Source organism: Mastigoproctus giganteus, chromosome 13 (genome assembly GCF_048544385.1).
Source record: "Mastigoproctus giganteus isolate SK-2022 chromosome 13, ASM4854438v1, whole genome shotgun sequence".
Taxonomy (NCBI): domain Eukaryota; kingdom Metazoa; phylum Arthropoda; class Arachnida; order Uropygi; family Thelyphonidae; genus Mastigoproctus; species Mastigoproctus giganteus.
The window spans coordinates 24,978,566-25,266,923 of record NC_143587.1 but is presented as its reverse complement, the minus strand read 5'-3'; positions in this window follow the sequence as shown (position 1 = coordinate 25,266,923).

Genomic DNA, 288,358 nt, shown 5'->3' with positions numbered 1-288,358 from the left:
TCACTTGCACTCTCTCCCTTTGGAATTGATAGTTTAACCTTCCAATGCTAGAATTGCATCCAACAGAAGCCACTTTTTTAGATGTTCCCGTTATTTTTTAATATTTGTAAATTAAATCAAATCCTTATACATTTGTCCACCAGATATTCTCTAACTGGTTATACAATATTTTCTACTTCATTTCAATAAATTAGAAATTATGAAACATTAAATTTTTGTTTGGCATTTATCAGATACTAGGTAAGCAAAAGCATCTATCTTTCCTCAAGACAATTCCCATTCCTATGTGGTGTTAGTTAGTTAGTTATTTTGGTTTTTAGGAGCATTAGCAACTAAGGCCATATTGCTCCGGGATATGCGGTGGTCATTCCCTGACCTTTCCGCACCCTCCATATTTGGTGGTGACGGGCTCGAACCCCGGTCTAATCAAGAAGCGTGTGCTACGCACTGCTGCTCCTTCCCACCTGGCTACGGAGGCGCCTCCTATGTGGTGTCTATGAAACATCAGTGATAGGTGTCTAATTTGTCATAGAGCTTTGGTTTCACCAGCTAAACATGAACAACTGACAAAAATACAGATATTTATAAACTGTGTCTGACAGACATTTTATGAAGGTTTGTATTTCAATCAGGAGAATGAGTGACTTGAAAATTCTATAAAATATGATAAAAACTTTTATTATTATTATTGGTTTCTCGTACTTATTTTTGTTTGATATTTTTTAATTGAGTTTAGCAGATCATATCAACAGATCTCCATTTTAAATTCAGTAAAAAAGTCAAAAATTAATTTTTTTATAATTAAAGCAAAAAGGGGTATTTCACAGATGCCATGCTTGTGGGGCATCTGCAAGATACCCCTTTTTGTTTAATCAGTGCATGAGTGACAGAAGGTTAAGATACATACAAAGCCCTCTGTTGCTGATGTGGCATCCGACAGACACACACTTCTTCAAATTTTTCTATTATTTTTTAAAATTTGTAAATGAAATCAAATCCTCCTGTGTGCCTTTTCTCACCAGTATTCTCTAGATGATTATGCAGCATTTCTTGTTTTCATTTCAATATACTATGATTTATAAGAATTAATTTTTTTGTTTGGCATTTAATAGATTCATGATAAGCAAAAGCATATAAACTCTTGTATCAATTCTGATTCTTACATGGCATGTGTGAGACACCAAGTGCTGTGTGATCTTGCTGTAGAGCTTTGTTATTTTTGGCGGGGGGAGGTGTAGGATGAGTAACCATGTGATAAAAATATTTTTTATTATTATTATTATTGCTTTCTCTTGATTATTTGTGTTCATTATTTTGTAAATGAGTTTAGCAAATCATAATTAATAGAATACTGTTTTCAATTCGGTAAAAAAGCTAAAAATTAATTTTTTATAATAAAAATAAAAGGTGTCTCAGAGATACTATATAAGTAAATTTGTTCCATTTAAGTCTGGTAATAAAGAGTTAAATTCTTATCAATTTACTATTTTAAAGAGCCTTTTTTCCTCCTTCCTTCAGGGTGCCTCAGTAGCCATGTGGGAAGGAGCAGCAGTGCGTAGCACACGCTTCTTGATTAGACCGGGGTTCGAGCCCATCACCACCAAATACAGAGGATGCGGAAAGGTCAGGGAATGACCACCGCATATCCCGGAGCAATATGGTCTTAGTTGCTAATGCTCCTAAAAACCAAAAACGACGACAAACCTCCTTCCTTCTGCCTGATCACATGATTCCATAAGAGATCCAGAATTATCACAATTTTACTCTTTTTAATGTTTTTTTCTTAACATAAAGATAGAGCTGAGTTGGGACATAATTTGGCTGTTAACTGATATACTTGCGACTTAAGTATTCACTTTAGAAATAAACTTCATTTTTATATCTCTCTATACATTAAAAAAGTTTTCCTCCTAGTGATATTTATTCTAGCCAATGTGAGAAGAGGACAGGGCCTCTTCTCCCATTGTCTCAAATAAATAATTACATTGTTGTCTTCCATTGAAAGACAACTCCCTCCATAATGTTCACCAATCTCGTACATGTGTTTCACTCCATAATACATGACCATGCACGGCATCATTTGATGTTCCATTGTAATGTCATCTGATGAAGGGACCTGATATAGTTTGTATATTTGTAAATAATTTAGTATTTTGTAAATATTTGTATAGTTTGTAAATATTTTAGTCCTGCTCTTTCGGATACAACAATATTCCTCATGCATTATGGAACCCGAAGAAAAGGCCTTTTCCTAAGTGACCTGTGTGAATGCAGGTAAATAATTACATAGTGATATTTATTCCACCTTAAGAATGCAGTGGGTTGGGGTAGCCAATGGTAGAAGAGGGACACAGGTCATGTGGTACAAGTGGGCGGGGCAATTACATAACTACAAATGCACAGGTAAATAATTACATGGGTCATTTCCTGATTAGATATCGATCATAGTGGCATAGTGTTTGGGTAAGATGCCACCTGTGGTTTCCCACATCTGCGCCATCATATTCTTGTGATGAATACAGACCCTCTGTAAAAGCCAGAAAAGGGTTGTGTGTTGCATGTTTAGTTTAGTGTTGGGTTCTGTTGTTTGTCCCTGCTTCTTGACCACAGTGCTCCCTGTTGGGACTCCATGTTGCCCTCCATCACCACCACTGGGAGGTGAGGCAGGCTGTCCACAGTACTCTGGCTGCACTCCATCAGGGGCCTGAGCTTCCTGATGGCAAACAAAAGAAAAAAAAAAGCATGAATGAGGGAGGCAGCTGAAGGATGGGAGTAAAAAGGGGGAAGAAGAACGTCAGCACATTTTGACAGTTGTGTCTTTTACGTAGAAAAGATTTGACTTACTCCGTTATACTTCTACATCTTATGTAGAAAAGCGTTTTGATGGTTTTAGGTGGAAGAAATATGCCATCACATAATTTTAATATTTTTAAACCATTTTAGTATTAGACACAATATTTTCCACATTAAGACATAGTTTAATATCATTTTATGTGTTGAACCTGGAGAGTTGGATAGAAGCTTCCCTATAACAAGAAATCAAGGTAATCTCTGTTTAATTATGTAGAAAAGTGTGCACGGGGATTGGCAAGCAAAGTGAGCAGGGGGCAAAGTCCCCTAATATCTTATTAATTTTCTTCCTTTTTTAAATCTCTTTTCACAATACATAGTGAAATCTATTTATATATCATCTTTATTTTTGATTAAAGGAGCAGCAATCCATTTTCATGATAGCACACTGGATAATTATTTATTTATTGTAACCAAGACTTTATAGGTTTCATTTTTGTTCCATTGAGAAATTTTAGTATCAGTAGTGACAAATTATGCAAGGAAGCAAGCTAATACAGTATCAGCCAAACAGAAACTATCCATATTGCATTTATCACTGTTTAAATTGCCACTTCTCAGTACATCTGCCTAATTTTTCTAGGTCTTGTTACAGTAGCATACCTTGATTCCTATCATTAACCACCTTACCAGCCTTTTGTATTATCTACAAACTTAGACATTAAGCTTGAAATGCCTTCATCAATATTGCAAAAAAATATTGGAAACAATGGGCCAAGCACTGAACTTTGAGGGACTCCACTAATAACATTAGTCCATGCAGAGCAGTGGCCATTAATAACCACTCTGTGTCTTCTGTCACTTAACCATCCCTTCATTAATAGCAATAACTTGCTTCTACTGCTATAGTGCTCCAATTTGTATAGCAATCTTTCATGGGAAAGAATATTGAAAGCTTTCTTTGTTTGGTTTAGTGATAGTAAATTAATTTTGTCATACCTTGACACTCATTGAGAATCTCCTTTATATTTTGACACAAATTCTCAATAGGATTAAATCAGATGAATTCCAAGATCATGGAAGAAAATTCCAAGTTCTTGTAAAATTTACTTTATCTATGAAAGAGTAAACACCTTTTATAAGGAGCCAAACTATGCTAGAAGGCCATTTCATAGCACAAATTCATTTTATTTTATTATATTCTTTACATTAATTTCATTTGTATTTTATCTTTTACAAAGGTGGATATCTGGCTGTTACACTTTAGCGGCACCTTATTCTGCTGCTCGGTGGGAAACAATTGGATCAAAATAACAAAATTTAGAAAGTCTTAATTTAGAGCTATTTACCTAAAGCATAATTCCTGAGCATTCATCCACTATTTATTTTACAAGGTGCAATCCAGATGTGACCTCTGTGTTTTTTTTTTTTTTTTTACTTCTTGATTTTTGGTATCCTAGAAGAACACACTCTTGCCATCAATTGAAGTATCTGTTGTGTTCTGTGCAAGTGGGAATATCTTGTTTGTGTATGCGCATGTGCTCCTTTTTCATAGTGAAATTCTGAATGCATGTTTTGGGGACTGTTCTCATACATGAATTTTTGAGTGGAACAACAGTAAACAGGTCTGTTAAGTTTAGTTGACATTAAGTTTCTGTTCACAAAAGGCTGTGACATTCACTGTGAGTTTATTGCAGTTTTTGGTGATTCTGCATTTCCTGATGGAATGGATTTGAAGTTGGTTTGTGACCTATGATAGACATGCCATTTGAAAATGAACTACAGTATGATTGAATTCACTCATCACAAACACATGGAATTGTTCCTCATGTGGAAACTGCTCATGGAACACAGGTGATTGGCATTTCGGAATATCTGGACCTTTCCTGCAGAACACTTTCCACATTAACCATGATGATTTGGACATGCCAAACTGTATACATGCTTGCATTCATGGAGGATTGTATGGAAGTTGCATACTGAGAAAAAAGCAGGTTCTACTAAAAACTTTTTGCCCTGCTCACCTGTTATGCAGTAGATCCAAAATATCTTCTGAGCAGGATAGTCACTATGGATGTGTCTTCTATCCAATCAATAGACCAAAAAATGTAATCCAAACAATGAAAGAAAACATTATGAACCTCCGCCATCAAGAAAAGTTTAGGTAACTGCAGCAGCTGATAAGGTTCTACATCAGTTTTTTGGAACAAGGAAGGACTTATCCTGTAACATGCTGTTCTTAAGGGTGCCAAATTAACTAGACAGTATTACTGACATTAGCATTAGCAATAGTAGTGGCATATGATGGAAGAAAGCAAGCTTACACAGCATCAGCCAAAAAAAAAAAAAAATTCATTCCCATTTCATCTAACTATTTGCTCCAAACATTTGTCTAGTTCTTCCTTGAATTTATTTAAGCTATCACTTTTCACAACGACAAATGGAAGTTTGTTCAAGAATTAACCATTTGCTGGCTAAAGGCAAATTTCTACACATTTATTCTGTATCAGTCTTTCCTCAATTTGAATCAGTGTGAGCCCCTTTCCCAGGGGCTCACATCTGGTGAGTATGGGCTTGGCACACCCAGAGTCCTCCTGAGCCAGATATCATTCTTCTCTTTCTTGGTGATTCCCTTCTATTTCTGATTTCTCTCTCTCTCTCAGATTAAACTCAGAAAGTTTTTTGTCTGGTACAGCATAAGCCTCAGACTTTCTTGTACCATGTGGCTAATAATAATAATATTAATTTATCTCCCCCTCAAATGCATAATCTGAGCAAGAGGAAGAATCCCATCAGCGTTGAGCTTGCTCAAGCCATTCAAAGCCTTATACACCCCAATCAGATCACCTCCCAGGTGCCTAGTCTCCAGATGCTACAATTTGCAGACCTTAAGCCTTTCTTGGTAAGAGCACTCTTTTGTTCCCCTCACCAATCTCGTTGCACTTCTCTCATTCCAGCAGCTGCATATCCTTCCAAAAACAAGGCCTGAGGACCTGTATGCAGTACTCAAGGCATAGCCTGACCATTGCCTCATACAAAGGAATAATCACCTCATTATCCCTGCTAGCACAATTCTTGTATATCATTAACAAGACCCAATGAATTGGCAGAGCCTGTCTGCACTGTTTTGAAAACTTCATATCGGACTGCACAATTAACCCCAGGTCTTTTTCAATTGCCACTACCCTGAGTGTAGGACACACAGTTGATATGTTACTCTGGGGTTACTGCTACCCATATGCAGTACTTTGCATATGTCAGTGTAAAAAATTTCAGTTGCCATTTCCCAGCCCATCTGCCCAACTTTTCTAGATACTGATGATGCAGTGTACTATCAATACTGTCATTAACAACCCTGCCAACCTGTGCATCATATGCAAACTTGGACATTAACCCTGATATACCTTCATGAATATCATTGATAAATATACAAAACAACAGTGGGCCCAACACTGAACCCTGGGAGACTCCACTAATAACATTAGTCTATGAAGAGCAGTGTTCGTTGATTACCACTCTGTCTTTTCCCACTCAACCATCCTTTTATCTATTGTAGCAACTTGCCCGTAATGCCATACTGCTCCAATTTGTAAAGTAGTCTTACATATGCAACAGTATCGAAAGCTTTCCTGAAATCTAAATATATGATATCAAAATTATTTTTTGCATTCAATTCCTTTGTGACCACATCTTAGTACCCATTCAAATTGGTCAGACAAGATTTCCCCTTAACAAATCCATACTGTGTTTGAACTATAATTGCAGCCTTGTCTAGATGATCCTGCATTACTTCTTTAATGAGTGACTCCATTATTTTCCCTGGAAAAGAAGTTAAACTAACAGGTCTGTAATTTCTCCTGTTACCCTTTGACACCCCCCTTTGTGAATTGGAGATACATTCACACATGTCTGCATAGATCAAAGGATGCGCTCATAATTATGACTAAAGGATTGATTACTTCCTTTACTACCTCTCTTAATATATCCCATCCACTCCAGGTGCCTTCTTATGTTTAACTTCAACGATTTCTCTTCCACTTTTCTATCAGTTATTACAAAATCATTTAGCTCCTTGTTAGAGTTTAATAAACTTCTGGCATACACTTCCCTAAAGAATTCTTCATGTAAGAATGTAGAAGTCTTTGCATCCTTTGTGAAGGATTTCTCATAATCTGCTTTCACTTGCCTAAATGCCTTTGTGCTTGATTATGGACTAGCTTATATCTACCATTGGGTCTGTTTCACCTGATAATTTATATGCATCCCATGTATTTTTCTTCTCTGCCAGAAGTCTCATTAGTTCATCTCACATCCATTTAGGCATATACTTTGAACAGTATTTCTTAGTTGGTATGGAAAGCGTAGTAGTTTCCAAGATTAATTCCTTGAATGCTTTCCATTTAGAATTTTCTGTTGGTCCCACCATATAGAATTTAAAAACTGACTGAAAAATAAGTGTTTTCTGTTTTTCTTTGCATTCTTTGCCAAAGATTTCTCATAATCTGCCTTTGCTTGCCTAATCTCCTTTGTGACTTGATTACAGACTGATAATTTATATGCATCCCATTCATTTACTTCTCTGCCATGAGTCTCATTAGTTCATCTCACATCCATTTAGGCTTAAACTTTGAACAGTATTTCTTAGTTGGTATGAAAAGCCTAGTAGCTTCCAAGATTAATTCCTTGAATGTTTATAGGGGCTAACATATGTGAGCCCCTCTAAATGGAAAGCATTCAAGTCTCTTTCTTGGTGATTCTCTTCTACTTCTGACTCTCTCTCTCTCTCTCTCTCTCTCTCTCTCTCACTCACTCACGCACACACACACTCGGGGTAACTCGGTTTTTTAGCTGGAGTAGCATAAGCGCCAGCCTTCCTTGCACTATATGGCTAGTAATAATAATAATTTGCTGTTGGTAACATCATCAGTTGGGCCCACTGTATAGAATTTAAAAACTGTTTATGACCACCATAGTCACTTTTACAAAAACAAAAAACCTTCCCTTTACCCCTGATGGTAGTTATATCTTTAAGTAAATCCCACATCAGTACACTGTGATCACTGTCACCTAGTGGTTTTTTTATCTGCAGATTCTTAATGCATGAATAATCACTGCTGATAATAAGGACTAGAGTATTATTCTCTCTTGAACATGCTGCTGTAGAAAACAGCCATCCAATAAATCCACAAAAGCCTTGCTAGTGTGCGAGTGACCAACTCATAAGTTCCAGTCAATATCTGGAAACTTAAAATCCTCCATTATAAGACATTCTGATTTACTGGCACACTCTACCTCTTTGTATAGTTGTTCATTGTACTCATCAGAGTTATTAGGGTTATAACACACTCCTACCCTCATTTTTGCTTTCTCAATGCTTATGTTACACCAAACTGACTCAACATTGCACTGTCCACCCATGTCAACTGGATGCATAATCCCGCCTCCCTTCCTATCCTGTCTGTCCTTTCTGTACAAATTATACTCTCGAAATTCAAATTCTGCATTCCTTATATCTGTGTGACCACATATCTGATATCCCAACAATATCTGTCTTTGATGTCTTGATTTTGATCAGCACTTCAAATTCATTGAATTTATTTACTACTGTATACTCCTAGCATTGGTATAAGTGCAAGTATACATGCAACTGTTCTTACTCTTAGTTACCCTAACACAGCCCATTTATTTACTTGTTCCATGATGACTCCCAGTAGTTCTTGAAATTCCCAACCCTGTGCTTTCCAGACTGCTGCTCATTCCAATAAAAACAGTGCAAGAATCACTTTCACCTCTGCCTGTGGTTATTGTTCATTTGTTAGTCTCTGTATACACCCCTCACCCAAGATAGCAGCTTTCCCATGTAACACTGCCTCGATAGCATCAAAAAATATTCTAACACCCTTTCTAGTTAAGTGTATCCCATCCCTATAGAAGCAGTGTCTGCTGTTTTGATGTTTATCAGAAACATATTTTCCCTACCAGACTTGTCCCTATCTGATGCTATGGAATTTCACTTTGCTCTGAGACAATGCATTGCCTCACAAAGTCAACCTTGTGGCAAATTTTTTTATATGGAAGGGATTGAAACAACTTTCATTAAACCCCCCCCACCCACCTCTCTGATATATAGCTCTTTAAAAACTGAAAAATGAGCCTGTATGAAACTAATGTATCAATCCAGAAATGTATTGGAAACAGCAGTATACCAGCAGGCACAACACATTACCAAGGACTTTGCACAGGGTTATGGGAACTGGGTATGGAGGTGGCAACTGTGTGTAGACAAACAGTGAGGCTGTGCAGAAAAGTAGGATGCATTAGCAAAGCCTTACACTATGTAACAACCCTAATATAAACACAGATTATTTCTGGACTGCACTTTGTATATAACTGAAATCATGGGATTGACCAGTCATCCTTGTAATGTGCACATTAGCTGGAAAGCACTGGCCGCATTATTGTGATCATGTGCATACTGAAATCTATAATGTACCTAAGCAGTTACCATGTATTATAACTAGTGTTTTCACTATATACAGTCTCATGATACTGTCAAATGAGAATGCAAACACAAAACAGAATGGATGGGAGATTTTTCCATGTGCTATGATACATCCAGGATTTTTGGATTTACATTAGTATGACAAATATGTATAAACATGTTACACCCTAGCCCATTGTAAGTATTTCTTCTTCATAGCAACTATCAGTAATATGTCTTTTTAGGTTTCTTAAAAATCTGCCCTATATCTGGGATGTATTAGCATTGAGCTTCATTGTGGAATATTTCCAAGTAACCTTATTAAGAATTGATGAAGAATATTAACTACGGTCAATAGCAGAGGGAAGGGCTTTTGCTTTTGTAAAAATGACTTCAAACTTTAAATTGTATGCAGTGAGATCAATGAATGATGTTACCAACAGCAAATTCTAAATGGGAAGCATTCAGAGATGTAATCATAAAAGCTTCTAGGTTTTTTATACGATCCAATAGATACTGAACAAGTAAAGTAAAAGTAAAGTGCAGCCATTATCAACCCACTGCAGGATGGAAGCCTCCTCAACAATTCATGCTGAGGGAAATGGACCATAATCTGCCACGCTGGTCCAGTGCGGGTTGGCAGATCGACCGTATTCAGCAGTCAGGGGCTTGAACCCCGGTCTACTCAAAGAGCGTGTGCTGCTGCACTCGCGCTCCTGCCCACTCGGCTACGGACGCGGGGGGTACTGAACAAGACTTAGACCTAAATGGATATCAGGTTAGGCATCTCCATAGCCAGGAACAGCAGTGCGTAGCACATGCTTCTTGATTAGACTGGGGTGCAGAAAGGTCAGGGAATGACCACCACATATCCCCGGAGCAATATGGCCTTAGTTGCTAATACTCCTAAAAACCAAATAACAACAACGAGGATATCAGGTTAACTGATGAGATGCATAGCAGAGAAGAAAAATGCATGGGCTACATGTAAATTATCAGGTGACAAAAACTTATAGCAAATATAAACTATTCTGCAATAAACTGAGAAAGAAGGGTAACCAAGCTAAGGCAAACTATGAGAAGTCTCTGGCAAAGAATGCAAGGAAAAGCAGTCAAGACTTCTTTAATTAAGTAAACACTAGAAAGAAAGAGATGAAATACATTGGTCCATTAGATATAAACAGTTTAACTGTTGATGACCTGCTTAGGTTACTGACAAACTGAATAAGTATTTTTAATCTACATTCTGACATAAGGAATTTTTAAGGATTGGGTTGCCAGAAGTTTATCAGATTCTATCAGGAGTCTATATTATTTGTGGTAACTGAGAGGAAAGTGAAAGATAAATGTAAAAAGCAGCAAAAGGAGAAAGCAAACTTTAGTCATAATTATGAGAGCATCCTTCGATTTAGAGGTGATTCTGGAGATGTGTGAATATATCTCCAATTCACAAAGGGTGATGTAAGTAATTACAGAGACCTGTTAGCTTGACTTGTTTTGAGAAATTAATGGAGTCACTTGTTAAAGGAGTAATGCAGGCCTATCTAGACAGGATTACATTTATATTGCAATCAAAACATAGATTTATTAAGGGGCGATCCTTTCTGACCAATCTGACTGGCTACTATAATGCAGTAACAAAGCATTAGCATTAGTAGAGGCATACAATGCAAGAAAGCAAGCTTATGCAGCATCAGCCAAAAAAAAAAAAAAAAACTCCCATTTCACCCCTCCATTCGTTCCAAATGCCTGTCCAGCTCAGGCTTAAATTTATTTAGGCTTTCAACTTCCATAACAAAAGATGGAAGCCTGTTCCACCAATCAACTACCTGCTGGCTAAAGTCAAATTTCCACACATCTATTCTACAACTGTCTTTCCTCAATTTGAATCTGTTCCCCCCCAAGTTCTTAACCTGAGCAAGAGCCCATCAGCATTCAGCTTGCTCAACCTATTCAAAGCCATCATCATCCATTTTCAATCCACTGCAGGATGAAGGCCTCTCCAGCAACTTTCCAGTTCCTTCTGTTTTGTGCAATGGCATCCATTTGCTACCTACATACTCATGAATTTCATCTGTCCATCGCCATCATTGTCTTCCAGGTTTTCTTCTAGCTCCTCTTGGGTACCATTCAGTTATTTTCTTAGTCCATCTGTTATCTTGTCTTTGCACTATGTGTCCTGCCCAAGACCATTTTAGTTCTTTAGTTTTGATAAGAATGTCCTTTACTTGAGTTTGCTGCCTAATCCAAGTGTTTCTCTTCTTATCTAACAATCTGATTCCCAATATAATTTGTTGCATTCTTCGCTGTGTAGTTCTCAGCTTCTCTTCCATTCTTTTGGTGTGTGCCCAATTCAAAGCCATATACACCTCAATCAGATCACCTCGCAGGTGCCTACTCTCCAGGCGCTGCAATTTGCAGAACTTAAGCCTTTCTTGGTAAGAGCATCCCTTTGTTCCCCTCACCAATCTTGTTGCCGTTCTTTGTACTCATTCTAGCAATTCTACCTCCTTCCTAAAATGAGGACTCCAGACCTGTACACAGTACTCTAGTTGTGGTCTGACCATTGCCTTGTATAACAGGATAATCATCTCCCTGTCCCTGCTAGCAAAATTCCTATATATTATTGACAAGATTCCATGACCTGCCCTAGCAGCCCCTCTGCACTGCTCAGCAAACTTCATATTTGACTACACAATTACCCCCAGGTTTTTGGGGTAATTGGGGGTAAAGGAACTGGATGCAGAAAATAATTTTGACATCATATACTTAGATTTCAGAAAAGCTTTTGATACTGTTGCATGTAAAAAGACTGCTATATAAATTGGTACATTGTGGCAGGGCCGGATTTACGTATAAGTAAAATAAGCAGTATCTTAGGGGGCCCCCACCCATCGGGGACCCCAGAAAATAATAAAGAGATAATAATAAGTGTATTTTTTAGATTTTTTAAAATTAAACTTTTTTGGGGGGTGGGGAGGCCCAAACATTTTGTGCTTAGGGGGCCCTGCAATACCTAAATCAGGCCCTGCATTTTGGCATAGGGGCAAGTTATTGTTATGGATAAAGGGATGGCTGAGTGGAAGAGGGCAGAGAGTGGTTATCAATGGACACTGCTCTTTTTGGACTAATGTTAGAAGTGGAGTCCTCCACAGTTCAGTGCTGGGTCCACTATTGTTTTCTATATTCTTTAATGATATTGATGAAGGCATATCAGGTTTAATGTCCAAGTTTGTAAATGATAAACTTTGGCAGCATGGTTAATGACAGTAATCAGGATAAGCTATGGCAAGAAGATTTAGAAAATTGGAAAAATGGGCTGAGAAGTGGCAACTGAAGTTTAATCTTGAAAAATGCAAGGTTCTGCATATTAGTAGCTTAAATTCCAAATTAACATACCAACTGTATGGCACCACACTCAGAGTAATGGAAAGTGAAAAAGATCATGAGGTTTTGTCAGTGATATAGAGGAATTTTGCCGGCAGACACAAAGAGGTGTGGCTTAACCATTCCTGTTGTATAAGGGAATGATTAGGCCTCATTCTGAATATTACATATGGATCCAGAAGCCTCACAATAGGAAAATTCTGGATCTGTTGGAATCAATGCAGTGAAGAGCAATGAGATTGAGGAGTAGGAAAGAGCCAGGAAAGGCTTCATTTCTGCAAATGGCAGTATTTATTTTCTGCAAATGGCAGTATGACTAGGAACATTCAAGATCTGATTGGGATTAGCATTAGTAGAGGCATATGATGCAAAATCAGCCAAAAAAAAAACAAAAAAAAACCACTCCCATTTCACCCCTCCATTCATTCGAAATACCTGTCCAGCTGAGCCTTAAATTTATTTAGGCTATCAACTTCCACAACAAGGGATGAAGTCTGTTCCACCAACAAACCACCTGCTGCTAAAGGCAAATTTCCGCACATCTGTCTTTCCTCAATTTGAATTTATGCCCTCTCAGGTGATTTTTCTGATCAAGAGGAAGAATCCCATCAGCATTGAGCATGCTCAAACCATTCAAGGCTTTATACACCTCTATCAGATTACCTCACCGGCACCTAGATTCCAGACCCTGTAATTTGCAAAAATTAAGTCTTTCTTCGTAAGAGCAACCCTTTGTTCCATTCACTAATCTTGTTGCCCTTCTCTGTACTCATTCTAGCAGCTCTACATCCTTCTTGAAATGAGGCCTCCAGACCTGTATACAGTACTCAAGGTGTGGCCTGACCATTGTCTTATACAAGGGAATAATCACCTCCTTATCCTTGCTAGAAAAATTCCTGTATATATCATTGACAAGACACCATGAGCTACTCTTGCAGCCTGTCTGCACTGCTCAGAAAACTTCAATTCTGCCTGCACAATTACCCCCAGGGCCTTTTCTTTCTCTACCACTGTTAGTGTAGTCCCACAGAGTTGATACGTTGCTCTGGGGTTACTGTTTCCCATATGTAGTACTTTACATTTGTCAATGTTAAACTTCATTTCCCACCTCTCAGTCCATCTGCTCAACCTTTCCAGATCCTGTTGCAGCAGCATAGCGTCAGTAGTGTCCTTAACAACCCTACCAACCTTTGTATCGTCTGCAAACTTGGACATTAAGTTTGATATACCATTATCAATATCATTTATAAATACAGAAAACAACAATGGACCCAACACTGAACACTGAGGGACTCCACTAATAACATTAATCCACAATGAGCAGTGTCCATTGATTACCATTCTCTGTCTTCTCCCCCTCAACCATCCCTTTATCCATAGCAGCAATTTGCCTCCAATGCCACACTGCTCCAATTTGTGCAGCAGTCTTCCATGTGCAACAGTATCAAAAGCCTTTCTAAGATCCAAATATATGATATCAAAGTTATTCCCTGTATCCAGTTCCTTTGTGACCACATCATATATCCAATCAAATTGGTCAGGCAAGACTTTCCCTTAACAAAACCATGCTGTGTCTCAGCTATAACTGAATTCTTGTCTAGATGATTCTGCAGTGCTTCTTTAACCAGTGCCTCCGTTAATTTTCCTGGAACAGAAGTTAAACTCACAGGTCTATAAGTACTTTTGTCAGCCTTTGATCCTCCTTTGTGAATTGGGGTCACATTTTGCACATCTCCAGTCTATAGGTACCTCCCCTGATTCCAAAGAAGCTCTAATAATTATGGCTAAGGGTTTGCTTACTTCCTTTGCTGCCTCCTTTATTATAACTGGATAAATCCCATCCACCCCAGGTGCCTTTCTTGTATTTATCCTCAACAATTTCTCCTCCACTTTCCTCTCAGTTATTACAAAATCATCTAGCTCACTGCCAGAGTTTACTTCACCGCTGGCATTTCCCTTCCTGCATAACTCCCCATGTGTGAATGTAGATGCAAAATACTCATTTAGTTTGTTAGCCATCTGAACAGGATCATCAACAGTTGAACCATCAATATCCACTGGGCCAATCTGATTCGTCCCTTTCCTTCTAGAGTTTACATAGGTAAAGAACTCTTTCCTGTTTTTCTTTGCATCCTTTGCCAAGGATTTCTCATAATCTGCCTTTGCCTGCATAATCTCCTTTGTGACTTGGTTACAGACTAGCTTATATCTATCATAGGCTTCCATGTCACCCATTAATTTATATGTATCCCATGCATTTTTTTTCTCTGCCATATGTCTCATTTGTTCATCTGACATCCATTTAGGCCTAAATCTTGAACAATATTTCTTAGTTGGTATGTAAAGCCTAGTAGCTTCCAAGATAAATTCTTTGAATGCTTCCCATTTTGAATTTGCTGTTGGTAACATCATCAGTTGGTCCCACTGTATAGAATTTAAATACTGTCTCAGACTATCATAGTTGCCTTTACGAAAGCAAAACCCTTCCCTTTTCTCCTGATGGTAGTTATCTCTTTGAGTAAATCCCACTTCAGCTGTGATCACTGCCACCTAGTGGTTCCTTTATCTGCAGAGATCTCCTAGCAAATGTCTGTTTGAGGCTTTAAGTCTTTTAAATGGACTGAGTAAGCTTAATGCTGATGGAATACTTCCTCTTGCTCAGATAATACATGACGGGGAGATATAAATTCAAATTGAGGAAAAGTGGTTGCAAGATAGATGGGTGAAAATTTGCCTTCAGCGAGCAGATAGTTGATTGTAGCAAAAAATTTACATCTCGTAACTTTACAGGTAGGTAGTTTGAATAAATTCACAGAGAAATTAGATAAACTACGAGGGGCCTGAACAGGTAATATGGGAAGTGTGTGTGTGTGTGTTTTGCTGATACTTATTGTTGTTATGGAGGCTTAATGGCACATAAGCTGCTAAGGCTATAATGTGCCTACAGATACTTATATAAGCTTGTTTTCTTGCATCATTTGGCCACAACTGGTGTTGTTCTAATTATGTATAAGTTCTGAACACATGTATTGAAATATACAATAAAATTTTTACAAATATTAAGAGGTCTGCCAGTAAATATGACTGGCTAGAAATATTTCACACACCAGTTTTATTGCCAGTCCATCCCTGTTTACTGGTAATCTTTTTTGAGTGTTTTTTTTTTTTTTTTTTTTAATTTCTTTGAAAAACCCTCACAGGAAAGTCAGCCATTATAGAATTCCTTCTAACCAAAATCAGTGCAACTCTGTTTGGCAGCAACTTTTAGTTTCTGCCGAAATAATTTCATTCATAGTCAGAAGAAAAAATGCTGTCTTTAGGAGAATAGTGAGCCTTGGACGCTTGCTGCACCATAAAACCTTCAACCTCCAGGATCTTTAAGCATTTTTGTCTTTGTTAATTATTGTAGACTAGATGGTCATTCCATAATTATCTTGTTAATATTAGCATTTTTAATGTCTGTCACACTATATATATATATATATATATATATATATAAAAAATGTATTAATAATAAGAGGTTGTAGACTATGTATAAATATTGTGCAAACGCATCAGAAATACATAGCTATATCTGAATAAATCAGAATATTAGTAAAACGGCATCGTTTTAAGTTATATCTCATATTGCCTTCACAACGAGTTGCACTACTTTGAATAAGTAATGCTTCACCTAAGGAGAAGACTAATGTTACTTATTCTCAGATGGATACCACCACCCAGACGGCACCGTTTCAGGGCTATTTGGCCCTTCTTCGTTGGGTGGGTAGGTACCCGAGTGATGCAATGATGGCAAAACAGTTATGAAGTATAACTCCATAATATGAGAGATGCCTGATGGTGTATCATGTATTTAGACTCAAGCGTTTAGGGCATAAGCCTCAAGCTATGAAGGAGTCTAGACTATGTATAAATATTGTGCAAACGCATCAGAATAAGTAACATTAGTCTTCTCCTTAGGTGAAGCGTTACTTATTCAAAGTAGTGCAATATCATGGCAACTCGTTGTGAAGGTATTCACAATATGAGATATAACTTAAAACAATGCCGTTTTACTAATATTCTGATTTATTCAGATATAGCTATGTATTTCTGATGCGTTTGCACAATATTTATACATAGTCTAGACTCCTTCATAGCTTGAGGCTTATGCCCTAAACGCTTGAGTCTAAAGAGGTTGTAGTGAATGTTTACAGAAAAATAAATAACTATATTTAGTGATATATTACGATGGTTTATGGACTAGGATCACTAGTCGAAATATCCAACGATCAGAATGGAATGTATGTAAAGTACAACATATGGGAAACAGCAACCCCAGAGGAACGTATCAGCTCTGTGGTAGTACGCTGACAGTGGTAGAGAATGAAAAGGACCTGGGGATAATTGTGCAGGCAGATATGAAGTTCTCTGAGCAGTGCAGACGGGCTGCAAGAGTAGCTCATGGTGTCTTATCAATGATATACAGGAATTTTTCTAGCAGGGATAGGGAGGTGATTATTCCCTTGTATAAGGAAATGGTCAGGTCGCACCTTGAGTACTGTATACAGGTCTGGAGGCCTCATTTCAAGAAGGATGTAGAGCTGCTGGAACGAGTACAGAGAAGGGCAACAAGGTTAGTGAACGGAACGAAGGGTTACTCTTACGAAGAAAGACTTAAGTTTTGCAAATTACAGTGTCTGGAGACTAGGCACCGGCGAGGTGATCTGATAGAGGTGTACAAAGCCTTGTACTGAAAGAGGCCTCTGAGGTCGGGAAAACTCATATCTAGAAAATAAACTCATACACCGACCATTGATTAAATTTACTGTGACTAAAATTTTACAAGTAATATAAAATCAAAAACAAATTATTTACAATAAACTAATGATTGCTAAAAACTGTAATAAAAGATCATTTACAATAAAATAAGCTAAAATATAAAATTAAAAGCACTAAAAACCTGGAGCTTTCGAGAGCGTCAGCTCTCTTCTTCAACAGTAATATAACTTCCTGCAACATCTCCTTAAATATTATCTCCTTTTATATTACTTGTAAAATTTTAGTCACAGTAAATTTTATTCAATGGTCGGTGTGGGGCATTCAATGGTCGGTGTGGAGCATTGTGAGTTTATTTTCTAGATACAAAGCTTTGAATGGTTTGAGCATGCTCAATGCTGATGGGATACTACCTCTTGCTCAGAATAATCACCTGAGAGGGCATAAATTCAAATTGAGGAAAGACAGATGTAGGATAGATGTGCGTAAATTTGCCTTTAGCTAGCGGGTAGTTGGTTAGTGGAACAGACTTCCATCCCTTGTTGTGGAAGTTGATAGCCTAAATAAATTTAAGGCTCAGTTGGATAGGTATTTCGAACAAACGGAGGTGTGAAGTGGAAGGGTTTTTTTTTTTTTTTTTGCTGATGCTGCATAAGCTTGCTTTCTTGCATCATATGCCTCTACTAATGCTAATGCTAAATCTGGTAGCCTCATTTTAGGAAGCACGTAGAACTGCTAGAACGTGTGCAGAGAAGACAACGAGATTGGTGAAGGGAACAGAAGGGTACTCTTACCAATAAAAACTTCAGTTCTGCAGTTTGCAACATATGGAGACTTGGCACCTGTGAGAAGATCTGATTGAGGTGTTTAATGCCTTGAATGGATTGAGTAAACTCAGTCCATTCAAGGATTGAGTTTACTCTGAGGATGAGGTTACAAAACTCTCACCCTCAAACAGTAGTGTAGTATGTTAAACAGTTTATTTCAGTAAACTCAGTGTTAATGGCATTCTTCCTCTTGCTGAGACTACATACATAAAGGGGCATAAATTTAAATTAAGGAAGGATGGCTGCAGAAGTTTGCCTTCTGCCAGCAGGTTGTTGATCGTTGGAACAAACTTGCATATGTTGTTGTGGTGGTGGAAGTGGACAGTTTGAATAAATTCCAGGAACAACTAGACAAATTCTTGGAGGAGGTGAATGGGCAAGGTTGGAATTTTTTTTTTTTTTTTTTGGCTGATGCATCAGCCAAAAAAAAAAAAAAAGAACCCTTCCACTTCACCCCTCCTTTTGTTCGAAATACCTGTCCAGCTGAGCCTTAAATTTATTTAGGCTATCAACTTCCACAACAAGGGATGGAAGGCTGTTCCACCAACCAACTACCCGCTGGCTAAAGGCAAATTTTCGCACATCTATCCTACACCTGTCTTTCCTCAATTTGAATTTATGCCCTCTCAGGTGATTATTCTGAGCAAGAGGCAGTATCCCATCAGCATTGAGCATGCTTAAACCATTCAAGGCTTTGTACACCTCTATCAGATCACCTCATCGGTGCCTAGTCTCCAGACACTGTAATTTGCAAAACTTAAGCCTTTCTTCGTACGAGCAACCCTTCGTTCCGTTCACTAACCTTGTTGCCCTTCACTGTACTCGTTCCAGCAGCTCTACATCCTTCTTGAAATGAGGCCTCCAGACCTGTATACAGTACTCAAGGTGCGGCCTGACCATTGCCTTATAATACAAGGGAATAATCACCTCCCTATCCCTGCTAGAAAAATTCCTGTATATCATTGATAAGACACTATGAGCTACTCTTGCAGCCCGTCTGCACTGCTCAGAGAACTTCATATCCACTTGCACAATTACCCCCAGGTCCTTTTCATTCTCTACCACTGTCAGTGTAGTACCACAGAGTTGATACATTGCTCTGGGGTTGCTGTTTCCCATATGTAGTACTTTACATTTGTCAATGTTAAACTTCATTTGCCACCTCTCAGCCCATCTGCTCAACCTTTCCAGATCCTGTTGCAGCAGCATAGCGTCAGTAGCATCCTTAACAACCCTGCCAACCTTTGTATCATCTGCAAACTTGGACATTAAGCTTGATATACCATCATCAATATTATTTATAAATACAGAAAACAACAATGGACCCAACACTGAACCCGAGGGACTCCACTAATAACATTAGTCCACGATGAGCAGTGTCCATTAATTACCACTCTCTGTCTTCTGCCACTCAACCCTCCCTTTATCCATAGCAACAATTTGCCACCAATTCCACACTGTTTCAATTTGTGCAGCAGTCTTCCATGTGCAACAGTATCAAAAGCCTTTCTAAGATCCAAATATATAATATCAAAATTATTCTCTGCATCCAATTCTTTTGTGACTACATCATAGTATCCAATCAAATTGGTCAGGCAAGACCTTCCCTTAACAAAACCATGCTGTGTCTGAGCTATAACTGAATTCTTGTGAAGATGATCCTGCAGTGCTTCTTTAACCAGTGCTTCCATTAATTTTCCTGGAACAGAAGTTAAACACACAGGTCTATAATTACTTGTGTCAACCTCTGATCCTCCTTTGTGAATTGGGGTTACATTTGGACATCTCCAGTCTGTGGGTAGCTCCCCTGAGTTCAAGGAAGCTCTCATAATTTTGGCTAACGGATTGCTTACTTCCTTTGCTGCCTCCTTTAATATAACTGGATAGATCCCATCCACCCCACGTGCCTTTCTTGTATTTATCTTCAACAATTTCTCCTCCACTTTACTCTCAATTATTACAAGATCATCTAGCTCACTGCCAGTGTTTACTTCACCTCTGGCATTCCTCTTCCTGAATAACTCCTTGTGTGTGAATGTAGATGCAAAATATTGATTTAGTTTGTTAGCTGCTTGAGCAGGATCATGAACAGTTGAACCATCGATATCAAGTGGACCAATCTGATTCATCCCCTTCCTTCTAGAGTTTACATAAGTAAAGAACTCCTTGCTGTTTTTCTTTGCATTCCTTGCCAAAGATTTCTTGTAATCTGCCTTCGCCTGCCTAACCTCCTTTGTAGCATGGTTACGGATAAACTTATATCTATCATAGGCTTCTGTGTCACATGTTAATTTATATGTATCCTATGCAATTTTCTTCTCTGCCATGTCTCATTAGTTCATCTGACATCGATTTAGGCCTGAACCTTGAACAATATTTCTTAGTTGGTATGTAAAGCCTAGTAGCTTCCAAGATAAGTTCTTTGAATGCTTCGCATTTTGAGTTTGCTGTTGGTAACATCATCAGTTGGTCCCACTGTATAGAATTTAAATACTGTCTCAGACCATCGTAATCGCCTTTATGTAATTCAGCGGTGCAGTATACATCCACTTTGAACAGGATGATGCAGTGTATTCTGAGGCTTGAGTTCATAATTTATTTTAGAGACCTATGTTTTGTTATAACCATTTAACAAGCATTTTGGTATCATTTCAATTTTACGGGCCCAGAGAGTGGACTGGATGTGAAATCCAGTCCACTCTCCTCTTGCACAGCTTGCCTCTGAAGATGAGGTTACAAAACTCTCACCCTCAAACTGTAGTGTAGTGTGTTAAAACCAGGTGGTCCTCTAATAAGCTGTAGCCTAGTGTGTTAAAAAAAAGGTGGTCCACTAATAAGCAAAATATAAATTCAGCCATGGATTCTCCACTGTGTTTAATTTAAATGACAAAAGTTCTGGTTTATTATCAAAATTTAAATTATTATAAGAAAAAATACACAACTTTTCAAATCAAATAAGAAAGCTGCCATTATTTGTAGAGGTTCCTAAGGGATGCCAGATTCTCTGAAATTGGCCTTGATTTATATGTCACATTCAAAGTAAAAGAATGTATAATATACTTCACATCAGCCACAGTTTCATTCAGAGAATGTGGTAAGGCATTTATATATATAAAATATTGTATTATTCCCTGAGTTATTCCTTCTTTTTTATTATTTATTATTAGTATTAGTAAACGTAGTGGCAAATGATGCAAGAAAGCAAATTTATACAGCATCAGCCAAAAAAAAAAAAAAAAAACCCTTTCCAACATCACCTGTGTCCATCCCATCAGATAGTTTTTTAGTTCTTCCTTAAATTTATTCAAGCTATCCAATTCCACAATGAATATTATTTTATTATTATTAGCCATGTGGCGCAAGGAAGCCTGAAGCTTAAGCTGCACCAGCCAAAAAAATTCCCAAGTTACCCTGAGAGAGAGAGAAAGAGAAGATTGATGATATCCAGCTCAGGACCCTGGGTGTGTTCAAGCCCATACTCACCAGATGTGAGTCCCTGGATTTATATGGAAATTTGTTCCAACAATCAACCACCTGCTGGCTGAAGGCAAACCCCCTTACATCTATTGTGCAACCATCCTTCCTCAGTTTGAATTTATGCTCCTCATGTGTGTAGTCTGAGCAAGAGGAAGGAGGAAAAATGTCATCAGTATTGAGCTTGCTCAATCCATTCAAAGCCTTAAAAACCTTGATCATATCACCTCACAGGTGCCTCATCTCAAGACTGCAATTTGCAGAAATGAAGATTCTTGGTAAGAGCATTCTTTTCTTCCTCTCCCCAACCTTCTTGCCCTTCTCTGCACCCAATATAACAAATTCACATCCTTCCTAAAATGAAGCCTCCCATACCTGTATGCAACATTAAAGATGCAGCCTAACCATTGCCCTGTACAATAGGATAATCGTCTCCTTATCCCTGCTAGCAAAATTCCATGAGCTCTTCCTGGCAGCCTGTCTACTGTGCTCAGCGAACTTCATGCCTGACTCATGTCAGTACCTTATATACTGCCCAGAATGAATGACTGGTAAATATTTTCAATCAAACTTTGTATAGTATTTATGTTTAAAGCAAGATTTTTTTTTTTTTTTCCTGATTTGACAACTTTCCTCTTGTATGTTTCTTGATTGTGAGGATTTTCATTTCCAAATCTCCCCCTCACTTATTGTAATGAAACTATTAGGTTAATAAAATTCACCAGGGTATAATCACCGAATTTAATTATCAGTGGCTGGTCAAATCATATCATAACATGCATTTGATTGGCATTAGCAAAATACTCAACTATGTTTCCTCGTGCTACAGAGTGCATGAGGAAACATAGTTGAGTTTTTTGCTAATGCCAATTTTACTCTCCTAACCAAATGTAACAATTCATTATAATCAGTTAGGTCAGAGAAAGATGGAAATGAAAAGCCAGTAAGTCACCCTTTTCTGCTGTCTGGTAGATGAACATGCCAGTTATGTGTCAACCATCACACCTCATGTGAAAGGATCCAGGACCTTTTCTCATCCCATTCTGTTCCATTTGTCTGTCGTTAAGAGTCACTGTGTTTTTTAATCCTACTTTGAACGTGTGTGTGTGTGTGTGTGTTGAATACAGAACAATTGTGTGCATGCAATTGTTCTGTATGGAATTTAATATTTTATCAGTTTTCTGGGATGTTGTTTTTAAAATCACAGATAGACAATGTAAACTCAACAGAACAATTCCCCTCCACCAAAAAAAATTCCCATAATACAATCATAAAACATTGATAAACAGTGCATGGAAATAAAGAGGTTTAATATAAAAGTGCAAAATTTATATTAATTTAGATAAAATTAACTTCACTACAAGCCTTTTGAATTCCCTTTAAATTTGTTCTCAAAGCCAACAACAAATGGTCCCTGAGTTTCACTCCAAAATAAGCACAATACATATTTTTACAAATTCTGTAATATCTTGTCTTTGCTTGAGGACTATATAACTTCCACAAATATAGCCAAATAAGTTCAGATTGTTCAAACACTTGTGTGAAGACATTTTACTCACTTTTTAGCACAATAATCTCAAAACTAAACTGAGCTCACACTGAGAAACACTGCTGCATGGAACTCTCAAGGTCAAGAAACAAATGACTGAAGGCAATGTTGCCAACATGTGAAGATTAGTTTACAAATTTCCAGCATTTACTGCTAACTTAAAACATTCAATAATACAATAATACAAACATGACATCAATGTAAGTGATTTATAAAAAAATGGTATGCGATAGAGAAAAACGAATAACGTTTCTGAAATTAGCAAACAGCTATTAGTTTACAAACATCAAAAACCATGCAGATTAAGCCAAATAAAGAATGAAGTGTGTGCATGTGGTGGCAGACAGTTCATCATGTGACTTCATGATAAGCTGTCTGCTATTACATGCACATACCTCATTCTTTTGATCAGATGGTCTCAACTTTCATCTACCATAAAGTGAAGGACAATGTTTACATCCAAAATTTTGTCCCCTCATATCACTACAGTAGGTAGAGTCCATGCAATTATTTTGACCAAGTGACTCTTTTACCTTGAGAAGGCAAAGCCTATGTTCGAAACCAAAATTTTTAAAAATCCCATCCACCACCCACCAGAATATTCTAGTGTTAGGTAGTGATCCAGTGATTATTTTGAATATTATTATTTTATTATTATTATTATTAGCCATATGGTGCAAGGAAGCCTAAAGCTTATGCTGCACCAGCCAAAAAAAATTTCTCAGTTACCCTGACAGAGAGAGAGAGAGAGAGAGAGAGAGAGAGAGTCAGCAGTAGAAGGAAATCACCAAGAAAGAGAAGAATGATGATATCCAGTTCAGGACCCTGGGTGTGCCAAGCCCATACTCACAAGATGTGTGTACACACACACACACATATATATATATATATATATATATATATATATATCAAAGGCTTTTGATCGTGTTTGGCATAAAGATCTTCTAAACAAGCTTCCATCTTATGGTTTACCAACTGTTTTTGTAATTGGTTATCTGCTTTTCTCTCTGATCACTCACTGAGGGTGATGGTAGATGGCTCTCTGTCTTCTAACTTCTCCACTAATGCCGGTGTCCCCCCAAGGTTCAGTTCTTTCTCCCACTCTTTTCCTCTTGTATATTAATGACCTTCTTCCATTGACTGGAAATCCTATCCATAGTGTTGCCGATGATAGCACATTGCATTCCACTTTCCATTTTGAGAAATCTTGCCCTGCTCAATCAGCTTCAACTTCTTGAAAATCTACTACCAATTCCTTAAATGCGGATCTTCAGGTAATTCCCCAGTGGAGCAAAGACAACTTAGTTGATTTCAATCCTTCTAAAACTCAGTCTTGTCTTATATCTCACAAAAAGGATTCTTCTGCTCCTGTGCTTATCTTTGGTGACACTCCGATTTCTAGGCAAGTTGATATATCTCTTTTGGGGATTACCCTGACTTCAAATCTCTCTTGGCACAAGCACATTACAAATATTGCTTCCTCTGCGTCTAAAAAACTTGGTTTTCTCTTTTGTTCTCGGTATTACTTTTCTTCCAAACAGCTGTTCACTCTGTACTAATCACAAAGCTGCCCTACCATAGAATATTGTTCCCACATCTGGGAGTGCCCCCCATAACCTCTCCAGGCTTCTAGATTCTATTCAGAAGAGGGCAGTTAGGTTAATCAATGACTCCTCTTTAACAGAGTCTCTCCGCTCACTGTCTCATAGACGTACTGTTTCTGCTGCATGCCTTTTCTACAGATACTTCCATGGGCACTATTCTTCTGAATTGGCTTCTATAATTCCTGCTCTCTCTCTCTTTCAAAACAGTCCGAACATATGCTGCCACCAGCCAACATCCATTTACTGTCCAACTTCAAACTCACGGAACCAACTTTTCATCTTCCTCGTTTATTCATTTAACTGCCGTTTTCTGGAACAACCTTCCTTCATACGTATTTCCTGAAATTTACAGTCTACAGAAGTTCAAGTCTAATGGCAACGAACGTCTTCTTTTATCTTCTCAACCTCCAACCGAAGCATGGTACTAAGTACTGTAGGTTCTAATACCTCTTGTGTTCGGGGTTTTCATAAAAAAAAAAAAAATATATATATATATATATATATATGGGTGTTTTTAAAGTGACCAAACTCATACAGTTGCATATGTTTTCGGTTATGCTTGCTAGAATAATATATAATTTGGTTGATGTGTAAATCATAAGCTTAATGACTGATGGTAGCACACATCATGCACATCCGATGTCACTCACACAGTAGCACCATTTACTCCCTGAGTAAGCAGTAAGCTACGGCATCGTAACAATAGAGACGCTTTACTGTGGAGTGATATTTCAAACTTAATTATTTGCAGAAGTTAAACAGAAATGTAAACTATTTTGTAGCACATCAGTTATCAGTAAGTCCACCGTACATGAGCCGATTAAAAATTTTTCTAAGGCTGACTGTGTAACTCACAGCCCACTTAACAGCAGGCCTAAAATGTTGTATGCCATGATTGCAGGCATCTCAGTATGACTACAGCCAAGGTCTGAACAAGTGACCTCAGAAAAAGATTAGTGAATGAAATTTCCATTTCCTACAGTTCCTGTCAAAAAATTGCTAAGGAGTTGAAGTTTCTTCCATACAGAATTCTCAATGGTCATGAACTAAACCAGACAAAGAAAAGCCCATTACATACTGTAAGTTGTTCCAGCAATGAGCACAGCATAAATGTAAATCTTAAATTGCACATTATTCACAGACAAAGTGTGGTTCAACCTACATGGATATAACAACAGTCAAAACATGAGAATTCAATCAACAGAAAACTTGCATGCAATAATAAGGCAGCACTACATTCTATGAAAGTCAATGTATAATGCCTTGTATCACATTGCTGGATCATTGGCCCTGTATTTTTTACAGAAACAGTCAACACCCAGTGATAACTGGAAATGTTTGAGAGGTTCATAGACTAACAGATGGCATGGAGTGTCAGGGCAGTTATTTCTAACAAGATGGTGCAATTGTATACACATCTGTTATGGCACTGCAGATAGTGAAATTTGTATTTGGAAATCATATGATCTCTAAGGAACTCTGGCTGCCAATATACCTTATTTAAGCTACCATACCTTGCCTCTCCTGATTTTTTTTTGTAGGGATATCATAAAAAGAAGGCATTTATGGGCAATTCCTACTTAATTGAAGAAATGAAGGATATCATCTTGATGTTAACTAATAACATTCCCCAGGACATGCTTCTCTGCATTGCCAAAAACATGGATCGTCAGGCTAAACATGTGTAGTACAGAATAGTGGGCACTTACAATATCTCTTTAAATGCATTATGGCATTATACAACAGGTCTACATATCAACTAATTATATGTTGATTATATATATATATACATTGCACATACCACCAATTATACAGAAGTACAATTGGTGACATATGCAATTGTATGAATTTGGTGACTTTAAAAGCACTCTGTATATAAAAAAACATATGTACACACATAAAACTAAGATAAATTCAAACATTCAGCCTGATCACCATTCTTTCCATTCCCTCCACACCCAGTGGTGGAACAGGTGGGGGGGATAGATGCCTCTCTTTCTTTCTCCCTCTGAAATACCATCCACATCATGCCACGTTTAAAATGAGGATAAAACAACTATCCATACAAGCAATAATAAAAAAAACAGTAAGTGGATATATATATATCCACTTACTATATATATATATATATATATATATATATATATATGGGCAAGAAATGGGTAATTTGAACCAATTTGTTGTACATCAGTGTGACCTCTATTGGTTGGATTATAACAGCAGATGTCTAAATTTGCATACCCAAGTATCTCCACATCACCATCAACTGAACCACATAGTGCCACAGAGTCATGATTGGAAAATGATACTGGTCTAACAAATAACATTTCCTTTTGTATTCTATCTAACACCAGATTGTCAAAAACAGCATGAGCAATAAACTTCACATGAATTTTCAGATAGTATGGGTCGATCGTGTCATGGCCAAGAAGGATATGAGTCTTGAGTCCTTTGATACAACAGAACAATGCCTGACATGCAGTGCTCAAATTAGGTTGGAATGCATTGGAACACCATTCCAGTTAATATTTGCTTTTAAAATTAACCTCAATGCATACCCACCTGTTAAATTTCCCAAAAAATATTGAAAATGGTCATTAATGGCTATAATTTTTGAACACACTCATAATTAACCTTGGCATCCAAATGCCAGAACCAATTAAAATTAGTATATTAACATTTGCATATGTTGAATAAAATTTTGACAAAAATATTTATTTAATATAAAATTTTTGTTGCCGAATATTAGTATTCCAGTTGCTGACATTTTCCAGTTTGGGCACCACTGACAATATATCTGATAGCCACCTTGCTATGTGAACATTGTTGTGGATCAGTTACCCATTAATGTTTCTGCTATTCTTTAACTGTGATGCCGTTATTCAAAAGTACCATCCACCAGGCAGATGTATGCAGATTTGTTGTGGAACATGCAAATATTCACAAGACTGAACCCCCCCCCCTTGCATTTTCAGAATGAAATTGAGCAGTCTGTACAGTATGTAAATCCACTGCTGCTCACTCTGACGCAGTTGTGGTACATCTATAAGCAAAATTGGCCATGTCTCTGAATCCATATCATAATTTCATACCATCCATATCATGCCATGTTTAAACTATTATCCTTACCTGGAATGGCCCAGAAAATTATTCATTGATGTGGTTATATTACATTGGCCTGCTGGGTATTACTTTCAAATAAAAATTGTTGGAAAAAACAATGAATACTATCTGTAATGATAATATTCACATTTCAGTATGAAGAGTACGTGAAACAAAATTCAAATATGTATCTGAATCCTGCTTCATACATGACAGTTTCCTTACTCAAGTTTACAAATATTTTATTTTATAAGTAAAAATCTTATAAAAGTTTCATATACTTTAAATTTTCATGGATTTTAAATTTTAATTATAATAGTAGCCTGGTTGAAAACTAAAATGCATGTTGCATCCTCTCTTTCTCTCAACAAAACAAGTGATCATTAATTTAAATTGAAAAAAAAGATTGTTGGTTATTAACAAGGGTGGCTCGTTGATAGGTACTGTGGAACTGCAGTACCTCCAGCTTTTTAAATCTAAATATACAGTCAACAGAGTTATATGAAATTTTGTGAAGAACAATGCAACGTAATGAATATTTTTATTAACAGGTCCCACATATAGTATACTCATCCTCTATTTCCAGTAATCATTTCAATAATAAACTAATAAAAACATGAAATCATTTTCAACATTGAAGTTTAACCGTAGGTGGAACTTTGCGCTACACAGTTCCACATTTTGGCCTCAGTGATTGAATTAATGCCTAGTTGGCAAGTTGCCAATACACATTTTTTAGAAGCAATAAAATGAGTCAAAGGAAATGCAGAGTGAGCAGTGCCAATTTGAACAGTGCACCAAACTTGAATGAAAATGTTATTAATCTATTTTCAACAAATAAAAACCAAAGAATGGATTTTATTTTTAAATAAAATTTCGAAATTATCCAAGTCTGTTAATGGTAAGTGTCCAGTTAATGTTTTGTAGTATTTTTAACTTGATTATTATTATTACCATCTATGTCTAAATGTCTTATAACCAAGGCAATTTAATGTAACTTTAAGAAGCAGCACTCCCATACATCAGTCATGAGCCACCACTGGTTATTACAGAATATATGAGATGTGGCAATAACATTCCCATACTGGTGCAATTAAAAGAACACAAAGTGAAGGAACTCAAAAATGATTTTATTTTTATTCAAAGTAATTAATACCGGACTTAATGCACTTATTACATTGTTCTAAGAGTCAGTGAAGGTGTCCAAAAAGATGATGTTAAGTTTGGCAGTTAAGTTTTTCTTTATGTCATGAACATCCTGAAATCTCTTTCCTTTGAGTGGCTTTCACCTGGGGAAGAGGGAGAAGTCTGCTGGTGCTAGATCAGGAGAGTAGGGTGGATGTTTAACTGTACAGTGCCATGTTTTGTCAGAAATGTCTTCACAACTGGTGCAAAATGGGTGGGAGCATTGTCGTGCAACAAGAACCTTTTTCTCAAAATTGTGGCCTCACCTGTGAAATGTGCTTCAATAGGCTTTGAAGTACCTGTATATAGAATGCAGCATTGACCCTCTCACTTTCAGGTACAAATTCCTTGTGAATCATACACTATTTGTCGAAAAACATGATCAGCATTGTCTTTAGCATTAGCGCATGATGCAAGAAAGCAAGCTTATATAGCATCAGCCAAAAAAAAAAAAAAAACACACACACACCCTTCTCATTTCACCCATTCACTTGCTCCAAATGTTTGTCCAGTTCTGCCTTGAATCTGTTTAACACCTTTATCAGATCACCTCGCAGGTGCCTAGTCTCCGACACTGTAATTTGCAAAACTTAAGCCTTTCTTCGTAAGAGCACCCCTTTGTTCCATTCACTAATCTTGTTGCCCTTCTCTGTACCCGTTCCAACAGCACTATATTCTTCTTAAAATGAGGCCTCCAGACCTGTATACAGTACTCAAGGTGTGGCCTGACCATTGCCTTATACAAGGGGATGATCACCTCCTTATCCCTGCTAGAAAAATTCCTATATATCATTAACAAGACACCATGAGCTACTCTTGCAGACCATCTGCACTGCTCAGATAACTACATATCTGCCTGCACAATTACCCCCAAGTCCTTTTCACTCTCTACTACTATCAGTGTAGTACCACACAGTCTTGATCCTGGACTTTTGTAAATGAAAATTTTAGGCCTTTGCTGATGATTTTGAAGTCCACTGCTCTGAGTATGCTCTGATGCTTTGTCTCTGGGTCGTAATGAAACACCCAACATTCATCTCCATGGACAATACAGTTAACAAAATTAGGATTGCCTTGCTGGTTGAAGTCTTCGCATGATGCTGCTCCTCATTGCTTCTGCTCATCCATGAGGCTGTGTGACACAAATTTTGCACAGGCCTTCCTTTTCCCTAAATCTTCATGTAAAATTTAACAAATCTTCTCCTTATTCATTTCCAACTCATCAGCCGTTATTCTGAGGTCCAAATGATGATCTCTTGCTACAAAAACTCTCTGTCCTTATTTCAGGCTGTTGACAGATGCCTGCTTCTTGGGTCATTGCAAACATCCTCACATTTCACTTTAAACCACTTATACCATTCAAACACATTGGTACTACTTAACGTTTCATCACCATAAACTGTTTTTAACATTTCATACATTTCAGTTGCAGATTTTACCAGTTTAAAGCAAAATTTGATATTTGTTCATTGCAAAATCATGACAAGTATATGATTATTTTTTTGACTAGTTGAAGACCTCTTAAATTTCACAACCTGTCCCAAGATAATGAGTAAGACAACGGATAAAAAATCTCAAAAGATGGTAGGATATATAAAAATAACTACTCTAGATGACAAAATGTAAATTCTAAAACAAAGAGAAAAAAAGTATGGCATGGTAACAATTGGCATTAGGACTTGCAGTACAAATCCTAATTTGGGTGAGCAATAGAAATTTGGAATTTAATCTCTCAGGTAAGGCTAAAAAAAAGTTATTACTGACATTTCAGTTTAACTTTACTTGTATGCATTTTAATAGCCAAAGAAATAACTTTTAATTAGCAGCAGGACATATAAGTTTTGTTTTGTAGTAATCTACAAAATGCACTTTTGTAGGTTATTACAAAATGCAGTTTTGTAGATTACTACAAAAAGTGCATTTTGTAGTAATTTAATATGCAAAATGCAATTACATTTAGTTATTGTGATATTATCTTCTTCTTTTAGCAAGGTTATATACAATGAATTCTACAATTGTCTCATTTACTAGAGTTTAACAGATTCACAAACTCATTTAAAAAGTAGTTTCATGTTTCCTGATTATTCTTGTACTGCACAGAACAGTTTTAGTTCTGTTTTCTTTTAACACCAATGAAAGTACATCTGACAGAACCAGAGGTAAAGATAAATTAGTGTATATTTTAATATTCACTAATTTATAGTACAAATGCTTTAAATTCCCAGATGCAAAAAATACAATGTCACACAATCTTTATAACATGAAATAGTCCTAGTGATATTGCATTCATTTTTCTGCCACCCTACAATGTAAAAGATCCCACTGATACTATTTATTATGCCACCTGGATGCAATCACTTGAGGCTTTCATCCTAACATGACCCTGTTGATATTATGTCTGACAGTACTTGTAATAATAAACATTATCCTATCAAAAATAATGGAAAACTTGTCCCTGTGACTTTTGATAGAATAGTGTATATATGCTTAGTTAGTGACCACAAGTTAAAGGTGCAGGTTTGCACTCAGATACACAGGCACAACTTCATGTTAATGCAAGTACATTTGAAAAGCTAGGCTACTAAGTAAAATGTTTTTGCAACTTAGGTGCTTCCATTTCTTTGTTAAATATTGTATGTACAAATTCAATCTTTCATAATTGTATTGCATTTTATGAATATTGTCAGAAATATTTTCTTTTATTTCTTTTTTTACACGTCTTAGCTTAACAATATATAATATTAAAATTAAGTGTTTCTGATATGTTAATGTTTTTAGAACTGATAACTAAACAGTTCTTAAAAATAATTTAAATTAACTTGTGTTAATTTAAATGTAATAAAACTTTGTCATCTGTCAAATGAACTTGATTATATTTATTGTTGTTAATAAATTTTTCCTCTGGAAAGTCCCTCCATGTAATATTAATGTAAGAAAAATGAAATGTAATCTGCATATGCAGTTCCAATAAAAATGTTTAAATTTTAGTTTTTAAACACTTTGTTTTGAATTGGCACGTTTATTTATTGCTATAGCTACATTACAAAAGATGGGAATTTTGTACACATTTAAAATATCTTTTTTAATCTTTTTAAAAAATATCTTTTTTGACAAATAAAGTATTAGTTTATGTTAAAGTGCTAACTTTAACGGGTCATTTAAAAATTCAATGTGGAAATATACATTATTGCCGTTAGCTCAGTTTTATACATCTTACCTTATCACAATTTTTATATATTCCCATTATTTTAAAATTGGAAAGACATAGATAAGATATAATTATTATGTTTTGAAACACTTTGCTTCTCTTTTGGTAATTGAAAGTTACAAACTTTCCTTTTAGATTAATTTTAACAATTTTTGAACAATATTTAAAAAATAATTAAAAACTGGATAATTTTGTTGTCATATACTTCCTTCTCTGTCTGTCTGCCATATATACAGTCATAGGCATCCATGAATTACTAAAGGCAAACATTTATTTTTTTGATTCTACTGCCATAGACCTTTTATTATTGATTATTACTCTGGCAATCATTAGGATTTCTAAATATTAAAAAAAAAAAAAAGAAAAAGACGTTAGCATAGCACACAAACTTGTAAAACTAAGAATTAACAATAATAATTTAATATATTTGATGAAAGCTATAATAGAGGACACTATTTAAACATTTTCACTCTTTCAGATTTTTTTTTATTACATCATTCATATTTCTCAAAAGATGGTAGAAGCAATCTAAGGTTTGTTGGTCATATTTCCTTTGTTATTTTTTGTTAGACTAACAGAGATAAAATAAAAACTAGGGTTCTTTGGAAATGATCATGTACCTTTGTTTTTGTTGTTTCATTGTGGAATAATCTATAGCAAGACATGTGACTAATTCATTTTCTTTTCTTTCTATTACAGAGGATGGAGCATCCCAAATTCGGTATGCATGTAGCATTTGTGGAAAGGAATTCAAAACAAAAGGCAATTTGAATCAGCATCGCTTCGTTCATGTGGATACAGAAAGGTATCCTTGTCCTCAGTGTGGGAAAGTATTCAAGGCACCACATTTAATGAAACAGCATCTCCGAAGGCACACACTTGCAAGCCAAGAACGTATGTTTTGCTGCAGCTTTTGTAATATATCATTCCGTATGAAAGCTTCCCTTCTGAACCACATGGAAAGATTTCATCCAGTGAAACTGTAACGTTATACATGGGGAAGCTTAATATATATTATGTACTATTTGTGTAATTAAAAAACTTTTCTACTGTAAAATAAAAGCTTCAGAAAGCTTTGTTGCTCTGTTTACAAAACATTCTCTTACTCATTCAAGCAGAACATAAATTTCTACAATATGTATAGAAGTGACTGGGACTGCCATCTCTCCATCAGTTAATTCCATATGAGGTGACTTAATTGTTTTTCATCATTAGACAACACACTCTGTAAGATAGGAATAGTATTTGAAGTGTCTACTAAGCTCCAACTTGTTCGGGTCTAACTTCATATAAAACTGTTAGGCTTGTCTAGACAGTTAATTATTTTAAAGATTAATTTTTCTTAAAGATAAATTAGGCAATACTGTAAATAACAAAATTGTTCAGATTTTTTTTTTTGTTTTTTTTGTTTTTGCTTACATAGAAGGGTCATGTGTCTGTTTGTATGTATGTATATTGATTTGGATGTGCATCACCTCATGAACACTTCTCAGTACTTTTAAAGCTTAACTTTGAATTATTTGGTTTTTGTTATATAGTGTGTTATCTGTAATGATGTTTGCTTGGACTACTCAGTGGCATCTTTAAGCACAATGAGGCAGCTCTTCCTTAGAGCCTTACACTTCAGAGGAAGGTGACTCCTTCTGTATGAAAATGAAATTGTACAAAAGTATTTAAAGACTAAATGCACAAGGCATAATTCCATATGCGTTTAAATTAACTATATAATATCAGTGTAGATACCATAGTTAACCCATAAAATTAAACTACATACATAGTGTAAAATTAAAATGATGCGTATGTAGTTTAATTTTATGGGTTAACTGTGGTGTATCTATTATATTATATTATTATATTAGTGTAAATATATAGAATATTTACACTCTTAAACATATGATGCTTTATTGCATCAATCTTTATTTTAACATTATCATATACATTATATAATATATATTATATTATATTGTACAAAAGTGTACCAACTAATTTTACATTAACAAACTCGTTTTATAAGAAAAAATTAAATAAATAAATAAAATCTGCATTGTAACACTGTACATGACTTATAGAAATAATACAAGTATTGTGATATAGTGCTTCAAAAACTAAGACCTTTCATCTGTTATCTTGTTTGGAATCTTGTGTAAGTTACAGTTGCTTCTGACTCTTACATTGCTAGCATCATCTATTCTTGATAATCAGGCTATATGGATGATATCTTTATTTTAAAAAAAACTTAAACTATAAACAGCTAAACAATTAGCCATGAGAAATTCAGAATATTACCTTAAGTTAAAAATTTAGTAAGCAGATTCTAAACAGATAGATGCTTTCAACTCTTATCTTTCGAGCATCTGTATGTACTTCTAGTGTTCATTTGAATTTAATGTTTATTAGAATCTGTCCAACTGATGAGCTTCGCAGTACAAATCAGGTAAGAAAATTGAGCATCCGCAGACTCAATTTTCACATGGTAATATATGCTATTAGCAGAATCAACAGAATTAGTAACAACTACAGGTTAGTCTTTGTTCCATCATATTGAAGTGACAAGGTCCCTGAAAATCAGCATTAATTCTTCCTGTTCAAATAAAACCATCCAAAAGCACACAAGTAGTGTTACATGCATGTAAACTATGTATTGACCAGAATGGAAAATATTAAAAAAATCAACAACAGCTCTGTTGAAAATAACAGGGGGAGGAGAGAGAAAGAGAGAAACAAAAGTAAGCAAAAAGAGTACCAAACCCCAGCTGCAAGTGAACACATTCTGTATTGTGTTATTCTCCGAAAAGACCTCGGTTGAGATTCATTATGAAATATAGTGCTTGAAGGTGGCTCTAATTGGAATATCGTTACTATTCCAATTAATGATATTGTTGTAGGTATTTCGAGTTTGATGACTAAGTTTTCTAATGCAAAGGTGGGCACTGTGGTCAGTGACAGTAATCAGGGTGTGCAACCTAACAGTATCTATGTAAGCTAAGCAGATGGGCTGTGAGAAAATGGCAATAAGATTTAACTGAAAAATGCAAGGCATTGCATTTGGGTTGTTATAATCCCAGAATAGCATACCAATTGGGTAGTACCAAACTCAATGTAATGCATTAGGGGCAATTTTACAATCTGACATTAAATTTTCTGGGCAGTACAAACAAGCTGCTAGAACAGCTCGTGGGAGTTCTCTAAGTATATACAGAATTTGGCCAGCAGGGACAAAAGGTGGCTATCCTAACTATAAGGTAATAGTTAGGCCATATCTGGAATACTGCATACAGGTTTAGAATCTCATTTTTGGAAGGACATAGATCTGTTGGAAAGGGTGCAGAGAAGAGCAACAAAATTACTTGGGTGCACCAATGTATATTCTTATCAGGAAAGATTGGTATCATATAAATCAGGCTCTAGAAACTGGACATCTATGTGCTTATCAAATTGAAGTGTATAAGGCTTTAAAAGGGTTAAGTAAACTAAATGCCAATGGCATCTTTACCCATTCTGAAATGAAGAAGCACACAAGGGTACATAAATTTAAATTAGATAGTATGAACCAGAGCTGTAATTCCAATATGTTCTACATTGATATCAATATTTGTAAAATAATAAGAGAAGTTTACCTCAGCATAGTACGTAGAACACTTCCATATGATACTCTCCAGAATTTGCAATTTTTTCGTTTTAATTTCTGGAGAGTATCATACGGAAGTGTTCTACATAATATATTGAAGTAAACTTCTCTTATTATTTTACAAATAAATTTAAATTGGAAAAAAAGGATGTTAGAATAAATTTCCACCTAATGTTGTGTTGGTAATTTGAATAAATTTTAAGATTTAAGGGAGGTTTGAAGAAATTATTGGAAGAATAGTGAAATTAAGGGTTTTTTTTTTTTTTTTTTGGCTGGTGCTTTTGCTTCCTTGTTGTTGCTAATTCTAATATTAATCGTTCTGGGAAGAGAGAGAGATAAGAAGTGTGCAAAGAGCATAAGAATTTAACCAGAAGGATGGGGAAAAGTTACCATCTGAAAATTTTGTTTGTTGTTTATTTGGTTTTTAGGAGCATTAGCAACTAAGGCCATATTGCTCCAGGGGGATATGCAGTGGTCATTCCCTGACCTTTCCACATCCTCCATATTTGGTGGGCACAGGCTCGAACCCCAGTCTAATCAAAAAGCGTGTGCTATGCACTGCTGCTCCTACACACCTGGCTATGGCGGCACCACATGGAAAGTCACAATTTCTGTGTTTTATTCTAATAAAAGATAAATGGAGAGATCTTCATGAACTGCCTGAGCCAATGTTCCAGACAGAGATGACAGAATCATATTTTGAAAGTGTATTTTAGAAGGTAAAATTTCTATAGAATTTGGTTACCTGAGGTCACAGACATTCTTTCAGTGATACACCTTAGTCTGCTACTTAGAAGTGAAGTAATTTTCTTTTGTGATTTAATGTTTTTAACTCCAGCTGCCAGCTTAAATTTTCGGTTTCCTATTACTAATGATCTTACTAAACTTTTTTTTTTTTTTTTTTATGAGAACCCCAAACACGAAAGGTATCAAAACCTATAGTACTTAGTACCGTGCATGGGTTGAAGGAGAAGTATGGGGAGATGGGGATGCCGGAAACTTTGCTCTAGAGACTAAACATGGGTTTCACCACTTCAAGCCTCCAATAAGCAAAGTGGTGGTATTTCACTTGTTCATTTACCTACTAGAAGCACTGATAAAGCTGATATTCAGGTCCAAATAATGAGAAAAGTGAGCCGAATTTTGGCAGAGGCCAGTAATTCTTCAACGTTCAATTCCTCTGCTTGTACCTGCACAATGCTAGGACTGTAGTCATAGGCAGATTCAGAGTAGGGGCACGTGTCCCCCCTGCATTTTTTGGAATATATATACCAATCTTTTAAATTCCCTTTAGCTGCAAAAAAAATTTTTCTTTCATCGTTAACATAGGATTTTATCTATTATTGCATTGTGGCTCATCTATTTCAACTGACTACATTTGGCAACACTGATGCTGATGTGATTGCCATTCAAGTTTGAGGTGTCACGCAGTTTGGTCGTGCATAATGTTTACTTCAAAGTACAGTAAACCCCCGCTATTCGCAGTATCTGTATTCGTGGTCACTGATTTAATATAAAATGGAACCTAAAAAAATGTGAATTTTAAAGTGCCGTGAACATTTTCCGCCATAAAAAAACATGGGAGTGGCTAAAATTATCTTTCCCGGTCAAAACAGTGCTCATTGGGGTGGGGGGGAGAGGGGTGACAAAATAGCGAACATGGATGTTTCTCGCTAATCCTTGTTCATTATGTGTTATGCGCTTGTCATGGAAGGTTTCGTCGTTTGCTTTTGATTTATATGCTTATAAATTGAATAAATTTATCAATTTATAAATTGATATGCTTACAAAAGTGATAAATCTACCATTTTGCAGTGTAAAACAGACTTTTTCGAGTGTGTTAACGGAAGAAAGTGACTTTATTGTCGACAAGTTCTTTCTAACCCGTACAAAAATATGGCTACGAATAACAAGGGAAATGTGAAAATATCAAAGAAGGTGATGACATTAGCGAATAAAATTGAGTTATAAGACAAAATTTCTAATGGTGAAAGTGTCTCCTCAGTGGCAAAACATTATAAAATCAATGAGTCAACGGTACGATCAATCAAGAAATCGGAAGAAAAAATTCGTCATAGTGTCCGTGAAAACGCGATAATTGCTTCAAAATTTTGCTCTGTAACTCGATGTTAAATTAGAAAAAAATGGAAAAGGCTTTAAATCTGTGGATAGAAGACCGAACTCAAAATAAAATTCCGTTAAGTTCACTCATCATTCGTGAAAAGGCAAAACTCCTTTATCAACACTTTAGCGAAACTGGTGATAGCACTGGCGATATAAGTTTTTTAGCTAGCAAAGGCGCTGGTTTGAAAGATTTGTTTGAAATTTCTAATAAATATTACATTTAATATTAAATTGTTTCTTATTTTCATTTCGATGCCTTATTCTTGCATTTCACTATGTACTGTCTACGTACATATAAGGGCGCCTCCGTAGCCAGGTGGGAAGGAGCAGCAGTGCGTAGCACATGCTTCTTGATTAGACCGGGGTTCGAGCCCGTCACCACCAAATACGGAGTATGCGGAAAGGTCGAGGAATGACCACCGCATATCCCGGAGCAATATGGCCTTAGTTGCTAATGCTCCTTAAAACCAAAAAAAAACAAAAAAAAAAAAAAAAAAAACGTACATATAATACATACATAGATAAAATTTTAGACTAGTTTTTCTTATATATTTCATACTTTGGAATGGAACCCCTTTATTACTATGGGAGCCATAACTCGGTATTCACGGCATTTCTCAGGAATGTAACCCCCGCGAATAGCAGGGGTTTACTGTAATTCAGACTTTAGCTGTATGCCTGTGTCCACCAGTCACGTCATGTTTGAATGTCATATTTGTTTTGTTCTGTGCATTATATTGTGCCTTGTTTGTGCACAAAATGGTGCCCTCCCCTCCTGTCATTTTTTTTCTGGATCCGCCACTGACTGTAGTACATCAATCTGAAAACACTGCACCTAATTTTGGAGGTAAGCAGCTAGGCATGAATCAACATAATCAGGAATCAAGGTGTGATGTCGTGACTCACTAAGCAGTACTGATATTCTTTTTCAAAGACTTCCTAATCTGGAATCTTCTGTTTTTGACCTTCTCTGACTTAAAAGCCTCTGTACTGCTATATTCTTCTAAAAATCATATCTTGCCTCTACTGCTCTCCTAACTGTACAAATCTTTCAGCACTTTTTACCTTCTTTCTTTGAAATTACACTTCCTCCAGTCTAAATTCCTTAAAAGTGAAGTAATTTTCTTTTGTGATTTAACGTTTTTAACTCCAGCTGCCAGCTTAAATTTTCGGTTTCCTATTACTAATGATCTTACTAAACTTGCTCATTTACCTACTAGAATACTAGTCCCAATCTCATAAATAACTCCCTTGATCTTTTTCTCATCAACAACCCTTCAAAGGTCGTGCTTCTCTGTACATTCTTGAGCATGTACAGAGAAGGGCAACAAGATTGGTGAGGGGAACAAAGGGATCCTCTTACCAAGAAAAGCTTAAGTTCTGCAAATTGCAGTGGCTGGAGACTAGGCACCTGTGAGGTGATCTGATTAAGGTGAATAAGGCCTTGAATAGGTTGAGCATGCTGAATTCTGATGGGATCCTTCTGCTTGCTCAGATTATGAAATTGAGGGGGCATAGATTCAAATTGAGGAAACACAGTTGTAGAATAAATTTGCAGAAATTTGTCTTTAGCCAGCAGGTAGTTGATTGCAGGAACAAGCTTCCACCAGTAGTGGAATTTGATAGCTTAAATAAATTCAAGGAGGAACTGGACAAACTTTTAGAGTGATGGATGTGTGAAACTGTTTTTTTGGTTTTTTTTTGGCTGCTACTACATAAGCTTGCATGCTTGCTTTCTTGTATCATGCCTCTACTACTACTACACAGCCAAGTTATCCTTTAGATACTTTAGGTAAAAAGTTGGTGATGGTCTTCTCCAATGAATCCTCGCTCCATTCTCAGCCTCATCTCAAACCATCCACTTCCACAACAGATGGAAGCCTGTTCCAACAATGAACTACCTGCTGACTGAAAGCAAACTTCTGCACAGCTATCTTGCAACCATCCTTGCTCAATTTGAATTTATGTCCCCTCGTGTATGCAGTCTCACTCAGCAAAACGAAGAATGTCTTTCAGATTCAGCTTACTTAATCCATTCAAGGCCTTAAACACCTCAATCAGTTCACCCCACAGGTGCCTAGTCTCCAGATGCTGCAATTTACAGACCTGAAGCCTTTCTAAGAGCACTCTTTTGTCCCTTTCACCAATGTGGTTGACCTTCTCTGCAGCCATTCCAGCAGATCTACATCCTTTCTAAAGTGAAGCCTTCAGACCTGTATGCAATACTCAAGATGCAGCCTAACCATGGCCTTGTACAAAGGTATAAATGATATGATAGTGAGATTTTTATTCCTCTTTTTCATTTGTTGGACTACTATTTTAAATCTTCTGATTTGATTTTTGCTGATCATGCCAGTGAAATTATTCTTGTTGGAATAATATCCTTAATTCCTCATTCCATCCCAACATTTCACCCATTATTGAAACTTTAGTTTCCAATAAATGTGCCAAAACTATTCAAGAAAAGAACATAGCTCATCACAATTGGGATGTATCCAAACCTTGGGCAGTAGTCTTTTATGTGTAACAGTATCAAAAGCTTTCCTGGAATCCAAGTATATGATAACAAAATAATTCTTGTATCCTGTTTCTTTGTGACCACATCATACTATCTAGTCAAATTGGTCCGACAAGACTTCTCCTTAACAAACTTATGCTGTGTCTGAACTATAACTGCAGTCTTGTCTAGATGATCCTACAATGCTTCTTTAACCAGTGCCATGATTATTTTCCTTGAAACAGAAGTTAAACTAACAGGTCTGTAATTACTTGTGTCACTCTTTAATCCCCCTTCTTGAATTGGGGATAAATTTGTACATTCCCAGTCCATGGCAACCTCCCCCTGAATCCAGAGATGCTCTCATAATAATGGCAGGGTTTTCTTACTTCCTTTGATATAACTGGATATATCCCATCACCCCAGGTGCCGTTCTTATGTCTAATTTCAACAATTTCTCGTGTCCATGCAATCATGCTAATGGATTTTGTAATAACTTTGCTCTCAGTTATTACAAAATCCATTAGTTCCCTGTTAGACTTTGACAGACTTATAGCATTCCCCTCCCCTGTGTGTGAACTTCTCATGTGTGAATGTAAATTCAAAATACTTGTTCAGTTTGTCAGCCACCTGAGCAGAAGCATCAACAGTTAAACCATCGATATCAAGTGGACCAATCTTATTCATCCCCTTCCTTCTAGAGTTTACATAAGTAAAGAACTCTTGTTGTTCCTCTTTGCATTTTTTGCCAAAGATTTCTCGTAATATGGTTTAATTTGCCTAACCTCCTTTGTGACTTGATTACAGACTAGCTTATATGTACCATAGGCATCTGTGTCTCCTGATAATTTATACATATCCCATACATTTTTCTTCTCTGCCATGAGTCTCATTAGTTCATCTGACCTCCATTTATGCCTAAACCTTGAAGACTATTTCTTAATGGGTATGAAAAGCCTAGTAGCTTCCAAAATTAATTCCTTGAACGCTTTCCATTTAGAATTTGCTGTTGGTAACATCATCAGCTGTCCTCACTGTATAGAATTTAAGTACTGCCCGAGACCACTGTAGTCACCTTTATGAAAGCAAAAACCCTTTCCTTTACCCTTGATGGTAGTTACATCTTTAAGTAAATTCCACATCAGTACACTGTAAGCACCTAGTGGTTCCTTTATCTGCAGATTCTTAATGCATGAATAATCATTGCTGATGATCAGATCAAGTGTATTACCCCCTTTGTTTGCCCCTTGAGTATGTTGCCATAGAAAACAGCCATCCAATAAATCCACAAAAGCCTTCTAGTGTGCGAATGGCCATTTCTCAAGTTCCAGTCAATATCTAGAAACTTAAAACCGTCGTTTATAAAACATTCTGATTTATTGGCCCACTCTATTTCTCTGTATAGTTGTTTGTTGTACTCATCAGAGTCATTAGGCCTATGACACACTACTACTCTAATTTTCCCTTCCCAGTACTTATGTCACACCAAACTGACTTAACATTGCAGAGCCTTAGATTTTATGTGTTTCTGAAACTGCATAATCCCCCCCCCTCCCTTCCTATCCTGTTTATCCTTTCTCTGATATCCCAACAATATCTGCCTTTGATGTCTTGACCAGCACTTTAAATTTTTAAAATTTATTTTTTATACTCCTAGAATTGGTTTATATGCCCCGTCCTTACTCTTTGTTACCCTAACACAGCCCATGTATTTACTTGTTCCGTGATGACTCCCAGCAGTTCTAGAAATTCCCAGCACCTTGCTTTCCAGGCTGCTGCTCATTCCAATAGAAGCAGTGCAAGAATGCATATATATTCACACCTCTGCCTGCATCTACTGTTAATCTATTAGTTAACATTTAGCTTACTCAATCTTTTAGTTAACATTTAGTTTACTCAATCTATTAGCATTAGCATTAGTAGAGGCATATGATACAAGAAAGCAAGCTTATATAGCATCAGCAAAAAAAAAACACCTTCCCATTTCACCCATCTATTAACTCCAAATGTTTGTCTAGTTCTCGATTGAATTTATATAAGCTGTCAACATCCACAATGACAGATGAAAGTTTGTTCCAGCAATCAACCACCCGCTGGCTAAAGGCAAATTTCCACATATCTATTTTACAACTGTCTTTTCTCAATTTGAATTTATGTCCCCTCAGGAGACCAATCTTGGCAAGAGGAATAATCCCATCAGCATTGAGCTTGCTCAAACCATTCAAAGCCTTATACACCTCAATAAAATTGCCTCGCAGGTGCCTAGTCTCCAGACATTGCAATTTGCAGAACTTAAGTCTTCCTTTATAAGAGCAACTCTTTGTTCCATTCACCAATCTCGTTGCCCTTCTCTGTACTCCTTCAAGACTCTACATCCTTCCTAAAATGAGGCCTTCAGACCTGTATACAGTATTCAAGGTGTGGCCTGACCATTGCCTTATACAAGGGAATAATCATCTCCTTATCCCTGCTAAAAAAAATTCCTGTTCATAATTGACAAGACACCATGGGCTACTCTTGCAGACCATCTGCACTGCTCAGAAAACTTCATATCTTACTGCACGATTACCTCCAGGTCTTTTTCATTCTCTACCACCTTGAGTGTACTACCACATAGTTGATACATTACTCTGGGGTTACTGCTACCCATATGTAGTACTTTACATTTGCCAATGTTAAACTGCAGTTGCCACGTCTCAGCCAATCTTCTCAACTTTTCTACAGTAGTGTACTATCATTAGTGTCATTAACAACCCTGCCAACCTTTGTATTGTCTGCAAACTTGGACATTAAGTCTGATATACCTTCATCAATATCATTGATAAATACAGAAAACAACAATGGGCCCAACACAGACCCCTGAGGAACACCAATAATAACATTAGTCCACAAAGAGCAGTGTCCATTGATTTCCACTCTCTGTCTTCTCTCACTCAACCGTCCCTTTAAAAGCCTTAAACATCTCAAACAGATTTCCATACAAGGGGCTAGCTTCTAGATGTTGCAATTTGCAGAATTGAAGTCATAAGGGTACCTTTAATGTCTTTGCCTAATCTCATTACTCTTTTCTGCACCTGTTCAAGAGATTTACATATTTCCTAAAATGAGGCTTCCAGACCTGTTATGCAATACTCAAGATGTGGAAATAAGGAAGAATAATTACTTCCTTATTTCTGCTGCTCAATGTGGACTAATGTTATTAGTGGAGTTCCTCAAGGTTCAGTGTTGGGTCCGTTGTTGTTTTCGGTGTTTATGAATGATATTGATGATGGGATATCAAGTTTAATGTCCAAGTTTGCAGATGATACAAAGGTTGGCAGGGTCGTTAAGGACACTACTGGCGCTATGCTGCTGCAACAGGATCTGGAAAGGTTGAACAGATGGGCTGAGAGGTGGCAAATGAAGTTTAACATTGACAAATGTAAAGTACTACATATGGGAAACAGTAACCCCAGAGCAACGTATCAACTCTGCGGTACTACACTGACAGTGGTGGAGAATGAAAAGGACCTGGGGGTAATTGTGCAGGCAGATATGAAGTTCTCTGAGCAGTGCAGACAAGCTGCAAGAGTAGCTCATGGTGTGTTGTCAATGATATACAGGAATTTTTCTAGCAGGGATAAGGAGGTGATTATTCCCTTGTATAAGGCAATGGTTAGGCCACATCTTGAGTACTGTATACAGGTCTGGAGGCCTCATTTCAAGAAGGATGTAGAACTGCTGGAACGGGTACAGAGAAGGGCAACAAGATTAGTGAATGGAACAAAGGGTTGCTCTTACGAAGAAAGGCTTAAGTTTTGCAAATTACAGAGTCTGGAGACTAGGCACCGGCGAGGTGATCTGATAGAGGTGTATAAGGCTTTGAATGGTTTGAGCATGCTCAATGCCAATGGGATTCTTCATCTTGCTCAGAATAATTACCTCAGAGGGCATAAATTCAAATTGAGGAAGGACGGATGTCGGATAGATGTGCGGAAATTTGCCTTTGGCCAGCGGGTGGTTGGTTGGTGGAACCGACTTCCATCACTTGTTGTAGAAGTTGATAGCCTAAACAAATTTAAAGCTCAACTGGACAGGTATTTGGAACAAACAGATGGGTGAAATGGGAGTGGGTTTTTTTTTTTTTTTTTTTTTTGGCTGATGCTGAATAAGCTTGCTTTCTTGCATCATATGCCTCTACTAATGCTAATGCTAATGCTAATGCTAAAATTCCTGTACATCATTCACAAGACACTGTGAGCTGTCCTAGCTGCCCGTTTGCACTGCTAAGAGAACTTCACATCTGACTACACACTTACCCCCAAATCTTTTTCATTCTCTGCTACCTTGAGTGTGGTTTGACACAATTATTCTGGGATACCCATATGCAGTACTTTGCATCTGATAAACTTCAATTGCTACTTCTCCTGCTCAATTTTTTTCAGATCTGTTGCAGTAGCATACCCTAATTACTGTCATTAACTATCCTAGTGACCTTTGCATCATTTGCAGATTTAGAAATTAAGCTTGATATGCCTTCATCAATATCATTAATAAATTTTGAAACAATAATGGGCTCAGCACTGAACCCTGGGGGACTCAATTAATAATATTAGTTCAAGAAGAGCAGCACCCACTGATAATCACTCTCTGTCTCCACTCAACCATCCTTTTATCCATAGTAATAACTTGCCCCTAATGCCACACTGCTCCAATTTGTAGAAATAAAGCAGTATGTCTTTCATGACTTACTAGCAACTTACTTTTCTTCTCACTCTTACATCAATAGATTTGGTAAATCACCTTGTACCATACCAAACAGATTCAGCCAATGTCTTCTACAGAAATTCAAGTCCGGTATGAAAAATTCCTCTACCTTCAACTCATACACAGTACTAAACTACAATAGGTTCAAACAACTTTCATGTTTGGAATTACCATAAAAAATAAATAAAGAAAACAATAGAACCTTGATGGGAATACTTACTTTCTAAATGATAGTTATCAACTTATTATGCATTCTGTTTAAAAATTAAAACATAATAGCTCTGAAAACCAGCATAACTAGTGAGGCTTTGCAACATTTAGACATGGCCATAGCACTTTTGCAGAAGCATGATCCTAACCTTGAGTGCAGCTCAATAATCATCCAAGGGATTTCCAAGCTTTCATCTAAATTGCCAACAGAAATATCACATTTAGACCCTGAAGGTTCTTAGACTAATTTAATTACTAATTAAATGTAAAAATTTGTTTTTGAGTTTTATTTGTTCAGTATACATGCCGTATGTACTGTACTGTTACTGTACCATGTTTTTGAACACAATTTTTTTACCCACAGCACTATACTGTACTGCAGTATTTTAATTTTGTGTGATTACAGTGCATTACACTGAACTGATTATTTCTGTTTTTTAATGTTTATTATTAATAATAACTATAAATGTGTATATTGTTTGATGTATTTAAGATGATTGTGATCTGCATTGATAAATACATTACATACAGTAATTTATGTATTTATCAATAAATAATCAGTTTTATCTGGAGTGTCCAGCCCACAGGCCATGGCCCATGTTTTCATATGATGTGGCCTGCAACCATTTTGGCAACTGTAAATGTTATGTCCCTACCCTGAGTTTAAAACTAGTTTGTCAAAAATATAATTTCATACTGACTTTTGAAAATAACAGTTTTTAGTAATATTTGATTTTTTTAATTGCTTTATTATGATGTTTTATCTATTTTCCTCAATATTGAATAATATTATTGGAACCATGTAAAAGTTCATGTAATATTAGTGTTTAGTGTTGGAGTTTTGTATTTAATCATTAAATGTAAAAAATTAAACTGTAAATATAAATGTCGATCAACAGAAATTAAATCTATTTTGAAAAATACATAATTAGTGGTAATGAACTTATTGCAGCCTTCTCATGAGAACTCATGCAGCCTGTAACATACTTCTCATGAGAACTCATGCAGCCTGTAACCTACTTCTCTGAGAACTGATGCAGCCTTTGACATTTTATCTGTTTTGACCCCTAGCCAAAAAGGTTGGATGCCCCTGAATTTAATGGTTTTTTGGGTTAGCTAAAAATAACTCAACTTGACTAGGGTATAGAATATCTGACTCTTGCACAAACCTAACCCTAATATATAGCATTGGTCTAATGGGAAAATGTTATCTAACACATAATTTTAGTAAACATTGTGTCATACAAAGTTATGCTCATCTGATATGTTATTTTAGTTTTGTAAGCCTACTACCAGCAACTGTAGAGAATTATTCAGTACACTAACATTAACTGAACTTGTCTATTATTTTCATTCAAACATCTGAATACTGTATTTTGGTAATTGTTCACTGTAGACACTTAATATGCAATATTTTTGTTAGCATTATTCCTTTTACTTTCACTGTACATGTAAAGTTATACTGAACAACAAATTTTGGGTCATATCTTGTTACGGCCATGAAAGTAAGTTTATTTTATAGATTTTGGGGCTGCTAAACATGAAAATAGTGCTTAAAATGGCATATTGGCTCTTGTTTTTGAATAAAGTAGTTTTTAATATTTATACGAGGTATTTTTTATTTATATGGTTTGTAAAAACGTACCTGTATCAAACATGAGACCTTTTCGCCTTTAACTTGTATTCAGCTTCGGGAGCATCCCTTTTCACCAGCCAGCAATAATCGGCTAACATGGCAGCACTCCATTTGCTTTTGTATCTTTGTTCCATCGCTGTGATGTCTTGATGGAAGCACTCACACGTTTGTTGCTGATGGCACCACAATTTGCCAAGAAGAAAATCCAGGTGTGAGTGCAAGAAATGCATCTTCAATGACACGTTGCACCCTAGTTTTTCGTAAGAAGTAATGAGATCTTCCACAATCTGCCTCTATATGCTAGCTTTAACATTTCCTATAAAACCAGTCGAAACATTTCAAAAGCCTTTCCATGCTGATTTCTCATATCATTAAGAGTGCATTCAAGCTGTTCTTCTTTGAAAAGTTGCCTTATTTGTGGACCAATGGGTCTTGGGAATTTCTCTTGTAAATATGTAAATACAGGACCGTTCACTTCCAAAGCCTTCACAAAATTTTTTATGAGGCACAGTTTGGTGTAGAGTGGTGGAAACAAAACTTTATTTGGATCTACCAGAGGTTCAAATGCTACATTCTTCATTCCAGGTGTTAATGATTTTCTTTGAGGCCAACTCCTCTTCTCGTAGTACATATCCTTGGCACAACTATTCCACTTATAGAGAAAGCAACAATACTTAGTGTAACCCTTTTGTAGTCCTAATAAAATGGAGATTACCTTTAACTCACCACATATCTGCCACTCATACTTCTGATAGTGCACATCTAAGAGGATGTTCTCCATGTTTGCATATGTTTTGTTTTTTGTAGATGGCATATGCAAGAGGTATTGAAGGCAGCCTATTTCCATTGTGTAATAACACAGCCTTAAGGCTAACATTATAAGCATCTATAAATAGTTGACATTCTTCGGGAATGTACCTCATGTTCATTGCTGCCATTAGACCATCAACATCCTTACAAACAGCGAGTTCATCTTCTGTTTGTTAGAATTTATCATAGTCTTTATTTTGAGTATGAAAATTGTCACTTTCACAGAATGATCTAGAAAATTCCACTGTTATAGCCTCAAGGTCTCATCAAGGATCTCGATCTGCCTTATTCTTCGGCAGTTCGAGATCCCTGATGAGGTCATTAAGCTCACTTTCTTTGATCTTATGTGGTTCAGAAGGAACCACATAAGGATTTGGACAAAATGATAGATGTAGACGGTTGCTGTACTTCATTATATATCAAGTTAATGTTCATCAGTGTCTTCATCTTCATCAGAGTGTACAGAAAAATAGTCAGGTGGTTCAGGAATAGGTAGTACTTCACCATGAGGCACAGGACAAATTGCAGATAGTATATTTGGGTACGTCACTGTCCACTTTTTCTTCATTGTCATCCCTTTTCTAGTAAGAAGCACCATATGGAAGTAACAATTTGTGACGTGATTTGTTGGCTCCCTCCATATCATGGGCACTGTGAAAGGCATAAAACATACCTTTCAATTCACTCACACTTTAAGTTTTGATGAACAGGTAAAGTAAAGTAGGTAGTGCAGCTACTACCTGTTCATCAAAAGTAAAGAAGTAGGCCTTTTTTATGGCTCAAATTAAGGGACGCTTTCGTGAAGCTAATGGGACTCCTCCACTTATGTAACAGAAGTCATCTGGACTATTCACACAATTACAAGGCATGTTAACCTTACATGACACAAATACTGCTCAAAAAGTAGGAATCTCACAGAGAAAAACTATTAACTGAGAACAAATCACCCAATATCTAGCTGTATTTGAGGATTACTGCAACAGAATTGAAGGTACATTTGAGGCAAAAACAACTTATCACATGATGCAGAGTGAGGGGACAGTTGCCAATCATGTGATAAGAGTGTGGTGGTACTGAAGCTGCAGTTTTACCATGTGTTTTGCCGAGAGCCGTAGTTATGAGACTCACTAATATGAGACCTTCTTCTTCCAATCGCATAGTTCCCCTGAGGAGCTGTAGTAGTAGTAGTGGCACTTGATGCAAGAAAGCAAGTGTAGGAGCTTATGCAGCATCAGCCAAAAAAAAAAAAAAAAAAATCACACCATACCCTCCAATTGCCTGTCCAGTTCCTCCTTAAATTTATTTAACCTATCAACTTCCACAACGACAGATGGAAGTTTGTTCCAGCAATTAACCACCCGCTGGCTAAAGGCAAATTTCCGCACATCTATTCTACGTCTATCCTTTCTTAATTTGAACTTATGTCCCCGTAGGTTCGTATTCTGAACAAGTGGGAGGATCCCATCAGAATTCAGCGTGCTCAACCCATTCAAGGCCTTATAGACCTCAATTAGATCACCGTGCAGGTGCCTAGTCTCCAGCCACTGCAATTTGCAGAACTTAAGCCTCTCTTGGTAAGAGGATCCCTTCATTCCCCTCACCAATCGTGTTGCTCTTCTCTGTACACGCTCAAGCAAATCTACATCCTTCCTAAAATGAGGCCTCCAGACCTGTACGCAGTACTCAAGGCGTGGCCTGACCATTGCCTTATACAGAGGGACAATCACCTCCTTTTCCCTGCTAGCAAAATTCCTATATATCATTGACAAAACCCCATGACCTGCCCTAGCAGCCTGTCTACATTGCTCAGAAAACTTCATATCTGACTGCACAATTACTCCCAGGTCTTTTTCATTTTCTACCACCTTAAGTGTAGAAATTCCATTAATCGTGGAAGCCACGATTAATCCCACACAGTTGGTACGTTTCTCTGGGGTTACTTCTACCCATATGCAGTACTTTGCATTTGTCAAGGTTAAACTTCAGTTGCCACTTCTTAGCCCATCTGCCCAAATTATCTAGATCCTGTTGCAGTAGCACACTGCCATTACTGTCATTAACAACCCTGCCAACCTTCGTGTCATCTGCAAACTTCGACATTAAGCCTGATATACCTTCATCAATATCATTGATAAATATACAAAACAACAGTGGACCCAACACCGAACCCTGTGGGACTCCACTAATAACATTAGTCCACGAAGAGCAGCACCCATTGATTACCACCCTCTGTCTTCTCCCACTTAACCATCCTTTTATCCATTGTAGCAACTTACCCTTAATACCATTCTGCTCCAGTTTGTACAGTAGTCTTCCATGCGCAACAGTGTCAAAAGCTTTCCTGAAATCCAAGTATATGATATCAAAATTATTTTTTGCATCCAGTTCCTTTGTGACCACATCATAATAACCAATCAAATTTGTCAGACAAGACTTTCCCTTAACAAACCCATGCTGTGTCTGAATTATTCCTGCAGTCTTGTCTAGATGATCCTGCAATGCATCTTTAACCAGTGACTCCATTATTTTACCCGGAACAGAAGTTAAACTAACTGGTCTGTAATTATTCGTGTCACCCTTCGAACCTCCTTTGTGAATTGGGGATACATTTGCACATCTCCAGTCCGTGGGAACCTCCCCTGAATCCAAGGATGCTCTCATAATTATGGCTAAGGGTTTGCTTAGTTGCTTTGCCGCCTCCTTTAATATAACTGGATAGATCCCATCCGCCCCAGGTGCCTTTCTTATGTTTAACTTCAACAATTTCTCCTCCACTTTGCTCTCAGTTATTACAAAATCATTAAGCACACTGCTACAATTTGATAACCTTCTTCCATTTTCAAACTGTAATGATTCCACACGTGTGAATGTAGATGCAAAATACTCATTCAGTTTGTTTGCTATCTGAGCAGGATCATCAACAGTCGAACCATCGATGTCAAGTGGACCAATCATATTCAGCCCCTTCCTTTTAGAGTTTTTATAAGTAAAGAAATCCTTGCTGTTTTTCTTAGCATCTTTTGCCAAAGATTTCTCGTAATCCGCCTTTGCCTGCCGAACCTCCTTTGTGACCTGATTACAGACTAGCTTATATCTGCTACAGGCTTCTGCGTCGCCTGATAATTTATATGCATCCCATGCATTTTTCTTCTCTGTCACGAGTCTCATTAGTTCATTTGATAACCATTTAGGCCTAAACCTTGAACAATATTTCTTCATCGGTATGAAAAGTCTAGTAGCTTCCACGATTAATTCCTTGAATGCTTCCCACTTAGAATTTACTGTTTGTAACATCGTCAGTCGATCCCACTGTACAGAATTTAAAAACTGTCTGAGACCACTGTACTCCCCTTTACGGAAGCAAAAACCCTTTCCTTTACCCCTGACGGTAGTTACCTCTTTGAGTAAATCCCACTTCAGCACACTGTGATCACTGCCACCTAGTGGTTCCTTTATCTGCAAATTCTTAATACACGAATGATCACTGCTGATAACCAGATCAAGAGTATTACTTTCTCTGGTTGCCTCTCGAACATGCTGCTGCAGAAAACAATCATCCAATAAATCCACAAAAGTCTGACTAGTGTGTGAGTGACCAACCCACAAGTTCCAGTCAATATCTGGGAAGTTAAAATCCCCCATTATAAGACATTCTGATTTACTGGCCCACTCTATTTCTCTGTACAATTGTTCATTGTACTCATTCGAGTCATTAGGCCTATAACACACTCCTACTCTTATCTTTGCTTTTGCAGTGCTTATGTCACACCAAACTGACTCAACAGTGCACTGTCCATCTATATCAACTGGATGCACTTCTTTTGATTTTATGTTTTTCTTAATTAACAGCATAACACCTCCTCCCTTTCTGTCCTGTCTATCCTTTCTGTACACATTGTACTCCCCAAATTCCAGTTCTGCATTCCTTATATCTTTGTGACACCAAGTCTCTGCTATCCCAACAATATCCGCCTTTGATGTCTTGACCAACACTTCAAATTCATCAAATTTATTTACTATACTTCTAGCATTGGTATACATGCAAGCATACATGCTCCTATGCCTATTCCTTGTTACCCTAACACATCCCATATACCCAACTATTCCAGGATGACTGCCATCCGTCCCTGAAACCCCCAACACCCCTTGCTCCAGGTCGCTTCTTATTCTAATAGAAGTTGTGCAAGAATCACCTTCACCTCTGCCTGCGGTTACTGTTAAACTATTAGTCTTTGTATCCCCCCAAGCTAGCAGTTTTCCGACCCACCTAACACTGCCTCGATAGCATCAGCAAATATTCTTGCACCCTTTCTATTTAAGTGTATCCCATCCCTGTAGAAGCAATCTCTCCTGTTAACAAGTACAGTCCAGGCTGAAAAAAATTCTACCCCTTGAGCCTTGCACAATCTTTCCAGGGCCGAATTGATCGACAAGGCTCTCATCAAATTGACATCAATTCGACAGAGCCTTATCGAATTGATCGACAAGGCTCTGTTGTGGCCACCAACAAAATCCTCCAACTGCATTGATCATATGCTATACAAGCGGCATCGCAAAATGTCACGCCCAAAAGTTCACTGTTCCCATCCTTCCACCTAGTTGCAGATCTTCCTTTAACATCAGTTTTCGGAGTTGGTTTTGTTATGGTCTCTGTGGCATCAGATAATGTGGTGGTATGCCATTGCCTACCACATGGCCGATTTTGAAAGGGGCCAGCTTTAATCATAGGGAGAGTCATCATGCATCCCACGAGATGCTCTTGAAGAGGAAAGGTGACTACAGCAGAGCCCACTAAGTGCAGAAGGCTGATTACAACTGGTTTTCACCTGGTTTCCAGAGGTCGTCTATGTATATAAATGGATATATATTATTCATCAGATTCACACCAGTAGTTATTATATCTACAGTCAATGAGTTTATCCCTCTATTATCCCTATTCTTCCTTCTTCGATATCCAATTAATGCCCAATATTTCTAATTAATTATGTCGAATATATTTGAAAATAATTTTCTCCCAAATCATAAAGAATGCAACGTTTCCTTACCATAAACATATTTTCATGCTGATTCGCACAGTCTTAACCCCCAATGAATACATTTCTTACATTTTAAAATATTCCTTCCTGTATTTCAAATTTACACTCCTTTCATATGGCATTAACTGCTACATAGTCTTCTGTATTCTTCGAACGTGCTAACCGTTAAACTGTTATTTTAATCTTAGAGCTTAAATATTTACCACACAGATATAAAATATGTGTCTAATGAATCCTCTGTACCTCATCTTCTGTATGGTAAGATGTATTTTCAATTTTTTATGCTTCAAATTTTAATGAGACCTCAACTGTAATTTGTAAACAAGGGCCAGTCGACAAATTTTAATGTGATTTTTGTGTTCAGCAGCATAAAATTAGTCAAAATTGGGTATTTTTGTTTTCATAACATTTTATGTGTTGACCAGTGTTATTTGTAATTTTTTGTTTTGATATTTCTTTTGGAAAAACACTTCTTTGTTTAGAGAAGTATTCTAAAGTGATTCTTGTGTATAGCGAGAAGTGTGCATGTATATGCCTTACGTGTGTGTGTGTGAATATATATACATATGTAGGTAATAATCATTACAAGGCTATAATTACTTAAAAATGTAATTTAAAATGTAAAATGTAATGTATCAGATTTTCATTTGATTATTTGAATTAATTATCTTATTATGATGCATGAAATTGCATTTAGCATTTGATAAATGAACATAGTTTAAACTATTTTAGTTTTTTAACCCTAACTGGCATTAGAAAACACTACCAGAAAGGAGAGAACTGAAATGAATGTTGAATGACAAAGTATGACTGAACTTTTTATACTTCATGAAATGTGAAGAACCTTATTCTCTTGTGTTTAATAATGATAAACTTGAACATATTATTTGCAGTGTAATTAAAGTAAATAGATCAATAATGATAATTTTTTCACTGCTGTTTTCACAGAAAGCAGTTTATTTTCCCCAAGTATTTTAATTGATATACGTAGGTTTATTTCTTGAAAAAGTCCATGTTTTTTTTTCACACATTATGATAATATTTGCATAATGCTGGGATGATGATGATGAATGCTGGGATATGTTTTACAATGTCTGAAAATTTCATTTAATTGAAAATTATATTTAGAGATTGTGAATATATATTATATCATATTTATTTATTATAATAATGAGTAAATAATAATAATAATTATTATTATTATTATTATATCAATTATTATGTTTATATCATATATTAACCTTATAAAATAAATAAATAGTGACAAATTTTTAAGTTAACCTTTAAATTTAAGTTTGTTGATTTCTGAATAATTTTTATAGACTACATTAGTGATGTCTAAATTTTAGGATGTATTCCTAATATATTTACATTATATAGACTTTATAAAAGCATGATACATTTCTATTTCATTATCAACCTATGTCTTATAATAAGTTTATAAATTAACTTGATTAATTTTAGTAATGTAAAGTTCAAAAAATCAGCTTCCTTTTTTTCCTTAACAAAGCCTTCTTATAATTCTGAATATAGTTAACTGAAAGAATATCCATTCAAATGTGATTATGCCATTTGTATAAAGCAATGGTTAGGCCATATCTGAAAGGTTTGGATTTACTGCTGGAGAAAACTTCAACTTATGTTGTAGAAGTAAGTAATTGAATAACTTTAAAGAAGGTTTAGACAAATTATTGGAAGGAATGGACAAACAAAGTTGTGTGTGTGTGTTTTTTTGCACATCATGTTGCCAATAGACCAGTACTAATACCAATACTAAAAAACTGAGTAAAATGAAATAAATAATGTAAATTATTAAATGAAGTTTTTAAAATATTATTACTCTTTTGCACCATACATTACATACCTATATTTTAAATATTTATTTACTAGAATTTCCAAATCATTATATTTATACAGTACTACGGTAAAATGCAATTTTTCTAATTTTGTATGTCATCTACACTAAATTTTTAAATAAAAAAAATTTTAAATTAGGCTTGAAGCTAATCAAATGGAAATTATAAATATAGTGATTTACAAGCTAAATAAAGTGTTCACTATTTTGCAGAGGAATTCATATTTATCACATTATACAAACTTGAATGAACACACACTGGCTTTGATCCAGTGGATCAAAGCCAGTGTGTGTTCATTGATCCAGTGGCTTTGATCCAGTGGATCAAAGCCAGTCCCAATAAAAAAAAACAAAAAAAAACACACACTATAAAGGGGAGGAATTAGAAAGTCTAGACAGAACTTCAATATCATATTTAAACCAATCAGAAAAAATAAAATTTCCACTCATGTGCCTTTTCCTCTTGGGGAACCTTTGTACCATGCACATACAAGAGCATCAAGCCTTACCAAGTGAAAAATTTTAATTTTTCAAGACTTTCCATCCATTACTGAGTCAGCCATGCTCAGATGACCAAGATCACAGTTAAGGCTTTTCTCCTGTCTATCCTATCTATTTGTCCAATCACAGTGTTCAATTTGGGACACTTTCTTCTACAAATGGAAAAGAGTTATAGCCAATTAGTGCAGCCAAGCCCATTTTCTGCTTCACCCACAATATTTGAAATACACAATCTCATGAATAATCAACATTTACAATGCCCATATAATTTATGAATTTTATTTAAATCTTATATTAATGTATCTCCTTGAAGAAGTATCACAATTTATCCTTAATTTCAACCCTATTAACCAATGAAAGTTGACAACACTGGAGGAGGCACAAATGTCAGAGGGCCATGCAACCCATGGGCTACAGTTTGACATGACTTGACTTTAATCTATTTTGACCTTAATAATAAAAACTTTAGGTAAAAAATGGTATGTTAAAAAGTGATTAGATTTAATTCATGAAATCCCTTTTTTTTTTTTTTTTGAAATATTTATAAAATTGCTGTGCCTAGACTATTTATATTTTTTTTAAATTCTCAGAATACAAGAAAAGTATATGAATCCAGTTATTTTTGGTGAACTTTGCCTACCATTTGATCTGTTAAAACAAGCAAGTGAAAGTAGTATCTATTTAAATAAGTAGCAAAAATAACAAAAATGAGAAAAACAATAATTTCTTAATACCGTAAATAGGAAATTCAATAATTTATTAAACATTGCTTGTAGGGATAGGGATGTCGTAATCCCAATGTATAATGCAATTGTAAGACCACACTTGGAATACTGTATTTGAGTATGGAGACCGCACCTAAAAAAAGACATCAAGCTTATTGAAGGGTCTCAAAGATGGGCAGTGTTCCTGGTGAGACTGGCAAAAGGGCATTTATGTGAGAAAAGACTTTGAATATGTGGGCTACACAGTTTAGTAACTAGACACCTTAAGGAGACCTAATTGAGGTATATAAAACTCTGAGAGGAGAAAGTAAAATGAATGAGGGTGAAATTTTCACTGTTATAAATGGTTCCTGAACCAGAGGGCCATAAATTCGAATTACAGAAGAAGTTTAAATGTTTGCAGAAAGTTTTCCTTTATAAAATATTAACAAAATGAGTTGTTATTACTGTAAAAGTTGCCTCCAGGGTGGTTGGTTGAAGCTGACAGCTTGGGGAAATTCAAAGGTCAGGTGGATGGAAGCCCATGTTAGCAGGAGATCGCTAAATAGGTATTTTATTTTACTTTATTTTATTTTATTATTTTTAATGTAGTGATATTTTATGTTATTATATTATTCTTTTTTTTTTTTTTTTGGTTGGTAGCACAGCAAAAGTCTTGAGCTTCTGTTTGAAAAGTTGCTCATATCCAAGTCAGTTCCTAAGAAAAGGTGACAAATCCTCTCTTCCAATTATCATCTCATTGCACTTACCTCTACTCTTTCCAAGGTAATGGAGAGATCAACCCTATCTTGAACCCTTTCATCTGATCAATGATCACCAATATGGATTCTGTCACTGTTGATCTACTACTGGTGATATGTTGGCTTATGTTGCTCATCTTTGAACAAATTCAATGGAAAAAATTGGTAAAACTGAACCAGTTGCCCTAGACACATTTATTAGGCTTTTGATTGTATTTGGTATAAAGGTCTTCTAAGTAAGCTGCCATCTTATGTATTGGCAACTGTTTTTTGTAATTGGGTATCCAGTTTTCTCTCTGATTGCTCACTGCAAATGATGGTAGACAGCTCTGTGTCTTCTAACTGCTCCATAAATGCTGGTGCTTCCTAAAGTTCAGTTCTTTCTCCTACTCTTCTCCTCTTGTATATTAACAACCTTCTTCCATTGACAGGAAATCCTATTCCCACTTTTGGTGATTAAAAGCACATTGCATTCCACCTTCCATTTTGAGAAACCTTGCCCTGCACAAACAGCTTCAACTTCTTGAATATCTGCCATAATTCCTTAAATGCCATTCTCCAGATAATTCTCCAATGAGATGATGAAAACTTAATTACTTCAATCCTTCTAAAACTAAGATCAGTCTTATTCCTTGCAAAAAACTCTCAGATTTCTAGACAAAGGTCATCGTTTGTGATGACCATCACAAATATTGCTTTCTTTTCAAAAAAATTGGGATTTATTTATTGCTTTTATTATTACTTTTCTTCTAAACAGCTACTGACTACAAATATAAAATCAGTACTACCTTGATATATTGTTTTTCCAATTTCAAGCTTCTAGATTATTCAAAATTGGGAAGTCAAGTAAATTAATGACCTGTCTTTTATGTCCACTCTCTCTCTGTCACACAAATATTCAGTTTCTACTGTATGCCTTTCTAAAGTCTGAAGATTAGCCCCAACCATTCAGTCTCCATTGACTGTCCAGTTCCAAACTCACAAAAATGTCTCTTCTTCATTTATCATTTCTGCTTCTTTTCTCTGTAAAAACCTCCTTTACATATATTTCTCAAAAATTACCATCTACAGAAATTCAAGTTTAAAGTAAACAAGTATCTGCTGCCTTCTCTGCCTTCACCCCATGCATGGTACTGAATACTATATGTGTTAATACATTTCACATTTGGGATTTTTGTTAAAACAAAAAAAAAAAAACATTAATCATAAATCATAAAAAGAAACTGAAATAAATCTCTAAAAGGAAAACATCCAAAGCAGCTGTTCAAAGTGACTTCCATTTTGTTCAATGCAGTGTTCAGCACAATGAATCCACAATTCCCTGACATGTGTTATCATTTCAGGACTATTCTTAATGATTTCTTAGTTCACCTTATATGTATACAATAAACAATGGATTTCATGTTACTCCGCACTAAGAGTGTAAGGTCAGGACCGTAATGGCCATCATGGTACAAGGCAGTCAACCAATCCTTTGGTTATTGTACCCATTTAAAAAGTGAGAAACATCATGAAAAAGTGGGCTGGGGTACCATTTTCAGGGAGTACATTTTCTACTAGTTCTCAGGAATTGTTCTGCAGAAAATATAGGTATGCTACTCCTGAAAACCTTGCTGGTAAAAAATAAGGACTAGCAAAATGAGTACATTGCAAAATGTTCCTGCCTTTATTCATATCTTGTGGCAACAATTCTTGTACGGGCATACTATAAAATGGATACACTGGCTGTTCATATAATGTCCTGCATATGCTTGCAGACGAAACATTTATATGACCTGGGTACCTTCTGGCACCTGTGGTAGGAGATACTCATACAGCTCAAATTATTTGCTTTTCAACATGTAGTTTGTCAAAATCTCTATCCACCAGCATTTATCCCTAATAGTTTCAGTGTACCTATTTCCTCTAAGTCAGTACTCAAGCATTTTCAGCTGATGGCACCCTAATATATGCATTATAATTTGCAGCACTCTTAGATAAGTGACACAGGCCACCAAATTTATGAATACAAATTTGATACAGTAGAAGTAGGTCTTTCAGCTAAGTTCTGCTAAAACTTAGTTATGATCAGTTCTACTGTATAACCGAGTCTCTCAACTTAGTTATACTGTAAAAATAATTCTATTGAATTTCTTTTAACAGTAGAATGCCTATTAACCTAACAACCAGTTATCTGAATTGAAGAAACTCGGGTGACTTTTTCAGAATAGAATTCAGTTAACCATTTCTCTCTACTGATTGTTAAAATAAGTTGATGCAATTTATTGTAGTGATGGGCACATTATTTATAAGCAAATAAGTGGATTATGAAATCAATAACAACAATCTACAATAATCAATTATATGCAAAATTACTTTATTGCAAAACTGACAATAGTGACTGGATGAAACTATATCAGCATTATCATTAGCATTGGTTGAGGCATATGATGCAAGAAAGCAAGCTTATACATCATCTCAGCCAAAAAAAAAAAAAAAAAAACCTTCTGAATTCACCCATCCATTTGCTCCAAATGTTTGTTTAGTAGAGCCTTAAATTTTTAAGCTATCAACTTCCACAACAAAAGATGGAAGTCTGTTCCACCAATCAACTACACGCTGGCTAATGGAAAATTTCCACACATCTATTCTACAACTGTCTTTCCTAAATCTGAATCTATGCCCCATCAAATTCTTAATCTGAGCAAGTGGAAGGATCCCATCAGCATTGAGCCTGCCCACCAAATCAAGGCCTTATACACCTCAATCAGATCACCTCAAAAGTGACTAGTCTCCAGATGCTGCAACCTGCAGAATTTAAGCCTTTCTTAGTAGGAGCACCCCTTTGTTCCTCTCACCAATCTTGTTACCCTTCTTTGTATTCAATCTATCAACTCTATATCCTTCCTAAAATGAGGCCCCCCAGACCTGTACGCAGTACTCAAGATGTGACCAAACCATTGCCTTATACATAGGGATACTCACCTCCTTGTCTCTGCTAGCAAAATTCCTACATACATTGACAAGCCTCTATGGCCTGCTCAGAGAACTTCATATCTGACTGCACAATTACCCCCAGGTCTTTTTATTTTCCACTTCCCTGAGTGTAGTACCACACAGTTGGTACGTTTCTCTTGCTACCCATATGCAGTACTTTGCATCTGTCAATGTTAAACTTCAGTTGCCACTTCTCAGCCCATTTGCCCAACTTTTCTAGATCATGTTGTAGTAGCATACTGTCTTTACTGTTGTTAACAACCCTGCCAACCTGTGTATCATCTGCAAACTTGGACATTAAACCTGATATACCTTCATCAATATCATTGATAAATACAAAAAACAACAATGGGCCCAACACCAAACCCTGGGGAACTCCACTAATAACATTTGTCCACGAAGAGCAGTGTCCATTGATTACCACCCTCTGTCGTCTCCCCCTCCACCATCTCCTTATCCATTGTAGCAACTTACCCTTAATGCCATACCTCTCCAATTTGTACAGCAGTCTTCCATGTGCAACAGTATCAAAAGCTTTCCTGAAATCCAAGTGTATGATATCAAAATTATTTTTTGCATCCAGTTCCTTTGTTGTTATTTGGTTTTTAGGAGAATTAGCAACTAAGGCCATATTGCTCCGGGGATATGTGGTGGTCGTTCCCTGATCTTTCCGCATCCTCTGTATTTGGTGGTCACAGGCTCGGACCCCGGTCTAATCAAGAAGCATGTGCTACACACTGCTGCTCCTACCCACCTGGCTACTGAGTTCCTTTGTGATGACATCATAGTATACAATCAAATTGTTCAGACAAGACCTCCCTTTAACAAACCCATGCTGTGTGTTAACTATTACTGCAGTCTTGTCTAGACGATCCTGCAATGCTTCTTTAACTAGTGATTCCATTATTTTCTCTGGAACACGTTAAACTAACAGGCCTATAGTTACTTGTGTCACCTTTTAAGCCCCCTTTCTAAATTAGTGATACATTTGCACACCTCCAGTCCATGGGGACCTCCCCTGAGTCCAAGGAAGCTCTCATAATTATGAATAAGAGTTTGCTTACTTCCCTTGCTGCCTCCTTCAATATTACTGGATATATTCCATCCACCCCAGGTGCCTTTTTTATGTTTAACTTCAACAATTTCTCCTCCACTTTGCTCTTTATTATTACAAAATCATTCACTCCCTGTTAGAGTTTAGTAAACTCCTGTGCACCCCTTCCTTACAGAATTCCTCATGTATGAATGTAGATGCAAAATACATATTCAGTTTGTTAGCTATCTGAGCAGGATCATCAGCAGTCAAACCATTGATTTCAAGTGGACCAATCTGATTCATCCCCTTCCTTTTAGAGTTTACATAAGTAAAGAACACTTTGTTGTTTTTCTTTGCATCCTTTGCCAAAGATTTCTCGTAATCAGCCTTCTGTTGCCTAACTTCCTTTGTGACTTGATTAGAGACTAGTTTATATATATAATAGGCTTCTGTGTTGCCTGATAATTTATATGCATCCCATGCATTTTTCTTCTCTGCCACGAGTCTCATTAGTTCATCTGACATCCATTTATGCCTAAACCTTGAAGAGTATTTCTTATTGGATATGAAAAGCCTAGTAGCGTCCAAGATTAATTCCTTGAATACTTTCCATTTTGAATTTGCTGTTGGTAACATCATCAGCTGTTCTCACTGTATAGAATTTAAGAACTATCTGAGACTACTGTAGTCACCTTTATGAAAGCAAAAACCCTTTCCTTTACCCTTGATGGTAGTTACATCTTTAAGTAAATCCCACATCAGTAGACTGTGATCACTGCCACCTAGTGGTTCCTTTATCTGAAAATTCTTAATGCATGAATAATCGCTGCTGATAATCAGATCAAGAGTATTACTCCCTCCGGTTGCCCTTCGAACATGTTGCTGTTAAAAACAATCATCCAATAAATCCACAAAAGTCTTGCTAGTGTGCAAGTAACCAACCACAAGTTCCAGTCCATATCTGGAAAGGTAAAATCTCTTATTACAAGATATTCTGATTTTCTGGCCCACTCTATTTTTCTGTACAGTTGTTTGTTGTACTCTTGTTTGTTTGTTTGTTTGTTATTTGCTTTTTTTAGGAGCATTAGCAACTAAGGCCATATTGCTCCGGGATATGCGGTGGTCATTCCCTGACCTTTCCACATCCTCCGTATTTGGTGGTGACGGCTCGAACCCCGGTCTAATCAAGAAGCATGTGCTACGCACTGCTGCTCCTTCCCACCTGGCTACGGAGGCGTCTTGTTGTACTCATCAGAGTCATTAGGCCAAAAACACACTCCTACTCTCATTTTCCCTTTCCCAGTACTTATGTCACACCAGACTGACTCAACATTGCACTGTCCACCTATGTCAACTGGATGCACTTTGTTAGATTTTATGTGTTTCTTAACTTAAAGTATAACCCCTCCTCCCTTCCTAACCTTTCTGTTCACATTGTACTTTCCAAATTCCTATTCTGTACTACTTATATCTGTGTGAAACCATGTCTCTGATATCCTAACAATATCTGCCTTTGTTGTCTTGACCAGCACTTCAAATTCATCCAATTTATTTACTATACTTCTAGCATTGGTGTGCATGCAAGTTTATATGCATGCTTAAAAGATGATATCTGCTCTACAACATCATCAACTTTTACCCATGGCAGACATACCCTGGTCCTGTTCCACCTACCCTTTTCGCATAATATATTCCCCTTCTCCCCGACAATAGAGTCGACGACAATAACTAGCTCCTGTGGGACCAGTGCATTCTGCCTTTGTTGATTGTCGCTGTGTTGCCTGATGCATAGGGGTGAGCTCTGCCTTTGAGTTGGGCAGCTGAGGAATTGATGGGCCCCTCATATTAATTTCTTCAAGGGCATCTACCCTACACCTGAAACTCTCATAAATGCCCATCAGAATGCTGAGTTAGTGCCTAATTTTGTTGACACTCTCTGCACCTAGCACACACAAAGACATTCTCCTTGGTTAGACCATGTCCTGTTCCAGAAAGGTCCACAAACATTTCACAATTAGCATATTTTTTTAGACTGTGATGCATTGGAAAATTTCCCCCTTCAGTTCTCACCCAAGGCACAACACTCCCCCTACTTTGTGCTCTCTATTTTATTGCACTAGTCTGGGTCATGAGTCCATTTAAGTACAATTAAATTAACAATGAAATTTAATAAGATTAATAAATTTTATTGATTAACTGATAATACTATACTAAGCTAACAGATTCCTAATACAGTGCTATATATTACGCTATTTAGTTTTATGTTATACTTTATGCTATCAATTTCGAGATATATGTTAAACTACTCCATATCGATCTAGTCTAAGCTACTCCATATCGATCTAGTCTAAGCTACTCCATATCGATCTAGTCTAAGCTACTCCGTATCCATCTAGTTGATCTAGTCCAAGTTGCACCGTATCGATATATATACACTCAAGAGCCAAAACATTATGACCACATACCTAATAGCCTGTTGGGCTGCCTTTCACCATGAAAACCACTTGCACCCAGCATGGCATTGACATTATGAGACTGTAGAAAGTGTAGTATCCTGGACCAACTGGACAAAAGATGTCCCAGAGTTTAGTAACTGAGCATGGACTGGCAAATACAGTAAACCCCTGCTATTTGCGGGGGTTACGTTCCTGAGAAATGTCACGAATACCGAAAACGCGAATACTGAGTTATGGCTCCCATAGTAATAAAGGAGTTCCGTTCCAAAGTATGAAATATATAAAAAAAACTAGTCTAAAATTTTGTCTATGTATGTATTATATGTACCTTCATAATATGACTATGTACATAGACAGTACATAGTGAAATGCAAGCATATGGCATCGAAATGAAAATAAGAAAATTTAATATTAAATGTAATATTTATTAGAAATTTCAAACAAATCTTTCAAACCAGCGCCTTTCCTTACTAGCAAAAAAAAACATCCCGCCAGTGCTATCACCAGTTTTGCTAAAGTGTTGATAAAGGAGTTTTGCCTTTTCGCGAATGATGAGTGAACTCAACGGAATTTTATTTTGAGTTCGGTCTTCTATCCACAGATTTAAAGCTTTTTCCATTTTTTCTAATTTAACATCACGAGTTACAGAGCAAATTTTTGAAGCAATTAGCACGTTTTCACGGACACTACGGCGGATTTTTTCTTCCGATTTCTTGATTGATCATACTGTTGACTCATTGATTTTATAATGTTTTGCCACTGAGGAGACACTTTCACCATTAGAAATTTTGTCTAATAACTCAATTTTATTCGCTAATGTCATCACCTTCTTTGATATTTTCACATTTCCCTTGTTATTCGTAGCCATATTTTTGTACGGGTTAGAAAGAACTTGTCCACAATAAAGTCACTTTCTTCCGTTAACACACTCAAAAAAGTCTGTTTTACACTGCAAAATGGTAGATTTATCATTTTTGTAAGCATATAAATTTATAAATTGATAAATTTATTCAATTTATAAACATATAAATTAAAAGCAAACAACGAAACCTTCCATGACAAACGCATAACACATACTGAACAAGGATTAGCGAGAAACATCCACGCTCGCGATTTTGTCACCCCTCTCCCCCCCACCCACTGAGCGCTGTTTTGACCGGGAAAGATAATTTTAGCCATGCCCATGTTTTTTTATGGCGGATAATATTCATGGCGCTTTAAAATTCATATTTTTTTAGGTTTCATTTTATATTAAATCGGCCACCGCGAATACGCGAAACCGCGAATACAGATACCGCAAATAGCGGGGGTTTACTGTACTGCGTTTCGCTGTGCATCCTGCAAATGTTTGATGGGATTGATTTAGGGGAAATTTCGCAGTCAGAGCAACACACAAAATGCTTGGACATGATCTTTGAACCATTCCTGCATAATGTGGGCCTTGCGAAACAGGCCATTGCCTTGTAAAGATTCCATTGCCCTCTGGATACATGGTCACCATGTAGAGCAACAAAACTTAGTCTGAAACAATGCTGAGGTAGGATCTAGTGGTGAGGGTTTGTTTGATGGAGATGAAGGGACAAAGTGATGTCTGTAAAAACATCCCCCAAACCATAATACCACTGCAGCTGGCCTGTTTTTGTCCAACCGAGCAGTCTGGTTGCAGCTGTTCACCTACTTACCATCAAATATGCATTCATCCATCACCATGATGCAGCTGGAACATTGATTCATCAAACCAGGTGACTCTGATTTGATAAACTCTGGGACGCCTTTCCAGTCATCTAATGTCCAGGAATTGTATTCTTGCGCCCACTGCAGGCAGGGGTGTTGTTGATGGTCAGTCAACATGGGCACATGAACAGGTCACCTACTCCATAAGCTTATTCGCAAGAGCACCTGCTGGATGGTAGGCTCAGAAATGTTTCTCTGTGCACTCTCGTTGTAGTCTGCCATTAATTGAGGGATTGTGAGCCATCTTATGTCCTAGACAGCAGGTGCCAACCACCATTCACCTCAAATGTCAACCAATGGTGGTCTCCCTGTCCTGGCATGTCCCTCTTTGGATTATTTCCACTACATGACCCTCGAACAGCTGACAATGCCTGTGGTTGCTGAAATGCTTGTCCCACCTTCCTAATGTCACGAATCATTCCCTATTAAAACTCCGTCAGATCTCCTTCCCTTTCCTCATCACACAGTCTTTGTACTGACAAAGTGACATCCGATCAAGGCGCCTCCATAGCCAGGTGGGCAGGAGCAGCAGTGCGTAGCACACACTTCTTGATTAGACCGGGGTTCGAGCCCGTGCCCACCAAATACGGAGGATGCAGAGAGGTCAGGGAATGACCACTGCATATCCCAGGAGCAATATGGCCTTAGTTGCTAATGCTCCTAAAAAAACCAAATAACTATCCCATCACTATATATATATGCTCACCAGTTGCGGATGTTACTCCTAGGCACTGTGGGATGTCTCATATATATATATATATATATATATATATGACTGAACGAAACTATTTGCCGAGTGGTAACAGCACTTTTTCTTCAGTTTTGGTAACGTTGGATTGAATCTTTTCACTTTTTTTTCTCAACTTTGTAATCATCTAATTTTCATATAGTTGATTATTTTGATTGACTCCTGATTATGTCCATCAATAATTTATTGAATCCATCAAAAAAAAAAAAAAATTCAGAAATTCGCATCACCCACCCCTACAAAATGTACATGGCACCCAGTTTGTGAACTGATCTGAGTTATACATCCACAGCAGCAAATATTTTACAATTTGGTACTCATCAAATTGGCTTTTGGCATATTTGCAAATAGCAGCTATCAAATTCTTACAAATTTTGCTATAAATTAAAATAATGTCAGTAAACTGGACAGAAGTAAAGAGATTTGTATAGTCGCCCATGACGTCAGTTTAGCAAATGCCATACTGTAAACAAGTAGGTAATCATTGTGAAACTTGAAATTCAAGTAAAAACACGTTGACACTGCTAGCATGTGTTCTTCCTCACTAGTTATGCACACATGAGTAATTGGTATGATTTGTACAGTAGGGCAATGCTATTCTTGTCAATGTTGGTACATATATTTTGTACTATGCAGAGTTCATTTTGAACAGCCAAATTTTTATGACAGAAATATGTTTTATAATATATGTTTAATAACTCAGTAGTAAAGACTTTTCAGACATATGTTTATAGAAACTTTTCTTTCCCTCATTTTTAGCCATAGAACATGCCCTTACATTTGTTCCATGCAATTTTGAAGCATCCTGTATGCTGTTGTGCTTGGATATAATGCCAACTCTCTGTAGATTTTTTTGTGTTCAACTAACAGTTATATTTGTCCTGGGTGTATTTTGGACTCGTTTTCATAGCCTGTTGAAGATTACTGTCTTTTGCCACGTGAAAGAAGGTGTAACCTACGAGGAGAGTCAACCTAATTAATATTAGTATAAGAATTAGCTCAAAAAACAGCACTTTCCTATCACCTGTCCAACCCCTCTAATAATGTTTATTAATTCTTACTTAAATTTATTCAAACTAAACACTTCCACAACAACAGATGGAAGTTTTTCCCAACAATCAACTGCCCACAGGTTGAAAGCAAATTTCCACACATCTATTCTGCAAACATTCTTTCTCAATTTAAATTTATGGTCCGTTGTGTGTTTGTTGGAGCAACAAGAAGAAGGATACCATCAGCATTTAGTTCAGTTAGTCTGTTCAAATGACATCAGGTGCCTAGTTTCCAGACACTAAGAACTGAAGCCTTTCTTGGTAAGAGAACTCTTATGTTCTATTCAGTAATCTCAGTGCTTTCTCTGCACCCATTCCAACATTTCCATACCTTGCCAAAAATGAGACTTCCAGATCTTTATTCCATATTCAAAGTGTGATCTAACCTTTACCTTATACAGCAGAATAATTATCACCTCCTTATCCCAGCTATCAAAATTCCTGTATATCATCAACAAAACCCCATGACCTTATGTCTGACTGTACAGTTCCATTTTGGTCTTTTCCATTTCCCACTCCAGGTCTTTTTCATTTTCCACTGCCCTCACTGTGGTACCACAAAGTTGGTATGTGATTCTGGGATGACTGCTACTCATATGCAGTACCTTGCTTTTGTCGTTGTTTAAACTTCAATTACCACTTCTCAGCTGATATGCCTAATTATTTTAGGTCTTGCTACAGTACTACATCCTGAATTCTGTCATTAACCACAATGACAACCTTTGTATCATGTGAAAACTCAGATATTAACTCCAATATGCCTTCATCAATATCATTAACAAATATTGAAAATAACAGTGAGCCCAGCACTGGACCTTGGGAAACTCTACTGATAATACTCATCCAAAAATATTAGTGTTCGTTGATAACCACTGTGCCTTTTCTCACTCTATCATTCCTTTATCTAAAGCAGTAACTTTCCCCTAATGCCACACTGCTTCAATTCGTAGAGACAGAAAGCTTTTATGTGGAACACTATCAAAATCATTTCTGAAATCTAAGTATATAACATCAAAATTATTTTTTGCATCTTTTATTACTGCATCATAACTTTTAACATCATAACTTTTATTACTGTATCATCAGGCATGCGAAGGCAGATTACGAGAAATCTTTGGCAAGGGATGCAAAGAGGAACAACAAGAGTTCTTTACTTATGTAAACTCTAGAAGGAAGGGGATGAATCAGATTGGTCCACTTGATATTGATGGTTCAACTGTTGATGATCCTGCTCAGGTAGCTAACAAACTAAATGAATATTTTGCATTGACATTCACACATGAGGAGTTATTCAGCGAGGGGAATGCAGAGGTGTATTCAACTCTGGCAGTAAGCTAGATAATCCTGTAATAACTGAGAGTAAAGTGGAAGAGAAATTATTGAAGATATACACAAGAAAGGCACCTGGTGTGGATGGGATCTATCCAGTTATATTAAAGGAGGCAGCAAAGGAAGTAAGCAAACCCTTAGCCATAATTATGAGAGCTACCTTGGACTCGTGGGAGGTACCCATAGACTGGAGATGTGCAAATGTGACCCCAATTCACAAAGGAGGATCAAAGACTGACACAAGTAATTATAAACCTGTGAGTTTAACGTCTGTTCCAGGAAAATTAATGGAGGCAAATTAATGGAGGAAAATTAATTAACTGGTTAAAGAAGCACTGCAGGATCATCTAGACAAGACTTCAGTTATAGCTCAGACACAGCATGGTTTTGTTAAGGGGAAGTCTTGCCTGACCAATTTGATTGGATACTATGATACAGTCACAAAAGAACTGGATGCAGGGAATAACTTTGATATTATATACTTGGATCTTAGAAAGGCTTTTGATACTGTTGCACATGGAAGACTGCTGCACAAATTGGAGCAGTGTGGCATTGGAGGCAAATTGCTGCTATGGATAAAGGGGTGGTTGAGGGGGAGAAGACAGAGAGTGGTAATCAATGGACACTGCTTATCGTGGACTAATGTTATTAGTGGAGTCCCTCAGGGTTCAGTGTTGGGTCCCTTATTGTTTTCTGTATTTATAAATGATATTGATGATGGTATATCAAGCTTAATGTCCAAGTTTGCAGACGATACAAAGGTTGGCAGGGTTGTTAAGGACACCACTGATGCTGTGCTGCTGCAACAGGATCTGGAAAGGTTGAGCAGATGGGTTGAGAGGGGGCAAATGAAGTTTAACATTGACAAATGTAAAGTACTACATATGGGAAACAGCAACCCCAGAGCAACGTATCAACTCTGTGGTACTACACTGACAGTGGTAAAGAATGAAAAGGACCTCGGGGTAATTGTGCAGGCAGATATGAAGTTCTCTGAGCAGTGCAGACGGGCTGCAAGAGTAGCTCATGGTGTCTTGCCAATGATATACAGCAATTTTTCTAGCAGGGATAAGGAGGTGATTATTCCCTTGTATAAGGCAATGGTCAGGCCACACCTTGAGTACTGTATACAGGTCTGGAGGCATCATTTCAAGAAGTATGTAGAGCTGCTGTAACGAGTACAGAGAAGGAGTACAAGATTAATGAATGGAACAAAGGGTTGCTCTTACAAATAAAGGCTTAAGTTTTGCAAATTACAGTGTCTGGAGACTAGGCACCAGCAAGGTGATCTGATAGAGGTGTATAAAGCCTTGAATGGTTTTAGCATGCTCAATGCTGATGGGATTCTCCCTCTTGCTCAGAATAATCACCTGAGAGAGCATAAATTCAAATTGAGGAAAGACAGATGTAGGATAGACGTGTGGAAATTTGCCTTTAGCCAGCGGATGGTTGGTTGGTTGGTGGAACAGACTTCAATCCCTTGTCGTGGAAGTTGATAGCCTAAATAAGTTAAGGCTCAGCTGGACAGGTATTTCGAATGAACAGAGGGGTGAAGCGGAAGTGGTTTTGTTTTTTTTTATTTATTATTTTTTTTATTTTATTTTTTTTTTTTTTGGCTGATGCTGCATAAGCTTGCTTTCTTGCATCAAATGCCTCTACTAATGCTAATAGCACATTGCATTCCACTTTCCAGTTTGAGCAACCTTGCTCTTCTCAATCAGCTTCAACTTCTCAAATACCTGCTATCAGTTCCTTAAATGTTGATCTCCAGGAAATTCTCCAGTGGATCAAAGACAACCTAGTTGACTTCAATCCTTCTAAAAATCAGTCCTCTCTTATATCTTGCAAAAAGGATTCTTCTGCTCCTATGCTTATCTTTGGTGACACTGTGATTTCTAGGCAAGATGATATATCTCTTTTGGTGATTACCCTGACTTCTAATCGCTCTTGGCACAAGCACATTACAAATATTGCTTCCTCTGCATCTAGAAAACTTGGTTTTCTCTTTTTGCTCTTGGCGTTACTTTTCGTCCAAAGCTGTTCACTCTGTACAAATCGCAAATCCGCACTACCATGAAATATTGTTCCCACGACTGGGGCGGTGCCCCCAAAACCTCTCTCACCCTTCTAGATTCCATTGAGAAGAGGGCAGTTAGGTTAATTAATGACTCATCTCTAACTGAGTCTCTCCACTCTGTCCCATAGACGTACTGTTTCTGCTGCATGCTGCCTTTTCTATAGATACTTCCATAGGCACTGTTCTTCTGAATTGGCTTCTATAAATTCTGCTCTCGCTCTTTCAAAACAGTCTGAACACGTGCCGCCACAAGCCAACATTCATTTACTGTCCAACTTCAAACTCACAGAACCAACTTTCCATCTTCCTCGTTTATTCATTCAACTGCCGTTTTCTGGAACAACCTTCCTTCATACGTATTTCCTGAAAACTACAGTCTACAGAAGTTGAAGTCTAATATCAAAAAATATCTTCTTTCATCTTCTCAACCTCCAACCCATGCATGGTACTAAGTACTATAGGTTCTAATATCGTTTGTGTTTTGGGTTTTCATAAATAAAAAATAAATAAATAACTACCTCAATCTGATGGTATTTATTATCAGTCAGATTATTTTTGCAGTGAAAATTTAACTTGCATCCGTTAAGATTAGCATTAGCATTAGTAGAGGCATTTGATGCAAGAAAGCAAGCTTATGCAGCATCAGCCAAAAAAAAAAAAAAAACCCACTTCCACTTCACCCCTCTGTTCGTTCAAAATACCTGTCCAGCTGAGCCTTAAACTTATTTAGGCTATCAACCTCCACCACAAAGGATGGAAGTCTGTTCCACCAACCAACCACCCACTGGCTAAAGGCAAATTTCCGCACGTCTATCCTACATCTGTCTTTCCTCAATTTGAATTTATGCCCTCTCAGGTGATTTTTCTGAGCTAGAGGAAGAATCCCATCAGCATTGAGCATGCTTAAACCATTCAAGGCTTTATACACCTCTATCAGATCACCTCGCTGGTGCCTAGTCTCCAGACACTGTAATTTGCAAAACTTAAGGCTTTCTTCTAAGGGCACCCCTTTGTTCCATTCTTTTTTTTTTTTTTTTTTGATTTGGTAGTTGTTGGCGCATCGGCTTCTGTGGCCATATTGCACCTCCCAAGGTTTTTGCAGTACTTTGATCCAAGCCCGAGGCGGGAATCGAACCCGCGACCTTGGGGTTGCCGGGCAGGTACTTTACCCACTCGGCTAGCCCGGTCGGCATTGTTCCATTCACTAATCTTGTTGCCCTTCTCTGTACTCGTTCCAGCAGCTCTACATCCTTCTTGAAATGAGGCCTCCAGACCTGTATACAGTACTCTAGGTGTGGCCTGACCATCGCCTTATACAATGGAATAATCACCTCCATATCCCTGCTGGAAAAATTGCTGTATATCATTGACAATACTCCATGAGCTACTCTTGCAGCCCGTCTGCACTGCTCAGAGAACTTCATATCTGCCTGCACAACCACCCCCAAGTCCCTTTCATTCTCTACCACTGTCAGTGTAGTACCACAGAGTTGATACGTTGCTCTGGGTTTGCTGTTTCCCATGTGTTGTACTTTACATTTGTCAATGTTAAACTTCATTTGCCACCTCTCAGCCCATCTGCTCAACCTTTCCAGATCCTGTTGCAGCAGCATAGTGTCAGTAGTGTCCTTGACAACCCTGCCAACCTTTGTATCGTCTGCAAACTTGGACATTAAGCCCAATATACCATCATCAATATCATTTATAAATACAGAAAACAATAATGGACCCAACACTGAGCCCTGAGGGACTCCACTAATAACATCAGTCCACGATGAGCAGTGTCCATTGATTACCACTCTCTGTCTTCTCCCCCTCAACCACCCCTTTATCCATAGCAGCAATTTGCCTCCAATGTCACACTGCTCCAATTTGTGTAGCAGTCTTCCATGTGCAGCAGTATCAAAAGCCTTTCTAAGATCCAAGTATATAATATCAAAGTTATTCCCTGCATCCAATTCTTTTGTGACTGCATCATAGTATCCAATCAAGTTGGTCAGGCAAGACTTCCCCTTAACAAAACCATGCTGTGTCTGAGCTATAACTGAAGTCTTGTCTAAATGATCCTGCAGTGCTTCTTTAACCAGTGCCTCCATTAATTTTCCTGGAACAGAAGTTAAGCTCACAGGTCTATAATTACTTGTGTCAGCCTTTGATCCTCCTTTGTGAATTGGGGTCACATTTGCACATTTCCAGTCCATGGGTACCTCCCCTGAGTCCAAGAAAGCTCTCATAATTATGGCTAAGGGTTTGCTTACTTCCTTTGCTGCCTCCTTTAATATAACTGGATAGATCCCATCCACCCCCCGGGTGCCTTTCTTGTGTTTATCTTCAACAGTTTCTCCTCCACTTTACTCCCAGTTATTTCAAGATTCTGTAGCTTACTGCTAGAGTTGAATACGCCTCTGGCATTCCCCTTGCTGAATAACTCCTCATGTGTGAATGTCGTTGCAAAATATTCATTTAGTTTGTTAGCTACCTGAGCAGGATCATCAACACTTGACCCATCAATATCAAGTGGACCAATCTGATTCATCCCCTTCCTTCTAGAGTTTACATAAGTAAAGAACTCTTTGCTGTTTTTCTTTGCATCCCTTGCCAAGGATTTCTCGTAATCTGCCTTCACCTGTCTAACCTCCTTTGTAACTTGGTTGCATATCAACTTGTATCTATCATAGGCTTCTGTGTCATGTGTTAATTTGTATGTATCCCATGCATTTTTCTTCTCTGCCATATGCTTCATTAGTTCATCTGACATCCATTTTGGCCTAAACCTTGAACAATATTTCTTAGTTGGTATGTAAAGCCTAGTAGCTTCCAAGATAAGTTCTTTGAATGCTTCCCATTTTGAATTTGCTGTTGGTAACATCATCAGTTGGTCCCACTGTATAGAATTTAAATACTGTCTCAGTCCATCGTAGTCGCCTTTACGGAAGCAATAACCCTTCCCTTTACCCCTAATGGTAGTTACCTCTTTGAGTAAATCCCACTTCAGCACACTGTGATCACTGCCACCTAGTGGTTCATTTATGTGCAGATTCTTAATGCATGAAGAATCACTGCTGATAATCAAATCAAGAGTATTACTCCCTCTAGTTGCCTCCCGAACATGCTGATGTAGAAAACAATCATCCAATAAATCCACAAAAGTCCTGCTAGTGTGTGAGTAACCAGCCCCCAAATTCCAGTCAATATCTGGGAAATTAAAATCTCCCATTATAAGACACTCTGATTTACTGGCCCACTCTATTTCCCTGTACCGTTCCTTATTATACTCATCAGAGTCATTAGGCCTATAGCACACTCCTACTCTCAATTTTGATCTCCCAATGTTTATGTCACACCAAACTGACTCCACACTGCACTGTCCAGCGATGTCGACTGGCTTCACTTCCTTGGTTTTTATGTGTTTCTTAACTAATAGCATAACCCCTCCTCCCTTCCTATCCTGTCTATCCTTTCTGTAGACGTTGTACTCCCCAAATTGCAGTCCTGCATCCCTTATATCTGTGTGACACCACGTCTCTGATATCCCAACAATATCTGCCTTCGATGTTTTGAGCAATACCTCAAATTCATCAAATTTATTTACTAAACTCCTAGCATTGGTGTACACGCAAGTATACCTGCACCTGTTTCTATTCTTAGCTACCCTAACACAACCCATGTGTTTACTTGTACCGCAATGGCTCCCAGCAGTCTCTGAAATACCATGCATCTTGTTTTTCAGGCTTCTGCTCATTCTAATAGAAGCAGTGCAAGAATCTCTTTCACCTCTGCCAGTGGCTACTGTCAATCTATTGGTCTTTGTCTCCCCCCAAGCTAGCAGTTTTCCGACCCACCTAACACTGCCTCGATAGCATCAGCAAATATTCTTGCACCCTTTCTATTTAAGTGTATCCCATCCCTGTAGAAGCAATCTCTCCTGTTAACAAGTACAGTCCAGGCTGAAAAAAATTCTACCCCTTGAGCCTTGCACAATCTTTCCAGGGCCGAATTGATCGACAAGGCTCTCATCATATACTCCCTCCTATCGTGTCTGGGCAGAATTGCAGACACTTTCAAATTCAACCCTAATTCTCGGCTTTTGTTCAACAGTGACCTGTACTTGTTAAGTAATTCTGCCGGTCTCCTACTCTTAATATTATTAGTGCCAACGTGTACAACTATATCACCTTTTGTGCCCTTAAAAGATGATATTCGCTCTACAACGTCATCAACCTTTGCCCCTGGCAGACATACCCTGGTCCTGTTCCACCTATCTTTTTTACAAAGCATGTTCCCCGTTTCCCTGACAATAGAGTCACCAACAACTACTAGTTCCTTCGGGACCAGCGCATTCTGCCTTAGGGGTTGTCTCTGTGTCACGCGATGCCCAAGTGCAAGCTCTGGCGTTGATATGGGCAGCTGAGAGCTTGATGGGCCCCTCAATTTAGTTTCTTCGAGGGCATCCACCCTGTCCTTCAAGCTCTCATATAGGCCCACAAGAACGCCGAGTTGTTGCCTAATATCGATACACTCCTTGCATCGCGCACACACAAAGAGATCCCCCTTGGCAGTATTATGTCCCGTACCCGATTGCTCTGCAAACATCAAGCAAACAGTGCATTTTATAAGGCTGTGAGTCAGAGGACAACTGCCCCCCTCAGTTCTGCTCTGAGCCACAGCACTTCCATTAGCTTGAGCCTTTTGCTTTGCTGCTCTGGTTTGAGTCATGATTCTATTAATTTATTAATTAATTATAATTAATTATGTTATGTTATTAATTATGTTAAATATAATTAAGATGGCGGACCTTGCCTTCATTTATCGCTTCTACTGTGTTTGATAATCATGTAGAAAAACCAAAATACTGTATGAAGCATTTTTATTCTCTTACTATTAGTTGTGGCAAATGATGCAAGAAAGCAAGCTTATATAGCATCAGTCAAAAAAAAATAAAAATAAATAAAAATTCTCATTTCCCCTATCCATCCCTTCCAATAGTTTGTTTAGTTCTTTCCTGAATTTATTCAACCCATCCACTTCAACAATGATGGATGGAAGCTTGTTCCAGAAAGCAGCCACCCATTGGCCAAAGGCAAACTTCTGCACTTCTCTATTCTGCAACCATCGCCTTCCTCAATTTGAATATGTGTCCCCTCCTGTGCTTAGTCTGAGCAAGAGGAAGAATCCCATCAACATTGAATTTACCAAGGTCATTCAAAGCCTTAAACACCTCAATCAGATCACCCCTCATGCTTCTAGTCTCCAGACACTGCACTTTGCAGAACTGAAGCTTTTCTTGCTAAGAGCACCCCCTTTGTTCTCCTCACTCTTTCTTTTATGATTGAAGTATCTTGTTTAAATACCAAACCTTAGTTTTATTTACAGTTTCTTCTGTTATGAAGAAACTAAAAAAACCCAAATTCATATACCATAGAGAAAAGGTACAGTTTAGAGGAAAACTCATATCTCATGGAAAAACTCATGGAACTCACATCTGTTGAGTGGGATGTGAGTTCCACCCAAGACCACCGAATCAAGATGGTATATCGTCCACCTACATTCTCTATTATCCAGGCGTGTCAGGACGGATCTCAAAAATCCTCAGAAATTACAACATCAAATGCATACAGTTATCCTGCAGAAACCTATGTTCACTTGTCTCCAGTGTGAAGACCCCTGTCACACCTCTCTTACGCAGCAATGTAAGAGCTGCTACATAGGAGAGACATCAAGACGTCTTCAAGATCGCCTTACGGAGCATGACAGAGCAATCTGGCTTGCCGAAACTGACCAGTCCACAGTCGTAGAACATTTTTGGGCCACCAACCACGATTTTAATCCCAAACATGGGAATAGTAGAATACTATAACTTCAAAATAGTAGACTCACGACACTTTCACCACCGCCTATGGCTAGAGTCACTTAATATATTAAACAATCCAATGGCCATGAAATGCTGCAAAGGCACACGTCTGCACCCCATCCTAGAGACAACCATTTTAACACTGGATGAACGCTGGAGTAAAACAGCGCACGTCCATGAAACAACAATAGGAAATGAATAACGTGCCTCACTCTCAGCTCATTGCACTTATCCATTGTATTTAAATCAAATTATCTGTTGAAAAAGAGACTGTTAGTCTTGAAAGCTTCTGCTATTGTATATTTTATTGTATTATATTAAACTGGATTATCATTATATATATTTTTCATAACCATGGACCCCAGTACACCAGGCCCATTCGTTACAAGTCTTTCCTTCTATAGATGCCTCACTCTCAGCTCATTGCACTTATCCATTGTATTTAAATCAAATTATCTGTTGAAAAAGAGACTGTTAGTCTTGAAAGCTTCTGCTATTGTATATTTTATTGTATTATATTAAACTGGATTATCATTATATATATTTTTCATAACCATGGACCCCAGTACACCAGGCCCATTCGTTACAAGTCTTTCCTTCTATAGATGCCCTTTTGCTGATCTCACAAGGCAAGTTACCCATCTTTGGACCCTTTCAAGATGCTCAATGTCTTTTTTTAGGTGCAATCTCCATACTTGAACACAGAATTCCAAATGCGGTCTAATAGCCTTGTATAATGGGATTATGTGGCAGCCTTAACTGAAATAAAGAAGAAAGGGAGAGGTGAAGAAATGACTGGAGAATATATTTTCCTTTGGTCTGGTGTCGACCGACATGTAAGAGCTAAGGCAGGGGTGGCTGTACTTTTTCACAAGAATCTCAGAAAGTTTATTGAAAAATGGAGTTTTTTGATGAACGAATCATGACCCTTGAAATTAAAATAAATGGAAGAGAAATTACTATTATTGGGGTATATGCTCCTAATAATGAGTCTCCTACAGATATTAAAAAAGATTTCTGGGAAAACCTGGGAGAAGTAATAGAAACAATTCCATGGTGCAGAGAGATAGTCATAATGGGGGATTTGAACTCCAGAGTGGGACAAGCTGTGGACATTAAGCTTCACACCAGCCAGAAGTTAAATAAATTCAATACTGTAATTAAAAACACTTTATTTACAATAAAATAAGTATAAAATAGATATATAAATATACTAAAAATAGAAATTAAAAGCAATAAAATTTGCTGTAGCTTTCGGAGGCAGCAGTCTCCTTCCTCAGCAGTATATGTTTACTGTGCGGCACATCCTTAAATAGCAGATCTACGACACACGTCACATGGTTCCACGGTTGGAATTTTCCATTTGCGCACTGGGACCAGAAATGGCTCGGGAGTGCACTAGCTGAAACCGTTCATCACGTCCAAGAACGACAGTTTCCAGGAGGGGGATGTAGACGTACACCCCTATCCCAATTAATAGTATTTCTAGCTGCCCCAATACATAAGCTCTAGGCACCTCCATAGCCAGGTGGGCAGGAGCAGCAGTGCGTAGCACACTCTTCTTGATTAGACCGGGGTTCGAGCCCGTGACCACCAAATACGGAGGATGCGGAAAGGTCAGGGAATGACCACCGCATATCCCCGGAGCAATATAGCCTTAGTTGCTAATGCTCCTAAAATCCAAATAACAACATAACACAAACACACACTTATGGGCCCAGAACCCTTGTGCATGATCTGCGATGACAGCATCCTCCAGCTGGGGGAGCATGTAAATGCAATAAAGTCCACAAATTATGGGAAGTCCGCTGTGGCAGAACATTTCTGGGAGAAACAACATCAAATTTCCCCGGAGGATGCTGTCATCACAGATCATGCACAAGGGTTCTGGGACCATAAGTGGCTTGAGAGCTTATGTATTGGGACAGTTAGCAATACTATTAATAGGGATAGGGGTACCCCTCCTGGAAACCGTTGTTCTTGGATGTGATGAATGGTTTCAGCTAGCGTGCTCCCAAGCCATTTCCGGTCCCGGTGCGCAAATGGAAAATTCCAACCATGGAACCATGTGACGTGTGCCATGGATCTGCTATTTAAGGATGTGCCGCACAGTAAACATATGCTGCTGAGGAAGGAGACTGCTGCCTCCAAAAGCTACAGCAAATTTTATCGCTTTTAATTTCTATTTTTAGTATATTTTATCAGTGTTATTTATATTTTTATTGTAAATATATATCTATTTTATACTTATTTTATTGTAAATAAAGTGTTTTTAGTTACAGTATTGAATTTATTTATCTTCTGGCTGGTGTGAAGCTTAATCATCAACATGAATTGTCCCAGCCTTGTAGGCCTATTTAGAGATAAGCTGTGGACAGTGAAGTGGTGGGAAGACATGGAGAAAATGTAAAGAATGATAATGGAGAGAGACTGATAGAACTTTGCTTCCAGTATAAGCTGAGGATTAGTAACACCTTCTTCCAACATAGAGACATTCATAAGTTCACATGTTTGCAAGAAACAAAAGGACTAAAATCAATAATTGATTATGTGATTACTAAACAGCAAAGCACAATTTTTGTCTTTGAGGTTTGGGTCCAGAGATGAGCATATTGTGGCTCTGATATCACTTTTTGGTGAAGACTATGTTGTCATTCCCATGGATGTGCCAAAAAAGGAAGGAGAAAAGGAAGAAACACCTTGAAAGGAGCAAACAACTTGACACCGAAAGATTCAATGTGGACTCACTAAAAGATGAGAGCACTAGGGGCTTGTATCAATGAAGATTAGACCAAGAATTAGATGAAACCTATGGGGAGAGTGCAAAAGATATATATGAATATCTAAAGGAAACAGTGAAGAAAATTGCTTGAGAGGCAATAGGAAAATCTCAAAAGATGAAACAAAATGATTGGCTGAACATGGAAATTAAGGAATTATTAAAGGAATGAAAGGAAGCATATCAAAGATGGCTAAGCTCAAAAAGTGAAGTTCATAGAAAAATATATAAAGAAAAAAATAAGGAAGTGAAAGCCAAAATCATCAAGACAAAGAACAAGTTCTGGGATAGAGAGGCTGAGGTGAACAGCAAACTAGGATGTACAAGATCTTCAGAGTCGTGAAGAGTATTGAAGAGTTTAAGGAAACCTCATAAGCAAAATGCTAGACTGGAAATGATAGATCTGGAGAAATGGGTCAATTATTATGAACAGATATTGAATTAAGGAAGAGAGAAATTTAGAGAAACTGAAACAGACAGTTGTCATGGAAAAAGGATTGAACATCCAAATTAAGGAAGTGAAAGTGGAAATAAAAATGGCAAAAAATGGAAAGCACCAGGCCCATGTGGAATTAACATGAAGCTGCTTAAATATGGAGGTCGAAAAGTTATAAATCTACTAACTCAATTGTTCAACAAATTATGCGATGGTAAAGAAATACCAGATGAGATGACAATCAGATACATTACATCAATTTTCAAGAATGGTGGCAGAAGAAGATGCTCCAAGTATAGAGGAATCTATGTTATGAGCTCTATTGCTAAACTGTTTGGAAAAGTGATAAAATCAAAACTGGAACAAGAGATTGATATTTAAGGAACTGTGTGGCTTTTTGACTGGATTCTCATGTATAGACCATTTATTCACTGTTAAGCAAATTCTGGAAAAATGTCAGGCTACAAACCAAGATGTATGCTATTCATAGACTTAGAGAAAGCATATGATAATGTGCCAAGACATCTTCTGTGGAAGACTATGAAAAAAAATGTCAATAAGCCAGTGATTAACTGAAATCATTAGAAGAATCTATAAGAACAATACATGCTGTATAAAAATTGGTTCAAAAATATCAAGAAAATTTAAGACTTCCAAAGGACTACTTCAAGGACGCTGTTTGTCACCTACTTTGTTTAAGCTTACCTGGAAGTTGTTCTAAGACCATGGTCATAGAAGTGCAGTTCAAAGTTTTGACCAAGGGTGTTCCCCTTGGTCAAAATAAGTACCTTTACAATCTACTGTTTGCAGATGACCAAGTTGTGGTAACACAGGATGATGATGATGTGAACTACATGAGCAGAAAGTTACTAGAGGAATAAAAAAAACATGGGGACTGACAATTAATTTTAATAAACAGAGTACATGAATTGAAGTGGGGAGATTCTGGATTTAGATGGGATACAGGTGAGAACTGTATTCCATCTAAAAAGAACTGTACAGCAATTTGAATACCTGGATTCAATTATCCAGGCTGATGTATCATCGGTGCAGGAAATTGAGAGAAGACTGGGTGAAGGTAGAAAGGTCATAGGAATGCTTAATTCTGTACTATGGAATAAAAAATATTATTAACAAAACTAAACATCAGATATATAATGCAATATTACAAAGTGTTTTATTATATGGATGTGAGATTTGGACCTTAACTGAAAGACAAAAAAATAAACTACTGGCCATTGAGATGGATTTTTGGTGAAGATTGGCAAGAAAGTCTAGGACTGAAAAAGTTAGAAATTACATGATAAGGAATATAATGAATGTCCAAAAAACCATCATTAATAAAATAGAGGAGAAAAGATTGGAGTGGTTTGGCCATGTGAAGAGAATGGAGGATGACAGATTGTCCAGAGAAGCCATGGAATGGATGCCATGGAGAAGGAAAAAGAGAGGAAGACCAAGAAGAACATGGATAGAAGGTGTGAGAGCAGCCATAAATAGAAGAGGACTGGTGGATGGAGATTGGGAAGATAGAAGAAAATGGAAAAAAGAATAAAGGAATGACTTTTTTATGTTAGGTTGAGGAGAACCATTGTAATAATGGAATAAATCCTAAGAAGAAGAAAGAAGATAATGGGATTATGAAGTCCTTATCTCTACTAGCAATTTGATAAATCATTGATAGAACACCATGGGCCTTCCTTGCAACTGTCTACAATGCTCATAATCATAATGAGATGATTTTAATCATACCATTATGATTATCATATGCATATGTATCATAATCATAATGGTATCATAATATTCTAGCAACTTTGGAAACTATATGTATTTCTTTTGTGTTTAATAGACAGTCTGATTTAATGGATTGGCCTTTCCCTATAAAAAAAAAAAGGGGTAAACTGCAGCCATTATCAACCCACTGCAGGATGGAAGCCTCCTCAACAATTCATGTTGAGGGAAATGGACCATAATCTGCCACGCTGGTCCAGTGCAGGTTGGCAGATCGACCGTATTTAGCAGTCAGGGGCTTGAACCCCGGTCTACTCAAGGAGCATGTGCTACTGCACTCCCGCTCCTGACCACTTGGCTATGGTCCATTAAATCAAGATTTTACAGTATAAATGTTTTTTCTTACGAAAGGAAATGGCAAAGTACCCACATATAATGAAGCCCTTATTTGGCATATGCCTAAATTTGGTACTGTTTATTGCTTTGAATTGAAATCTCCAATGTGCATGATTGCTCTGATGCTCTCCTTTGACAAATGAGAACTGAATTTGTCAATCCTCAGATGGTTTCAATTCTCAGATGGGTGCCAATTGTCAGATGTTAATTCTGAGCTGGATTTGCCCATTTTCCTAAAAAAGCTGGAAAACACGGATAGTGCCAGATAATGGACTGCTGGATTTCAGGGATTCAACTGTACATCAGAACCATCACCTTTTTATCCCTGCTGAAAAAGCTCCAGTATATCATTTAAAGTACCCATGAGCTTTTCTAGCAGCCTGTCTTCACTGCTCTGAGAAATTCTCGTCAGAATGTACAATTATCCCTAGATCTCCTCAGACAGTAAGTTATTCTTGGATCATTGCCACCCAAAAGCAATACTTCATTTATCAATCCAAACCTGTTACAATTTCAACCCATCTGCCTTAGTTTAAATATGTTTTGATGTAGCATATTCTGATCAGTGTCATTAACCATCCTCTCCATCTTTGTATCATCAGCAAACTTAGACATTCAAACTTACCCACATCTGTATCATTATTTTTATCCATAGTATAACTTAATCCTAATACCAGGCTGCTCCAATTAATGCAACATGGTATTAAGAGCTTTACCAAAATCTAAGTGTATAACATCAAAATTATTCTTTGCCCCAGTTCCTTTGTGACATCTAATAGTCGCTAATAATTAGATCCATTCCTATTGTGATCAGCTTGATCAAGTAAAGAAGTGGGGTATCTCAAAATAAAAAGTGATGATCTTGCATTTCTTCTGCACTCCCCTCCCCCAACCTTCTGGCACCCCTACCTATAATAATTCAACATACAGTATTTTGGAGACTGTTCCACCAGTTTATGCTGATAGAAATATTTCGCCATTCTTTCAGCAGAACGGTTTTAATGTGGACAGGTCTGTGGACAATTTCCCAACATTTTTCCATTTGTTCCACAGCGCTGGACTCGGATAGTAATAGTAGTAATACTATTCACCATATAATGCAAGGGTTCCAGTCAAACTTTCCCCATCTCTTCCATCATCCAGTATGACTGATGACTTTTGAGGTTATCATGGACATCATGGCGAGATCCAAACTTCCTTACATTTCAAGGGTACAGCTCTAAAAACGGTGTTCGCAGGCCGGCCGCTAGTTAGTACACCGGAAGGAACCTATTGGTAACTCTCTAGGAAGCTAGAGAGTTTGGTGACTCTATTGTCAGGGAAACGGGGAACATGCTATATAAAAATGATAGGTGGAACAGGACCAGGGTATGTCTGCCAGAGGCAAAGGTTGATGACACTGTAGAGCAGATATCATCTTTTAAAGGCACAAAGGGTGATATTGTTGTACACATTGGCACTAATGATATTAAGAGTAGGAGACCGGCAGAATTACTTAACAAGTACAGGTCACTGTTGAAAAAAAAGCTGTGAATTAGGGTTGAATTTGAAAGTGTCTGCAATTCTGCCCAGACACGATAGAAGAAGTGGGGTATCGATCAATTTGGCCCTGGAAAGATTGTGCAAGGCTCGAGGGCTAGAATTTTTTTCAGCCTGGTCTGTACTTGTTAACAGGAGAGACTGCTTCTACAGGGATGGGATACACTTAAATAGAAAGGGTGCAAGAATATTTGCTGATGCTATCGAGGCAGTGTTAGGTGGGTTGGAAAACTGCTAGCTTGGGGGGGATACAAGGACTAATAGATTAACAGTAGCTGCTGACAGAGGTGAAAGTGATTCTTGCACTGCTTCTATTGGAATGAGCAGCAGCCTAGAAAAAAAAGATGCAGGGTATTTCAGAGACTGTTGGGAGTCACTGCGGTACAAGTAAACACATGGGTTGTGTTAGGGTACCTAAAATTAGAAACAGGTGCATGTATACTTGCATGTACACCAATGCTAGGAGTTTGGTGTACATGCAAGTATAAATGCACCTGTTTCTATTCTAATAAATAAATTTGATGAATTTGAGGTATTGTTCAGAACATCAAAGGCAGATATTGTTGGGATATCAGAGACGTGGTGTCACAAAAAATTTACACACGGAATGTACAGCACAATTTCCTTCCTAATATTTAACGGGGGGGGGGGGGGGGGGGCAACTAAAACACCGAGAAATGGATATCTATCGTTCGACAAAATGTCGAGTGGAGTTTGCGCTTACTGAAACTAAGAAGATGTCTGTGGGATACGCCAAGCTCTAGGCAGCTCACTAAACGACCTATTTACCACTTCGGTCAGTACATAGTGTGAAATAACAAAAAATAGATAAATAATAAATAAAATATTTCCTTAGGAGAGTACAGTTTACAGTGTTCAAAAATACTCTTATCAAAACTTTTAATACTATAAAACTCATGTTGATGTAGGATATACAGGGGGGGGCAAAATAATGGAAAACACGACATTAGCATTAGCATTGCCATTAGTAGAGGTATATGATGCAAGAAAGCAAGCATATGCAGCATCAGCCAAAAAAAAAACACTTCCATTTCACCCCTCCGTTCGTTCGAAATACCTGTTCAGCTGAGCCTTAAATTTATTTAGGCTATCAACTTCCACAACAAGGGATGGAAGTCTGTTCCACCAACCAACTACCCACTAGCTGAAGGCAAATTTCCACACATCTATCCTACATCTGTGTTTCCACAATCTGAATTAATGCCGTCTCAGGTGATTATTCTGAGCAAGAGGAAGAATCCCATCAGCATTGAGCATGCTCAAACCATTCAAGGCTTTATACATCTCTAACAGATCACCTCGCTGGTGCCTATTCTCCAGACACTGTAATTTGCAAAACTTAAGCCTTTCTTCGTAAGAGCAACCCTTTGGTCCATTCACTAATTTTGTTTCCCTTCTCAGTACTCGTAATATTCGATATAAGGAATGTAGAACTGGAATTTGGGGAGTACAATGTGTACAGGGAAGATAGACAATATAGGAAGGGAGGAGTGGTTATACTATTAGTTAAGAAACACAAAATCCAAGGAAGTGAAGCCAGTCGACATGGCTGGACAGTGCAGTGTCGAGTCAGTTTGGTGTGATATAAGCATTGGGAGATCAAAATTGAGAGTAAGAGTGTGTTATAGGCCTAATGACTCTGATGAGTATAATAAGGAACTGTATAGGGAAATAGAGTGGGCCAGTAAATCAGAGAGTCTTACAATGGGGGATTTTAATTTCCCAGATATTGACTGGAATTTGTGGGTTGGTCACTCACACACTAACAAGGCTTTTGGGAATTTATTGGGTGACTGTTATCTACATCAGCATGTTCGGGAGGCAACTAGAGGGAGTAATACTCTTGATCTGATTATCAGTAGTGATTCTTCATGCATTAAGAATCTGCAGATAAAGGAACCACTAGATGGCAGTGATCGCAGTGTGCTGAAGTGAGATTTACTCAAAGAGGTACTAAATGGAGCAGAATGGTATTAAGGATAAGTTGCTACAATGGATAAAAGGATGGTTGAATGGGAGAAGACAGAGGGTGGGAATCAATGGGTGCTGCTCTTCATGGACTAATGTTATTTGTGGAGTCCCACAGGGTTCGGTGTTGGGTCCACTGTTGTTTTGTATATTTATCAATGATATTGATGAAGGTATATCAGGCTTAGTGTCGAAGTTTGCAGATGATACAAACGTTGGCAGGGTTGTTAATGACAGTAATGGCAGTGTGGTACTGCAACAGGATCTAGTAAATTTGGGCAGATGGGCTAAAAAATCACAACTGAAGTTTAACCTTCACAAATGCAAAGTACTGCATATGGGTAGAAGTAACCCCAGAGAAACGTACTAACTGTGTGGTACTACACTTAAGGTGGTAGAAAATGAAAAAGACCTGGGAGTAATTGTGCAGTCAGATTTGAAGTTTTCTGAGCAATGCAGACAGGCTGCCAGGGCAGGTCATGGGGTTTTGTCAATGATATATAGGAATTTTGCTAGCAGGGAAAAGGAGGTGATTGTCCCTCTGTATAAGACAATGGTTAGGCCACGCCATGAGAACTGCGTACAGGTCTGGAGGCCTCATTTTAGGAAGGATGTAGATTTGCTTGAGCGTGTACAGAGAAGAGCAACACGATTGGTGAGGGAAATGAAGGGGTCCTCTTACCAAGAGAGGCTTAAGTTCTGCAAATTGCAGTGGCTGGAGACTAGGCACCTGCACGGTGATCTGATTGAGGTGTATAAGGCCTTGAATGGGTTGAGCACGCTGAATTCTGATGGGATCCTTCAACTTCTTCAGATTACGAACCTAAGGGGGCATAAATTCAAATTAAGAAAAGACAGTTGTGGAACAGATGTGCGGAAATTTTTAATTAGCCAGCAGGTGGTTAATTGCTGGAACAAACTTCCATCTGTCATTGTGTTGATAGTTGATAGGTTAAATAAATTTAAGGAGGAACTGGACAGGCATTTGGAAGGAATGGTGTGATTTTTTTTTTTTTTTTGGCTGATGCTGCATAAGCTCATACACTTGCTTTCTTGCATCACATGCCACTACTTCTACTACTAATATTTCTTAGTTGGTATGTAAAGCCTGGTAGCTTCCAAGATAAATTCTTTGAATGCTTCCCATTTTGAATTTGCTGTTGGTAACATCACCAGTTGGTTCCACCGTATATAATTTTTATACTGTCTCAGACCACCATAGTCACCTTTACGAAAACAAAAACCCTTCCCTTTAATATCCAATCAAATTTGTCAGACAAGACTCTCCCTTAACAAACCCATAATATATCTGAATTATTGCTGCAGTCTTGTCTAGATGATCCTGAAGTGCATCTTTAATGAATTTGTTTGTTTGTTTGTTTTAGAGATTTATGGTGCATTAGCATCTAAGGCTATGTCTTTAAAGTGTGACTCCATTATTTTACCTGAAACAGAAGGTAAACTTACTGGCCTGTAATTACTCGTGTCACCCTTCGATCCGCCTTTGTTAATTGTTGATACATTTGCACATCTCCAGTCTGTGGGGACCTCCCCTGAGTCCAAGGATGCTCTCATAATTATGGCTATGGTTTTGCTTAGTTGCTTTGCCGCATCTTTTAATATAACTGGATAGATCCTATTCACCCCAGTTGCCTTTCTTATGTTTAACTTCAACAATTTCTCCTACACTTTGCTCTCAGTTATTACAAAATCATTAATCACCATGCTACAGTTTAATAACCTTCTGCCATTTTCAAACCTTAATAACGCTTCATGTGTGAATATACATGTAAAATACTCATTCAGTTTGTTTGCTATCTCAGCAGGATCATCAACAGTCAAACCATCGATATCATGTGGACCAATCAGATTCATCCCCTTCCTTTTAGAGTTTATATAAGTAAAGAAATCCCTGCTGAATTTCTTAGCATCTTTTGCCAAAGAATTCTCATAATCTGCCTTCGCCTGCCAACCTCTTTTGTGACCTGATTACAGACTAGCTTATATCTGCCATAGGCTTCTGAGTCGCTTGATAATTTATATGCATCCCATGCATTTTTCTTCTCTGTCACGAGTCTCATTAGTTCATTTGATAACCATTTAGGCCTAAACCTTGAACAATATTTCAATAACAAGGTATGAAACTTTTAGTAGCTTCCACGATTAATTCCTTGAATGCTTCCCACTTAGAATTTACTGTTGGTAACATCATCAGTTGATCCCACTGTACAGAATTTAAAAACTGTCTGAGACCACAGTACTCACCTTTACGGAAGCAAAAATCCTTTCCTTTGCCCATGGTGGTAATTATATCTTTAAGTAAATCCTACATCAGTACACTGTGTTCACTTCCACCTAGTGGTTCCTTTATCTGCAAATTCTTAATACACGAATGATCACTGCTGATAATCAGATCAAGAGTATTACCCTCTCTGGTTGCCTTTCGACATGCTGCTGCAGAAAACAATCATCCAATAAATCCACAAAAGTCTGACTAGTGTGTGAGTGACCAACCCACAAGTTCCACTCAATATCTGGGAAGTTAAAATCCCCCATTATAAGACATTCTGCTTTACTAGCCCACTCTATTTCTCTGTACAATTGTTCATTGTACTCATTCGAGTCATTAGGCCTATAACACACTCATACTCTTATTTTTGCTTTCGCAGTGCTTATGTTACACCAAACTGACTCAACAGCAAGAGTTCTTTACTTATGTAAACTCTAGAAGGAAAGGGATGAATCAGATTGGTCCAATGGATATTGATGGTTCAACTGTTGATGATCCTGCTCAGGTGGCTAACAAACTAAATGAGTATTTTGCATCTACATTCACCCATGAGGAGTTATTCAGGGAGGGGAATGCCAGAGGTGAGTTAAACTCTGTTAGTAGGCTGGATAATTTTGTAATAACTGAGAGGAAAGTGGAGGTAGAAATTGTTGAAGATAAACATAAAAAAGGCACCTGGGGAGGACAGGTTCTATCTAGTTATATTAAAGGAGGCAGCAAAGGAAGTAAGCAAACCCTTAGCCATAATTATGAGAGCTTCTTTGGACTCGGGAGGTACCCATGGACTGGAGATGTGCAAATGTGACCCCAATTCACAAAGGAGGATCAAAGCGCAACATAAGTAACTATAGACCCTGTTAGTTTAACTTCTGTTCCAGGAAAATTAATGGAGGCACTGGTTAAAGAAGCTCTGCAGGATCATCTAGACAAGACTTCAGTAATAGCTCGGACACAGCATGGTTTTGTTAAGGAAAAGTCTTGCCTGACCAATTCGATTGGATACTATGATGTGGTCACAAAGGAACCGGATGCAGGGAATTACTTTGATATCATATATTTGGATCTTAGAAAGGCTTTTGATACTGTTGCACATGAAAAACTGCTGAACAAATTGGAGCAGTGTGGCATTGGAGGCAAATTGCTGCTATGGATAAAGGGATGGTTGAGTGGGAGAATACAGAGAGTGGTAATCAATGGACACTGCTCATTGTGGACTAATGTTATTAGTGGAGTCCCTCAGGGTTCAGTATTGGGTCCATTGTTGTTTTCTGTATTTATAAATGATATCTCTGATGGTATATCAAGCTTAATGTCCAAGTTTGCAGACAATACAAAGGTTGACAGGGTTGTTAAGGACACCACTGATGCTATGCTGCTGCAACACGGTATAGAAAAGTTGAGCAGATGGGCTGAGAGGTGGCAAATGAAGTTTAACATTGACAAATGTAAAGTACTACATATGGGAAGCAGCAACCGCAGAGTGACATATGAACTCTGTGGTACTACGCTGACAGTGGTAGAGAATGAAAAGGACCTGGGGGTAATTGTGCAGGCAGATATGAAGTTTTCTGAGCAGAGCAGATGGTCTGCAAGAGTAGCTCATAGTGTCTTGTCAATGATATACAGGAATTTTTCTAGCAGGGATAAGGAGGTGATTATTCCCTTTATATAAGGCAATGATCAGGACACACCTTGAGTACTGTACACAGATCTGTAGGCCTCATTTGAAGAAGGATGTAGGGCTGTTGGAATGAGTACAGAGAAGGGCAACAAGATGGAACAAAGGGTTGCTCTTATGAAGAAAGGCTTAAGTTTTGCAAATTACAGTGTCTGGAGACTAGGCACATGTGAGGCGATCTGATTGAGGTGTATAAAGCCTTGAATGGTTTTAGCATGCTCAATGCTGACGGAATTCTTCCTTTTGCTCAGAATAATTATTTGAGAGGGCTTAAATTCAAATTGAGGAAAAACAGATGTAGGATAGATGTGCAGAAGTTTGCCGTTAGCTAGAGGGTGGTTGGTTGGTGGAACAGACTTCCATCCTTTGTTGTGGAAGTTGATAGCCTAAATAAATTTAAGGCTGAGCTGGACAGGTACTTGGAACGAACGGAGGAGTGAAATGGGAGCATGTTTTTTTTTTTTTTGGTTGATGCTGCATAAGCTTGCTTTCTTGCATCACATGCCTCTACTAATGCTAATGCTAAGCTTCCAGATCAACTAGTGTATAATCTTGCTACCTTTACTCTGCTATATAGTCACTGGAGGGAGTCCAAGTAGTGTGTGTGTGTGTGTGTACGTGCATGCGGGGGGGGGGGGGGAATGGTCGAGGCCACACGATGCCTCACTGTTGAACAAAAGCCGAGAATTAGGGTTGAATTTAAAAGTGTCTGCAATTCTGCGCAGACACGATAGGAGGGAGTATATGATGAGAGCCTTGTCGATCAATTCGGCCCTGGAAAGATTGTGCAAGGCTCAAGGGGTAGAATTTTTTTCAGCCTGGACTGTACTTGTTAACAGGAGAGATTGCTTCTACAGGGATGGGATACACTTAAATAGAAAGGGTGCAAGAATATTTGCTGATGCTATCGAGGCAGTGTTAGGTGGGTCGGAAAACTGCTAGCTTGGGGGGAGACAAAGACCAATAGATTGACAGTAGCCACTGGCAGAGGTGAAAGAGATTCTTGCACTGCTTCTATTAGAATGAGCAGAAGCCTGAAAAACAAAATGCATGGTATTTCAGAGACTGCTGGGAGCCATTGTGGTACAAGTAAACACATGGGTTGTGTTAGGGTAGCTAAGAATAGAAACAGGTGCAGGTATACTTGCGTGTACACCAATGCTAGGAGTTTAGTAAATAAATTTGATGAATTTGAGGTATTGCTCAAAACATCGAAGGCAGATATTGTTGGGATATCAGAGACGTGGTGTCACACAGATATAAGGGATGCAGAACTGCAATTTGGGGAGTACAACGTCTACAGAAAGGATAGACAGGATAGGAAGGGAGGAGGGGTTATGTTATTAGTTAAGAAACACATAAAAACCAAGGAAGTGAAGCCAGTCGACATCGCTGGACAGTGCAGTGTGGAGTCAGTTTGGTGTGACATAAACATTGGGAGATCAAAATTGAGAGTAGGAGTGTGCTATAGGCGTAATGGCTCTGATGAGTATAATAAGGAACTGTACAGGGAAATAGAGTGGGCCAGTAAATCAGAGTGTCTTATAATGGGAGATTTTAATTTCCCAGATATTGACTGGAATTTGGGGGCTGGTTACTCACACACTAGCAGGGCTTTTGTGGATTTATTGGATGATTGTTTTCTACATCAGCATGTTCGGGAGGCAACTAGAGGGAGTAATACTCTTGATTTGATTATCAGCAGTGATTCTTCATGCATTAAGAATCTGCAGATAAATGAACCACTAGGTGGCAGTGATCACAGTGTGCTGAAGTGGGATTTACTCAAAGAGGTAACTACCATTAGGGGTAAAGGGAAGGGTTATTGCTTCCGTAAAGGCGACTACGATGGACTGAGACAGTATTTAAATTCTATACAGTGGGACCAACTGATGATGTTACCAACAGCAAATTCAAAATGGGAAGCATTCAAAGAACTTATCTTGGAAGCTACTAGGCTTTACATACCAACTAAGAAATATTGTTCAAGGTTTAGGCCAAAATGGATGTCAGATGAACTAATGAGGCATATGGCAGAGAAGAAAAATGCATGGGATGCATACAAATTAACACATGACACAGAAGCCTATGATAGATACAAGTTGATATGCAACCAAGTTACAAAGGAGGTTAGGCAGGCGAAGGCAGATTACGAGAAATCCTTGGCAAGGGATGCAAAGAAAAACATCAAAGAGTTCTTTACTTATGTAAACTCTAGAAGGAAGGGGATGAATCAGATTGGTCCACTTGATATTGATGGGTCAAGTGTTGATGATCCTGCTCAGGTAGCTAACAAACTAAATGAATATTTTGCATCGACATTCACACATGAGGAGTTATTCAGCGAGGGGAATTTTATTTTGTTTACTGGCAACACACAGGAACACAGCACTACTGATCACAACTTGGTGATTGTCTCTTCTCCATTGGAGCCGTTGCCTCCTGGCTATTCCCAACCTTGTGTCGTTTGGCATTACAAGAATGCAAGATGGGATGACCTGCAAGATTTCTTTCTTTCTTTTCCTTGGTCAGATTACTGTTTCAAAAATTCTGATGTCAATGTTTACTCAGATCGTGTCAGTAAAATTATTCTTGTAGCAATGGAATCATTTATTCCACACTCCACTTTAAAATCTCATCCTTTTTATAAACCTTGGTTTTACAATAAATGTGCTAAGGCTGTTCAAGAGAAAAATGTTGCATATGGTAATTGGCTTGTTTCCAATTCTTCAGTTTCATTTTCTGCCTACACCAAAGCTCGCAACAATTGTAAATCAGTTGTTAATCAGTCCAAACTAGATTTTGAACAGGCCAAGAGTAGAAAACATGCTTCTTGTCCTAATGGTAACCGAACATTCTGGTATCTTGCCAGAGCTACTGGCCGCAACTTATGCCCATCTCTGCTCCCACCTCTGTCCAAACCAGATGGTTCTATTGTCACTTCAGCCAAGGATAAAGCTGACCTACTAGCATACCATTTTTCTTTCAACTCATGTATTAACGATCTTGGTAAAACACCTCTCACCATTCCCAACATGCACTATTCAATGCCTCTTGTGGTCTTCCATCAAAAGGATGTCAGAAAGATTTTGACGAATCTTGATGCTAAGAAAGCTCCAGGTCCTGATGTTATTTCTCCACTTGTTCTCAAAATCTGTGCTCCTGAACTTACTCCTTTTGTTTGCCGCCTTTTTCACTTTCTGATTTCAAAAGTGTTTTTCCTTCTGCCTGGAAATTTGCTCATATCCAGCCAGTGCCTAAAAAGGGGTGACAGTCCCTCCCATCCAATTATTGTCCCATTGCAATTACTTCTACTCTTTCTAAAGTAATGGAGAAATCAATTAACCGCCAACTCTTAAACTGCCTAAAATCTTTTCATCTGATCAACAATCACCGGTATGGATTCCATCAGTTTTGATCAACTGGTGATATTCTGGCTTATGTTTTGCCTTCTCAAACAAATATATACTTTCTTCTTCCAAACAGCTGTTACCCATTTATGGACAAATTTACTGGAAATGTTCGGTGAAACACAAACAATTGCTCTAGCCATCTCAAAGGCTTTCAATCGTGTTTAGCACAAAGATCTTCTAAACAAGCTTCTCTCTTATGGTTTTCCAACTGTTGTTTGTAATTGGTTATCCAGTTTGCTCTCTGACCGCTCACTCAGGGTGATGCTAGATGGCTCCCTGTCTTCTAACTTCTCCACTAATGCTGGTGTCCCTCAAGTTTCAGTTCTTCCCCCCACTCTTTTCCTCTTGTATATTAATGACCTTCTTCCATTCAACAGAAATCCTATCCATAGTTTTGCTGATGATAGTACATTGTATTCCACTTTCCAGTTTGAGAAACCTCACTCTTCTCAGTCAGCTTAAACTTCTCGAATATCTGCTATCAATTCCTTAAATGTTGATCTCCAGGTAATTCTCCAGTGGGGCAAAGACAACCTAGTTGACTTCAATCCTTCTAAAAATCACTCTTGTCTTATATCTCACAAAAAGGATTCTTCTGCTCCTATGCTTATCTTTGGTGACACTCTGATTATATCTTTTGGGGATTACCCTGACTTCTAATCTCTCTTGGCACAAGCACATTACAAATATTGCTTCTTCTGCATCTAAAAACTTGGTTTTCTCTTTTGCTCTTGGCATTACTTTTCTTCCAAAGCTGTTCACTCTGTACAAATCGCAAATCTGCATTACCATGAAATATTGTTCCCACAACTGGGGCAGTGCCCCCAAAACCTCTCTCAGGCTTCTAAATTCCATTCAGAAGAGGTCAGTTAGGTTATTTAATGACTCATCTCTAACTGAGTCTCTACACTCGCTGTATCATAGACATACTGTTTTTGCTGCATGCATTTTCTACAGATACGTCCATGAGCACTGTTCTTCTGAATTCGCTTCTATAATTCCCACTCTCTCTTTAAAACAGTCCAAACACATGCCCCCACCAGCCAACATCCATTTACTGTCCAACTTCAAACTCACAAAACCAACTTTTCATCTTCCTTGTTTATTCATTCAACTGCCGTTTTCTGGAACAACCTTCCTTCTTATGTATTTCCTGAAAATTACAGTCTCTAGAAGTTCAAGTCTAATGTCAACAGATATCTTCTTTTGTCTTCTCAACCTCCAACCCAAGCACAGTACTAAGTGCTATAGGTTCTAATACCTCTCGTGTTTTGGGTTTTCATAAAAAAAAAAAAAAAAAGCCAAAAGCTTTTGCTGCACTGCCAAAAAAAAAAAAAAAAACAACAAAGTAAATAAGAAGAAAATACAAATTATATGCTTCCCTCCATCACATAGGTATGTATCCAGTTGACCTTTGAATTTATTCAAACTGCCAGCCTCGATTACCCACAAGGGTAACTTGTTCCAGCTATCAACTTGCTGGCTAAAAGAAAACTTCCTACAATCTAATCTAAACCTCAAACCCTGTAATTTGAATTTATGACCCCCTAGTTTTAGAATTCTTTCGAACAGTGAGAATTCCACTTTCATTCATTTTACTAATCCCTCTCAGAGCCTTATAAACCTCAGTTAGGTCACTACTAAGGTGCCTAGTTGCCAAGCTCTGTAGCTCACATAATCAGAGTCTTTCCTCATACGGTTGTCCTTAAGCTGATCTCACCATTTGAGATGCCTGTCTTGTGATCCTTTCAAGAAGCTTGATGTCTTTTTTCAGACCATGGGATTATGATTCAGCCTTATACAGTGGGATTATGATATTCCTATCTCTACAGGAAGGCGTTCGATAAATCATCGATAAGACACCTGGATGATTTTCCTGGATGCCTGTTTACACTGTTTAGAAAATTTCATAACTGCCCATATTGTTACTCTCTGATCCCTTTCCTCCTCCACTGTTTTTAATTCAACCCTACCAAGTGTATATTGTTTGTTTGTTTGTTATTTGGTTTTTAGGAGTTGTTTGGTTTTTTAAGGAGCATTAGCAACTAAGGCCATATTGCTCCGGGATATGTGGTGGTCATTCCCTGACCTTTCCGCATCCTCCGTATTTGGTGGTGATGGGCTCGAACCCCGGTTTAATCAAGAAGCGTCTGCTACGCACTGCTGCTCCTTCCCACCTGGCTACGGAGGCGCCCGGTTTTTAGGAGAATTAGCAACTAAGGTCATATTGGTCCAGGGATATATGTTGTTCATTCCCTGACCTTTCCGCATCCTCCGTATTCAGTGGTCACGGGCTTGAACTCCGGTCTAATCAAGAAGCATGTGCTACGCACTGCTGCTCCTATCCACCTCGCTACGGCGGCACCACCAAGTGTATAATTTACATCCAAAGTGTAAGACTTTGCATTTAGCAGCTTAATCATAGCTGCCACTTCTCTGACCATCTTTGAAGTCTGTTCAAGTAATACTGAAGGATTGCAGAGATCATTAACAACTCTGTCAATCTTTACATCATCTGCAAATTTTGACATCATGCTTTCTATCCCTAAAAGTGATGATCTTGCATTTATTCTACTCCACCCCCTCACCCAGATCTGAGGTATGAACAGGCAGTCCATCAAGGGCACATTACTTTCCTCAAAAACCATCAATATAATGTTTGTCATGCAACATCTTTTTTGAAAGATATGAAATGCCATGCCATAAAACTGCAGAAAAACAGTGTTATCAAGAGTGCCACACCTCCTCTGCAATGCAGCATCTACAAAAACCATTGGCCAAACCACAGGAACCATAAAGGCCATTCACAAATTATGTAGTGCAGTTTTTAAAATATTTGGATGCCCCCATATTGTTTGTTATTTGGTTTTTAGGAGCATTAGCAACCAAGGTCATATTGGTCCAGGGATATGTGGTGGTCATTCCCTGACCTTTCCACATCCTCCATATTCAGTGGTCGCAGGCTTGAACTCATAACAACAGTTTTGTTTCCCACCTCCCCATAATTGCATAATGGAATACTCCTATTTGGCATGTTATTTTTAATGAAGAAAATATATTACATCTATGCAATTAACTCCTTTCCCCATAATGGAGTTAACTGCATGATCAAATAAAAAAACATTTTATTTGCCCACATGATGTTACCCACAATATAAAACAAAATGTTCTTTGAGGATTTTACCTCCTTCAGATCTCCCCCTGCTTTTAAAGGAGAGGGGGTGCCTCTGAGGGTGCACCTATGGCTCACAGAAAGTTGTGCCTGTGTATTCCTAGGCTTCTTGAAACTATGGGAAGATAATGGAAAACTACTGAATAATTGTTCAGAGACTACTAGAACTAATAAAATTTTCAGTTAAGTTATATTTATTAAGGATTTGCAGTAAAGAAAAGGGCTTTCATTTTATTAATAAGGGAATAATGATGTTAATATTAGTATTAGTAATGGCCGCATGGTGAAAGAAAGCCTATGGCTTATGCTGCACCAGCCAAAAAAAAAAACCCGAATAAAACAATGATAAAAAAAAATAATAATAATCATAATTAATAAAAGAAAAGGAAATTAAACCTATCATCCTATGTGTTTCCCTCACTTGACAGTACTATACAGATGACCTTAGAATTTCCCCAAACTTAGTCTCTACCACCCATATAGGCAACTTATTCCAGTAATTTATAACTCGCTGGCTAAAATAAAACTTGCTGCAGTCCAATCTAAACATTTTCCCCCGCAACTTGAATTTATGTCCCCTAGTTCTAGCATCATTTATAATCTTGAAAATTTCATCCTCGTTCATTTTACTGATGCCTCTCAGAGCCTTAAACACCTCAATCAAATCTCCTCTAAGGTGTCTAGTTTCCAAATTCTGCAACCCACATATTCAAAGTCTTTCTTCATAAGGACGCCCTTTTGCTGATCTCACCAGGCGAGTTACCCGTCTTTGCACCCATTCAAGAAGCTCGATGTCTTTCTTTAGGTGTGGTCTCCATACTTGAACACAGTATTCCAAGTGTGGTCTAACAAAAGCCTTATATAATGAGATTATCACGTCCCTATCTCTACTTGCAGAAGTTCGATAGATCATCGATAGGACACCATGGACCTTCCCTACAACCTGTTTACAACGCTCAGAGAAATTCATGTCTGACCATATCGTAACGCCCAAGTCCTGGGTTTAGTTGATCTCCACCAAGTGAATAAGTTATTTTGGGATTACTGTTTCCCAGGTGTAATACCTTACACTTTGTTGGATTAAAGCATAGCGTGCCATTTTTCTGACCATTCCTGAAGTCTATCTAGGTCTCTCTGAAGAAGCTTAGCTTGACAGTGATCATTAACCACTCTACCAATTTTAACATCATCTGCAAATTTAGACAGCACACCCTCTATCCCTTCATCAATGTCGTTTATCAAAAATAAAAACAATGGTGGACCTAATACTGATCCTTGGGGAACCCCACTTCTTACATCAACCCAATCTGAGGAATAGCCATTTATCACAACCCTCTGCCTCCTGCCCTGAAGCCATCCTGCTATCCATCTAAGCATTTTCCCAGTGATTCCAACCTGTTCCAGCTTATAAAGTCGGCACCTCCGTAGCCAGGTGGGAAGGAGCAACAGTGCGTAACACACGCTTCTTGATTAGACCAGGGTTCGAGCCCGTCACCACCAAATACGGAGGATGCGGAAAGGTCAGGGAATGACCACCGCATATCCCGAAGCAATATGGCCTTAGTTGCTAATGCTCCTAAAAACCAAATAACAACAATAACAGCTTATAAAGTAACCACTCATGTGGGACTGAGTCAAAAGCTTTGCTGAAATCTAAATAAACAGTGTTGAAATTATTCCCTAAATCCAGCTCGTGAGTGGCCCTTTCAAAATAGTGAACCAGATTTGTTAAACATGATTTTCCCTTTACAAAACCATGCTGAGTATCCTTGAGAATTTCAGTTTGATCTAAATGATCCTGAATTCCACCCTTGATCATTGCCTCCATGATTTTTCCTACCACTGAAGTCAGACTGACAGGTCGATAATTTCCCACTTCACTCTTAGAGCCACCCTTATGTATGGGAGATACATTGGCACTTTTCCAATCCAGCGGAATCTCCCCAGAGCCTAGTGATGCTCGCATAATTAGCCTCAATGGTTCAATGCACTCACTTGCCGCCTCCCTTAAGATTATAGGGTATATTCCATCAACTCCAGGAGCCTTATTGGCCTGTAGGCTCGAAAGTTTTTTCATTAAATAATCTTGCGAAATTTCAATATCATTAATTACATATTTTTCAACTTCGCTCCCACAATTTCCCATTTCCACAAAAGGTTTTTCATTTGTAAATATTGATGCAAAATAACTGTAGGCGCATTACAGCCATAGCAGCTTATGCACCATTAAACTCCCATAACAACAACAACAAGCAAAATAACTGTTGAGTTCATCTGCAACGGCAGCTGGTATATTTAATACTGTCCACTTTCCCTTACGTAATGATCCGATTTGGTTTGTCCTGCTCTTCTTGGCATTTATATATGTGAAGAATTCCTTATCCCCTCTCTTTGCTCTGTTTGCTAGTGATTTCTCATAAACTGCCTTTGCCTGTCGAACCTTTTCTGTGGTTCTATTACAGATCATCTTGTAGCTGTTATAGGCTTCAGTACTTTTTATTGCTCTGTAACCTTTCCATGCCACCTTTTTCTGCTCAAGTAATGTGGCAACTTCACTATTCATCCAACTTGGAACCCTCCTCATGGAGTATTTTTTTAATGGTAAATACACATTTAAGGCATCTGTGATTAATGTTTTAAAAGCATACCACAGTTCAATTGTATTCATTCTCTGTGCGATATCTACCCAGTTAATAGAGGCCATGTAATACCTTAGGGCATCGTAATTTCCTTTTCTGAAATTAAAACCCATTCCTTTGCCTTTTACTACTGCTACCTCTCTCATCATCATCCACCATAGAACTCCGTGATCACTTCCTGCTACTGGTTCCAGCCCTGTTATATCATCTGATTCATGGGTGATGATGAGGTCTAGGATATTCTTTTCTCTAGTACTTTCCCTGATATGTTGATACAAATAACAGTCATCTAGTTGATTTAAAAATTTTGTTCTCCATGTCGAGTTTCCTTCCCATTTACTCCAATCAATTAGAGGCAAATTGAAATGACTCATAATAAGACATTGATGCTTACTTGCCCATTCCATTTGCATGTAGAGGCTTTCATCATAATCTTCCCAATCACCTGGTCTGTAGATTACTCCTACTCTCATTATACCTTTGTTTACAACTATCTCACACCATACAGATTCTATACTAGCATGTGAAATGTCTGAATCCGGGAAAGCTATCATCGCACTCAGGCTGCTTCTGATAAGAAGCATTACCCCACCACCACCCCTTCTATCTACCCTATTCTTCCTAAATACATTATACAAGCCATACTGAAACTCATCATCCCCTATTTCTGGGTGGCACTACGTTTCCGTAAGCCTTATTATGTCCGTGCTACTTGTTTTAACCAGCAGTTCGAATTTGCTAATTTTATTGACGACACTTCTAACATTACTATATAAACAATTAAGACTTACTTTTCTTGTATATTTAACAACCCTAACACAACCCTTGAAGTTGTTTAGGCTCGCTTCCCTGGCATTAGCTACCCACTGACATGAAACATTTCTGCCCCCAGAACATCTAGATAATATGTCCAGTTGGGGTAACAGATAAGAACTCTTGAGTTATGTGCAAAAGTTACTTTGACCAATATTATCAGATAAATGCATGTCAGTATTACCCACATCCCCCCCTAACTAGCAGTTTCCTTGAACCTTTAAGGTATCCTCAATAATACCGGCAAAAACTTTTGCACCACCTTTGTTTAAGTGTATCCCGTCTCTACAAAACAAATTCCTTCTACCTACAAGTGTGGGCCATGCTGATAGAAATTTCCCCCCTAAAGCCTTGCAAAGTCCTTCAAGTCTTGAGTTAATCCACAAGGCTTTTAACATATAATCCCTCCTATCGTGTCTGGGCAGAATTGCAGACACATAGACATTGTGGCCTAGCTCGCAGCATTTCCTCAGCACGGTCCTGTATTTTTCCAACAAATTGTCAGATCGTGTACATTTAATGTCATTAGTCCCCACATGAATAATAATATTCTCTTTACCCCCTTAAAATCTGACAATCTGTTGGTAACATCATTAATAGTTGCTCCCGGCAGACATACCCTGGTTCTACTCCACCTATCCTTATTACAAAAAATATTCCCCGTTTCCATGACAATGGAGTCTCCTAATAAAACAGTCCTTTTGAACCAGAGTAGTTTGCACTTGGTTTTTCTGTTTTGAGGCCCGAATCATATGTACATCACTTGGTAGATTGCTGGAGTCTTCAGTCTCTGACAAGCTCCTAGATGCATTATTCTCGAGGGCAAGTACCCGTTTTTTTAGTGACTCAAATTGTTCCATCAGTGCACCAAATTGTAATTTAAGATTGGTACACTCCTTACATCGATCACAAAGAAAAGAATCCCCAGGTGAGCTATGATTAGTCACCAGGTCGACCTTGGAAAACATTCCACAAGTTCCGCAACGGATTAAATCATGAGTCAGCCGTAAATTGCCATCGGCTATTTCCGTGTGAGTCACGATACCCTGTGACGTGTTTAAGGCAGATCTCGTAATTACCATTATAAAATTAGCTAATTATCAATGAAAATTAACTTTAAAAAATGATATCTATAATATTATAAAAATCAAACTGTTACAGGAAAACCTATAACAAAATAATCCAACAATATCTAAATAAATCAAATATTTAAAAGTAATAATCAACAGTAATCCAATCCACTTAACTGAGGAGCCCTGACAAAGCATGTCCACTCACCTCGAATGCCAAAACGATTCTGTTACCATTGGTCATTACATGAATTCAGTTGAGTAAGATCTTAAAGGATATGCAAAATGGGAAATGTTCAAAAAAAGAATTCTGGACAGTGTGCTCCATTTCATATCTTCAAAAGGATGTGGCTAAGTTTGAAACTGAAATGAATGACAGAAAGTTTTAATCAACTTTAGCATTAGCATAAAGGCATATGATGCAAGATAGCAAGCTTATGCAGCATCACCCAAAAAAAAAACCTCTCGTTTCACCCCTCCAGCTCAGCTTTAAATTTATTTAGGCTATCAACTTCCATCTTTTGTTGTGGAAGTTGATAGCCTAAATAAATTTAAGGCTGGACAGGCATTTGGAATGAATCGAGGAGTGAAATGGGAGGGTTTAGTGTTTTTTTTGGCTGATGCTGCATAAGCTTGCTTTCTTGCATCATATCCCTCTACTAATGCTAATGCTAAAGTTGATTGAAAACTGGTTTATATTTAAGTTACTCAAGGGGTGAAATAGCCTAAGGCATATTGTGGAAAGCATTTGTCAGAGAGGTACAAGAAACACAATAAAGAATTCTTTGCAAAGTAACAAGAAAGAAATTGAAATTAACAATACTGGCCTGCTCTAGAAGAGGAATAGAATCAATACTGATGATCACTAAGATGGTCAGTGAGTTTAACATGTTATTCAATATATTCACACAAGAATATATTTTAAAGTAAGGAGGCTGGTTTTTTTTTGTTTTTTTTTTTTTGAAATTTTGCATTAAAAACATTGAATGAATTTCTGATAATGAAAAGCACTGCAGAAGAAACTGCAAGATTGAAGAGTTAAAAAAGCACAAGTAGCTGATAGTATCTGTCTAGTTATACTGAATGAAGTGACCACTATACTCTTATTTATAATAATGGAGACAGCTGTAAACTCAAGCAGTGTTTTGAAAGATTGAAAATGCCAAAATATATCTTCTGTACACAAAGGGGGTCTAAGAGTGATCTGGACAACTACAGTCCTGTTAATTGCCTTTGAAAGGAAGAATTATGATATATGATTAAGGATGCAGTGCAGCATCACCTCAATAATAATGACATTATAAGAGCTTCAGCATAATTTCATTAATGGAGGTCCTTGTTTAAATTAAACCAAAAAAGAATAGTTACAGATTAGATGCATTGAAATTTATCTTCTGCTAAAAGGTAAATTGATTGTTGGAATAAACTTCCACCCATTGTTGTGAAGAAGATAGTCTGTATAAATTTAAAAAAGTATTTGACAAGTTGAGCCCATCAGAATGCTGTGTTAGGGCATATGTTGTTTCTGATTTTCATTAATGATAGTTGAGGTGGTATTACAGTTTTCACATCAAAATTTGATGGCTGTTGTTACTGTAGCACAGAAAAATTATACAACTGGTTTAAAAATGACAATTAAGCTTTATGCTGGTAAGTTCAAGGTTCTACATCTGTTTTACAGAAATTCCAAGTTGAATTTCCAGTTAGGCATCTGTTTCATCTTTAACATTGTTGAAGATAAAAATCAATCCATGGGATTGTAATATTGTTCAACATGAAATGGTGTCAGCAATGAAGGAAGGCTCCTGGGTGACACATGGGGTTCTGCCAGTGATATACAGTAATTTTTCCATTATAAACAAGGGTAACTGTTCCCTTGTACAAATCAAAAGCCAGACATCTTGAAAAATACAGATCTGAAAACCTCATTTCAAGAAGGATGAATTTGTGATGAAAGATGAACCTGTTCAAAAGAATGAAAAAAAAGGATAATAAGATTAGTTATGGATTTAAGAGAGAGAGAGATTCTGATAGGAAGACACTCCAGTTCTACAAATTATAAAGTTTACAAACTAGGCATCTGCATGGAGATGGTTTAAATTGTTTAAAGAGTTGAGAAAACTTAATGATGGGTCTTTCTAGAATAACATAAACAAAAGGAGGGACATAGATTCAAATTAAGAAAAGATAATTTAACAAAAAAAAGTTAATGTTTCTAACTGTTTCTAAGTATTTTGTGTGCCGAATCCCAAAGTGTCATCAGCTTTTGTACAGTATCAATATTGTTTTTGCAATTTAAGGTTTTATGTTTTTGCAACATTTATATGTATTACATAAGTGCATACTAATACTGTGATATATAACAGACTGTAGCATTCATATATATATATATATATATATATATATATATATATATATATATACAGTATATGTTTTTTTTTTTTTTTTTGCAGTTTTTTATGAATACCAAACAAAGGTATGAGTTAACTCCAGACTTATTCTGGTACATTTGTGGATGTTTATATAGGTCCAAAGCAGGTAATGCACAACATAATTAGTGGCACCAAGGTTTGCAAACTATATGAAGCCTATTTTGGACTGCCTCTCGGTGATCAAGACAAGCTATGGGCAGTTCATATCTGCTGTAGAAGTTGCAGGTCAAAATTAGAGGGATGGGTTTGTTGTCATAAATGTATGACTTTTGCTATATCTCAAATATGGAGAGAGCCCACAAATCATCATACGACTGCTACTTTTGTATGATGAATACAACAATGTTTAAAATGTCTGCATTTTAAGTGAAGTGAAGTGCCACAAGTGAAGACCTGCAAATTCCCAATCCACTTTCCAGAGTTGAGTCTTCAAAATTGGATGATGAATCTGGTGAACAGAATAATTGAGATAACACCTCAGACACATGATCATGTAAAGTGCCACATTTCCCTAATCATTAAGAATTGAATGACATAGTGAGGGACTTGGATCTAAAAAAATCAGAAGTCTAAAAAAAATCCAGTGGCCTCATTTAAAAGAATGGAATCCATTGGATCCCAGGTGCAAGACTTCCACATACAGAAAAAGACATCACTTATACACTTTTTTATACTGTTGTAGAATACCTGTGCTATTTTTTGATTTGATTGGTCTTCATGAAGAAATTTGTATTAATCACAATCTGGAAGAGCGGAGTATTTTCATGGGCAGTTTAAGTAAAAGTTTAAAAGATGTGTTGCTTCACAATGGGAATATACACTCATCAATTTTTGTTGTCCCCTCTGCTCATACTAAAGAAGACTAAGAAAATGTGAAGCATGTGTTAGAGAAGATCAAGTATGACCAGTATAAATGGAATGTCTTTAATGACTTCAAGATTCTGGGGTTCCTTCTTGGTTTGCAAGGTGGTTTCACTGTATTTCCTTGCTTTCTCTGCCTCCAAGACAGCAGGGCAGTAGATCAACACTACAAGAGAAGAGAATGGTATGCCAGAATTGAGTTGCAGCCTGGTGCACACAATGTAGTAAACAATCTTTTGATTCCAAGAAACAAAGCCTTGCTTCTTCCCACTCCATATCAAGCTGGGGCTGGCCAAACAGTGGTTCCCAAACTACTGAGATCTACAGACCCTTTCAAAAATCAAAAAAAAAGAATCCCTTCAGTATATATATATATATATATATGGTCGACCACCATTTCATGGACCCCTCCCCCTGGAACTGGTCTAGGGATCCCAGTTTTGGAAACGCTGTTTTAAAGCATTGGATCATCAAGGTAACACCTTCAAGCATGTACAATCATTATTTCCAGAATTATCTGATGCAGAATTGAAAGGTGGATAAGCACACCATTGAAAAGGACATAAGCACTGAAAATGAAAATGAGAGTAGAAGTGTGCTATAGGCCTAATGACTGTGATGAGTATACCAAATAACTATATAGTGACATAGAGTGAGGCCAGAAAATCAGAATGTCTTATAATGGGAGATTTTAACCTTCCAGATGTTCACTGGAATTTATGGGTTAGTTATTATTATTATTATTATTATTATTAGCCATATGGTGCAAGGAAGCCTAAGGCTTTTGCTGCACTGGCCAAAAAATAAAAAAATAAATAAATTTCTGAGTTACCCTGTGAGAGAGAGAGAGAGAACAAAAGTCAGAAGTAGAAGGAAATCACAAAGGAAGAGAAGAATTATGATATCCAGCTCAGGACCCTGGGTGTGCCAAGCCCATACTCACCAGATGTGAGCCCCAGTTGCTGACACACACCAGCAAAACTTTTGTGGATTTATTGGATGACTCTTTTCTACAGCAGCATATTAGAGAAGCAAAAAGAGGAAGTAGTACTCTTGATCTAGTTATCAGCAGTGATTCTTCATGCATTAAGAATCTGCAGGTAAAAGACCCACTGGGTGGTAGTGATCACAGTGTACCAATGTAGAATTAAAGACAGAACTACCATCAAGAGTAAAGGGAAAGGCTTTTGCTTTTGTAAGTGTGTAACAGAGGTCTTGGTCAGTTTTTGAGTTGTGTGCAGTGGGACCAATTGATCAATTCTAAATGGGAAGTAATCAAAGAAGCTACTAGGCTTTTCATACTAACAAAGAAATACTAGCATTAGCATTAGCATTAGTAGAGGCATTTGATGCAAGAAAGCAAGCTTATGCAGCATCAGCCAAAAAAAAAAAAAAAAACCCACTTCCACTTCACCCCTCTGTTTGTTCAAAATACCTGTCCAGCTGAGCCTCAAACTTATTTAGGCTATCAACCTCCACTACAAGGGATGGAAGTCTGTTCCACCAACCAACCACCCGCTGGCTACAGGCAAATTTCCGCACATCTATCCTACATCTGTCTTTCCTCAATTTGAATTTATGCCCTCTCAGGTGATTATTCTGAGCTAGAGGAAGAATCCCATCAGCATTGAGCATGCTCAAACCATTCAAGGCTTTATACACCTCTATCAGATCACCTCGCTGGTGCCTAGTCTCCAGACACTGTAATTTGCAAAACATAAGCCTTTCTTCGTAAGAGCACCCCCTTTGTTCCATTCACTAATCTTGTTGCCCTTCTCTGTACTCGTTCCAGCAGCTCTACATCCTTCTTGAAATGAGGCCTCCAGACCTGTATACAGTACTCAAGGTGTGGCCTGACCATTTCCTTATACAAGGGAATAATCACCTCCTTATCCCTGCAGGAAAAATTCCTGTATATCATTGACAATACTCCATGAGCTACTCTTGCAGCCCGTCTGCACTGCTCAGAGAACTTCATATCTGCCTGCACAACCACCCCCAAGTCCCTTTCATTCTCTACCACTGTCAGTGTAGTACCACAGAGTTGATACGTTGCTCTGGGGTTGCTGTTTCCCATGTGTAGTACTTTACATTTGTCAATGTTAAACTTCATTTGCCACCTCTCAGCCCATCTGCTCAACCTTTCCAGATCCTGTTGCAGCAGCATAGTGTCAGTAGTGTCCTTGACAACCCTGCCAACCTTTGTATCGTCTGCAAACTTGGACATTAAGCTTGATATACCATCATCCATATCATTTATAAATACAGAAAACAATAATGGACCCAACACTGAGCCCTGAGGGACTCCACTAATGACATTAGTCCACGATGAGCAGTGTCCATTGATTACCACTCTCTGTCTTCTCCCCCTCAACCACCCCTTTATCCATAGCAGCAATTTGCCTCCAATGTCACACTGCTCCAATTTGTGTAGCAGTCTTCCATGTGCAACAGTATCAAAAGCCTTTCTAAGATCCAAGTATATAATATCAAAGCTGTTCCCTGCATCCAGTTCTTTTGTGACTGCATCATAGTATCCAATCAAATTGGTCAGGCAAGACTTCCCCTTGACAAAACCATGCTGTGTCCGAGCTATAACTGAAGTCTTGTCTAAATGATCCTGCAGTGCTTCTTTAACCAGTGCCTCCATTAATTTTCCTGGAACAGAAGTTAAGCTCACAGGTCTATAATTACTTGTGTCAGCCTTTGATCCTCCTTTGTGAATTGGGGTAACATTTGCACATTTCCAGTCTATGGGTACCTCCCCTGAGTCAAATGAAGCTCTCATAATTATGGCTAAGGGTTTGCTTACTTCCTTTGCTGCCTCCTTTAATATAACTGGATAGATTCCATCCACCCCGGATGCCTTTCTTGTGTTTATCTTCAACAATTTCTCCTCCACTTTACTCCCAGTTATTTCAAGATTCTGTAGCTTACTGCTAGAGTTGAATACACCTCTGGCATTCCCCTCGCTGAATAACTCCTCATGTGTGAATGTTGATGCAAAATATTCATTTAGTTTGTTAGCTACCTGAGCAGGATCATCAACAGTTGACCCATCAATATCAAGTGGACCAATTTGATTCATCCCCTTCCTTCTAGAGTTTACATAAGCAAAGAAGTCTTTGCTGTTTTTCTTTGCATCCCTTGCCAAGGATTTCTCGTAATCTGCCTTCGCCTGCCTAACCTCCTTTGTAACTTGGTTGCATATCAACTTGTATCTATCATAGGCTTCTGTGTCATGTGTTAATTTGTAAGTATCCCATGCATTTTTCTTCTCTGCCACATATGGCAGAGAAGACTAATGAGGCATACCTCATTAGTTCATCTGACATCCATTTTGGCCTAAACCTTGAACAATATTTCTTAGTTGGTATGTAAAGCCTAGTAGCTTCCAAGATAAGTTCTTTGAATGCTTCCCATTTTGAATTTGCTGTTGGTAACATCATCAGTTGGTCCCACTGTATAGAATTTAAATAAGGCAAAGGTGGTGCAAGTGCACCACCTTGCACCATGCTGCCGGTGCCCATGATTGAGACATGTAGCAGAGAAGAAAGTGATTCTAAAGTCAGGTGGTTTCCAACAAACTGGATTAAAAGACCCATGACACTCATATGCATCATGAAGCAGTTAACATATTAATTTGTGATTTTTCCAACTTGTTTACATGCAGCAATATTTTATACTCTGTTCTGTATAAAAGTTAAACATCGTTAATAAACCTGATATGATAGTATTGCACATTTCCTTTTCCTTTATCTATGGGCCAATTATTGATGCTATACAAAAACGAAGATCAAATCAGAATCAGCATATCCATATTCATAGAGAAACACCAAAAAATGTGGGTGAACAGAAACTTTTTGAAATTTTTTTACAAAGTATTATCAAGCAATTATAAGAAAATTTTTCTAAAGGCAAACTCTCAAGTCAAAGAGTTATCAGGTATTGAAACAAGTTGTCACCTAATTTCTTAGAATCAGAGGGCTTATTTTAATTAAGTGATAACTACCAATTGATCCACTAGTACACAGCAATTATTATCTTTGTTAATTAGCTTTACTATTAGTTGAGGCATATGATGCAAGAAAGCAAGTGTACAGAGCATGAGCCTAAAAAAACAATAATAATAAAATATAAATGAAATATAAAAAAAAAAAAACCTTCCCATTTCACCCATCCAGTCACTCCAAATGTTTGTCTAGTTCAGCCTTAAATTTATTTAAGCTATCAACTTCCACAACAACAGATGGAAGTTTGTTCCAGCAATCAACTACCTACTGGCTAATGACAAACTTCCACACATCTGTTCTACAACTGTCTTTCTTTTTTGAATCTATGCCCCCGGAGGTTCTTAATCTAAGCAAGCGGAAGTATCCCATCAGCATTGAGGGCCTTGTACACCTCAATCAGATCACCTTGCAGGTGCCTAGTCTCTAGATGCTGCAACTTACAGAATTTAAGCCTCTCCTGGTAAGAGAAACCCCCCCCTTTATTCCTCTCACCAATCTTGATGCCCTTCTCTGTACTTGTCCTAGCAATGCTACATCTTTCCTAAAATGACACTTCAAGACCTGTGCGCAGTACTCAAGGTGTGGCCTGACCATTGCCTTATACAAAGGGATAATCACCTCATCTCTGCTAGCAAAATTCCTATATATCTCGGACAAACCTCCATGACTTATTCTGGCAGCCTCTCTGCACTGCTCAGAAAATTTCATATCTGACTGCACAATTACTCCCAGGTCTTTTTCATTTTCTACCACCCTAATTATAACCCCAGAGAAATGTACCACACAGTTGGTACATTTCTCTGGGGTTACTTCTACCTATATGCAGTAATTTGCATTTGTCAATGTTAAACTTCAGTTACCACTTCTCAGCCCATCTGCCCAAATGTTCTAGATCTTGTTGCAGCAGCATTCTGTCTTTACTGTCATTAACAATCCTGCCAACCTTTGTGTCATCTGCAAACTTGGACATTAAGCCTGATATACCTTCATCGATATCATTAATAAATACACAAAACAACAGTGGGCCCAGCACTGAACCCTGGGGGACTTCAATAATAACATTAGTCCATGTAGAACAGTGTCCATTTATTACCACTCTCTGTCATCTCCCACTCAACCATCCCTTTATCCATTGCAGCAACTTGCCCTTAATGCCATACCACTCCAATTTGTACAGCAGTCTTCCAGGTGCAACAGTATCAAAAGCTTTCCTGAAATCCAAGTGTATGATATCAAAATTATTTTTTGCATCCAGTTCCTTTGTAACCACATCGTAATATCCAATCAAATTGGTCAGACAAACCTTCCCCTTAACAAACCCATGCTGTGTCTGAACTATTACTGCAGTCTTGTCTAGGTGATCCTGCCTCACTTCTTTAACCAGTGATTCCATTATTTTCCCCGTAACAGAAGTTAAACTAACAGATCTGAAGTTACTCGTGTCACCCTTTGAACCCCCCCCCTTGTGAATTGGGGATACCAATTCCAGTCCATGGGGACCTCCCCTGAATCTAAGGATGCTCTCATATTTATGGCTAAGGGTTTGCTTATTTCCCTCACTGCCTCCTTCAATATAACTGGATAGATTCCATCTGCTCCGGGTGCCTTTTTTATGTTTAACTTCAACAATTTCTCCTCCACTTTGCTCTCCGTTATTAAAAAATCATTTAGCTCCTTTTAGAGTTCAGTAAACTTCTGTCCTCCCCTTCCTTACAGAATTCCTCATGTGTGAATGTAGATGCAAAATACTCATTCAGTTTATCAGTTATCTGAGCAGGGTCATCAATAATTGAACCATTGATATCAAGTGGACCAATCTGATTCATCCCCTTCCTTCTAGAGTTTACATAAGTAAAGAAGTCCTTGTTGTTTTTCTTTGTATCTTTTACCAAGGATTTATTGTAATCAGCTTTTGCTCGCCTAACCTTCTTTGTAACTTGATTACAGACTATTTTATATCTGCTATAGGCTTCTGTGTCACCTGGTCATTTATGCCTCCCATGCATTTTTCTTCTCTGCCACGAGCCTCATTACTTCATCTGACATCCACTTAGGCCTGAATCTTGAAGACTATTTCTTAGTCAGTATGAAAAGCCTAGTAGCTTCCAAGATTAATTCCTTGAAGGCTTCCCATTTAGAATTCACTGTTTTTAACATCGTCAACTGATTCCACTGTATAGAATTTAAAAACTGCCTGAGACCACTGTAGTCACCTTTAAAAAAATAAAAACCCAGCCCTTTACCCTTAATAGTAGTTACATCTTTAAGTAAATCCCACCTCAGTACACTGTGATCACTGTCGCCTAGTGGTTCCTTTATCTGCAAATTCCTACTGCATGAGTCGTCACTGCTGATAATCAGATCAAGAGTATTACCCCCTCTGTTTGCACCTTGAATAAGTTGCTGTAGAAAACAATCCTCCAATAAATCCACAAAAGCCTTGCTGGTGTGCGAGTGACCAATCTACAAGTTCCAGTCAATATCTGGAAAGTTAAAATCCCCCATTACAATACATTCTGATTTACTGGCCCACTCAATTTCTCTGCACAATTTTTCGTTGTACTCATCAGATCATTAGGCCTATAACAGACTCCTACTCTCATTTTCTCTGTGTTTGTGTCACACCAAACTGGCTCAATATTTCACTGTCCACCCATGTTAACTGGATGTACTTCCTTAGATTTTATATGTTTCTTAACTAACAACATAACCCTCTCCTCTCTTCCTACTCTGTCTATCCTTTCTGTACACATTGTACTCTCCAAATTTCAATTCTGCACTTCTTATATCTGTGTGACACCATGTCTGTGATATCCCCACAATATCTTCCTTTGATGCCTTGATCAGCACTTCAAAGTCATCAACTTTATTTACTCTACTTCTAGCATTGGTGGACATGCAAGTATATATGGCACCTCCGTAGCCAGGAGCAGCAGTGCGTAGTACACGCTTCTTGATTAGCCCAGGGTTCGAGCCCGTGACCACCAAATACGGAGGATGCGGAAAGGTCAGGAAATGACCACCGCATATCCCCAGAACAATATGGCCTTAGTTGCTAATGCTCCTAAAAACCAAATAATAACAACAACAACAGCAAGTATACATGCACTTGTTCTTAAGGTGCCTCCACAGCCAGGAGCAGCAGTGCATAGCACACGCTTCTTGATTAGACCTGGGTTTGATCCCGTGACCACCAAATACAGAAAGGTCAGGGAATGACCACTGCATATCCCCGGAGCAATATGATTTTAGTTGCTAATGCTCCTAAAAAACCAAAATAACAACAACAACTTGTTCTTACTCTTAGTTACCCTAACACAGCCCATGTATTTACTTGTTCCATGATGCCTCTCAGCAGCTCTTGAAATCCCCAGAAACTTGCTCTCTAGGCTGCTGCTCATTACAATAGAAGCAGTGCAAAAATCGCATTCACCTCTGCCTGCGGCTACTGTTAATCTTTTAGTCTGCAAATCCTCCCAAGCTGGCAGTAATAGCTTCATAGTCTGGAAATTCTGCCAGTCTCTAAATCACATGTATATCCCTAATCATGACTTAAAAGTCATTCCTTTCCAGGTTATTTCCATTAAGAGGTTTAAAAAATTTATAAAATTTAAATAGTTAAAATAGCAGACATAGCCCACATTGTTATTATTTTCAAACTCCATTCATTTCTTTTGGAGCAGACATAGCCCACATTTTTATTATTTATCCTATGCTATTTTATTGTGCACTTGTGTGTTAACCTTATTTTAAGAAATATCCATTGCCAAAAAACAGGAAAAAGCCATTCCTTGTAAATTATTAATATTAATATTAATAATAAGATATTATTAATATTAATATTAAGTGAAGTTTAATAACTTCACTCTTACGTCTTGCAGTTTAAGTTTAATATCAGATTGTCCCAGTGTACAGTAGTGGAAAGAAAGTAAACAAAAATTTTATTACTGATAGTCTTTTTATGATTATGTTTACCATAAGCAATATTTAATCTTTCAATAGATTATGAATTTTTGAACTTTTAATAAGGAAAACTTTTATCAAAAGGTTTGAAATTTTGAAAAAATTTCTTATTTTATGATTAACAAGAGATCTCAAGAAATACACAGAATTAAATTTTGACAGAAATGCAGACTGCAAATATTTAGGCCCCCTAAGCAATTTGCTTGAAGCAATTCCTCCTCAGAATATCTATAATAAGCAGATCCTATAATGCTCACTTATCAAGCAACTGGATGTGGTTTTTATATTGTGCCATCTTGAATGTTAATGGTCACCTTGTGGCACAAAATTTAGGAATTTTATATTATTATAACCAAAGTTACAACTAAATCTTAATTAAGATTATTTATTATTATTATTATTATTATTATTATCATATGGTGCAAGGAAGCCTGAGGCTTATGCTGCACCATCCAAAAAAAAAAAAAATTTCTGAATTACCCTGAGAGAGAGAGAGAGAGAGAGAGAGAGAGAGAGAGAGAACAAGAATCAGAAGTAGAAGGGAATCACCAAGAAGAGAAGAATGATGATATCCAGCTCAGAACCCTGGGTGCACCAAGCCCATACTCACCAGATGTGAGCCCCTGGGATAACTTTTATTTTATTTATTATTATATATTTATTTATACACCTTTATGTGATTATCTTTGTAAGTTTTGATACAAACTTAACCATCTCTTTTAATGGATGAAGTTCTCACATTCATGTTTAGTATTTACTAGGTTATATCACTAGCAAGGATTTTTTCTACTTAAAACTTAGCACAAGCCTTATTGAGGAAATAATGCCTTTGCTCACAGTGACTGAAGTTTAAGGGCAGTTACAAACTTAGGTGAAAATATGAGTTGCCAAGTGTTTCAAGAGCTTTTCTGAGAAATTGCCTTTGTTTAGTGATAAATTTATTAATTTGACTTAATACCAAAAATTAAAACAAATATTAATATTAATTTTAAAATTTTAAGTTCAATAAGTTTTATATTGATGCCCAATCAGTAAAATTTATATCTATTTTTAATTAATTTTATTAATTGATTACTTGCTAAAATTAAAAATTAAGTTTTAATTTTAGTTAAGGTTCAGGTTAACATAAAAGTAGCATAATTTCAAAACCTTTTTATTAAAAAAAGAGTTGTTTTAAATCAATTTAAATTTATTTAAACTGTTAATACTGAAAAATAAATTATTAAATAATTTAAAATAATTTATTTTTCAAAAATAAATTATTACATTTATTTTTCAGTATTAACAAGAGGAAGTTTACTGGACGTTAAGTGGGATTCGGAAAAAATATCTTTTAAATAAGAGAAAAAAAATCATTATAAAAATAAATGGCTAAGGTAAAGGAAGCCAGTATAATTTCAAAAATTATATACATATACATTTATTTATAAATAAATTTATATCATATAAAATTATGAAATATATAAACTATAATATACAAACTTTATAAATAAATATATGTGATTGTGTGTGATATAAAATTAATAAGTATGAAATAAACTAATCCCATTCTGGTCAGTTCTCTGGTTCAGTTCTCAATGTATTAGATGCCAACAGATGTATCGTGTAATTTTGGATGTTATTTAATATATTCTACACAGGAGGATTCTGGAACTTAAATATTATTTATGAATGAAATTTTCCTTTTTTTTGCAAAAGTATACCAGACCAAGAAATCTTTCTTAACATGGCTTAATACAGTTTTCCTGCTAATCTTCTTTGCTTCATTTTTTCAAAAAACACACACGCACACCTCCTGATTGTAAGTAGATTGTAAAATCTTCAAAAAGGCAGCTCATCATATTTCGGAAAATTCAAAAGTCTTTTTATTGATTGTTATGTATGTTTATGTACAATGTGGGCATATGTGTGAAGACAGAGAATTATAAGAAATTTGCAATAGTGCTATATTTATTTTAATATTTTAGATGCTTGGATGTTCTCTCTTCCCATTTAGAAATGGGAAGAGAGAACATCTTTGTATGAATCTCTACTGAACATTTTACAGTGTAACTGAAATTCCACTGCTATTCTTTCTTTCTTTGAGATCTCCAGCATTTATTGGTTTTTGGCATAGATTTTTTATTCCTAAAGAAATAATCTATGTACATTAAGCTAGGTGATCTGGGTGGCCACTTTAATTACCTGCACAATGCCATATGTAGTTTTTGGGGACCCATTATTTGGAGTGCTCACTACACCTACCAAAATGAGAAGAAAATTAAATATTAAATCTGATGTTTTGATTTTACTCAAAAGATTGCAACATGTGCAGATCATTCAATGGGTTATAATGGCATAAAAGTTCTAAACTAAATTTGCCTGTTGAAACTGGGACTCCTTAAAGTTGGGAAGTGGGGGAACTGAGGTCAGTACCCTATAGGCCAAGACTCCTCAATTACTATGTTGAGTGGGCAACTACAGTTTTATATATATATATATATCTATATATATAATTTTTTTTCATTTAAATATTAAAAAGGAATTATTTACCTAGAATATATAGAGTAGTTTTACAGACGGGATTAAAGAAAGACAGGACAAAGTGGAAGTAGAAATTCATTGATATTTAAAAAGTTCAGTACACAAAAATTATGACCGAAATTTTCATTTATTGATATAGAATTGTAATAATTTTTTTACCTGCACTAAAGTTTTCTTGTGTCAACCGTGGAAATATGTCTTATGAGCCACTAATTAAATAGCACTGCTATAGGCCCATGATTAAAACAGCACAGATCATGTGTCTTCCCATCCACTTAAGCAAATAATATAACCCTGTCTAGGCACATATCCACACCTTGTACATTAATATTGATAAAACAGTGTTATTAAAATTGCTTTTTTGTTTTAAAAGATATTAAAATGTAAATAGTACTGTTTAATAATTGAAGAACAATAAATAAATAAATAAATATTAATTAAGAACAATATTGCAATTTGTGGTTAGAAAAAAAAGTGGACATTATTGGAAATTTCTTATTCTATACCAAAAACAAACAAGAAAGATGATATCTCTGTACAGTGCAACATTCATTTATGATTATTTAATTAAATGTTATTCATTCAGTTTCATATATACATTTATTCATTTATTTTGTCTCCTATGTTATTAAGGAGGGGCAGTCACAGGACTAACTAAACAGGCGTGAGGGGACGAAAGCAGTGGTATTGGAATCCAATTAGTGGCCAGTGGAAATAGTTCTCACAGGCCACTAATTGAATAGCACTGCTAAGGCCCATGATTAAAAACAGTACTGATCTTGTGTCTTTTTATTCCACTTAAACAAATAATATAACCCTGTATCTCTAGACACAGGGTTATAATATTTGCATTAGTGCATTAGTAATATACTAGTGTTTCAGGGAATCATTAAGCTTTAAGCATCAGGTAGTAAAAAAAAAAGAAAAAAAATCCACATCTTTTGATCATGGGGGCTATAGCCCCCATGATCTTGCCCTAATGGTAGCCGAGCATTCTGGTCTCTTGCCAAAGCTATTGGCCGCAACTTTTGCCCACCTCTGTCCAAACCAGATGGTTCTGTTGTCACTTCAGCCAAGGTTAAAGCTAACCTGCTAGCATCCTATTTTTCTTCCAACTCATGTATTAATGATCTTGGTAAAACACCTCCCACCATTCCCAACACGCTCCATTCAATGCCTCCTGTGGTCTTCCGTCAAAAGGATGTTACAAGGATTTTGACGAATCTTGATGCTAAGAAAGCTCCAGGTCCCGATGGTATTTCTCCACTTGTTCTCAAAACCTGTGCTCCTGAACTTACTCCTATTCTTTGCCGCCTTTTTTCACTTTCTTATTCCAAAGGTGTTTTTCCTTCTGCTTGGAAACTTGCTCATATCCAGCCAGTTCCTAAAAGGGGTGACAAATCCTTCCCATCCAATTATCATCCCATTGCAATTACTTCTACTCTTTCTAAAGTAATGGAGAAATCAATTAACCGCCAACTCTTAAACTACCTAGAAACCTTCCGTCTGATCAACGATCGCCAGTATGGATTCCGTCAGTGTCGATCCACTGGCGATATTCTGGCTTATGTTACCCATTTATGGACTAATTCAATGGAAAGGTTCGGTGAAACACAAGTAGTTGCTCTTGACATCTCAAAGGCTTGTGATCGTGTTTGGCATAAAGGTCTTCTAAAAAAGCTTCCATCTTATGGTTTGCCAACTGTTTTTAGTAATTGGTTATCCAGTTTTCTCTCTCTGATCGCTCACTGAGGGTGACGGTAGATAGCTCTCTGTCTTCTAACTTCTCCACTAATGTCGGTGGCCCCCAAGGTTCAGTTCTTTCTCCCACTCTTTTCCTCTTGTATATTAATGACCTTCTTCCATTGACTGGAAATCCTATCCATAGTTTTGCCGATGATAGCACATTGCATTCCACTTTCCATTTTGAGAAACCTTGTCCTGCTCAATCAGCTTCAACTTCTCGAAAATCTGCTACCAATTCCTTAAATGCCAATCTTCAGGTAATTCTCCAGTGGGGCAAAGACAACTTAGTTAATTTCAATCCTTCTAAAACTCAGTCTTGTCTTATATCTCGCAAAAAGGATTCTTCTGCTCCTATGCTTATCTTTAGTGACACTCTGATTTCTAGGCAAAATGATATATCTCTTTTGGGGATAACCCTGACTTCTAATCTCTCTTGGCACAAGCACATTACAAATATTGCTTCCTCTGCATCTAAAAAACTTGGTTTTCTTTCGCTCTTGACATTACTTTTCCTTCCAAACAGCTGTTTGCTCATTACAAATCGCAAATCCGCCCTACCATGGAATATTGTTCCCACATCTGGGGTGGTGCCCCCAAAACCTCTCTCAGGCTTCTTGATTCCATTCAGAAGAGGGCAGTTAGGTTAATTAATGATTCATCTCTAACAGAGCCTCTCCACTCGCTGTCTCATAGACGTACTGTTTCTGCTGCATGCTTCTTCTACAGATACTTCCATGGGCACTGTTCTTCTGAATTGGCTTCTATAATTCCTGCTCTCTCTTTCAAAACAGTCCGAACACGTGCCACCACCAGCCAACATCCATTTACTGTCTAACCTTAAACTCACAGAACCAACTTTTCATCTTCCTCGTTTATTCATTCAACTGCCGTTTTCTGGAACAACCTTCCTTCTTATGTATTTCCTGAAAATTACAGTCTACAGAAGTTCAAGTCCAATGTCAACAAATATCTTTTTTTGTCTTCTCAACCTCCAACCCAAGCACGGTACTAAGTGCTATAGGTTCCAATACCTCTCGTGTTTGGGGTTTACATAAAAAAAAAAAAAAAAAAAAAGTCCCTTTAACCCATACCTGGGATTGCCCCTGTTATGTGAAGTTGGCCTGACGTAGCCCATTGGTCAGGAGCGAGAATGCATAGCACACATTCCTTGAGTGGGCCAGGGTTCAAGCCCGTGACTACTAAATACGATAAATATTTGTATTGACGATTTATTGTAAACTCTACTGACTTGGTTGTCCTGCCGGAGTATAAACAGAAAATTATTTATTTATTTTTTTTTAAAACAACAGCTACATAAAACGAATCAACACAACAATATTCATATGATATAAACAACAAAATTAGGTGGTTATAAAAAAAGGAAGAGTATAAGAGATAAATAACTTCATAATTTTAATATGTCACCTTTATGAGTAGTGTTGAATATGTTTCTTTGTAAATCTTGTACAAAATGTTGCTAACCACTGGCAGTGATTGATTTTATTACTGCTAGATACAATTGTATATGGACTGTTTGTGGTCTTTAGCTCAGAGTTTGTATTGCTTAAAATATTGAAAAGTAAATGGATTTTTGTGCCATTTGTAGTGGTAGCTTTCTCACCTAAGTTAATAAACATGTACATATCATCTTTACGACAATAAAGGGCATTACTTTAGATACTGGATTTTGCTATTTTATTTCAAATCATGAACGAGCACTTACATTTCAATTTAGAAGTAATATAAATTTCATATATGTATTTCATATACATAATAACTTTAACTTTTATGTCTGATATTGTAACTAGAATAGTTCAGTTAAAAAAATTTTTTAAACTAATATTTCAGGATAGCAGTTTTCAAGTGATTACTTTTCTTAGCATCAGTAAATAATATAACCACACATTTACATTAATATTGATAAAATAGACAGTGATAGTAGATTTGCTTTTTTTGTTTTAAAAGATATTAAAATGTAAATAATATTGTTTACTAATTGAAGAACAATAAATAAATGAATATTAATTTTTCATTTATTACCAATAAAATTAATTTAATTTCGAGAAAATTTAACTAATAAAATTTTATTTAATTGCCAAGAAAATTTGCATCAGTACATAATTACAATTTCTGTTAAAAAATCCATCAGGTTATAAGCAATAACATAACTGAAGGGGTCGGGGGGCCCAAAGTTCTGGGTCCATTATATTTTGGCACCAGTGCTATCCTATTGTAATGCTACCGATTATAAGTCATTTGGATGTTTTGATTTTTAATTACCCTTATTTCAGTTTTTAAATTTTAAACAAATAGGTGGTACATGTAACAATATTTAACCTCATTTCAAATGTTATCATTTTTAAAATTTTTTTGGATAATGCAAACTTAAAAAAAAAGCTGAATTTTTTTGACCCACAAAAACTCTAAAAAATTCAAATGTAAATTTCCATTATACTTTATTTCCATTAACATGAATTACGTTTAACTTACACTTACAGATATCAAGGAACAAAACATATGCCAGTACTGTAGAAAAAAGTTTACTACTAAAGGTAATTTAAAGCAACATCTATCAGTGCATGAAGCCAGTGGAGATTTTCCCTGTTCTATATGCGGCAAGACTTTCAAGGCTAGAAGATTACTAAAGCAACATCAACGGGTTCATTCGGCAAATCGTTATGACTGTGTGTATTGTGGACACAATTTTCGTTGGAGGTATTCTCTGAATCTCCATCTGTTGCGTTTTCATTGGTCATGAGATAATTTCTAATTTTAAATCTCAACTAAAAAAAATGTATAATTTGCATATATAAGCCTTAAATCTTCCATCCGTATTTTCTACAGTAATAAAATTTTTCTGAAAATAAATGTCAGTTGTTTTGTACTATCTTGATATGTTGTTTTTAAATTAGTCTGTACTCATATTTCCATAAAGAATAGATCAATAAAAATCTTAATCACTTGCTCAGTAAGAAAAAATATTATTATTTTAAACAAAATCAAATGATAGATTTTAAAGCAATGTGATTGTGATGACTAATTATATATATATAGCTAATATAGCCAAAGGCTTTGTGACACCAGCTCTCTGCTTAGTATTAATCAGAACTCTAAATTCCATCATTTAATATCTGTTCACCTTATAGACAATAAGATCTAATTATTGACTTACAAAACAAGATTTAAAAAATTTAGGAAATTACATGAATGCTCTAAAATAAATGGTAATATCTTTTATTTAATAAATTCATCCATGCCAAAATTATTAGATATTATTTCTTTAAATTAAATTTTATTCTCATATTAAACAGTGTTCACAACTGTTTAACTGATTTTTTACTTGAATATGTGGTATAACAGTACAAAATAAAAAGATTATTTGCTAGTTAAATGCTATTTGTCTCCCCAGAAGGATAAATAGAATATTGCTTCATAATTGTAGAAATGAAATTATTCCTAGATTGAAAAATCTGTTGCCATCAGGTCAAATTACCCAATTAGTTTTGATGGAGGGGGGGAAGTGTTTGCAATGGGTATGAAATATCTGGGTAGCATCACTTAAAAGCAGATACTTCACATCCACAGCCCTCCCTCAAATGTTTGTTAAATCGTTACAACGTAGTTATAATAAAAGGGAGGAGTTCCAAAATTAATCTCTCACCCAGGCCTCAAGGTGCCATTGTACAAGCCTGGATCCACCATACCTAATACACTGCTGAATAAAGCTATTGGTTAACCATCACAGGTCTATGGTGGGCAGTGGCCCACTAAATACATACCTAGGGGTGCTGCCCAAATATTGGAGACCCCTGGAAGGTTGAAATATACATTCATATACACAAACTTTTTGTAGAGGTAAGGGCCCCAAAATCTTACAGCACTTCAGGGCCCCCAGCAGATCTAAATGTATTACTAGTGGTGGTGGTGGTGGAACTCCATTTGATAGTCCATATTCATTAATGAACATAGAGAGAGAGAGAGAGGTGGGAATATTTTTATTGCAAACATTCAATTGTAAACATATACAGATTGAATAGTGTTGAAAAGACTTCATAGCTGTAAGACCAGGGGTTAAAATAGGCAAACAGTTCACTTCCTTTCTGTATGAAAGGGACATTCTTCATTTAGGCTCAAAGAAAAAAAAAAAAAAACTATACCAGCTGATTTCCAGACAGTAACTCAGGAGGCTTCAGTTCTTTGATTATTCTATTTGCATATTACAGTGAATAGGCATTTGTTTGAGTTTTTTGAAGACAGGTTAAAGAATGGGAAGCATATAGAATTGTTCTAATTTTCTTGTTAGAGTTATTTTCCAGGTAAGAGTGGACAGACAACACTGGAGTGTAATGAATACGAATTTTGGTAAGACGCTTATGGAATTATAAAGAGGTATGATTGTTGCTTGCCATATCAGTAATTTGTTGTTATGTACTGCTGCAGATTTGTTGGACCTTCCAAAGTCAATACCAGTTGATATTATCAAAAGATGGATGACTGAAAGTGAAATTACTATCTAGTAAGAAAGAAAATTAACGGCTAGAAATTGATGAAAAACTCTGAAGAAATGGCTTCATCATTCCCAAAGACATATCTACAAAACCTGATATCACAGCTCCAAATCTCAAAAGGACTGTCCATAAATACATGCATTCTCCATAAACAATTACATGTATACAGGCTTGTTTCTCATGAAAAAGCTACAGCTTACATCCCCCTCACATAATGCCAATGAATGATAAACTTCATTTTGAGTGTACATTGCCCATTGTAGATGACATGTACATCTCAAAGGCAAGTTTGAGTTTTGGAGAATATCCAGAAATTGCCATCTATCACAGTTTCTGTCTCAACGATGAAACATGGAGAAAGAAATATCATGGTGTGGATCTACTTCTTGAAGTTCAGACTAAGAATGTTGACAGATATGCCTTTTAAAGACTCTAAGCATCAGGATGCAAATAAGAAAAGGCCACCTCCCTACTGCATGAAAAAGCTCTAATAATAACAATATCCATTTTGCCACTGCCCCACTATACACAGGTGCATTGAGGAGGAGGAGTAGGAGTTGGGTGCCCTATGGAGAAAAGCAGGCCAGGTCAGAGACAGCCATTTATCCTAGAGCCTGTGTTTGGCTCTTGATGCCCTGACTATATGAAAAAATCCCATTGATACTATTCACTTTGCTGTCCCAACAGGTGATATTTGGATGCAGTTGCTCCCAGACTTATCTCTGGATATTCTCCATCTTAGCACATGGTACCTCACTCTACCAAATGGAATTGAACCTTTCAAAACCAAATCAAGATGCAGAATGGACCAAATTGCACCAGAACACCATTCCAGTTTGTTACACACGTTGGTAATATAATGTGCATACTTCATTATTAAAAATAAGCTATTTTATTAATAAGCATTTCATTTCGTAAAATTTTCGAATTACAAAAAAAAATTATCATTCAGAAAGCTGGAAAATGTTGTAATGGATACGATGATTTTTTCCTTCAAGCTAATGCTTCCACAGCCATATATACAATATCAGCTACACAGTGCCATTCATAATTTTTCAAGAAAGTTTTTCTTTCATTGTAAGCCAGTACATTTTAAGCACAGGTGGACTGAAAATAATTTGTTGAACTGAATTTTTCATTAAACTATTTTATTCAAACAAAACTTACAAAACATAGTGATAAGGGAAGTTTGGCAGGGACATATAAATCTTTTCATTATAGTGAAATTTTCATTAAAATGTAAATTTGTTGGAACAGGATTTTAGGGCAGTTTAAGAGTTAGCCCTTGACGAATTTCTTTATTACTTTGGAAGAAGAGAGATATGTGTAATGGGGCAGTAATTGGAAGGGAGGGATTTATCACCCTTTTTAGGAACTGAATGGATATGAGCAAATTTCTAAGCAAAAGGAAAAACTTTGGTGGAATAAGAAAAAGGTGGCAGAGAACAGGACCAAAAGAGCACAGGTTTTGAGAACAAGAGGAAAAATGTCATCAGGACCTGGAGCTTTCTTAGCTTCAAGATTATTTAGAATTCTCCTGACATTCTTCTATTCATGGAGATATTGAGTGGAGTATATTGGGTATGATAGAAGTAATTTACCAAGATTGTTGATACAAAGAGTTCAAAATAAAATAGGATGTTAGTTTGTCAGCTTTGCCTTTAGCTGAGGATGATAGACAAAAGTTGTGGCCAATAACTGCACAAGAGATGAGAATGCTCAATCTGGACTGATTAATAACTGTTTTACAATTGTTGCGAGCTATAGTGTAGACAAAAACGAAGCTGGTGATTTGGATACAAGCCAATTATAATATGTTACATTCTTATTTTTAACAACTTTAGCACATTTTTGGAAAACCAAGGTTTCAATAAGGGATGAGACTTTAGTGGGGAATGCTGAATAAAGGATTTTATCCCTACAAGAATAATGTCACTGACACAGTCTGAGCAAACATTGGGATCAGAAGATTGTAACACAGTTTACCAACCAAGGAAAAGAAGAATAGCAATCACATAAATCCATTTCACATTCCTGTAATGCCAAGCAACAAGGGGCTGAGAATGGCCTTGGGAGGGGGAGACAAAATTCATTCCACTTGACTAACAAATCAGACCTGAATGCCAACTCCATTAGAATTTTAAACTCCCAGGTAACAAGATCTAACCTGTCATACCCAGAAGAATGCCTTTATGTAGGAAGAATATATTCAGTTCCTTGACATAACATGACCTCGACAATGCCATCCAAATACACAATACTTGGACTCCCCCGGTCAGGTTTGGTCCAGTGAACTGTCTAGTGATCAGCCTGGGAAAACTATTTTAGAGTGATATCCTCAAAATGTAGAGATTATTGGATTTCACCATGATGCCAATCATAACCTCAAAAGACATCTCATACTGCATGATGTAAGAGATGTGTGTTGCCAGAGCTCTGCTCTGGAGACTAAACATGGATTTTACCACTTCAAGCAAGCCTTAAATATGCAAAATTGATGGTAATTACATCAGATGGTGTGAAACATCTACCACTTAGTACTACCCTCATGACATAGAGGGCAGTATTCCTCTGAGTGATGTGGATGCCACACTTTGATTCCCTGCTTATGCTGGTTCATGCCTGGGTGAGCGTCTCCAGTATACTAGGCACAGCATTTCACACCTTGCACATTGGGGTGGGAGGAATATACCCAAGGTTACTTACTAATAGTCTCACCATCATAAAGTTGCAAGCAGAGGATTTGGTTTTTGCAGAACAACCAGATTTCACTAAAATTCAACTAAATGGAATCTGAATATCAATTCCATCAGGCATTTTTTTTTAAATTCCCAGGAGGCAAATCCTAGCCTCTCATACCTGGAAGAATGTCTCTGGAAAACCTCAGTCTTCTTCCATTGTACCAAGAAGTTGAGAGCACATGTTAATCAAGTTTAGCATTGCATGCTTGCAATTGTTGTTTATAGTGGAGTTTGTCTGAGTAAAAAAATGTTATGATATTAGTATTAGCAAATGTTGCAGAAAAAAGTAAGCTTATAAAGCATCAATCAGAAAAAAATTAAAAAACCCTTCCCACATCACCTGTCCATTCCCTCCAATAATTTGTCTACTTCTTCCTTGAATTTATTCAAACTACCCACTTCCACAACAATAGATAGAAGTTTGTTCCAGCAATCAACTACACTCTGGATGAAGGCAAACTTCTGCACATCTATCCTGCAACCATCCTTCCTCAGTTTGAATTCATGCCCCCTCACATGTGTATTCTAAACAAAAGAAAAAAATATCATCAGCATTGAGCTTGCTCAATCTATTCAAAGCCTTAAAAATTTCAGTACTTTCATGTGCTTAGTCTCCAGATGCTGCAGTTTGCAGAACTGAAACCTTTCTTGGTAAGACTATCCTTCACTAATCTCACTGACCATCTCTGCACCCACTCCAGCAGATTTATATCCTTCCTAAAATGAGGCCTTCAGACCTGTATGCAATACTAAGATGCAACCTAACCATTGCCTTTTACAATGGGATAATCACCTCCTTATCCCTGCTAGCAACGTTCCTGTATATCATTGATAATACCATGAGCTGTCCTGGCAGCCTATCTGCACTGCTCACAGAACTTCATATCTGACTACACGATTACCCCCAGATTTTTTTAAATTTTCACCACTCTGAGTGTAGTACCACACAGTTGGTATGTTAATCTGTGATGACTGCTACCCATATGTAGTACCTTGCATTTGTCAATGTTAAACTTCAACTGCCATTTCTCAGCCCATCTGCTTAATTTTTATAGATCTTGTTGCAGTAGCTTACCTGATTACTATGATCAACTTTTGTATCATCTGCAAATTTACAGACATTAAGCCTAATATACCTTCATCCATAACCTAACCATATCATTAATAAATATAGAGGTGCCTCTGTAGCCAGGTGGGCAGGAGCAGCAGTGCGTAGCACATGCTTCTTGATTAGAATGGGGTTCAAGCCTGTGAGCACCAAATATGGAAAGGTCAGGGAATGACCACCGCATATCCCCGGAGCAATATGGCCTTAGTTGCTAATGTTCCTAAAAACCAAATAGCAAACAACAATAAATATAGAAAAACAACAATAGGTCCAGCTCTGAACCCTGGGGGAATCCACTAATAATCTTAGTTCACAGAGTAGTGTCCATTAATCACCACACTCTATCCTCTCCCACCAAACCATCTCTTTATCCAGAACAGTAACTTGCCCTTAATGCCACACTGCTCCAATTCGTACAACAGTCTTACGTGTGCAATGGTATCAAAGGCTTTCCCAAAATTCAAGTATATGATATCAAAATTATTTTTTGCATCCAGTTCCTTGGCTACTGCATCAAGCTATCCAATCAGATTGGTCGGATATGATCACCCCATAAGAAATCCATGCTGCAACTTAAGTATAATTCTGTTCCTGTCTAGATGGTCCTACATTACTTATTTAACCAGTGATTCCATTATTTTTCCTGGAACTGAAATTAAGCTAACAGGTCTGTAATTACTCATGTCATCCTTTGATCCCCTTTGTGAATTTGAGATACATTTGCACACTCCAGCCCTCCCCTGAATCCAAAGATGCTCCTATAATTATGACTAAGGGTTTGCTTACCTTCTTTGCTGCCTTCCTCAATATAATTGGATAGATCCCATTCACCTCTTTTTTTTTTTTTTTTAATCTTCAACAATTTCTCTTCTGCTTTCCTCTCAGTTATCACAAAATCATTTAGCTTCCTATTAAATTTTAATGAACTTCTGGCATACCTCCCTAAAGAACTCCTCATATGTGAATGTAGATGTAAAACACCTATTCAGTTTTCAGCAACCTGAACAGGATCATCAACATAAGTTGACCATTGAGCCACTGAGAAATCTCTCCGTGACTGCAGTAATAATATTCTCAATCAGCCCTTTTTTGTATCCTCTTCCTGGTTTCACTCCCAGATTTTTTTTTTCCTTAAATAATGCTATCACTTTCTAAACATGATACAGTGTCATTGGGCCTCTCCATTGATGCTTGTAATTCTGAATAACTGCCACTGCTGTGGCATTGCTTCCATTCTGCTAGTACACAAAATGAATGCATTCTCTGGTGAGAGGCATTGTGCTTTTAATACTATGGTATTTTCATCTGCAGCATATTATTACTTCCATTCCATATTTACATGAGTGGAGTGGAGTAAGCAAATTGTTCACAGCACAACTTTTTGATTTTTTAACTGTTTTTCATGTATTCTCTTCTGCATTCTCCAGAAGTCAAACTTGCCAAATTTGGTTGCATTTCCTCCATTAGATCATGCTCCAGAGAGCTCTAAATATAAATACTCTAATTGTGGCCACCTGGTATGTGATGGACAATAAGAAGAGATTACATCCATGCATATAACAGTTCTGTTAATTGTTTGCTGTTCAGACATTGTGTATCAGAATAATTAAGTGATATGACATTCTGGCATCTTTCTATCAGTTTACTTTGCTCTCTTCTAGCATTATTGTTGTCAACAAATGAAAAGTGAGTTCAGGACTATATCAGGAATGTTTTCATAAGGGACACAGTCCTGAAATCATCATAAGTGATGAATTGGGATAATTTTTTCCATTACTTTAGTATAAATTTTATAAGTTAGGTTCATTAAACTTAAACCTGTAATTGTTTTCTTTCTTATTTATGGAAGGCCTGCTTTATGCCATCTCCACCTGGTATTGGTTCTCCTTACTAGATCATATTCAGTTAGAATAACTTGTTTTAAAAAAGGCTTATCCAGAATATCTTAATAATTTCATATTTATTTCATCTTCTACTGGAACTTTGTTCTTGCATATTCTTAAGGCACTTCTCTTTTTCATTAGTACTGCTAGATATCAGTTGCAAGTTATGACTATTCTGAAACATTACCAGAAATAACCTAACCAGAATTAAATAAATTAAACACTTGACTTCATCTGTTTTGCAACTTTATATAGTTTACTGTATCCCAAAAGTACAAATACTAAAAACTATTTTCTACCAACAGATACACTCAATATACTAAATAATATTGAAATGAACATTTAGAATCCAAATTTTAAAGAATAAAACTGATGACTGATCTCTTCCAACTTTGCTAACAAATTGAAGTATTAATGTTTCACTTTTGTTTTGTTAATGGATACCTAAAGTTGTATTCAAAACATTCATTCACATTAATGCAGTATTATTTAGTATATTGACTCAATAAAAACCATTTAAAATTAAAGAAACAAATGTGAACTCAAGTGTGTAAATTACACTATACTTTTTGCTCATTGTATTTATTTATTACCATAATTTTCTATATCTTTTATTCTCTAGAAACTGTCTGTAGGTTTATAGAGAACTGTTAAACAGTATCCTGTGAGAAATTGTAAAAATGCTCTAAATGACTTTCATTTCCAATTGGAGAACCATGTTTGAGGACAAGTTTGTTAAATTGTGTTCAAAGGCTGCTTAATTTGATAATAAACCTGTTCCTTTACTAAACTAAGTGTTGCTGCCTAAACATGATAATAACTTGAGACTTTTATTCCCCACTTGTAATTGCAGTTGGCACAATTAGTGATCTGAATTGAGAATGAGAATAAAGAAATTTTTCAAAATTAAAATTTTGTTTTAAGAATATTTTCCAAATAGTTATTCTTGAAAATTATTTATTGTTGGGTACAACTCAATGCAAGGGCTCATATCTGGTGGGTATGGGCTTGGCATACCTAGAGTCTTGGGATGGATATCATTCTACTTTTGACTCTCTCTGTGCATCATAAGCCTCAGGCTTCCTTGCACTATATGGCTAATAATAATAATACCCCCCCCCCCCAAATCAAATTTTGGAGGGAGGTATTTGCTAAAAAATACTTTTTTTTTCACATTTCAAAGAGGAAGGAGTTATTTCCTGAGCCCCTTCTTTTGAATATGCCTTCGCACAACTTCCATTTCAAAAATGCAAATACAGTTACAAAATCCTCTTCTCCATTTATAATGGATATTTAGTTGTTTGCCCAATTTATGCAGTCCATCATCGGTCGTGTAGCAAACAACGGACATAACATCAGCCAGTAGTAAGAATACTGTGCCGATGAATTACAAAACGTTTTGAAAAGCATTACTTTGCGTGACGTCTAGCTAAGTTTATTGAACGGCAAACTGCCGCTCCTGAAAAATTTTACAAGGTTAAGGCCAAATAGCAGCGAGCAGCACAGCACTAAATATAGTTGCTTGACAGAGAGGTGCGAAGATGAATGAATAATAAAATAAATTTATTATAGTTATAAACAAAAAAGTGTTGGGGGTGAAATAACAGTATAGGTTACGGCTAATATGTCCAAGACGTCTGTGGATTTGAAGGGGTTTAAAACAAAGGAAGAAAAGCAACGGAATGTAACACCTTACGTGAGTTATAAACAAAGATTAACAACAGATAGGGAGGGTGGGGGATTACCGCGCGTTACGGCCGATATGCCAACACTTTCGAGCTGATTTGAGGGGGTTTTGAAACGAAGAAAAGCGAGGAATGTAACACCTTAAGTGAGTTATGCTGTATTATAAGGTGCTATTATTTTTCTGCTAGTCAGCGTTGTGAAAACGTTCTTGTAAAAATTTTTAGGAACGGCAGCCACCGTTCAGAATTTAGCGGCTACATATGATGGTGGTGATTTTCCTTTCAAAACATTCAGTACGGTATTATATTATCTTGTGAAAGAATGCTCTTTAACAGCTGTATTATGTTTTAAATGAAATCTTTATTGTATAGTAAAATTATACTATACAATTGCCCAGCACAGCCTGATCGGCAGTTGAATTACACTTATTCAATACAATATAGTTGTGAATTGTTTTATGATTAATTTACTTATCCTTAAAACATCATCAGAACTATAACAGGCATGAGTATGCATATAATATATACTGCTTCATGGTTGTGAGAGCTTCTTGCCAAGATTTTAGCTGATACCGCATCACGAACGCATTTGAATTGACTGTCTTTCTTTCAACAGAGATACAGCTACTGACGTGGTGCACTATGGCCTCTGCTGCTGATGCAAAACTGGACCACCAAAACTACCCCAGGAAATAATCTTATTTCTTGACTAAAAAAAAAAAAAAAAAATTACTACCGCAGCCATAGCAAAGGTAGTTCAAGCCATAATAATATTCAAAAGGCACAGATTACAAGAGAGTGCAAAAAGGGTTATTTGTTTCTTCAGGCGGGGTCTAAAATTAGCTAGCTATGGCCCTGATTGCCATTGTGATTTTTATCTATCCATGTTTTATGACATACAGTCTGTTGCCTGATAACCAGCATAGACTACAGATACCAGAGGAAGTAATCATATTACCTAAATTTACAGTGTAATAGCAAATGCCAGTTAGATTTAAGACATTTGTAAATGGTGATTCATATTGCAGCAAACGTTTTATTGTTTTAATCAGTTTCTTTCTACATTACTAAACTAGACTCCAACAACTTTCAAATAACAGTTAACGCTGGAAATCTGCAAGAATTTCAGAGAGTGTTGTTGGACTGAAATCCAAACTTTCCCTATAGGTGGCACAGGAAATCTAATGCAACTTTAGATGTGGATTCTGCACTTAAGTTCGGTATGATTAACTTAAATAACATAGCTGTAAAACATTGTTATTTCACTCCACCATAATAATATTTTTTCGAAAATTTAATTAAAATATGATGGAAAAATACTACAACTAGTAATTGTCACTGTAATAGCAAATCAGTTAATTAATACTTTGCATCAGTTAATGCATAATTTGAGTGTTGAATTTATAAATTTTATAAGATACATGCTTGTATATTTTTTATAGGAGTAGCATCATATTACATATAAGATTTTTATGTCAACAGTGTGTTTTCCATTGCAACTGGTTGCTATTATAATCAGGGCTGGATTACTGGGATGCAGTTATCCAGGGTGATGGGGTACCCAGATTAGTGTCAGTCCCAGGGTGCATGCAACTTTGTTTAGGGGGTCTCAGATTACCTAAATCCAGCATTGGTTGTGGCAGCACCATAACACAGGATCAGCAACCTATGGTATGTATACCGAAGGTGGCATATGAGCTGTTTTGAGTGAGGGATATTCAAATAAATAAATAAATTTCCATTTATTTTCTAGATGACTGAGGGCAGAAGAAATTACAAATTTATCATGGCTGCATGCATATTGATTTATTAAAGGAAACCAAATTTTCAGTGCCACAGTCACAATAGATTGTGCATTTTTTGTGGGAGTGTATGGGCTTAAATCCATAGGCCAGCCATGGTCCACTGGCCATGCATGCTAACCACTAGACCATGGCTGGCCCTTGGATTTCTCATTTTTCAGGATTGCTTTATTTAATAACCCCAGTACACAATGCCAGATTTAGGTAGTCTGGGGTACGGTGCACATTTTTACAGGCCCTAAAAATAGGGTTACAGGACCCTTGACCAACAGTAATTGCATTCATCTGAAGCTCCCATAACCTTTGCGCCTCAGGGCAGCTGTGCAACTGCACTTTTTTAAATCTGTCTTTGCTAATAATGTTATAAAAGTCATAACAAAAACATAGGTGTATTCATGTTTAATTGCATTTTAAAAACCATCACTTATTTTATGTGCACTTCTTTTTGTAAAATATTTCACCCACTCATTTTGCAATCTCCGTCTGTGACACATCTGCCTTTTATCCATGATCCAGTCTCCACTGTTCCCAGCAATTGCAAAACTATCTTTGACCACGGATCAGTGGTTCTTTTTTTTTATGTACAGCATTTGAACTTAAAAATTAATTACTGACACAATGCCCAATAATTTAATTTTGTTTGTTGGTAATAATTACTGATGTAATAAAACTTTGTTACTAAATCAACAGTGTGTATTGATTTACTAATGAAATTTTCTTATTATTGTGGTTGCACCAAAATGAGATTTTTTATATAAATTTTGGATATATGAGGAAAAGTTGTAATAGCAGCTCCTGCAGATTTGGATATTTACTTAATCAGCAATATGGATCATAAGTATGGAAGAAACAAATAGTTTTCATATACTAATATTTCTTTCTCCATTTGTGTAATTTACTAACTGTTTTTTTATCAGCATTTCTTTTTCAATAGAAAAATCAGTACCCTGGCAATAGAACAAGTGCAGTATCCTAGCCAACTGCTTTAAAGGTGAAAAAAGACAAAATTACATTTGTTCCCTATTTCATAAAGAAGTTTCCTAATTGTTAAAATTACCTACTTATATCATATCCATTAGCTCAGTACAAAATTTCAGCAGTTGGGGTTGCCAACTATTCATTTTAAAAAAAAAGTGCTATAATGGAACATGTCACAAAAGGCACTGTGGGTGGGATTAAAAATAGAAATATTCATATTATAAATATGAAAGTGGCATATCATCACAAGCTTGCACTGTGCAACGTAATTTAATGTAACTTTGACTTTCCTCCTTTCTGTTTGCCCTTGCCCCCCAAGCTCAGGGCCCACAATGGTGCCCAGTATTTGAGGCAAATAGCAGATTCACTTCTTTTTTTTTTGCTGTTGCTGCTGTTTGCATAAAATAATATTAGGAATTTAGGCCACCAATTTGTGGATAATGCTATGTATCATCTGTAATATAAGCATAAGCCCAGAATTAAATGGCTTATCTCTCTCTCTCGCAGAAGGGACCAAAATGTCTGTAAGACAGAATATAAAAGCAGAAATGAATACAATTCTTAAATTATTTCAGTACCTTCATTGACATATAATCCCACAATCTCTCTTTGTTATGTAAGATAAATGTGACCCAGTATAATCTTTGTTATGTGTTTGATTGGAAGTTTTTCATCTATAAAATGCTTGACCACTCAATTAGACTTGATACATTATTCACAAGTTTACTAATAGAGGCCATCTGATTCTTCAAAATGGCTGTCGTGATGGTGCTTAGAGTTTTAGACAAACTGATGGTTAGAGTTTTAGACAAACAGTAGATTTGCCTTTTTTGTTGATGATATTTGTATAAAATGATATTAGAAATTTAAGCTGACTTATGGATAATAATGTCATTGCTACTATGAGCATAAATCCAGACCTTCTTGGCCAAATGATGGTATCCATTACTGGAGGAGACAAAAGTGTACCTAAGACAGAGACTGAATGTAGAAATATGTACAATTCTTATATTTCATGCTGCCTGCAGTGAATAGTATTGAATGCTTGCTAATATAACCTGCAACCTCTATATTTTAAAAACAATATATAAATTGAATTGTTTTTTAAATAGCTAAACTAAATTAAAAGCTGTGTTTAGCTAAGTTAAACTAAATATACACATTTATGTTGGCTGAAAATATTGACCAATCCTATTCATTCAATCAATCCATCATTAAAGTAAAAAAATTACAACAAACACTGCAGTACAAAAAAAAAATTAATAATAAATTGAATAAAAATCTATCATTGGATAGATTTTTGGACTAATGATAGGCTTAAAAATTGATTATATGATAACTTTGTATGATACCGATATTCTCCTTATTCTAAAATTTGAATGAGTTGAGTGCATTTTTATGCCTTGGTTACAAATATGTTACTGAAAATGATCTGCACCTTTTTTTTTTTTTTTTTTTTGGTAAAATATGTTTGTAATTTTTTTGAAAATAATGAGAATGTCACATCTTACAAAGATTTGGCTTGTTGAATATTTTAGAATTTTTTTTATGCCCTGATTATAAAAAATGTTACTGAAAATGTTCCCTTTTCCACCATTATTTTATTTTATTATTATTTTTTTTTGGCAGAGTACATTTATAATTTCTCAAAAAATATATGAAAATGTTATATCTCACAAAGATTCAGCTTGGAGAATGTCAGGTGTTCAGCTATTTGGTTAATGCAGCCTAACCCAACCTTTTTCTGCCCAATGCCCCCCCCCCTCAGATTAAGTAAATGCCAGTGCTTCCTATTCTTCCATTAAAATATAAGTAATGCATAAAAGGTATTTTCAATGATTATTACTGATTGTGTTTATCATGCCTTTTTATTGTACTTAGATTATACATTGAATTCTTAGTATGATTTATTAATATATACATAGTTATAGAAAAGTAATTAAAATGAGATTTATTATAAAATACTAGTCTGATACTCGAGTTTGATGAGTTTTGGCTAGCTTCACAATATCTGGAGTATACTTGGATAGTAATAGTCTTTAGTTACTAATTCTTCACTAGTATGTGATTCCTTGTTTGACTAGATAAGAAGATGGAAAGGAAAAGTAAAGAAGTTTTACTTTTCTCCATAGAGCAGGAAATTTCACATGATGTTTTAGCCACTTTTGTTTTATTAATGTGATGTCCTCTGCTGTTGCTTTGATTCTTCATCATTTTGAAGCTCAACAATTTATCCTTGCAAACTTAAATAAAATTAAAGTTAAATGCTTCAACTGTTTAGCCAGGTGGGCAGGAGCAGCAATGAGTAGCACATGCTTCTTGGTTAGACCGAGGTTCGAGCCCGTGACTACCAAATACGGAGGATGCTGAAAGGTCAGGGAATGACCACCACATATCCCCGGAGCAATATGGCCTTAGTTGCTAATGCTCCTAAAAACCAAATAACAACAGCTTCAACTGTCACATCAGACTGCCAATGTCAGCACCCCCTAATGAACCCAAATGTCCTCCTAAAGTTTGTAGTCATGCCAATGCCCACCCCCCCCTGAAAGGCTGTAACGCACTACCACCCACATTGCGAATCACTGGGTTAATGTATAGTATTAAATGTTTCTCAACCAATCAGGGAATTGTCATAGATTGATTTGTTTGGTTTGGTTTTGGTTTTTATGGTGCATGGGAGATTGATTAGTTGAAACACTGTTGCATTATATTCAACTGGACTATGTTATGGCTTTCTTACTATCTGTTACTTTTGATCATTGCTTACTCTAGTATTCTTTAGAAACAGTTACTCTTTCATTGTTGTACATAATGTCTAAAAATATGTTAATTTGAAATCCTAAAACATAAGTATTTGTTCCAGTGATTAAGAAGGCAATGCAGTATATATCAGATGCAAGGCTGGAGATCAAGGTAAAAGTTGAGCTTCTTGCATATCTTGCCAGGCGAAGTCCCAGGATTTTCTAGGGAGAGGGGGCTAAAGCAGTGTTCCAGGGAATCATTAAACATTAATCATCATTAGAATTGGTCTAATGGTCAAGACTTTTCAGCTATCTATACCAATAAGGCCTCACTTAATTTCTTAAAAAGAATTAAATTTTAGATTTACCTGGATTTATCTAAAAGCGAGACTCAGTTCTTGCAAAGGTAGACTGTCTAGATAAAGGTAATTTTGTTCATAACTTCACTTAAAATTGTCATTTCCAATTTAGTATTAGTAACGGCCGCATGGTGCAAGAAAGCCTATGGCTTATGCTGCACCAGCCAAAAAAAAAAAAAAAAAAAAAATTTTTTTTTTTTATTTGACCACCACGTCCCGGTTTAAAATGACCACCACATATCCCGGAGCAATATGGCCTTAGTTGCTAATGCTCCTAAAAAACCAACAACAACAACATAACCAGTAATGCAAAGAATTGTTACTTCTCTAAGTGCAAGGGACAGAGTGATATTGTGTGTGCACAATTTTAAATGCACAATCGCCAAGAAACAATTCAACATTGTCCATTTTTTATGTCATCTTCATTTCCAATCTATTATGAACACAACTGTAAAAAAATTCATTTTTTATATTAAAAATATACAAGGGTCAGTCCTTAAGTAATACCTCTTGGGCAGCAAAAAATTGTAATTGCATCATTAAATTTTTGTCCATTGCTGGTATGGGTATTAAGACATAAACATACTCAAATAAAAGTTTCTGTCTATTACAGATCAGAACTTATGAACAGTCAAACTGTTGTCCATTTCTGCCAATGGTCAGTGATAGAGTTCCTTTTCAAGTCAAGAGAAAACTCAGCTGTCTGGATTTATTAAAAATTGAGGAAACGTATATCAATAAGACACTATTGATATAAGCATTGTTTGTAAATGGCTTGCACATTTTAAAGGAATCACTGACATACGTGACCAGTTAGAGAGCGAAAGACCAGTCTGTGTGCATGGAAGTAAACACAAAGACTTTGGATGTTCAAAGAAAAGTATTAATCATTTTAGAAACATTAGATTGTAAGAAAATATGCTGCAAATGGATACTAAAGCTGTTAACAAGAGAAACGAAATTTGGCAGATATCCTCCCTGGAAATCGGCCAAGACTTGTTGCAGAAGTGCAATGTTTCAAGGAGATTTTTTTTAATGCCTAACAACAGGTGATGAGACCTGGATCTTCCATTATGCCCTTAGTCTAAACATCATTCTATGGAAGGGACATGTCTGTCATTGACAGTGAAGAAAAAAAACCGTGAATTGCCAGATAATTAAAAAAAAAAAAAATTATGACCACAGTGTTTTGGGACAGGAAGGCCCACTGAATCCAAGGATGTATACTCATAATTTTGGCTAAAGGTTTCCATATCCCTTTTGCTACCTCCCTTAATATAATTGGATAGAGCCCATCTACCCAGGTACCTTTTTTGTTTAGCTTCAACAATTTTCCTTCCACCTTCCTCTTAGTTATCATGAAATCATTTAACTCCCTGTAATTTGATATACTTGTGGCATCCTCATCCCAAAAAAAAATTCCTCGTGTGTAAATGTAGATGCAGAATATCTAATCATTTTTCCAGCAACCTGAGCAGGATCATCATACTATTCATATCTGGCAGATCAACGTGAGTCAATCTTTTCTATCTAATGTTTACATAAGTAAAGGAGTATTTGTTAGTTTACTTTGCCAGAGACTTCTTGTAATCAGCCTTAGCTTGCCTAACTCACTTTGTGACTTGACTGAAGGCTAGTTTATATCTACTGTAGTTTCTCTATTTCTTGATAAATCATCCCATGCATTTTTTTTTTCTGCTACTAATCTCATCAGTTTATATGAGATTCATTTAAGTGTGGACTTTGAGTAGTATCTCAGGGAAGTAATCATAAAAGCTGATATAGTAGCTTTTATGATTTCTTCCCTGAATGTTTCCTATTAAGAATTTGCGGTTGATGACATCATCAGTTGATCACACTGAAGGGAATTTAAAAATTGTGTACAACCACAGTTTAAAAATTGTCTACAACCTTTATGAAAGCAAAATCTCTTCCCTTTACCCTTGACAGTAGTCATATATTTGAGTGGCTTTCCCACATCAATATATTATGATCGCTACCTTAGTGGTTCCTTTACCCGGATATTCTTAATGCGTAAATTGTCACTGCTGATAATTTAGATCGAGAAAATTCTTTCTCTTTCTTTTTAATTTTATTGTTTATATTATAATCCAGATATGTATTTTTAATCAGCATAACTAACAAAGCTGTATAATAATTACAGACTTTTGTCTGAACCCTCCTGCATGAAGTACATTACAGTGTTTATAAAAATACCTGTATATGGCAAATCAGGAGGAAGATAAAATATATTTTCAGTTGTAAAGGTCATTCCAAGTAATTGATAATAATAACCATAACTTTAAAATTATGCTACTTTGTTTTATTTATTGTTTTGCATTTAATTGTTGAAAATTTTATCTATACCTATACTCTTTCGTTCCAGAATTCTATACAGAATAAATTTAATAAAAAGATTTAAGTTTAAATCTTTTTATTAAATTTAAATTTAAATTTTTTGATAATGAAATTTACCCTAGCTCTTCAAAGAGTATGGGGTGATATATATATATAGAATGGAAAACAAGTGTCAGATATAAAGGGATATGTCAAACATGTTTTGAAAGCAAAAAAATTATATGGCAATATTTGTAATATGCATTTTTCTATCACTTCACACATAATTTAAACTTTATTATTATTTTTATATATATATATATATATATATATATATCTGATATTAACTACTCTTCAAATATCATATGTTAAAAAAATTTACTGGAAATAAATTCAAAATGAAAAATTTGTATAAAATAAAATTTGCAATTATACTTGCTTTTTTGAGCAAAGTTAAGAAAATTTAAACCTTGTAAGAGAGGGACCAGTGTTGCCAACTGCACATTAAAAAAAAAAGTGCAAAGATTGAACATGTCCATAAAAAGTACTGAGGAATTATAAAGGAGGTTTAAAGAATAAAAATATTCATCTTTTTAAGTATTATGAAAGTGGCATGTCATTTCTAATTTTTTCTTCTTTCTTTATTCCCTGAGCTCAGGGACCCATTGCAATCATGGGGGATAATACTCCATTTTATGAGTATTCTCAGTTTTGAACTGAAACTGTTCTTTAATAAGGGTACAAATCAAAAACAAAATAAAATGATAAATATGTGCTGTTGCTCAACTACCTTAATCATACACATTCCAGCATGTTGGTGTGTGTGTGTGTACTGTGTGTATATGGGGCGCCTCCGTAGCCAGGTGGGAAGGAGCAGCAGTGCGTAGCACACGCTTCTTGATTAGACTGGGGTTCGAGCCCGTCACCACTAAATACGGAGGATGCTGAAGGGTCAAGGGAATGACCACCTCATATTCCCGGAGCAATATGGCCTTAGTTGCTAATGCTCCTAAAAACCAAATAACAAACAAACTGTGTATATGATTCAAGTATTGTGGATATGACCCAGGTCTCACTATTTATCTGCTACTTCCAAGCTTCTTGAAGTATTGTCATATTTATATTTAAGGTAGTGCACACTACTTTAAATTGTGCCTAATGTTAATGCCTCTTTTATGTATATATTTTTATTTTATACTTTTTTAGCATTAAACTTAATAGATTTTGCCACTTATGTCATTTTGAACCATCTTGATATAAAAATGTGTCCTTAAAATAAGTTTGGTTGTCTGTAAATTTCTTTCATACTATTTGTAAAAATCATTTTCAAAAGTTGCCAACACTGACAGAAATGTATTGTACAATAAAATTAACGTGGGATTGCTATACACTGATTGAAAAAAAATTGAAGATTCTAGCAACCTCTGGAAATGATTTACAGAGGTTAGCAACCCTGACAGAAATGTGTGAAGAAATTTTATGGTGGGGGGAGGTGGTATAGACCGTTAAAAAAAAATACCTGGGTATGTATCAAAATTGTCAGTTGAGCTGTCAAAATTTTCGCATCACAGGCAATAAAATTTCCCATTGGAATGTAGTCCACCTTTCGTGATCAATGTATAAAAATATTTTTTTCCAAATTTCTTGAAAGATTTATCTCCCCTATTATCCACCTTCCCTTACACACACAAATGTGTTGACATCTTTAGCACTTCAAAAAATTTCTAATCAGTAGTGTCCCAAGTCATATTGGTTTCTTTAAAATGGGGGGGGGGGAATAGTGGGAGAAGTTGCATCATTTCTAATTCATCCCCAAAGAAATTAAAAATGAAGGAAATTAGAAAAGTAATGTGAAGCCAATCATGTTATTAAATAATGATTGAGCCATGTGTAATAACTGTGACTGTACTTTGCCTTTCTATTGGTTATTAATGGCATAGTAATCTGAATGATGAAGTTAAACTTAACCTCTTAAGGTAACAAAATGGAATTTAATTTGTGCTAACTCATGCCAGCTTCTTGGAGCAGAAGCTCGTCTAAATTAGAGAAAAAAATGTAAAAAAAAAAAAAAATAAAGTTCACAAAGGTGAGTATAATTTATTATTCTTTCTTTTTAAACTAGTTTTATACTTTTTTCACAAACGTTTATGTATTAAATTTTTCGGCTTACATTTAGAGCTGTGTTTTTTAAACATTTTTCTATAACCAAAAAACATTTTCTAACATTTTACTGATCCATTATTTATTTATTTATGAAGTAAGGATTATGTGGAACAGTTGTTCATCACCAAAACCAACAAGAGATGTTGATGGAAACCAAAATTGTTTTAAAATTTTACTGTACAGATTTTTGTTTAAAGCATATTAGGCCGCTATAAATTTTCAGTCAATTTCATTTCGTTATTGACAAACGGTTTCAGTGCTTATCTTTCCATATATTGCAGCAAAAGGTATTGTTATTATAGTAGCTTATGAATGGGTATGTGAAATAAGCAATTTTTATATTTTCATTTTATATGGTATTACTGGAATTGATAGGGTTTCAAAGTTTGGGCTTCAACATTATAAAGATATAACTAATAAAAGTAGCCAATTTTGTGAACTGATTTCTCTTGTCTGTATATCTGACATGTTTTTACAATGAACTTCATTTTGTTTCATAATAACATATTTGCTCAAAACCTTGTAGTTGTATTTAAGAATAATTTTTGCATCGTGAGCAGTTTTGTAAATGAGGGAAGGGGAAAGAGACAATTGTTATAACAGATGATTGATGCTGAAATTTTTGTTTCATTTCTTTAGGACTATAAAACTCATGTATTAATTCAGCATTTGTTATTTATTTATTTTTTTTTTTTGTTAGTTGTTGGTGCATCGGCTTCTGTGGCCATAATGCACAATCCAGCATTAGATATTTGCATTTTGACATGAATGTCTCTCCAGTCTGTGTGTATGATAATAATATTCCTAAAAAAAAATTGATAATAAAGTCTTAGTTTCCTGCTGCTGTATTCTATGATATATATGTATTAAGTTATTTTTAATTTTCTGAAATTTATCACCCTAAATAAGTTTATAATTGCCTTTAATAAGCTGATTAGTAATATCTTCAACTTTTTTTTATATATATAAATATATCTTCTCACCTTTTTGTGAATGTAAATTCTGTAATAAAGCTATAACTACAGGCAGACCCAAGGCACAGACGATGCAAGCAAATGCCATGAAGAGCCTGGTCAAATATGTTTGTTTAAACTGTACTTTCTCCTTTTTTAAAGGGGTCAGAGGTAGCAATATCAGCTCTTGTCCCCACAGTAAAAATACCTCTGACTTGGTACTAATTAGACTGTGTGTGTGAGAGAGAGAGAGAGAGAGAGAGAGAGAGAGAGAGAGATAGAGAGAGAGTGTGTGTGTGTGTTAACTGCTTATGTAATATCTAGTAGAAACAAGTGTTTCCTTTTTATGGATTTATTCATCATTGTGTACCATTGATATATATTGTAATTTTTCAGGTATTCATTACACTTTTTGTCTAACTGAATTTAAACCCTTTCTCAGTTGGGAGTAACACAATAAAAATTAGATTAAAGATGTCAACTAGTCTTTCTGTTAAACAAAATTAATCAGGCAGTATGAGGTATGTTGTAAAAGAATAATGGAATACAGAATAAAATTATATACAAGAAAATAACATATATTAATACACCTATTTCCACACAAGAATGTTTTCTTTGTGTGGAAATAGGTGTATTAATTTTGGTGAAAAGTTTGGTAATATATTTGTGTTAGTATGTATTTGTTATAATATTCAGTATTCTCTACAAAACAGTATTTATAGATTTGAATCTGACTTTGCTGTTCTTATTTTTCAGGATATTTTAAACGGCATGGTTGTCACATATGTGGACGCCGATTTCGTTTGGTTAGCAGCCTAAGGAGACATTTTTCAGTTCATGAATTAGTCAATCGATATCAGTGCACCGTGTGTGGTAAAGGGTTCAAGGCCAAACATCTTGTTCAACAACACTATACTGGCATGCATACAAATAATAACTTTCGGTGTGAATTCTGTGGTAAAGTGTTCTTTTGGAAGAATCATTTTAAGTCTCATGTGCGCAGATGTCAGCCTGTTCAAATGTCTAGTGTAGAAGAAATCCATGGATCACAAATATAATGTTGTTTTATGATAAATAGGAAATTAAAAATCTGTTTTAAAATGAAATATTTGCACAATCGGTTTCTATAATAATGATGCGCGCGCACACACGGACACACACACACACACGTTCGCATATATTCATAACTGAGATTACTTATTTCTTTAGATGTTCCTGTGTTAAATAAATGTATAATTCCCTTTATTTTACTTTAATTATCATTAAGAACGATTTCTTTCATATGATAAGAAAGTGCATCTCTCTTTTTGACTCATATATATATATATATATATATATTTAAGGTTAAAGTAATTAAGTGAGAGATAGAGCTAACAGATGGAAGTGTAAAGAACTAGTAGGGAAAGTAGTAGGTGCCAAAACTAGTAGGGAAAGGATAGAAAGAAAGAAGTATTAAAGGTGTATGATAGGGAAAGAATGTAAAAAACCTAAATGATATATTGAATTATAAGAAATTAAAGGCTGAATTAGAAAGAATGAAACTATAAAGGAAAAACAACGATTAAAATACAATATAGTTTGGCAAGGAAGCTATGTGGTTGTTTTCCATTAAGATTATTATTATATTAAAACCACTCTTATACCACATGAAAATTAATAATATAGTATAGTTTATTAGGCTGTTTGCCTACATTACTATACATTAGGGTGATGTTTCAGGTGGTAAGATACCAGAAACATCACCCTAATATAGTTTATTAGGTGAACAGCCTAATAAATTATATTATTAATTTTCACATGGTATAAGAGTGGTTTTATTATAATAATAACCTTAATGATTAAAATAAATACAAAGGAATAGCAAGCATCAAATAAAAGGTGGGGAAAAATATTTTAATGTTATAAAAATCTAAATATGAGGGAAATAAAAATAAAAATTAAAATATTTAAAAATTTAATTAATTTATAATATATAAACAACAGATTTTTATAACATCAAAATATATTTTCCACCTTTTATTTGATGCTTGCTATTTCTTTGTATTTATTTTAATTGTTTTTCCTTTATAGCTTCATTTTTAATAAATTGGCTTTTTAATTCACCCTTTAATTTCTTATAATTCAATATATCATTTAGGTTTTTTACATTCTTTCCCTATCATTCACCTTTAATACTTCACTTTCTTTCTATCCTTTCTCTACTAATTTTGGCACCTTGTGTTCTTTACACTTCCATCTGTTAGCTCTTTCACTTGCTTAATTACTTTAACCTTAAATATATACTTTTGTATCCTTTTTTGCTGCTTAGCACACTTAGGTACATTTGTCATATAACTTTTATAATATAATTAACCTCTATCTCCATATTGTATAAGTTACTTTAACTCAGTTATCCAAACTTTATATATATAATGTACTTATAGCTATTATTAATTGCGATAGAAATTATTCTCTTAATGGTTGCTAATGGCATTGCTGAAATTGAACATTATGCAGTTGTGATGTACTTAAATATTCACTGTAGAAACACCTATTAATTCCTAAACTTGATATTCCTATAAATGTGTATATATCACCAGCTAATAACAAGAATATAATTGATACCACTGTGTTGGACTGTGATAAGTAATGACATGAATCTAAGCATATTTAATAAACAGAAAATGGACTAATAAAAATTAATATATATATATATATTAAACTAAAATATTTATAAAATAACTAGTTACCATCTTTACATGTTGATAGGTACTTCGACGGGAACCAACACTATCAATGCATAATTTCTATATATTTCTACAAATTTCTCTATGTTTTAGTTTAATGTGTGTATATATATAAATTTGATTAATCTATTTTTGCCTTATTTAATAAGCATAGATTCATGTCATTACTTATTGCAGCCTAATACAGTAGTAATAATTAAATCCTTGTTACTAGTGGATGATATATAAACATTAAGCAGTGTGCTTAATGATTTTGTAATAACTGAGAGCAAAGTGGAGGAGAAATTGTTGAAGTTAAACATAAGAAAGGCACCTGGGGTGGATGGGATCTATCCAGTTATTTTAAAGGAGGCGGCAAAGCAACTAAGCAAACCCTTAGCCATAATTATGAGAGCATCCTTGGACTCAGGGGAGGTTCCCACGGACTGGAGATGTGCAAATGTGTCCCCAATTCACAAAGGTGGATCGAAGGGTGACACGAGTAATTACAGACCAGTTAGTTTAACTTCTGTTCCGGGTAAAATAATGGAGTCACTGGTTAAAGATGCATTGCAGGATCATCTAGACAAGACTGCAGCAATAATTCAAACACAGCATGGGTTTGTTAAGGGAAAGTCTTGTCTGACAAATTTGATTGGTTATTATGATGTGGTCACAAAGGAACTGGATGCGAAAAATAATTTTGATATCATATACTTGGATTTCAGGAAAGCTTTTGACACTGTTGCGCATGGAAGACTACTGTACAAATTGGAGCAGAATGGTATTAAGGGTAAGTTGCTACAATGGATAAAAGGATGGTTAAGTGGGAGAAGACAGAGGGTGGTAATCAATGGGTGCTGCTCTTCATGGACTAATGTTATTAGTGGAGTCCCACAGGGTTCGGTGTTGGGTCCACTGTTGTTTTGTGTATTTATCAATGATATTGATGAAGGTATATCAGGCTTAATGTCGAAGTTTGCAGATGACACAAAGGTTGGCAGGGTTGTTAATGACAGTAATGGCAGTGTGCTACTGCAACAGGATCTAGATAATTTGGGCAGATGGGCTAAGAAGTGGCAACTGAAGTTCAACCTTGACAAATGCAAAGTACTGCATATGGGTAGAAGTAACCCCAGAGAAACGTACCAACTGTGTGGTACTACACTTAAGGTGGTAGAAAATGAAAAAGACCTGGGAGTAATTGTGCAGTCAGATATGAAGTTTTCTGAGCAATGCAGACAGGCTGCTAGGGCAGGTCATGGGGTTTTGTCAATGATATATAGGAATTTTGCTAGCAGGGAAAAGGAGGTGATTGTCCCTCTGTATAAGGCAATGGTCAGGCCACGCCTTGAGTACTGCGTACAGGTCTGGAGGCCTCATTTTAGGAAGGATGTAGATTTGCTTGAGCGTGTACAGAGAAGAGCAACACGATTGGTGAGGGGAATGAAGGGATTCTCTTACCAAGAGAGGCTTAAGTTCTGCAAATTGCAGTGGCTGGAGACTAGGCACCTGCGCGGTGATCTGATTGAGGTCTATAAGGCCTTGAATGGGTTGAGCACGCTGAATTCTGATGGGATCCTTCCACTTGTTCACATTACGAACCTACGGGGACATAAGTTCAAATTAAGAAAGGACAGATGTAGAATAGATGTGCGGAAATTTGCCTTTAGCCAGCGGGTGGTTAATTGCTGGAACAAACTTCCATCTGTCGTTGTGGAAGTTGATAGGTTAAATAAATTTAAGGAGGAACTGGACAGGCATTTGGAGGGAATGGCGTGATGATTTTTTTTTTTTTTTTTTTTGGCTGATGCTGCATAAGCTCCTACACTTGCTTTCTTGCATCATGTGCCACTACTACTACTACTACTACTACTACTACTACTATTTATAGGAATATCAAATTTAGGAATTAACACTTTTTTCCACTATGGTTATATACCGTAGAACCTGGATAAGAAATTCCCCCCATAAGTTTTCCCCTGTACTAGGTTTTGTTTCTTAAGTCCCAATTTCAACTCTTTTTGTTGTTATGTTTTATTTTCCTGTGTAAGAAGTTTCCCGGGTAAAAAGTTCATGATAAAGAATACACAGTGTATTATTATAATGACCTTTTTTTTCACTTAATACGTTTTTTAAATATAGAAATTATTTATTTTTAATATTAAACACTATAAATATTTGGTAATCAAACAAGTTAGTGCCAATGGTGTATTCGGATTGGAACATCGTTCCGGTACTTTTTTCTAAATGTCATAATAGAAAATCATTAAATTTATACACCTAATATTATGAAACAATGGCATAATCAAAGGAGAGGGAGAAATATCTATTTTACCCATTGCTACTAAAAATATATATTAATAGTAATCTTTAAAATTAATAGATTTCTTTAAAAATTTATTTAAAAACAAAAATATAAATTTCGCAATGAAACTTGAACGTTTCTTACTAAAGTACAATGTGTTAGATAAAGAGATCCAGCGAATGAGATATACTGCGATGCGTGCGAATGCTGCATTTTGATTTGCCATCCATAAGCTGAACACTAGAACTGGTTGTTCTATGAACCGTGAGTCTGAAGTCTGATTCAGTTACTGTACAGTCGATGTGGTGTTATCATATAGTTTTCTGGAGAATGAGCGTTCAGGTACTATTTTTTTACGACAAGCATTCCGGTACTATTTTTTTTTAACAATACACCTCTGGTTAGTGCCAAGCATCATTTTAATTCGTGGTAAACCACCGAAGTAGATGAAATGGCATAGTTTTTGATATGCAGTATATGTATCTTATATTGTGGATGCCTTCACAACGAGTTGCCCTGATATTGCACTACCTCCAATAAACAACGCATTTGCCAACAGAGAAGACTAATGTTACTTATTCTCGGCAGATACCACCACCCCCTGGGTGGTCCGCCAAGAATCCATTGGTGAAGTGTTGCTTATTCAAGGTAGTTCAATATCAGAGCAACTAGTGAAGGCATTCACAATATGAGATTTAACAAAAATGATGCCATTTCACCTACTTTGCTGATTTACTACGAACTAAAATTATGCTTGGCACTAACTCATTCAATTAGTGAATATCCCATAGTCTGAGGCTTTCAGTGCTAAAACTTTTTTTAGTATAAATATTTTGATATAATGGAAGTGACATATTGCAATTGTTTTCATCGATATCCATAATTGGGTAAGCTTTAAGTTTTGATGGTTATGAACAGTTTTGAATTATTTAGTGGATTATTGCTCTGTCTTATTGTAATTATGACCATTTAAGGTTTGTTGAAACTCCAAAGGAGTTCATTCTTCCAACTTGGTAATGAGTTTAATGAACAGAATGTTAAGCAATTAGAAATCCTCATTTTAAAAATGTTTCTCATAGGTAGAATAAAATATTTATAAATTCTGAAATAGTACATAAATCATCTTTAACTTATGTATGTGTATCTTTTCATTTTATTTGTGTAGCTAATATTTCATACCTTTAGGTCATTTTCCCTTCTAAGAAGTTCTAAACCTCGTGTCCCTCGGAAAACTTCTTGTCCGGGTTCTACTGTATATTAAATGAGTTATATAGTAGGTTGATAATCATTACTATACTGAATTTATGGGCTAGTGCCATTGCAGTGGCAATAGATATGCTACATCCATAATGTAATATATATATATATATATTAGTTTATGGGGAAGGTTATCATAAGAGACATACCTAGATAAATCTATGGAGAATGCATAAGTGAAGCATGTTACATATACACAAAGGAGAATGTACAAAAACCTTATTGCTGTAAACCTGCTTCTTCCGCGTTAAACCACCCAAATTCTCTGTTTCTGTAACGATCAATATGCACTAAGGCAAAATAAATTCTGAGATTATATAACAAATAATAGAATTTAGTATAATATAAAATATAATAGACATGTTGAGGTTATATAACAAACAATGTAATTTTGGATTGTATAAAATATAATAGAAATTAAGAAATTCGAATTTATATTATGCATAGTACACATTGATCCTTGTTGACACAACAGAGAACAAAGGATATAAAGTTAAAAACTAAAGCAAGAATAAAGCAGACTTACCATGTCCAAACAAAAGAACCACATGTAGACTTTACTCTAGTCAAAAAGGAAATTCAGTTGTGTATAATGTTGACTACAGCTAAGTCTACACTTGGTTCTTTTAACTTTGAGTCAACGATGATCAATGTGTCTTATGCATTATACATGGTGTCTCAAAAATATTGGTACAAACGTTTAGGGGAGGTAGGTACCATCTAAAGGAATGTGAATCACATAGGAACCCATAACCGGAAACGTCACCGTAAATTGGTACACGGTGCTGTTCATCAGTTTGCGAGGGAAAATTTCTGGTTTACTCATTCAAGCAGTAGTCGGCGAACGAAGAGCATGTATCGATATACGAACTGTGAGCTGGCAGACCTGCACCTAGTGTATGGATTAGCAGAGTGCCCACACGGTGTGTGCCCCCATGCGGCACAATATCGCTTCGCAATAAATGTGTGGGCAGGTATGGTCGGTGACGGCTTAGTCGGCCCATACTTGTTACCATCCCGCATGAACTCCACTAAATATCGGATCTTTCTTGAACAAGTTCTACCAGGGTTACTTGACAATGTTCCAGCAGATGTGAGATGCAACATTTGGTTTCAACATGACGGGGCACCTGCCCATTATGGAAGGTGTGTTCGTGACCATTTGAGCAGGCGTTTTGGGCGTCGGTGGATTGGCCATGGTGGACCCGTTGCCTGGCCCCCCACGCTCACCTGATTTATCGAGCCTTGATTTCTTTCTGTGGGGGGGGGCCCTCAAATCTATCGTGTATGAATCGCCTGTGGAGATGGAAATGGATCTCGTGGCGAGACACGTCTGCGCTGCTGCTACTGTCAAAGAAACTCCAGGTGTATTCGACCGTGTCCGCCAATCCATGCTGCATCAATGTCACGCATGCATCGCATCTCATGGTGGAACCTTCAGGCATCTGTTGTAACATCATGAAATGTATCCATCTCCTACTCCATTGTTAATATTATGTCAAATAATTGTTTGCCAATAATTACTGTCTTGTGTCATTTCTGCTTCTACTTTCCTGGGACGTTTCTGGTTATGGGTCCCTATGCGATTAACATTCCTTTAGATGTTACCTACCTCCCCTAAACGTTTGTACCAATATTTTTGAGACACCCTGTATAAATTCAAAATTTCTTAATTACTATCATTTTATGTAATCCAAAATTCTGTTATTTATTAAATAACCTCAAAATTGATTTTGCCTTAGTGCATATTGATCATTACAGAAACAGAGAACCCGTTATCTTTGTTTTTTTCCTTTCAATCTGGGTGGTTAACCCCAGAAGAGGTCACCCAAATTTTAGGTTTACAGCAATAAGTTTTTTTGTATATATGTATCATGCTTCACTTATAAGTTCTCCATAGATTTATCTAGGTATGTCGCTTGTGATAATCTTCCCCATAAACTAATACATATATTTAACAAAATAATATGGTGTGTGTACAGAAAATTTTCTAGTAGCAACTACCTTCCAATCTCAAGATGCTCGTTTCTGTTTACAGTCTGCCAAGCCCCTCTTACTCTTTCTGACAGAATGATTATCAGGTGATTCAACAGCTGATTATTTCAGTTGTCCTAATTATTTGCTTTATGATTTCTTTCATATGTATGCTCTAATGTTCATTGTCAGAGACTTAGTAATTTGGAATCTCCTCTTTTCAATCTTCTCTGGCTTAAATTCTCTCTACCCCCATTCTTTCAAATTCATGTGTTGCCTCCATCAATTTCCCAGTTCCACTTATCACTTGGAACTCTGTGACTTCCTCTCTTTGAAGCTCGACTTTTTCCGGTTCACAACTCTAGCTGGCTTCAGTTTTCTATTCACGCAGACCTAGCTGGTCAAGATGACCTTTACAATTTACTAATGATCTCACACAGATTGTTCATGTATGTACACAGCCAACACTCTTGGATCTTTTTCTCACAAACAACCTTTCCAAGTACATGGTTGAAGTGAGTGGTCAAGGTTTTAACAGACACCTCAGATCACAAATTAGTGATGGTCTCTACTCTGATGGAGCCTTTCTCTTGTGGCCATTCTCAGCCTCATGTTGTTTGGCATTAGAAAAATGCAAAATGGGATGACCTGCAAGATTTCTGTTCTTTTCCTTGTGTGGATTACTGTTTTAAGCCTTCTGGTGTTAATGTTTGCTCAGATTGTGTCAGTGAAATTATTCTTATAGGGGTGAAATCCTTTATTCCACATGCCACCTTAAAATCTCATCCATTATAATAAACAAAACCTTATTTTTCCAATAAATGTGCTTAGACTGTTCGAAATAAGAATGTTGCATATTGCAATTAGCTTGCATCCAAATTTCCAGGTACATTTTCTGCCTACATTAAAGCCCACAACAATTACAAAGCACTTATTAATCAGTCCAAAATAGAATTTGAGCATGCTAAGAGTAGAAAACTTGTTTCTTATCCAAACATTAGTCGAGCATTCTGGTCTCTTGCCAAAACTATTGGTTGCAACTTTTGCCATCTGTAACTCCATTAAAACCTGATGGTTCTAACTCAGCTAAAGATAAAGCTGACTTACTAGTATCTTTCTTTTCTTCTAACTCTTGTATTGATGATCTTTGTAAAGATCATCAATACCTACCATCTCCTACTGGAGATGGTAAAAGATCATCATCTCCAACCATCTCCAGTATACTACACTAAGTGCCTCCTGTGGTCTTCCATCAAAAGATGTAAGAAGAATTTTGAACAATCTTTAATCTTGATGCCAAGAAAAGTCCAGGTCGAGATGATATTTCTGCACTTGTTCTCAAAATCTGTGCTCCTCACCTTGTGCCTTTTCTTTGTCATCATTTAACACTTCCTTATTCGACTGATGTTTTTCCTTTTGATTGGAAATTGTTCATATCTAGTCAGTTCCTAAAAAAAGAGGACTAAAAAAACAATCCCTTCCATCCAGTTATCATCCCATTGCACTCATTTATATTAAATCAGTTATATTAAAGATTTTTTAAAGTTATATTATATTCATCCAGTTATATTAAAGGAGTCAGTAAAGGAAGTAAGCAAACCCTTATCCATAATTATTGAGAGCTTCCTTGGACTAGGGGGAGGTCCCCATGGACTGACGGTGTGCAAATGTATCAACAATTCACAAAGGGGGGTTCAAAAGGTGACACAAGTAACTATAGACCTGTTATTTAAACTTGTGTTCCAGGGAAAATAATAGAATCACTGGCTAAGAAGCATTGCAGGATCATTTAGACAAGACTGACACAGCATGGGTTTGTTGAAGGGAGGTCTTGTCTGACCAATTTGATTGGATACCATGATGTGGTTATCATAGAACTGAATGCCAAAAATAATTTTGATATCATATACTTGGATTTCAGGAAAGATTTTGATACTGTTGCACATGGAAGACTGCTATACAAATTGGAGAGGTATGGCATTAAGGGTAAGTTGCTACAATGGATAAGGGGATGGTTGAGTGGGAGATGACAGAGAGTGGTAATCAGTGGACTAGCTCTTCGTGGTCAGATGTTATTAGTGGAGTTCCCCACGGTTCGGTGTTGGGCCCATTGTTGTTTTGTATATTTATCAATGATATTGATGAAGGTATATCAGGTTTAATGTCCAAGTTTGCAGATGATACAAAGGTTGGCAGGGTTGTTAACAACAGTAAAGACAGTATGCTACTTCAACTGTATCTAGATAAGTTGGGCAAATGGGCTGAGAAGTGGCAACTAAAGTTTAATATTGACAAATGCAAAGTATTGCATATGGGTAGCTTTTTCACTTTCCACTACACTCAGGGAAGTGGAAAGTGAAAAAGACCTGGGGGGTAATTGCGCAGTCAAATATGAAGTTTGCTGAGCAATGCAGACGGACTGCCAGGGCAGGTCATGGAGTCTTGTCAATGATATTTTGCTAGCAAGGACAGAGGGTGATTATCCTGTTATACAAGGCAGTGGTCAGGCTACACCAACAGTACTGTTTACAGGTCTGGAGGCCTCATTTTAAGAAGGATGTAGAGTTGATAGAATGAGTACAAAGAAGGGCAACGATTGGTGAGGGGAACAAAGGGGCGCTCTTACGAAGAAAGGCTTAAGTTCTGCAAATTGCAGTGCCTGGAGAGTAGGCACATGTGAGGTGATATGATTGAGGTGTATAAGGACTTGAATGGGATGAGCCAGCTGAATGCTGATTGCTTGGGATTTAGGTTACTTAATCTGTTTAAAGCTTCAACTGCATTGAGGCGCCTCCGTAGCCAGGTGGGAAGGAGCAGCAGTGCGTAGCACACGCTTCTTGATTAGACCGGGGTTCGAGCCTGTCACCACCAAATACGGAGGATGCGGAAAGGTTAAGGAATGACCGCCGCATATCCTGGAGCAATATGGCCTTAGTTGCTAATGCTCCTAAAAACCAAACAACAACAACAACAACAACATCAACTGCATTGATCAGATTATCCTAAAGATGCCAAACATTCTAACTTACAGAACTCAAATCTCTTTTGATAAAAATGTATTAATAGTTTGTCCAGGTCATTTCTAAAATGCGATCTCCAAGCCTGTATACAGTATCCAAGATGTGGCCTAACCATATAATGGAATAATTCTCTCTTTATCTCTACTGACAAAGTTCCTGTATATCACTGACAGAAACACAAGATCTGTTGCATTTATCAGAGAACTTCATATCAGACTGTGTTGTTGTTCCCAGTCCTTTTCATTATTGATTGTATACAGTATCCAAGATGTGGCCTAACCATATAATGGAATAAATCTCCCTTTATCTCTGCTGACAAAGTTCCTGTATATCATTGACAGAAACACAAGAGCTGTTGCATTTATCAGAGAACTTCATATCAGACTGTGTAGTTGTTTCCAGTCCTTTTCATTATTGACTGTCTTGAGTTTAGTGCTATTCCAGTGGTAGAATTACTGTAGGATAGGGTGGCAGTACTGCTCATCTCTACTACTTAACCATCCAGTGCTACATTGTTACTGCCTACTCAAATCTGAGTAACTGATGTGAAAATTATTCTCTGCATTTCTTGACAGTCTCTTAGTTAGCTATGAACTCCTATTAACACAGCCATAATGTGATTTCCTTATTATTATTGCCATTCCTTTTCAGATGATCAGATGATTCCTGTATTATATCGTTACTTATTTACTTATAGGTCTATAATTATTCTTTTTAAAAGGGTTTGAGGACTTCTTTTACTATTTCCCTCAATATGTTTGGATAGATTCCATCAGCTCCCGGTGCCTTGTTCAGTTTTATTTATAATAATTTCACTTTTAGTCTGCTTGCGGTTATAAAATCATTCAACTCCCAGGAAGTATTAGACTATTGATACCCAATACTGTCATGTTCAAAACCTTCTCCACATATGAATGTGCATGGTAAACTATATTTATTCAGCTTATCATGAACTATTTCAGGATCAATTCGGCCCTGGAGAGATTGTGCAAGGCTAAAGGGATAGAATTTTTCTGAGCCTGATCTGTGCTTGTTAACAGGAGAGACTGTTTTACAGGGATGGGATACAGTAAATAGAAAGGGTGCAAGAATATTTGCTGATGCTATCGAGGCAGTGTTAGGTGGGTCGGAAAACTGTTAGCTTGGGGGGATACATGGACTAATAGATTAAAAGTAGCTGCTGGCAGAGGTGAAAGTGATTCTTGCACTGCTTCTATCGAAATGAGCAGCAGCCTGAAAAACAAGATGCAGGTTATTTCAGAGACTGCTGGGAGTCATTGCGGTACAAGTAAACACATGGGTTGTGTTAGGGTAGCTAAGAATAGGAACAGGTGCATGTATACTTGCGTGTACACCAGTGCTAGGAGTTTGGTAAATAATTTTGATGAATTTGAGGTATTGCTCAAAACATCAAAGGCGTTGTTGTTATTGTTATTTGGTTTCTAGCAGCATTAGCAACTAAGGCCATATTGCTCCGGGATATGCGGTGGTCATTCCCTGACCTTTCCGCATTCTCCGTATTTGGTGGTGACGGGCTCGAACCCCGGTCTAATCAAGAAGCGTGTGCTATGCACTGCTGCTGCTACTTCCCACCTGGCTACGGAGGTGCCTGCACCAATGGCAGATATTGTTGGGATATCAGAGACGTGGTGTCACATAGATATAAGGAATGCAGAACTGTAATTTGGGGAGTACAATGTGTACAGAAAGGATAGACAGGATAGGAAGGGAAGAGGGGTTATGCTATTAGTTAAGAAACACATAAAATCCAAGGAAGTGAAGCCAGTCGACATCGCCGGACAGTTCGGTGTCGAGTCAGTTTGGTGTGACATAAGCACTGGGAGATCAAAATTGAGAGTAGGGGTGTGTGTTATAAACCTAATGATTCTGATGAGTATAATAAAAAACTGCACAGGGAAATAAAGTGGGCCAGTAAATCAGAGTGTCTTATAATGGGGGATTTTAATTTCCCAGATATTGACTGGAATATGTGGGTTAGCATTAGTAGAGGAATATGATGCAAGAAAGCAAGCTTATGCAGCATCAGCCAAAAAAAAAAAAAAACTCCCATTTCACCCCTCCATTCGTTCGAAATACCTGTCCAGCTGAGCCTCAAATTTATTTAGACTATGAACTTCCACAACAAGGGATGGAAGTCTGTTCCACCAACCAACTAACCGCTGGCTAAAGGCAAATTTCCACACATCTATCCTACATCTGTCTTTCCTCAATTTGAATTTATGCCCTATCAGGTGATTATTCTGAACAAGAGGAAGAATCCCATCGGCATTGTGCATGCTCGAACCATTCACCTTGGTTTCAGATCAGATCACCTTGCCGGTGCCTAGTCTCCAGACACTGTAATTTGCAAAAGTTAAGCCTTTCTTCCTAAGAGCAACCCTTTGTTGCCCTTCTCTGTACTTGTTCCACATATTCCAGCAGCTCTACATCCTTCTTGAAATGAGGCCTCCAGACTGTATACAATACTCAAGGTGTGGCCTAACTATTGCCTTATAGAAGGGAATAATCACCTCCTTATCCCTACTAGAAAAATTTCTGTATATCATTGACAAGACACCATGAGCTACTCTTGCAGCCTGTCTGCACTGCTCAGAAAACTTCATATCTGCTTGCAACCTGTCTGCACTGCTCAGAAAACTTCATATCTGCTTGCACAATTACCCCCAGGTCCTTTTCATTCTCTACCACTGTCAGTGTAGTACCACAGAGTTGATACATTGCTCTGGGGCTGCTTTCCCATATGTAGTACTTTACATTTTTCAATGTTAAACTTCATTTGCCACCTCTCAGTCCATCTGCTCAACCTTTCCAGATCCTGTTGCAGCACCATAGTGTCAGTAGTGTCCTTAACAACCCTGCCAACCTTTGTATCGTCTGCAAACTTGGACATTAAGCTTGATATACCATCATCAATATCATTTATAAATACAGAAAACAACAATGGACCCAACACTGAACACTGAGGGACTTCACTAATAACATTAATCCATAATGAGCAGTGTCCATTGATTACCACTCTCTGTCTTCTCCCCATCAACTATTCCTTTATTCATAGCAGCAGTTTGCCTCCAATGCCACACTGCCCCAATTTGTGCAGCAGTCTTCCATGTGCAACAGTATGAAAAGCCTTTCTAAGATCCAAATATATAATATCAAAGTTATTCCCTGCATCCAGTTCTTTTGTGACTGCATCATAGCATCCAACCAAATTGGTCAGACAAGACTTTCCCTTAACAAAACCATGCTGTGTGCGAGCTATAACTGAAATCTTGTCTAGATGACCCTGCAGGCTTCTTTAACCAGTGCCTCCATTAATTTTCCTGGAACAGAAGTTAAACTCACAGGTCTATAATTGCTTGTGGCAGCCTTTGATCCTCCTTTGTGAATTGGGGTCACATTTGCACATGTCCAATCTAAGGGTACTCCTCTGAGTCCAAATAAGCTCTCATAATTATGGCTAATGGTTTGCTTACTCCCTTTGCCTGCCTCCTTTAATATAACTGGATAGATCCCATCAACCCCGGGTTCCTTTTTTATGTTTATCCTCAACAATTTCTCCTCCACTTTCCTCTCAGTTATTACCAAATCATCCAGCTCACTGCCAGAGTTTACTTCACATCTGGCATTCCACTTTCTGAATAACTCCTCATGTGTGAATGTAGATGCAAAATACTCGTTTAGTTTGTTAGCTACCTGAACAGGATCCTCAACTGTTGAACCATCAATATCCAGTGGACCAATCTGATTCATCCCTTTCCTTTTAGAGTTTACATAGGTGAAGAACTCTTTTCTGTTTTTCTTTGTATCCTTTGCCAAGGATTTCTCATAATCTGCCTTTGCCTGCCTAATTTCCTTTGTGACTTGGTTACAGACCAGCTTATATCTATCATAGGCTTCCATGTCACCCATTAATTTATATGTAACCCATGCATTTTTCCTTCTCTGCCGTATGTCTTATTAGTTCATCTGACATTCATTTCGGCCTAAACCTTGAACAATATTTCTTAGTTGGTATGTAAATCCTAGTAGCTTCCAAGATAAATTCTTTGAATGCTTCCCATTTTGAATTTTCTGTTGGTAACATCATCAGTTGGTCCCACCGTCTAGAATTTAATCTATCTCAGACCACCGTAGTCACCTTTACGAAAGCAAAAACCTTTCCCTTTACCCCTGATGATAGTTACCTCTTTGAGTAAATCCCACTTCAGCACACTGTGATCACTGCCACCTAGTGGTTCGTTTATCTACAGATTCTTAATGCATGAAGAATCAGTACTGATAATCAGATCAAGAGTATTACTCCCTCTAGTTGCCTCCCGAACATGCTGATGTAGAAAACAGTCATCCAATAAATCCCCAAAAGCCTTGCTAGTGTGTGAGTGACCAACCCACAAATTTCAGTCAATATCTGGGAAATTAAAATCCCCCATTATAAGACTCTCTCTGATTTACTGGCCCACTCTATTTCCTTGTACAGTTTCTTATTATACTCATCAGAGTCATTAGGCCTATAGCACACTCCTACTCTGAATTTTGATCTCCCAATGCTTATGTCACACCAAACTGACTCGACACTGCCCAGCGATGTCGACTGGCTTCACTTCCTTGGATTTTGTGTTTCTTAACTAAGTTATGAAACTAAGTGAAGGGGTTATGAAACTAAGTGTTTCATAACCCCTTCTCCCTTTCTGTACACATTGTACTCCTCAAATCACAGTTCTGCATTCCTTATGTCTGTTTGACACCACGTCTCTGATATCCCAACAATATCTGCCTTTGATATTTTTAGCAATACCTCAAATTCATCAAATTTATTTACGAAACTCCTAGCATTGGTGTACATACAAGTATACATGCACCTGTTCCTATTCTTAGCTACCCTAACACAACCCATGTGTTTACTTGCACCGCAATGACTCCCGGCAGTCTCTGAAATACCCTGCATCTTGTTTTCCAGGCTGCTGCTCATTCCAGTAGAAGCAGTGCAAGAATCACTTTCACCTCTGCCAGTGGCTATTGTTAATCTATTAGTCCTTGTATCCACCCAGGCTAGCAGTTTTCCGACCCGCCTAGCACTGCTTTGATAGCATCAGCAAATATTCTTGCACCCTTTCTATTTAAGTGTATCCCATCCCTGTAGAAGCAGTCTCTCCTGTTAACAAGTACAGACCAGACTGAAAAAATTTCTACCCCTTCAGCCTTGCACAGTCTTTCCAGGGCCAAATTGATCGACAAGGCTCTCATCATGTGCTCCCTCCTATCGTGTCTGGGCAGAATTGCAGACACTTTCAAATTCAACCCTAATTCATGGCTTTTTTTCAAAAGTGACCTGTACTTATTAAGTAATTCCACCGGTCTCCTACTCTTAATATCATTAGTAGTAGGGTTGGTCACTCACACACTAGCAAGGCTTTTGTGGATTTATTGGATGATTGTTTTCTACAGCAGCATGTTCGGGAGGCAACTAGAGGGAGTAATACTCTTGATCTGATTGTCAGTAGTGATTCTTCATGCATTAAGAATCTGCAGATAAAGGAACCACTAGGTGGCAGTGATCACAGTGTGCTTAAGTGGGATTTACTCAAAGTGGTAACTACCATCAGGGGTAAAGGGAAGGGTTTTTGCTTTCGTAAAGGTGACTACGGTGGTCTGAGACAGTATTTAAATTCTATATACAAACTAACTTCTGTTCCAACTGATGATGTTACCAACAGCAAATTCAAAATGGGAAGCATTTAAAGGATTAATCTTGGAAGCTACTAGGCTTTACATACCAACTAAGAAATATTGTTCTGAGATTTAAGCCTAAATGGATGTCAGATGAAGTAATGAGACATGTGGCAGAGAAGAAAAATGCATGGAATACATATAAATTAATGGGTGACATGGAAGCCTATGATAGATATAAGCTGGTCTGTAACCAAGCCACAAGGGAGATTAGGCAGGCAAAGGCAGATTATGAGAAATATTTGGTAAAGGATGCAATGAGTTCTTTACCTATATAAACTCTAGAAGGAAAGGGCTGAATCAGATTGGGCCACTGGATATTGATGGTTCAATTGTTGATGATCCTGCTCAGGTCGCTAACAAACTAATGAGTATTTTGCATCTACATTCACACATGAGGAGTTATTCAGGGTGAGGAATGCCAGAGGTAAATTAAACTCTGGCAGTGAGCTAGATGATTTTGTAATAACTGAGAGGAAAGTGGAGGAGAAGTTATTGAAGATAAACATAAAAAAGGCACCCAGAGTAGATGGGATTTATCCAGTTATATTAAAGGAGTCAGCAAAGGAAGTAAGCAAACCGTTAGCCATGTTTACGAGAGCTTCCTTTGACTCGGGGAAGGTATCTATGGACTGGAGATGTGCAAATGTGAACCCAATTCACAAAGGAGTATCAAAGGGCGATGCAAGTAATTATAGACCTGTTAGTTTAACTTCTGTTCCAGGGAAATTAATGGAGGCACTGGTTAAAGAAGCACTGCAGGATCATCTAGATAAGATATCGGTTATAGCTCGGACCCAGCATGGTTTTGTTAAGGGGAAGTCTGGTCTGACCAATTTGGGATGAAGGGAGGGGTGAAATGGAAGCATTTTTTTTTTATTTGGCTGATGCTGCATAAGCTTGCTTTCTTGCACTGTATGCCGCTACTAATGCTAATCATCAATAATGCTACTACAGGTATGAATTCAGTAAATTAGACTAGATTTTTTTTAATGAAACACCAAACATGAATGGTCCATTTTTTTTTTTTTTTTTTTTTTTTATGAAACCCCCAAACAAGAAAGGTATTAGCACCTACAGTACCTAGTATCATGCATGGGTTGAAGGTTGAAAAGATGAAAGAAGATACTTGTATTTCTGTATATTGTCATTTTTAGAAATACATGTGAAGGAAAATTGTTCCAGAAAACAGGTTGAATGAATAAATGAGGAAGGAGAAAAGTCGAATCTGTGAATTTGAAGTTGGAGAATAAAAAGATGCTAACTGGTTGTGGCATATGATCAGAATGGTTTGAAGGAAAGAAAGGAGAAATTGTAGAAGCCAATTCGGAAGAACAGTCCCATGGAAGTATCTTTAGAAAGGGTATGTGCAGAAACAGAATGTCTATGAAACAGAGTGGAGAGACTCTATTAGAGATGAGTCAATAATTAACCTAACCTAACTGTCCTTTATTGAATGGAATCTAGAAGCCTGAGAAAGGTTTTGTGGGCACCGGCCCAAATGTGGGAACAATATTCCACAGTAGGGCAGATTTGCAATTTGTACAGAGTGAACAGCCATTTGAAAGAAAAGTAACACTGACAGCAAAAGAGAAAACCCAGTTTTTTAGATGCAGAGGAAGCAATATTTATGATGTGCTTATGCCAAGAGAGAGTAGAAGTCAGTGTAATCCTTAATAATGATATGTGACCTTTTATAGAAATCTGAGTGGTGTCAAAGATAAGCATTTTTAGAAGACCAGAAGAATCCTTTTTAGCAAGATATAAGATAGAACTGAGCTTTCCAAGGGTTAAAATTAACTAAGTTATCTTTGCCTAACTGTCAGAAAACTGGAGGAAATATTGTTGAAGTTAAACATAAGAAACTTACCTGGGGTAGATGGGATCTATTCAGTTATATTATAGGAGGCAGCAAAGGAAGTAAGCAAACCCTTAGCCATAATTATGAGAGCATCCTTTGGCTCAGAGGATGTGGAGTTATGCAAATGTATCCCCAATTCACAAAGGGGGATCAAAGGGTGCACGAGTAATTACAGACCTGTTAGTTTAACTTCTGTTCCAGGGAAAATAATGGGGTCACTGGTTAAATAACCATTGCAGGATTATCTAGACAAGACTGCAGTTATAGTTCAGACACAGCATGGGTTTATTAAGGGGGAAGTGTTGTCTGCATAAGTGGAGGATATACGTGGGTATGCGCTGTATACCCTCTAAATTTTTTTTAGATGACTAGCATATACCTTCTGATTTTTGAAAGACTTGAAAAACAAATATTATTAAAATATTTAACATTGTAACATTTATAGAGTATACGTTCTGCTAATTTTACGACTACAGCAGCTGTTTTCTGACCAATTTGATAATATACAGGTAATCCCCATATGCCGGGGTTAGGTTCTTGGGAGGCAGGAGCATATGGAACCCTTTATATCATGGATTCAGTGGGAAATCACAGGGTTAGGTTCCGGGCACTAAAAATTTTACCTACCCTTTTCAATATTGGTATATTTAAAGCAAAGAAATAAACTTTTTTAATTAAAAAAGTGTTTTATTTTTAACCTACATAAACATAATAGTATGTACATGTAAATAAAAAATAAATTAATTACATACATAAAACATTTTGACAGTGGCATAATGTTGAAGTTTTAGTTGACTTTTGAAGGTCCTGATTGAGGATCTTCTGTTGAAGGCTTTAGTTACTGATGTTCTGTTGACGGCCCTGGTTGAGAAGATTGCCTTTTTTTTTTTTAAGAAAGGCTCAACTGTTAATGCCTGGATGATTTCTTCCTCCTTTCTTTAAGAATTTCAAAATAAAGGCTCAGGGTTGATATGACACCCTGTTTAACTGTGGCACTCCTCTCCCAGTCTTGATCAATGTCACAGAGCTCATTAGTGAGGGACTCTACACTTGCAAGGATCCATTGTAGATCACTGGTCTTCATAATTTTTAGAGGAGAGTCACCTTTCTCTTCCTCCTGCTTTTGGCTAAATTCTGCAGCTAACTCTTCAAGGTCTTTATTTGAAAGAGTCACTGAATGACTTTTCAAGAGCTCAGTTACATCTTCAACTGTAACTTCTTCTAACCCTGCCTCTTGTGCCAGCCTGCTGATGTCTTCTATAACATTCTGTTGCAGCTTGAATCCTCTGAAGTCATGCATGACATCTGGGAGAAGTTTACACCACACTCCATTTAGACAATTAACAGTTACTTCTTGCCAGGCTGTGTTAAGACCCTTTAAGACATCAAACGACTATCAAAATTCTCTGGTGGTAATGTTAGACATGTCCAAAGCTTTCACCATTTTTGTAAATGTTTGCTGTAAAAAAAAAAGTAAACTGCAGCCATTATCAACCCACTGCAGGATGTAAGCCTCCTCAACAATTCATGTTGAGGGAAAATGGACATAATCTGCCACGCTGGTCCAGTGCGGGTTGGCAGATTGACCATATTTAGCAGTCAGGGGCTTGAACCCCGGTCTGCTCAAGGAGTGTGTGCTACTGCACTCCAGCTCCTGACCACTCGGCTACGGAGTGGTGGCTATTACCCCCTGGTCCATGGGTTGCAAACAACCTGATGTTGTATTAGGGGGCATGTAGACAACATTAACTTTAAGAGGCATTCTGGCTTCACCCAGATTTGTAGGATATCCAAGGTCATTGTCCAAAAGAAGAATAGCCTTGGTTGGTAAATTTTTGTCATTGCAGAATTTGAGAATAGTAGAGCAAAAGTAGTTGGTGTACCAATCCAAGAAGACATCCTATGTCACTCAAGCCTTCTTGTTTGACTTTCAGTACACAGGCAACATGGCTTTGTTTAAGCCTTTCATAACACGTGGTGTTTCTGAATGGTGTACCAACATTGGCTTCAATTTTAAATTGCCTGACACATTTGTTCCCAAAAAAAATTGTCAGCCTGTCTTTTTATGCTTTAAATCCAGGAGCCGACTTTTCTTCATGGGCAGTGAAGGTTCTTGAGGGCAACTTTTTCCAATAAAGGCCAGTTTCATCAACACTGAAAATGAGATCTGAAGGGTAATCACCCTCCTCTACTATGACCTGAAATCTCTGCAGGGAATGCAACAACTGCCTCAACATCAGCACTTGTTGCCTTGCCAGTAATTTTCACACTTCTTGTTTTAAATCCCATGAACCAGCCCTTGCTAGCCAAAAATATTTCATTGCATTGACCTCCTTCTTTCTTCTTTAAGTATTCAAAAATTGACTTAGCCTTTTCAGTTATTACAGCTTGGTTCAAGAGAATATTTTTTTGGTTCAAGTTATCAACCCAAAGTGCCAGCAATTGCTCCATTTTTTCCAAAAGCTTACTTCTGCTGTAACTAACTTGTGTAGCACTTACTCTGGTATCTCTTTGCATCAATTGTTTTATTTTATCAGCATTCTTCATAATTCTAGTAATAGTCGATGGAGGCATATTCATAGCCCTGCATGCATGAGGGCGGCTTTCACCAGCTTCCTGCCTCAGAATAACCTCCATCTTATTTTCCAATGTGATAGATCGATGTGCATTTTTTATGTTTTCATTTGCACTAGTATTCATTGAACTTCTTTTACCAGACATGGCGTCTCTTTACTCTATTAAATTAAAAACTTTATAACACGATAGGCCAAAACTGTACATGGCTATCACAATTGGCAAAAACTGCACATGGCTATCACTATTATAAATTATTATTTAATTTATTAATAGCACAATTAATAAAAAATGTTAGGATAAAAAATTTCCAACACGTGTACATGGTGTAAATAACAACCAACTGAATGCTTCACCGCATGGACCTTTAATTCCCACTTCCACGAGTGGCTAATTTGAGGGCAGGAAGTTTTCTTGTCTCTGATACAGAGGCACTAATTGCTGATTAGCTCAGATTGTTCTTGATCACATGAACAGTGCATGCTACATAGTACAGTACGATGCCCATAAATTTTGTCTGATGATTTTAAACTTTCAATTTATAAAAAGAATCGCAAAAATGAATAAATAAAAATGGTTGGCAGGGTTGTTAATGACAGTGATGATGGTACATTGCTGCAACAGGATCTAGAAAAGTTAGGTAAATAGGCTGAGAGGTAGAAAATGAAGTTTAACGCTGACAAGTTTAACAAGTACTGCATATAGGTAGCAGTAATCCCAGAGTAAGGTACCAACTATGCAGTACTACATTCAGGGTAGTTAAGAATGAAAAAGACCTGGGGGGTAATTGTGCAGTCCGATATGAAGTTTTCTGAGCAGGGCAGACAGGCTGCCAGAGCAGGTCATTGGGTCTTGTCAATGATATACAGGATTTTTCTAGCAGGGATAAGCAGGTGATTATCCCTTTGTATAAGGAAATGGTCAGGCCACACTTCTATCTGTTGTTATGGAAATTGCATACAGGTCTGGGGGGTCTCATTTTAGGAAGGATGTAGAGCTGCTGGAACAAGTACAGAAAAGGGCAACAAGATTGGTGAGGGGAACAGAGGGGGGTGCTCTTACCAAGAAAGGCTTAGGTTCTGCAAATTTCAGTGTCTAAGCCGAGGCATGTGCAAGATAATCTGAGATGTATAAGGCTTTGAATGGTTTTGAGCAAGCTCAATGCTAATGGCATTATTCCTCTTGCTCAGATTACATACCCGAGGGGCATAAATTCAAATTGAGAAAAGACAGATGTGCAGAAATTAGCCTTTTAGCCAGTGGGTGGTTGATTGATGGAACAAACTTCTATCTGTTGTTATGGAAGTTGATAGAAATTCAAGGAAAAAATGGCAAACTTTTGGAGCGAATGGGTGGGTGAAATGGGAAGGGTTTTTTTGTATAAACAAACAGAAACACAAGTTTGTTTGTATATAACACAAGTCTCTTTTTGTTTGTATACAAAATAAGCATGCATTCTTGCATCATATGCCTCTACTAATGGTAATGCTAACTGGAGAATTACATGGAGATTAGCATTTAAGGAATTAATATAGGATATTTGAGAAGTTGAAGCTGTTTGTGCAGGGCAAGGATTCTCAAACTGGAAGGTGGAATGCAATGTGCTATCATCAGTAAAACTATGGATAGGAATTCTGGTCAGTGGAAGAAGGTCATTAATATACAAGAGGAAAAGAGGGGATAAAGAACTGAACCTTGGAGAAGACTAGAATTAATGGAGAAGTTAGAAGACTACCATCACCTGCAATGAATGATCAAAGAGAACAGATACCCAGTTACAAAAAAACAGTTGGCAATCCATAAGATGGAAACTTATTTAGAAGACTTCATGCCAAACATGATCCAAAGCCTTTGAGACATCAAAGAGCAACTGCTTGCATTTTACCAAACTTTTCTATTGAATTGTCCATAGATGGGCAATATAATCCAGTAAATTACCAGTGGATCAACACTGATGGAATCCATATTGGCAATCACTGATTCAGAAGGAACATTTCTAGATATTTTCTAGAATTCTTCCTAGGAGTTGTTGGTTAATGGATTTCTTCTTTGCTTTAGAAACTGTAGAAGTTAGGTGCAATGGGATGATAATTGGTTGGGAGGGATTTGTTACCCTTAATATGAGCAAATTTCCAAACAGAAGGAAAAACATCAGTGGAATAAGTGTAAGAAGATGACAGAACAGGAGTAGGCTCAGGAGTACAGGTTTTAAGAACAAAAGGAGAAATACCATCAGCATCAGAATTGTTCAAAATTCTTCTGACATACTTTTTACAGAAGAGCACAGGAGGCACTGAGTGTAGTATACTGAAATGGTAGGAGGTGTTTTTCCAAGGTCATCAATACAAAAGTTAGAAGAAAAGTACAATGCTAGCTGAGGTAGCAATAGAGCCATTGGATTTCAACAAAGGTGAAGCAAAGATGGGCAAAAATTGGCACCAAATAGCTTTGCCAAGAGACCAGAATGTTCAGTGCCATTTAGTCAAGAAGCGAGTTGTCTAATTGCTTCTTGTCCAAATGATGAAGCTTTCTGTGAAATCTATTTTGGACCAACTAATAACTGCTTTACAATTGTTGCTAACTTTGGAGGCAGAAAATGAACCAGGAGAATTGAATGCAAGCTAATTGCAATATGCAATGTTCTTATCTTCAAGCTTAGCACATTTATTGGAAACCCAAGGTTTAGATAAAGGATATGATTTTAAGGTGGAGTGTGGTATAAAGCATTTTATCCCTACAAGAATAATTTCACTGACACAATCTGAGCAAATATTGACATCAAATTTAAAGCAGTAATTCAACCAAGGAAAAGATGAATGGAAATCTTGCAGATCATTCCATTTTGTATTCTTGTAATGCCAAAAAATACAAGGTTGAGAATGGCCACAAGAGAACAGCACCATTGCAGAAGAGATCATTATCAGGTTGTGATCTGAGGAGCCTAGAGGACCACTCGTCTCAACCATGAACTCGGAAGGATTGTTTGTGAGGAAAAGATCAAGTGTTGATGGTATGGTTAGGATTGTATGGTATTCTGGTTAGTAAATGAACAATCTGCTGGAGGCCATTAGTAATTGCAAAAATCTCAGCATGTCAACCAGCTGGGTCCATATGATGTAGAACACGGAAGCCAGTTGGAGTTGTGAACATTAAAATCTCCAAGGAAAATTACCTCTCTGTTAGGAAAGTTGGACAGGAAAATGTCAAATTGCAGAGAAAGGAAGTCAGAGTTCCAAGTGGAATTGTAGGATTTAGTGGAGTTTGGAGAACAGTAGTGGTAACAGATGAATTTGACATAATGGGATAGAGAGATTTTAAGCAAGAGAAGATTCAAATTACTAAGTCTCTGACAGGGAATATTAGAGTGGACATATGCATAAGTACCACCCTTGAAGCAAAAAGAATCATACAGCAAATAATTAGGACAACTGAGATGAGCAGCAGTGGAATCAGCTGATAATTGGGATTCTTTCAGAAAAAGTAAGTGGGGCTTGGCAGTCTGTGAGTGGAAATGGACATCGTTGAGATTGGAACTGAGACCACGTATATTTGTAAAATGAACGAGGAAGAGTTTGGGCAGTTTAGATCTTTCGCTGATAAGTTTGTTCTATTAGTTTGACTATTCATGATGTATTCAATAGTAAGAAAAGGTGGGGATGTCATGTTATATGAGCAATGAAATTTTTGGATATGACGTACACACCCAATGCAAGAATATACCCAGCCTCCTTGATATAGCATGGCCTTGACAGTGCCACCCCTCCCCAACATACACTGGACTCCCTCTAACCTAACATAACCTAACCTGGCACAGTAGAGGCAATGAGATTATACACTAGTTGATCTGGATACCTCCTAGAGAGTTACCAATAGATCTGGTCTGGTGGCTAGCCTGTGAACACCATTTTAGTGCTGTATCCTTGAAATGTAAGATTGGATCTCTCCTTGATGCTCATCATAATTTCAAAAGGCATCAATCATACTGCATGATGGAAGAGATAGGGTTACCAAAGTGTTGCTCTGGAGACCAAACACAGGTTTGACCACTTCAAGCCTCCAGTAAGCAAAATGGTGGTATTGCATCGGTTGTTGGAAGTCATCTACCACCTAGATTGCCTAGTGACACAGGGGGTGTCATTCCTCTGTGTGGTGTGGATGCCACACCTCGACTCCTACTTACATTGGTTCACCCCTGGATCTAGATTCCACATTTCATGACTTGCACACAGGGTTACTAACAGTCCCACCACTGTTACGGTGCAAGCAGAGGATTTGGCTGTTGCAGAATGACCAGACTTCATTGAAATATCACCTGACTATTAGTTCCGTCAGCATTTTTGACTCCCGGGTAGCAAGCCCAGCTTGTCATACCTGAGACATACCTTACAGCATCAAGGGCCAACTGTTCAAAAAAGGGGGAAAAAATGGAAATGCTACTTGGTTGACTCTCAATAGTAAGAAAAGGTGGGGATGTCATGTTATATGAGCAATGAAATTTTTGGATATGACGTACACACCCAATGCAAGAATATATTAATGCCATTGATTATATCCTCCAAAAGAAAAAAAAAATTTCTGTTATAAGCTGAAACAGAAGACTGCACTTTGGGAATATTGGGATAATACTTCCTTTTTAACATTCCCTCCAACAAGTGAACTAAGTGTGGTTAAAGACAATTTTTTTTCCCCATACTTAGTTCTCTTATACTGGAACTTGCTCTGCCATTTCAATGAGTAGACATCTTGGTTTGCTTTCAAATAAACAGAGTTGCTCAGAAAACTAATATTTATTTAAAATGTAGTCATTGCCATCCTGACAGACTGCTTCTGTGGGACTACTGCCATCAGAGAACAAGGGGATACCAATTGATTCAAACTTGAAATGGTCAGAAAATAAACATCTTTATGAAAAATGCCATGTACTGTTTTCTAAGTCATCATCAAAGCTCTCCCTTCAGTTAAAAGTAAATAAATAAATAAAGCATATCAACTATCTTCTAAAAAGGTGAGAGTACAAATGAAAGAGTTGTTGTCAGGACAGTGATGCTACCTTTCAAATAAAGGGCTGATACTTCTCTGTTATGATATGATGTTTATTTACAGTATTGCATTGCAAAGTATTGTATTACAGTATTACATTGAAAGAAAGAAAACATCTTTCTCTCTTAACTTATTTTGGCATTATTGGGAGCCCCAATTAAGGTCGAGGGAGGTAATATAAAAAAGCTGGTGGTTAGAGAGAAATAAGAGGGAATTAACTGAGGAAAGCTTTATCCTTTCCCCGATGTGCCACCAAGTTATTCTAAAACAAGTTGTGCACTTAGGTAAGTCAAATGAAAGTGTGCCAAGATGCATAATAAATAAATCAATATATTTACAAGGGCTGGTCAATAAAGAATTATAATTTTTTTTCACAACAATAAATCATCCATATTTTGATGATAATTTTCAAATTAGTCTCCATTTGATGAAATGTACTTACTCCGGAATTTCTGCCATTCTTCAAAAACATGGTGGAAGCTGTTTTTTGATGTGCATTTGAGAATCGCTTGTGATGACTAGAAGCATTTTCCTCGCAGCTTCTTTTACTTTGGAAATAAAAAATTTAAAAAATCACAGGGTTCAAGAACACATTTGATATTAACGTGTTCTTGGTGGCTAAGTACTCAATGACAATATGAGCGATGTGAAGTCTCGCATTGTCGTGGTACAGTTGTGATCATTTGTGATGAATATGATCCCACCAAGTGTTCAGTGCAGTTCTGTAACAAAACATGCTGGTAAATCATTCCTTGAATGTCAAAAAAAAGAGATGCCTATAACCTTTCTTGCAGAAGCCACAACTTTTGCTTTTGTTTCGGTGTTGACAATAACATAGACTTCTAAACAGAGCTTTGTTTGCTTACTCTCTAAGCCAAAATGATGAAGCCATGTGTCATCCGTCATTATCACCTTGTGCAGAACCTCGCCATCTTCAGTAACTATCCATTGCGGTTCCTGACAAACTTCCATATGAACTTGCTGTTACTTGGGTGTGAGTAGTCTTAGAATCCAGAGTGGGCAAACACGTGTCATATGCAAATGGTAGGAAGCATGCATGGAAAATACCATTCATGCTTCCTACTGATATTCTCAACATCTCTGCCCATTGCTTTACTGTTATATGATGATCTTCTCTCAAGATTACAGAAGCAGTGTTTATGGTTTCTATGGTGACAGCAATGGTTGGAGCTCCAGGGCCACCAATTTTTCTGATTGAATCACATCCATAAGGTTACACATTCTAAACCACCTGCAAGCTGTGCTATATGGAAGCGCAGAATCACCATAAGCCTCTTTTAACATTTAATACACTTCAGGAGATGTTTTCTTGACATGGAAACAAAATTTGAGAGCAGCATACTGTTCCTCACATGTCACATCCATTGTCACATAGGCAAAACTGAACAGGCATAAACTTGACTGGCCACTGGGGTTCGCACTGTGTGTACAAGTCAACTAACTTCACAGTTGCTATGTGATGCTACTTGGTGTGGTCTTAAAATTCCACAGCTCAGCTAGAAATACCAAGCAGTACAATTGTTCATGAAAAATTATGATCATTCTTTATTGAACAGCTCTCTTATTTTAAAATATGCTCCAAATTATTAAATTTATCCTATTTTGTTGCCACCCTATTCATACAATGTCTCTATAAAGAATTTAGCAGCTGCTACAGCAGTATTTTTTAACCTACATCAACCTCTCATCATCCAGGTTAAGCCTACAGTCCTAAGTGTAGTACCACTCAGGGTGGTAGAGAATGGAATAGACCTGGGGGTAATTGTGCAGTCAAATACGAAGTTTTCTGAGCAGTGCAGAGAGAGGCTGCCAGTGCAGGTCATGGTATTATCAATGATATACAGGAACGTTGCTAGCAGGGATAAGGAGGTGATTATCCCTTTGTATAAGGCAATGGTCAGGCCACACCTTCAGGACTGCATACAAGTCTGGAGCCCTCATTTTAGGCAGGATGTAGAGTTGCTAGAATGAGTACAGAGAGGGGTAACAAGATTGGTGAGGAGAATGAAGGGGTCCTCTTACCAAGAAAGGCTTAAGTTTTGCAAATCGCAGCACCTGGAGACTAGGCACCTGCAAGGTGATCTGATTGAGGTGTATAAGGTAATGGGTTGACAGGCTCAATGCTGATGGGATTCTTCCTCTTGCTCAGATTACGAACATGAGGAGGCATAAATTCAAATTGATGAATGACAGTTGTAGAATTGATGTGTGGAAATTTGCCTTTAGCTAGCAGGTAGTTGATTGCCGGAACAAACTTCCATCTGTCGTTGTGGAAGTTGATAGATTAATTAAGTTCAAGAAAGAACTGGACAAACTTTTAGAGCAAATGAATATATGAAATGGAATTTTTTTTTTTTTTTTGACTGATGTTGTATAAGCTTGCTTTCTTGTATCATATGCCTCTAAATTCTCCAAACACTGTAAGTCACAAGGCAGACCCAGACTGGTTTGTGGATGTTATGGCACCTCCCATTTCAATTTGTCTTTGATGTTATTATTTTGGTTTCCCCCACATATCAGCCACTTTGGTCATGGTATGCCAGTTCCCATAGTGTAATACTTCATATGTTGTTTATTTTGTTCACAGGACAGTTTACCTGTTGTGCAAGTTTAAAAACTCAGAATAACTCACTTGGGAGACCTCCATTGCCAGAAATTGCTCAACTGCAGCCTTGATTGAAGAGGTCTTTAAGAATTCCCTGATCCTTCAACAGAATTTTATCCCCACCTCAGACCTTTAAAATGAGTAATATGGTGGAAAATCCACCATATTGTCATGGATGATATTTTTTTTTATTATTTTCTCTCTCTCTCACCTCAGTCCTACATTCATTTGCCATGTTTTTTCATCGCTAGACTTAATACATCAATGACTAAGCATTTTGATTTTAGCTTTATCTCATCTTGCCATGTACACAGTTTGATATTTTAGCCCCCATCTTGCCATGGCACTTTTATTGAGGACTTCTGACAGTAGTACCTTACTTTGTGCTGTCTTATGTTTTTCTATGTATGAGATGTGATCAAAAAGTTTGGTGATTGAACTAATATTTGGGAATGAAGCTTGCTGGCTATTCAGATGAATCTCCTTCAAAATAGTCTCTTTGACACTATACAGTAAATCCAGTGCTGCTGCAACTTTTGGCAGCATTTCTGATAAGCCTCTTTCAAAATCGCTAATAGTTCCCATGTCATGTTCTGAATAGTTCTCTGTCGTTGCAAGTCTGACTTTTAAGGGGATTTTAAGCTTAGGAGTCAAAAAAAAGTCACAATGAGCTAAGTCCAGTGAGTATGCTAGAGAGAGAGAGAGAGAGAGAGAGAGAGAGAGAGAGAGAGAGAGAGAGAGAGAGAGAGAGACCACAGTGATGGAGTGCTTCACAAAAAATTCTTGAATGCAAAGTGCAGAGTGTACAAGAGTATTGTCGTAATGCAAGCACCAATTTCTTGAAGCCCACTTTTGTGATCTCTGTCTTCAAACAGCATTGTGCAATCATCATAAAATTGTTTTTTAGTATTCCTCGTTCACTTTTTGACTGTGCTGGGCGAATTCATAATGAAAAACACCCTGTGAATCAAAAAAATGCAAATAACACAATCTAGATTGAGATTGTCTTGCATTTTTGGGCCTTGGAGAAAATGGAATCTTTCATCAGGAATACTGGGCCCTTGTTTCAAAGTCATAGACATATATTCCCATGATTTGTTATCAGTAAGTATGTCTTGTGTTAAAATTGATAGACATATCCCATAAGAAATAACAGTTTTGCTAGAAATTTCATCAATTCATTGGTTTTTGAATTTGAAGGTATCCAGAGTGAAGGTTATCTTCAATGGACAAGTGGACATCTTTAAACTTTGTAAACCACTGAAAAAGTCTTCAAACAACACTTGGCATCTTCTCAAAAAGCTCTACATAGTTTTTGGCCCCCTTCCCTAATTTAAAACAAAATTTGATCCAAATTTTTTGCACATGATAACATTGCTCATTTTAAAATGCAACAAAATACCTTCTATTTAACAGGCTAATTCAGACTGACAATATAAATGGGCAATATGGATTGCTATGTCTAAATGCACTTCTCCCAAACATGCAGCAACTCACTATGATGCCACCATTTCAAGATTCAAAGTGAGTCCATAAAGTTTTTTAATTCACACCCTGTGCATGAGCTTGATTTTCTAAACCATAATAATTAATTTTTTTTTCATTTAATTTCCAATATAACATTACATGACAGTACATATCGTAAGATTTATATTTATATCAACACTATCTATCTCTGACACAATTAATAATTGCCGATATCAGTTCTATCAATGTTGATTCGCAGGCAATATCTTGGTTTTTTTCCAGTGTCTGTGGACAAATTGCATGAAAGTTTTAAGAAGTTCATGCAGTTACTCTAGTTTCTAAGATTTCAGTTTGGCTTAGCATTCCACTTTTATAGTCTGCTGTCTGCTTTTTTCCAACTAATGTTCAAGTACCAAAAGTCCAATTTCTAACTCTCTTTTTTTTTTTCTTTCTTCTCCTATTTACTGAAAATTCTTTATCTAGTTTTGCTGATGATGTGCTTCATTCCACTTTCCAGTTTGAGAAATTGTGCTGTACAAACACCTGCAACATTTTAAATTTCTACATTAGATCCTTAAATGATCTCCTCTTGGGGGTTTTAATAATCCCACTCCAAGAGAACTTAACTGGTATCCTCCCAAATTCAACCCTGCAAATTAAATTCTCATAAAAATAAATCTGTGCCTTTTCACCTTCAACAACCTCAGATTTCTAAACGTGGACAATTCTTTATTGAAAATAACACTAACCTCTGACATATCTTAGTATAAATATATCACAAATATTGCTTCCTGCGAATCGAAAAAAGACTTTTGCTCTTGTTCCTTGTATTATTTTTCTTTTAAATAGCTGCTACAAATGCATTAGTATTAGTAGTGGCATGTGATGCAAGAAAGCAAGCTTTCAGCTGCTAACTGTCTACAAACCACAAATTCCCACACAGTGACCATTTTAATATTAATTCTGAATTTATTGTATATAAAAGCCTTAATTTTTAGGTATTATTAATTTTGTAAAAAATCTGAAATATTATCCCAGCTATTAACAGCTCTAAAGTTGTTTTAAATCATGATGTATGTATAACGTGCACACACACAATGTAAGTAATCTTTAGTGTTACAAATAAGTTTCTCAAAAACTATATTTTTATTTATTTATTTATTTTTTTTTGAGATTCATAGCCGTAAACTTAACTTTTGCTTAAAGTTTCTTCAGGCAATTAGAAATATAGTATAATAATGAAAAATTGAAAAATTCACTCTATATAGAGTGAATATTTTCAATGAATTGTATTGTATTCACTCTACATGAATACAATACAATTTATTAAAATGAAAATAAGGTTTCTTCAAGCAACTATAAATACAGTATAATAATAAAAAATTCACTCTAAATCAAAACTAATACAATGTGCACGTACATCCAACCCAATAGAGCTAGCTTTTCATTATTTTTTAAGCATAAATTTATATTTAATGTTCATTCTTATTTATTTACTTGTTTTACAATTTTATATAAAAACTTTTACCAAAATTAAGTTCTTTGAGCAGTCTTTATATTTTTAATTGATTCTATTAGTGTCCATACAGATGTTTATATTTCTGTTTTTAAAACTTATGTTATAGTGCCCTTTAACTGTATGGACTGTATTTAACTGTGTATGCATGTGTATCATTACACATGCATGCGAACATATATGTGTGCGTTTGTATGAGTGTGTGTAAACAAACACACACACACACATATACCATTACATACATTATACATAGTAAAAGGATGTACAAGCATCAAAAATAGTAATTGTACTTTTGGTGATCAACTAAAATAAACAACTATTCAGCACACGTGCGCGCGCGCATGTGTGTGTGTGTGTGACAGTCAGTGCATTTTGTTTTCATAATCCTCAGAAAGTAAATCATACGCATTATTTTTTAACTTATTTATAATGAGAGCATCAAACAGAAGCCGGCCATAAAAATCATTGTTATATACTGTAGGATATGGTGAGTTGTGTGTGAATAATAAAATAACTAGTTACTGTAGTTCTTCCAAAATGTGCCCATTAATTCAAAACTTAGGCTTCAAGCAGGAAATTTTATATGGAGTGTTGATATGCTGAATTGAAAGCACTCTACCATGAATGAATACTGTTTATCAAAAGGAGTTTTATCCAAGACATTAATTGTAAAATTTTTGATTAATTCTAGATGAATTATTTCTGAAATATGATCATTTCCATTCTTCGAGTATATTTGAAATTAACACCTCGTTGTCTCATGATTAATATTGCCAATTTCAAGTAGAATGAATTACCTTGTTCTATTAATCATATTGAATAAGAGGGAAGATAATTATGCTTCTTAGCTTGATCTTAACATTTCTGGTTGGTTTAATCCTTTCCAAGAAAGTTTTTGTATGTGTGTGATCTAATGTAGTTAATTTTTTGAATATGTGGGCTTACGCAGTGAGTTCCTGGAACATGTAGGCTTGCAGTGGCGAATTTTTGAAATACAGATAGACTGCAGGTAGTAATATTCTGTGCCATTGTGCTTTGTGGGGAGAGTTTCTTTTTGTGAAATTTTGAAGTTTTGTAAACATGAACACTGTACATAGAACTCTTTAAATATTAATTTTTTCTTATTTTGACTTGGTTGCATTAGAGTGAAATAATTGTAAGAAATTTGTGGCAAAAAAACAATTAAAAAATAAATAAGTTTGTTGTTACTTTTTTTTGATCCTTTACCTCTGTTGATATCACTAGTTGTCCAATAAGTTTCATCAACTTATTGGACAACTGATGCTATTCACTCCAAATTGGACAAACCGATACTAACATGTATGAGTTTTTATTCCAATTTTGAAAGCTGTTTTCTTACCACCATCTATTATAAATTGTCCACTTACTTGGAAACACAGATTAGATATATGGCAACACCTGTTTGAAATTTCTAGAAAATTGTGCATAAATGGACACAAATACTGTGAAGCGAAAAAAACTTGCAATTACCTTGAAATGTGTGTATGTGTATACATACATTTGCCTCACAGCCCATACGTCAGAAACATATGTACTCTGCAGAGTCTGCACGTTTAAAGCATATATATATATGTACATACTCGCAAAAAAAAAAAAGGTTCATTACCATATAAAGTCATGGCGGCTAAACAGAGCTCATTATTCTTTAAACTGCAACTAAACAAACAACTTTTTTTAATGAGATTGAGAGGAAAAGCAAGACTTTTACAAGTATACTGTATTATAACTGTTTTTTAACATGTTCTCAGAGGATTGTGAAGAAATTGATGATAAATACATTTGTGAATAAATCACATCACTTATGCATTGCTTGAATTCCAGTTAATAATAATGTTACTATGCTTATATTAATTCCATGCCTATTGCAATGGACTTTGCTGTAAATGTAATGTATTGTGATAATATTAAAACTGTTTTTTTATTGAATAAGAGTTATGTGGTGTGCTATTTATGATTAACTGATTTGTTAGTGTCAAAACAGTGTAAGATATGATCTTCATAAAATGAAATAGATGCTGTTAACTGAGATGTACCTATTTTATTATTGAGAAAGCTAGTAATTTTCAAACACACTGATCCATTTTCTAAATATGAATATGCAGTAGCATTTCTCAAGGAAATACATAAAAATCTGATATCTAAGGAAAAATCTTAGATATAGAGAATACTCATTTATCCTTAGATTTCAGTAACTGATTGGATACTGTACTACATGTACAGTTGTATAAATTGGAGCAATGTGCATTAAGAGAAAGTTACTACTACTATCGATAAAGGGATTAAGTGGTCGGAGACAAAAAAAATGGTTATAGATGGCCATTGCTCTTCATGGGTTAGTGTGATGGGTAGTTCCACAGGGGTTAGTGTTGGGCCTCCTTAATTTTTTTAATATTTATATATATATATTTAATATCTAGGCCTAACATAGCTGAGTGGTCAGGAGTAAGAGTGCAGTAGCACATTCTCTTTGAGTGGACCAGGGTTCAAGCCTGTGATTGCTAAATACGATTAACTTTTGTATTGATGATTTATTGTTGTTTGTTGGTTATTTGATTTTTAGGAGCATTAGCAACTATGGCCATATTGCTCCGGGATATACGGTGGTCATTTCGTGACCTTTCCGCATCCTTCGTATTTGGTGGTGACGGGCTCGAACCCCGGTCTAATCAAGAAGCGTGTGCTACGCACTGCTGCTCCTTCCCACCTGGCTACGGAGGCGCCTATGATTTATTGTAAACTCCACTGACTTGGTGGTTGTGCCGGAATATAAAAACATTTATACCTACATCAATAATGTTATTGATGTAGGCAGTGGTGATATTCAAATTATTTAACAACTGGTACTCTAAGATAAAATTATATATAGGGATTGCAGGTAATCAAAAATAAGAAAAACTGTAATGGCAAGAAAAAGAAACAAATTTTAATTAACATAAATAATATTGAAATAAACATAATTTTTAACCAACAATGTTGTACAACACATTATTCTAATGATTTCCAAATCATTGATTGGTTTTGGGAAATTGTTTTTGATGCCTTTTCTTTGACACTATTATCGCTTGCTAGATGATGTCCCTGCCTGAGCCATGATTTGACATAAGGAATTGCATCAAATTCTTCCAGCGATTTTCCTGTTAAATTGATGGTCATTAGGTGACTTATTGTTTCCCATAGTAAGAGAATTTCGTTTATTCTCAATAATATTATTCATGGTACTTTCAGCTTCCGCAGTATTAACATCGATAACTTTTAAGATTCTTTTAGCCCTTAAAATACTGTCAGGCTCAGGCACATTATTATACATGATATCTCTGCTATCAACGAAATCTCGAAGGTCATTTACTGGAATATTGTATTTAATTAGTTGACTTCATTGTTTTACTTTATTTTCACCTTCAATCCATGGAGCTTCTAAACGTGACCTGGCCAAGTATCAGGGCTTAATAGGTTGAAATAGATCAGAAGATTATTATATTTTTCATTTACATCATCAGACAGCAATCGCATTCTCATAAAATGTATTAGACAATCAAACAATTTTTCTCTGGGACTCAATGTTATTTTTTGCTTTACTTCAAATGGTATATTATACTTCTTATTTTTCATATCTTCTTCTTTTTCATGTGGTCCTTTATTTGATTTCATATATTCAATTTATTTTATTGCTCGACGAATTAATCTATCAGCTTTGATTAATGAAATATTTCTTTCTTGTAAAACTGTAGAGAGTATTGAAATCTCTGCTAGGATGTCATTAATTAAGGCCATATCTTTAAAAAAAATTTCATTTTCTAAATGTTTCACCATTACCTTGAGTACTGTATACAGGTCTGGAGGCCTCATTTCAAGAAGGATGTAGAGCTGCTGGAACGAGTACAGAGAAGGGCAACAAGATTAGTAAATGGAACAAAGGGATACTCTTACGAAGAAAGGCTTAAGTTTTTCAAATTACAGTGTCTGGAGACTAGACACCAGCGAGGTGATCTGATAGAGGTGTATAAAGCCTTGAATGGTTTGAACATGCTCAATGCTGATGGGATTCTTCCTCTTGCTCAGCATAATCACCTGAGAGGGCATAAATTCAAATTAAGGAAAGACAGATGTAGGATGGACGTACGGAAGTTTGCCTTTAGCCAGCGGGTGGTTGGTTGGTGGAACAGACTTCCATCCCTTGTCGTGGAAGTTGATAGCCTAAATAAATTTAAGGCTCAGCTGGACAGGTATTTCGAACAAACGGAGGGGTGAAGTGGAAGTGGGGTTTTTTTTTGGCTGATGCTGCATAAGCTTGCTTTCTTGCATCATATGCCTCTACTAATGTTAATTCCAACTTCATGATTTTTATTAAAGTGAACATACAAAGTTTCATAGGACTTCCAAACAGCTTTTGCAGTTCTAGCACTGCAGGCTGCCCATTGAGGTCCAAATATTCCCCTTTTTTCAGTACTTTAGTTCCAGACTCTTTGGAAATATCATTTAACTCTCTTTGATACTTATTTGAAGTATGAAAATAAACATAAAGTTATCAAGAAAATGCCGAAAGTAGTTTACTTATTTTACATCTCTTATTGCTCGTCAAGAGGCAACTGAATACAGTGGGCAAGACAGTGCCAGATACAAACATTTGGAAATTTTTCCAAAATTTTGGCAGAAACTCCTGACTATTTTCCTAACATCACACTGGCTCATTCTGCACAAAATTTTCATTGAAACCATACTTCTCCAGAACTGAAATCAAAGTTTGGTAATTTATTTCAGATGTTGTTCCTTCTAACTCCACAAGATCAACAAAAACAGTTAAACTATCTTCAAAGTTTTGAATTTCTGATTTTAAATAAACTATTCAGACGCTTTTATGTGAAATATTTGAAGCTTCGTCAGTAATAACTGAAACTTTACTACATTGACTTATCAGTTTTCCAAAAACTTTCTTTCTTATTTCAGTGCAGATGTGTTTGACGACAAGTGGGACCATAAATGTAGAGTGCAAAGATACTCCCAAATCGACGTTATTCTTTTTTTTGCAAAGCTATTAAATGTTCCATGCTAGTGAATGGTTTATTACTTTTAATTATGGAATAAATGGTATTAAAGATGTTTATAGTGCTGTTTAAATATTTTTCATTAGTCATGTCAATACTGTTTGAAATAATTTTTTTTTTGAACGTTTTGATTATATGTAATGCTTTTTTTGTGTGAACCTGACTCATGATGTTCTTTCAGTTTTTTTCTCATTGATGATTGCATATTCTTTTTATTAGAACCATGAGCTTTGACAGAACATGATTGCCAGCCACTCTGATGAAATATGTAAGTGTTTAGCACTGAAAGTGCTTAAAGATAAAGCCTTTGAGCACCGCTGGCATCCCACATTCACATCACTGGCAATAATAAGCCATTCGTACTTATTTTTGAAATAATCCAATTGCTTTTCATTGCAGAAATGCAAATTGTTTATTACATTTTGTACTAACTTCTGCTCAGAATGAGAAAATCTTTCAGGCTGTATTGATTGTTGCACAGTTTTAGATGAATTTCCAAGTCATAGTTCAATATCAACAGTATCATAGCTCTCTCTTGTTTGTTCCATTTCTGTTGTTGAACTTTTAGTAGAAATGTTCAAAAATTTATCCAAACTATGTTGCCTCTTCATTCTAAGGGTTACGATTTAAACAATTTATTATAAATGCGATTTAAAAACACTACTCACAAAGTAAAACTCCACACGTGTTACTTATTGCTGTGAGTAAACTTTTGAGAATTAAGGAGCGCACACACACACACACACACACACACACACACACACACACACACACACACACACACACACACACACACACACACACAAGCTCAGTGCCCGAAATCAACTCAAACTACTGACATGGAAAAGAGTGAAACTGGAAGGTTACAAGGGATTCAACTTATACTTCGGACCGATAACACCCACCGTCTGTTTACCAAGAGAGCAACAATACAAATGCTGTAATGGCAAACTAGTTTCATGGGCAAAATTTGCCGAGATTTCCCACAGTTCTCGTGTGGATGTTCTTTACCTTTGCCACAAGGAGTTCACACCTTACCAGATTTACCAACCTTAGAAAGCAAACCTATGGGAACTGGCCTCGAAATTATACATTATGGTGTGATTTGCAATGCCAGAACACTCCCCCACCCAGTACTGGCCAAAATCAACAGGGACGTTTTTTTTTTCTCGGTGAGTAAACTTGTCAGACTCTGCACAACAGCCAGTATGACTGTACCACTGAATATAGGTATTTCAAGTGTAATATCTAAGATATTTTGATGATACAATGTTGAATAGAGTGGTTAATGACAGTGATCAGAATATGCCACTTCAAGAGAGGATCTTGATGAATTCAGCAGATGGGCTAGAAAACGGCAGTGAAGTTTAACAGTGATAAATGTAAGGTACTGGTAATCCCAGAATAACATACCATTTGGGTGTTTTAAATTATACTAAAACATAGTAGAGTATGAAAAAGTTCCAGGGGTAAATGTCCAACGTGAAATTTTCTCTGATCAGTGCAAACATGCTGCTACAACAGCTCATGGAGTTCTGCCAATGATGTACAGAAAGTTTGTCAGGAGGGATAAAGAGTTTATCATCCCATTACATAAGGCAATGGTTAGGCCAGATCTGAAATACTGCTTACAGGTTTGGAAACTTCATTTTATGAAAGATAGAGATCTGTTGGATAATAGAGTACAGAGAAGAGCAACAAGCAAAATTAATTGGGGCACAAAATTTACTCTTACCAAGAAAGACTGCAGTTCTACAAATTGCATTCTCCAGAAACTAGGTATCTGTATGTTGACCTAACTGTGAAGTGTATAAAACTTTAAAAGGTTTAAGTATCAGGATGGTTGCAGAATGTGCAGAAATTTGCATTCAGCTGAAGAGTAATCAGTTGTTGGAATAAACTTCTACCTAATGTTGTGAAGGTGGGAAATTTGAATAAATTTAACCTGGAGCCAGATGTGTGAGGTCTGAAACTCCACACAATTTCAGCAATTTCATGCTCTTATTCTACACAGTCCACACAAAACTAAATACATTTCAACAGAAGTGTTTTTTTTTTTTTTTTTTTTTTTTTTTGATTTTGTCATTGAAAATTCCTGACCTCTATATTAGTTATTATACGAAGAGAAAAAATGTAGGATCATGTTATGCCTATTATTCTCAATAATTATATGCACATGCTGGAAAACATGGGTTGAAAATTAGTAGCATCTGTTTCATACAATTGAAGTGCTTTTTACATTTTGTGGCACCATATCCAGTTGTTATATTCTCTGGTTTTGTATTATGAAGGAGTTTGGCTGGCTTTTTGAGTGACATTTCACTCACTCTTAGTCAGATTAACATGAAAGGTAAAAAAAAAAAGGTAAACTGCATCCATTATCAACCCACTGCAGGATGGAAGCCTCCTCATCAATTCATGTTGAGGGAAATGGACCATAATCTGCCACGTTGGTCCAGTGTGGCAGATCAACCATATTTAACAGTCAGGGGCTTGAACCCCAGCCTACTCGAGGAGCGTGTGCTACTGCACTCCCACTCCTGACCACTCAGCTACGGAGGCCTCATGGAAGATAACTCCCAAATAAAAGAGACGCTAAAAAAATGTCTAAAGTGCTGCAGAGGGTGTTTATTGATGATACAATGGGTTAATAATTAAAAATATATGTTTTAATATAAAAAATGGATTTTTGACAATTGTGATTACAAAACATTGAAAATAAGGGTGGCATCAAAAAGTGAACAATTTTTAATTATTTCTTGATGATTTTTAGGGTTATAAATATCATAACTTTTTAACCCATTTAACCGATTATGCGTATGATGCTTCAGAAACATTGGCCTGATGAGTTCTGGATTAAGGAAATAATAGGAAGAAATGGGCAAATTGGTGTCCCCCCCCAATACTGTATATGCTTTGCTTCTTCCCACAATGTTACCAATAATAATACCAAAAAAAAAAAATCACCAATACACAGTTTTGAGAGCATGCAGAGAAACTGCTGGCAGTGAATTTTGTGGTAATGATATTTGTTTAATTTTTTTATATTGTCTAGACCAGTGGCTCTCAGCGGGGGCCATATGGCCCCCAGTGGGCCATGCCATATTTCTGAGGGGCCACAGGTAAAACGTAAAGTTGGGAGCCATGGAAACTGTTAAGTGGGCCACGAAAAGTTCACTTCTAAAATAAAATTATTACTGATATAAAAAAGAAATTAGTGAGACAGTAAACTAAGGGACAATAATATTATTGTAATATTTTTTGTTAGAAGCATAATTGTATATTGTGAATAAACAAAATATATGAGTAAAAATTCTATTATAAATAGTGTAGTTAGTAAATCCTTTTTTATTATTAATATTCCTTATATTATAAACAAATAATACATGTTATAAATAAAAAGTGCAGTTGATAAGTACATATTTATTATAAATATTACATTTATTATAATTAAACAATATGAGGGACCCACAGAGGTGAATGAAACTCAGAAGTGGGCCACGAGCAAAAAAAGGTCGAGAACCACTGGTCTAGACTGTTTAAATAGATTGTCTTCATCTTATATTTTCAATAATATTTTCTATTTTTTTTTTTTTTTTTTTCAATTTTATTTTCATATAATAATTTGCTTATGTTCAGACAATGACAGATTCTAATTATTATTTCTAATCTTTGACGTCAGTTTCATAGTTCAAAAGATTGTCTTCCACTAGGAGTTTCAATACTATATTAAAATATAGTACTACATGTTTTAATACTATATTCTCCTGCAACTACCAGTGAAATAGAAGAGCTTCAAATTTTGCCCTGCTGCATAGTGACGACTCTGACTAAAACATTCATAGTTCGAAGATACTCCTACTGATTTCTGACCTGCTCAACAGCCTGGTGGCAAGTGACAGCAAGAAAAATCAGGACTCCCTGGTAGTAAAAGTATTTTAACTAATGGTAAATACTGTTAGACTGAGGCATTTATGTCACTGGATTCCATACATTTTAGTATATGATACTGATAGCAAATATCATCAGACTGAGATGCCACTAGATCCTGCAAAGATGAAAAGCCTGTTTTATTTAGTGTTGTTATTTCTGAAGTCTGTTAAAGTTAGGGTTTACGGTAAATGAAAGGAAGTCCAAACCTCTTGTTAGCTGTAAATTAAATTTTTTCATTGTTAAACTATTTTAATGGACGTAAACTGGTTTGAGTAGTGCTATCTGCCAGTTCTGTAACTGATTTGGATAATTGACAAGTCATATAATCCATATTCAGTTAAGTGACATCTCACTGTTCACTGCAATAAGCAACATGCGACCACGAGCTGCATGCAGCCTGCCTAGGTTACAGATGCAACCCACAATCTAATTTCAGGAACAAGAAACAAAAAATATTAAAGTCAATGAATAATTAACCTATAACATTTAAACAATTTTACTTTGTATTACTGATAATACAATTACCTCTTTTAATATGAAAATTTAAATGAAATAAAAGTTTAATCTCATTACAAATAACTATTGCACTATTTTTTGGTTTTGTTGCTTTGGTTTAGGTTCTGGATGACTACAATAAAACATACACACAGGTGGTGAAAAGAATAGTGGAAATACCTAAAATGTGAATGGTATGGAAACAGAATCTGCAACATGCCATTCAGGGATCTGGCACTGTTCATCTACAAGGAAAATTCCCAATTCGCAGTTTGATTGATGGTGGTGGTGGAGGAAATCTCTGTTGTAGGTACTCATCCCAAAACACCCACAAATGTTCTCTGTATTGATGTTAAGTGATTGGAATGGTCATGACATCTGAGTAACTTTGTCCTCATGATCTTCAAACCACTACTTGACAATATGGGGCCCTAGAAAGTGTAGTACTGTCATTGTAGAAGACATCCATCCTGAAAAGGCAGCATGAGAGACATATGATCCCTTGAGATGTCATATTGCTCATGCAGAGTGCGATGGTCATTTTCTGGGATGGTGAAGCAATTTGCATGTGGTACCTACAAACTGTAATTGGTTAAAAAAAGGTGGGTTATGGAAGTTACATGCACACGTATATATTTCATGTTTTTTAATCCAATATCTATGACAAACTAAATGTATGGTGGTGGAAGGAAGAAAAAATTTAAAGATATCCTAGTGAGAGGTATAAAACCACCCAGAGTTGTACATGACTTATGGGCTACCAGTACCAGTTAGACAGTGAATAAAGGTATCCAAGGACACAGATTTTGATGAAGACAATGTAAAAATCATAAATAATACAGGTTTTAATTTCGTCAGAGAAAGACGTGGGAAATAACTAATTCTAATAAGTGATTAAACAACACTACAATCCACTGCACATAAAGTTTAAAACCAAAAATGATTGAATTTATTGAAACAAGCTGGAAAGAAAGCCTTTACAAAAACATTCCAATAAAATAAATTTAATCGTTTTTTCCTTTAAAATTTACTTGGAGTGTAGTGTTGTTTAATCACTTAATTGGAATTAGCACTGATTTATAAAATATACTTATTATGTTTGGCTTAACTCCTTCATCAGCATATTATATTGTGATGATTCCTAACATAGTTCACTGGTATAATTCCCACACTCTTTTCTTTTTGAAGGGACAAAAGTATTTATTCCTTCTCACATCTCATTTTTATGCATATAAATGTTTTTGAAAAAATGTTTGGAAATTCTAGGAGTGATAATGGGGGATATCAAAAAAGTGAAAAAAGTTATTAGCAAAATGTGCTCTCAATAATGTATCATTAAGGAGATACACATTCCAATGGTATTAGAAAGGCAAAATAATGCACAAAAAAAACTACCCCAGTTACTCACATTTTTCTCTTTGTGAAAAAGCAACCATCCAATTCTCTCCCAAATTTTGCCATATACCCTCTGCCTCAAACATATTGGGAAGTAATTTACTGCATGCACTACCTGAAGGAAAACATTATGAAGTCAGCCCTTCTCATACTTCATAAAATATTTTTATTTTTATGTTCATTTTACTTATCCCTTTCATGTCCTTTATACACCTCAACGAGGCACATGTTTTCAAGATGACTGGTTGCCAAGCGGTACAATGTATACCTTCTAAGCCTTCATAGAGACAAGCTTAGTGGTTCTTACCAATATGGTTACCTCTCTACAAAAAAGGTATGTAAAGGTAAATAAAAACATAGGATTACATATCTCCCGAATTGAGATAGGAAGAAATAATTTTTAGAAGCACTTACAAAAGTATATCAAAGCTTGTTGAGAAGCTAGTGTCACCTCTTCATCCAATGGTTGCTAGATTTTTGAAGTAAAATGGAAACGGATAAGGACAGGAAACAATTAAATAGAATAAGAAGTATTTCATCTTCCAGTTCATCAACTGAAACTGCAACAAGGCACTAATATCTGATAAAACTAGGGACAAATTTATTTCGGTGACCTCTAAACTTACCATAGGACTGGCTTGAAAGGATATGGCTTCATGCTATGCAAAGTACTTATTGAATGGGGAACTAACGAACAAAAGAAATCCTTGGAACAGCTTCACCAATGATCAAGGACTAATTAGAGTGTAGAATAGTCATATCTTGCCAGGCAGGACAATTTATAAACAAGTTAGTGGCAAGCATCATTTTAGTTAGCATTAGCATTAGTTGAGGCATATGATTCAAGAAAGCAAGCTTATACAGCATCAGCCAAAAAAACCTTCCCACTTCACCCATCCGACCACTCCAAATGTTTGTCTGGTTCAGCCTTAAATTTATTTAAATTATCAACTTCCACAACAACAGATGGAAGTCTGTTCCAGCAATAAACTACCCGTTGGCTAAAGGCAAACTTCTGCACATCTATTCTACAACTGTCTTTCCTCAATTTGAATCTATGCCCCCTGAGGTTCTTAATCTGAGCAAGCAGAAGTGTCCCATCTGCATTGAGCCTCCTCAAACCATTCAAGGCCTTGTACACCTCAGTCAGATCACCTTGCAGCTGCCTAGTCTCTAGATGCTGCAACTTACAGAATTTAAGCCTCTCCTGGTAAGAGAACCCCTTTGTTCCTCTCACCAATTTTGTTGCTATTCTCTGTACTCGTTCTAGCAAATCTACATCCTTCCTAAATTAGGTCTCCTGACCTGTATATATCCACACCTGACAAGGTGTGGCCTGACCGTTGCCTTATACAAAGGTATAATCACCCCCTTGTCTCTGCTAGAAAAATTCCTGTGTATCATTGACAAAATTCCATGACCTGCTCTGGCAGCCTGTCTGCACTCTCAGAGAACTTCATATCTGACTGTACAATTACCCCCAGGTCTTTTTCATTCTCCACCTCCCGGAGTGTAGTACCACACAATTGGTATGTTTCTCTTGGGTTACTGCTACCCATATGCAGTACTTTGCATTTTTCAATATTAAACTTCAGTTGCCACTTCTCAGCCCATCTACCTATCTTTTCTAGATCCTGTTGCAGTAACATACTGTCTTTACTATCATTAACAACCCTGCCAACCTTTGTATCATCTGCATCAGCTCATAGTAAATCGCCAAAATTGTTTTTGGTATGTCTCATATTGTGAATGCCTTCACAACAAGTTGCCATGTTATTGCACTACCTTGAATAAGCAATGCTTTGCCAGTAGAGGAGACTAATGTTACTTATTCTTGGCTGATATCACCACCCAGATGGCACCGATTTGAAGCTTGTTGGCTTCTCATCAGTGGATGGATAGGTATCTCGGTGATACAAGGAGTAACAACCTAGTTATGAAGTATAACTCCACAATATGAGAAATGCCAGACAGTGTGTGACAGTAAAGACTAAAAAACGGAGCTTAGGGCTGAAAGCCTCAAACTACAGGAAATTTACTAGACAAACAAGTCAGTACCAAGCATCATTTTAGTTCGTGGTAAAAGTAATGAAATCCACAATAGACAAAATGATATTGTGGAGGTACACTTCATAACTGGGTTGTCACTTGTATCACAGGGATATCTACCCACTCACTGATGAGAAGCCAATTGACCAGTAGAGAAGATGAATAACATTCGTCTTCTCTACTAGTGAAACTTTGCCTTATTTGAGGTAGCATTAGCATTAGTTGAGGCATATGATGCAAGAAAGCAAGTTTATACAGCATCAGCCAAAAATAAAAAAAATAATAAAAAAAACCTTCCCATTTCACCCATCCGGTCACTCCAAATTTTGTCTCGTTCAGCCTTCAATTTATTTAAGCTATCAACTTCCAGAACAACAGATGGAAGTCTGTTCCAGCAATCAACTACCCGCTAGCTAAAGGCAAACTTTCGCACATCTATCCTACAACTGTCTTTCCTCGATTTCAATCTATGTCCCCTTAGGTTCTTAATCTGAGCAAGCAGAAGTATCCCATCAGCATTGAGCCTGCTCAAACCAATTAACGCCTTGTACACCTCGATCAGATCACCTCGCAGGTGCCTAGTCTCCAGCTGCTGCGACTTACAGAACTTAAGCCTTTCTTCATAAGCACATCCCTTTGCTCCCCTCATCAATCTTGTTGCCCTTCTCTGTACTCATTCTAGCAACTCTACATCCTTCCTAAAATGAGGCCTCCAGACCTGTATACAGTACTCAAGGTGTGGCCTGATCATTGCCTTATACAAAGGGATAACACCTCTTGTCTCTGCTATCAAAATTCTTATATATCATTGACAAAACTCCATGACCTGCTCTGGCAGCCCATATGCACTGCTCAGAGAACTTCATATCTGACTGCACAATTACCTCCAGATCTTTTTCATTCTCCACCTCCCTGAGTGTAGGTGGAGAAAGAAAAGTACCACACAATTGGTACTTTTTCTCTTGGGTTACTGCTACCCATATGGAGTACTTTGCATTTGTCATGTTAAACTTCAGTTGCCACTTCTCAGCCCATCTGCCTAACTTTTCTAGATCCTATTGCAGTAGCATACTGTCTTTACTGTCATTAATAACCCTTCCAACCTTCGTATCATCTGCAAACTTGGACATTAGGCCTGATATACCTTCATCAATATCATTGATAAATACACAACACAACAATATGTCCAGCATCAAACCCTGGGGGACTCTGCTAATAACATTAGTCTACATAGAGCAGTGTCCATTTATTACCACCCTCTGCCGTCTCCCATTCAACCATCCCTTTATCCATTGCAGTAACTTGCCCTTAATGCCATACTGCTCCAATTTGTACAGCAGTCTTCCATGTGCAACAATATCAGAAGCTTTTCTAAAATCCAAGTGTATGATATCAAAATTATTTTTTGCATCCAGTTCCTTTGTGACCACATCATAGTATCCAATCAAATTGGTCAGACAAGACTTCCCTTTAACAAACCCATGCTGTGTCTAAACTATTATTGCTGTCTTGCTAGGTGATCCTTTATGTAAAACCAGTGACTCCATTATTTTCCCCGGAACAGAATTTAAACTAACAGGTCTATAATTATTTGTGACACTCTTTGAACCCCCTTGGTGAATTGGGGATACATTTGCACATCCCCAGTCCATGGTGACCTCCCCTGACTCTAAGGATGCTCTAATAATTATGGCTAAGGGTTTGCTTACTTCCCTTCCCTTCCCTTCCTGCCTCCTTCATTATAACTGGATAGATTCCATCAGGTGCCTTTTTTATGTTTAACTTCAACCATTTCTCTTCCGCTTTACTCTCAGTTATTACAAAATCACTTATCTCCCTGTTAGAGTTTGATAAACTTCTAGCATTCCCCTCTTTGAATAACTCATCATGTGTGAATATAGATGCAAAATACTCATTCAGTTTACCAGCTACTTGAGCAGGATCATCAGTAGTTGAACCTTCTATGTTAAGTGGACCAATCTGATTCATCCCCTTCCTTCTAGAGTTTACATAAGTAAAGAACTTTTTGCTGTTTTTCTTTGTGTCCTTAGCCAAAGATTTCTCGTAATCTGCCTTCGCCTGCCTAACCTCCTTTGTGACTTGATTACAGACTAGCTTATATCTGCCGTAGGCTTCTGTGTCGCCTGATAATTTATATGCATCCCATGCATTTTTCTTTTCTGCCACCCTCATTAATTCATCCAACATCCATTTAGGCCTGAACCTTGAACAGTATTCTTAGTTGGCATGAAAAGCCTAGTTGCCTCCAAGATTAAGTCTCTGAAGCCTTACCATTTAGAATTCACCATTGGTAACATCATCAGTTGATCCCACTGTATAGAATTTAAAAACTGTCTGACCACTATACTCACCTTTACGAAAACAAAAACCCTTCCCTTTACCCTTGATGGTAGTTACATGTTTAAGTAAATCCCACATTGGTATACTGTGATCACTGTCACCTAGTGGTTCCTTTATTTGCTGCAAATTCTTCATGCATGAATAATCGCTGCTGATAATCAGATCAAGGGTATTACTCCCTCTGGTTGCCCTTCAAACATGTTGCTGTAGAAAACAATCCTCCAATAAATCCACAAAAAAAGTCTTGCTAGTGTGCGAATGACCAACCCGCAAGTTCCAGTCAATATCTGGAAAGTTAAAATCCCCCATTACGGATATTCTGATTTACTGGCCCATTCTATTTCTCTGCACAATGTTTCATTGTACTGATCACATTTGTTAGGCCTATAACACACACACACCTACTCTCATTTTCCCCTTCCCAGTGTTTATGTCACACCAAACAGACTCAACATTGCACTGTCCGCCCATGTCAACTGGATGTACTTCCTTAGATTTTATGTGTTTCTTAACTAACAGCATAACACCACCTCTCTTCCTATCCTGTCTGTTCTTTCTGTATATATTGTACTCCCCAAATTCCAATTCTGCATAGCTTATATCTGTGTGACACCATGTCTCTGATATCCCAACAATATCTACCTTTGATGTCTTGATCAGCACTTTAAATTCATAAATTTTATTTACTATACTTCTAGCATTAGTGTACATGCAAGTATACATGCACTTGTTCTTACTCTTAGTTACCCTAACACAGCCCATGTATTTACTTGTTCCATGATAACTCCCAGCAGCTCTTGAAGCCCCCAGCAATTTGCTCTCTAGGCTGCTGCTCATTACAGTAGATGCATTGCAAGAATCACTTTCGCCTCTGTCTGCGGCTACTGTTAATCTTTTAGTCTGTGAATCCCCCCCCAGTCTAGCAGTTTTCCGACCCACCTAAGGTAGTGCAATATCGTGGCAACTTTTTGCGAAGGCATTCACTATATGAGATGTAACAAAAACAATGCCATATCACCTACTTCAGTGATTTGCTACAAACTGAAATGATGTTTGGTGCTAACTTGTTCCTCTAGTCTTTCCCATAGTCTGAGGCTTTCAGCCCTAAACCCCCCCTTTTTAAACAAATTATTTAATATGTGCAGTGTGTTACATTTCAAGTGCATTAGTAAATAGTACTAAGTCATGATTTATTAAAAATATCAAAAAGCAATGACTTATGCATGAATAGCCTTATGAACAGGAAGATAGTCAAATATAAATATACATGAACATGCTTAAATTGGACTGCTAGACAAATATACATAAAATACCTATTGTCTATTCAACTGCATGAAATAACTCAACTCCTACTGGAGTGGGGTTGAGTTATTTCATATTAACATGCCTAAAAATAAAGGAATAAAAAAAAAGTATAATAATTTAAATAAATTAATTAATTAACAAGCTTATAATAAAGGACTATAAATCTGAATATTATATCCACTAGTTAGTGTACCTAAAAAATGATAAATCATTAAAAATTAAAATTAAATACATTAATTTAATTCATCATCATCATCAGCCATTTTCAATCCACTGCAGGATGAAAGCCTCTCCAGCAACTTTCCAGTTCCTTCTGTTTTGAGCACTGGCCATCCATTTACTACCCACAAACTCATGAATTTCATCTATCCATCTCCGCCTTTGTCTTCAGGTTTTCTTCTAGCTTCTCTTGGGTACCATTCTGTTATTTTCTTAGTCCATCTGTCATCATGTCTTCGAGCTATGTGTCCTGCCCAAGACCATTTTAGTTCTTTAGTTTTGATAAGAATGTCCTTTACTTGAGTTTGCTGCCTAATCCATGTGTTTCTCTTCTTATCTAATAGTCTGATTCCCAATATAACTCGTTCCATTCTTCGCTATGTAGTTCCCAGCTTCTCTTCCATTCTTTTGGTGAGTGCCCAAGTTTCACTTCCATAAGTCATGGTGGGGAGTATACATTGGTTCATTATTTTACGTTTCAGACAAACTAGGATATTGCTCTTCAGTATGTGACTATATTTCCTGAACGCTATCCATCCAAAGTTTATTCTTCTCTTGACTTCCAGCCATTTATCATTATTACAGCTAATAACTTGTCCCAGATAAGTATATGACTCCACCTTTTCAATTACTGCTCCCTCAATCATTATTTCCCTTTCTGGCATACTCGTTCATCATTACTTTTGTTTTAGCCATATTCATCTTTAGTCTAAAATCCTTACTAACTGTAAGGAAATTTAATTATTCAAGTGTAATTAAATTTGTAATTTGAATATCCAAGTGTGTTTCTAAAAGAAACACACTTGGATATTCTAGAATTGGATATTTCTAAAAGAAACACACTTGGATATTCCAGAATAACTAACAAGTGGGAAAATAGTATTGAAATTTTAAGTTTTATGGGTTTTTTTTTTTTTTTTTTTTTTAAATTTAGATGATTTACTTTCAAAGCTGAAAACATATTCCAAGTGCAATTTCACCATCATCCTTACAGTGTAAAAAAAATATTATGGAGGTCCTAAAATCTCGAAACTTTATTAGACATATTGGACAGGCAACTTGTGTAGTGGAGAGTCATGGGCTCAAACAGTTGTCAGCTCAAACATGTATTATTGTACTCTCAAATTGACCGCTTGGATACATCATTGCTAGGATATCATGTGCCTTTTTGGCTGCCTGCCTGCACGATAAATTTTGTATCAGATTGTGACATAATCCCTAAGTCTTTTTCATCTCTTTGTGCACGATAAATTTTGTATCAGATTGTGACATAATCCCTAAGTCTTTTTCATCTCTTTTAACTCCTTAATCACTAATTTATAAGTAACTCCTGGGCTTTTATTTCACAGGTGCAATTAGCAGAGATAAGCCTTAGTTGCTATTTGTCAGATCATATTGTAATCAGTCTTAAGTCATTTTGAAGCATGCTCATCACCCTTCCAACCTTCAGATCATCAACAAATTTTAACAGCTTTCGTTGTATAAATGATCAAAAATAAGAGAAGCCCAAGCACTGATTTCCCTGTGGGATTCCACTTGCCACTCTGAAGAATGACCATTTAAGACTAAATTCTGTGTCTTGTTCTCCTGAGGGAACTATATCAAAAACTTTTCTAAAATCTAGGTAGCATGTAATATCAAAGTTAAATAGTTTCTTGCATAAAACTGTTTCATGACCTTGTCGTATTAATAAACCAGGCTGGTCAGGCAGGATTCCTCCCCACACACACACCCATACTGAGATCCCTTAAGGATTACATTTGTATAAGTGTGACCTTGTGTCGTATCCTTAACCATAAACCATGATTTTGCATGCCACAGAGTTCAAACACACCAGCCCACAGTTGCCCATCCTCTTGAGCTATTTGTTTATGGACTGGGAAGACATTATTTCTTCTTCTATCCAAGAGAATCATCCCAAATTTTTTGAAGATTCCCTTTATGATTCCTAATTGTTTGATGCACTCAAGTGCAGCCTTTTTTTTATTTAATGGTGTACACGCATACTAAAAAAAAAGGCTGCACACTATTCACCCCAGGGCCTTATTCTCCTCAGCTTTGGTTGTTTTTTCCCTTAGTAGGTACCTCTTTGAAATAATTATATCACTTGTTTTACAGAAATTCAACTCATCTGGCAGCCATAGCTAAGTAAAATGCAAAGATACATAATTACAGTAAGTAATCATGGTATTATTTTTAGTAGTTTTTATTGCAATGGTCTTATTGGTCTTATATTATCCCTATTTTGTGAACTCCTAAGACCTTATGTGATTATCCCAAAATATAAACAGAATTTTTTTTTTCTTCACTGTTTCCATGTGATTGGTTGGAAAGATTATTTCTATTGTAATTGTCTCTCTCTATTGTAAAGATGGAGAGAGAGAGACTGCAAAGCATCTATTGAGCTCATCTGCCATTTCAGCTGGATTGCCTGTGCTTCCACCACATCAATCTTGAAAAGGGCCCATCTGATTTATTATTTTTCTTTCTCTAGTAGACACTTCCCTGAAATAATTAAATCATTTATTTTACAGAAATCTGACTCACTCATCTGGCTGCTGTGGATGAGTGGTCAAGTGAAAAGGGCCCATCTGATTTACTCCCCCCCCTTTTTTTTTACATATGAATGCAACTTATTGTTCCCAATCTTAGCCTTTCCATAATTTATAGTACTCAGCTTTCATCTTGATTCATAAGTGGGTATATAATTAGAGGAAGTACTCATTATTCATTGTAGTTAAATTCCTAGAATCGTAACCAAAAGTAGGGCCAATCAACCTATATATGTATTCATTTGTATATGACAAATATTGTACAAAAGATATGTTCTAAAGGCAAAAAATAATTATTTTATTTATATGCGTAAAAAGCACAGATTTTTTATTTATTTTATTTTTTTATGAGAACCCCAAGCACGAGATGTATTAGAACCTATAGTACTTAGTATGCATGAGTTGAAGGTAAGAAGATGAAAGAAGATACTTGTTGACATTAGACTTGAATTTCTGTAGATTGTAATTTTGGAAATACATATGAAGGGAGGTTGTTCCACAAAATGGAAGTTAAAGTGAATAAATGAGAAAGAAGAAAAGTTGGTTCTGTGAGTTTGAAGTTGGACAGTAAAAGGATGTTGACTGGTTGCAGCACATGTTTGGACTGGTTTAAAAGAGACAGCAGGAATTGTAGAAGATAATTCAGAAGAAGAGTGCTCATGGAAGTATCTATAGAAAAGGCATGCAGCAGAAACAACATCTATGAGACAGAAAGTGTAGAGACTTTGTTAGAGATCTGGAAACAATTTTCATGGAACGATATTCCATGGTAAGGCAGATTTGAGATTGTACAGAATGAGTACTTGTTTAGAAGAAATGTAATGCTGAGAGAAAAAGAGAAAACCTAGTTTTTTAGATGCAAATGAAACAATATTTGTGATGTGCTTATGCACAAGACAGATTAGAAGTCAGGGCAATTCCTAATAGAGATACGTGATCTTCAGTGGCGGCTCATGACTTTGATGTATGTGGGTGCTGCTTCTTAAAGTTACATTAAATTGCCTTGGTTATAAGATATGTAGATATAAATAGTAATAATAATAAGAGTTAAAAATACTACAAAACATTAACTGGACACTTACCATTAACAGATGTGGGGGTAATCTTAAAATTTTATTTAAAAATAAAATTCATTCTTTGGTTTTTATTTTTTGAAAATAGAGATTAATAACTTTTTCATTCAAGTTTGGTGCAATGTTCAAATCGGCACTGCTCACTCTGCAGTTCCTTTGTCTCATTTTGTCACCTCTGAAAAAATGCATATTGGTGACCTGCCAACTAGACATTAACTGAACCACTGGGACCAAAATGTGGAACTGTGCACACAGGTCCGCCTACGCTTAAACTTCAAAGTTGAAAACGATTTCGTGTTTTTATTCGTTTATTATTAAAATGATTATTGGAAATAGAGGATGATTATACTATGTGCGAGATCTGTTAATAAAAATATTCATTGCTTGCATTGTTCTTCACAAAATTTTATATAACTCTGTATATTTAGATTTAAAAAGCTGGGGTGCTGCAATTCCACAGTGCCTACCAACGAACTACTCCTGGTGATCTTGTCTAGAAATCTGAGTGTCATTGAAGATAAGCACAGGAGCAGACGAAACCTTGAAACCTTTTTGTTAGATGTAAGGCACTACTGAGTTTTAGAAGGATTGAAATCAACTAAGTTATCTTTGCCCATTTGGATAATTACCTGGAGATCAGCATTTAGGGAAGGATTGGTAGTAGTAGATATTTGAGAAGTTTTAGCTGTTTGTGCAGGGCCAGGTTTCTCAAACTGGAAGGTGCAATGCAATGTGCTATCATCAACAAAACTATGGATAGGATTTCTGTTCAATGGAAAAAGGTCATTAATATGTTGCTAGTGTCCCCAAGGTCCCCGAACCTTGGGGACACTAGCAACTAGCATTAGTGGAGAAGTTAAAAGACAGAGAGCTATCTACCATTACCCGTAGTGAGTGGTCAGAGAGAAAATAATTACAAAAAAACAGTTGGCAAACCATAAGATGGAAGCTTATTTAGAAGAACTTTATGCCAAACACGATCAAAAGCCAGAATATCACCAGTGACACTGACGGAATCCATACCGATAATTATTGATCAGATGTTCTTTAATATCACATTATCAATTTTAATAAAATATAAAAATATTACTAAATAGAAAAACAACTGGAGGCTTGAACCCCTTTCTCTTCATGTAATTCATGTTCCCAGTTACTAAATGTTTTTCTCCTTTCTATATAGCCCTTCATATGATGTAAACTATAAATAAAAAGTTACCAGTTTGTTTTCAAGGGCTCAGATACTATGGCCTTATTTTTCTTAAAGTAAGAACTAATTTTCAATTGTTTGACTCACTTTTCTTTCTCTTTGTAAAAGAAATTGCATTTAAAGTGATCAAATCATCCATGACTAGCATTAACAGCTTCGTCATTTGCATTTTTGTCAAATTCTTGCTTTACAGGATATGTGAACTCTGTGTCCTCTTCTTGTTACTTTGGTGGGACCCAGGGCTGGCCCTAAAATTTGCGGGGACCTGTTCAAGAATTACTCACAGGGCCGTGGGGTCCTGTGCAAAAATAAATACTGGGTATTTTTGTAATAGTGATTTCTTAATTTTTTCAAATTTTACAGTATTTAAAATTTAAAATTCTTCAACTCTTGGAGTGAGGATAATGTGAGTGACTAGACATTAAGACAGCGGTAAGCTTGTTTGATAGAAATGCGGAAAAGATACGGATGATGTTATTATTTAGACCATTTGAGCACCATTTGATTTTGTAAGGCTGTAAGGATGTTTGATAGACAAGTGGTGATGAATTAACATGCTTGTGGGACCCATGAGTAATATTTTATGCAACACTTCTAAATGCTGTGTTTTTTGCTCACAGAAGTTTGTGGCAGGAGAATGTATTGAGTAATTCTCATTATGCACAAAGCAAACTGATTTAACAGCAGTATGACCTGATATGAGTTATCACAGGCTGTGTTTTTTCCTGGCGCACTATAACCTTGCTGTTTTTGCGCCACAAAAATTCAAAATCAAATCAAATCAAATTTGATTTTGATTTTGTAAGGCTGTAGGATGTTTGATAGACAAGTGGTGATGAATTAACAAAACAATGAGCAGTGGAGCAATGAACAAGGATGTCCTGTGTCATATGAATGGTGTCTTGCAATACATTTTAAGTACCTTATGCTTTTTTCTTTTTGTTTAATAACTTTAATAAAAGGTAGTGACAAATGGGCCTGGAGTACTGGGGTCCATAGTTTAACAAATAGATATTTATTTAAAGTATACCCAGTATAAAATAATATTTTATTTTATTTTATTTTATACTGGGTATACTTTAAATAAATATCTATTTAATAAAAGGTGTTTATAACTTTCAGGATAAACCCCTTAAACATTTCCCATAAGGGTGCCTCCGTAGCCAGGTGTGCAGGAGCAGCAGTGCGTAGCACATGCTTCATGATTAGATCAGGGTTCGAGCCCGTGACCCCCAAATATGGAGGATGCGGAAAAGTCAGGGATTGACCACCACATATTCCCGGAGCAATATGGCCTTAGTTGCTAATGCTCCTAAAAACTAAATAACAACAACAACAATTTCCCATAATGCATTTGTATGCAACAGCATATAGTTATCACCCCATTTAATATAGCCCAACAATACCTCTATCTGCTATAGGTCCCTACCCCAAAATTGAAGCCCACATCTTTTCCTTTAACTATCAAATATCTTTGGGCACTATCTATTTTACAACATTGCATTCCACTATTGGTGCCTGTACTGTCATATTTTTGAAAAATCCCTTGGTGAGGACCAGTTTAAAGATATTTATGTCCCTTGTATGTTTTCTAGCATATTGGAATAAACAGTAGTCAAAAAAAAATTACTGATCCTGCTTGCTGTATTGCTGGCCCATAATTTCCAATCTGTAAGAGGTAAGTTAAAGTCACCCATAGTAAGGTAATCACACTTACTTATCCATGTTGCTTATAGAGATTTTTATCATTCTCCTTGTAGTCATTTGACTGCAAGGAGTATAATAAAAGGCTGAGGTCATATAAGTTTGCCACTGCTAATATTAATACTAATGGGAAGAATCAGTCATGTGTTTCCCTCACGGATTTGTGCCAACAAACTTGGAAAGACCTGTAGTGCAAGTCTTTAGAATTGCTTTAGTGTTTTTTTTTTTTTTTCAGTTGTGTGTAGTGTATCAACATGCAAGAATAATCAGTGAAAAAATATTCAAACATTAAAGTTTCATTTAAACTTGGTTATAGTGTATGCACTTGAAAAGCTGATCTGATATGTAATCAGAATGACATGTAGGGGTAGCAACAAGTTGAAAAAAAGGGGCACCCTCAGCTATGTGTGTGGGTTGCTGTAAAAAACTGATGTTGATAGAGTGAAACCTATATTAACATGCAGGTACCTATGTTGACAAATAAACTAAAAGGTATTAATAATTACTTGAAACTGATCTGACATTTTGTGGATTCCTTTACTGTTCCTATGCATATAATCTAACAGGAAATCCATGGAATGACATATTAGTTTCAGGTAATTATTGATACCTTTTGGTTTATTTGTCAGCATAGGTAACTGCATACAGTTTTGCTGTATCAACTCTCAGTTTTCTACTTCTATAATAAATAACCCACAAATAGCTGAGAGTTCCTCATTTTTCTCAATCTCTCAATAGGGACGTATTTATAAGTTAACCTGTTCATTTCAAATGCACAGTAAATCTTCATAAATCCAGCATCATTGGGATATAGCAAGTTCCAGATTTCTGAAAATTCCTGAAAGTTGTTTTAAAGATTATGCATATAGCCTAAGTATTCAGGGGTAATTTATTATTTTTATTAGATAATATAGTAGCTATGATTCCTGTAACCTCCAAAGAATAATATTTAGCCAGAATGTTAACTCATACTGCCAGCTTCATCCAGTGGGTAACATAAGTACCTCGGAAATAAAGGTCACAGGTCTGAATGTCACTGCTTCTTGTATGGGTGTTGCAATTATTCATTATTTCTTAATATTGGATATTTTCAACACTCATATAGTGCAATATGATTTCAGCAATCAAATTGCCATAAAAACTAAATACAGTACATACTACTGTGCTGTGAACTAGTATTTTCGAATGTCTTGCAAAATTGATGATTTTATATATTGCAAATAAATAGTGACAGACAGTCTAGAAGTTATGTAAAACAGAAACAAATTGGTGTTTGTAAATTATTAATGGAAGGTAACGCACTTCATTGCAACGTATTACAATGTATATACAGACAGAGAGCTCTGTTTACAATACTTTCTATTGACATACTGTTAAAACTAATTTCCAGTATAGAAATAAAGTTGAATAAATAATTTATTTGCCTTGTAACTTAAATAAACATGATAAATTAAATATGGTGTTTACTTACATTTTAAGTGTAACTCAATAACTATGAGTATAGTAGTTATTTAGTCTAATTTGGGTCTACAACATTAATTATTAGTGAGAATTGATGTATACAGTGTGTGGCTGAATTCACATCTTCGTTTTTGAATGCACAATTTCAAGACAGAAGTCTGAGAATTATAACATTATACAAGTTTATACAGCATTACTCTAAATGATGTATTCCATTTTAAACACCTTAAAAATGTGAAAAAATAACAGTCTACACTTTTATTCTCAATGAGGTATTATTCCATTTTAAATATGCCTTTAAATTTAGCTTGTCGTTTATCTTTAAGATAAAGTATATCAAAACCTTGTCAGGCAGATCACATAAAATGCTTTCAGTTAAGTGTTTTTTTTTTAGTCATTATTAAAGTATTATTTGAATCAGGTGTCATTTCTTTTTTGTTTCATATTATAAAATTAAAAAGAGAATTGAAATATTTTTTGTATTTCGGACTGTTTTTCTAAAATATTTGCCATACATTATTAAATATGAGTGTACACGGCTAATAATTTCATATTGGTAAATTAGCATTAACGTTTTTTTTTTTTTTAATTACTGTATTCTGGAACCATAAGATGCACTTTTATTTTTTTCTTGAAAATGTTACCATAAATCCCATGTCTTATGGTCTGGATCTATATTAAATGCATGCAGAGTATTTTTCTTTTCTTTTTTTTAGAACAGACAGTCGATTCCGGTTATTTGGGACACATCGGGACTAGTGCATTTTGGCCCGATTAAGCGGCTGCTCCAATTATCCGAAGTTTCACGTAAATACAGTAGTTAAAAATACTATGTACCCCCCCCCCTACAATTGGTTCACTGTTCAATCAAATCACGTTACGATGGAGTCACCATTGAAAAGTACCGTTCACTATACGATGTTTAATAAGCGCCGGTCATTGTGATCACGTTTGTGAATTGAATTTTAATTCTATTAAACAGCGATTCTAATTAGCGAAAATAGGAGGAATTTTATATCTTTACTTTTATGGATATAAAAGTATATCTTTACTTTTATATCCATAGGCTATAAAAGTAAAGATATATTAAGTACAAATTTACCCTTTATTACCTTACCAATTAAAAAATTAAATGATACGTGAAATTCGGAAGAATATACGTGATAATCGGAATAATTAATACGTACTGTAATATGTACATACTAACTAAACTAGTTGACATTTCTGTTCAATGTCATTTGTGGGTGGGAGTTAATATTTTTAACCCCCACCCACAACTGTTTTTTTTTTTTTTTTTTTTTTACTGTTTTAAACTACTTTAAAACAGTAAAAAGATAAGCAATCAATAACAAAGAACACCGCACACACACACAAATTGCAAGTAACACGATACGCACAAGTGAGAACGGAGTAACAAATTACGAAGCTTTAAAAATAGGAATGAAGAGAAGAGCCTGAAAATTACTTTTTTTTATATGATTGAAGATTCCATAGAAGTGTAAACACATTTCACCATTAATAATAACCCACAGAATTCCAGCCGTCGGTATTATCGTAAATTCAATAAGATCGAGTTTACTATCAGTTTATGATAGATTTCACTAACACAAAAGTCCAATAAACAGGTGACTGCTAATTTTTTTATTGTTTTATGGTTGTGACCTCCAGAAATTCGACCGAACTACGTGGTACGGTTGGGGACAATCGTAGGGTAATCTTCAGTGCTGCGGTCTTCTGCCCCGATTAAACGGCATTTTGTCCCAATTAAGCGAAGTAAAACCTGGCTATTTTCTCGATTGGGTTCTGTTTTTTAAGATTTGCCCCGATTAACCGGTGGCCCAAATAACTGGAATCCACTGTATTAGAAGGATGACAAACCCTTCAGTACGTGTAGTTCTTGTTAATGGCATACCTACCAATGTGAAAAATATAATGCAAAAATTTAAAGAAATGCATATAGAGTTTAAATTTGACTTTTATTATCAAAAATTATAATACAGATTTCAACATGATGCATTGAACCCATTCATATTTACCACTTTTTAGTGGTAAATATTAACTGCTCATAATCAATACACATAAGGCATTAACACCTTAATAAACTACAGAGACCAGAAGATTGTGAAGAGCATGATGAGAGTCTTTACATGCAGATGGAATGGGCAGGCAAGCACAAATGTTTTCCTATGGGTGACTTCAATCCGCCCCAGATTGATTGGAATAAGTAGGAGGGAACTCGCCTTGGGTAAAAAAAATTTCTAAATAAACTAGATCAGTGTTTCTCAACCTGTGTGCCATGGAAAATGCAAATTTTAAAAAAAATTAATAAATCCAAGTTTTAGAATAAAAATTAATTCAAACAAAAAATTTGTTTATTTATGCTGAGCCACTCCCAGCGCCTTCCAGTGGTCAATGTGACATTTTAATTCCTAGTACTAGATCTGTTCACCTACACACAAATAATAAATGTATTATTAAATATACAGAAATTAATTATTAAATTACAGAAATAACTTCCAATTCGTGAATATATGAGTATAGGTAGAGATTGTAGTGTGCCACAAAATTTTAGCGTATTTAAAAGTGTGCCACAGCAACGAAAAGGTTGAGAAACACACTGAACTAGATGATTATTATTTGTACCAGCATGTCAGAGATAATACTAGGGATGAAAATATTCTTCACCTCATTGTTACTCAAGAATTAGATGATATCACAGAGCTTAAAATGCAGGAACCATTGACAGGTAGTGATCAGATAGTCATCAGTTGGAAGATGAAGAAAGATACAGTAGTTAGATTAAAGGCATGGGTTTTAATTTCAGAAGAGAGGACTTTGACAGTTTAAGGTGCTATATGGTATCTGTCAAATGGGCAGATTACAGAGTGAGGACATTACACTTGAATTCTGGAATACATTTAACGCAGATATCACAGAAGTCATGAATGCATACATAACATTAAGAAAATATTGCAGAGGAGAGCACCAAAATGAATGAATGCAGAGCCGGTCAGATAGAGCAGAAAAAGATAGCATGAGATAGTTACAAAGTGATGAAAATTACTGAAGCTTACAACAGCTATAAGTTGATTTTAATAATACCACAGATAAGGTTAGAGAGGCCAAGGCCGAGTATGAGAATGCATTGGCTAAGAGAGCAAAGAATGAGGACATTTTTCATGTATGTGAATACAAGGAAGAAAAAAGCAAATCAGATTGGACCCTTGTGCACGTGGGTGTGGGAAAGTCTTAGACGACCTAGCTGATGTGGATGAATTGAAGTGGAGTTCCCCAGGGATCAGTTCTTGGAACACTATTGTTTCTGATTTTCATAAACAATGTCAATGATGGGATAGAATGTTTGATGTCAAGATTTGCAGATGACATAAAGGTTGGTAGGGTAGTTAATGAACAGTACCAAGCAGCACTTCTTCAGGATGACTTGAACAGGTTGCAAGGACGGTTAGAAAAATGGCAGCCATGGTTTAATGCAGCAGAATACAAGGTCTTACATTTGGGGAACAGCATCCCCAAAATAAATTTTACACTTGGTGGAGTTCAATTAAAAACTGTAGAGGAAGAAACGGATCTGGAATTTATAATATGGGTTTATAACTACTGGGTTCGAAGGTGCTGAAATGCTTACAGTACATATTGGCTCACTTTTGGCCATGATGACTACTGCAGTATATTGCGAAAGACTTTCTAATTTTTTTTGGTAGAAAACACAATACCACCTTGCTGGTGGTATTGTGCTCCTCTCCTTTGAAGCATTTATGAGCTCCAATAATAAAGAGAGCCATCTTGGTCTTGCTCTAATTTTGTTCCAATTCATGAATCGTACATTGCTTTAGCTACCCTTCCTTTAGAAAATCCTGGGATTTCTACTGATTATGAATGCATGGTTTGAAGAGAATAACACTGAAACATTGTAGTTCCTATCACAGAGTTCTGACCTTAACCAAGCTGATCATCACTGGGATGAATTGTGCTAAAGGGGCTACAGCCTGCTTTATTTTTATCATGGAAGCATAGCCTCTTTAGCTCCTACCCAGAACAATGACTGTTCACAATACTTTCATTGGCTTGGACATAGTTGTGTTGGAAGGAACCACTTCCAAAAACATTCACAATGTCGGACATATAAAATTGTCTAAAACATCAGTGTAGGATGCAGTATTTTGATTCCATATACTGCACATGATGATCCTGATCCATTACATGAGAAACGCTCCCAGACCATGACACCTCCCAAGCCACATAGGACAACACATTGAGGTAGTGAGGTAGTAATCATTCATAAAGTAGATGTCCTCAAAATTTTAGGATGTTAGGATGTTCTGTTTATACTCCAGCAAGATTACATAGATCACAGGAGTTTACTGTTAGTCATATGATAAGAATATTAGCATTAGTTGAGGCATATGATGCAAAGAAAGCAAGCTTATATAGCATCAGCCAAATAAAAAAAAAAACCTTCCCATTTCATCCATCCAGTCACTCCAAATGTTTGTCTAGTTCAGCCTTTAATTTATTTAAGCTATCAACTTCCACAGCAACAGATGGAAGTCTGATATATATATTATGATAATATTCTTATCATATTTTGCAATAATGTGAATTTGAACCATGGTCAACGTAAATGTGTGCTGCTGTACTTCTGCATTGCTCACCCGGAGACCAAAAAAATTTTTAGTAGCAGAGTGCAGATTTGATGAAAAATGATGTTAGTAAATTTCTTTATATAAGAAGCTCCACTAACATATTTGTTTATACTATTAATTTAGCAATTGCTATAATTTAAATTATACAAAATGATATAAGTTTTGTGTATTATATTTTTGTGCTTTGTATGCATTTTCAGTAGATTCAAACTGACAGATGCTAATGTTTTCAAATATCTTATCAGGATATATTGAAGTTGTGTGTGTATATGGGGAGGGGATATAAAGTGTGTAAATTATAACAGTATACAAGTAGGAAAATGAACTGCATTCAGACCCATTACTTAACACTGTATCTTTATCTTTTTTTTTAGTATTAAGTATATCTGAGTATAGCTACTGTTTTGAAAATATGATATTCCCAAGTATCAATAATAATTTTAGAAAAGTACAGGAAACACTGTAAAATCTAGCACTTGACGATCTGGAATTCTTTAAAATCCAGCACATTTTCCAAAAAAAAAAAAAAAATTTAATTTGCTAAATATTCACTGAAATGTGCCTTACCAAAACTTGTATATTGCTAGGTATACCTCTCTAAAATCTGGCACCTCTCAATCCTCAAGGCTGCCAGATTTTAAAGAGAATGAGTAAAAATACTCTGATATATAGGGGGCATCTTGTAAAAATGCAACATGCACACTATATATCAGAAGTGTGACATCCCTACATATTCTTGTATATGATTATCTTTTATTTCTGGCTAGTGCACTATAAATGAAATTGGAAATGTACTAAGAAATTCCCAAACAACAACTAATTTCTGGAAGCCAATTAGAGGATAGCTAATGATTTAAGTGTGAATCTTTCAAGGATGAATAAATGTTCTCATAAGATTTACTGCATCATAGATGCCAGGATGTATTCTGTTAATGCAGAATGATTACCACACCACATCACACCTATCCCACTATCAACTTACTATAGTTGATTTCACATTGATAGCTTCCACTCTTCCTCCCATATATTACTGTTCTTCTTCCTGCTGAGCTAGCATCAACCTACTGTTATTGCCTGTTCAACGAGTTTTTGTTTGAAACAGCTTAAGTGTTTTACTCATATCAACACACTTGTTTCGTGTTATACTTTCCAAGAATTATATACTAGTCTGGTTTATTAAAATTAACTACAATGAATCATAAGCATATTCTAGTTGTTATGAAAGTAATGTGCTTGCATATACATTTTATTATTGATTTTTTAAGTTATATATGCATATTACTGTTTTTAAGGATTTGAAAAATTTAGATCTGCAAAAGAGATTTGGCAGAGGGGGTTGAAAACTACAAAAACTATACTAATATAAATAATAATAATAGTAGTGCCTAAATCATGATCGTGAAGGATTTCATAATATGAGATGTTCCAGTAATGATGCTATTTTACTGCTCTGATATGTATTAGAAATTTTCAGTGAGAGACCTTAAAGGATGCAAATAGCATCATATATAATATATCTTAAATATATAAATGATTTTATTTATACATTAGGTTCCAGGAAGATTCTGCATATTATTAAAGCCTACATACTGTATAAACAACTACATTAATTATTAACTGTTATCCTTCATAGAGTAACCCCATTTTTGAGACCTCTTTGGCAGCATAGCAGATTAAATGCTTATCACTCATTTGGAAAAGTCTTAAGTTCAGATCTAATTGAAGATGGGAAGGATTTTTAAAAGCCTCTTCAATTGAGGCTGTAATTTGCCGATCTCAGATGGAGTAGTAAAGTTTTCCTGTGAATAATTCAGGATATGAACTATATAAGGCAAATGTGAGACCACATTTGGAATGCTGTTTTCAAGTATGAGGCTACACCTAATAAAAAAAGAAGACATTTAGCTTCTTTAAAAGGGTCAAAGGTGGGCAACATGCTTACTGAGATTTGTGAGCTCCATTAATAGAGAGCCATCTTGACCTTGCTCTAATTTTGTTCCAATTTATGATTCATACATTTCTTTAGTTGCCCTTCCTTTAGAAAATCCTGGGACTTCCACTGATTATGAATGCATGGTTTGGAGAGAATAACACTAAAACATAGTTGCTATCACAGAGTCCTGACCTCAACCAAGATGATCATCACTAGGATGAATTGTGCTAAAGGGACTACAGCTTCCCCATTTTTATCACAGGATTTAGTCCCTTTAGCTCCTATCCAGAACAATGACCATTCACAATACTTTCTTTGACATGGAGCATAGTTCTGTTGGAAGGAACCACTTCCATAAACGTTCGCAATGTAGGATATATATAAAATTGTCTAAATCAGTGTAGGGTGCAGCATTGCAGACAATGCACAAGGAGAAATTTCAAATATGAGAGCTTGGTAACTAAGTACCTTATAGGGGACCATATTGAAGTTTATAAGGCTCTGAGAGGGTATATTAAAATGAATGGATAAAATTTTCATGGTGTAAGATGATGCTAGAACCAGGAGTAGGAATTCAAAATAAGGGAGAAGAATTATTTATAGACTGGATTGCAAGGAGTTTTTCTTTAACCCACAAGTTGTTCCATCGGAATAAATTGTCTCCATTGGTAGCTGAGGCTGAAACTTGGTGAAATTCAAAGTTTGTTGGATTGGTACCTATGGGAAGGGAAACACATAGACAGATACTGTTTTTTTTTTTTTTTTGGCTGGTACTGCAACAGCTTGGCTTCCTTGCACCTTATGGCCAGTACTAATACTAATTAATATGAGAGGGAAAAAATTGACTTGTCAATCTTGATGTTGCTTTCTACTGTATCTTATAGCTGTCCTCTGTGGTAGCTTAGTTGGCATCATACATTGCCTTCTGCTATGTGTTTGGAGAGGTTTAAGTTTGATTCCCACCAGTGAATGGAGGAATTTCTGAAGTCCTTTTCAATTAACTGATCTCAGGTGGAGAAAATAGGATTTTTATGTGTTATTCTGGGTTTTTCAGGCTGCACAGTAGGAAGAATTTCTAAAGTCCTCTTCAATTAGCTGATCTCAGTTGGAGAAAATAGGGTTTTTATGTGTTATTCTGGGTTTTTCAGGCTGCATATCATGCTGATATATGCTACACTTTTGTGTTGATAGAAAAAATACATCTTATAGTGACATTCATATATGTTGTTATTCGTGCCTAATAGGTAATATTTGTTACATAATAGTTTTAGCAACAAATGTGTATTATTCATAATCTTGAGGATTTTAATTTGTGTTCAGCTTGTTGACCAAATTCAGGATTATTGGTTTAAGCAAACAATCTTTTTTACCTCTCCACCTTAATCAGTGCATGACTATCCTACTACACAATATCTCTATATCTATAATCTGACGTGTGTCCATTTCTTATAAACAGGCAAAAAAAAGACACACGGTCTATCGTAAGGCATTGCCTTACAATAGACCTTGTATTTTTTATGAATATTATTTTATGAAATAAGATATCTCAGAGGGAATCTGATTGAGGTGTAGTAGTAGTGGCATGTGATGCAAGAAAGCAAGTGTATGAGCTTATGCAGCATCAGCCAAAAAATTAAAAAACAAATCCCTCTAGATGTTTGTCCAGTTCCTCCTTAAATTTATTTAACCTATCAACTTCTACGACAGATGGAAGTTGTTCCAGCAACTTTAAAAAACTATTTCTGAAGAATTATGTGTATATATCTTTAAGTTTGTTTACCATAATAAAGAGGAATTTGGGTGAAACTTTTAATTGATTGTGTGTATGTAAGGCTCACTGATGTAGTTCTCCATGTTATTTGCAACTAAAAAAATTTTGTATATTTTGCTGTACGTATTTTCTATTAAGTAATGCAGTTACTTTAATCTTTATATAACCTAAGGTAACCTATCCTAAAGATTAAATTACTTAAGCCTTATGAAATTTACTTTGATAAAGTTAGCCTACCTTTAATGGTTAGTTAATTCATGACAACTAAAGGTTGTCATAAATTAACTTGTATACACACGGTCTCATGCTTAGAAATCATATGGCAAATTGTTACTTCTAACAATCTAACTGACTAAGGATTGTGTGCACCAATAAGTAGAGGTGCACAAAATCTCTTCAGTCTGGTTTATCTTTTATGTTGCCTGTTATGCCTTCAAGTAGATTATGGTATTAACTTATCTCAATACTATAAAGGTTAGAGTATGGTAATCTACTAATTAGGATAGGCTCTCATAGGTTACAGATGCAACAGAAAAATTTTTTCATTTGAATTTGTATTAGTTTTTTCTGTCCAATGACACAACCTAAGGGGTTGTATCATGATTTTTATGGTGCTCATAATCAGTGAGCTGACATTTGTTGACTGTTACTGAAAGAATTAAATATATTAATATTGATATTACTACTTTCACATATCACTTTTTTTTTTTTTGTTAGGGTATTTTAAACAACATGGCTGCCATATATGTGGTCGTTGGTTTCGTCTCATTGGAAATCTAAAGCGCCATTATTCAGTCCATGACCCATTCAACCGTTACCAATGTACAGTCTGTGGCAAGGGATTTAAAGCTAAACATCTTGTGCAACAACATTATACTGGTATGCACACAAATAAAAATTTCAATTGTGAATCTTGTGGTAAAGTTTTCATATGGAAGAATCATTTTAAGGCACATGCACGCAGATGCCACTCCAGTAAAGGAAAGAAATGAGAACTCTGAATTTAGTTACAAAAAAACAGGAAATACCTCCTGATTCTGCTGAAATGACATTCTCTGTCAATTTTTTATAAGACAAAAGTGTAATTTCAGTGTCTTATTTAATTAAGAAATCTACTAGTGCTGAGATAATCGTCTGTGTGATTGAATGTAATTTTGTTTCAAATTCACTGTATGAAATCTTAATAAAAATTAAATTAACTGAAGATGAAATTTGAGAAGCATGTTTTATTAATTTTTATACATTTTTAAAAGTTTAATATTTGTTATAGAGGGTAAGCATCTTTATAGATAATCAGTTTGCTATTTCTGAATTATATCAACTTACTGACTAGTTTGATGATTATTTTACTGATATTTCAGATATATACTGAAAGCAAGTGTATTTCAACACATCTTTTTGGTATTCTCCCCTATAAAGCAAAAACACTGAAAATTGCATGATAAATATTCATTTATCTCTTTATGATTTTTCCCACATATGTTTTAAAAAAGATATTCTACTGTTGAAATTGAGTATGCTAGTAGGTAAGTTAATTTTGAACTTAAAAAACATTAGTTCATTTATGTAACTCAATATATACATACATGTTCCCTGCTTCATTAATTTTTTTTCTAACTTATATAAATGATTGTTGTCACTAATTACTAATTATAGGTACTTTTATAATTGATATTGCACTTTTCAGCAATTGAAAATGGTATAACAAATAATCCCATAAGGTAAGTTCAATTAATAATTTAATATATTTTATATTTAATTTTATAAACATAGCATGATGTGATCAGTTTCAATGGACAAATCAAGTTTATATTCCAGACTCTGAAGAATGAGTGCATACATATATGCATTAGCATTAGCAAAGGCACATGATGCAAGAAAACAAGCTTATATAGCATCAGCCAAAAAAAAAAACCCCTATTTCACCTATCCACTCACTCCAAACGTTTGTCAAGTTCTGCCTTGAATCTATTTAAGCTATCAACTTCTACAACGACAGATGGAAGTTTGTTCCAGCAATCAACCACCCGCTGGCTAAAGGTAAACTTCCGCACATCTCTCCTACAACCGTTTTTCCTCAATTTGAATTTATGCCCTCTCAGGCAATTATTCTGAGAAAGAGGAAGAATCCCATCCGCACTGAGTGTGAGCAAACCATTCAAGACTTTATACACCTCAATCAGATTACCTCGCAGGTGCCTAGTCTCCAGACACTGTAATTTGCAAAACTTAAGCCTTTCTTCGTAAGAGCAACCCTTTGTTCCATTCACTAATCTTGTTGCCCTTCTCTGTACTCGTTCCAACAGCTCTACATCCTTCTTAAAATGAGGCCTCCAGACCTGTATACAGTACTCTAGGTGTGGCCTGACCATTGCCTTATACATGGGGATAATCACCTCCTTATCCCTGCTAGAAAAATTCCTGTATATCATTGACAAGACACAATGAGCTGCTCTTGCAGACTGTCTGCACTGCTCAGAAAACTTCATATCTGCCTGCACAATTACCTCCAGGTCCTTTTCACTCTTTATCACTGTCAGTGTAGTCTTCCATGTGCAACAGTATCAAAGGCTTTTCTGAGATCCAAATATATGATATCAAAGTTATTCTTTGCATCCAGTTCCTTTGTGACTACATCATAGTATCCAATCAAATTAGTCAGACAAGACTTCCCCTTAACAAACCCATACTGTGTACGAGCTGTAACTGAAATCTTGTCTAGATGATCCTGCAATGCTTCTTTAACCAGTGCCTCCATTAATTTCCCTGGAACAGAAGTTAAACTAACAGGTCTGTAATTACCTGTGTCTCCCTTTGATCCTCCTTTGTGGATTGGGGTTACATTTGCACATCTCCAGCCCATGGGTACCTCCCCTGAGTCCAGAGAAGCTCTCATAATTATGGCTAAGGGTTTGCTTACTTCCTTTGCTGCCTCCTTTAATATAACTGGATAGATTCCATCCACCTCAGGTGCCTTTCTTGTGTTTATCTTCAACAATTTCTCCTCCACTTTACTCTCAGTTATTACAAGATTATCTAGCTTACTGTCAGAGTTGAATACACCTCTGGCATTCCCCTCTCTGAGTAACTGAATGCATACACTCATTCTTAAGTTTAGAGTGGGGAGACATATTGTTATGTTGTAGTCAAGTAGTCTGGATCAGATTTTCTCAAGTGCAAGACAACACACTGGTGTTTTGTGGCTGATTCTAAGAATCTTCAGGAGATTTTTGCATTAAATGTGAGTTAGTAATGCTGACATCAAAAAAATAAATCTTAATTTTTAAAAATTTTATTGAATTTTATTAAGACAACATAAAAAAATTTCGGCCGGCTCTGGATAACTAAAAAATATTCTAAGACTGTAACTTTCATATGCTTCAGCAAAAGATGTTAAACTTTGGTATGTCACAATAAAATTAAGAAGGGTGGGAACCATTATGCTGGATGATCTTGATAAAGCAAATTTACATTACTCATAAAAAATATTCAATCTTAAAAAAAATTAAGTGGGAAATATTTTCCCCTGTGTTTTTTATTCTTAAAATTTTTTGACCTCTTGCAGTTCAATAAACCCTAAGCTTAGAAAAATTATATTTATGTAGTCTCTGTTGGTTCAGTATCTTGTTTTTATATCAATATCTGTTAAGGCAGAATACCAGATTATTTTCATGATGCTATCACAGTATGATGATGGTATATTCCACTTCCTTGCACCACTGCAGTAAATTTTGTTTCATATTTGGCAGTAGTGTGCAATAACTGTTTCATGTTCTTTTTTTTTTTTTTTTTTGATTTGGTAGTTGTTGGCGCATCGGCTTCTGTGGCCATATTGCACCTCCCAAGGTTTTTGCAGTACTTTGATCCAAGCCCGAGGCGGGAATCGAACCCGCGACCTTTGGGTTGCCGGGCAGGTACTTTACCCACTCGGCTAGCCCAGTCGGCGTTTCATGTTCTGTGTGTACTCATATATATATATATATATATATATCAATAAAAACATGCTGAACTGGTGGTGTGTACTTGTCTATGTAGCATCTGATGAAAAGTGAATTAATATATGCACACACCAGAGCCAGTTTTCGACATAGCCTGGAGCTGCTAATTTACAGAACTGCCAATTTTAGGAATAAAATCTTATTTTACATAATCTAGAATGAGAAATTCTATAAATAAGTATGATGCAAACTGTCGGTTTTGTTGTTATTGTATACACGGTGATGTGTATTAACAAAAAGCCCACACTTTGTCTGTATCTTACTATATATTTCCTTATTCGTGCATGGGGGATGCCAATTTTGCAATCTTAACACTGTTTTAAACAGAAAGTTATGTAAAAACCAAGATATTTATTTCTATTGTTGCTATGTGCACCAACCATGTTTCAGTAACTTTTAGTAGTTCTGTGTGTAGCTGTATTGCTGTAAATAATAAAAATGCCAATATATACCATGAAAAAACAAATGCAGCAAGTACAGTGAAGTAACATAAACTGGTATCACTGTAAAATAAATTTTCATGCCAAATGCGATTAGAACCCATTTTAGAGAGATCCAGTATCAGTTACACGAATCCACTAATCAACATTTCTGAAATAAATAATATCAAATGTCATTCAGAAGCTCCTTATAAAATAATTAAAAAGCTTTAAATTTTTGTCAGTTTTAATAGTAATTTTTTACGATATTATACAAGTCAACATTTCAAGAAAAAATTGCAAAGTCAGAAAATTCAGTTAGATTGTGAGAAATCTGTCTGTTCTACTAAAAAGCACAGAAAGGTTTTTAATTCTGTTAAGAAAATGGCTTTAGCAGTGTGAAAGTTTCTTCATATGAGCTGGCATATGAGCCTAGAGAAGAAGTGATGTTTATATTAGAATCTTCTTGAAGAAAGAAAATTAAGAAGCAATAATATTACTTAAACAATAACGAAAAAAATAAACCAGCAAAAGTATGAAGTAGTGATAAAACTACAAATTCACTCCCCCTCCACAAGGTTCATGAATGAGCCACTACATGGTAACAACCTTACCAAACCAAGCCTGCAAATGGTGGTAAACTTGGGGTAGTATACTAGTTTCATCATTGGTATTAAGTCCTGTATGCCAATAACAATTATTTGAGTAGTGGTTTATATGGATAGGAGCAAACCTGGATACAAGCTGTGAGCAACAAGGCACAGAGAATTATGTATGCTGCAAAGCATTACATTTATAGTTCCCATCTGGTCACCATTATGATGGCAAATGATGGGCTTAAAGATTAAAAAAAAACAAAAAAGACAGGTGCTCAGGACAGCAGGTATGACTTCATGAGAATGGTCTGTTGATGGTTTTTTAATTGTTGAAAAATTTTCTTATCACAAACTGCAAGAAAAGTGTTTGTTTGAGTAGAAACCTATATAATATATGAAGTCTGTTACTGCTGCATATTAACAATGACTGTGATCTTTGTAGTGAATTTTGTTTTCTGTTATTAATAAATGATATGGCAAACAAACAAACATTTTCATATTAGGGATTCCCCAGTTGTAGCTTATTATCAATAGAATATTGTGTCTGTAACTTACATTGTGTACTTTACTGCTACTGTAAACCAGGGGGAAACTTTTGCAAGCTTAAACAACTCAAAAAATTAACACTGGGTAATCTCAGGGTCTAAAAATTAGCCACAGCCACATTTAAGCAGTATATTATTAATTGTATTACATAATAATTACACAGTATTGTTGTTGTAATTTCATAAACAATTTATTTAATTTCATATTTTTAACAGAAGTCAATAGCTGTAAACTACAAATAAATTTTCCTACACTTGTACTTTGCAGTTTGCTTGAACCACAGAATCAAGCTATTATCAAAGCATAACCTTCCTTTGTTTAATGCAATTTGTTTTTCAGTACCTTTCAGGAATTTTTTAAAGCTGAGGGCACTGGTAATAAAATCGGTTCAGCAATTGTAGAATAGCCATGGACAAAATGACTATGATTAATTTGATACTCCTGCGTCACCATATCTTGAATTTTTTTGCAAATGGGTTTAGCTAGCTTAGCATCTGTGGCATTTACTGCTGCCTGCTATAAAGTGGTACATGCCAAAATCATTTACTAAGGCATGCTCTGTTCCCAAAGATTGTGTGTATTTTCCTATATAACACTCTAGCATTGCAGTGCAGCCATTTCCCCAGGAGAATAAACAGGATTTCTCTCAGAATAATGGAAACTGTTTAACAGTTTTCATTATATCAAAGTACTTTTTTACTGAAAATGAATATCTTTAAGTTTAAAAATTTGATTTCTAAAATTACAAGCACAACAATTTATTTTTAAACAATCATAGCATTAATGATGAGAATTTTTTTATAATGAAATATTCATTAATAATAAAACATGAGACACTATGCGTATTTATAATAAAGACTAAAGTATAAAATTAACTCTTATATCACGTGTGTAACCTAATAACTAGTGAAATATTTTCACATATTTTAAGAGTTTTAATTTTATAATTTAGAAATATTCATATGTAGTTTCGTTATATGCCTCTGAAGGTTACAATGTGACATCTGCCCATGAGACCTTAGAATTTAATTGTGAATTATATTCACAATTAATATAATTTTAGTTTTACAGCGGTTACATTTGCATTAAACATAGGAAAACAGTTTCCGTTTAAAATATTCATAAAGACCCATGCTATTATCATTTTAAAATGGGATGAAATTTACCCATCATCACACTTATATTACAAAATTCTGTGCACTTCATGATGAATTTAATATTAATTTCTGTATATAACAAGATTATTAGAAAGCCACAGCCTTTCTTATTATAGTTGCCCCTGCAGTTCAGTATACTGTAGCTTATCAAATGTTGTTGCATGATTCTCGATTGAGATGCCATGAGCTTCTTAAAGGAGTGCCACCAGATTACAAAATACTAGTCAAACTAATTGAAATTTCTCGTTAGGTGGGCCATGAATATAATGTTTTTCACTCCAAGGATGACTCAAGTGATAAAGATTTAAGAATAACCAATATGGGGGAAAATGGGTACTAGTGAAGAATCCCTGCATTTGGACATTTTATTGGGGCCTTTTTATATATGCATCCAAACCCACCCAGTTTTGCACTCCTACACCCATTGCTTGCTGTATGCTAATTTTACCAGCATACATCAATATTTACAGTTATTTAGATATTATGCAAAAATACCTTCATTTCAGAAGCTTATATAATCAGTACATCATATTGACAAAAGTAACCAAGCTCCTACATGTTTCAAAGAACCTTTAATCGATACAGTATTTAATGTGTTGGTTCACCTTTGCCCTTGGTTGTGTCCTACCAATTCTTTATAACAGGAGGTGGTATTTTGGTCCATTCTGCCTTCAACACATTGGTCAATTCAATTACTGATTGTAGAAATGTTGGCCTGACTTGAAGCTAACATTACAGTTCATTCCAAAGATGTTCAATAGGATTGAGGTCAGGATCGCCAGTGAAGCATTTGTATGTCCATGTCTTCAAACCAACTGACTATAGACTGTGCAGTGGGACCTGGTGCTTTGACAGTGGCAAAATTACCATACTATCAAGGTTGCCACCATGGGGAGGCACAGCTGTTTGATATGGTCATTTAAGACCATGTGGGTTCAGAAATTTTGCAGTCTCACCTCTATGCACTGTCATGCTAAAACTGAAAGTGGCCCTTCCCATACTGCTGTCCACAGCATAGGAAAAGTGAAACTGTCCAGAATGTCAAAGCAGAGCATGGTAGTATTCACTGTTCCAGAACAACAAATATAACCATAAATACCCTCTGGTCTCTTTCTTTCAATTTCTGTAGTTTACCTGACTATTTCCCATCTGTAGTAGTAGTACCATTTAGTGATTACATCAGTTACCATTGATCTTGACTGTTGCAGTTTTTTTTACAATGGCATGAACAGAGTGATTTCTAATGTGTCATGCTATGATGACTTCCATTGGAAGTTGCTAAGCTTGAAGTCCCATATATCATATTTTGTTGAGCTGCTTACTTCTATACCTATTTACAACATGTGGATGTATGATTCATTTTTCACAAATCCCAGAAGTGTCTGTATAATTTTGTCTGTAATAGTGTGTTCTTTCCAATTTGCCTGTTTGCAAGATTTCTCAAGTTTCAGCAAGAAAAAACTTTGCAGCTACTATTGGAGCTTGACTAATTTGGTCACACCATGCAAAAAAGACCTAAAGCTGCTCCTGTTCTATGATGAGAAGTAACTTCTGTTTCAGCCAGTAACTATTAATCAAGTCCATGTACATTTCCATGTGATAAAGAGCAGTGATTGTAGCCACTGTACTATCTGTGCCAACATGCTTGAACTTGCTCAAGATTGAACTTTTCTATAACTCAAACTGATTCCAAACAAACGAGGTAACCCTTGCTGTTGACTTCAAGAAATAAGTAACTGTTTTCCATCCTCATTAAAATCATAATGTTCCTGTTATTATATTTTTTATTTTTTGATGGTATTTTCCATTGTAAAAATAGATGGGTCAAAGCAGAATCCATGCAAGATCATTTATACTAAATCTATCAAAAGACTCAAAAGGAGCAAGTTTTTGAAGGGCGTTATGATGCCATCAAAATCCAATTATAAAGTTTTTTTATTGTTTAACAAAAAGAAAGAAATTCATGATACATTCACTATTTTCGCCCAGTTGCAACAGGAATTTTAACAGCTGGTATTAGTACAAAAATCAGTAAAACAATAAACGTACTTGATAACAAATCACATTCTCTGGTAGCAGAGTATTTTACATTTTATTCTTTCTATTTTTATATAAAATTTAAAAAATTCAATACATCAGGACAAGGGGTTAAAAAAATATTTTCTTTAACATTTGTTATTCTTAAAAATGAATAGAACTGTGCAGGCCACCATGTGAAATCAGTTTACAAGCAAATTCACAAAGTGATTTAGTGGAGTAAACTGTCAAAACACCAAATTTGATGTGTGGCATCTTTCAAATATTTTTTCATATATTTGACGATAAAGTGGAATAAGAAAAAAAAATAAAAAGTTATAACCTATCTGGAAAGAGAGTAAGATACTTGAACTTTTATAAAGGAAACCATTATGTAGTTTATCAGACAAATTTTAGTGAACCAGAAGGTGGGTATTAAAACTGAAGCAGTAATTTAATATATGATGTGAAATGTGGCAAAGCAAACTTTGGATAAATCAAAATTAGGTAGCACCAAGACTTTTAAGCACCTGGATGCAAACAAGAAAAATTCCATCTTCTCACCCCTGCCAATATGAAAAAGTTTTGTTAATTCTTTTGCTCCCACTCCTGAATGTGAAAAGGTTTATGTTCATTTCATTTTGTTGCCCCTTAGAGCTGGTGCTTGGATGTTGTTGCTTCCTGATAACATGGCCTGTCAGATTATTGCTGATCATATTAGCTGATATGAAAAGTAAAAGGTGGTGAAGAAAATACTTAACTGTTAACAGATAAGTAATTTTTCCTTCTGTGAGTCTTAATAAACCATGCTGTATTAACAAATAAAGTTTTGATAAGAAAGATAACATTGACAATAAATAGAATGTAAAGAGGGACTCAAAGGCAGAAATAAAAAGGGAGGAACTATCTTGATCCCATCACATGAGTCCATACATAGATAAAAAGGGAATGCAAAACTTCAGGTAGTCTATAGTAATATTTTGCACATTCAGACATATTGTGACGAGTACACAATTTATAGCTTCTTTTCATTCTTCACTAAGACACTTTAGTGAAGAATGAAAAAGACCCAGGATTAATTAGATTAATATAGTCTTAACATGGTGTTCTCTGATCAGTGCACACAGGCTGCTAGGACAACTCGTGGGCTTCTGTCATGATATGTAAGAATTTTGCTTGCAGGGACAGGAATTTGCTTATCCTGTTGTATATGGCAGTAATTAGGCCACCTCTTGAGTACTGCAAACAGATCCGTAAACCTCAGTTTACAGATCTGTATGCAGTAAGGAAGTGATTCTGTTGGAACAGTTGCAGAAAAGGGTAAGAAGATTATTCAGAGGCACAAAAGGGTACTCTTACTAAAAAATTAAGAAAATTCAGTTCCATAAACTGCAGCATCTGGAAACTAGGTATCTACAAGGAGTTCTGACTGAAGTGGATCAAGAAGATCTGATGGAAGACTTCACTGGATTGAGTAAGCTAAATGTTGATGGCTTCTTTACTAGTTCTCAGATGGCAACATACAACAAGGAGACATAAATTTAACTTGGAAAAGAATGGATGAATGACAGATGTGCAAAAATTTGCTTTCCAGCCAGAGAGTAATTGATTGTTGGGATAAACTTCCATCTGGTGTTGTTGTGTGAGTAGATAGTCTGAATGAATTTAAGGAAGAATTAGACAAATTATTAGAGAGGATGGACAAATGAAGTGGGTAGTTTTTTTGGCTGATGTTCTTATAAGCTTGCTTCCATGCATCATTAATTGCCACTATTAATATTAATTCCTAATCATTTACATTAGCAGGTGTATGTGTGCTATGCAGTTACCTAAATGAATTTAAAGATCATTTGATGCATGTTGGCTTGGATCACTGCATGCAACATGTTATGCATTACAGCATTGGGTGGGGGAGACTAATTTCTAAATCAAGGCTCTAATATTATAAGCTAGAAACAAAGGATGATGAGTTTGTGATAAAAATAGCAGCACTTTTCAAATGAGCTTTACATAGTGTTATAAGATACCTAAGGTTAAAAAAGAGGACACTGAAGGCAGAAATGCTGGATAAAGCCAGATAAGTACTGAGGACATTTAAAAAAAATTATTTGTTTTCCCTTGCATTTAGTGTGTGTGTGTATATATATATATATATAGTAGCATTTTGTAACTATTATAACACAGAAGTAACACAATAGTTAAGTGTAAAATTTTTTGTTACAATTACTAGACTTTTAACTGCTTTTATTAATTGAAAATTCGTATTTTGTATATTTTATTTGAGTAATTATATGCAAATTTTTGCAGAGCAAAGCAAAGATAAGGGAAAAAACTATTAATAATAATATCATAGAAAGAATAAAAATTCAATTTATATTAATTTTATTGTATAGTTTTAAAAAAAAAACAACAATTAAGTTTTAAATTTCTTGTTACTAGTCTTTTAATATTTTTATCATTTTCAAAATAGAAACACTTTCGCTAAATATCACAAAAAAAAAATTTAAGGTACCAGTATGCTAATCTAGATATTTTCTTGATGAGCCTATTATTTTCCACATTGCTTGTTGACAACAACGGATAGCCTGATTGCCATTCGCTTTATTTTCATGAGTTTAAAACAAAAAGAAACATTGTCAAGTGGACAGGTAACTGACTGTTCTTGCCTATCATCCTATTAAGAATAGGCTCTCAGTGGTTGGCATACCTTGTATAGACATTTTGGAGTGAAAGGAGGTGATCATTGAAAGAAGCATCCCACCTTCATGTCTGCTTTTTCAATTACACATCCTTGTAAGCATGCTGTAACTACCACTGAAATATATGGTAGGGTGCCATCACTGCACTTTCCAAAAAGAAAAGCTAGACACATCTCTAAATTTTAAAACACTGGTCAGGTGGAGGAGGAGAAGAAGAAAAAACTCAGTTGATTTTGAGTAGAATTATCAGATGTCTGGTAAGCAGCATAAGCACAAATATCAATACTTATGCTACTATGAAGCACTGATATTTGTAGTAAGCAATAAAGGTCAAGCATTCAGACATGTTCATTGCTGGTATTATGTTACTGCATGACCAATGGTCATTCCAACCAGTTTGTGGCTCACTCAGTTGACCTAGTTTTTTAAAAATGAAAAGAACTGAAAGACCAGTTAAAATAGATAAATAAAAATATCAAATGAATGGTAATACTGTAATATACATTTTCTTCTAAATAAAGCAAGTATTGAAAGAATTTGTAAGTTAAAAATACATTAATGTAAAGTTTCAAGAATGATCTCATTTGAAATTTGATCATTATTTTTAATGTTTTTCACATTTTAGAGGTACATTAAACTTATGAATACTGTTTTTAATTGAATAACTAATAAATTTAAACTACGAAATTTTTTAATCTATGAAATTCTGTACTTTCAAGTACATTTTTTAAAATGTAATGAATGGGTTAAAAAATATTTGGGAAATTTTGTGAACTTGCTACAGTGTTGTGAGTATGCTATCAGATGTTTCTTTGGGTGTATTGGATTATATTTTTTTAAAACATTAAAAGGTTGAAAGCTCTTACATTCACAAAACAAAATATACAGAAATTTTTATAAGTTATTTCCAAATTTTATTATCCATATTTTTCATAGGGTAATTATAATATTGTTAAGATTTCTAATTGAGAAATCACCAGTGAGATTAAGTTTCTAAAACAAGAGTCTAAAATTTGAAATTACTATGATGTAGCCATCATAAATTAATAATGAAAAAATGTTTATTCATCGAATATTGTAATTTGTAAGTGATTCTTATTGTACATTAATAAAATCATGAATAAACACCTCTTTCATTGACTTCAACTAATTTGCTTGTTACTGTTATTAGATCATGGTATCCATGGTGAATGTTTTCCACTAATGACAGACTCTAAAAAGCATTTCATTCATGAGAGGATTGGACATTATCAGTGCACTGCTTGTGGTAAAGGATTCAAGGCTAAGCGCCTCCTTCGAGACCATTATAACTGGATGCATACAAGAAAGGGATTTCGGTGTGAAATTTGTGGTAAGGTTATCTTTTGGAAAAACAGCTTCAAACTACATGTGCGTAAGTGTGGTAAATAAGATCGGTTATCTTCAGCTCCTATTAGCTATTACTGAGCTTAAGTTCTGGATCCACAAATTAACTTTTCAGAATTTCAGTGTCATTAAATATTACTAATCTAGACAAGTAATCAAACTTGTTATGGCAGAATTCATTGTTTTTTAGTTTTCCTTCGCATTATGGATACCACTTTGCTAGTTTGCATACTAGTCATTAAAAATGAAACTTTGTGATATTAAAATAGCTTATTATTTTATTATATTTTATATTTTTCAATTATTATGCCAATTATAGCAATTTTCAGTATAAAAATTTGTTAGTACAATGATTATTAAATTTCTTCCACACCCTTTGCAGTTTGTTAACTGGTTAGTTACTGACTCACAAGTCTTTAATCCTACATTTCATTATAAATAACATATATAGCTTTAAATTTGAATTATATAATTTGGTTGATATAATAATGTTTACTGTTTTATTATAACTTCAGCCCCCACTGCAAAATTTACTATGAGTCATTGTATTCAGAGTGTACTGTCTGGAAATATACAGGCATGAGTAATTTGTTTATGTATTGTATATTGGTACATATTTAAGGATAGAGAGCCCAGTTTAATTTACCATGCCACTGTTTTAGTTTAAAAGAGTAGCTAAACTCTGAAACTGTGTATTGTTTTGTTAATCCATATTATTGGTTCTGTGTACTAAATTCATAGATGTCATTGGGATCCTAAATTTGTTTTCTGAAAGGATGAGGAAAGAGAATGGAGAACACTAATAGGATAAACTTTTCAAATTTCATTTAGTCCCCAAGAAGGGACAGCTATAATCATTCCTTCAGTAGAATTTTAAACATAATCGTGAATCATAAAAATTATGGTTATAAGTTGTAGGATGTAAATATATAACCTATAACTATGAATTTATAAACACCTTGTAATTAACCTGTAAATACTCAATCGTAATAAATATTTTTATTAGTAACAAAGCTGTTTTTTTTTTCTTTCTTTCTGTGTGTGTGTGTGTGTGTGTGTGTGTGTGTGTGTGTGTGTGTGTGTGTGTGTGTGTGTGATTTCATCATTAAATTATTTGATTATAGTTGCATTATTAATTTAACTATAATCAAATTGTTATTTTTTGATCCATCCCTTTGTTTCTTGTAACTTCTGATTGCAACTGTTTTGTGGGTAGGGTGGGGGGGGACATAATAACAATTTGTTAAACAACAAAATCCCCTGTAATAAAAGGTATTTCAGAATTATAAATGGACATCATCAAACTGTCTGGTTGAATGCTGTTAGCAGTTGTCATTTGAAAACAATATCAGTTTTCAAATGATAATATACAATGATATACAGCAGGTAGTAGATAACAGTATCGCTGAATGGTAATCCTCAATGAAGAACAAATATTTATGGTAAAAGGAAATAATAATAGTATTAATTCAAATTAATACTGAATTTCCATTGAATTTCTATACTTTTATTTCCATTGTTTTTAAAAATTACAAAATTTTATTTTATTCAAGTGAGGCATTCTCTTTCACGTAATACTTGTTTAACCCTTATGTTTAGACTATTCCATATCAGTGTGTGGCACACATCATTTTCACTTGGTAGAAAAAATATCGAGATAAATACAGATCTATCTCAGTGATAAGAACTTTTTTGAATGCTTTTCACTCCCACAGGCAGTTGGATTTTTAACTTCTACAGATGAGCTTGTTTCTGTCATTTCATTTATCATATAAATGTTTCTGGCCTTGTAGTTCTTCTAGAATATAAAATGAAGCTTAAAAGGGAATTCTGTAATCAGGGAAGGTGCAAAGTAGCTATGCATGGCAAGTGATTAGCATCTGTGCTTATTATTATTTTTTTTTTATGTGAAAAAATCTATAGAGCACCTAACAATGAAGTGTGACAGAAATGGCTCAAATGATGTTACACCCTGAAATGCTTCAAATGATGTCACACCTTGAAATGCTAATGATGCTAACTCAGTCACTAACGTTGATTTGGTAGAGTAAGTAGCGGGTGTGAGCATAAAGCGTCACAATCATAATTCCTGCAGTAGTAACTGCAGGAAGTATGATTGTGTTGTCCTACTATTCTACAAATGGATTTCCCTAACCTCTTCCAAGCCAAGGATGTTTTCACATTAAACATCTTTCATGCATATGGGTACACATGCTTTTATTTTTTTTATAAAAATAAAAACAATAGGAATATTTGAAGCCATTATAGAAACAAGAATATTAGACATAATTATAAACTTAAGGTAAGATTTCAAAAAAATAAATAAAATGCATTTCTTTTAGTATATATAGGATGTATTAATTTAGAAATGAAATAGTTATGTACAATCATAACCAACATGCCTTACAGTCAAGACTAAAAATTTTAAAATTGAACTGTGTATTCATTGTGATCACATGGCTGAGTGCAGAACATCTCTTGGAATTCTTAAAGTCAGTCCTTACTGTAATTACTTTAATCCCATATAGGAGGTTTAAATTAATTATTCAAAGGCAAATAATTTCATTTTGCACTTGATTTTGCAAAGATTAAGAATACCTTTTCCCCACAATTGTTCATTTAACCTACTAGTTTATCTAACCCTCTTTATCCATATAATCTAACCCACTTGCTTAACACCCATGACCTTTTCCTTCATAATTTATAGTTGATTGGCTGGCCTGTTACTTCAGATCACAACATGATGGTGATCTCTTCTCCCATGAAGTCCCTTTCTCATTGTCACTCTCAACCTGTTTTTACTAGTATTTTACATCTGATCCTGATATTTGCTCCAGAGTTGCATCATTGAACTTATTCTTGTAGGAATGCTCAGTTAGCAAAGGAGTTTCTTCATTTTCAAGGAATTGGAATTATAATTGCATTTATAATTCCAGCTAATTTCTTCTAAATCATGTGAATATGTATATCAATCAGCTAGTATCCATCCATGGTTCAAAAGCTAGTTCTTAGTAACTGACTCTTCTTTTCTTTGTTTATTTCTTACATGTCATTCTCTGGAACATCTCCTCCATATGTCTTGTGTGAAAGTTACAATCTGCAGAAAGTCAAGTATACACAATTTGGCATAGGTTCAATAACTTTTCAGATATGGATTGACTGATACAATCATAACTTTAAAAACTGTGTTAATGAGAAATACCTTTGGAAATTTGTATTATTATATATTTAATTCAGATTTACATTTTGATTATGAATAAATGAAAAGTGTAAAATTTTGAAAAAAAAAAAAAAACATCAAAGATAACTTTAAATGTTGCTGTTATTAAAGCAACACAAAAACTATTTGTAAAACACTATGATTAATATATATATATATAAAATTCATATCTTACACAGAAATCTCATGTTAAATATGAAAAAAAAAAAAAAAGACACTCTGTTTATCTTTTCATATATCACTTTAATATTATTTTTAGATAATTCTAAAAGACATGGTTGCCACATCTGTGGAAGACGTTTCCGGCTGCGTGGAGACTTAAAGAGACATTTCTCAGTGCATGAACAATTCAACCATCATTATTGTGCTGTCTGTGGTAAAGGATTCAAGGCTAAACATCTTTTGCATGATCACTATAACTGGATGCATGTGAATGCAGGATTTAGATGTGAAACATGTGGCAAAGTACTTTTTTGGAAAAATAGCTTTAAGCTGCATGTTCGTAAGTGCCATTCGACTTTGAATAATGCTATTCTTTAAATGTAATCACATGCATTTGAACTGTTAAATCTACAGAAAATGTTGTAATCATTGGGGTAGCATTTAAGATTGCTTTGTTGCCGAGACAGTTTTTGAATTGTTGAACTATATATTCCCAAATTTTCAAAAAATTTCTGTTACCTCTATAGACTATGGTGTGAAAGAAGTGCTGAAAAAGTCATAATGGCAATAAAAAATTTATACTAGTCTAGCTTTTCATTTATAAACATGTAAGCATTTTTACAAGAACAATTCTAACAGTTGTTTAGTTTTCAATAAACCTCCATATTTTACAAGAAAATTGTTTGGTTTTTTTTTGTTTTTTTTGGATAGGCGCCTCCATAGCCAGGTGGGCAGGAGCAGCAGTGCGTAGCACACGCTTCTTGATTAGACCAGGGTTTGAGCCCACGACCCACCAAATACGGAGGATGCGGAAAGATCAGGGAATGACCACCACATATCCCCGGAGCAATATGGCCTTAGTTGCTAATGCTCCTAAAAACCAAATAACAAACATCTTTTTGGGTGTGTCTAACTGCTTACCATTATTAATTTCTTTTTAGAAGAAAGGATACAAAAAAGAGAATATGACATTCCAAAGTAATATTGATAAATACATTTTCCTTTGCAATAAATTTTCTATTAAAATTTTCCTTTTCATAAGAAATTACTCATTTACTTGATATGATTATTATTTTTCTTATAGCAACAACAGTAGTCCAATATTGCTCAGCTTTTATAACATATGCAAGTTATTTACTATAGGAATCCTTCTTGCATCTTGTTGAGTTTAAATAATGCCCTAAGTCTCAGAAGGTATAATGCTTGAATAAAGTCACATATTTGCAAATTATAATGGACACCCAGTAGCCTTTTACTACTGTATTTGAAATAATAAAATAAAAAAGTTTCCATTTATTCTTAGATGACTGAGATCAGAGGAGTTTATATATTCATTATAGCTGCATACGTATTGAATTATTAAAGGGCAGGCAGATTTTCAATGCCACAATCAGAATGGGCCACTTATTTTTGGTGACAGCATTCAGGCTGGAATCCACAAGCTTCTCATTTGTGGCTGTGCCCACCAACCAGTTAACTTTGGCCAGTCCACCATGCCAGTAATTTCAAGGAACATAACTTCTTTAAAAGGCATTGCCTACCGGTCTCACCTCTGTAGCCAGGTGGGCAGGGGTAGCAGTGCATAGCACATGCTTCTTAATTAGACCGGGTTTCGAGCCCTTGACCAACACATACGGAGGATGCGGAAAGGTCAGGGAATGACCACCGCAAATCCCGGAGCAATATGGCCTTAGTTGCTAATGCTCCTAAAAACCAAATAATAACAACAACAACAGCCTACCAGTCTAGCATTAGTAGAGGCATATGATGCAAGAACAAGCTTATGCAGCATCAACCAAAAAAAACGCTCCCATTTAACCCCCCCCCTCCCCGTTCGTTCCAAATACCTGTCCAGCTCAGCCTTAAATTTATTTAGTCTATCAACTTCCACAACAAAAGATGGAAGTCTGTTCCACCAATCAACTATCCACTGGCTAAAAGTAAACTTCCGCACATCTATCCTACAACTGTCTTTCCTCAATTTGAATTTATGACCTCTCACGTGATTATTCTGAACAAGAGGAAGAATCCCATCAGCATTGAGCATGCTCAAACCATTCAAGGCTTTATACACCTCAATCAGATCACCTCGCAGGTGCCTAGTCTCCAGACACTGTAATCTGCAAAACTTAAGCCTTTCTTTGTAAGAGCAACCCTTCGTTCCATTCACTAATCTTGTTGCCCTTCTCTATACTCATTCCAACAGCTCTACATCCTTCTTAAAACGAGGCCTCCAGACCTGTATACAGTACTCAAGGTGTGGCTTGACCATTGCCTTATACAAGGGGATAATCACCTCCTTATCCCTGCTAGAAAAATTCCTGTATATCATTGACAAGACACCGTGAGCTAGGCACCTCCATAGCCAGGTGGGCAGGAGCAGCAGTGCATAGCACACGCTTCTTGATTAGACCGGGGTTCGAGCCCGTGACCACCAAATACGGAGGATGCGGTAAGGTCAGGGAATGACCACCACATATCCCCGGAGCAATATGGCCTTAGTTGCTAATGCTCCTAAAAACCAAATAACAAACATAAGAAACCCCATGAGCTACTCTTGCAGACCGTCTGCACTGCTCAGAAAACTTCATATCTGCCTGCACAATTACCCCCATTTAATTGTGCAAGTATTGTCTAATATTGTACCCAGGTATTGTCTAATACAAAAAGCCCTCATAATATAGTACAAAACTATTCTGGATTTTCATTGTATTAGTATTGGCTATATAGTGCATGGAATACAGGAATTTTTGAAAAAAAATAATAAAAGTAATTAATTAATTAATTAATTTAAAAAAAAAAATATATATATATATATATAAGTTAGTAGTCGTGAAGGGCAGTTATGGTCGTTGGGTACTTTCTGCATATAGTAGTGTCCCAGGTCCATAATCCATTATTATTATTTTTACTATTAATAATATCTTAAACTGTTGCTTCCTATAAAACATATATATATATATATATATATGTGTGTGTGTGTGTGTGTGTGTGTGTGTGTGTGTGTGTGTGTGTGTGTGTGTGTGTGTGTATATGCATAAATAACTACATTTCCCTTTTCCCAGCGGGATTTTGAATTTCACAAATCACTGGACCAACTACCCACAGGGGCAACATATTCCAATGATTATCAGCTCACTGGCTAAAGGAAAACTTCTTACAATCCAGTCTGTAATTGTCCCCTCCTCACTAGTTTGTTATACTTCTCAGTTCTAGTTAATATCATAAATATTTCACCTTTGTTCATTTTACTAGCTCCCTGTCAGAATCTTCTCACCCTCAATCAGATCCTCTCTAAGTCATAGTTACCAATTTCTGTAGTTCACATATTCAAAGTTTCACTGTATGCACACTTTTTACCATATGGTGAGACTTATTTTACAGTGTGACAGTCGTACAAGGCATATTTTCTGTCTTTGGACCTTTTCAAGGAACTAGTTTTCTTTTCTTGTTTTTTTTATTTGTACCCTCCATATCCAGACACAGCATTCCAAATGCTGCCTTCAAATTGCCTTGCACAGTGGAATTATGACCTCCATATTTTACAAGAATGGTTTGATAAATTGGCACCAGGGCATCATAGGCCATCCTTGTGCCTGTCTGCAGTGCACAAAGAATGTTATGTCTCCCTGTATTTCAATCTCCAAATCCCTTTCTTCCTCTACTGTTTCAGTTCAACCCCTCCAAGTGTATAAGCTAGTTAGGATTGTTATTTCCCAAGTGTAAAACTATGCATTTTGTCATATTAACACATAGTTGCCACACATCTGACCATCCATGAAACCTATCAAAGTCATCCTGAAGGAGTGCTACTTGGCACTGGCCATTAACCACTCTCCCACCCCTCACAGTATGTGCAAATTTTGACATTACACTCTGAATCACTTCTTTAATGTAATTTAAGAAAATCTGAAACAATAGTAGCTGGAGTGACAATCTCTGAGGGATCACTTCTTAGTCCATTTTAGTGAGTAATCATTAATCACAACTCTGTATCCTGTTGTTAGCTATTTTGTAATCCATTTGAAGATCCCAATATGTTTCAGCTTATATAGTAATCACTCATACTCATGTGATCAAGTTAAATGCTTTGCTGAAGTCCAAATAACTTCAGTTATTTTCTATATCAAACTTTTGAGTGACATTGTCATAATAGTTTATCAAGTTAGTTAAACAAGATCTTTCCTTTACAAAACTGTGATATGTTGAATATATTATTTCTATCTATATACCCTGTACTGCATTCTTAATAATTTACTCCATGATTTTCCCTAACATAACTGGTCTGTATTTAGCCTACTTCATTCTTAGAACTGCCTTATAGACCTGCTGATACATTGGTGCTTTTCTGATCCAAGGGAATTACACCTGAGTCAGTGTTTGCTGCATCAGTATAAGAATGATATAAACACCATATAATATTCTTTTGTAATTCTGTAGGAGTATAAATTTAGGATATGAATGTGATTTTGTAACATTACTGTATAACATAATATATAAATTAATTTTATAGCTTATTTCATATTACTTTTGTGTAACCTGAAAATAGTATGGCATTATTATTGTACTCATACCTACCTATCTCTTAGTTTAGTGTGATATTTTAAATCTAAACTAAAATCGTGCTTCAGACTAGAACAGTAAAGCAAAGAGCTCAAAGTAGTGAAATTGGGGAAGGATTGCCAATTGTGGGGGTGGGGGTCTTGAAGGCCCAGTTCTTTTAAGAATTTGGGTTTTATAATGTGTGTGTTACTTGCTCCATGTTTGCAAATTGCAGGACATAATATAGCTAAAGGGGATGTTTTTGTATATTTTAAATGCAGAGAATGGGAAGAGATGAAGTCCAAATTCAGAATTCTAATAGGCAATTATAATAGTTTGAGAAACAGAATTGACGCACTTGAAGAATTAAAATGAGGGACCCATTGATCCCTCATTTTAATTTAGCTTTGTGCTTCAGCCTACACTTGTGCATTAGACAACATAGCAGAATTTCCAACAGCAAAAATAGCTGTTGTGAAAAATTTATTGTTGAAAAGAACTTCCATCTGGTGTTTGGAAGTGGATATTTTAAATAAATTCAAGGAAGAATTAGACAAATTATTAGAGGAGATGGATATATATGAGGTGGGTAGGTTTTTTTTTTTTTTTTTTGGCTGCTGCTGAATTCCTTGCATCCATCACTACTAATACTATAAGGATGGGTGGAATAGAACCATGGGCTAAAGTTAATGATGCTGAAGAGCAGTTATCACCTTTTAAGGTGTAAAAGGTGGTGTCATTGTACATGTTGGTACCAATCATATTAAGAATAGATTTGGGGAGTTACTTAACAGGTGTAGGAGAGTTTGAGAAAAAGCTGCAAGTTAGAATTAAATTTGCATGTGTCTAGAAATTTTCCCAGTCATGATGAGAGTCTTATCAATTAATCTGGCCCTGGAGAGCTTATGCAAGGCTCATGGGGTATCGTTTTTCTGCATGGTTTGTGTTTTTTGGTGTAAGGGATACAAGAATTTGCTGCTGCTGCTGTCAAGGCATTATTAGGTGAGTCAAAAAACTGCTACTTTTTTGGGTGGGGTGGTTACACAGACTAATAGTTTAACCCAAAGAAATCATGAAATCAATTGTGTGCAGCTCTTCTAATTGATCCACACAGCTGAAACTCCCAACACTTTTCAACAAGTGTTTCATTTGATGTCACCACTGAAAATTCAGAAATCTCTGTTAGTTATTACAAAAACAGGAAAAATACTGGCTCAAGTTAATCCTATTCTCAATAATTATATGCATATGCTGAAAAACATGAATTTAAAATTAGAAGCATCTGTTGCTAATTTTTATTAAAATGTACTATATGTTTTACGGAAGCTTATCTAGTTGTTACATTCTGTCTTTGTGGCATGGTCAAGATAGTACAAGATACTATTCAAAACTTCCAAATATGAGAGGTGATGAAAATGTTTGAAATGTGTAGAGAATGTTTAATTTTCAAAAAATAATTTAAAATATATATTTTAATATAAAAAATTAATTCTTCACAGTTGCATTCATAATAGTTTGAAAGTAAAGGTGGCATCAAAAAATTAACAATTGTGAATTATTTCTTGATGATTTTTAAGGTTATAAAATGAGGTAACTTTTTACTCCATTTAACCAAGTACACATGTGATACCTGAAAAAAACTGGCACAACCAATAATGGGTTAATAGAAACTGCAAGCAGAGGTGAAATTGATTCTTGTGCTGCTTCTACTGAAACATGCAGCAGCCTGAAAAGCAATGCATGTAGGATTACAAATCCTGCTACAGAAAGGGGGAATCTCATGAGACATAGAAATATATGGCCGCATTAGGGTTATTAAGAGCAAATACAGGCACACATACTGGCATTTTACTCTAATCCTTGGGGTGTAGTAAATATATTTGATGAATCAAATGTAGACATATGGATATCAGAAACACATACCACTGAGACAGAGATAACTAAGTGGATCATGTTTCTGATGTTGGTATAATTTGAATAGGCGCCTCCGTAGCCAGGTGGGTAGGAGCAGCAGTGTGTAGCACATGCTTCTTGATTAGACCGGGGTTCGAGCCTGTGACCACCAAATACGGAGGATACGTATTTGGTGGTCAGGGAATGACTACCGCATATCCCCAGAGCAATATGGCCTTAATTGCTAATGTTCCTAAAAAAAAAAAAAAAAAACAAATAAATCAACCAAATAATTTGAATATGAAGAGCCACAAGTATACCAAGTGTCACAGAATTGTTTAGCTTCCAGTATGGAAGATAAATGATTTTGTGATAATTGAGAGGAAGGTGGAAGAGATATTGTAATTGTTAAACCTAAAAGTGAATAAGGCACCTGGGTGAGAGAATTTATCTAATTATATTGAAAGAAGCAGCAAAAGTGGTAAGCAAACCTTTAGCCATCATTATGTGAATTTCCTTGGGTTCTAGACATTGGAGATGTGCTAATGGACACCGCTTCACAAAGGGGAAGATCAAAGGGCAAAATGAGTAATCACAGACCTGCAAGCTTAACTTCTGTTCCAGGAAAATTAATGTAGTCAGTGGTCAGAGAAGGATCACCTTCGAAAGAATGCATGCAGCTAGATGGCAATCACAAAACAGATTTATCTTGTCTGACCAATCTAATTAGCTCCTATGATGCAGTAACAAAGGAAGTGGCTGCAAAAAAATAATTTTGACATCATTTGGGGTTCCATGCCAGGCCCCTTATTATTATCATTTCAGGCCCCTTATTAATGATTCATCTCTAACAGAGTCTCTCCACTCGCTCTCGTAGATGTACTGTTTCTGCTGCATGCCTCTTCTACAGATACTTCCATGAGCACTGTTCTTCTGAATTGTCTTCTATAATTCCCGCTCTCTCTTTAAAAACAGTCCGAACACGTGCCGCTACCAGCCAGCATCCATTTACTGTCCAACTTCAAACTCACAGAACCAACTTTTCATCTTCCTCATTTATTCATTCAACTGCCGTTTTCTGGAACAACCTTCCTTCATACTTATTTCCTGAAAATTACAGTCTACAGAAGTTCAAGTCCATTGTCAACAAATATCTTCTTTCATCTTCTCAACCTCCAACCCAAGCACGGTACTAAGTACTATAGGTTCTAATACCTCTCGTGTTTGGGGTTTACATAAAAAAAAAAAAAGTTTCACAGAAGAAAAATGAATAAGAGTGGGAAAATCACAAAAATAGTTTTTAGGTGTTTTTTTTTTATATACAAATTTGTCTACTGAAAATTACCCACTAAAATTATCTACTGAACTTGCAATTTACTTAAATGCAATTAGCATTTAAGTCACATTACATTTAAGGTAGTTACAGAAGCTGCAATTTACATTAGCAGCCAGAAGAAAAGTTTCAATGCATTATGCTTTTTTTAAATTAAATTATTTAAAAAAAACTATTGAAATTATTCTTGTAGTTATTTTAAGGTTACAGAGAAAAGCAGTGTCATAATTACCTACACTATAAGCATGTTAAGACAAGGTATATTTTCTACTTTACACCAACACTCATGTTACATAATTCCTCACCACTATTGTGTAATTAAACTAACATCTTAAAAACTGTTTAAAACATTTAACTGAATTAGTATTAGTCATATGGTGCAAGGAAGGCCTAGGTTTTTGCTGCTCCAGCCAAAAAAAAAATAAATATATACATATAATTACATATAATTAATTATTTAATTATAAGTATATACATATACTTATAATTAATTAAAAATAAAAATAATAATAGATAAATGATAAAATAAACTGTTTGACTCCCTCCTCACATGAAATTCAAAGGGCAACTAGCTATCCAGCTGTCCTTTGAATTTCCCCAAGCTGTTAGCCTCAACCACCCATGGAGGTAATTTGTTCCACCAATTAATTCTCAAGCTAAAAGAACATTTTCTGCAATCCAGTCTAAACCTCTTCCCCATAATTTGAATTTATGGCCCCTAATTCTGGAATAATTTATAACAGTGAAAATTCCATCTTCACTTCTCACAGCCTTATACACCTCATTCAAGTCTCTTCTAAGGTGTCTAGGTTCCATGCTCTGTAGCCTGCATATTCTTCGTAGTTTTTTCTCATATGGACACCCTTTTACCATGTGTGTTGCCCATCTGACCCTTTCAAGAAGCTCAATGTATTTTTTTTTAGGTATAGTCTCTATAATTGAGCACAGTATTCCAGGTATTACAATTGCTTTATATAGTGGGATTATGACAACTCTATTTTACAAGCAAATGTACAATAATAATCAATAGAAAACTGAGCCTTCTTTGCCACCTGTTTATACTGTTTGGAGAACTTCATATCATAACTGCTAAATCCATTTCTTCCTCTATTATTTTTAGTTCAACCCCACCAATATATAGGTTATTTTGGGGTTGCTATTCCCCAAGCATAAGACCTTGTATTTTGCTGCATGAAAACAAAACTCAGTCATCTCAAAGAAATGCAGCTTGGCCCTGATGATTAACTACTCTACCCATCATGACATCATTTGCAAATTTTGACATCATGCCTTGTATCCCTCAGTAAGTGTCACTTAAGAAAATCAAAAACAGCACTGTACACAATACTGATCCCTGAGCAACCCTACTTCTTGCATTAGCCCAATCCAAAGAGTAATCATTAATCACAGCCTTCTGCCTCCTGCCCTGCAGCCATCCTGTGATCCATCTATGTGATTTCAACAAGTTCCAGCATGTATAATAACTTGCTCTCCTATGAGAGCGAGTCAAATGCTGAAATATAAGGGAGGGCAGCCAGGGAGTGTATTGAACCATTGAAGTTAATTATGAGGGCATCTTTGGACTCAGGAAAGATTCCTTTAGATTGGAGAAGTGCCAACATATCACCAATACATAAAGGCAGTTCTAAGAGTGAAGTTCATAACTACGGACCAGTTAGTCTGACTTCAGTGGTATGGAAAATCTTAGAAGCAATGATTAAGAGTGCAATCCAGAAACATTTAGATAGATATAGCATGGTTTTGTTAAGGGAAAATCATGTTTAACTAACTCTTAGTAGGTTATTTTGGCACAGTTAATCATGAACTGGATGTAGGGAACAATTTCGACATAGTTTATTTTAATTTTATCAAGGCATTATTTGACTCAGTCCCTCATGAGAGGTTACTGTATAAGTTGGAACATGTTGGGATTACTGGAAAAATTCTAAAATGGATTGCTGTGTGGCTGCAGGGCAGAATGCAGAGGGTTGTGATTAATGGGTATTCTTCAGATTTGTGTAAAATCAGAAGTTGGGTCCTCCAAGGATCAATCCTAGGATCCTGTTGTTTCTGATTCGATTTTCATAAATGACATCGAAAATAGGATAGAAGGCTTGATGTCAAAATTTGCAGCTGACATAAAGATTGGTAGAGTAGTTAATGATCAGTACTAAGCAGCATTTCAGGATGACTTGAACAGGCTGCAAGAATGGTTAGAAAAGTGGCAGCTATGTTTTAATGCAGCAAAATGCAAGGTACACTTGGGGAATAGCAACCCTAAAATAAATTATACAATTGGTGGGATTGAATTAAAAATAGAGGAAGAAAGGGATCTGGGAGTTATAACACAAGTAGCCAGGAATGACAATGGTGTCCTATTGATGATTTATGGAACATTATCCTGTAGAGATATGGAGGTCATAATCCCACTATATAAGGCAATTGTAAGACCACATTTGGAATACTGTGTTCAAGTATGGAGACCTCATCTGAAAAAAAGACATTGAGCTTTTTGAAAGGATACAAAGACGGGCAACTCACATTGTGAGAACGGAAAAAGGGCAACCATATGAATAAAGACTCCAATTATGTGGGGTACAGAGCTTGGCAAACCAGGCACCTCAGACGTGACCTGATTGAGGTTTATGAAGCTCTGAGAGAGGTTAGTAAAATGAACGAAGGCAGAATTTCTGTTATAGAGAATTCCAGAACTCAGGGGCATAAATTAAAATTACAGGGGAACAGGTTTAGATTAGATTGTACGGAGTTTTCTTTTAACCAGTGAGTTGTTGATTACTGGAACAGATTGCCTTTGCAGGTAGCTAAGGCTGACTGTTTAAATAAATTCAAAGGTGAACCGGATGGTTACCTATGTGAGGAGGGAAGCAAATAATTTATATTTTCTTATCTACTCTTTTTTTGTCTTTTTTTTTTCCGCCAGTGCAGCAAAAGTCTATGGCTTCCTTGCACTATATGGCTATTACTATTACCATCCAAGTAAGGAATGTTGAATTTATTTCCTGAATCCAACTCATGAGTGACAATGTAAAAATAACTAACGAAGTCAGTTAAACATGACTTTTCCTCTACAAAATAATGCTGTGTTTCTTTCAGAATTCCAGTTTTATATAAATAATCCTGTATTGCACTCTTGATCATTACCTCCATGATTTTCCCAACCACTGAAATCAGACTGAAATCGGTCAGCAGTTACTCACTTCACTTTTAGAACTACTTCCTATGTATTGGCAATACATTGGCTCTCCTCTGATCCAAGGGAATCTCTTCAAAGTCCAGTAATTCCCTCATAATTAACCTTAATGGTTCAATGCACACTCTCTTGCCATCTCCCTCAAAAGTACTGAGTATATGCAATCAACCCCGGGAACCTTACTCACCTTTATTTAGACTTGAAAGTTTTTCTAATAAACAATATCCCGAAATTTCAGTATGACTAATTTCATGCATTCCAGCTTCATTTGCGCAGTTTCTTTTGTAAATATCAATGCAAAATACCTGTTTGATTCATCTACATCAGCTCGATTTTCTAACACTTTCTCACACCCATTACACAAGGGTCAGATCTCATTTGTTCTGACTTCACTGTATTTACATATGGGAAAAACTCCTTGTCCCCACTCTTTGCACTCTTAGCTAGCAGATTTTTCTTATCTACCTTTGTCAGCCTACCCTTTTCTGTGGTGCTGTTACAGGTCAGTTATAGCCATTACAAATGTCACTACTTTTTAATGTTCTGTAACTTTTCCACACCATCTTTATCTGCTCTATTAGACTGGTTAGTTCATTATTCATCCATTGTGGAATCCTTGTGCTGCTGTATTTTCATAATGATATATGCACATTCAAGGTTTCTGTGACTATAGCTTTAATCAAACCATATAAAAGTCCATGCAGTAATGGAATGAACAGGGGATGTAGCATCCTTTCATTAGCAACTAAGGAATACACAGCTCAGTAGCAGACCAATCTGAACCAACATCTTCAAGAAGCAAAGAAATTATTTGCTATTCGGCCATTGCCATCACAAGCAGCAGGCTCGCTGTGGTGGTCTAATCCTCCACACGAGTTCCCAGTTTCTCCAGCACAAACCCACCCACCGAGAGACAACAGGTGTGCTTCAAGGGTAATGGATCACAAATTCAAACTGAAGTCTGATCCCTAAATTTTGCTCCTTACCTTACCTCAACATCCAGATCAATTTCATAGTTGGCTCATCAGTTCATATAGGTCGCATACCACAGTACAAGATATTCCCCAGTCACAGACAACTTTTGATCTTCTGTCTAAATTGCAACAAGACAACATCCACTCACTTGTTCAAATGAAGTGTTACTCATGTTATACACTAACCAAAGCAAAATCAGAGCCGTTCATTCGTTAAGTAGTCCATATGTGTATAACTAGGGACCAGAACTTTTCACCATCTGACTAACCGTTGAAACACCTATGCCCATTTCCAAGGATAGGGCGACAAACCAGTATATGCTTAGGTAATTTCAATCATGTCACACCACTTCAGAACAAGGATCAATTCACTTGGGACCCCAATTGAACCTCAGCCAAATGAACAACAGCCTAAATAAGAATCGATACATAAACATGGATAAGCAGCCTCTTCAACCCCAATCATCCCACTCACTAGCAGCTCATGACATTTTGGTAGTCCAAATGAGGAAGAAAATCTTTGTACCACCATCAATGGTGGAATTCAGTTGAGTCAGTAACATAAGTAACAGCAGACTTCTCTAATGGGGAAGCATTACTCATATGAAGAGTAAGAGGATGGCAACTTGTTGTGTTGTGTTTAACAAAAACTGATGTTTGTAATGATGTACAAACATCAGTTTATCTTAAAATTTAGCTTTTTAGCAGTAATGCATTTGCACTAAACATTGTCACTGTTTTTGGTGTAGATTGTTTATTAGAGATGATTATTACAGATTTGTTTGATTGAGAGATTGAGATGATTATTACAGATTTACTGTTGATTGTTCATTAGAAAAACTTTTGAGCATAAAAGCAAATAATGGTACTCAGAATTAATGGCATATACCCTGTAGTTTTGAGGGAGAGTGTGGGGGAGTGTATTGAACCATTGAAGTTAATTATGAGGGCATCTTTGGACTCAGGGGAAATTACTTTGGATTGGAGAAGTGCCAATGTATCGCCAATACATAAAAGCAGTTCTAACAGTGAAGTTGGTAACTGCAGACTAGTTAATCTGACTTCAGTGGTAGGGAAAAATCTTAGAGGCAATGACAAGAGTGCATTCCAGGTACATTTAGATAGATATGGCATCCTGAAGGACACACGCAGCATGGCTTTATTAAGGGTAAATCATGTTTAACTAACTTAGTAGGCTATTTTGTCACAGTTACTCATGAGCTGGATTTAGGGAACAATTTAAACATAGTTTATTATAGTTTATTTGGATTTAGCAAAGCATTTGACTCGGTTCCTCATAAAAGGTTACTGTATAAGCTTGAACAGTTTGAGATTACTGGTAAGATTCTATTCAGCATATGGCAATTTATTAGATTGCTGTGTGGCTGCATGGCAGAAGGCAGAGGGTTTAAGCCCGTGACTGCTAAATACAGTGCTGTTTCTTGTATTCTGTCTATCTTGTGAACTCCTCTGACCGTTTGGTCATCCCGGAGTATAAACTGAAAATTTATTTATTTATACCAATGTCCAAAACTTAAAAACCTAAAGTCCAAAAAAAAATCGCCCCATAAGAATATGTTGCTTCCTACTATAACATCAATAGTGCCAGCAATAACATAGCTTTGACCATAGACTCCCCACTCCAAATACCCTGTTCAAAATCCAAGAAGCCACAAATAACAGGAAACAAGTGAATATAGTATTTCTAGATATTAAGTCAGCATATGGCAATTTATTAGTCCCAGCCCTTAGAACCATACTCCAGGCCCATTTCAGTGGCACAGGAAACATCCTAAGGAGTCTGGAAGCAATCTTAAAACCCACATCTGTGAATCACACACCAAGGCCATCATTAAAGCACTTTTCACCTCCTATAACAGTTAAGTCAAATACTCACCAGTCCTCTGACCCATAACGGTTACCACCATCAATTTTCCTGAGTGCAGAGCAAATCCAGGAATTTGAATCTCATGCTTCTAGGCCTCCAACTGAATCTAGAAAAAGCAGTCTAAATTACATTTGCCAACAGGAAAATAAGAAGTGATGTCAAAATATATATCAGTGGAACAAGAGTCAATAATGTACTATCACATGCAGATCTAAGGGCTCTTGGGATGAAAGTCTTGCCTTCCAACATCATTTTGCCAAGGTGAAAACTACAACATACTCAGCAATGTGAGCTATCAGTCAAGAACTATGGGGAATTCATGACACATCTGGTTATACAGAGGTGCTTATACCTATACTGCTGTATATTTCTGCCATGTAAGTGTTGGTCTACTGCATCCAGCTTAAAAAAACAAAGTCTAGAATACTTGATTTTGTGATGGCTGAACGAGATTACAGGATAACTTTTCACAATCTCCAAATTCACCATGTGCAGCTTATGTGTTTAAATGTAAAATAGCTATGCACATTTTACAAATTTTCCTTACGTACGAGTTCCATGTGAAAAGACATTACAAATTGTAATGTCTTTTCACATGGAATTTTTACCAATTGAGTTTTCTTGGCCGCATATGTTTTACTTGCTGTGTCACTGTGCGCAACAAGTACAATGCATGCGCATCGGGTTTCATGACGATTTCTAGGTAACGTAATGCTTTTTTTCCAAATAACGCCAGTAAAAATGTTTTTAACATCAAAAAAGTCTGATACTCACATGCTCATTTTGATCAACACTTGTACTTAAATGTCATATACCTGTATAGGTGACATTGCAAATGCCATTGTGAAACATGTACCCTATTTTTGGGTGAAAAAGTTTCTGTTAATCTTATTTCTATCAGCACTGTTTATCCTAACCAAGAGTTCAAACTTAAACTGGCTCATTTTATTACCACCACTCCTAATAGTGCTATAAATACAGTCCAGACTGATTATTCTTGTGTTGTTTGCTATCCTAATTCACCCCAATTTGTTTGAAATGTTACTATTCTCTACACATTTTCAACATACAGTGGAAGCTTTCCAGATGTTTAAATTACAATTACAGATACATTTTTTCCTGGAAGCAGTGAACTGCAGTAGAGAATATTCTTTTCATTATTGAGGAGAGTAAGAAGTGTCCTTTTGCTCTACCATGTTTTAAGAGCAGCTTGCTACTTTCACTTCCATTAATATCAAAAGTGACAATAATTTTCTTAAATTAAAGCTCAAAAATAAGTTTTTTAGTTTAGTACCTAATGTAAATCCTTGCTACTTAAATAAACAGTACTAGCATGAAATGAATAAGATTTTATTTACTTCATGCATATTTTCCTTTATTTTATATTTTTTTAAACAAAATCTGAAGAGGGAGAGATATACAATGTTTTCCAAAAAGTATCTGAATGCACATCAGTTGCATATTGTTGGCACTACCGCTCACTTCAGACCTCCACCCGCCCTTTAGCTGCCATTACACACCCCACCTTTCTGGGTAGGCTTTCTACCAATGAATGATAGACTGTCCCCACCCAATATTCTAATTCATCTCATAGGTTAGATGTTCATATTGTTCAAACGAAAAGTCTGTGCTGGCCATCCTAACTTTTGTACATTCGTGTCCATGAGCTATTCTCAAACAGCATCAGCACCATTATCATCTGCAAACTGCCACATCATAAGGACAACAAGGAATTGTTCAAAATGTTAGCGTAAGTATTGACATTCATGATTCAATGCACAATCATCAAAGGTCCTAAGCCATACCATGAGAAACAGTCCCACACCATAGCCCCACATCCCTCCAAACTTCATTGTTGGAAAAATGTACTCCTGTGGCAGAGACGTTCTCCAGAAAACTTCCACCCTCACACCTACCAATCTGATCAAAATAGGGTGTAGCAAGGTTTGTCACTCCATAGAACTGATTATTTCCACTATTTTGTGGACCAATTACAATGTTATTGCACCATGCAAAGTGAGACTACTGATTGTAGTTGGTGATATTTTGCAGCTTATGTGCTGCTGCTGCGGCTGCTCTCCTGTGAAAACTGAGGCCATGGAGCTTTATACATAGTGTGTTTAAAGATTTCAACCCCTGTTGATGTCTTAAAATCTTGGTTAATGTTATGCAAAGTGTCTATTGAGATGGTATGTAATGCTTCTGGATATCTACTCCTGTTGATGCTTTAAAATCAATCTTGGTTGATGTTATGCAAAGTGTCTATTGAGATGGTATGTAATCTTCTGAATATCTATTCATTTCACATGACCGGAGAATTTCAGGTCATGTGGAATAAGCTTCCATGGTCTTCATGTGCATTGCTGGTGGTACCATTGTACTCATATTTGATGAAAACATCACTGACAATTAACTTTGGATAGTGTAGGTTGTCAGAAATTGCACAAATTGACCAACCGGTTGCATGACTTCTAAAATAACATTCCCTCTTGAAATCAGTCAGCTTGATTATAAGTATCATGATGAGAACAACTAATTGGTGTAATATATAAGGCATATAAAGAAGGCTGATATGCCTTCCTTATATATCAGTTAAAGTTACTTTTTATTGGGAAGGTCCAATGGACTATGAAAATAGGAGTCTTTGGATACTTTTTGGAGGGTAATAGGGTAATGTATCTCATTTATGAACCCCCTTACCCTCACCATTGTTTAGCTCTTCTGTGTTAGTAGCTTGCAGTCTGTTATACTGTTAATCTGGCTTGATAACAGGATATATATATATAATTACAGTAGTATGTAAGATGAGGATTAAGATAAAGGATTTGAACAGTGCTTAAAGTACAATAATGTACAATAAAAGCTATACCATAGAGCCCTAAGGCCAAATTAATTATGCATACAAAGTTAGCCTTTAGGCCAAAAAGGAAGATAAGATTTTAGAATATACATTATAAAAGTATACCCAGAGAGCCTTAGATAACCTGAGCTAGTTTATTTAGTTATAACCTATAAACAAACAAATAATTAATAATAAAATAAAATAAATTCAAGTAAAGCAAAATAAAATAAAATGATGACAATGAGGCAAATTATTGATATTAGGATACATTGAATGGTATGTTTTTGAGTGCTATATATATATATACAAGGAGTGGACAAAATAATGGAAACACTGAGAGACCAGGTTCACTGAGACACTGAGAGACCATGGGATGAACCTGGTCTCTCAGAATATTAAGGTAATCAGTGGCAGTAATTTGCCCATTCAGAGAGATGATAGGAACTAATGAATATTGCTGCCCAAACCATTTTTGATCCTCCATTTTTGACAATTGGCACAAGACAGTCTGGATGATGTGCTTCCTTTCACATCTCCCAAATATGAGCTAATCCTGATGTTGGAGCGTGAATGATTCATTATATGAAAATACGATGAATTTCCAATCATCAGGTGTCAGTTTTTGTGTTCCTTGGACCATTGCATCCTCTTTCTAGCATTACTGTCAGTAACAATGTCTTGGAAGTAGCAGCTCTGTCATAAATTTCAGCTTTATGAAGTTCTTGTTAAACTGTTTTTCTAGAAACTAGATTGCTGAGACTTTAGAAACTAGATTGCTGATACAAGGACTAATAGATTAACAGTAGCCACTGGCAGAGGTGAAAGTGATTCTTTCACTGCTTCTATTGGAATGAGCAGCAGCCTGGAAAACAAGATGCAGGGTATTTCAGAGACTGTTGGGAGTCATTGCAGTACAAGTAAACACATGGGTTGTGTTAGTCACATGAAGTGTGAGTCACACTACATGACTCACATGAAGTTCTGCAGTTATTTTCGAGGCAGTAGTTTTATATTTTTGGGCTACAATCCTTTTCAATGTCTATCTTTCTCTTTCGATCAACCTCGATTTTCTGCCACATTTCATCTTATCAGATTTTGTTTTTCCATACGTGGTGAATGCAGACATCCTTTGGTGTAAGGAAGCATTTGGCTAGAAATAACATTTTATTTTTTAAGATTCAGATCAATACATTAATATAAAATAATAATAATAATAAGCCCTCAACGAAGGAAGGAAAAACCTTCTTTGAAAAACCCTCATAAATTTGTACATGGATGACATTAGCATTAGCATTAGCATTAGTAGAGGCATATGATGCAACAAAGCAAGCTTATTCAGCATCAGCCAAAAAAAAAAAAAAAAAAAACACAACCACTACTCCCATTTCACCCCTCAATTCGTTCAAAATACCTGTCCAGCTGAGCCTTAAATTTGTTTAGGCTATCAACTTCAACAACAAGCGATGGAAGTCTATTCCACAAACCAACTGCCCGCTGGCTAAAGGCGAATTTCCGCACATCTATCCGACATCCGTCCTTCCTCAATTTGAATTTATGCCCTCTCAGGTGATTATTCTGAGCAAGAGGAAGAATCCCATCGGCATTGAGCATGCTCAAGCCATTCAAAGCCTTGTAAACCTCTATCAGATCACCTCGGCGATGCCTAGTCTCCAGGCTCTGTAATTTGCAAAACTTAAGCCTTTCTTCGTAAGAGCAACCCTTTGTTCCATTCACTAATCTTGTTGCCCTTCTCTGTACTCGTTCCAGCAGCTCTACATCCTTCTTGAAATGAGGCCTCCAGACCTGTATACAGTACTCAAGGTGTGGCCTGACCAATGCCTTATACAAGGGAATAATCACATCCCTGTCCCTGCTAGAAAAATTCCTGTATATCATTGACAAGACACCATGAGCTACTCTTGCAGCTCGTCTGCACTGCTCAGAGAACTTCATATCTGCCTGCACAATTACCCCCAGGTCCTTTTCATTCTCTACCACTGTCAGCGTAGTACCACAGAGTTGATACGTTGATCTGGGGTTACTGTTTCCCATATGTAGTACTTTACATTTGTCAATGTTAAACTTCATTTGCCACCTCTCAGCCCATCTGCTCAACCTTTCCAGATCCTGTTGCAGCAGCATAGTATCAGTAGTGTCCTTAACAACCCTGCCAACCTTTGTATCGTCTGCAAACTTGGACATTAAGCCTGATACACCATCATCAATATCATTTATAAATACAGAAAACAACAATGGACCCAACACTGAACCCTGAGGAACTCCACTAATAACATTAGTCCACGTTGAGCAGTGTCCATTGATTACCACTCTCTGTCTTCTGCCACTCAACCATCCCTTTATCCATAGCAGCAATTTGCCTCGAATGCCACACTTCTCCAATTTGTGCAGCAGTCTTCCATGCGCAACAGTATCAAAAGCCTTTCTAAGATCCAAATATATAATATCAAAGTTATTCCCTGCATCCAGTTCTTTTGTGACTACATCATAGTATCCAATCAAATTGGTCAGACAAGACCTGCCCTTAACAAACCCATGCTGTGTCTGAGCTATAACTGAATTCTTGTCCAGATGATCCTGCAGTGCTTCTTTAACCAGTGCCTCCATTAATTTTCCTGGAACCGAAGTTAAACTAACAGGTCTATAATTACTTGTGTCAGCCTTTGATCCTCCTTTGTGAATTGGGGTTACATTTGCACATCTCCAGTCCATGGGTACCTCCCCTGAGTCCAAAGAAGCTCTCATAATTATGGCTAGGGGTTTGCTTACTTCCTTTGCTGCCTCCTTTAATATAACTGGATAGATCCCATCCACCCCGGGTGCCTTTTTTATGTTTATCCTCAACAATTTCTCCTCCACTTTCCTCTCAGTTATTAGAAAATCATCTAGCTCACTGCCAATGTTTACTTCACCTACGACATTCCCCTTCCTGAATAACTCCTCATGTGTGAATGTAGATGCAAAATACTCGTTTAGATTGTTAGCCACCTGAGCTGGATCCTCAACTGTTGAACCATCAACATCCAGTGGACCAATCTGATTCATCCCTTTCCTTCTTGAGTTTAAATAGGTAAAGAACTCTTTTCTGTTTTTCTTTGCATCCTTAGCCAAGGATTTCTCATAATCTGCCTTTGCCTGCCTAATCTCCTTTGTGACTTGGTTACAGACCAACTTATATCTATCATAGGCTTCCACGTCACCCATTAATTTGTATGTATCCCATGCATTTTTCTTCTCTGCCATATGTCTCATTAGTTCATCTGACAACCATTTAGGCCTGAACCTTGAACAATATTTCTTGGTTGGTATGTAAAGCCTGGTAGCTTCCAAGATTAGTTCCTTGAATGCTTCCCATTTTGAATTTGCTGTTGGTAACATCATCAGTTGGTCCCACTGTATAGAATTTAAATACTGTCTCAGACCAGCATAGTCGCCTTTACGAAAGCAAAAACCCTTCCCTTTACCTCTGATGGTAGTTACCTCCTTGAGTAAATCCCACTTCAGCACACTGTGATCACTGCCACCCAGTGGTTCATTTATCTCCAGATTCCTAATGCATGAAGAATCACTACTGATAATCAGATCAAGAGTATTACTCCCTCTAGTTGCCTCCCGAACATGCTGGTGTAGAAAACAATCATCCAATAAATCCACAAAAGCCTTGCTAGTGTGTGAGTGACCAACCCACAAATTCCAGTCAATATCTGGGAAATTAAAATCCCCCATTATAAGACTCTCTGATTTACTGGCCCATTCTATTTCCCTGTACAGTATCTTATTATACTCATCAGAGTCATTAGGCCTATAGCACACTCCTACTCTCAATTTTGATTTACCTATGCTTATGTCACACCAAACTGACTCAACACTGCACTGTCCAGCGATGTCAACTGGCTTCACTTCCTTGGATTTTATGTGTTTTTTAACTAATGGCATAACCCCTCCTCCCTTCCTATCCTGTCTATCCTTTCTGTAGACATGAAGCTCTATGCAGAAACCAACAAGCAACTACTCCAGATCACTGAAGAATTCAACAGTGATACCAGGATGGCATCTGGTCTAGACAAATGCAAGCCCCACAGATTGCATTAGGGAAATTAGTTGGCCAAAACTACCAGCTGCAGACTGGTAAAGAGATCAAAGCCACAACAGAGGGAAAGACTTACAAATACCTGGGTATGATGCATGCTCATCAGTTATAGCACAAGGAAATCAATGCTTGCTTGACCAAAAAGTACCATCAGCGACTCAGAAGTCTGCTGAATGGAGAGAACATAGTTAAAGCCATAAATACCTATGCAGTCCCAGTGCTAACACTCTCCTTCTGGATCATAGATTAGGCTAATACCAAGCTGGAGGATATCGTGAGAAAGATAAGGACAGTGATGACCAAGAGCTGCCAACACCACCCAAAGGCAGCCATAGAGAGACCAACAATAGCTCAGAAAGAGGGAGGCAGGGGCCTGATAGACCTCATCAAGTAACAGAAAACAGCAATAGTTAACCTGAAGGACTACTTCCAGAAAAACACAACAGCACTCTACCAGGACATATTTATTAACAGAACAGACTGCTTCTACAGGGATAGGATATACTTAAATAGAAAGGGTGTAAACACTTAACCTAAGCGAGGAGCCCCCTCCCGCCCAGACAGGAATGGGTTGAGCATGCTGAATTCTGATGGGATCCTTCCACTTGTTCAGATTACGAACCTAAGGGGGCATAAATTCAAATTAAGAAAAGACAGATGTAGATTAGATGTGCGGAAATTTGCCTTTAGCCAGCGGGTGGTTAATTGCTGGAACAAACTTCCATCTGTCGTTGTGGAAGTTGATAGGTTGAATAAATTTAAGGAGGAACTGGACAGGTGTTTGGAGGGAATGGTGTGATTTTTTTTTTTTTTTTTGTTTTTTTGGCTGATGCTGCATAAGCTCATACACATGCTTTCTTGCATCAAATGCCACTGCTACTACTACTACTACTACAGCACAAACAAAGCTAGAACGATGGGCAAAGAAGATAAATAGTGTCTCCATGGCAGACACTACAATGACCTCCTTGAGATAACATAGAAAAAACGGCTTCCTATGCATGGCTCATGAGCAGGACGCTCTTCCCCGAGACTGAAGGATCCATGCTCCCCATCCAAGATCAGGTAATCAACCAGCAACTACAGAAAATGCATCACCAAGGAGCATGGAGTGTTAGATGACACATGTTTCTGATGGCATCTGGCCTCAGAAACAATCCAACACATCACCGCCTGATGCAAGGTGATCACCCAGACTGAGTACACTCGTAGACACGGCCAGGTAGCCAGGACAATACATTAGAAGCTAGCAAGGAAATACCAGTTGATCAAAGAAAGTGTACCATATTACAAGTACGAACCCCAGGCAGTACTAGAGACCCCCAACCCACAAGCTGTACTGGGACTGGACCATAATAACGGACAAGACAATCCCGCACAACAGACTAGACATAACCCTTGTCAACAAGAAGGAAAAGGCTGCGTCTCTGATTGACATAGTGGTGCCCAACACTGGCAACCTTCAGAAAACCTATGAAAAAATCAAGAAGTACACGACCCTAAGACCAGACATCAAAGAGATGTGGCATATGCAACAAGTAACGACCCTCCCAATCATTGTGTTAACACCGGTATGGTGCCAAAGGCCCTACATAACAGTCTAGCAGCAATAGATCTCCCTGAGAACACCTACAAGGAACTCCAAAAAGTCGCAATCCTGAACACCTGTAGGATAGTCAGCAAGTTCCTCGAACAACAGTAAAAACACCAGACATAACAACCACCCTGTGTACTTGGAGGCAATAATAATAATAATAATAAAGGGGCATATGTATTGATCCCACTCTTTGTTGGTGGTCTTCTTCTGTGGATAGTTTGGGGATGGGAATAAATAAGTCTTAAACTACTCACATAGGAAATTAATAAGCAATTCAACATGAATAATCAAGTTGAGACAAAGTAAACCTACTAAAGCAAAGTGTGTCTGTGTTAAATTTCCTAAGTAATTTAAGTCTTTTTTAATCCCTCCCCCCATTATCCACTAAAGAAGACCCTCAAAGAGAGGTCAATATGTGTAGTCTCCCTTTATTATTATTTTATATTAATATTATATGAATATATTAATATAATACAGTTAATATGGAAATTCTATCCATAATTTTATTATTGACAACACAATACATTCTACTGCCCTGTTTTAAAAATAGTGCACTGCACTGCAGAGATATATGATTATCTCGGGCAGTACGGCCCAGGTATTCTACCGCCAGAGGAAAACTTGACTACCATTCCACCATTTGCTAGATTCCTCCCTACCTATAGGGTTTTTTTTTATTTGTTTCCTTTGCTGGAGAATCTGAATACCAAGTACTGTATTGCCCAAATAAGAAAGGTGGGCTGGGAGTTGCCCCCAAGAAAGCATGGTTGAATTTAACATAGTTCATATGGAAAAGTTTAGAAAGTGTAAAATGACATGCAAATTGGAGAATTATTTTCATGTTTTTTTGTTTTTTTTGGTGCCACTAAAATTTGTTCTTCAAGGCCAGTCCTCACTGGACCATCCCTGAGCTGGCTCTGGCTCTAGGACATTCTCCATTTGAGGCAAACAATTTAACATCACTCCTAAAACTTAATCCAATTTTATCTCCTAAAAAAAAAAAAAGAATCTGCTTTTACCTCTATTCATCTCCAGTACCATCAAGATCCCGCACTGGACCAGCGTGGCAGATTATGGTCCATTTCCCTCAGCATGAATTGTTGAGGAGGCTTCCATCCTGCAGTGCGTTGATAATGGTTGCACTTTACTTTTTTTTTTTTTTTTATCATCAAGATTCCTAGAGAAGAACACATTTTTTTTTACCCGTCTGAACCTTTGGAGGTCATGTGGGACCAGCCATTTTCACCTTTTTTTACATATATGATAAATTATATATCCAATCAAAAAGGCATTGCAAATTTTTGTTTAACACAATTGATGCAAATGTAGTGGCCAGACTATTGTTACTGTCAATACTATGCTAACAGCTGACATCTTGCTAAAGACAAAGACAAAACCACAATAAAACAGATAGCACATAAACAGTTAAGTTGGTATCAATCTCTGTGGTTGGCACAACTGCAGTAATTGTACCAATCACAGAGTTTTATAATACAAAAACAACTGGCAAACTAATAACATGAGTTTCATTTTGAAGCAAAAAAAAAAAAAAAAAAGTATTAATATAATTACTGTAGAACTGAACAATTAATGAACAGTGTGCCATGTAAGGATATATGAAGGATATTAAAAGACACACAAATGCAAGTCTTACAATAAAATATTCTCATGATATAAAAATATGGGAAATTAATTGAAAAAAAATTGTTACAATATAGAGAAGCAAGTCATTACCATAAAAATGCTAATAACACAAAAAATAACTAAAAATATAATTTCTTAGAAAATTTAATATTGTTTTTATGGAATTAAAAACAAGTAAAATAAAAACAAGTAAAATCAGGAAAATTTATAAAATTGCTGATTGTAAAATAGTGATAAATGCTATATTAGAAAAAGATAGAACAAAAAACAAGCAAAGTGAAGGGGCACCAAAATATTCTCACCCAATAAAAAGTATTCTCAGTCTCCCCGCATCTTCAAGCTTTCAAAAAATATATATATATATATATGCCCTGAAACAGATTTCTACTGAACTTTTTGCATCTACTTTTTCCAAAAAATGCTTATAAATTTTTAAATTTTATAAAATTTTAATTTATATTAGCTTTATGACTACATGTTGAAATCATCCATCTGAATTTCAAATAATAAAAGGTTGAAAACTAATTGTATGCCTTCTTGTGTATCTGTTACTGCTGATTGTTTACTTTCAAATATAAGCTGTAATCAAAAAGTATGAGGACATTGTATCTTGAAATTGTGGCATTGCAGCAATTCATAACTTGTCACATGTTTGGTGAATCATTTGGACATAGTAACACAAATCACTTGTTTATCTGCAGTCAGTCTGAGCTATAAAGTTGTTGAACAGGTGTGTTGTGTGTTTTGTTGCATTTTAAAATCAGCTTTATGACTACATGCTGAGTACTTTTACGAGCAGCTAATTTACATTAAATTTTATTTCAAATTAGGAAAAGGTGAAATATTATAAACATGTTTTGAACAGCTTGTGCTGCATATAGTTCAAAGTTTTTCAAAGTTTACAGAGGGATACTTATCTATCAGAGATTGTTGCTCTTGCCACCCCTTCAACTTCAAAAACCAATGATTCAACTCAAACTCTTGATCTAATCAGGAGTGATTGATGCTTATCTATCCCGAAATTAATACTGAAACTGGTATTTCGTATGGGACTTGTCAATTGATTTTCATGGAAGATTTTGGAATGTGACACGTTTTAGCCAAGTTTGTTTGTGCCTCGCATCTTCACTGATCATCACAGTCTTCTGCCACTCAACTACCCCTTTATCCATAGCAATAACTCACCTAATACCATGCTCCTCTAATTTTTACAGCAATCTTTCATGTGGAACAGTGCCAAAATCTTTCATGTGGAACAGTGCCTTTACTGAAATCTAAGTATGTGATGTCAGAATTATTTTTTGCATCCAGTTCCTTTTTTACTACATCATAGTAGCTAATAATATTGGTCAGACAAATTCTCCTATTTCCTTTTCAAGATGATCCAACATTACTTCTTTAAACACTGACTCCATTATTCTCCCTGGAACAGAAATCAAACTTACAAGTCTGTAATCACTCACTTTGCTCTTTGATTTCTCCCCCTTTATGAATAGGAAAACCTCTGCAAATCTTCAATATGTAGGGACCTTCTCTGAATCCAAGGATGCTTTTAGCATTACCATTAGTAGAGGCATATGATGCAAGAAAGCAAGCTTACGCAGCATCAGCCAAATAAAAAAAAAAAAAAAAACTTCCACTTCACCCCTCCGTTCGTTCAAAACACCTGTCCAGCTGAGCCTTAAATTTATTTAGGCTATCAACTTCCACAACAAGGGATGGAAGTCTGTTCCCCCAACCAATTACCCGCTGGCTAAAGGCAAATTTCCGTACATCTATCCCACATCTGTTTTTCCTCAATTTGAATTTATGCCCTCTCAGGTGATTATTCAGAGGAAGAATCCTGTCAGCATTCAGCATGCTCAAACCATTCAAGGCTTTATACACCTCTATCAGATCACCTTGCCGGTGCCTAGTCTCCAGACACTGTAATTTGCAAAACTTAAGCCTTTCTTCGTAAGAGCAACCCTTTATTCCATTCACTAATCTTGTTGCCCTTCTCTGTACTCGTTCCAGCAGCTCTACATCCTTCTTGAAATGAGGCCTCCAGACCTGTATACAGTACTCAAGGTGTGGCCTAACCATTGCTTTATACAAGGGAATAATCACCTCCTTATCTCTGCCAGAAAAATTCCTGTATATCATTGATAAAACACCATGAGCTACTCTTGCAGCCCATCTGCACTGCTCAGAGAACTTCATATCTGTGTGCACAATTACCCCCAGGTCCTTTTCATTCTCTACCACTGTCAGTGTAGTACCACAGAGTTGATACGTTGCTCTGGGGTTGCTGTTTTCCATATGTAGGATTTTACATTTGCCACCTCTCAGCCCATCTGCTCAACCTTTCCAGATCCTGTTGCAGCAGCGTAGCATCCTTAACAACCCTGCCAACCTTTGTATCATCTGCAAACTTGGACATTAAGCTTGATATACCATCATCAATATCATTTATAAATACAGAAAACAATAATGGACCCAACACTGAACCCTGAGGGACTCCACTAATAACATTAGTCCACAATGAGCAGTGTTCATTGATTACCACTCTCTGTCTTCTCCCCATCAACCACCCCTTTATCCATAGCAGCAATTTGCCTCCAATGCCACACTGCTCCAATTTGTGCAGCAGTCTTCCATGTGCAACAGTATCAAAAGCCTTTCTAAGATCCAAGTATGTAATATCAAAGTTATTCCCTGCATTATAGTATCCAATCAAATTGGTCAGGCAAGACTTCCCCTTAACAAAACCATGCTGTGTCTGAACTATAACTGAAGTCCCGGGGGGCTCACATCTGGTGAGTATGGGCTTGGCACACCCAGGGTCCTGAGCTTCAAAAGTAGAAAATAATCAGGGTGATTCCTTTCTACTTGTGTGTGTGTGTGTGTGTGTGTTTGTGTGTGTGTGTGTGTGTGTCAAGGTAACTTGGGAATTTTTTTTTTTTTTTTGCCTGGTGCAGCATAAGCTTCGGGTTTCCTTGTACCATATGGCTAATAAATAATAATAGTAATAGATGATCCTGCAGTGCTGCTTTAACCAGTGCCTCCATTAATTTTCCTGGAACAGAAGTTAAACTCACAGGTCTATAATTACTTGTGTCAGCCTTTGATCCTCCTTTGTGAATTGGGGTCACATTTGCACATCTCCAGTCTATGGGTAGTCCAAGGAAGTTCTCATAATTATGGCTAGGGGTTTGCTTGCTTCCTTTAATATAACTGGATAGATCCCATCCACCCCCAGGTGCCTTTCTTGTGTTTATCTTCAACAATTTCTCCTCCAATTTACTCTCAGTTATTACAAGATTATCTAGCTTACTGCCAGAGTTGAATACACCTCTGGCATTCCCCTCGCTGAATAACTGCTCATGTGTGAATGTTGATGCAAAATATTCACTTAGTTTGTTAGCTACCTGAGCAGGATCATCAACAGTTGAACCATCGATATCAAGTGGTCCAATCTGATTCATCCCCTTCCTTCTAGAGTTTACATGAGTAAAGAACTCTTTGTGTTTTTCTTTGCGTCCCTTGCCAAAGATTTCTCGTAACCTGCCTTCGCCTGCCTAACCTCCTTTGCAACTTGGTTACAGATCAACTTATATCTATCATAGGCTTATGTCACGTGTTAATTTATATGTATCCCATGCATATTTCTTCTCTGCCATATGCCTCATTAGTTCATCTGACATCCATTTAGATCTAAACCTTGAACAGTATTTCTTAGTTGGTATGTAAAGCCTAATAGCTTCCAAGATAAGTTCTTTGAATGCTTCCCATTTGCTGTTGGTAACATCATCAGTTGGTCTCACTGTATAGTATTTAAATACTGTCTCAGACCATCGTAGTCACCTTTACGAAAGCAATAACCCTTCCCTTTACCCCTGATGGTATTTACCTCTTTGAGTAAATCCGACTTCAGCACACTGTGATCATTGCCTCCTAGTGGTTCCTTTATCTGCAGATTCTTAATGCATGAAGAATCACTATTGATAATCAAATCAAGAGTATTACTCCCTCTAGTTGCCTCCCGAACATGCTGATGTGGAAAACAATCATCCAATAAATCCCCAAAAGCCTTGCTAGTGTGTGAGTGACCAACCCACAAATTCTAGTCAATATCTGGGAAATTAAAATCCCCCATTATAAGTTTCTCAGATTTACTGGCCCACTCTATTTCCCTGTACAGTTTCTTATTATACTCATCAGAGTCATTGGGCCTATAGCACACTCCTACTCTCAATTTTGATCTCCCAATGCTTATGTCACACCAAACTGACTCGACACGCACTGTTCAGCGTGTCGAGTGGCTTCACTTCCTTGAATTTTATGTGTTTATAACCCCTCCTCCCTTCCTATCCTGTCTATCCTTTCTGTAGACGTTGTACTGCCCAAATTTCTGTTCTGCATTCCTTATATCTGTGTGACACCACGTCTCCGATATCCCAACAATATCCGCCTTTGATGTTTTGAGCAAACCTCAAATTCATCAAATTTATTTACTAAACTCCTAGCATTGGTGTAAGTGCAAGTATACATGCACCTGTTCCTATTCTTAGTTACCCTAACACAGCCCATGTGCTTACTTGTACCGCAATGACTCCCAGCAGTCTCTGAAATATCCTGCATCTTGTTTTCCAGGCTGCTGCTCATTCCAGTAGAAACAGTGCAAGAATCACTTTCACCTCTGCCAGTGGCTATTGTTAATCTGTTAATCCTTGTATCCCCCAAGCTAGCAGTTTTCCGACCCACCTAACACTGCTTTGATAGCATCAGCAAATATTCTTGCACCCTTTCTATTTAAGTGTATCCCATCCCTGTAGAAGCAGTCTCTCCTGTTAACAAGTACAGACCAGGCTGAAAAAATATTCTACCCCTTGAGCCTTGCACAATCTTTCCAGGGCCGAATTGATTGACAAGGCTCTCATCATATACTCCCTCCTGTTATGTCTAGGCAGAATTGCAGACACTTTGAAATTCAACCCTAATTCATGGCTTTTTTTCAACAGTGACCTGTACTTGTTAAGTAATTCAATATATAGATTTATTTTATATATAGATTTCTGTGGGGAGCCAAGAAGAGGGGCTATGAGACCATAATTGGCCTTAAAGGCATCCAATGATCCAGTTAAAATTTGTTAATGGCAAAGTTTAGTATTTACTCACTCCTGCAAGAATATCCCCCTCCCATTTTTGCTGGAAGCAGCAAGTAGTATAGCACAAATGATCCACCACATGGTGGGAAGCATTCCAAGGTCTGTTCACAAAAAGTTACATGTAGCTGTTGAGTGGAAATCTACCCAAGGGAATTTTGACCTTGGTACTGTCAGTTGTTGTTGTTGTTATTTTGGTTTTTAGGAGCAATAGCAACTAAGGCCATATTGCTCCAGGGATATGCGGTGGTCATTCCCTGACCTTTCCGCATCCTCCGTATTTGGTGGTGACGGGCTCGAACCCCGGTCTAATCAAGAAGCGTTGTGCTACGCACTGCTGCTCCTTCCCACCTGGCTACGGAGGTGCGCGGGTACTGTCAGAAAAATATGATTTTAAACAGCATCTGTTGCTACTGACCTATCATTTGGAGTTCCCTTGGAAGATACCGAAGAACATGCAGGTTGGAAATTTTTCTGAAATTAGATGGTTTGAGAGTATGCAATATGGAAAATTTTTCAGAAATTAATTGGTTTGAGGGTATGCAGTATTGGAAATTAGATGGCTTAGGATCTGTAAATCATAATTATCATTGATCAAGGTGCATAACAGAAATATATCCTGTGCTGGTGCTGGAACTGCTGATTTTGAATGGCACTTCAGTGAGAGGCATTCTTAAATTATGCCACAGCTAAGGGGTACCCCCAAATGGTGATTTGGTATATTGGCAACTTCCTAGCTTATCCGTTCTTAACTGCCAAATGGGTGCACTGGTGAAATTTTGCAACAAAAAAGAAAAACTAAAAATTTCTGCTAAAGCAATGGATGTATAAATTTTAGTGTTCTTTCTTCATTGTTTTGTGCTTTATTACTTGTGTTAAAAATGAGAAATATATCTTTCAATATTCGTCATTACTTGTGTTAAAAAATAAGACGTATGGCCATAAAAAATCAGATCTCTCACTTTTGGCATGCATAGTATGCCCACTTGCTTAACTTTTTTTTTTTTTTTGTTATTTGATGTTAAGATAATCAAGAACATACACCCTTCTTTGAAATTGTTTTATTTGTATCACACGTCAGCATTTTGGTGTTTGATCATTGCTGGCACCCTGTTACACTATTTCAATAAAAAAATAATAAACATTTTTTTTGTAGTTGTATGCCATCCTTAATTTCATCTGTTGTAACGATGTTGTTATAACAGATACAATTAAAGAAGGCAATGCAAAGTTCACAATTTTAAAATGATTCTATTTCTTAAACTATTATAATTTAAGAATAAGTATATAATAAAGGATATTATATATTCATAATATAGTTTATGTATATAGTCAGAGTCTGGAGACTAGGCATCGGCGAGGTGATCTGATAGAGGTGTATAAGGCTTTGAATGGCTTGAGCATGTTCAATTCTGATGGGATTCTTTCTCTTGCTCAGAATACTCACCTGAGAGGGCATAAATTCAAATTGAGGAAGGACGGATGTCGGATAGATGTGCGGAAATTTGCCTTTAGCCAGCGGGCAGTTTGTTTGTGGAATAGACTTCCATCACTTGTTGTTGAAGTTGATAGCTTAAACAAATTTAAGGCTCAGCTGGACAGGTATTTCGAACGAACGGAGGGGTGAAATGGGAGTAGTGGTTGTGTTTTTTTTTGGCTGATGCTGAATAAGCTTGCTTTCTTGCATCATATGCCTCTACTAATGCTAATGCTATGTAGGGAAAATACTAAGTCCATCATGCAATGCACACATGGACTTGGTATTCCTGTACATAAACTACAACAGAAAAAAAACCTGATTGGTGAACTTTGTATGGCAACATGCCTGTAGGCATGTTTTTTTTTCCCCCAATATGCTGCTTGACAATTAACATTAGCCCTGACACTACCATACCATACCCTCTGGACATCCAGAAATGCGAGTAGATTTCTTTCAAACCTTGCCCCATGTGTATAAATGAGTTTTATATAAGTTACTGTAATAATTTAATAAATATGATATTGCTGTAAGATATTACATCAGCTCTCCTTGTAACCACTTAATGTAAATACAAAATACTTGAATTTCTCAGGCTTAGTAATTTCGATTTTTGTTTCTTTTTTGAATTTCTTAGCAAGTTTGATTCCCTCTCTGCTAGAACTCCCATCTTCATACTTTACTGAGCTGGTCCCATAAATCTGCTCCATCTTTCTTGGTTCTGTCTTTACTTGCTTTTGTTTATAAAACAGAATTTTATTTTTTTGTTTCTAGCAAAAAAGATTTCTTGATCTCCAAACTTGTTCAGCACATTTGTATTTTGAAGGAAAAAGGGATAGATTTGTACCATGTGACAACAGCTTCAATTGAGCATAATGTAACCTATTTTTCAAAGGAAATTCCTACTTGTTTAAAAATCAGAAACCTTAAATCATTCAATTTCCCATCTGTTTTTTATCTGAATATCTCATTTCTCTCATTAGATACTATGTACTTTGGAAGGCCCATAGTGTCCTATCAATGATTTATTGAACATTTGCTAATATAATCCCATTAATATAACAACAGCTTTATATAATCCCATTATATAAAGCAGTTGTTAGACCACAGTTGGAATACTGTGTTCAAATATGGGGACAACACACCTAAAAAAAGACATAGAGCTTCTTGAAAGGGTCCAGAGATGGGTCACTCGCCTGGTGAGATCGGCAAAAAGGCATCTATATGAGGAAAGACTCTTTGAATATGTGGGTTTCACAGCTTGGAACTAGGCACCTTAGAGGAGACTTGACTGAGGTGTTTAAAACTCTGAGAGGCAAAAGTAAAATGAATGAGGACAAAATTTTCATGGCTATAAATGATTCTAGAACTAGGGGCCATAAATTCAAGTTACAGAGGAGATGTTTAAACTGGATTGCAGGAAGTTTTATTTTAGCCAGCAAGTTATAAATTACTGGAATAAATTACCTACATGGGTGGTTGAGGCTGACAGTTTGGAGAAATTCAGAGGTCAGCTGGATAGTTATCTATGGGAGGAGGGAAATGCATAGGTTCTCTATTTCCTTTTCTTTTTTTATTTATTAATTATTTATTTTATTTTATTTTTTTGTTATTATTATTTTACTCTTTTTTTTTTTTTTTTGACTGGTGCAGCATAAGCCTTAGGCTTCCTTGCAACATATGGCCATTACTAATACTAATACTTTTCAGGTTTGTTTTTTGGGAAATGGAATTGCTCCCAATCTTTTTATATTTGTTTGAATGAGAAATAAAATTATATAAAAAGAATAACAATATTTACATGATATCAAAGTCAGTACAGCAGTTTTATTAGGTAAACAACAGTAAATCATATAGAGCTGGTATAATTACCAGCTCTCTCAAACTTGTACTTGCAACTGGTATTTGCATAATGCCTGTGATTGAACAGTTAAAGGGTAATGGTGGTTGTTACAGTCTGAAGGAATTGCCTTGTGAATCTTTAGTTTGATACTAGTATAACAGTAACTGACAGCTTTGGACTATCTGAACATTGCTAAAAAGTACACTTGTCATTACTCTCTCTAATTTCTCAATGGCATTTATAAAAAACCAACATTGTATTGTTTTGGGAAATGGTTTGTGCAGATATGATTTGTAGAACATTCGGAAGACTTTACCCTTCTTCTTGGGCTTGCTAACTACCCAAATTTCAACTCTACTGAATATTTGTGGATGAAGTTGAATGGGCTGTACAATATCTGGATCCAATAGATGTGTTATAGCCTTAGTTTTTTTTTTTTTTTTTTTATGAAAACCCCAAACATGAAAGGTATCAAAACCTATAATACTTAGTACCATGCATGGGTTGACGGAGAAGTATGGGGGAGGGGGATGCCGGAAACTTTGCTCTAGAGACTAAACATGGGTTTCACCACTTCAAGCCTCCAATAAGCAAAGTGGTGGTATTTCACCGGTTGATGAAAGTCATCTACCACCTGATAATTTTTTGGCACACCAATAAACCATTCAACAACAACAACAAATCTCACTTTCAGTACTATATATAGCAAGTTCCAAGAATTGAACATGATAATAAAAAAAAAAGTAACTCAAAGTACCAGAATGATATGAAGACGCTTCATGTGTTTCATTTTCCATTGTTTAATATTATACAATTAGCTACCTCTCCAGCTTTATCAGTAGTATTAGTATTAGTAGAGGCAAATGATGCATGGAAACAAGCTTATACAGCATCAGACAAAAAAAATAATACTATTCGCCACCCCATTTGTCCATTCTCTCTCTAATAATTTGCCTAATTCTTCCTTAAATTATTCAAACAACCCACTTTAACAACACCAGAAAGAAATTTGTTGCAACAATCACTCACTCTCTAGCTGAAAGCAAATTTTTGCATATCTAGATTATTGTGTATAACTATGCTAGAAAGGTGACTAGTTGTATGAAGAAAGAGAATTTAAAGTTGAACAAAATCTGATTGAAATGTTTTAAAATATGAACATTCCTTTTCCAAATTTTTAGATTTCATTTGTTAATTAACAATTTTTTACATAGAAATGAAAAATAAGCTTGTTTTCTTGCATCATATACCTTTACTAATGCTAAGTAAAATATTTTTCTATTTTTGAATGGAAAAGAAAATGAACGTGATATGAATATATTAACTTCATATGCATATTGGTGTAATAACTTGCAAAAACATGAGCTGCATGAAGCTTAGGACACTATAGCTGTAGTTAGGCTTCAGATAAAGGTAAAAATAGCATAAAGCAAGATCCTATGAAATATGACTTAACTGCTAAGGAATGCTTATGACAAATAACTTTTGAATGGAAAACTGCATTCAAAAATTGTAATACAGGTATCATGAGAGGAATCAAATTATCTTCCCCCCCCCCTTCCCAGCAGGCTCTGTGTACTTCAGAAACACATTACAATAGTTTGATTTGAATAATTTTAATTTTAAAATAGTTTAATCACCATTTTATGTAGAAAATTAAAAAATACAGATTCTGTATTTTCTAATTTTATTTATTTTATTTGGTAATTTGAATTTTAATTTTTGCTTGAATGAAGGAGACAGTTGACATCTTTTCAGCGTTACTTGTTGCACTTTGCAACATTTCCTTTAATGTGGTATAATACTGTTCAAATTTTAAAGTTTTTCTTGTATCTCTGCTAAAAAAATTTGAGAAATCTCCATTGAATAAAATCTAAATGACCACTATGCACATATAATTTTTTTTTATGAATGCTACAAAGCTAACAGCACTAATTATATATTATTATTATTATCAATGGTAGTAGCATATGATGCAGGAAAGCAAGCTTAGAAAGTATCAGCCAAAAAAAATGTCCCCCACACCACCTGTCCATGCCCTTCAAAAATTTGTCTTGTGTTTCCTTGAATTTATTCAAACTGCCCACTTACACAACAATGGATGGAAGTTTATTCCGATAACCAACCACTTGCTGGCTGAAACCAAATCTCTCCATGTATATTCTGCAACCATCCTTCCTCGATTTGAATTTAAGCTCCCCTGATTGTGTTGTCTGAGCAAGAGGAAGAATGCCACAGCATTGAGCTTGCTCAATCCATTCAAAGCCTAAATCCATCCTCACCAGCCATTTTGCTATTGCATTTTTGGGCAGAACCTTCATAATTAAATGCTATCCTGTATTTAGTTGTACTAGCATATCTGAAAGTCTAATCTGTAATCTATGTATAGCAGGTTAGGATCCATAGATTTTCATTATTCAATTAGGAAATTCATTAATAAATAGTTAAATATATCATTATTTACTTCAAAAAACAATACTGTGTATTATTCCAAAGGTATCCTTTAACTTACATAATAGTGAAGCTTTCAAACATTAGCATAAGAACAAAGACTTGTACATGCTGTTTCAGTTACAGAACTGTCTCCTTTAGCTTCCTTTCACTAGTTAACCAAAATAGTTCACTCCTGAGGGAACTCTTTTTTTTTTTTCTTTTTTTTTTAATATAGTATGTGTCTTTTATTTTCTACATTCTGGGATCAATTCCAGACATTATCCTGCACATTGATCTGCAACCCTCCCATTGACTTATCACAGTATATAGATTAGCATTAGCATTAGTAGAGGCATATGATGCAAGAAAGCAAGCTTATGCAGCATCAGCCAAAAAAAAAAAAAAAAAAAAAAACCACTCCCATTTCACCCCTCCATTCATTCGAAATACCTGTCCAGCTGAGCCTTAAATTTATTTAGGCTATCAACTTCCACAACAAGGGATGAAAGTCTGTTCCACCAACCAACTACTACCCGCTACTGCCTGTAACTATTCACCTACTCTGACACAAATGTATAGGAAACCAATGCCTCGTGGTTCACAGCATGCTCAAAGTGAAGATTTAACAGTAGAATAGAAGACATAGACAAGATACTAGCAATATTGCACATGATACTTGCTAGTATTTCATCAAAGGTGATCTCCCTTTCCCAAAAAACTAGTAAAAATAATGTAAACAGTCATTATTTTGAAGAGAATATAGAATGTGTAGTGTTTTAAACAATCTTTGCAACCATTTCACTTCAAATTTTGGTGTAATGGTTTAATTCCCAAAGGTACAGATGCTGTGCTACGTGAGTGATCTAATTTTTAAGGTCCTTATTAACAGATTAAGGACCTATGTCCTGATGTACTCAACATCCAGAAAAAAACATAAATTTTTAGTTATTTGCATTGATCTCTCATATGTAATGTTATTACCAAATGTTTTTTCACTATTGCACTATGAATAAAACAAAATTTCCATTCAAGAAGTATTATTATTTACTTCTAATACATGCTGCTGATGTATAACTGAATTAGTAATACTTCCCAGAGAGCAGGGGCATATGCATACTTGGAAAAATAGTGAATATGCAGCATGCAAGATGCTGAATTAGGCTGGAATAGCAAAAAGATAGGATCTGCTGATCTATAGGATAATATTTGTAAATATTATTTTTTTCAGGCTTGAAGCATCTTAAACTCCTATACAACATTTTAGATCTACTACCATGCAGTATCTTTTATATAACATATTTTTAAATTGCTAGTTGCTACACATAACAGATAATGCCATTATAGAAATGCAGAACTTTGGTTTGTTTTTATCCTAAAGCAATAGAAAGATGTTAATTCTGCTATTATAATGATATTAAATAGCACAATACAGTATTAAATGAAGATTTTGATTTTTAAAAAATTTTATAAACTTTTCATGGCTGAAATAAACTTTTTAATAAATTATGCTAATGTCACTAATAAAAAGTACATCTGTAACTAAAAAACATTTTTTCTAGATCATTCTAAGCGCCAAGGATGCCATATCTGTGGAAGACGTTTTCGCTTCTTGAGAGACTTGAAACGACACTTTTCTGTACATGAACAAGTTAATCGATATCAGTGTGCTGTTTGTGGAAAAGGCTTTAAGGCTAAGCACCTTTTACAACAACATTACACTGGAATGCATGTTAATAAAGGATTCCGCTGTGACATTTGTGGAAAGATGCTGTTTTGGAAAAATACTTTCAAGTCACATATGCGTCGCTGCCATCGAATTCAAGAAAAGATTCAGTGACCTAGAAATTGAATTCAGTATTTTTTTTTTTTTCTTAAATGAATAATTTTTTCAGCTCTCTCATTTTTGTTTTTATTAAAAGTTACTTTTGTAAATAAACTAATATTGGCATATTAATTAAAATATGTGAAACAAAATCAACACAATTTGTAAGAATCTGAGTAAAACATCAATCATTTCTAGGAATAGTCTACTATATATGTATCATTCATGGCATGTATACTTTTGCACAGTGCAGGGTATCCGTTTAGTTTAAAAACAACCTACATATGATATTCTAATATGGAATATCATGACATTCCATATTAGAATGTCATAATAGTCAAAAAACTAGAGTAGTTTCTTGGATATACTGTGCCACCCTCTAGGTCCAGAGAAAGCAAAATGCTGAATTTGCCAATCTAAAAGAACACCCTGTGGTATGCTAAAAAAGAATTGGTACCTCCGCTTTCACCATATTTAGCACAATTTAGAAGAAAAAAATATTACAGGTTAAAAAAGTTTGGAATCCCTGCCATAAAAGATTAAATACAAGAAAGTGATATGTTACAATTTAATTTTGGACACTTTACTGTTCAAAATTCACTGTCAATATTCAGTTGTAAGTTATTTGCATTCAGCATGGTCTTATAAAATTACATTAAATGACACCTTGTAAGGCAGTAATCAGCATATTCATTGTTGGTCTTCCATCATATAAATTTCCATATTGATAACTGATAGTCAATGCTGGATTCTGAGGTTCTGGTGCACATATTTTCATAGTCAGAGGTTCATAAAGTATATTAATATGAGTGGAATATGGGGGATATGGAATAATATTAATGGGATTTGAAAAAAGGGAGGAGAGAAATAAATAGATTTAAGAGCAATAATTATAGTAAATGAAAGGCAAATAAAAACTAAAAAAATGTATGAATTGAAAATTCCTTGTTATACTTTGAAATTTCTTCAAACTAGCTTCAGCTAGTGTTCACCTGTATTAGTTTTATGGTTAAAACTAAATGGTTAAATAATGTTAAGAAAATGAACTTTTACTGCATCTCCCAAAAAAAAAAAAAAAAATTCTCAATCAAAATGTTACCAATATAACTTTGAATTTCAATGTATAACTCTCTTGTTATACTTTGAAATTTCTTCCAATTTGGCTTTCAAAAGCTTCAACTGATCTGCATATATTTAATAGTTTTATAATGGCTAAATGATGCTAAGGATGTGAACTTTTTCTGCATCTCCCAATAAAAAAAAATTATCAAGTACTCAAAACTTCACTAAACTCTCAACCTCAACCACCTGGCAGTTTATTCCTATGATCATCAACACACTGCGTGAAGGTAAACTTAGATCCAGCCCTCTGTTACTCCTCAAGATTTTATATTTGTGACCCTTACTTCTTGTTCTGCCTACCAGTGAAAATATATCTTCTCATTAATTTTGCTGATTCCCTTAAGGGAATCAGCAAATATCTCAATCAGGTCTCCATCAAGATGTCTGGTTGCAAAACTTTGCAGGCCCCAACTTCTGTGCCAGTCTTCATATGAATATTAATTTGCACCCCTCACCAATTTGGTTGCCCTTCTTTGAATCTTTTCTAGAAGCTCTATGTTTTTCTTCAAGTGTGGTCTCCAGACCTGAACACAATATTCTAAATGTGGTCTCATCATTGTCTTATGTAAAGGGATGGTGACATACTTTTCACTAATTGTGAAGGCTCTATATATCACAGGCAGTATACCATGTGCCTTCACAGCAGTTTGTTTACCCTGCATGGAAAATTTTATGTTGTAATCCCCTCTCTTTTTTTGTCTTGAACTCCTCTTCTCTCTCTCTCTCCCAAGCTTTTAAGTAACTCCTGGATTTCTATTCTGCATTATAGGTATTCATATTATTATTAGGCATGTAGTGCAAGGAAGCTCAAGTCTTTTGCTGCACAGCAAAAAAAAAAAGGAAAAAAAAAAAAAAGGATGCAAACTCTTACATTAGAAGTATTTAATGTCAGTTGCCATTTTTCAGCTAATTTGTGCAATCAATCTAAGTCCTTTTAAAACAAAATGACCTAGTTGTTAACCACTCTTCCTTCCTTCCTTCCTTTAAATCATCAGCAAATTTTGGAAAATTTACTTGTATTTCCAAATCAGTGTTATTAAGGAAGATGAGAAATAAAATTGGCACAATACTGATCCCTGAAGGATGTCCATTTATTACTACATTTTGTTGTCTTCCCCAAAGTTAAGTCTCAGTTTGAAGTAATGTACAAGTTAGTGCAATTGCATCATTTCAGTACATAGCCAACTACTAAAATAATTATAAATTGGCATCACTAAGTATATCTCATATTGTGAATACCATCACAACGAGTTTCCAAGCTCGAATAAGTAACACTTCACCATAGGAGAAGGCTATCTTTACTTATTCCAGTGGATACCATCACCCATACAGCACCGTGCAAAATATGGTATGGGATAAAGATCTCTGTTATCCTCATACTATCCCCATTAGACTCCTTGGCCATCAGACAGCACTGTTTTGAAATATGGTATGGGATAAAGTTCTCGGTTATCCTCATATTATCCCTATTAGACTTAGAAAAGAAATAAAGATGTAGGAAGGTGATAGTAGGAGAGGTAGAGGAAGGAAATGCCATAGAAGGAAGAAAGGGACAGTTGCTCCTTCAACTCACACTCAAAGCTCATATATTCCTCGAATAGGCAACGCTTCCCCAGTAGAGAAGACTGTTGTTACCTATTCGAGGAAACTCAGTGGCCATCAGGCCCCCCAGACAGCATCGTTTCCAAGCTTATTGGCTTCTCTTTGGTGGGTGGGCAGGTACCCTGGTGTTGCAATGATGACAACCCAGTTGTGAAGTATAAATCCACAATATGAGAGATGCCTGATGGTGTGGAGTAATTTAGATTACATTATAGTTTAGGGCTAAAGCCTCAGGTTATGTAATAGTTTAAATAATGTACAAGTTAGTGCAATTGCATCATTTCAGTACATAGTCAACTACTAAAAAATGAATATCAAATGCTTAGAAAACAGTGCTCACCTTGTATAAATCTGCAATAAATTTTTTTGATAGATGGATGGTGGTTAAATTTAGGTTGGAAGAAGCATCAAAAAGAACTAAGGCGGGGAATGGGGTGAAAATATTTTAAACAGATTTTAAAATGAGCGCAAGGAAGTAGAAATGCAGATCTCCAATCCTTAGTTGTCATAAAGAGGTTGAAAGACGTAAATGAAAAAAGAGAGAAGACCGGTGGTGCCAATAGTCATTACGAAGGACTTTCGTGAGTCATCAGTTGGCAAATGGAAGAGAAGTGAGCGCGTGTTGTATTTAAAGTTTATCTAAACTCCCATGATGCTCTTTTTGACATGTGGGAACTTTAGCCGTGAGAGGTTCCAAGCCGGTGAAAGGTTGAAGGGAAGTTTAGCGTTAATAATGTTGAGATCAGAATGGTGACGGTACCATTTGACGGTGAGGGCTTCATATTGAAGAATTCTGTAGCTCGATCTAAGCTTAATAATAGTGATGGCAGAGTCAACAAGGGGGGGGTGTGGTTGTGGGTTTGAGCATGGGTTGTTAACTCAGTGCAGGATTGACTTGTCTTGAAACTGTTGAAGTGGTAGTATGCGCGGGTATTGGAAGTTGTGGAGGAACCGAATTTGGTGTTATAACTGCCGATGTAACAGGTGTCGCAGTTCGGTTGGCATTTTATGAGATATATTAAGTTATTGAGATCACTGATGGGATATTTGTGTGTATCTTTATAAGAATTAAATAGGGAACCTAGTTTATTGTAAGTGGAGAAGGTGAGGGAGATGTCGGTATCTTTGAATGTACGTCAGAATTGTGCTGCGAGTTCACTATAGTAAGGGAGAACTATGCGAGTATTTGTCTTGTGACTGTCTGGCGGGATTATTAATACTGTTTTTAACATTGGATATTGTGTGTTGGATGAGTTGAGGGGGGTAGCTCCTGGCTATGAATTTATCAGTAAGGTATTGAAGTTCATTGTGTAGATCGTTTTGTGAAGAGGTGAATTTGATAGCATTGTAGATTTGGTTGTGGAGGACGGCTTTTTTGGTACTAAGGGGGTGATGTGAAGTGAAAGGTAGATATTTACCGGTGTGCGTGTTTTTTCTGAAAATCTTGGTATTTAAATTTGTGTCTGTTGTATAAATAGAGAGATTAAGAAAATTAATCTGGTTGTCCGTTGCGATTTCGAGGGTAAGGTTTAGCCTGTCATGTGTTGTATTGAATTTTAAGAAAAGATTGTTTATGGTTGTTCTGTTGCCTATTATTAGGATATCATCGGCGTAGCGGATGTATAATTTAATTTCAGAGGGGAAAAGTTGTAAAATTTGGTTTTCAATAGTGGCGAGATAAATTTCAGAAAAGGGGCAGAAATGCCTAAACCCATTGGTAAACCAAATGTTTGTCTATAAATTTTATTGTTGAATCTAAAATATCTAGCATCTAGTAAAAGAGTGGTAAGTTGAAGGATGTGGTCAACTGAAAGAGAGGTACGTTTCGTTAAAGTGTCATCAGCTGTTAGAAGTACGCGCAATGCTTGTAGGGTGAAAGGGATATGCACATTAGTGTATAGGGATATGACGTCAAAAGAAGCTAATATGTCTTCGTCGGATATGGTGGTGTTGCTGATTTTTTGGAATGCTTGGTTGGTATTATTAATTTTGAATGTAGAGAATCGAGTGAGTGGGGATATAATTTTGACAAGGAAGGTGGATAAATTAGCAAAAGTTGATTTACTAAAAGAAACGATGGGTCTTAGTGGGTGGCCAGGTTTGTGTAACTTGGTTATTCCGAACATGTGGGGCAGAATGTTGTTGCGAATACCTATCTGTTGTAATGTAAGGAGGTTGATTTCTTTGTTGTGTCTGAGTTTTCTGAGAATTGTGTCAAGTTTATTTTTAAGTTTTGTAATGTTGTGGTTGCTGTCATTTGTATATGTATCTTGGTCTGATTTAGTTTGGTTTACCAATGGGTTTAGGCATTTCTGCCCCCTTTCTGAAATTTATCTCGCCACTATTGAAAACCAAATTTTACAACTTTTCCCCTCTGAAATTAAATTATACATCCGCTACACCGATGATATCCTAATAATAGGCAACAGAACAACCATAAACAATCTTTTCTTAAAATTCAATACAATACATGACAGGCTAAACCTTACCCTTGAAATCGCAACGGACAACCAGATTAATTTTCTTAATCTCACTATTTACACAACAGACACAAATTTAAATACCAAGATTTTCAGAAAAAACACGCACACCGGTAAATATCTACATTTCACTTCACATCACCCCCTTTGTACCAAAAAAGCCGTCCTCCACAACCAAATCTACAATGCTATCAAATTCACCTCTTCACAAAACGATCTACACAATGAACTTCAATACCTTACTGATAAATTCATAGCCAGGAGCTACCCCCCTCAACTCATCCAACACACAATATCCACCGTTAAAAACAGTATTAATAATCCCACCAGACACAGTCACAAGACAAATACTCGCATAGTTCTCCCTTACCATAGTGAACTCGCAGCACAATTCTGACGTACATTCAAAGATACCGACATCTCCCTCACCTTCTCCACTTACAATAAACTAGGTTCCCTATTTAATTCTTATAAAGATACACATAAATATCCCATCAATGATCTCAATAACTTAATATATCTCATAAAATGCCAACTGAACTGCGACACCTGTTACATCGGCAGCACTACCACCAAATTCGGTTCCTCCACAACTTCCAATACCCGCGCATACTACCACTTCAACAGTTTCAAGACAAGTCAATCCTGCACTGAGTTAACAACCCATGCTAAAACCCACAACCCCCCCCCCCTTGTTGACTCTGCCATCACTATTATTAAGCTTAGATCGAGCTACAGAATTCTTCAATATGAAGCCCTCACCGTCAAATGGTACCGTCACCATTCTGATCTCAACATTATTAACGCTAAACTTCCCTTCAACCTTTCACCAGCTTGGAACCTCTCACGGCTAAAGTTCCCACATGTCAAAAAGAGCATCATGGGAGTTTAGATAAACTTTAAATACAACACGCGCTCACTTCTCTTCCATTTGCCAACTGATGACTCACGAAAGTCCTTCGTAATGACTATTGGCACCACTGGTCTTCTCTCTTTTTTCATTTACGTCTTTCAACCTCTTTATGACAACCAAGGATTGGAGATCTGCATTTCTACTTCCTTGCGCTCATTTTAAAATCTGTTTAAAATATTTTCACCCCATTACCCGCCTTAGTTCTTTTTAATGCTTCTTCCAACCTAAATTTAACTACCATCTATCAAAAAAATTTATTGCAGATTTATACAAGGTGAGTACCGTTTTCTAAGCATTTGCTATTCATTTTTTAGTCAGATTTATCACGGTATTATAAGGTTACTATAATTTCACTATAGTCAACTACTTAAATAGTTATAAATTGGCATCACTAAGTATATCTCATATTGTGAAGGTATTCACAACGAGTTGTGAATACCTTCATAACGAGTTGCCATGATATTGCACTACCTCGAATAAGTAACACTTCACCATAAGAGAAGACTATTTTTACTTATTCTACGGATACCATCACCGATACAGCACCGTTCTGGAGCTTATTGGCTCCTCATCAGTGGGTGGACAGGTACCCTGGTGTTGCAATGATGACAACCCAGTTGCAAAATATAAATCCACAATATGAGAGATGCCTGATGGTGTGAAGTAATTTAGATTACGATATATTTTAGGGCTAAAGCCTCAGGTTATGTAATAGTTAGTATGAGAAATAAAATGTATGGTATCCGCTGAGAATAAGTAAGAATAGTCTTCTCCTATGGTGAAGTGTTACTTATTCGAGGTAGTGCAGTATCATGGCAACTCGTTGTAAAGGTATTCACAATATGAGATATACTTAGTGATGCCAATTTATAACTATTTAAGTATTGGCTATGTACTGAAATGATGCAATTGCACTAACTTGTACATTAGCCGTAAACTATATTGTAGTCTCAGTTTGAATTAATGTACTACATGGCAGGTCTCTGTAATATGAGGTATATTCATATAGTTCTACTTGTTAAATTTGTTTTTAAGAAGTGGCTGTCCAAATTTATTGATAATGTAATGGAGGTCTTCCTACATGGCTAGAAACATTTCCAGAACATTTCTTTGTTGTTGTTATAGCGTGTTCAAGAAAGGTCTGCAGGGTCACTGTAGTGCAATATGAATCTGAACCAAAATAAACAAGTTGTTCTCAAATTGATGATGTGGCACGGGAAAGGGGTTGCAGAAGCATATACTGCACGTACAAGTGGTATGCAGAGAGTCAACAACATTATCTAATGTGGCTATGTCACTTCAAAGAATACTGAACATCCCAAAGATCCAGTACTTCAACTGAAGATAAATCCTGGTCTGGGAGGCCAAATTCAAACACAACTTGATAAAATATGTCAAAAGAAGACCAATAAGTCGATATCAAGGAGATTGCTTGCTACACACTTGACTTCTTCATAGTAATCAGTTCAGCCCATGACATTTTTTATGTGCAATTCAAAGCAAGTGCATGATGGGTGCTCTCCAGTCTTTTTCTCTCTCTGCAAGCAAAATGGAAGTAAAGGTGATAATTTATAAATGGTTACACGACATGACAAAGACTCAGGATTTATTCAACAGGCCATGGCAATGTACAAATCAAGATTTCCGCTGCTTATCTCAAAAACAAAATGCCATTCCACATAACGGAAACATACAGACTCATCATCATCAAAAAAATTTCAGGTTGCAGCTTCAAGAGAAGGTTCTATGCCATTTTCTGAAACTCATAAGAAATCATTTTGGAAAACCTCACACCAATGGGTACAATCATTGGTGTGACGTTCTGAAAAATAATTTCTTCTATTCTTCATTCGTTTGGAGTGTGCTGCTATACGGAAGTGAAACCCGGACATTATGCAAGCAAGATATCAAGAGACTGGAGGCATTGGAGATGTGAGTCTGGAGGAGGATGTTGAGGTTTAGCTGGACCGAGCGATGATCCAGCGAATCTGTCTTAAACAAGATGCAAGAAAAGCGGCAGCTACTCACGACTGCGGCGAAAAGACAATCTAAATTTTTAGGACCCACCCTAAGACACAACAAATTTTTAGTGAATATCTCAGAAGGAAAAATATTGGGAAAGAAAGGAAGAAAGGATGACCAAGGAAGAAAATTTTGGAAAACCTAATGAGGAAAATGAACTTTAGGGGATATGAGGAAATGAAACGTTCAGCAGAAGACAGAGATGTATAGTTGCAGTGACAAGGAAAAGCCTTTAGAGTTTGATGATGAGTCTTCTAGAAAAGAGACTAGAAGTGCTATGGAAAGTACATTCTTTAATTATGACAATGCAATCATGCACTGCTGTGATGTGCTGATGTTTTTCTCAAATAAGTTTCAACTTTTGCTCCAAACTCCCCAGACCTACCTGATGAGGATGGAGCAAATAATATCTGTGAATGCTGATTTGCCAGAAGTGAATAGAATTGTGCAGGAAATGTGTGAACATTTCTGGAGAATATATTGCAAAATTGCAATATGTTCTACAACAATGGAGGACACAATAGCTGGCTTTTCACTTGTACCACTAGCAAAGCAATAAAAATAATTAAGTGAAAAAACTATTTGAATGTATTTTGTTTTTTCTTTAAACAAATTTGAGATTTCCTATGATGTCTACCAAAAAAATAAAATAAATAAACAAATACTGATTCAAAAGCTAATTAGGATCAGCCAGTTCTGAGACTTTTATTTACTACTAATCTACAATTGAACCGAAACCGACAGTGCTGGAGTATGCAAGACCAAATAAGGTTCACCTTTTTACCACAAACACTTACAGCTGAATCCTATATAGTTAAATTTTAGTGTACTTTAGCAAGGTTTTTCAGTCTTGTGTGCATATCTTTTATACAAATTAGGGTATATATAGAATTAAGGGTAGGATGTTACAGTGGAATAACTTACCTTAAAGTAGCTTGAGCAGCAGAAAACAGAGAATAGTTATCAACTGCTCTGAGTGGAATAGTATTACAAGTAAGGTATCCAAGGTAACATTTACCTGTTGCAGTGATGCAGTTACTCCAGGTGGCCCAAGGAAGGAGCCCCCAGATCAGTGCAATTACTGGTGGTCCAGGCCCTCTCCATGATTAGACTTCAATTTTAGGGATTCTAAAAATATGCATCCCAGGACCAAAGACTATTGAAATCTGGCATTGAAGACATCTCGGCGATCAGTATGGGGTACCTCTTGTGACGTAAAGATTGGCAGGATATTCAACAAAGTTGATTTGGATATGTTGTTCAAGGAGGGGGTTATGATTCAATCCAGTGTGAAATTCTCTGACTCTTGGACTGTTCTGTCTGTCTGCCAGTCAGAACAGCACATACAGTTTCATCAGTGATATATAAAAACTTGCCAGTGGAAGCTAAGGTGCAACTTTTGTAAACTATTGGATAGATCACATCATTAACCTTAAAAAGGATGTAGGCCTTCGTGGAGGGGCATAAAGAATTGTAGTAAAGGATTTTGTAAAGAATTTTAAATGTTGTAAAGAATTAATTTATGTGGGATGTAAGAAGAAGTACCTCACCGTGACACTGCAGTTCTATGGCTGTATATGGAAGTTAAAAGACATACTTATGCATATTGAGGTACTGAACTGAGTAGGATGAAATACAACGCTGCATTAAGGGCTACTAATTAGTTTATTAATTCAGAATTTAGCTAACTAATGCAAAAGAACTGTGGTAGTAGCATAAGAATTTAATTCACTACTTTCTTCAGAATATAGCAAATACAGCACATATTGTAAGGCTTTCTGTATACAATTATTTCTATATACAGAAATTGTTAGGGAAATATATTTTGTAAAAAAGATAGATGGAATAGGACCAGAGTTTGTCTGCCAAGGGTAAAAGTTTATTATGCTCTAGAGCAGCTGTCATCTTTTAAGGGCACAAAAAAGTAATACTGCTGTACACGTTGGCATTATATTAAGAGCAGAAGATCTGAGGATTTACTTAACAAGTATAGATGGCAGTGTTGAGAAAAAGTTGCAAGCTAGGATTACGTTTGAAAGTGCCTACAGCTTTGGCTCGGAAGGAGTATATGATGAGAGCCTTATCAGTCAGTTTGACCCTGGAGAGATTGTGCAAGGCTCATGGGATAGAATTTTTCTCAGCATGGTTTGTGCTTGTTGACAGGAGTGACTGTTTTTACAGGGATTGAATACACTTATATAGAAAGGGTGCAAGAATATAAGGTTGGAAGGGTTGTTATTGACAGTAATCAAAATATGTTGCTGCAACAAGATGTAGAAAATTTAGGCAGAGGGGCTGAGAAGCAATAATTGAAGTTTGAAAAAATGCAAGATACGCCATATGGGTAGCGGTAATCTCAGAATAACATACCAAATGTGTGGTACCACACTCAAGGTAGTAGAGAATGAAAAAGACATGGGTGTAATTGTGCAATCAGACATGAAGTTCTCTGTGTTCCAACAGGCTGCTAGGACAGCTTACAAGGTTTTGTCAATGATATAGAAGAATTTTGCTAACAGAGATTCTGGCCTCATCTTAAATATTGCGGGCGCCTCCGTAGCCAGGTGGGAAGGAGCAGCGGTGCGTAGCACACGCTTCTTGATTAGACCGGGGTTCGAGCCCGTCACCACCAAATACGGAAGATGCGGAAAGGTCAGGAAATGACCACCGCATCTCCCGGAGCAATATGGCCTTAGTTGCTAATGCTCCTAAAAACCAAATAACAACAACTTAAATATTGCATACAGGTCTGGAAGCCTCATTTCAGGAAGGATGTGTATCTGTTGGAATGGTTACAGAGAAGAGCAATGATATTAGTGAGAACAGCTTCAGTTCTGCAAATTGCAGCTTCTGAAAACTGGGCACACATGAGATCTGATGGAGGTGTTTAAGGCTTTGAATGGACTGAATAAGTTGAATGTTAATGGCATCCGTACTCTTGCATTGAATGGAAAACAAACATTTTGCACAGCAGGGGAGCATAAATTTAAATTGAGGAAGGACAATTTCAAATTACATATGCAGAAATTTGCTTTCAGCTGGAGGGTAGTTCATTTTTGACTTCTTCCATCTGGTATTGTAGAAGTGGGTGTTGAGTTTGAATAAATTTAAGAAAAAATTGTTAAAGGGGATGGATGGATGCTGTGGGAAGGCTTTTTTTTTTTTTTTGTGGTTGATGTTATATAAGCTTGCTTTGTATCATTTGCCAATAATAAATAGCATAATTTCCACATTATTAAAAAATAATTATTAATCTTTAAACTAAAAACAAAAACCTATTTCAGTGTATGGTCTTCTATATATAGTTAGCATAAATTTTAAATTAATAAACCAATTAGTAACTTTAATGAAGATTTGCATTTCATCCTTTGTCAATTTTGTAGTTTGCAAAGCCCTAGAAACTAGCGTTCTGTGAGGTGACCTGATTGAGATATATCTAGATCTTTGAGTCGTAGAAGTTGATAGCTTAAATAGATTCAAGGCAGAACTTGACTTTTAGTTAACTTTTAACATTTGGAGTGAGGGGATGGGTGAAATAAGGGGTTTTTTTTTTTTTTTTTTTGGGCTGATGCTACATAAGTTTGTTTTCTGCATCATGTGCTCTTGCTAATGCTAATGTTAGGCAAAAGAATAATTATAGACTGATGTCAAGAAATTTGCTTTCAGAAAGCGATTAATAATGAGGAAAAAATTGTTGAAATAGATAATTTGTGTAAATTCAATAATACATCATGGATCAGAGGAAAAGTGATTTTTTTTTTTTTTTTGCTCAATGCTAAAAACTATAATGTTTTGTGTATCTTTTGAGCACGTTTTCCTGTTTATTAATACAATGAAAAAGCAAATCAAATAGTCCATGTTTAATTTCTTTAAATTGTCTGTAAAAGTTAGAGGCATATCTTATCTCTCGCAGTTGCTTTTTCCCTATTAGTGGTGAGTCCAGATACTTTATTATCTGGATGGCTGTGTGAAGCATGAGGTCATAGTCCTCATGCTTCACACTGTTCAACAGAGTGAAGAGTTTCCAATGTACTCTTAATACAAACCAACAGCCTCTGTTCAATAGAGACTGTTGACTGTTGGTTTGTATTAGAGTACATTGGAAAGAAAAAGTTCTTCCAATTATTTACTAGATTCAAACTCAAGATCCATTTACTTAGTATTAGCAGTAGTATTAGCAGAAGCATATGATGCAAGAAAGCAAGCTTATACAGCATCAGCCAAAAAAAAAAAAAAAAAAACTTTCCATTTCACCCATCCATTCACTCCAAAAGTTTGTCCAGTTCTTCCTTGAATTTATTTAAGCTATCAACTTCCACAATGACAGATGGAAGTTTGTTCCATCAATCAACCACCCACTGGCTAAAGGCAAATTTTCCACACACCTATTCTACAACTGTCTCTCCTCAATTTGAATTTATGCCTCCTCAAGTGTAATCTGAGCAAGAGGAAGAATTCCATCAGCATTGTGCTTGCTCAAACCATTCAAGGCCTTATACACCTCAGTCAGATCACCTCACAGGTGCCTAGTCTCCAGACACTGCAATTTGCAGAACTTAAGCCTTTCTTAGTAGACATGTATCAGAAACTACAGGAGTGGGACCAGAGAAATATTTAATAGAATTAGAAGAGAAGTGAATGTTTTCTTTCTTAGTGGCTGATGTTACAGTAGATAGGAAGGCGCCTCCGTAGCCAGGTGGGCAGGAGCAGCAGTGCGTAGCACACGCTTCTTGATTAGACTGGGGTTCAAGCCCATGACCACCGAATACAGAGGATGCGGAAAGGTCAGGGAATGACCACCGCATACCCCTGGAGCAATATGGCCTTAGTTGCTAATGTTCCTAAAAACCAAATCGGATTTGGTTTTTAGGAGCATTATCCTATATATGGATACTTTGCCTTGGGGCAGCAAATTTCCTTAACTCGGTGTGCATGTGCTCCTTCTTATCACTATATAAAATATAATGTTATATAATTCTTCCAATTAATTGATTTATTCAAATGCCACTAGAAACATTAAAATTTAAGTATAATTGTAATATTATCATTTTCATTTTATTATTATTTAATACTAATAATTTAAGTATTAATTAACTACTAATAATAATAAACAAAAATTTTATATTAAAATTTTTCTTAAATTATAATTTTTAAAATATTTACAAAATTTGAAATTTGCTCACTAAGTCAGTATAACACCCCTTTTTTAATTTCTTGTTAAATTCACAATGATAAATATCAAAGCTTGCTACAGGCTGTTTTGAATAACTGAAACGTTAAGTTTCACTAGAAACAAATTTCCTTAAGATATAATCAATACATAGTTTCCTTAAAGACAAACAAACTATGCAGTTAATATATCTTAAGGAAATTTCTTAATTCAGTTGTGTCCAAAATTTTCTAATACTGTATTACTTTGTTTTCCTAGCCAACAAACGAAAACACAAATGTCACATAAGTGAGTGGCAGTTTCAGCATCTGAATCATCTCAAGAGGCATTTTTTTTGCACATGAAACAGTAAACTGCATGTGGAAAGGGATTCAAGGCAAAACATCTACAGCAGCACTATGCTGGCATGCACGTACAGGATTCTGCTGTGAAACATGTGGAAAGTTTGCTACTTATGAAAAACTACTTCAGAAAGAATGTATGCAAAAGTCATTCTTTTCAAGATCAAAGAAAAAAAATTTTGAAAAAATTTACATATAGCTGTCTCTTAAAATTAATATTGACCAGATAGACAGTGTATGTCTGTGTTATATATGTTATGTTTGCTTTTTCATCGTTTTCTTGTATTTTCATCATTTTTCATTTGTATGTCATCAATAAATGGATTTCCCCCCTTTTTATTAAACTTTAGTTTTGTATTTTTAAATTTAAATACTGTAATTATGGCTTATGTAAAGTTACAGCAAGCCATAATTTTATCATATATATTTGGAAAAAAGTAAAAATTAACATATATATGTGTCAGTTGTACTTAATTAATATATTTTATTAAAAATCAATTATGACATTTTATGAGTATGAATTTAAATTTGTTTGGATTAAATATAAACCATAATATGCTAGGAAATACTTGTGATATCTGTTTCCAGGAAACCCAACAAGCATTGCAAATCAAGTAACACAAGTAGAAATGTCAACAGCTATTTAAGATTTACTTAAATTATGACTGATTTATATATAAAAGTCCCATACATACATATGTTAATCTAATACACGCATGACAGTCATATATGAATTTTACATGCAGAGACAAAAGTTATTTTGCAGTAAATCATAAGCCTCAAGTAGGTTCTAAACTTTAGGCTGCTGAAACCAACATTACCATCTGGCTATAATTCTGATTATATTGTTTATTTATATAAATATTGTTTATTTATATAAACAATATAATCAGAATTATTTAGTTTTGCCCACAAAGGTAACATCCTACATTAATATAATACACTCATTATAAATATAAATAACACTCATAATACAGGTCCAATACAATATTAATGAGACAAACATACACTTTACTTTGTGTGTGTGTGTGTGTGTGTGTGTGTGTGTGTGTGTGTGTGTGTGTGTGGTAATTTTATACTGTATTTTCTGTTTTGAGGGGATTCTGTAAAAAGCATATTAACCAAAGTACCCGGCAGTACTGGCTCCAAGTAAATTCAGTACTTCACCATAACATGCATGACAAATTAGGGAATTTTAACTCTTTTGTTTTTAATTTTATTATTTTTAAACCTTTGTTGCACATTTGTAATAATTTCTAAATTATTTTGGAGTTAAAAAACTTGCTAAAATGTTTTTTTTTTATCATTTTGAAACATTTTAATGAAAACTTTATTGAAAGAATATTTTTAATACCTGCTATAACAATTCACCTTGTGGTCAAATTTTTGGATCAAAACACATCCCTTGACTTTTACATAGCCAAACAAAGTATGGTTAAACCACACTTTGCATAGTTTCCTTTTTTTTTGACCTAGTCTCCTTTCATACTAGTTCCTGTTCAGTTTGAACATGTAAAAGAATAGAGAGAGAGATAAACATTTTTTTTATATATAAGATTTAAAATTGGAAACTTTTTTCCCAATTAAAAAAAACTATACCTTCTATAACAATCACTACAGAAGTATTCTCTACAATTTAATTTAATACTATTAAATCCCATTCATATAAATTAAGATCACTGCAAGCTGTTATTACAAATAAGAAATATCAAAATCATTTTACTGATTGTAGCATTTCTGATTTGTTCATCAGTCCTGAATCAGTGAGATGAACAGCGTAACTAGTGCTTGAATTGGGCTGGAACATACTGGAATATTGTTGTAATTGATACATTTACTTTTTAAAATTTAGCTCAAAACATTCCAGTTTTAAACTTCCAAAGAAAGCATTCCAAAATGTTAAGATGATCACTGCCAATTACAAACTCATGTGCATTCATAATCTTGCATTTTTTGCATTTGAATGTCAGAACTAATGAGAACTGGTATATAATATTTGCAAGTCTTGGTTAAACTTTTGATAAAAAATATATTTGATCTTCTTGTTTTTGTTGCCAAATTTCCAGTTGTTGATATTTTCTGATTTGAATATTAAGCTTAGTGTAATGAAACTTCATTTCACTATAGTAATAGGCTCAGGAACTTAGATTAGTGGTCTTTAATTTGTAGGAACTTTAACCTTTCATATACAAATGGGTTGTGGTCCTGTAAATTTGCTCAGAAGTTCTGATGAAAACTAAATGAAGCTGAGAACACTGTGGTTCCATTTTACCTATTTGTTTGCTCTCTCTCTCTCTCTCTCTGAACTTCAATAATAATGACAAAAATAAAACCTTTTAGGAAATTTTTATCTTTAAAGATTGAAAAATATTACTAGATATGCTATATAAAGATATGGTAATGTATGTTGTGTACTAACAAGAAAATTCAGTATTCATAATAAAATACTTATACATATTTATGTATGTATTATTAAATATATACTTCATCTGTTGTTTATATTAATAGATGGGGGAGAGAGAGAGAGAGAGAGAGAGAGAGAGAGAGAGAGAGAGAGAGAGAGAGAGAGAGAGGCTCAAGAAATATTCTACTAATGGGGTTTGGGAAGGGATCCCACCAGTGGAATTTAAAGTAAGATGTATAAAGTTAGAATAAAGAGTTACATATCATAAAGTTAGAGAAAGGTGAATGTGGGAGCTCTGGGTCCATGACATTTTGTCACTAGTGCCACCCTATTGTTATGCCACTGCAAACTTGCTATTTGTTTATACACTTTATTAAATCACTTAAACAGTTGGGAGTGAGCCTTGAGGAAATATCATTTTTGTTTGTAAATTGTTTCACTGAATAAAAATTCACCAACAGTATCACATCTTTTTGAAACAAAAAGATATTTGAAACAAAAGATTTATATAAAGCATAAATTCATAAAAGCACATAGTCTCCTCTACAGCACATGGTCTCCTCATAAAAGAGGAGACTGTAGTCTTTGCAAGCAAAAACCTACAATTGTATCATTTATCACCTTTTGCCACCTTATTTCGCATAAAAGTCATGTTTGTTAAAACAGTCATGAATGATTTGCATATCTAGTAGCATGTGGTAGGAAGGGAAGATAAGGATTAAAAAATATGAAATTAAAATAAAACTGTTCTAACTTGGAATCTCTTATTAAATTTTTAAAGTTCAGAGAAACAACCTACAAACTTAATAAAATATGAAGTCTGTGAAACCTTTCTGCAAACTTCATATTTTACTATATTAAATACTGGTAAACCATGCATTTAAAAATTTTGCAGCAAAAGATTTTGAGTGAATATTAGAAATCTTTGAAACACAGGCAGCGACAGAATTATGGATAATGAGAGGACAACAATAGGCAGTAAAATGCCATAGGCTTAAGAGTCCTTGCATCTAACTTTATACTGTACATAAAAATAAAAACATATTGTATATTTGGGAGAGGGCTATCACTGAAGTTTTTGCTATGCGTACTTCTAGTTTTGTTGCTTAAAGGTTTTAAGCATTCACTCAGCTTGACAGTCATATTCTATTCAACTACACCAGAAATGACTTGTATTATGGATGTATGAAAAATACAAATATTTGGAAAAAAAAAAATAGGTATATTAAATTTCATTAATAAGAATTAAGTACTAAATTAAAGATTATGACATAAACATTTCTTTCATTATTTTTTCCTGTTATGGTGTAGATAATTCTAGAAGTCATAGCTGCCACATCTGTGGAAGACGTTTTCGGTTTCCAGGGGATCTGAGAAGACACTTTTCTGTCCATGAAATTGTGAATCATTACCAATGTGCAGTGTGTGGTAAAGGGTTCAAGGCAAAGCATCTTCTGCAGCAACATTACACTGGAGTGCATGTGAATAAAGGATTTCGGTGTGAAATGTGTGGCAAGGTACTCTTTTGGAAGAATAATTTCAGGCTGCATGTTCGCAGGTGTCGTCCCACACAAGGAAATAGGTAGCAATCTTGTAAACTTAGTAGGACTATGGGGAGAAATGTATATAAAATAAAATATGGGTTGCAATTACTGAAAATCAATAACTTAATTTTGACTTTCCAGGAGAAAAAAATTGCCATTTCTTTTAAAATATCAAGTAATGTAATTTTGAGCAAAATAAATTCTTAGAATAAAATACTTGAGTTTTATTTGCTTAATGTTATAGCATAAATGTTTGTTCTGTTTGGATCATGAAATTAATACAAATTACTTTGCTTTAAAAAGGATATTAAATGCATGTGATCTTAAATTCTTAGCAATTTAAGATTACATGATCACACTTACAGTTATGACACAGGAATGAGCAGGGTAATAAATACTGGATTAAATTTAACAAATAAATAACTGATTGTCATCCTTACAATATAATTTTATTCTGGTAATTAATGTTGTGAAATAATAATAACACCAATAATAAAGATCAGTTAGAATACTGAAAATGTTTTTTGTTGTTATTATTTTAATTGTTAATACTATACTGTATATTTGTCTCTAGATGTTCTCAAATATGTCAAGGATCAATATTGCGTAAATTGCTTGTTTCGTACAAAACGAAACAGTGCATAAGCTTACTAAAATGTGGCGTCATGTAACCACCATGACATGATGCACCAATGAACCTTTTTATCTGAGACTGTCCTCCTGTAGTACTTATCTCTATTCTCTCCATTATCAAATGTAGACACCCCTTGGAATGGTCAGGCCACACCTTGAGTACTGTGTACAGATCTGGAAGCCTCATTTTAGGAAGGATGTAGAGTTTTTACAACAAGTACAGAGAAGGGCAACAAGACTGCTGAGGGGGAACAAAGGGGGCACTCTTACGATGAAAGTTGCAGCATCTGGAGACTAGGCACCTGTGAGGTGTATAAGGCTTTGAATGGATTGAACAGGCTCAATGCTGATGGGATTCTTCCTCTTGCTCAGATTATACAAACTTGAGGGGGAATGAACCGAAATTGAGGAAAGACAGTTGCCAAATAGATATGCAGAAATTTGCCTTTAGCCAGCTGGTAATTGATTGCTGGAACAAACTTCCATCTGTCATTTTGGAAGTTGATAGCTTAAATAAATTAAAGGAAGAAGTGGACAAACCTTTGGAGCAAATGGATGGGTGAAATGGGAAGTTTTTTTTTTTGAGTGATGCTGAATAAGCTTGCTTTCTTGGATCATATGGCTCTACTAATACTGATGCTATACCTGCTCCACATATCAACAACCACCAAAGCAGGTGATGCTATACCTGCTCCACATATCAACAACCACCAAAGCAGGTGGCCATTTGTTAGCTGATTGCATCCAACCAACTTATCATTTTGTCCATTTAAGTGCTGATGTTAATCATGATGGCCACTCTGTGTGTTATGAGAACTGCTGTATAATTTTCAAGACTCTCTCTCTCTCTCTTTTTTTTTCTTTTCATTAGTGAAGAAATCCATATCATTTTACACTGTCCTTCAAAAGGTAAAATGATGAATCAAAACCCCACACTTCTGGAGAGTGGATGGGGGTTTAATTCAGTATAACCAACTCCACTTACAGAGAGCTAAAATATCTCTTGAAAACCCAACTGAATTCATTACTGTTGATTTTTGTTATAGCAAAAATGCAACTTGGTACCTGATTCTAGTTTCAAGGGTAAGGTGAATGAGGCTCTTACCTCAGGTTAAAAGCTGAAAGGGGCTCCAAAAGAAAGATTAAATAATTGCCGGCATTTTCGATTTTATGTTTAATTATTCCAGTCCGTTTATCATCTTGCTTTTGCAAGACAAAAATCTTTGTCATGCCTCTGTACAGATACCAAGCTCTGTGTGCCAGCCAACTGGGGCACCACCATGGTTGTCACTCCACTGGTTGTCATTTTTATAATTTCAGTTTTAATTTTTTATTAAAACTTGTACCAGAAATGTATTTTAAATAAGTCATATATTTTTTAATTAAAAATTTTAAAAAATTTTTTTAGGGGGGGCACAATTTTGCATTCTTGCCTTAGGTACTAAAATGGCTCAGCACGGCCCTGCCTAAACATTTCTTAATTCTATTTTTTCTCATAACCACCTCTCCTCACTTGAACTTTATCTTTCTCAATGTCACTATCCATAAGTAAGCTTGCATCGTTAATGATGCAAGCTTACTTATGGATCAAAAATATCTTGCATCAAAAATATCTTTATGCTATTGGTCAAAGGTCTCATTCCCCACAACTGTAAACTTGGAATATCTACCAAAAACCTTTATTTCAGCTATATACAGGGCACCAAGTCTAGTATAGAAGTCCAGGAATAATGCTAAAGGTTAAAAATCTCAGTGGGTGTGTGTGATTAAGACCCTCCCCAAAAACAACACATCTTGTATATGTATTTATATTAAATCCCATTATATTTTTACCTTGGGCATACTAATAAAAAAAATAATAATAAAAATTTTTATACTAATAAAAAAATAATTACCAGGTGCTGGAACTGTTTTTAATATGTAATTTTTAATTTAATATATAATTAAATGAAAATATGAATTAATTTACAGATTAATTAAGAAACTAATAAGATGCTGTTTGTACCCCTAGATGAATAAGTATCAGGATCATAGTGTAAAGCCAATTAACTTATGACTTTTTTTTTTATACTTTTCCCTCTGTACTTACCTCGACACACTAGAAACATAATAAAAAGTCACAAATGCAAGTTAATCATTTCAGTGGAGTGTTCCTGAGTTTTTAATAGAAAAGCCAAATAAAAAAAAAATTAAATAACTCTTCTTTTGTAGAGTAGTATCAGTTATGACTGAGTAATTTCACAATGCAGAAAAGAAAAGAAATGATGAGAGAGGGGTCAAAACGAGTTCAACATAATGACTAACAGATATTTAGGAAAATGCAATAATGAGAAGAACATGAAAAAAAGTGCTGAGATAATGTTCTGGTGTACCCTTGGTTTACCATTTACAGCTTTGGAGGATCGAATGAATGTTCCTCCCACCACATCCTATAGTAGACCCATGTCTCCCCAAAAAAAAGAATATTTTTGTATCGATGATGAACTAAACCGCAGGGCACTCCTTCTAATAATTGCCCAATGTAAAGAGTAACTATTAATCACAGCCCTCTATCTCCTGCCCTGCAGCCACCAAGAAATTAATCTAAAAATTTTACCTGTGTTCTCAATATGTTATGCTTATCAAGTAATCCCTTGTACAGGACTGAGTCAAATGTTTTGCTGAAATCCAAATAAGCAATGTTAAAATTATTCCCTATTTACTTCATGAGCTAGTCTCTCAAACAAGATTTTCCTTAACAAAACTGAGTTGTGTATCCCAAAGAATTCCATTTCTATCTAGGTATTGCACCCTTGATTATTGCCTCCAGGATTTTCACTACCACTAAAATCAGACTGACCAGTCTGTAGTTACTCACTTCACTTTTTTGACAATACACTGACACTTATTCAATCCAAAGTAATCTCTCCCAAGTCTAGTGATACCCTCATAATTAATCTTAATTAATCTTTCTATAACCATTGTACATGTCATAGTGAAACTCATCATCCCATAATTCTAGATGACACTGCATTTCTGTTAGCCCTATTATGTCAGCATTCATTTTTGTTAACCAGGAGATTGAATTCACTCATTTTGTAGACAGCACTCTGCATTACTGTGGACAAGTTAAGCCTTGGTGTTCTCGTAGTTTACCACCCTGACATACCCCTTGAAGTTATATAAGCTTGTTTCCTTAATACTAGTCTCCTCTTTTTTTTTTTTGAAACATTGCTTTCCCTTCCCCATCTCTTCCATCATGCAGTATGACTGATGACTTTTGAGGTTATCATGGCGAAATCCAATCTTCCTTATATTTCGAGGACACAGCTCTAAAGTGGTGTTCGCAGGCCGGCCACTAGTTAGTGCACCAGACCTACTGATAACTCTCTAGGAGGCTTCCAGATCAGCTAGTGTATAATCTTGCTACCTCTACTCTGCCAGATAGTGACTGGAGGGAGTGTGGGGGGGCATTGTCGATGCCACGTTATGTCAAGGATCTTGGTATATTCTTACCATGTGTACACCATATCCAAAAATTTCATTACTTCATACAGCATGTCCCCCCCCCACTTTTTCTTACTATTGAATACACCATGAATTGTCAAACTAATAGAGTAAGCTTATCTGTGAAAAGATCTAAACCTCCCAAACACTTCCACTTGCAGTCTGCCAAACCCCATGTACTTTTTCTGACAGAACCTCAGTTATCGATTGGTTCAACTATTGCTCATCTGTTTCCCAAATTATTCGCTGTATGATTCTTTTTGCCTCAAAGGTGGTGCTTGTGCATATGTCCATTCTGATATTCCCTGTCAGAGACTTGATAATTTGGAATCTCCTCTTTTCGATCATTTCTGGCTTATAATCTTTCTACCTCAATCTGTCAAATTCATCTGTTGTTTCTATCATTCTCCCAACTCCACTAATCACTTGGAGCTCTTTAACTCCCTCTCTTTGCAACTTGACTTTCTCCAGTCCAACTTTCCTAACAGTGAGGTAATTTTCCTTGGTGATTTTACTGCTCACAACTCCAGCTGGTTGGGATGCTGAGACTTTTGCAATTACTAATGACCTAGCACAGATTATTCATTTACCTACCAGAACACTTGACAATCCTAATCATACAGCCAATACGCTTGATCTTTTTCTCACAAACAACCCTTCTAAGTACACAGTCGAAGTGAGTGGTCCTTTAGGCACCTCAGATCACAACTTGGTGATTGTCTCTTCTCCGATGGAGCCTTTATCTTATGGCTATCCCAAACCTCTTGTTGCTTGGCATTACAAGAATGCAAAGTGGGATGACCTGCAGGATTTCTTTTCTTCTTTCCCTTGGTCGGATTACTGTTTCAAAACTTTTGATATCAACGTTTGCTCAGATTGTGTCAGTCAGTGAAATTATCCTTGTAGGAATGGAATCCTTTATTCCAAGCTCCACTTTAAAATCTCGTTCTTTATCTAAACCTTGGTTTTCCAATAAGTGTGCTAAGGCTGTTCAAGAGAAGAATGTTGCATATCGTAATTGGCTTGTTTCCAATTCTTCAGTTTCATTTTCTGCCTACACCAAAGCTTGCAACAATTGTAAAGCAGTTATTAATCAGTCCAAACTAGATTTTGAACAGGTTGGAGTAGAAAACTTGCTTCTTGCCCTAATGGTAGCCAAGCATTCTAGTCTCTTGCCAAAGCTATTGGCTGCAACTTTTGCTCATCTCTACTCCTACCTCTGTCAAAACCAGATGGTTCTGTTGTCACTTCAGCCAAGGATAAAGCTGACCTGCTAGCATCCCATTTTTCTTCCAACTCATGTATTAATGATCTTGGTAAAACACCGCCCACCATTCCCAACACACTCCATTCAATACCTCCTGTGGTCTTCCATCAAAAGGATGTCAGAAGGATTTTGACGAAACTTGATGCAGAAAGCTCCAGATCCTGATGGTATTTCTGCACTTGTTCTCAAAACCTGTGCTACTGAATTTACTCCTGTTCTTTGCTGCCTTTTTTCACTTTCTTATTCCAAAGGCGTTTTTCTTTCTGCTTGGAAATTTGTTCATATCCATCCAGTTCTTAAAAAGGATGACAAATCCCTCCCATTCAATTATCATTCCATTGCAATTACTTCTACTCTTTCTAAAGTAATGGAGAAATCAATTAACCGCCAACTCTTAAACTTCATAGATACCTTCCGTCTGATCAATGATCACCGGTATGGATTCCATCAGTGTCGATCCACTGGTGATATTCTGGCTTATGTTACCCATTTATGGACAAATTCAATGGAAAAGTTCAGTGAAACAGATGCTCTTGACATCAAAAGGCTTTCAATCATGTTTGGCATAAAGATCTTCTAAGCAAGCTTCCATCTTATGGTTTGCCAACTGTTTTTTGTAATTGGTTATCCAGTTTTCTCTCTGATCGCTCACTGAGGGTGACAGTAGATGGCTCTCTGTTTTCTAACTTTTTCACTGAAGCTGTTGTTCCTCAAGTTTCAGTTCTTTCCCCCACTCTTTTCCTCTTATATGTTAATGACCTTCTTCCATTGACTGGAAATCCTATCTATAGTTTTGCTGATGATAACACATTGTATTCCACTTTCCAGTTTGAGAAACCTTGCTCTGCTCAATCAGCTTCAACTTCTTGAACATCCGCTACCAATTCCTTAAATGCCAATCTTCAGGTAATTCTCCAGTGGGTCAAAGACAACTTAGTTAATTTCAATCCTTTTAAAACCTCATTCTTGTCTTTTATCTCGCAAAAAGGATTCTTTTGCTCCTATGCTTATCTTTTGACTGATTTCTAGACAAGATTATATATCTCTTTTGGGATTACCCTGACTTCTAAGCTCTCTTGGCACAAGCACATTACAAATATTGCTTCCTCTGCACCTAAAAATCTAAAAAACTTGGTTTTCTCTTTCACTCTCGGCGTTACTTTTCTTCCAAACATTTATTCACTCTGTACAAATTACAAATCCGTCCTACCATGGAATATTGTTCCCACATCTGGGCGGTGCCCCCAAAACCTCTCTCAGGCTTCTAGATACCATTCAGAAGGTTAATTAATTACTCATCTATAACGGAGTCTCTCCACTCGCTGTCTCATAGACATACTGTTTTTGCTGCATGCCTCTTCTACAGATACTTCCATGGGCACTGTTCTTCTGAATTGGCTTCTATAATTCCCGCTTTCTCTTTCAAAACAATCTGAACACATGCCTCCACCAGCCAACATCCATTTACTGTCCAACTTCAAACTCACAGGACCAACTTTTCATCTTCCTCGTTTATTCATTCAACTGCTGTTTTCTGGAACAACCTTCCTTCATACGTATTTCCTGAAAATTACAGTCTACAGAAGTTCAAGTCTGATGTCAACAAATATCTTCTTTCATCTTCTCAACCTTCAACCCATGCATGGTACTAAGTACTGTATGTTCTAATACCCTTCATGTTTGGGGTTTTCGTAAAAAAAAAAATCCTCAAGTTCTCCATGACAGATTGTGGTCTTGCTACCTGTCATTCATTTGAATAGGTCTGGGTTCAAGTGCCATTGATGACTGGAGGAATTTCTAAAAGTCTCTTCGAATAGGACTGTAATTATTCAATCTAGGCAGAGGGAGTGAGATTATCTGACTTTTTCATCCCACATAACATGAAAATCAGCTTTGACATATTACACAACATGGCAACAAGGTGGTCTAAGTTACTAATGCTCCTAAACACCAATAACAAACAATGCTATTTTTGGCACACCTTATCAGTATCATCAGATAAGTGGGTTGATACCAGTGGCAGCTTGCTTGTAAAATGCCATATGGCACTGCCACAATAAAACTTGAAAAAAAAATAAACAAATAAATTAGATACCATTTTTTGTATTTATTACTGATTTTTGCTGATTTTGTATTTATAACATATAAAAAAATCATTAAGAAATAATTCAAACTTGTTCACTTTTTTGATGCCACCTTCATTTTCAATATATTATGAAGACAACTGTGAAAAAATTCCATTTTTTTTATATTAAAAAACATATATTTTAAATTATTTTTTGAAAAAGAACCCATGTGCTACAACAATTGTATGTTAGCCAGTTGGTAACACAGACGTCCCAGCGACTGTAACAGTTGATGCTGCTGCTGCATGTTGGTGCACTATAGCCATAGATGCCGATGCACCTAAAAAATCCCCAAACAAACAAGCTGCTGCATGCACTTCAACTATTGGACATCAACCAAATGCTTCAATTGTGAATCCAGAAAACATAATCATGGAGGTGCTACTATCTACCATGAAACTAGTGTGCTTCAGTAATTGGATGCAAGAGACGCCACCCCCATATGCATATAATTAAGCTTAACTTGACCTGCATTTTTTCCTGTTTGCAATAACTAACAGATTTCTGGATAAGAAGATACCTAACAGAGATTTTCAATAAAGATATAGAAGAGAAATGCTTTTGTTGACAGCCATGGGGAGTTTGTTTTGCAGATTTCAACTGGTATTGTCAAATGAAATAAAATGATAAATAAATAGATATACTGTATATATTTTTTATTTATTTTTTTTTAAATTAGCACATTGGTTTTCCATAATATTTAAATCAGATAGAGATCAGGCTAATCATTTAACCCCCAAGTCAGATGTGCAGAGGGTCACAAGTGTTCAGCAGGATTTCAGCAATATTGTGCCCTTCATCTATCAATTTAAATCACCAGCAGCCGCTACTTGTCTACATTACTACTCCTCAGTACAATTGGTGAAGAGTTCATTCATTCTGATTGACAACACACTCAACTCAATGGGGCACAGCTGGTTAACAATATTTCGGAAAATTAGATTATTGTCTGTAGGGATTTGCCTGCGTGCTCTCTTGACCTGAATACCATTGAGCATGTCTGGGACACCCTATGTAGGTGTCATTCAGGCAGTCCAGCAGCTGGAAACAGCAATTTCAGAAGAGCAACAACTGATTCCATAACAACTTAAACAATACCTTGATTCTAATGAAGCACTGCAGGTGTGAAACATGTCTGGTGGTTGCTGAAAACTGTATACCATACTGAAATTATTGTCCATGTACATGTTGCCCACAATGGTGACAAAACTGTTACTGCAAACTTACTAATCATTTCTAATGTGTTATGTATCGATAGAGGCACATTTAATATTCACTCTGGAGTCAGTCTGAATGTTTTCAAAATACAGTGTTCAGAGCTTGGCCTGAACTCAGCATGAGGTATCTGTAACATCATATTTATCCAAACATCATTTGCACGTGCTATGATTCGCTCATTGTTTTGACCAGTGTACATGCAGAAATTTACTAGTATTTAGTATTTATGGCTTTCATTTCAAATAAATGAATACAGAGTTCCAGAGTTTAGAAAACAAATGTGGACCTAAAATGCTTTATGAAATTATCTCCTTCATAGGATTAAAAGCTCCTACATCACCATCATTACAAGATTAAAACACTACCATTGGCAATCAGAGTATTTACTCTATGAGTAAATATTCTGATTAACAGTAACTGAAAAGAATTGAAATTAAGTGAAATAAGTGAAAATAAATAAGTAAAACTGTGGAGTTCTGGGCAGATCTTATTACACAAAAATCTGCCTGGACTTTGCGTAAAGCAATTAAATATTGATATGCATGCACCATTAATATTAGAAAATATGAGTAACTAAAAACTTTATATCTTTCTGATAATATGGGTAGCAGTAACCCCACATGAATGTATTAACTGGGTGATACTACACACAGGGCAGTGGAAAATGAAAAAGATCTGGTAGTAACTATGCAGTCAGATATGAAGTTCTCTGAGCAGTGCAGACAGGCTGCCAGGACAGCTCATGGAGTTTTGTCTGTGGTATACAGGAACTTTGCTAGCAGGGACAAAGAAATAATTATCCCATTATGTGGGATAATCACTTTAATCCCATTATATGGGCAATGGTTAGGCCATACCTTGAGTACTGCATACAGGGCTGTACGCCTCATTTTAGGAAAGATGTAGATCTGCTGGAATGGTTGTAGAAAAGGGCAACGAGATTGGTGAAGGGAATGAAAGGGTGGTCTTACCAAAACAGAGGTTTTCAGTTCTGCAAATTGTAGTATCTTAACACAAGGTACCTGTGATGTGATCTGATTGAGGTTTTTAAGGCGTTTAATGGATTGAGCAAGCTCAATGCTGATGGCATTCTTTCTCTTTCTCAGATTTCTCTTTCTCAGAATATACACAAGGGGGCATAAATTCAAATTGAAGAAAGATGGTTGTTTTCTTCAGCCAGTGGGTGGTTAACTGTTGGAATAAACTTCCATCTGGTGTTGTGGAGGTGGGCAGTTTGAACAAATTCAAGGAAGAACTAGGCAAATTATTGGATGGAGTGAAAACTTTTTTTTTTTTTTTTTTTGGCTGATGCTTTATAAGCTTGCTTCTTTGCATCATTCGCCACTAAATGCTAGGGAAAAAAATTGCAAAAGTCATCTCATGGGACTTACCTCTCTCAAGGTTGAAGTGATGGCTCAGTCAGAGGGTAGCACCATCTTGTGTCACTCCCAATAACTACCACCCACCACTGGATGCAAAATGCCAAAGCTAAACAGGTCCACCTCCATACTTGTATGAAAATGAGAAGTAGAAATATTGAACATAACTGCATTGAGTGTGGTGTAGGATAAAGTCACTTACATTCAGGCTTTAGGTAGAGAGATCATGTCAAAGTCAGAGACAGTTTCCTGAGGAAGACAGTGGAGTAACTGGTGCTGCCACCCATATGACTGCCACAAGGGAATTGCAAGACCATCCAGCCCAATCAACAGAAAGTGCTTTTTGTGACCACCCAGAAAGGAAGAAAAAGCCAATGCATAACATGAAACATTGAAATGAATACATTTGTCATGCCAGAATGCTACAAAGTAATGAAGCTAGAAATGGACATGACAAGGTACAGGATGAAACTATACATCAAGTGGTTGGAACAGTTTCTGACTGTTCAGGTCACTGAACAGCGAATAGCAGACCAGAAACAGACCATTGTCAAGAACCTGATAGCTCCTGCAGTCTTGGAAAAAATCAAGCAGGATGTGAGTGACCAACTGCAAATAACAAAGAATATACAAGGTTGCAATATCCAGAATAAGAAGAAGAGTGGAAGAAGGCCCTAGCAGAATTTGGGGCATGAACCCCACAAAGACCCACACCATACTGAAGCAGAGACCCAACGGAATTCTGTGACAAGTAACAGATTATCTCAATCAGCGAATAATTCCAGATTACCTCAACAACAATGAGGTAACACTAGATACGATCTGCACAGCCAATACTGTGCTGCTGTAGCAGCCACCAGGATGAATGGAAGAGAAACCAGAGATCAACAGAAAGACAAGGCACCGTCAGCCTGAAAAAGGAGGCTACAGCACAAGATAGAAAAGCTAAAAGTGAAGATAGGCCAACTGACCCAGTATCAGAGAGGTAGCACAAGTAAGAAGCTGATCAGAAAAGTGAAGACCATCCTCAAGAAAGACAACATCCACAGCAAATAAGAGACCTATAATCAGAGATTTGAAGAATACCTGGACACAAGCAGAACCTCCTGGCTCAGTAAGAGATTTTGCCAATATAGGGATAATGCCCAGAAGAAAACAGACAACTAGATATTTGATGAAAACAGAGAGCCTTCTACAGGAACATTAGACAACAGGAGAAGGAAGGCAGTGAACCCCCTGACAAGAAAGCACTCAAGGAGTTCTAGGGTAACGTGTGGAGCAGCAAAGTTAGCCATAATAGCTGTGCCTCCTGGATAGATCTAAAATGGAAAAAAACCAAGGACATGCAAGAGATGACAGAATGGAAGGGTCAGGAGTAAGAAGTGTAACAGTCAATCAGGTAGTCTCACAACTGGTGAACCTCGGGAATAGATAACGTCCATAACTACCAGTACAAGAAGTTCAGCTGCACACATAGCACAGCAATTCACCCAGATAATAAGACACCCCAGCACAATTCCAGAGTCTCTGACTCAAGAAACCACCTACCTGAAGGAAGGTTAAGGACAAAGACACCACAAATCCGGCAAGATACTGACCAATCACCTGTCTCCCAACAAGTTGGGAGACAGGTGATTGGTCAGTATCTTGCCAATTTTTCAGTATCTTGCTATTTTTGCAATCCCCTGTCTCACAACTGGTGAACCTCAGGGGATCCATAATAAGAAAGTGTATCATATTACAAGTATAAACTTCAGGTCATACTAGAGACCATTACTCACATACTGGGACCGTGCCATAATAATAATCAAGATGATTCTGCACAACAGACCAGACCTAACCCTCATTAACAAGAAGGAGAAGGCTAGCTACCTACCTACCTGATCGGCATAGCATTGTCTAACACCAGCAACCTCCAGAAAACCTATGAAGAAAAGATCAGGAAGTCAAAGAAATGTGGCATATGGAACAAATAATGACCATCCCGATCAGTGTCAACCACCAGCATGATGCAAAAGAGACTCCATAAGAACCTAGCAGCAATAGGTATTTTCCCAGAGAACACTTACATGGAACTTCAGAAAGCCACAATCCTGAACACCTGTAGGATAGTTAGAGTGTTCCTCGACCAATAGTAATAATAATAAAAGTCTAAGTAAATAAAAATTATTCACCAAGTATGTAATCTGGCAGTCATTGAAAATGTGTTTAGATATCATGACCATAATTGTTGTAATAAATAAAAATACACTTTTTTTTTTGAAATAATCATTTATTTATTAGACTGTATTGCAGCTACAGAAATTATTGTTCTGTGATAACTAAAATAAGATACATAATTTTTTGATTTAATAGATTTGAATTCATGACTAAACTCACCATCAATAGTGGTTTCATTGCATATAGTGTTTATTGACATGTCCAACGATAAATCCAAATTTAAGATTTTTTTTTTCATAAACTTACAAAATTCGTTTCCATTCTTGGAATTCAAATGTATATTGAAATCACCAGCAAGTGATTTCAATATATAGTAAAATTCCATACTACGTCCATACTCATTTGACAGGTTCATCTTTTTCATACTCAATATACTCTAACCCAGTGTTTCTCAATCTTTTTACTCTCGTGGCACATTTTCCAAAGAAGAAAAATTTCGCGGCATACCTACGTAGTCATAGAAGAAGAAATTTCTAAATTTTGCGGCACACTAATGTGACGCGGCACACCCTTTGAGAAACACTGCTCTAACCAATGGCACCATTTATTATTTAATCTACAACATCTATATATCTGTGATAATCATATACAGTTTCCCTTTAACAATGAAAGTATATATGGGAGATCCAATCTACTGTTTCAGTCATTGTCATTTTATGAATTTTATTTGTCATCCTCCTCGGTTGTTCTTTAGAATTACATCCTTGGTACACACCGGGCAACAACTTCATGCATTCCTTCCTGAGAAGAAACATAATTATTATAGTCATTAACATTGTTATTCTTTAGAAACAACTGAGTATCACGAGGACATAAACAACATGCATCTTCTTTACAAATGAATCTCAGTTCCATAATTTCAGGTTCTTTAGAAGTTAATGCTTCTCCACTGCCTATTTTTGTAAATAATGCTTTGAATGTACTATCACACTGTCATACAACTTGTACATGTTCATGAAACTATAATGAGTGTCATAACATTGGACCGACCATTCTGTAAAGGTTTATATATAGCTATCGCATGCACAGGAGGTAATAAGCATAAATCTCCTATAAAATATATGTTTGTTCCTGTGAATGGGAGTTCACAATTCCTGTTATCTGCTTTAGACACAATTCTATAATAATAATTCTATACTTATCACACTAACTTCATCAATTATAATCACACATATGTATTGAAGGGCAGTTCTATATTGTTAGAGGGTTTTATTAGCAAGTGACTGGTTATTTGACCCACTGGATCATTTGCTATTGTTTTCTTATATACTTTCAATAAAATTTTTTTTTTCTATAATAACTGGACTCATACTACATCTGTCTCTTATATTATACACTTTTA